This window comes from Gopherus evgoodei, unplaced genomic scaffold, assembly GCF_007399415.2.
Source record: "Gopherus evgoodei ecotype Sinaloan lineage unplaced genomic scaffold, rGopEvg1_v1.p scaffold_57_arrow_ctg1, whole genome shotgun sequence".
NCBI classification, from domain to species: Eukaryota; Metazoa; Chordata; order Testudines; family Testudinidae; genus Gopherus; species Gopherus evgoodei.
In genome coordinates, this window is record NW_022060078.1 from 450,689 (window position 1) to 715,870 (window position 265,182).

Here is a 265,182-nt window from a genome sequence, read left to right on the forward strand (position 1 = left end):
GACCCAACCAGTTCATCAGCACAGGGTCTCTCCCTTCAAACACAGCAGCATGGCTGATAACAATTGCATTGACCTGTCTTATTAGAGAGACAACATGGGGCAGATGATGTCTTTTGTTGGACCAACTTCTGTTGGTGAGAGAGAGAAGCTTTCGCGTTTACACAGAGCTAGATAGATAAATATGGGGTATATGGATGGGTGAGTAGGCGTTTATGGGATAGATAGATAGATAGATAGATAGATAGATAGATAGATAGATAGATAGATAGATAGATAGATAGATAGATAGATAGATAGATAGATGCAGGTGTGTGGGGAGGGACAGGTGGATGGAGGAATGCAGAGATGGGTGGAGAAGTGGGGGCATGGATGGGTGCGTATGGAGATGCTGGGGGGATGCTGGGAGCAATGGATGGGTGGGTGGGTGGATGGATGGGTATGTACCGGGACGGAGGTGGGTGCATGGAGCGGGAATACGGGGCTGGATAAGATAATGATGCTGGCAGCTGATTTAAGGCTCAGGACAGTTATTTCCTGCCCAGGGAACAGCTCCCCACCTGCCAGCTCCAGGGCCTTTCCCCAGATGAGACAGCCCCAGGGGGACAGATGGGGTTCACGGCACTCATGGGGTCAGGTGTGTGTGTGCTTGTTCTCCATCTGCCCCACTTGAGAGGTGGCTGCATCTCAGCGCCGGGCAAGCCATCCCCGTGTAGTGTTGTGTGTGGCTGTTCCCAGCTGCCCTGGCCCAGAGGTGGCTGCATCTCAGCGCTGGGTGACCCCTCCCCATGCAGCTTTATGTGTGGCTGTTCCCAGCTGCCCTGGCCCAGAGGTGGCTGCATCTCAGCGCTGGGTGACCCCTCCCCATGCAGCGTTATGTGTGGCTGTTCCCAGCTGCCCTGGCCCAGAGGTGGCTGCATCTCAGCGCTGGGTGACCCCTCCCCATGCAGCGTTATGTGTGGCTGTTCCCAGCTGCCCTGGCCCAGAGGTGGCTGCATCTCAGCGCTGGGTGACCCATCCCCATGCAGCGTTATGTGTGGCTGTTCCCAGCTGCCCTGGCCCAGAGGTGGCTGCATCTCAGCGCTGGGTGACCCATCCCCATGCAGCGTTATGTGTGGCTGTTCCCAGCTGCCCTGCCCCACAAGTGGCTGCATTTCAAAGTCAGGCCATTGATGAATGCTGTGGGTTATCAAAAGACTGATCAAAGGCATTAGTTGAGGCTGAAGAATCTACTTTAATAGGAAAAGAAGCTGAAATCAACTGGAAAATCAACCCAGACTGCCGTGAGGAGAGGGCACCCTCTGCGCTCCCATGCTGCACCCACCTGAAAACCTCCCACCAGTTCTACCCCTCCCCATATTTGTGTGAAGGGGCTAGATTGTCCTCACTACCCTGACAGAGCAGAACCAGGGAGAGAACTCAGGAGTCCTGGCTCCAGCCCCCCCTCCTCTAACCCACTACACCCCACTCCCCTTCCAGAGTCAGAAGAGAACCCAGGAGTCCTGGCTCCCAGCCCCCCTGCTCTAAGCACTAGACCCCACTCCCCTCCCAGAATCCCAGTTCCCAGCCTTCTTCTCCCCCCATCCTCCTCCCACTCTAGCCCACTACCCCCATTTCCCCTGTTGCGATGGTCCAGGAAGCTGAGCAGTCGGATACTGGGTCTTGGATTCTGGGGGGTGATTGTGTTTGAAAAGCTCTGGGATAAGGTGACAAGCCGGGCCCCGGAGAACTCGGGGTGGGACAGAGCCCGATCCCGGGGCAGCTCTCACACGCCGCATCCTTCTACGTACTGCCACAGATCCTGGCCTTGGCAGTACGACTTCCAGGCCACCCTGGCGGAGGAGAGAAAAAGAATCAGTGGCCACCAAGCCGAGGTGCCTCACAAAACACGCCTGAGGGGTTACAGGCGCTGGCCTTGGGCAGGCAAGACCCCAGTTATTCTGCCACTGACTCTGGGCAGGTCACATTGCTGCTCTGTGCCTCGGTTTCCCCTCCTGTGAAATGGAGGTGCTTGCACCCCCATCTCCCCGGGGGCTGGACTGAAGGAAAATGGTTAAGCCAGATAAGGAGCTGAGAAATTAGCTCCTAGTCACACTGCCCATTATGGAGCAGGGCCCAGCCCGCAGACATCTAGTCAGGCTGCCAAAAATCAGGAGATTAGCAAAAACCCACACCAAAAAACCAAACAAAACAACTTGAGCTTTGCAGACAAACCACAAGAGTCACCAAAAAGTCATGCTAAGCAAAATAAATAAATAAACCCAAAACACCATCGTTATGCAGAAAAATCATGAAATGAGCAAAATAAACTGATACGGTTTGCAAAAAAAATTCATGAGATTAGCAAAGAAAATAAAAAAGGATAATGGAAAAACTGAGACTCACAAAAAAAGACGTGAGATTTTCAGAAAAATCATGAGATTAGCAAAAAAAAAGACAGCAAGGGAGTCACAGGAAAATCGCGAGATTAGCTACAAAAATAAACACTCATGAAATTAGCAGAAATTCTTGAGATCAGCAAAAATAAACACTCATAAGATCTGCAGAAAAATCATGAAGGTTTTAGGGGTTTTTTTCTTACAGTGCTTCATTTTCGGGTCCTTTTCTTTGTTTCCTGGCGTGTGCGAGTGTCTGTGCGTGTGTTGGGGGGTGTTTGAACCAGCTGTTTTCTCATGCCCATCTGGGACGGGGGAGGTGTCTCTGCCGAGACATGGCTGGGAATTGTTTGGGCTCCTTGCTCACGGGTGTCGGGCGGATCTGGGGTCTGAGCCTGTCAGGTCGCGCTCAGCTCACGTTTTCCAGATTTCCGGCACAATCACAAGGGCTGAAAACAGGCTTTCAAAAAAGCCGAGATTCTCTTCTACACAAGACTCCAGGATCTCCCCGTGTCCCCCCCTTGCGCCTCCCCAGGCAGCCCCCACTCACCAGGCGCTCATGCCGCTGGAGTCCTGGGCAATGATCTTCGCGCATTCAACGTCCACTGAAAGGTTGTTGCTCAGCAAGTCTGTGGGGGTGGGGGGAAGGAGGATGGGTGAGTTGGGGGGGGGATCAGAACAGGGGGGTTCTCTGTTCCCCCCCTTGATGCCTCCCACCCCAAACCCACTCACCCCATTTATCACACAGGTGACATTTCCACCCGTATAGATCTCAGACTAGCCAAAATGAAATACATGCACTGAGATGCAGCCACCTCTGGGGGAGCATCTGGGGAACAGCCGTGCATAATGCCACATGGAGTTGGCTGAGATGCAGCCACCTCTGGGGCAGGGAAGCTGGGGAACAGCCGCGCATAATGCCACATGGAGTTGGCTGAGATGCAGCCACCTCTGGGGCAGGGAAGCTGGGGAACAGCCGCGCATAATGCCACACGGGGTTCGCTGAGATGCAGCCACCTCTGAGGCGAGGAAGCTGGAGAACACATGACAAGGCTCCCTCCAAGAGAGAGGATCTCTCTCCCAGCCTCACCGCTGCAGGGAATTTGGCAGATGTTGGAGCTGTACTCATCCCCGTTCTGGCACCAGTAGCGGCTGTTGATCTGGAAGATGCCGAAGTCGGTGCTGCCATCCCAGCTGTTGTAGTGGGTAGCCTGGGTGTTGTAGCTGCTCTCGTGCGCGGCCATGCAGACCCCTGAGTCAGAGAGAGGGAGACCAGCTTGTTATGGTGGGGAAGGGTCAGCAGGTGGCACAGTGACACCCCCCGCGGGCGAGCTTGGAAGACGAGCTGCTTTTTGTCAGTATTTATAGAGGGCACAGAGCCAGTCTCGGGCTGGTGCCCTTTGAGCAAGGTGGGTCGCTCTGAAATCAGGGCACCTTGTGCCCAGCCGTGTGGGCTGGGATCTGACAGACGGCAGACGTGGCGACCGGCTCTGCTCCAAGACTGGGGCCCAGGATGGAAAGAACTCAGCTCGGAGGAACTCAGTTTTCATCGGTAAATGCCGGTAAACGTCGGTTTCACCGGAGACCCGCAAAGCGAGGCTGAAATATTTCCAGCCATGCTAACGAAAGCAAAGTCAGGACCATGCGGCCTGCTAAGGTAGGGTGACCAGATGTCCCAATTTTATAGGGACAATCCTGATTTTTGGGTCTTTTTCTTATATAGGCCCCTATTACCCCCCAACCCCCGTCTCAATTTTTCACACTTGCTGTCTGGTCACCCTGTGCAGTAAGTGTGAAAAATCAGGACGGAGTGGGGGGGAATAGGAGCCTGTATAAGGAAAAGCCCCAGATATCGGGACTGTCCCTGTAAAATTAGGACATCTGGTCACCCTACAGCCTGCGAACAGAGGAGCATTTTGACACGGGAGGGTGTCCGTTTGCAGTTTAACAGCTATGATGCTTTAAACTTGTCGACTGGCAGCGTCTACTGTTGTAAAATAATTCTCATGTGTCCCCCCCTCCTCGAACAGCCCTATGACTTCCTGTCACTCTGACAATTTCAATCAAGCCAAACGGAAACGCAATGGTGAAACCCCATCATGGGGACAATTGGGTGCGACAGTGAAAATTTAAATGGATATAAATCGGACCCCCAAAATGGGTCAAACGCGCCATTTCGAACAGCTGGGAAAACATCAGTGGACGAACAGCCAAAAAAACGCTTGAAACAATTTCGTGCAACTGTGAACATTGAAACGGCTAGAAATCGGAAAAAAAATGCAACCCCCCCCCCCAGTTCTGTGCAGCTGTGAATATCTAAGCGGAGGAACAATTCTTAACACACTGTTTTGCACAACTATCAACATTTAAATGGACAGAGCGAGAAAAAGCAGCAACGGGTCCTGCGGCACCTTATAGACTAACAGACATATTGGAGCATGAGCTTTCGGGGGTGAACACCCCTGCGTCGGATGCGTCTGCACCCCCGAAAGCTCATGCTCCTAAACCTCTGTTAGTCTATAAGGTGCCACAGGATTCCTTGCTGCTTTCACAGATCCAGACGAACACGGCTACCCCTCTGATACCGAGCAAGAAGAAAGGCTTAAAACCCAGAATTTCATGCAACTGGGAACATTTAAATGGATAAAAATGGGGGGGTGGGGGGAAGGTGCTTAAAACCCTTAATTTTGCACAACTGTGCAGATGTAAATGGGTTTTTAACAAATCAGGGGAAAGGGGTTTGAAGAGACCCAGTGCTCAGACCTGGCAAAGGTATAAAACCCCTAAATGCTGGTGTCTGCCAGGCCTAGTTTTGTTGGTTATCAAACGTCACCGGGTGACAATCAGTTTCCTGTCGCTAAATAATTATCCCTCCCCCGCCCCCCCAAGAACCCTCCCGCTGCGGAACTGGACAGAGATGCTGCAGCCCCCCGAGGAAGTGGGAGGAGGAGCCGGGGGTGAGGGGGGTCACTCACAGTTGGCCAGGCTGTAGCCCATGTAGCCGTCCAGGCCCAGCTGCTGCAGCGTCTGGGCCAGCTGGCAGCGGGTGTAGTACATGCCCAGGCCGCCCGGCACCAGGCAGCCCAGCAGGGTGAGCAGCACGAGAGCCTTCATCTCTGCAGGGCGAGGGGCAGCGGAGCTGGGCAGTGGGGACTGGGCACTGGCCGCCCCGGCTTTATCTAGCCCTGGGCGCTGCCCACGCCCCTGGCCAAGGTCACCCCCCCGCTCCCCCAGCGCCGAGAACAACAAGGGCATCTCGGGTATAGCCGGGAGCCAGGACTTCTGGGTTCTCTCCCCAGCTCTGGGAGGGTAGTGGGGTCTGGTGGTTAGAGCAGGGAGAGCTGGGAGCCAGGACTCCTGAGTTCTCTCCCAGCTCGGGGAGGGGGGACTGGTGGGTTAGAGCAGGGGGCTGGGAGCCAGAACTCCTGGGTTCTCGCCCCATCTCTGGGAGGAGAGTGGGGGCTGGTGGGTGAGAGCAGGGGGGCTGGGAGTCAGGACTCCTGGGTTCTCTTCCCAGGTCTGGGAGGGGAATGGGGGCTGGTGGGTTAGAGCAGGGGGGCTGGGAGTCAGGACTCCTGGGTTCTCTTCCCAGGTCTGGGAGGGGAATGGGGTCTGGTGGGTTAGAGGGGGGTGGCGGGAGCTAGGACTCCTGGGTTCTCTCCCAGCTCCAGGGGGGCTGGTGGGTTAGAGCAGGGGGGCTGGGAGTCAGGACTCCTGGGTTCTCTTCCCAGGTCTGGGAGGGGAATGGGGTCTTGTGGTTAGAACATACAAGGGAGCCAGGACTCCTGGGTTCTATCCAGAATATGCCACTTCCATTCTGGGACTCACAGGCTGGGTCCCCCGTGTGTCCTCCCAGAGCTGGACACATGCTCTGAGCCCGTTTCCCCAGAGGGGCTGCAGGGATGGATGAAAAAGGGGGTGAGGCTGCTGGGAAGGTGGCTCTGCTGCCTGCACAGAAGCAGCCATTGCTGGGGAGAAGCAGAGGGGGTCCTGCCCCCACCACAGCCCCCCGTCCCGGCAGGTGGGAGCGTTCCTGCCCATTCTCCAGTCAACGCAAACAAGCTCTTATCTCCTCCAGGTACCCCGAGCCCCGGCCCAGCTAATCAGAGTCTGGAGGCTGAGTGCCTGGTGCCATGTTTACAGGACACCCTGTGCCATCGCCGAGATTGGCACGCTGGGCTGGGGGGAACAGCATCAGGGGAGATCCACGCCCCGTGGCGCCAGGCACTGCACGGACCCACCCAAGGCCCCGGGGCAGAGCCCCAGAGCACACGGCAAAGGGGCTCGACGAGGGATCGAAGTGGGGCCTGGGATCAGGGCCGCAGGGAGAGAGATCAAAGAGCAGCCGGGGTCCCAAGGATCCTGCCACGCCACTGCTAATCCACTGCCAGGGCGTGACCCCTGCTCCCGTGCCGGACCCCCAAGAGATGACACCGTGCCAGGGGGAAGGGGCATGACTCCGGGACTAAGCCTCCAAACCCCAGTGCCTCTCCGGGAGCTCCTGCGACAAGGCCAAGCCAGGTCCAACTTCATCATCGGTGCCAGCATTGGGGAATGCGACAGAGCGGTGCTGGATGGGAGCGTGGACGCCAGCCCAGGGGCAAGACGGGGGCTGTATGCCCCTGTGTCCTGTTCGGGTGCAGGCCGGGAGCTCTGCTGCACCCCCCGGGGGTTAGGACAGCAGAGATCAGGCTGCTCCGGAGGGACGGGGACAGGCCCAGCTGAGTTGGTTCGATTCCAGGGAGCTGCCATCACTAAAAATCCAGGTGCAACATAGGCCCTGGACAGAGACAAGAGCCAGGGGAGACTTCAGCCTGGAGGGTGGGAGCTGGGGAGGTGTGGGTGGGTGGCCCCTATCCCGGGGCCAGATGGTAGCCAGCGCCCCCCAGAGGGGACTGGCCCCTGCCCCATTCCCTGCTCCCCAAGCCAGCCAGTCCCTGCCCGGTGGTCAGATGGGAGCCGGCGCCCCCCAGAGGGGACAGGCCCCACTCAGCTGTGTGCACGTTCTCCCCGGGCACTGCACCGGCTCTGCGCAGACAGCCGCCCATGCAGACCATCGGCTCGGTTCAATGGGGAAGAGGCCCGGGCAGCTGGACTGGCACTGCCAGAGCACCCCCTAACAGGGATACTCAGACACGCCAGCCCCATAACAACGGACCAGCTCAGTGACTCCCCCACAGCCAGACGGCCCCTCGGTGACCCCAATATGAACAAGTTACGTGCTGCCCCACTGCCGGGGTCAATCACCACCCTGTGCCTTGTACCTGTCGGGTCGCTCCAAACATCTCATCTGCCCCCAACCCCCAGAGCTTATCTTTCCGAGGGCACAGCAGGCGTCTGCACCGTAGCTTGGCAGCGGGTGGGTCCTGGCACGATCCCTCTGGGGCGTGTTTACACGAGCGGCCAGTGCCTGGCCCCTCGTAGAAGCGTTTGTGGTTTTGCAACCCCTGATCTCGCCAAGTTCATATCCCGGGCAGCGAATGCGCAGCAGGGCCTGACTGGAGGCCTCCCGCCAGCTCTTTCCGACCAGGCCTCATATTGCAGGATCCTCTGCTAACCCCCTGGCTCCGAACCCGCAGCCCCCGGCCTGGCAGAGGGGAGGGTTCCTGGCTGTTATCTCACTGGGCGCCACGAGCCCCGGCCCAGCTCAGAGGAGGCCGAACGGCTGGGGACACCCCGTGCCAGTGCAGAGGCCGGCCCGGCTCATGGGTGAAGGTGTTAAACAGAGCAGGGCCGAGACGCACCCCCGCTGCAAACCTGCCCGAAGATGCCGAGGCCCCGGCCCTGTTTGCAGGCCGAGCAGTTGGCCACTTTGGAATAAACTCAACGGTCGCCGCCTTCGTTTTCAGCCACTTGGGTTTTTTAATCACACTCAGCTGGAGGGACCGACGAGCCCTCGGGTCACAGCTGGCATAAAACGCACGGGGCCGGGGGGGGCCAGTGAATCAGGTGACCAGGCTGGCCCCGTGGGCAACCAAGGGGCTTTTTGTTTTCAAGTCATGGGCTCGTCTTTGGGACAGACGAGGGGCCGGGATCAAGCCCAGCTTGACGGGCCGAGCGTCCCCACGGGAAACCAGAGGCCGAGCACGGTCATGGCAGGGAAGAAGGGCCTGTCCCAAACCGAGACGCTGGGGTCAAGCGAGGCAGAAACTGGTCTTCAGAGCCCTGCCACAGGGGCTAAGGAACCAGCAGCTGCTGGGGGGCAAACTCCCATCGCCCCAGAGCCGAGGGGCAGATGGGAGACAGCGTGGGGGGCAGGTGAAGTGGGCTGGGGGTGATCGGATGGGGCACCCAACCTGCAGCCCGCCCAGGGTTTAAATAAAGCTGGGCTCCCCCAGCTCCCTCCCCACCCCGGGTTGAGTCCTGCTGCCCGGTTCAGATCCACCTCCCCCACCAGTACCCCCAGACCAAGAAGCCAAAGCCCCGGCCAGCTCCCTGAAACCCCAACTCTCAGCCACGCTGGATGGGAACTGACAGGAGTCCTGGCTCCCAGGCTCCCCCTGCTCTAACCACCAGCCCCCACTCCCCTCCCAGAGCTGGGGAGAGAACCCAGGAGTCCTGGCTCCCAGGCTCCCCCTGCTCTAACCACCAGCCCCCACTCCCCTCCCAGAGCCAGGGAGAGAACCCAGGAGTCCTGGTTCCCAGCCCCCCCTCCTCTAACCCACTGGACTCCACTCCCCTCCCAGAAACAGAAGAGAACCCAAAAGCCCCCCAACTCCATTTCCTACAGCATGGAGCCCCCCAGTATCCAGCCTTGACTGCCAGGGGAGAGTGCCCTCTGCCCACTCCCCAAAGCACGGTGTCCCCCAGTGTCCAGCCCTGACTGCCAGGGGAGAGCGCCCCTGCCCACTCCACCACAGCAGGGCACCCCCAAGCGCCGGAGGTTCTCACTACAGAACCGGGCCCCCCAGTGCCTCCTCCGAGGCAGCAGCCGTGGTGTTGAAGATCTTGGCCAGCAAGGAGCGGCGGGTCTGGGATTTTAACTGGATCTCCTGGGCCTTGGCCAGCTGCCCAGGGAGCTGGTGCCCGCCCGCGCCCGCCTTGCACTGCTGGATCTCCTCCTCCGTGAGGCGCTGGACGAAGCCCCAGCTCTTCTCCTCGGCAGGGGTGTGGGTGGGGGTGGCGGCGGCCCGGCGGGCGAAGCGCTGGCTGGTCTCCACGCTGTGCAGGTAGAAGTTGGTCTCGCGCTTGGCCTGAGAGATCTCGACCCGCAGGCGCTGCTGCCGGACCTGCTGCTCGTAGGCCAGGCGCTCGTTCAGCTGTGGCCATTTGAACCGGTGCAGGTACTGCGGGGACGGACGGACACGTCACTGCCTCTGACCGGCTGGACCCCGCTCCCCTCCCAGAGCCAGGGAGAGAACCCAGGAGTCCTGGCTCCCAGCCCCCGTGTTCTAACCAGACCCCGCTCCCCTCCCAGAGCCAGGGAGAGAACCTAGGAGTCCTGGCTCCCTGCCCCCTGTGCTCTAAGCACTACACCCCACTCCCATCCCCTAGCCAGGGAGAGAATCCAGGAGTCCTGGCTCCCAGCCCCCGTGTTCTAACCACAAGACCCCCGTCCCCTCCCACAGCCGGGGAGAGAACCCAGGAGTCCTGGCTCCCAGCCTGGCACCCCACCCCCACCCCCCAAGCGCCAGACCCTGCTCCCCTCCCAGAGCCGGCACCTTCATGTTCCACAGGTCGTAGCGGAAGCGGCTGCGCCGGCGGGTGCTCATGGGCGTGTGGTGCAGACTGGCGGCCACGAGCTTCGCTATGCGCTTGTCCCTGAACTCCACCCAGCCCTCCACGTAGTACGTGCCCCTGGCGCCAGCCTTCTTCTTCCGCTTCTGGATGAACCGCTCTGGGGGCACAGAGAGATCAGCCCCTGCCATACCCCCCGCAAGCCCCTTCCAGCCACGGCCTGCCCGGCGCGGGATGCAGCCACCTCTGGGGGGGGGGGGCAGTTGGGGAACAGCCGCACATAACGCCGCAATATATTTTCAGCCAGGAAGTGAAGGGGAACTCGATGTGCAACCGGAGCCACCGATTCCAGCTGAAGACGGGATTTTGCCAGGACTCCTGGGTTCGCGCTCCAAATACTGGGTGAAAACCAGCAAGGGAGATTTTGTGACTGCAAAAGGTCAGGGCACGTCTGTGTGACCGATGTCCCCCTCTGCCCCTTCAAGTGCCGGCCCTGCCTGCCAGGGGAGAGCACCCCCTGCCCAGCCCCAACCCTGCTCCCTACAGCACAGCACCCTCCAGAGCCCAGCCCCCTTCCCAGCCCCCCACCCACACTCCATGGACTCACCCTCAGGCTGCAGGAAGATGCGCCCGACCTCCCCATAGACGCTGAGCAGGTTTCGGGCATGCCGGGGCCGGAAGCCAGGCGGGATGTACCCTAGGTAGATGATGCCCGGCACAATCTTCTTACCCTGGGGGGGGTTAGGGGCACCAGATGGGGGGCTCCCGTCCTCGCCTGCCTCCTGCCCGGTCCCCAGGAGGCTTCCATCCTCGCCTGCCGCCTGCCCGGTCCCCGGGAAGCTTCCATCTTCACCTGCAGCCTGCCCGGGACTCAGGGGGCTTCCATCCTCGCCTGCCTCCTGCCTGGTCCCCGGGAGGCTTCCATCTTCACCTGCAGCCTGCCCGGGACTCAGGGGCCTTCCATCCTCGCCTGCCTCCTGCCTGGTCCCCGGGAGGCTTCCATCTTCACCTGCAGCCTGCCCGGGACTCAGGGGGCTTCCATCCTCGCCTGCCGCCTGCCCAGCCCCCAGGGGGCTTCCATCCTCACCTGCCGCCTGTGGCTCCTCCAGCATCCTGGGCACTGCCCCCTGCCAACAGGGAGGGGTTAGAGCCAGCCTCAGGCCACCCCTGACCTCCATGCCGCCCCCCATTGCCCAGCTCCACAGCCCCAATCGCTCTATGCTCCATCCCCATATCTCCCACAGCCCTTCACCCCATTCCCCACCCCGCAGCCCCGTAAAGCCCACCCCTACATGTCCCTGTCTCCACATCTCACCTCTCCTCCACCCCATTCCCCATCCCTACAGCCCCCCGTATTTCCCACCCTCCAGATCTCCTGTCCCCCCCATGGCCCAGCCTACAGACCCTCCCGATCCCATGGGCTCTGCTGTCCTCCCCCTAGCCCACATGCTCCTGCACCCCCAGCTCTGCCCCATCCATTCCCCCTTCCTCCTCACCCATCCTCTCTCCTGCATCCCCCAGCCCCCCACCTCTAGGTCCCACACGTCCCCCCCACACCTGATCTCATGCCCCCCAGACGTCCCCCTCCGCCCTACACATCTCTGCCTCCCCCAGTCCCCCATCTCCCACGAGACCCCACCCCCTGCCGCCCTTCCCCCAACCTCCCTCCCCCTCCGCCAGTCCCCTCCTCCCACCTTCCTCGAGCCACCCAACCCCACGTGCTCCTGCAGCCCCACGCCCCGCCCCGCCCCGCCCCCCACTGGCCGCATCTCACTCGCTCGCTCCCCGCTGGCCTCACTTTACGGCCCGCGAGCCCTGCGGAGAGCGACCGACCCGGAAACCAATGGCAGAGGGGGCGTGGTCAGAACGGTCAAGAGGAAATGGGGCGGAGCCAGGGCGGGGAAAGGGGCGGGGTGAGAACGCCCAGGAAGACGCGGGGGCGGAGCCGGGGCGGGGTTAGAACGTCCAGAAGGAAGCGCGGCCCGAGGAGGGGCGGGGTTAGAACGTCCAGGAGGCGGCGGGGGCGGAGTTAGAACGCCCAGGGGAAGGGGCGGGGCCAGGGCTGTGAGGGGCGTGGCTGGAGGGAAGGAAGTTGGGGGGGCCGAAGGAAGACAAGGGGCTGGGGAAGGAAGAACTGAAGGGGTCGGGCCAGGATAATGTGAACGCAGCTCTCCCTGACCTCTGGCCGCTCCCTGCCTCAGTTTCCCCATCTGCCCAAGGCAAGGGGAGGGGGGAAGCAGTCACAGTCTCACCCTGCCTCCCAGGACAGTGGGAGGATACAGACTGTGAGGGACTCAGCCATGGGGCATGGACCCAGAGCCTAGAGGGCTTTTAAGCAGGTCCTGATCCAGCGGCTGGCCATGGCAGCTGGACGGGCAGGGAGCGGAAATGGGGATGCGGCGGGTCACAGGGAGGGGGTGAATCAGGGGATGGGAGGGTTCGCCCTCTAATGAGACCAAAGTACGTCGGCCCTCGTGGGACGCAGCGGCTGGAGAAAAGGCAAGACCAAATGTGCGTGGCAGGAACTGAGGAGGTGACAGCAGGCGCCCCCCCAATTCCCTGCTGACCTGATCTGGGGGAGACGGTCCCTGCCCCAGCTGAGATCCGTGCTGCCCAGACACACAGACAGAGACAGTCCCTGTCCCAGCGCAGATCAGGGCCCTGTTGCGCCAGGTACTGCCCAGACACACAGCGAGAGACAGATCCTGCCCCAGCTGGGATCAGGTCCCCGTTGCATCGGGCACTGCCCAGACACACAGCGAGAGACAGACCCTGCCCCGGCTGGGATCAGGGCCCCGTTGTGCTGAGCGCTGCCCAGACACACAACAAGAGACAGGCCCTGCCCCAGCTGAGATCAGGTCCCCGTTGCGCCGGGCACTGCCCAGACACACAGCGAGAGACAGACCCTGCCCCAGCTGGGATCAGGGCCCCGTTGTGCTGAGCGCTGCCCAGACACACAACGAGAGACAGGCCCTGCTCCAGCTTGGATGAGGGCCCCATTGTGCCTGGCACTGCCCAGACACACAGCGAGAGACAGGCCCTGCTCCAGCTGAGATCAGGGCCCCATTGTACCGGGCACTGCCCAGACACACAGCGAGAGACAGGCCCTGCCCCAGCTGAGATCAGGGCCCCATTGTGCCGGGCACTGCCCAGACACACAGCGAGAGACAGGCCCTGCCCCAGCTGAGATCAGGGCCCCATTGTGCCGGGCACTGCCCAGACACACAGCGAGAGACAGGCCCTGCCCCAGCTCAGATCAGGGCCTCGTTGCGCCGGGCGCTGCCCAGACACACAGCGAGAGACAGGCCCTGCCCCAGCTGAGATCAGGGCCCCATTGTGCCGGGCGCTGCCCAGACACACAGCAAGAGACAGACCCTGCCCCAGCTCAGATCAGGGCCTCGTTGCACCGGGCGCTGCCCAGACACACAGCGAGAGACAGGCCCTGCCCCAGCTCAGATCAGGGCCCCATTGTGCCGGGCACTGCCCAGACACACAGCGAGAGACAGGCCCTGCCCCAGCTGAGATCAGGGCCCCATTGTGCCGGGCACTGCCCAGACACACAGCGAGAGACAGACCCTGCCCCAGCTCAGATCAGGGCCTCGTTGCGCCGGGCGCTGCCCAGACACACAGCGAGAGACAGGCCCTGCCCCAGCTGAGATCAGGGCCCCATTGTGCTGGGCACTGCCCAGACACACAGCGAGAGACAGGCCCTGACTCAGCTGAGATCAGGGCCCCATTGTGCCGGGCACTGCCCAGACACACAGCGAGAGACAGGCCCTGCCCCAGCTGAGATCAGGGCCCCATTGTGCCGGGCACTGCCCAGACACACAGCGAGAGACAGGCCCTGCCCCAGCTGAGATCAGGGCCCCATTGTGCCGGGCACTGCCCAGACACACAGCAAGAGACAGGCCCTGACCCAGCTGAGATCAGGGCCCCATTGTGCCGGGCACTGCCCAGACACACAGCGAGAGACAGGCCCTGCCCCAGCTGAGATCAGGGCCCCATCGTGCTGGGCGCTGCCCAGACACACAGCGAGAGACAGGCTCTCCCCTAGTCCTCCCATGGTGATTGGCATTAATTACATCACTCTCCATTCGTTCTTTATTAACCGTGTCCTGCGCCAGCCATTCCATTATCTTGCCCCATGTCCAGAGAACAGGCCTGTAATTACCCAGGTCGTCCCATTCACCCTTTTAAACACTGGCCAAACATTAGCTGTCTCTGAGCCTTCCGCCGGGGCTCTGGGCTCCAAGATGTGTTGAAAATCAAGCCCCTCCTTCTCCCACGCCTGTACAGCCCAGTCAACATCTGCCCCATCCACCCCACGGCCAGACGCCAGGACTCTCTGCCCACCTTTTCCAAAGGACCTGGAGAGGATGCCGAGAAGAGTCCCAGAAACGGCCCCACGGCTGGAGAAGACGCCTGGGTGGGGGAGATTGAAGGAGCATGGGCTGTTTCCTTTGGGAGATCCGTCGCAAGGTGGGTAGATAGCGGCATCTAAGCACCTTCACGGGGGTGGGGAGGGGGAATCCTTGGTGCCAACTGGTATTTAATCTAGAGGAGAAAGTCAGAGCGAGATTCAATGCCTGGGAGATAAAGCTGGACAAAGTCAGTTGCAAACAAGGTGTTAAGAACCTAGAACGGCGTGGTGAGTCACATCATCATCCGTCTAGCCCTGCTTCCTGTCCCCAACGCCAGAGCTTCAAGGGGAGCGCACAGAACAGGGCAATTCTGGAGAGATCCCCCCTCATCTTCCATGCCTGGCTTTTGCCCGCCAGAGATTTACCGTCATACGGAGCCTGGGGTGGCTTCCTTGAGTATCTTGGCTGACAGCTATGGATGGATTTATCCTACAGGAACTTCTCCAGTTCCTTTTTGAACCCCACTATCCTTCTGGCCATCGCAACATCCCCCAGCAGTGAGTTCCTGTGATGTTATGAGTGTAATATAATATCTCATTGAAAGATGACAGGGCCAGAAAGAGTTAATTAACTCACCTCATCGACTGACCTGACTCATGGGTGAATCTTAAGGACTGGTTAGGAAGATCTGTAAATGAATAGAGCTTTGAAATGCAAGTCTGCATTGTTAGAGGTGGAAGGGGAGGTGTTTGCTCAGGTCTTGTGGTGTAAGCAAACAAGTCTTGTCTATGGCTATAGTTTTAATTCAAAGATCAAAAAAAGGAATATTAACATTTATGATGATACTTGAGGGAAATAGTATTATTGTCTCTGTGTCTCTTTGAAGGTTGTGGTAACCTGTATCTGAACTGTTTAATGGATAAATTACTCTGTGCTAATTGCCAGGATGTTTGGGAGAAGGAGTTAAGCCTATTGTTTTCTCAGGGCAAAAGGCTGCTGGAAATGTATAAGCAGCCTGGGACACGATCCTTCTTCATCTCAGATCTGCTTTGGGTTTCAAGAGGGGGAAACCTTAAGCCACAAGGATTGAGATCCCCAGTCACTGACTGGAGCCACCCTGAATATGGACATTGGACTATAACCTATGGACTATTTCTAAAAGGACTTTTGGCAACTACAAGCTCACCTCGGCTATGTATCTGAATCTCAAGAATTGAAATCAAGTCTGTCTGTATATTGATCTTTTAATCAACACTCTCTCTCTCTTTTCTCTTTTAATAAATTTTAGCTTAGTTAGTAAGAATTGACTATAAGCATGTATGTTGGGTAAGATCTAAGTTATAATTGGACCTGGGTATGTGGCTGATCCTTTGGGATTGGAAGAACCTTTTCTTTTATATGATGAGATAAGATTTTCAGGAATCATCATCATATCTGACAGATGTGTCTGGACGGAGGCCTGATGCTGGGTACTTTAAGGGAACTGGGTTGTTTGGACTTCTAAGTAACCAGTGAGGTCCTATAGAAGCTGTTTTGTGCTGGTTGGTAAATCTAAGTAGTGGAATAACCACCAGCGTTTGGTGTTTGTCTGCCCCGTTTTGTTTGCAGTTCACCCTGATTGAGTGACCTCAGCTGGCTCCCACGGGCAGCGCCATCACAGTTCCACAGGTGAATTGTACAGTGTGTGAAAAATTCTCTATTCGCTTTTTCCACACCCATCAACTCCTCTCCCGTATCCCCCCAACCCCCCTCCCCCGAGTCATCGCTTTCCAAAGCTAAACAGCCCTGAGCTTTTTAGTCTCTCCTTGTTTGGACGCCAGCCCCTCCGTCATCTTTGCTGCCCTTCTCTGAGCCTTTTCCGCCTCCGCTGGGCCCATTCTGAGACGGGGCGACCAGAACTGGACCCAGTCCCCAAGATGTGGGTGGCCCATGGATTCATATAGCGACATTATATTTTCTGTCGTATTTCCGATCCCTTTCCCGCTGGTTCTTTTTTGACCGCTGCCGCACGTAGGGCTGGCGTTCTCGAAGGATCAGTCCATAGGGAGGCCACGATCATGTTCACGAGTGGCGGCAGCTGCTAATTTTGACCCCTTCGAATTATTTTGATGTTGCTCTTCTGAACCTTGAGTTTCATCCGCCGTCGTGTGGCCTGCTTTGATCCCCTTGTAGCTCTCCGCAGTCAGCATTGGGCCTAACGCTAATAATCTCGGCGGTTGGCCCCGGGCCTGGGGATGGGAACAAACTTCCTGGGGAAGTGGTGGATTTCCCATCTTCTGGCTGACCCAGGCTGGGAGAGCAGCGCCGAGCTAGTCCAAGAGAGGCGAGAGGTTCGGGGCCGGCTGGGAGGAGGTTCCCGGACTGGGGGGGTCCCCAAGCTCGTGGGACCCCGTTGGAGGAGGTGGACCAGCGCCGGGGGTCCCGAAAGGATGGCACTTGCCACCCATCCCCAGACGGAGCACAGAGCAGCAGTTTGCAGCTTTTACCAGTAGATGGTGCCCTGGCACCGCTGGGATCAGCCATCCTTCCCAGGCCCAGGGCAGGGTCTGGCCAAGGACCTGGCTACATGAACCAGAACTGAGGGGGGGTGTATCCCAGCTCCAGATATCAGGCCGGGAGCCAGGACTCCGGGGTTCTCTCCCCAGCTCTGGGAGGGGAGTGGGGGCTGATGGGTTAGAGTGGGGGGTGGGGGGAGCTGGGAGCCACGACTCCAAGGCTCTATCTGGGAGGGGAGTGGGGTCTGGTGGTTAGGGTGGGGGGCTGGGAGCCAGGACTCCTGGGTTCTCTCCCTGGCTCTGGGAGGGGAGTGATATCTGGTGGTTAGAGTAGGGGGCTGGGAGTCAGGACTCCTGGGCTCTCTCCCAGCTCTGGGAGGGCAGTGGAGACTAGTGGGTGGAGCAGGGGGGCTGGGACTCATGATTTTTGGGTTGATTGCCTCCCTGCCTGCCCTCAGCGAGGGCAGCAGGGCTGGAGAGGAGGCCAGCTAGCTCAGGCTGGGGACGAGCAATGGGATTACGCTGAGTGAGATTTCTCCTTCAGCCTGCATGGGGCTATAATCCCCTGGCCATCCTGGTGGGAGATGGAGGAGCTTATCCGGGTGGGGGTGTGCGGCCCCCCCGGAGGACTGGGTTGGGCTGGCCTAAAAGCCATCGTGGGGGGTCAGCGGGCAGATAGCCAAGTGAAGGACAAGACTGAACCGGCCGGGGGTCCCCTGAGGCTGGGAATGAGATGGATGATGGGCTGGGTGAGCGAGGCCAGGCCTCCGTGGTCCATCCACTCCTATGCCCCGATGGGCCCATGAACCATGGTCTGCCCCCTGCCTGCAGCCCTGGATCAGACCTGGGGGCCCGGCAAGCCCGGTTCCCCTCCCCCGGGCCCTGGACTGGACTCAGGGGCCTATGCAGCCTGGTACCAGAGAGCGAGAGGGGGGTGTATGGAGACAGAGCAAAAGAAGGAGGGTTGTGTATGGGATGGATAGATAGAGGGGGTGGATGGGGATAGATAGATAGATAGAGGGGGTGGCTGCAGATAGCTAGGTAGGCAGGCAGGCAGGGCTGCGTGGGGATGGATAGGGAGAGAGAGAGAGAGAGAGAGAGAGAGAGAGAGGGGATAGATGGGGGGGATGGATAGCTAGATAGGCAGGCAGGCAGGCCGGGCCGCGTGGGGCCGGATGGGGATAAATAGAAGGAGTGTAATGGGATAGATGGGGGGATGGATAGCTAGATAGGCAGGCAGGCCGGGCTGCGTGGGGCTGGATGGGGATAGATAGATAGAGGGAGTGTGTGGGGATAGATGGGGGGATGGATAGTTAGATAGGCAGGCCGGCAGGCTGGGCTGCGTGGGGCTGGATGGGGATAGATAGAAGGAGTGTTTGGGGATAGATGGGGGGATGGATAGCTAGATAGGCAGGCAGGCAGGCCGGGCCGCGTGGGGCTGGATGGGGATAGATAAATAGAAGGAGTGTAATGGGATAGATGGGGGGGATGGATAGCTAGATAGGCAGGCAGGCTGGGCTGCGTGGGGCTGGATGGGGATAGATAGATAGAAGGAGTGTTTGGGGATAGATGGGGGGATGGATAGCTAGATAGGCAGGCAGGCAGGCCGGGCCGCGTGGGGCTGGATGGGGATAGATAAATAGAAGGAGTGTAATGGGATAGATGGGGGGATGGTTAGCTAGATAGGCAGGCAAGTTGGGCTGCGTGGGGCTGGATGGGGAGATGGAGCCCGGAGCGGTGCGTATGACAACCCACAGCCAGCAGAGCAGCGAGCCGGAGGGCAGATATAAATGTCTCGGGGGTTTAGCAGCCAATCCTGTTTAATAAGGACTAATGGCTGCTGGAATTAGGCCCGTGATTAGAATGGGGGGGATCATTTCCCTTCTACTGTTGCTCCTAATCCCCATCTCTCTCCCCTAATCCAGACCCCCCCGGGAGGCACAGCCGGGCAGCTGTCTCCTTCCCCTGCTAATACAGCCAAATCCCTGCCAGAGGCCGGCCTGTGCCCAAAGCCAGGCCCCACCAGTGGCTGCAGAGCACTCGGCCTTTTATTGTAATTAAGAGGGATGATTTAATTGCAAAACAGAGGGGAGAGGCAATGGGGGGAGGGGCAGGGGGCTAGAGGGATGCACAGGGGTGAGGTTAGCATCAGGGAAATTGGAGCGTTGGGTAAATCAATGGGGCCGATTCCCAGCTGGGGTCAATGGGCCGTAGCTCCATTGGGGTCAATGGGGCAGATCCCAGCTGGGGTCAATGGGCCGTAGCTCCATTGGAGTCAATGGGGCAGATCCCAGCTGGGGTCCATGGGCCGTAGCTCCATTGGGGTCAATGGGGCAGATCCCAGCTGGGGTCAATGGGCTGTAGCTCCATTGGAGTCAATGGGGCAGATCCCAGCTGGGGTCAATGGGCCATAGCTCCATTGGAGTCAATGGGGCAGAGCCCAGCTGGGGTCAATGGGTCGCAGCTCCATTGGAGCCAACGGGGCAGATCCCAGCTGGGGTCAATGGGCCGTAGCTCCATTGGGGTCAATGGGGCAGATCCCAGCTGGGGTCCATGGGCCGTAGCTCCATTGGGGTCAATGGGGCAGATCCCAGCTGGGGTCAATGGGCCGTAGCTCCATTGGGGTCAATGGGACAGATCCCAGCTTGGGTCCATGGGCCGTAGCTCCATTGGGATCAATGGGGCAGATCCCAGCTGGGGTCCATGGGCCGTAGCTCCATTGGAGTCAATGGGGCAGATCCCAGCTGGGGTCCATGGGCCGTAGTGCCATTGGGGTCAATGGGGCAGATCCCAGCTGGGGTCAATGGGCCGTAGCTCCATTGGGATCAATGGGGCAGATCCCAGCTAGGGTCAATGGGCCGTAGCTCTATTGGAGTCAATGGGGCAGATCCCAGCTGGGGTCTATGGGCCGTAGCTCCACTGGAGTCAATGGGGCAGATCCCAGCTGGGGTCAATGGGCCGTAGCTCCATTGGAGTCAATGGGGCAGATCCCAGCTGGGGTCAATGGGCCGTAGCTCCACTGGAGTCAATGGGGCAGATCCCAGCTGGGGTCAATGGGCCGTAGCTCCACTGGAGTCAATGGGGCAGATCCCAGCTGGGGTCAATGGGCCGTAGCTCCATTGGGGTCAATGGGGCAGATCCCAGTTGGGATCAATGGGCCGTAGCTCCATTGGAGTCAATGGGACAGATCCCAGCTGGGGTCAATGGGCTGTAGCTCCATTGGGGTCAATGGGGCAGATCCCAGCTGGGGTCAATGGGCCGTAGCTCCATTGGGATCAATGGGCCGTAGCTCCATTGGAGTCAATGGGACAGATCCCAGCTGGGGTCAATGGGCCGTAGCTCCACTGGAGTCAATGGGGCAGATCCCAGCTGGGGTCCATGGGCCGTAGCTCCATTGGGGTCAATGGGGCAGATCCCAGCTGGGGTCCATGGGCCGTAGCTCCATTGGGGTCAATGGGGCAGACCCCAGCTGGGGTCAATGGGGCTCCATTGGGGTCAATGGGACAGATCCCAGCTTGGGTCCATGGGGCGTAGCTCCATTGGGGTCAATGGGGCAGATCCCAGCTGGGGTCAATGGGCCGTAGCTCCATTGGGGTCAATGGGGCAGATCCCAGCTGGGGTCAATGGGCCGTAGCTCCATTGGGGTCAATGGGCCGTAGCTCCATTGGAGTCAATGGGGCAGATCCCAGCTGGGGTCAATGGGTCGCAGCTCCATTGGAGCCAACGGGGCAGATCCCAGCTGGGGTCAATGGGCCGTAGCTCCATTGGAGTCAATGGGGCAGAGCCCAGCTGGGGTCCGTGGGCCGTAGCTCCATTGGGGTCAATGGGGCAGATCCCAGCTGGGGTCAATGGGCCGTAGCTCCATTGGGGTCAATGGGACAGATCCCAGCTTGGGTCCATGGGCCGTAGCTCCATTGGGGTCAATGGGCTGTAGCTCCACTGGAGTCAATGGGGCAGATCCCAGCTGGGGTCAATGGGCCGTAGCTCCATTAGGGTCAATGGGGCAGATCCCAGCTGGGGTCAATGGGCCGTAGCTCCATTGGGGTCAATGGGCCGTAGCTCCATTGGAGTCAATGGGACAGATCCCAGCTGGGGTCAATGGGCCGTAGCTCCATTGGGGTCAATGGGGCAGATCCCAGCTGGGGTCAATGGGCCGTAGCTCCATTGGAGTCAATGGGACAGATCTATCTATTCCCCTACACGCACCTCTACCTAGAACAGGGTTAAAAAAAACCCTTGATAAGCTCCTGGAAGATCGGTCCAGCAGTGGCTACTAGCCAGACTGGGCAGGGCTGGTGTCTCTGGCCTGTTTGCCAGACGCTGGGAATGGGCGACAGGGGATGGGTCATTTGACGATTCCCTGTTCTGTTCATTCCCTCTGGGGCGCCCGGCACAGGCCACTGTTGGAAGACAGGGCCCTGGGCTAGACGGCCCCTTGATCTGAGCCAGTCTGGCCGTTGTTATGCTCAGCGATTGATAGAGGGATTGTGCGGACAGAGGGAGCCAGGGCAGTGGATGGGGATAGATAGATAGATGCTCGGGGGCGGGGGGGATGCAGCAGGACGGTTCAATGGATTCCCCGGATTAGGGGCTGGGGCTGGCAGCGGCCCCCGGGCGGATGAGCGGTGGCTCTCCCTGCTTTAAGTGATGAATTAATGCAATTGCTTTTTTTCGCTCTGAGTGCCCGACCCGAACAGCTGGTGTTTGTGAAGTGATGTGCGGCGGGCGGGAGCCACCACCATTCATCAGGCCCCCAGGCCCGGCCAGTCCAATATCCCGCCCCCGATCCCGGTAGCCCCCCCGCTCCTGCCCCAGCCCAGTGGCTCGGAAATGGAGCGAGCTGAGTCCTCTAGCAAAGTGGTTTCTCTCTTTCTCTCCGTCTATGGAAGGAGCCTCCCAGGTTCCCCCTCCCAGCCCAGAACAGCCCCCAGGGCCAGGAGCACCGAGCGGCACAGACTGGATCAGAGCCAGCCCCCGCCTCCTTCCTCGGCTGCCCTGCAAACACTCCCCCACCCCGTGGAGCTGGGGGGTCCCGGCTCCTCTCCTGGCCCGTCAGAGCAAAGATCTGCAATCCCAGGAGGCCCCTGGGATGTTTTATCTCCAGTGTTGGGGAGAGAACCCAGGAGTCCTAGCTCCCAGCCCCCCCGCTCTAACCACTAGACCCCACTCCCCTCCCAGAGCTGGGGAGAGAACCCAAGAGTCCTGGCTCCCAGCCCCCCCCCGCTCTAACCACTAGGCCCCACTCCCCTCCCAGAGCCGGGGAGAGAACCCAGGAGTCCTGGCTCCCAGCCCCCCCGCTCTAACCACCAGCCCCCACTCCCCTCCCAGAGCTGGGGAGAGAACCCAAGAGTCCTGGCTCCCAGCCAGCCCCCCCTCTAACCACTAGACCCCACTCCCCTCCCAGAGCTGGGGAGAGAACCCAGGAGTCCTGGCTCCCAGCCCCCACTCCTCTCCCAGAGCTGGGGAGAGAACTCAAGAGTCCTGGCTCCCAGCCCCCCCCCGCTCTAACCACTAGACCCCATTCCCCTCCCAGAGCTGGGGAGAGAACCCAAGAGTCCTGGCTCCCAGCCCCCCCCCGCTCTAACCACTAGACCCCACTCCCCTCCCAGAGCTGGGGAGAGAACCCAAGAGTCCTGGCTCCCAGCCCCCCCCCCGCTCTAACCACTAGACCCCACTCCCCTCCCAGAGCTGGGGAGAGAACCCAAGAGTCCTGGCTCCCAGCCCCCCCCCGCTCTAACCACTAGACCCCACTCCCCTCCCAGAGCTGGGGAGAGAACCCAAGAGTCCTGGCTCCCAGCCCCCCCGCTCTAACCACTAGACCCCACTCCCCTCCCAGAGCTGGGGAGAGAACCCAAGAGTCCTGGCTCCCAGCCCCCCCCGCTCTAACCACTAGACCCCACTCCCCTCCCAGAGCTGGGGAGAGAACTCAAGAGTCCTGGCTTCCAGCACCCCCCCACCACCACTAAACCCCATTTTCATGTCAACTGAGGTGGTACTTGCTCTGTTCAGTTCTGAGCAGGACAATCCCCCCCACCAGCCCCACCCGGGGAATGAGATGCTCCATTAGATGGGCCCATGCGCTGGGGAGAGTGGCTGGCTCAGGGGAGTGGGAAGGGGGCCCAGGGCCTGGCCCCTCGAGGGGGCACCAGTTCCCAGGGCAGGGGGCTGGGGGGGCTCAGGGGCCCCTGCCATCTGGGTCCAGCCTCTCAATCTAGGTCAGGTCAGTTCAGCCCCAGGTCTCCCCTCGGTCCCACTCCCGGGCCTGGCATAAGGCGGGGAGAGAGGAGGGATGAGGGAGTGGGGAGTGAAAGAATGGGGGTGGGAGAGAGAGAGAAGGTGAAAGGGGGAGGCAGAGAGATGACCAGGGCAGAGCCGGGCAGGGCAGGAGGATGGGTAGAGCTGGGCAGGGCAGAGGGATGGGCAGGGGGATGGGTAGAGCTGGGCAGGGCAGAGGGATGGGCAGGGGGGTGGGCAGAGCCGGGCAGGGCAGAGGGATGGGCAGGGGGGTGGGCAGAGCCAGGCAGGGGGATGGGCAGGGGGTGGGCAGAGCTGGGCAGAGCAGAGGGATGGGCAGAGCCGGGGATGGAGGGAAGGTGCCAGCCAGCGGAGGGACGAATGCACTGCCTGTAGCCCTGCCCCCCCCAGCCAGTCCTCTCGACCCCCCCCCACCTGGCAGCTCCCAGCTGTTCCCAGCGCAGCCGGGAGACGGGGACGACCGGGGCGAGCCAGGGCTGAGCCTGTCCCAGCCAGGGGACCCCGACCTGCCTCCCCCTGGGGGCCACCGGAGCCAGCTGGCAATGCAGCTGGGGGCTGGGGAGAGAACCCAGGAGTCCGGGAAGCCTGTGTCCAGGTGAGTTGTGAAACGGGAGTCGGGGGGGTCAGGGGTGGGGCTCTAGGGAGATGTCAGGGATCGATCTGGGAGAGGGGCTGGGGGGCTGGGGGGTCCATCTTGGGAGATGTCGTGGGGGGGTTGATCCAAGAAAGATGTGGAGGGAGTTGGGGGTTGTTTTGGGGAGGTGCCAGTGAGGTTTATCTGAGGTAGCTTTTGGGGGGGTCAGTCCAGGGGAGATGGGAGTGATATGACATGGGGGAGTTGGGGGAATGATCTGGGGAGATGTTGGGGGCCAGGGGTTCAGAGGATTGGTCCGGGGGAGACATTGGGGGTTTTGGGATTCAGGGGCTCAGTCTGGGGGAGACCCTAGGAGTCTGGGGGTTCAGGGAGTTGATCTGGGCAAGATGTTGAGGGGTTCAGGGGGTCGATCTGGGGAGACATGGGGGCTCAGGGGGTTGATTGGGGTAAGAAGTTGAGGGTCTGGGTGTTCAGGGTGTTGATCTGGGGGAGATTTTGGATGGCTCAGGGGGTCAATCTGGGTAAGAAGTTGCGGGTCTGGGCACTCAGGGATTTGATCTGGGAAGATGGCGGCTCAGGGGGTCGATCCAGGGGAAACGTTGGGTGTCTGGGGATTGAACCGGGGGAGATGTTTGGGAGCTCAGGGGTCAAATTGGGGGAGATGTTTGGGGACTCAGAGGGTCGATCCAGGGGAGATGTTGGGAGTCTGGGGGTCAAACCAGGGGAGATGTTTGTGGGCTCAGGGGTTGAACCGGGGGAGATGTTGGGGGCTCAGGGGGTTGACCAAGGGGAGACATTGGGCATCTGGGGGTTGAACCGGGGGAGATTTTGGGGGTTCAGAGGCTCGATCCTGGGGAGATGTTGGGGGCTCAGGGAGTTGATCTGGGGGAGATGTTGGGGGCTCAGGGGATCAGACCAGGGAGATGGGGGCTCAGGGGATTGATCTGGGGGAGATGTTGGGGACTCAGGGGGTCAATCTGGGGGAGATGTTTGGGGGCTCAGGGGGTCGACACGGGAGATGTTGGGGGTCTGGGTGTTCCGAGTCTGCAGGGCCACAAGCCTGGTTCACATGGTGTATTATGGGGTGGGGGAGGTGCCAACTTCCCTCAGGTGCATTGGGGGGGGCAAGATTCTGGTTTCTCCTGGTGCATTATGGGAGCTCCAGGCATCCCCCACAGCTCACTCTGCTCACTAAACCCTGGCACAGAGCCCCCTCGGCTCAGCCCCTGCCTCCCGGACACCCCATCTGAGGCTGCTGGGGGTACAGGGCCTTTGCTCTGCCCCACCCCGGGAGTGGGAGGCAGCCTCACCCTCAGGGTGTCGGGGGGGGGGAAGGGGCTGTTGAAAAGGTACAGGCATGGGGGAAGGGGTGGGAAAGAATGAAGGGGGTGGACAGATCAATGGACGGATGGACAGTGGGATGGGGAGATGGGGAGAAACTCACCCCACAGCCACCAGGCATGTCAGCGGGGAGGGATGGAGGGGTGCATGGGGGGATGGTGGGTGTGAGGATGGATGCAGGGATGGATGGGCTGTCTGGTGATGGATGGATGGGGTGTCTGGCAATGGATGGATGGATGGGGTGTCTGGCGATGGATGGATGAATGGACAGGTAGTGGGATGGACGAATGGATGGATGGATGGGGTGTCTGGCAATGGATGGATGGATGGGGTGTCTGGCAATGGACAGGTAGTGGGATGGATGGATGGATGGATGGGGTGTCTGGCAATGAATGGATGGATGGATGGATGGGGTGTCTGGTGATGGATGGATGGGGTATCTGGTGATGGATCGATGGATGGACAGACGGATGGATGGGGTGTCTGGTGATGGATGGATGGATGGGGTGTCTGGCGATGGATGGATGGAGGGAGGGATGGATGGAGTGTCTGGTGATGGATGGAGGGATGGGGTGTCTGGTGATGGATCGATGGATGGACGGGGTGTCTGGTGATGGATCGATGGATGGACAGACGGATGGATGGGGTGTCTGGTGATGGATGGATGGATGGATGGGTGGGTAGTGGGATGGATGGGTGGGCGGAGGGACAGATGGTGGGTGTGAGGATTGATAGCTGCACTCCAGGCCAGCCCGGCTGCCCCTCCTCACAGCCTCTATCTCTCCAGGGCCATGGCAGGGAGGGTCTCGTTCTGGCCAGTGGTCGGGGGCAAACTGGGGGCAGTGCTGGCCATGGGCCGGGGGACCAGGAACAACAAGGTGCCCCAGGGACGGTGCCCCAGTGAACCAGCCCCTGGCCCCCGGGGCCCATCCATCCTGCAGCTTGCCCCATTTCCCCACCCCATTTCCCCCTCCAGGCCGTGAAGCGCTCGGGGCCAGCCCAGCCATGGGGCAGCCCTGGCCCCCCGTGCTGCTGCTGCTGTGGGGCTGTGGGGCTGTGGCTCAGCAAGGCACTCAGCCCTTCTCCATCCGGATCGAGGGGGACGTGACACTGGGGGGCCTGTTCCCGGTGCACGCTCGGGGCCTGGCTGGGGTGCCATGCGGTGAGGTGAAGAAGGAGAAGGGGATCCACCGCATGGAAGCCATGCTCTACGCCCTGGACCAGATCAACGCCGACCCCCAGCTGCTCCCCAACCTCACCTTGGGCGCCCGCATCCTGGACACCTGCTCCCGGGACACCTACGCCCTGGAGCAGTCGCTGACCTTTGTCCAGGCCCTGATCCAGAAGGACACGTCGGACGTGCGCTGTGCTGATGGCCGGCCCCCCCTCCTCACCCGGCCAGAGCGGGTCGTGGCCGTGGTCGGTGCCTCCGCCAGCTCCGTCTCCATCATGGTGGCCAATGTCCTGCGGCTCTTTGCCGTGAGTGGCTGGGGTGGGGAGCTGAGGGCGGGGGATCTCCTGGATGTGGGGAGATGGATAAAATCAGACTAATATCCCAGATGCACCCCCGTTGCAATGGTTCTCCCCTTGCTCTGGGAGAGGAGTGGGGTCTAGTGGTTAGAGCAGGGGGCTGGGAGCCAGGACTCCTGGGTTCTACCCCAGCTCTGGGAGGGGAGTGGGGTCTGGTGGTTAGAGCAGGGGGGCTGGGAGCCAGGACTCCTTGGTTCTACCCCAGCTCTGGGAGGGGAGTGGGGATCTAGTGGTTAGAGCAGGGGGCTGGAAGCCAGGACTCCTGAGTTCTACCCCAGCTCTGGGAGGGGAGTGGGGTCTGGTGGTTAGAGCAGGGGGGCTGGGAGCCAGGACTCCTGGGTTCTCTGCCGGCTCTGGGAGGGGAGTGGGGATCTAGTGGTTAGAGCAGGGGGCTGGAAGCCAGGACTCCTGGGTTCTACCCCAGCTCTACCACCAATCTCCTTCCACCCTGGCTAACGGGTCTCCGCTGATGAGTCCGGAAGCTCCTGGGTGCAGGGATTTTCTGGGCAACCCCTGGGTCTGTGCAGAGGCCGGGTGCCCCTTGTCAATCTCCTGCCCTTCTGCCCCCCAGATCCCCCAGATCAGCTACGCCTCCACCGCCCCCGAGCTCAGCGACAACAATCGCTACGACTACTTCTCCCGGGTGGTGCCGCCCGACTCGTACCAGGCCCAGGCCATGCTGGACGTGGTGAAGGCGCTGGGCTGGAACTACGTCTCCACGCTGGCCTCCGAGGGCAACTACGGCGAAAGTGGGGTGGAGGCCTTCGTCCAGATCTCCCGCGAGGCTGGTGAGCAGCTGTGGGTCAGGAGAGAGGGGCACTGGCAGAGCTGGGGGGGCAGGGCCGGGCTAGCAGGGGCTGCGGGTTGGGAGTGAGGGGCACCGGCAAGGCTCGGGGTTGAAGGATCGGGCTAGCGGGGGGGGCAGGTCAGGAGTGAGGGGCACCGCTCCCCATGACGGGGGCTCCCTGTGGCCCCCCGCAGGCGGCGTCTGCATCGCTCAGTCCATGAAGATCCCGCGGGAGCCCAGGGCAGGCGAGTTCGACAAGCTGATCAAGCGGCTGATGGAGACGCCCAACGCCCGCGGCATCATCATCTTCGCCAACGAGGACGACATCAAGTGAGTGTGGGGCTCCCCGCCCCCGGCCCAGCCCCCTGGGAATTCAGGACTCACTCACTCACTGTCGCCCCCTGCAGGCGGGTGCTGGAGGCCGCACGTCGTGCCAGCCTGACAGGGCATTTCCTGTGGGTCGGCTCGGACAGCTGGGGCTCCAAGATCTCGCCCATCCTGCGGCAGGAGGAAGTGGCCGAAGGAGCCGTCACCATCCTGCCCAAGCGGGCGTCCATCGATGGTAACAGGGACCCCCCCCACTGCGCCCCCCGCTGCCCACAGCACTGCTCCCTCCAGTCCCCCCACTGACCCCCCCGCTGCCCGCAGCACTGCTCCTTCCAGTCCCCCCACTGACCCCCCCGCTGCCCACAGCACTGCACCCTCCAGTCCCTCCACTGAACCACCTGCTGCCCGCAGCACTGCACCCTCCAGTCCCTCCACTGAACCACCTGCTGCCTGCAGCACTGCTCCCTCCAGTCCCTCCACTGAACCACCTGCTGCCTGCAGCACTGCTCCCTCCAGTCCCCCCACTGACCCCCCCGCTGCCCACAGCACTGCACCCTCCAGTCCCCCCACTGACCCCCCCGCTGCCTGCAGCACTGCTCCCTCCAGTCCCCCCACTGACCCCCTCACTGCCTGCAGCACTGCTCCTTCCAGTCCCCCCACTGGGCCCCCCGCTGCCCGCAGCACTGCTCCCTCCAGTCCCCCCACTGACCCCCTCACTGCCTGCAGCACTGCTCCTTCCAGTCCCCCCACTGACCCCCTCGCTGCCCGCAGCACTGCTCCCTCCAGTCCCTCCACTGAACCCCACGCTGCCCACAGCACTGCTCCCTCCAGTCCCTCCACTGAACCCCCCGCTGCCCGCAGCACTGCTCCCTCCAGTCCCTCCACTGAACCACCTGCTGCCTGCAACACTGCACCCTCCAGTCCCCCACTGAACCCCCCGCTGCCCGCAGCACTGCACCCTCCAGTCCCCCACTGAACCCCCCGCTGCCCACAGCACTGCACCCTCCAGTCCCTCCACTGAACCACCTGCTGCCTGCAGCACTGCACCCTCCAGTCCCTCCACTGAACCACCTGCTGCCCACAGCACTGCTCCCTCCAGTCCCCCCACTGACCCCCCCGCTGCCCGCAGCACTGCTCCCTCCAGTCCCTCCACTGATCCCCTCGCTGCCTGCAGCACTGCACCCTCCAGTCCCCCCACTGACCCCCCCGCTGCCCGCAGCACTGCTCCTTCCAGTCCCCCCACTGACCCCCTCGCTGCCCGCAGCACTGCTCCCTCCAGTCCCCCCACTGACCCCCCCGCTGCCCACAGCACTGCACCCTCCAGTCCCTCCACTGAACCACCTGCTGCCTGCAGCACTGCACCCTCCAGTCCCTCCACTGAACCACCTGCTGCCCGCAGCACTGCTCCCTCCAGTCCCCCCACTGAACCCCCCGCTGCCCACAGCACTGCTCCCTCCAGTCCCCCCACTGACCCCCTCGCTGCCCGCAGCACTGCTCCCTCCAGTCCCCCCACTGACCCCCTCGCTGCCTGCAGCACTGCTCCCTCCAGTCCCCCCACTGCCCACAGCACTGCTCCCTCCACTGAACCCCCCACTGAACCCCCCGCTGCCCACAGCACTGCTCCCTCCAGTCCCACCACTGAACCCCCCACTGCCCACAGCACTGCTCCCCCCAGTCCCCCCACTGAACCCCCCACTGCCCACAGCACTGCTCCCCCCAGTCCCCCCACTGAACCCCCCACTGCCCACAGCACTGCTCCCTCCAGTCCCCCCACTGCCCACAGCACTGCTCCCTCCACTGAACCCCCCACTGCCCGCAGCACTGCTCCCTCCAGTCCCCCCACTGAACCCCCCACTGCCCGCAGCACTGCTCCCTCCAGTCCCCCCACTGAACCCCCCGCTGCCCGCAGCACTGCTCCCTCCAGTCCCCCCACTGAACCCCCCGCTGCCCGCAGCACTGCTCCCTCCAGTCGCCCCACTGAACCCCCCGCTGCCCGCAGCGGTGCTCCCTCCAGTCCCCCCACTGAACCCCCCGCTGCCCACAGCACTGCTCCCCCCAGTCCCCCCACTGAACCCCCACTGCCCACAGCACTGCTCCCTCCAGTCCCCCCACTGCCCACAGCACTGCTCCCTCCACTGAACCCCCCACTGCCCACAGCACTGCTCCCCCCAGTCCCCCCACTGAACCCCCCACTGCCCGCAGCACTGCTCCCTCCAGTCCCCCCACTGAACCCCCCGCTGCCCGCAGCACTGCTCCCTCCAGTCCCCCCACTGAACCCCCCGCTGCCCACAGCACTGCTCCCCCCAGTCCCCCCACTGAACCCCCCACTGCCCACAGCACTGCTCCCTCCAGTCCCCCCACTGCCCACAGCACTGCTCCCTCCACTGAACCCCCCACTGCCCACAGCACTGCTCCCCCCAGTCCCCCCACTGAACCCCCCACTGCCCGCAGCACTGCTCCCTCCAGTCCCCCCACTGAACCCCCTGCTGCCCGCAGCACTGCTCCCTCCAGTCCCCCCACTGCCCACAGCACTGCTCCCTCCACTGAACCCCCCACTGCCCACAGCACTGCTCCCTCCACTGAACCCCCCACTGCCCGCAGCACTGCTCCCTCCAGTCGCCCCACTGAACCCCCACTGCCCGCAGCACTGCTCCCTCCAGTCGCTCCACTGAACCCCCCACTGCCCACAGCACTGCTCCCTCCAGTCGCCCCACTGAACCCCCCACTGCCCGCAGCACTGCTCCCTCCAGTCCCCCCCACTGAACCCCCCACTGCCCACAGCACTGCTCCCTCCAGTCCCCCCACTGAACCCCCGGCTGTCCACAGCACTGCTCCCTCCACTGAACCCCCCACTGCCCACAGCACTGCTCCCTCCACTGAACCCCCCACTGAACCCCCCGCTGCCCACAGCACTGCTCCCCCCAGTCCCCCCACTGAACCCCCCGCTGCCCACAGCACTGCTCCCCCAGTCCCCCCCTGCCCTCAGCACTGCTCCCTCCAGTCCCCCCACTGAACCCCCCACTGCCCGCAGCACTGCTCCCTCCAGTCCCCCCACTGAACCCCCCGCTGCCCGCAGCACTGCTCCCTCCAGTCCCCCCACTGCCCACAGCACTGCTCCCTCCACTGAACCCCCCACTGAACCCCCCGCTGCCCACAGCACTGCTCCCCCCAGTCCCCCCACTGAACCCCCCGCTGCCCACAGCACTGCTCCCCCCAGTCCCCCCACTGCCCGCAGCACTGCTCCCTCCAGTCCCCCCACTGAACCCCCCGCTGCCCGCAGCACTGCTCCCTCCAGTCCCCCCACTGCCCACAGCACTGCTCCCTCCACTGAACCCCCCACTGCCCGCAGCACTGCTCCCTCCAGTCGCCCCACTGAACCCCCCACTGCCCGCAGCACTGCTCCCTCCAGTCGCCCCACTGACCCCCCCCGCTGCCCGCAGCACTGCTCCCTCCAGTCCCCCACTGAACCCCCCACTGCCCACAGCACTGCTCCCTCCAGTCGCCCCACTGACCCCCCCGCTGCCTGCAGCACTGCTCCCCCATCGCCCCACTGAACCCCTCGCTGCCCGCAGCACTGCTCCCCTGTCGCCCCACTGAACCCCACGCTGCCCACAGCACTGCTCCCTCCAGTCCCCCCACTGCCCGCAGCACTGCTCCCTCCAGTCCCCCCACAGACCCTGCACTCCCCGCCCCCCAGCCTGGCCCTGCCTACCAGGGGAGAGCGCCCCTTGCCCAGCCTCTGCCCCACGGCGCCCCCCACTGACCCCCCGGTATCCCCACGCAGGCTTTGATCAGTATTTCACCTCGCGCTCCCTGGAGAACAATCGCCGCAATATTTGGTTCGCCGAGTTCTGGGAGGACGATTTTAAATGTAAACTCACCCGCCCGGGAGCGCAGCCGGAGGAGGCCACTCGGAAATGCACCGGTACCAGGGGGCTGGGCCTGGGGGGCTGATCTCTCAGGGATGGACGGGGTTGGGGTTTGGGGGCGGCCAATCCCCCGGGGGGGAGAGGAGACACTGACCCCCTGGTCCCCCCCTCCAGCTAATCCCCCACATGGGATGTTATCAGTCAGTTCTTAGGGGAGTCCAGGGGGTTGGGTGGGCTGAGAGCTGATCTCACCACGGTGGGTGGACGCTGCCCGGACACCCCAAATCTCAGCTATCTGCCCGCTGAGAATGATATGGGGATCGGGGTCGGCGCCCCCTAGAGGGGACAGGCCACTGCCCCATTCCCCACCCCCCAAGCCAGCCACTCCCTGCTGTGGGGCTGGATGGCAGCCGGCGCCCCCGAGAGGGGACAGGCCCCTGCCTCATTCCCCACCCCCCAAGCCTATCTCTGCCAGGCGAGGGGCCAGGCCCCTGCCCCGCCCCCTGAGCCCGTCTCTGCCAGGTGAGGGGCCAGGCCCCCGCCCCCTGAGCCCGTCTCTGCCAGGTGAGGGGCCAGGACCCTGCCCCAGCCCCTGAACCCGTCTCTGCCAGGCGAGGGGCCAGGCCCCCGCCCCATCCCCTGAGCCCGTCTCTGCCAGGCGAGGGGCCAGGCCCCCGCCCCAGCCCCTGAACCCGTCTCTGCCAGGCGAGGGGCCAGGCCCCCGCCCCAGCCCCTGAACCCGTCTCTGCCAGGCGAGGGGCCAGGCCCCCGCCCCATCCCCTGAGCCCGTCTCTGCCAGGCGAGGGGCCAGGCCCCCGCCCCATCCCCTGAGCCCGTCTCTGCCAGGCGAGGGGCCAAGCCCCCGCCCCATCTCCTGAGCCCGTCTCTGCCAGGCGAGGGGCCAGGCCCCCACCCCATCCCCTGAGCCCGTCTCTGCCAGGCGAGGGGCCAGGCCTCCGCCCCATCCCCTGAGCCCGTCTCTGCCAGGCGAGGGGCCAGGCTCCCGCCCCATCCCCTGAGCCCGTCTCTGCCAGGTGAGGGGCCAGGCCTCCGCCCCATCCCCTGAGCCCGTCTCTGCCAGGCGAGGGGCCAGGCCTCCGCCCCCTGAGCCCGTCTCTGCCAGGTGAGGGGCCAGACCCCCGCCCCGCCCCCTGAGCCCGTCTCTGCCAGGCCCCCGCCCCCTGAGCCCGTCTCTGCCAGGTGAGGGGCCAGGCCCTCGCCCCGCCCCTGAGCCCGTCTCTGCCAGGCCCCCGCCCCGCCCCCTGAGCCCGTCTCTGCCAGGTGAGGGGCCAGGCCCCCGCCCTCCAAGCCTGTCTCTGCCAGACGAGGGGCCAGGCCCCCGTCCCGCCCCGCCCCCTCGGCCCGTCTCTGCCAGGCCCCCGCCCCAGCCCCTGAGCCCGTCTCTGCCAGGTGAGGAGCGCATCGGGCGGGACTCCACCTACGAGCAGGAGGGGAAGGTGCAGTTTGTGATCGACGCCGTCTATGCCATGGCCCACGCCCTGCACAACATGCACCTGGACCTGTGCCCTGGCGCCCCCGGGCTCTGCGAGCGCATGGACCCCATGGACGGGCGCACCCTGCTGCACTACATCCGTGGGGTCACCTTCAACGGTGCGGGCTGCGGGGCGGCAGGGAGGGGCACAGGTGGGGGGGTCAGGGCTGGCTGTGGGGAAGCAGAGAGGGGCACCAGCAGGGGGGTCAGGGATGGCTGCGGGGCAAGAGGGAGGGGCACAGGTTGGGGGGTCAGGGGTGGCTGTGGGGTGGCAGGGCGGGGCACAGGTGGGGGGTCAGGGCTAGCTGCAGGGCAGCAGGGAGGGCACAGACGGGGGGTCAGGACTGGCTGCAGGGTGGCAGGGAGGGGCACCAGTGGGGGGGTCAGGGATGGCTGTGGGGCAGCAGAGAGGGGCACCAGCGGGGGGGTCAGGGCTGGCTGCGGGGCAAGAGGGAGGGGCACAGGTTGGGGGGTCAGGGGTGGCTGTGGGGTGGCAGGGCGGGGCACAGGTGGGGGGGTCAGGGCTAGCTGCAGGGCAGCAGGGAGGCACAGACAGGGGGGGTCAGGACTGGCTGCGGGGTGGCAGGGAGGGGCACTGGTGGGGGGGAGCCCAGGGCTATGCTAGCAGGGGGCTGTGGGGCGGGAGTGAGGGGCACTGGCTGAGCTGCATCCAGCCCCCCTTGTTCACACCCCGCAGGCAGTGCCGGGACCCCTGTCATGTTCAATGAGAACGGAGATGCCCCCGGGCGCTACGACATCTTCCAGTACCAGCTCACCAACACCACAGTGCCTGGGTACAAAGCCATTGGGCAATGGACTGAATACCTGCGCCTGAACGTGAGTGCGAGGGGACGCCACGTGTTCCCCAGCCGCCCCGCCCCAGAGGTGGCTGCATCCCATCCCTGGGCAAGCCGTCCCTCTGTGGCGCTATGTGTGACTATTCCTCTGCGGCCCTGCCCCAGAGTTGGCTGCATGTCAGCAGCAGGGGAGTCATCCCAGTGCAATTTTATGTGCGGCTGTTCCCCAGCTGACCCACCCCAGAACTGGCTGCATCTGAGCCCTGGGCAAGTAGTCCCTATGCAGCGTTACGTGCTGCAATACCCCAACTGCCCTGCTGCAGAGGTGGCTGCATTTCAGTCTTGGGCATAGCATGCCTATGAGGCATTATGTGCAGCTGTTTCCCAGCTGCCCCACCCCAGAGGCAGCTGCATCTCAGCAGCAGGCAAGCCATCCCTGTGTGTCATTAAGTGCGACTGTTCCCTAGCGTCCCCCACCTCCCAGGAGGTGGCTGCATCTCAGCCTCAGGCAAGGCCTCCCCAGGTAGCATTACGTGTGGCCGTTCCCCAGCCCCCCGTCCCCAGAGCCAGCTGCCTGCCCGCACTCTCCCTTGGCAGATCGAGGAGATGCAGTGGTCCGGGGGCCAGCAGGACATCCCCTCGTCCGTCTGCAGCCTGCCCTGCGGGCCGGGCGAGCGGAAGAAGATGGTGAAGGGTGTGCCCTGCTGCTGGCACTGCGAGCTCTGCGACGGGTACCAGTACCAGCTGGACGAGTTCACCTGCGAGACCTGCCCCTTCGACATGCGCCCCAGCCCCAACCGCACAGCCTGCCGGCCCACGCCCATCGTCAAGCTGGAGTGGAGCTCGCCCTGGGCCGTGCTGCCCGTCTGCCTGGCCATGGCCGGCATCCTGAGCACCACCTTCGTGGTGGTCACCTTCGTGCGCCACAACAACACGCCCATCGTCCGGGCCTCGGGGCGGGAGCTGAGTTACGTGCTGCTGACGGGCATCTTCCTCATCTACGCCATCACCTTCCTGATGATCGCCGAGCCGGGCGTGGTGGTGTGCGCCGCCCGGCGCCTCTTCCTGGGGCTGGGCATGGCCCTCAGCTACTCAGCCCTGCTCACCAAGACCAACCGCATCTACCGCATCTTCGAACAGGGCAAGAAGGCGGTGACGCCGCCCCGGTTTATCAGCCCCACCTCGCAGCTGGCCATCACCTTCAGCCTGAGCGCCGTGCAGCTGGTGGGGACGCTGGCCTGGCTGGGGGCCCTGCCACCCCACAGCGTCATTGACTACGAGGAGCAGCGGGTGCCCAACCCCGAGGCGGCCCGGGGGGTGCTCAAGTGCGACATGTCCGACCTGTCGCTCATCTGCTGCCTGGGCTACAGCCTGCTGCTCATGGTCACCTGCACCGTCTACGCCATCAAGGCCCGCGGTGTCCCCGAGACCTTCAACGAGGCCAAGCCCATCGGCTTCACCATGTACACCACCTGCATCGTCTGGCTGGCCTTCGTGCCCATCTTCTTTGGCACCGCCCAGTCCGCCGAGAAGGTGCACGGGCCTGGCGGGGAGCCTGGGGGCTGCAGGACCCAGCAGGCCGGGGAGCCCAGGGGCTGGAGATGGAGAGAGGGAGGGGAGGGGACCCAGGAGTCCGGGAGAGCGAGGGGCTGGAGTTGGAGAGAGAGAGGGGAGGGGACCCAGGAGTCCGGGATGATGAGGGCCTGGAAAGGAGCCCATGGGTGAGGCTTTGAGAAAGAATGAAAAAAAAAGGTCAAGTGTGAAAGAAAGGAGGGAGGGAGGGATCAAGAGATAGGAACCCAGGCGTCCTGGCTCCTAGCCCCTCCTGCTCTAACCCACCAGACGCCACTCCCCTCCCAGAGCCGGGGACAGAACCCAGGCGTCCTGGCTCCCAGCCCCCCTGCTCTAACCCACCAGACGCCACTCCCCTCCCAGAGCCAGGGACAGAACCCAGGCGTCCTGGCTCCCAGCCCCCCCGCTCTAACCACCAGCCCCCACTTCCCTCCCAGAGCCGGGGACAGAACCCAGGTGCCCTGGCTCCAGGCGCCCCTGCTGGAGGGGACGAGCCCTGAACGCTCCGATCTCTGCCCCCCTGCAGATCTATATCCAGACGACGACGCTGACGGTGTCCATGAGCCTCAGTGCCTCAGTTTCCCTGGGGATGCTCTACGTGCCCAAGGTCTACGTCATCATCTTCCACCCTGAGCAGAATGTGGCCAAGCGCAAGCGCAGCTTCAAGGCGGCGGCCACAACCATCAGCGCCTCTACCCGCCTCTCGCAGAAGGGCAGCGAGCACCAGAACGGGGCTGATGCGGCCCCGGCGGGCAAATAGCAGGTAGGTGGGTATCGCCTCCCGCCCACGCGGCCACAGCCAGGGAGAACTAAGAAGTCCTGGCTCCCAGCCCCGCCCCCCCGCTCTAAGCACTAGACCTCACTCCCCTCCCAGAGCCGGGGGAGAACACAGGAGTCCTGGCTCCCAGCCTCCCCTGCTCTAACCACTAGACCCCCTTTGTGCAGCATCTGTGGCCCCCAGAGGAGTGGTCAGTCATGCTGCTTGTGCAATGGGTGCAGGGAGGCTAAGGCCAGGGCATGCTGAGCGTGCAATGAGCCCGCCCTGGCTCCAGCCAGCCGCACGGCCAGGCCTCGGGGCGTGTGAGGGGGCTGGCTGGGGCACCTGGACCTCATCCATTGTGAGCCAAGCGTGCAAAGGCTCAGATGAGCAAACATGGGTCATGAGGCTTGTGCAATAAATGTGCAAAGGTGGACTGTATCACAGGCACAAAAATGGAGTGTGACCTAATGGTAAGAGTGAGGGGGCTGGGAGCCAGGACGCCTGGGTTCTCTCCCCAGTTTTGTCTCCCTCCCCACCCCCACCAGGTGGACTCTCGCCTGTCCCCCCCCCCCCACACACACAGCAAACCTGTCCCCTACACTTCCCCTCCAAGGGCTGGGGAGAGAACCCAGGAGTCCTGGCTCCTGCCAGCCCCCCCTCCACTTTAATCACTAGACTGCACTCCCCTCCCACAACCGAGAAGTGAACCCAGGTGTCCGGGTGCTGGCTGGCTGCCTAGTATCCCAGTGACTCTAACGCTCTCTTCTTTGTCATTGCCAGGGCCCCCCATGCTGAGGAACGTGGGGTACCCAGCGCCGACCCCCAGACCAACATAACGTGAGGGGGGGCTGTAGAGCCATGGGGGGCTGGGAGAGGGAATGGGGGGGGGGGCCAGGAGCAGAATAAACCTGTGTTTTTACAGTGTTGCCTTGATTTCTTTACAGGGGCTGGGAGCCAGGACTCCTGGGTTCTCTGCTCAGCTCTGGGAGAGGGAGGGAGCCCAGCTCTTCCCCCTCCCCCACCAGCACTGGCTAACAAGTCGGGCTGGTCCATTACGGGAGCAGGCCAGAACCGCAGAGCTTTTTCTACTCCAGTTCCTCGGCCACAGCTGGGCCTCTCCCGTCCTCTGCCTGTGGGGTTTATTCCTTCCTTCGCTCGCTTCTTTCCTTCTCCCGCGCGCTTCTTCCTCATCCCTCTCCTCCCATCGCTCATTTCCTTCCACCTCCCACTCACTTCTTCCTCATCCCTCTCCTCCTGCACGCTTCTTCCTCACCCTCCTCCCATCGCTCACTTCCTTCCTGCTCCCGCTCGCTTCTTCGTCTCTCTCCTTCCTTCGCTTCCTCCTCCCGCTCGCTTCTTCCTCACCCTCCTCCCATCGCTCATTTCCTTCCACCTCCCACTTACTTCTTCCTCATCCCTCTCCTTCCGCGCGCTTCTTCCTCACCCTCCTCCCATCGCTCACTTCCTTCCTGCTCCCGCTCGCTTCTCCCTCATCTCTCTCCTCCCTTCGCTTCCTTTTCCCGCTCGCTTCTACCTCATCCCTCTCCTCCCGCGCTTCTTCCTCACCCTCCTCCCATCGCTCACTTCCTTCCTGCTCCCGCTCGCTTCTCCCTCATCCCTCTCCTTCCTTCACTTCCTTCTCCCGCTCGCTTCTTCCTCGTCCCTCTCCTCCCTTCGCTTCCTTTTCCCGCTCGCTTCTTCCCCACCCCTCTCCTTCCTTCGCTTCCTCCTCCCGCTCGCTTCTTCCCCACCCCTCTCCTTCCTTCCCTTCCTTTTCCCACTCGCTTCTTCCCCATCCCTCTCCTTCCTTCGCTTCCTTCTCCCGCTCGCTTCTTCCCCATCCCTCTCCTTCCTTCGCTTCCTGCTCCCGCTCGCTTCTCCCTCATCCCTCTCCTTCCTTCACTTCCTTCTCCCGCTCGCTTCTTCCCTGTCCCTCTCCTTCCTTCGCTTCCTTTTCCCGCTCGCTTCTTCCCCACCCCTCTCCTTCCTTCCCTTCCTTTTCCCACTCGCTTCTTCCCCGTCCCTCTCCTTCCTTCCCTTCCTTCTCCCACTCGCTTCTTCCCCATCCCTCTCCTTCCTTCGCTTCCTTCTCCCGCTCGCTTCTTCCTCATCCCTCTCCTCCCGCTCGCTTCTTCCCCATCCCTCTCCTTCCTTCGCTTCCTTCTCCCGCTCGCTTCTTCCCCATCCCTCTCCTCCCGCTCGCTTCTTCCTCATCCCTCTCCTCCCGCTCGCTTCTTCCCCATCCCTCTCCTTCCTTCCCTTCCTTCTCCCACTCGCTTCTTCCCCATCCCTCTCCTTCCTTCGCTTCCTTCTCCCGCTCGCTTCTTCCTCATCCCTCTCCTCCCATCGCTTCCTTCTCCCGCTCGCTTCTACCCCATCCGTCTCCTCCCACTCGCTTCTTCCTCATCGCTCGCCTCCCGCTCGCTTCCTCTTCGCTCTCCTCCCGCTCGCTTCTTTCCATCTCCCGCTCGCTTCTTCCTCATCCCTCTCCTTCCTTTGCTTGCTTCCTCTGCCTGCTCGCCTCTTCCTCACCCTCTTCCCTTCGCTCACTTCCTTCCTCCTCCTGCTTGCTTCTTCATCCCTCTCGCTTCTTCTTCACCTTCCTCCCATCGCTTGCTTCCTTCCTCATCCCACTCGCTGCTTCTTCCTCCTCCTCCTCCCATCGCTTGTGTCCTTCCTTCTCCTGCTTGCTTCTGCCTCACCCCTCTCCTCCCATTGCTCGCTTCTTTTCTTCCTTTTCCCGCTGGCTTCTCCCATCACTCGCTTCTTCTGTCTCTCACTTCTCATCTCAGTACCACTCATCTCTTCATTTTTGTATCGCTCACTTCTGCACTTCCTGCCATCATTCATGCCTCTTCCTGCTTGACTCCTTCTCTGTTGGTCTTGTCTTTCCTATCATTTCTTTCCTTTACCTTCCTTTCCTCCCTCCTTCTGTCCCCTTCACTTGCTTTTCTTCCTTCTCTCCTTTTCCTCCCCCACCACTTGTTTCCCCATCACTGGCGTCTTGCGGTTCTCTGCCTGAGCAGCACAAAAGCATCCCTGAAGCGGAAGCAAAGGCAAGTCCAGTCCCTCCCGGACGTGGATGCACTCAGCCCACCACACACAGCAGTCAGGAGTAGATGGGCCCCGCAGGCAAACTGCATTATCTCCCCCCACCCTGTCCCAGTGTGGACTCCATGCCGGCATGGCCCAGGCTGGGAGGATGGACTGCAGCAAGGCACGTGGGGGACAGTGTATCCGTCCTTGGCCTCCGACCATTGAAACCCCAAAACCCCAGCACTGCTGACGCTCTCGAGTTATAGCAACAATAGGAAAGCATCAGCCAAGGGTTTACTGGTGGATGTAGGGAGACAGCTCATCAAGCGCTGAGATGCAGCCACCTCTAGGGCGGGAAAGCTGGGGAACAGCCGCACATAACACCACAAGGAGGGCTTTCCTGGGCCAGATGCCCCTATTCCTGACCCGTAGATAGGGGTAGACTTACCGCTCGGAAATTGCAGGCAGCTGCTGGCAGCAACATCCCGCCCCCCCCACACACCAATCCTGGCAGCCACGGGGGCCATGGCTTATTTAGAGGAGAGAGAGAACAGAGCCCAAGCCCCTGAAATATTCATCGGGTGCAAGAGAAAAACCCAGGGGGAGGCTGGGAAAGGGCGGGGGGGGGTCATTTGGGGTGAGTCCAGCAGCAGTAGTGAGGTTCACAGGAGCTGGTCAATTTCAGCCCTAGGGTACCAGTTCAGAGACCCCCCAACCCTCCACCCCCACCCCGCCCAACCCCACATAGCCCTCCTTTGCCCTGCAGCCAGTCCTCCATCCCCGCATGCTCCCACCCAGCCCATCTCTCCAGCACTGCCCCCCAACCTATCCCCACCCCCCCACTCCTCCCCCCCCATCTCAAATCAACCTGCTCCACTCCTGTAGTTCCATCCCAAACCCCACCCCCCTTGGGGTTCTCAGCCAAGCCTGGTTGAGATGGGGGAGATGATCCCAGATGGGGGGGCAGGTCTGAGCTTCTCCCATCTGAGAAGGGGCAGGGGAGCTCACAGACACACATGCACCCCATACCCTGTTAGCAAGTAAAACTGAACAGGGAAAGAGCCCCACCTTGTGGCCATATGGGGAACTACATACGGACAGGCTCCCAGACACAGCAAAGGGGGTGAGGATTGGGGCCTGGGGCCATTCCCCTCTAGGGGACGCCAGCACTGGGGCTGTAGGGTGGGGGGAAGGGTCAGTATCTATCTCATAGACTCTAGGACTGGAAGGGACCTCGAGAGGTCATCGAGTCCAGTCCCCTGCCCTCATGGCAGGACCAAATACTGTCTAGACCATCCCAGATAGACATTTATCTAACCTACTCTTAAATATCTCCAGAGATGGAGATTCCACAACCTCCCTAGGCAATTTATTCCAGTGTTTAACTACCCTGACAGTTAGGAACTTTTTCCTAATGTCCAACCTAAATCTCCCTTGCTGCAGTTTAAGTCCATTGCTTCTTGTTCTATCATTGGAGGCTAAGGTGAACAAGTTTTCTCCCTCCTCCTGATGACACCCTTTTAGATACCTGAAAACTGCTACCATGTCCCCTCTCAATCTTCTCTTTTCCAAACGAAACAAACCCAACCCATGGATGGATCGTGGGCTGCTTGTGGAACCCATCTGGTGCCCGTGATCTAGGGCTCCCCTGAATGAGGGGTGATCACAACACTTTACAAATGTGTGTTTATTACAGAACAGCTTAACCCTCCCAGCCTCCCCCCCCACAAGGGGCTCGGGGGCCCAGAGGGGTGCTCAGATGTCCAGAATGCTCAGGTATTCCAGCCAGTCACGCAGGGATGGGGTTTCCTGGGGGGGCTGGAAGGGGAGAGAGAGAGGCAGGTTAGAGGACTTGAGTGGGGGGGGAGGCTGGGTCAACAGATGGGGAAACTGAAGCACAGAAAGAGGGAGGGGCAGCGAGCAAAGGCTAGAATCCAGGAATCCTCTCCTGGGTTCCCCACCAGCTCTGCTGGTGCCCCTCATTCCCGACCCACAGCCCCCTGCTAGCCCAGCCCTGAGCTCCCCCCAAGCTCTGCTGGTACACCTCACTCCTGACCTGCAGCCCCCTGCTAGCCAAGCCCTGAGCTCCCCCCAAGCTCTGCTGGTGCCCCTCACTCCCGACCTGCAGCCCCTGCAACTCTCCCAGATCACTGACCTTCCAGGCCCCCGGGTCCCCAGGGCCACACTGCCCTTGCACTGCTAGCAGTCGGACGCCCCCACCCCCTGGGTATCCCGGCTCCACCACCAGCGTCCAGACGGCGGAAGGCTGCAGGAAGCGGAGCCGGCGCTCCTGGGGCTGCCAGTCAATGGGGAACCTGCAGGGAGGGAGGGGGGAATCAGTGCTGCCCCCTACAAGGTGGAGGCTGGTGGGGTGGGCTAGTGTGGGGGACAGACCTGGTCTGGAGGGCCTGGATCTCAGCCAGGAGTGGGGCCAGCTGACTGTAACTGTGCTGCAGCTCCAGGACGGTGCCCCGGACGTCAGCGCAGGGCGCAGGGGGTGCGAAGAGGGGACTGTGGCTCTGTGGGGCAGAGAGAGAGACAGACACACTGACCACCTGGTCAGATCCAGCCAGTCTGGTCCCTCCAACCCTCTCTGGGTCAGACCAAGCCAGCCTGGTCCCCCATAATCTTCCCTGGGTCAGACCCAGCCAGCTTGGCCCCCAAATCCTCTCCGGGTCCCACCCAGCCAGCCTGGCCCCTAGAACTCTCCCTGGGTCAGACCTAGCCAGCCTCTTCCCCTTGCCCCCAGGCCATTACTCACCCGCACCCTGACGCTCCCATCCTCCGTCCAGCACAAGGTGAGCCTCAGCGGCTGGGCGTTGGGGGTCGCTGCCTGGGGGTCAGAGGTCGTCAGCTGGGGGCCAGGGGTCAGCTCCATGTCAATTCCATCAGCAGAGACAGAGACCAGCCGGACTCCTTGGAGGGTCTCCAAGAGCTGGCAGAGGGCAGAGCTCCTGGGGGGAGAGAGCAGGACACCTGGGTTCCATCCCCGACTCCATGCAGGGGCTGGGGGGAGGTCTAGTGAGTAGAGCAGAGGGGGCTGGGAACCAGGACTCCTGGGTTCTCACCTCTCCACCTTCTCCCTCCAGCCACTGGCGACACACTCCTGGCTCTGGAGCTCCCCCTGCAGCCGGTGCAGTTCCTGGCGCTGAGCCTCCACCCGGCTCCGCAGCAAAGCCACCTGCTCCTCCAGCTGCTGCTGCCGCTCCTCCAGCTGCTCCTGGATTGGGGTGGGGGAGACACAACAGTGAAATGGTTCAGCTGCTGCCATGACCAGTCCCACTGCTCCTCCCATAGCCAACCCCCCAGCCCTTCCTAGAAGAGTCCCAACCACCTCCCCCCACTGATTGGCTCCAAAAAGGTCCTGTGCCCACAGCTGCCCCCCACAGACCCCTGGGTCAGTACCTGCTCCTTCTGCCGTCTTTCCTGGGCATCCTTTGCCTTCTTCTCAGCCTCGTGTCTCTGTGGGGAGAGGGAGGCTGGTGGCAACAGTGGGGTCCTTGCGACCACCTAGGCAGCTAGTGGTAGCAGAGGGATGAAAACCGCAGGACCCCTCCCCCCAGGGGAGTTGGTGCCAATGGTAGAATCCCTGGGGAGCTGGCAGCAAGCGTGGGATGGAAGCCGCAGGGCCCCTCCCCCAGGCCAAGGGGAGCTGGTGGCAGAAGTGGAATCCCTGGAGCCCCCTGGGCAGCTGGTGGCTACAGTGGGATCCCCACATTCACACATACCCAGGACAGAACCATACCTGGGCCTCGTATCGTGCCAGAGCCTCCTTCAGCCGCTGCGCCAGGTACTGGCCCTTCTCCAGCTGGGCCAGCACATGGGGCACTGCCCCCTCGATGGCTTCCACCCGCTGCTGGTAGCCGGCCTTCAGCTCCTTCCACTGCTGCTTGGCTTGCACCATCTCGCTCCCTGGGCCAGGGGGGAAAGAGAGGCTGTGCATCAAACTGATGAGTCCTGGCTCTGAGCCACCATGGCTCTAACCCACTAGCCTCCACTCCTCTCCCAGAGCCGGGCTGAAAACCTAGGAGTCCGGGCTACTCACGGACGGCTGCCTCTGTGGTCTTCTGGTCAAAGGGGGCTGATTCCCTCTGGTCCAAGAATTCCAGCAGGAATTTGACCACGTGGAGCTGGCTGCACATCCACTTCTGCTTCTTCCGTGTGTCCTAGGGAGCCATAGTAGGGGGAAATTACAGCCAGCGCCCCCTGGAGGGGAAAGGCCCCATGTCCCATTGCCCACCCTGAGTCAGCCAGTCACGCCCTGGACAGGATGGGAGCCAGTGCCTCCAACAGGGGACAGGCCCCGTGTTCCATTCCCCACTTGCCTGGGCCAGCCAGACCCCACCCTGGGGCTGGATCAGAGCTGGTGCCCCCTAAAGGCAGAGGCCCGCTGCCCCATCACTCACCACAGCATGCTCCACCAGGACTTTGGCTGGCAGCTCCGCCTCCAGCTCCTCTCGGGTTGGCCCCTCGAAAGCCAGCGCCTCATCCAGCTGGACCAGGAGCCTGCGGGGAGGGACAGGGAGAGGGTCACAGCCATGGAGCGATAGGCCCAGCCTGCGAGGAGCCCCAGCCCCCAATTGGCTGGCCCGACGGCAGAAGCCAAAGATCCTCAGCTGTTGTGCTCCTTTCCAAGCCACTCTGGATGGAAGGATTCCCGTTGCAATTGATTCTGGGGTGGGGACAACATCCAGGAGGCTTCAATGCCTACAGCACCACCAACTTCATCGCCTTGCTTGGACTCCACCAGGCCCTGATCTCTGCCCTAGAGGCAACAATCTGGCCAAATCTCCACCTACGGAGCTCCAGTCCCACAGCTGAGCCCTTTCCACCCATGAGATGAAGAACCAGGGGAGTCATCTTTGCTCTATGCCAGCTTATACCATGGAGACACTGGCCCCCTAAAGGGCCCCTCTCTCTTCTCCCACCCCAGACCTCCTGGGTTCTCCCCCTATCCCTGGAGGGTGACTCGCGCCCACAGCAAGAAAACCTCCAATGAAGTGGCCAACTCTGGCCCCAGTAAGCTACCCTGGGCAATAAACTGCTCTGGCCATCCCACATATCTACTCCCTATATTGTAGCCCAGCTCCAAGAGAATCACGAGCACCGAGGAAGTCTTGGACCTGCCCTGTCTATATACAGTGGCCAACAGTCACCCGGCAGCTTCTCCTTGAGAAGTTCTGGCCATCACAAGGAGTCCAGACTAAAGACATGGCAGTCAGAACTGGCTCTGCTTCCCACTGAAATCCAGGGATGGGAATGTGGCCCTTGGATAGATTTAGAAGGCACAAGGCACTAGACCTGCCTTCTTAACCGGACATAGCTGGCGAAGGAATTCAGGATGAGATCGGGGAGCCAGACATCGAGATATGAGAACTATATTGAGGATTTAAATATTGACTAGAATAGCAGTTATTGAAAAAAAGATATGGACAAGCCAACCCCTACATCGCGCCTACTTCTGATGGAGACCTCCTGATGAAGGGACGAGAAGAGTTTAGTGGCAGACACCCCATAAGCAGGTATCTGCCACCCCAATGTGCCCACTAGACGTCAGACATTCACCTTAATACCGTTTCTCCCATCCACGCACCTGTGGCTGGCAGCCATGTTTAATTTGCTCACCAGACCCGGTTGATGCAGGGTGTTCCAGGTAACTGTAATTGTGGGACCCCAATTGCTACTATCAGTTATTCGAGGCTGGACATTCCCCCAGCGTTTCCAGCAGGTTAACACGGCGAACCTCAGGGTTACGTACACCAAAATCTGGAGGCAGTTTTGCTAATTTGTGGTGTCCTTGTTTCTCCCCCAATACACACAACTAAGTCTTATAATGCTAGGTCACATACTTAAACAGAGAGAAGATGGATGAGGAAATATCTGTTATTGGAACAACTTCTGTTGGTGGGAAAGAGACAATAAAGCCTGAAGAAGAGCTTGAAAGCTTAAATCTCAAACTAATTACCAAGCCTATTTCATTATCTATACATTTATTCCTCAATAATTGCATAACAGCATCTTTAGCACCATTTTGTCATCGTCCTTCGTGACCAAAGAGGACACCAATATCTCGCAGGTGTGGCTGTGGCTAAAAATGGACATTGCCGCTCTCCATGACACCAGGTTTACTGATGAAGAATGGGGTATATGCTCTCCTGGTGAGGTCGCCCAGCCTCAGCGTGGTGACAAGCGGGTGCTGGCTTTGAAATCGGCAACTGCATTGTTCCCAAGTTTGAAAGTCTACCTAAAGGCAGAAGTGACCTCTTATGGGTCTATGGTTACCTTTGAAATGTAAGTACATTACCATGAGCAGCATGTACGTCCCTACCATGAGAAATGCAGATAATGTGGAAAAAAATTATAGTGACTTTGACAAACTCATCATGTCAACGTCAGATAAGCTAATCATCATGGACCTTTAACGCGAATGTTGGAAGTAACAGGGTAATCTGGCAGAACGCCATCGGATACGATGGGACTCAGAAAGAGAATAGCAATGGTCGCACTAATTAGCAATTGCAAATGGCTTTTTCCACCTATCTGACAAAACAAAAACGTCACAAACAAGCCCAAGATCCAAACAGCATCTTATTGACTACATTGTCAATTGTCAGCGAGTTCAACAAGTCACTGTAGTCAAACTGTTGTTAGTAATTCAAGTGGCACAGCACAAGTCGTCCTCTAAACCAGTCAGATGACTCAACATAAAGCGATTTGAGCACAGATTAGTTTCAACATCAGGACAAGTTTTCCAAGATCTGGTCAAGGATGTAAGGTCAACAGAAGTGTCGTCATCTCCTTCAAGCCTGCAACAGATCCAGCGGGTCTAGCCAACAACTGGCCAGTATTAGTCCCCCACAAAGTGCAACTCCAAGCTCATCTAGATCCATCACCATCTGGATTCAAGATGTGGAACTGGAACCGCTTCAACTGTGCCAATATATGATCTATCACTGGATGGAAAACAGATCTCCATTTTCTCATGCTTTCTGCCATGTTAGTCAACTGTGATCTCGCTGTCTCGGCCAGGAAAGGTGGCAGGGTCCAAGAGAACATTCTGAAATGGTCGGAGTCCTTTCTAGAGTGATACTAGGATGGTCAACTTCACTTCGACCAGCAGATCCCTCATGAGTGGAGTCCCATTAAAGGATCAAATCTCTGTTTACTCCTATCAAACAACTGTCAGATGACTCGGACTTAAGCCCCAATTACATGCAGCTAACTAGGCTTGGACAAATTCATTCTTTTATAGATAGTAATGTTTATTTTTAAGCTTTATTCTGCAATTTTTAATCTATTTATGTTTTCACAGTCACACAAAATTTGGGATGGTTGAAACATTTTACTGGTATTTTCACCCATTTAAATTTTCACAGCCACGTGGTTTAATGGGCATCTCAGCCGAGAACAATTTAACAATGGTCTCTAACAAGTTCTCAATTGGCATTTTTTGCCACTCTGTAAATTTCGACACTCATAGGTGGAAATATTTAGTGCCAGTTTGGGTGCATGCAGGCACAACCAACGTTTACCACCATTTACAGATAAATATTTAATTTTCCATGTCTAGAGATGGCACCTAGCTCTACTTATCCTCCACCACATAGGACCAAATCTCCACCGGCTGGATGGCCAAATATTTGGGCAAGAGCAGCCCATGAACGGACGACAACTGGACCTAAGCAGATGTGATGCTGGAGGACCGTGGGGAGGAGTGCGAGGAGTTCCCAGACACCATGCCGTCTCCTCCCGTGGTAGGTTCACGCCCACAGTTGCTCAGTTCGGAGGCTCGTGGCATGGCAACGCTTCCAACATTGACATTGCTGCTCAGCTGGGAGACTCCAGTCCACGCCGGCAGACGACAACCCAGCCTCGGTTACACGATCGGCTCTCGGGTGGAGCACAGCAACGCCGTCGAGCTGGAGCCACCGGCGCAGAACGCGGCAGGGCAGCCACCCCAGCCGCGGCTCCACGCAGAGTCACGCTCAAAGGCTCGAGGCTGATCTTCAAGGTGCTCCAAGGTCAAGGATGGTTGAAATTGCCGGAGTTGGGTCGGGGTCGATGCGATCGGGATGAGACGGGCCCGACGGGCACCCAGGCGACGCGGCGTCCTCAGGAGCCTGCCTCGGACTCATGTCCCTCACCGTGCCCTATGGAGAACGCCAACGACCCCCCAAGGACACCCCATCACCCCCATTGAGAGGGACCCCCCACGCTGGACACCCCATCGCCCCCCCATTGAGAGGGACCCCTCACGCTGGACACCCCATCGCCCCCCCATTGAGAGGGACCCCCCCACGCTGGACACCCCATCGCCCCCCCATTGAGAGGGACCCCTCACGCTGGACACCCCATCGCCCCCCCATTGAGAGGGACCCCCCCACGCTGGACACCCCATCGCCCCCATTGAGAGGGACCCCTCCACGCTGGACACCCCATCGCCCCCATTGAGAGGGACCCCTCCACGCTGGACACCCCATCGCCCCCATTGAGAGGGACCCCTCACGCTGGACACCCCATCACCCCCATTGAGAGGGACCCCCCCACGCTGGACACCCCATCGCCCCCCCCATTGAGAGGGACCCCTCACGCTGGACACCCCATCGCCCCCATTGAGAGGGACCCCTCACGCTGGACACCCCATCGCCCCCATTGAGAGGGACCCCCCCACGCTGGACACCCCATCGCCCTGCCCCCCAGGCACCTCAACTACTCACTCTCGGGCCTGCCCAGCTGCTGCCATCCTGCGACCGATTTGTTGTTCCAGCCACCACCCCGGCTCGCGCCTTTTCCTTCAACGCTGTTGGCCCCGCCCCGGCCACGGAAAGAGCCAATCAGCAGGCGTGTTCCCTCAGGGGAAGGCCCCGCCCGGCCTCCGAAGGAGCCAATCAACAGGCGAGTTCCCTCAGGGGAGGCCCCGCCCAGGCCTCCGAAGGAGCCAATCAGCAGGAGCGTTCCCTCACGGGAAGGCCCCGCCCAGCCTCCGAAAGAGCCAATCAGCAGGCGCGTTCCGTCCCGGAGTCTCAAGGAGCCGGCGACGAGGCAGCCCCCTTGAGAGTGGCCGCCATGTTGGAGGCGGGAGACATGGGGGCGGCCATCTTGAAACGGAGGTAGCAGGGGGCAGCCATCTAGGAACCACGAGAAGGGGGAGTGTCCAGGTGGGGGCGGCCATCTTGGAACCATGGGGGCCGCCATGTTGGCATAGGGCAGGATCCTGAGGCCGCCATCTTAGGAGAGGCAGGAGGCGAGGGGGAGCAACTGGCCAGGTTGGGAGGCTCCAAATTCTCTGAGCGCAGGGGGCGGGGGAGAGGGAGTCAGGACCCGCCCCCGGCCCGGAGAGAACCCAGGAGTCCTGGCTCCCAGCCCCTCCCCCCAGCCCACGGGGAGGGGGAGGGATCCAGGTGAGCCGCAGGTGCCGGCCCCGCCCCCGGCTATAAAGCACCTGCCACCAGGTGCGGGTGGGGGAGGAGCCGCCATGGCCCGGAAGGGCCGATCCCTGAGCGCTAGCAGCCGGGACCCCCCCGCCTGGAGGAGATTCCAGTAAGAGGGGGACAGGCCGCCCCCCCCGGGAACCCAGGATCCTGCGCCGCCCCCTCCCCCCAAGAACCCGGGAGTCCGGGCTCCCCTCCCCCCCCCCGAACCCAGGTGTCCTGGGCCGGCTCCCCCCCCCACCCCGAACCCAGGAGTCCGGGCTCCCCTCCCCCCTCGAGACCCCAGGAGTCCTGGGCCGGCTCCCCCCCGCACCCCGAACCCAGGAGTCCGGGCTCCCCTCCCCCCCCGAGAACCCCAGGAGTCCTGGCTTCCCCCCCCGAGACCCCAGGAGTCCTGGCTCCCCCTCCCCCCCCCCAGGAGTCCTGGGCCGGCTCCCCCCCCCCAAACCCAGGAGGTCCGGGCTCCCCCCCTCTCGAGACCCCAAGAGTCCTGGGCCGGCTCCCCCCCCCAAACCCAGGAGTCCTGGGCCGGCCCCCCCCCCCCCGAACCCAGGAGTCCGGGCTCCCCTCCCCCCTCGAGACCCCAAGAGTCCTGGGCCGGCTGCCCCCCCCCCCGAACCCCGGAGTCCGGGCTCCCCTCCCCCCTCGAGACCTCAAGATCCTGCGCCGCCCCCTCCCCCCAAGAACCCAGGAGTCCGGGCTCCCCTCCCCCCCGAACCCAGGAGTCCTGGGCCGGCTCCCCCCCCCAGGAGTCCTGGCTCCCCGCCCCGAGACCCCAGGAGTCCTGCGCTGGCCCCCCCCTCCACAAACCCAGGAGTCCTGGCTCCCCTCCCCCCTCGAGACCCCAAGAGTCCTGGGCCGGCTCCTCCCCCCACCCCGAACCCAGGAGTCCTGGGCCGGCTCCCCCCCCCCAGGTGTCCTGGCTCCCCTCCCTCGAGACCCCGGGAGTCCTGGGCCGGCTGCCCCCCCCGAACCCAGGAGTCCGGGCTCCCCTCCCCCCTCGAGACCTCAAGATCCTGCGCCGCCCCCTCCCCCCAAGAACCCAGGAGTCCGGGCTCCCCTCCCCCCCGAACCCAGGAGTCCTGGGCCGGCTCCCCCCCCCCAGGAGTCCTGGCTCCCCCCCCCGAGACCCCGGGAGTCCTGGGCCGGCTGCCCCCCCCCCCAGGAGTCCTGGCTCCCCTCCCCCCTCGAGACCCCAAGAGTCCTGGGCCGGCTCCTCCCCCCACCCCGAACCCAGGAGTCCTGGCTCTCCCCTGCCCCCAGACCCCACCCCCGTCCCAGAGCTGGGGAGAGAGCCCAGGCTAAGAGCCCTACCACTGCTGCAGTGCGAGTGGATCCCCTTGGATGGTGCTGGGGATTTTCATGGTGAACAGGAAAGCTGCTGAGGTGCTGTGGGGGTGGCGATGGGGCTGTGCATTGGGGTGGGGTGATGGGGGTGCAATGAGGGCTGTGCATGAGGGGGGGATCATAGGTTCCTCAGCCCTGGAGGGGGGATAGTTCAGTGGTTTGTGCATTGGCCTGCAAAACTCAGGGCTGAGAGTTCAGTCCCTGAGGGGGCCATTTAGGGATCTGGTGCAAAAAAAACTAGTTGGGGATTGGTCCTGCTTTGAGCAGGGGGTTGGACTAGATCCCTGCTGAGGTCCCTTCCAGCCCTGATAGTCTATGACCCGTACAGCGAGACGGGACCGCAGGGGGCACCTAGTCTGACCCCCAACCACGCTGCAGGATTCAAACCATCCCAGAGAAATGGCTCCGGCCTCCGCTTGAAACCCTCCAGCTTCCACGACCTCCCGAGGCCTCGGTTCCATCGTCCTGCTGCTCTTCCCATTCAGAAGTTTTCCCTGAGATTTAATCTCAATCTGCTGTGCTGTAGTTTGACCCCACGGCCTCTGGTCCTGCCGTCTGGGGCAAGAGAGACCCACCCGTCTCCACCTTTTCTGTGGCAGCCTTCTGAGTAGTCAAAGATCGCTCATGTCCCCCCTCAATCTCTTTTCCAAACTGAGCGTTCCTGGTTCCTGTGGCCTTTGCTCACGTGGCTGGTGTCCCACCCCTTTGGTGGGCTTAGTCGCTCGCCTCTGGATCCTACCCAGTGTCTCTACATCCTTTCTGTGCACTGGTGACCGAAACTGGACACCGTCCTCCAGCTGAGGCCTAGGCAGGGCTGAGCAGAGCGGTACCGTCACCTCCTGGGACCTGCAGCCACGCCTCTGTTAATGCAACCGAAAATTGCATGTGCTTTTTTTTCCCCAACAACATCGTGGTGCTGACTCCGGTCAAGGCTGTGAACCACCACAACTCCCAGCTTCCCAGCAGCGCTGCTGTCTGGCCAGTTCTCCCCCGTTCTGTACTGGGGCACCTGGTTTTTCTTCCCCCTTACATTGGTCTTTGCTGAATTTCATTTTGTTGGCTACAGCCAAATTCTCCAGTTTATCAAGATCCCTCTGATTTTTAGCTCTGCCCTCCAAAGTGTTGTGCGCCTCCCCCCCACGTCCTCGCTTTGTGCCATCTGTAAACTGGATCAGTCTGCTCTGTATACCTATCTCCAGGTACTTAATAAAGATGTAAAACACCACCGGATCCAGAACAGATCCCCGTGGATCCTCACTTGAGACCTCCTTCCAATCCGACATCAGTCCATAAACAGTTACTCTTTGTTTGTGGTTACTTACCCAATTCTGTATCCGCTTAATGGTAATTCTTCCAAGGCAGCATTTCTCCAGCTTACTTATATCAGACAGTCATGTGGGACCCTGTCAATTGACTGCGGTTAACGGCAAGTCATTAACACAAAACAAATTAACTAGATTTGAAAAAGTTGCGATTAATCACACTTTTACTCGCACTGTTAAACCAATACCAGAACACCTATTTACATTATCAATATTTCCTGATGCTTTCCCATGTTTTCAAATATATTGATTTCAATTACTACGCAGAGTACAAAGTTTCCCATGCTCACTTTGCAGCAGTAGTTTTGATTACACATAGTTGCACTGTAAAAAAAGATCAACAAGAGAAATAATATTTTTTCCGTTCACCTCAGCCCAGTGCTGTAGGGCAATCTCTTTATCCTGCAGGTGCAACTTACAAGCGTAAAAAAACAGACAAAAAAAATTTGGTACAGAGCTGCACTCAAAACCAAAGCAATCTAAAACTTTAACGCCTGCAAGACCACTCAGTCCTACTTCTCGTTCAGCCAATCGCGAAGACAAACTAGTGTGTTTACACTTCCGGGCGATCATGCTGGCACCGGAAAGTGAGAGAACAGGCGTTCGCCTGGCACAGTTGTAGCCGGCATCGCAAGGTATTTCTGGGCCAGACATACAGGTCACATGTGTGCCCCTTCGTACGTCGACCTGAAGTGAAATTGGGATTTGATTCTTAATAGTGAAATTGAACCCACGATGGAGCACCACTAGGTTGTTTGAATCTCGCGATTCATTGCCATTCTTTTTGTTTTCATCATTTGACAGCCCTGGTCCAAACCCTGGCTGAAGTCCAGGTATAAAAATGTTTAATGTTTAAAATGATCTTCCCAGGTTACGGAAAGCGTTTCTGTACATCTCGGTATGATGCTTCAAGGATCCCAAAGTGGGGTTTGCAAGTCATAAAATACACCTAGTCCATCATCTGCAATATCCCGACTGATGGTTAATCAATTCAACGAGCTAGTGAAAATACTAGCCCCCAGCTTTTGGGGTACATCATTCATCCCAAGTTATATTGAGTGGCTAGAGCAATGGGCGTAGATGGTCCCTCAGTAATGGAGACATTCGGATAGGCGGCCCTTCGGAAAATCTCTACAGAACAGGATTTCAGATGCTTTCCTGACTTTGTGTCTCTTCTGGCCTCCCCGGTGTGGGGTGATGTGTCCCTGCGTCCCCCCTCTCCACCAAACCGGTTCCCCCCTCCTGTCAAAGAAGGAAATCAAGCTGGTGGGGCAGGCTTTGTTCCGGGGCCTGGCTGCTGGCCATCAGCCCCAGACCGGCAGCTCAGCTGCTTTGCAGGTTGCCCTGGTGGCAGCCCAGGGCCCAGTTTGCAGCTTCCCTCTGGTCCTGCTCCAGCCAGGAGTTTGCAAGCAGTGGCTGGGAGATTTCTTCAGCCCCCTGGGGGGCTGGTGCCTGGTGTTGCAGGGAGGGGGCTAGTTGCATGGGGTGCAGAGGGGAGGTGGGCTGGTGAAGGGTGGGGCTGGCTGCATGGGGGGAGGGGGCGGGCTGGTTGCAGGGGGGTAGGGAGACCAGATTTTATAGGGACAGGGCTGATTTGGGTTTTTTTCCTTATATAGGCTCCTATTACCCCCCACCCCATCCCGATTTTTCACACTTGCTGTCTGATCACCCTATGCGGGGGAGGCTGGGCAGGCTGGTGCCTGGATACGGGGTGGCTGGAGACTGGGGGGAGGGGGTGGGGGGACTGGTGCCTGGGTGTAGGGGGGGGCTGGTGCCTGGGGGGAGGGGGTGAGGGGGCTGGTGCCTGGATCCGGGGGGGCTGGTGGCTGGGGGGAGGGGGTGGGGGGGCTGGGTGCAGGGGGGGCTGGTTACAGGGGGCGGGCGGGGGGTGGTGGCTGGGGGGAGAGGGGGGGGGGGCTGATGCCTGGGTGCAGGGGGGGCTGGTGGCTGGGGGGAGGGGGTGAGGGGGCTGGTGCCTGGATACGGGGGGGGGCTGGTGGCTGGGGGGAGGGGGTGGGGGGGCTGGTGCCTGGGTGCAGGGGGGGCTGGTGGCTGGGGGGAGGGGTGGGGGGGCTGGTGCCTGGGTGCAGGGGGGGCTGGTGGCTGGGGGGAGGGGTGGGGGGGCTGGTGCCTGGGTGCAGGGGGGGCTGGTGGCTGGGGGAGGGGTGGGGGGGGCTGGTGCCTGGGTGCAGGGGGGGCTGGTGGCTGGGGGGAGGGGTGAGGGGGCTGGTGCCTGGATACGGGGGGGCTGGTGGCTGGGGGGAGGAGGTGGGGGGGCTGGTTACAGGGGGCGGGCGGGGGGCTGGTGGCTGGGGGAGGGGGTGGGGGGGCTGGTGCCTGGGTGCAGGGGGGGCTGGTGGCTGGGGGGAGGGGTGGGGGGGCTGGTGCCTGGATGCAGGGGGGGCTGGTGGCTGGGGGGAGGGGGTGAGGGGGCTGGTGCCTGGATATGGGGGGGCTGGTGGCTGGGGGGAGGGGGGGGGCTGGTCCCTGGGTGCAGGGGGGGCTGGTGGCTGGGGGGAGGGGGCTGGTGGCTGGGTGCAGGGGGGCTGGTTACAGGGGGGAGGGGGAGGGGGGCTGGTGGCTGGGTGCAGTGGGGAGGGGGCGGGCCGGCTGCGTGCAGGGGGGGCCGCTGCACTATTGGTTGATAACGCCCCCCCCCACACCCAGGCGCATGCGGCTCGGTCCGGGGCGGGCTCCACGGCCGCCTCCGCCCCCAGCCGCTGCCGCTGGCCCCGGGACTGAGGCCGGGACCCGCCCCAGGTACCAACCCCCCCCCCCCCGCGGGTTTGCATCCCAGCGGCCCCTCCCCCGGATTGCATTGGGGGGGCTCGCAGCAGGACCCCCCCCGCCCGGGGGTGGGGGCTGCAGCTCAATCTGCCATGAGCCGCCCCCCCGCTGCTCTCCCTGCACCGCCCCCCCATTAACAACCTGAGCCAACCCATAATACTCCTGCCCCCACCCCTGCGCGCACACCCGCTGCAGCGAGGTCGGGGGGTGCTGTGCCGGGGCTGGCTAGAGCCCCCCGCACTGACTCTGTGCCCCCCTTTGCCCCCCAGGCTCCCCCTGGCCAGCTCCCCCGAGCCGCCGGCCGGGACTGGCATGGCCGCGGTGTGGCAGCAGGTGCTGGCTGTGGACGCGAGGTGAGGCGGGGGGCGGGGGCTCAGTGGGGGCGCTCGCCCCCGCAGTCAAGGGCAGGTGCTGGGGCTCCTGGGGGGCTGGGCAGGGGGCCCTCCCCTGGGGGGTGCTGTGCTGTGCTGGAGCTTACGGGGGGGCTGGGCAGGGGGCTCTCCCTTGTAGGGGGCACTGTGCCCAGGGTCACAGGGGGGCTCTCCCCTGGGGTGCCGTGCTGGGGGTCAGAGGGCGGCTCTCCCCTGGGGGTGCCGTGCCAGGGGTCACAGGGGGGCTCTCCCCTGGGGGTGCCGTGCGGAGGGTCACAGGGGGGCTCTCCCCTGAGGGGGTGCCGTGCGGAGGGTCACAGGGGGGCTCTCCCCTGAGAGGGTGCCATTGCGGGGGTCACAGGGGGGCTCTCACACAGGTACAACGCCTACCGCACACCCGGCTTCCCGCAGTTCCGCACCCAGTACATCCGGCGGCGCAGCCAGCTGCTGCGGGAGAACGCCAAGGCCGGGCACGACCCCGGCGCCCGCAGGCTGTACCTGCGGCTGCGCGCACAGCTCCTGGCGCAGCGCTACGGGCCCCTCTCCGAGCAGAGCAGCTTCCGCGCCTACAGCAACAGCATCGTCCGCAGCAGCCGCACCACACTGGACCGCATGGAGGTATGGGAGAGGCCACACGTAATGTCACACAGGGGTGGCTCAGTCAGTACTGAGATGCAGCAACCTCTGGGGCGGGGCAGTTGGGGAACAGCTGCATATAACGCTGCACGGGCGTGACTTGCCCATGCTGAGATGCAGCCACTTCTGGGGCGTGTCATCCGGGTGACCTGTCCATCTTCCCCTAGGACTTTGAGGATGATGCCCGGGCATTGGGGGCCCGTGGCCATCGCCGCTCCGTCAGCCGTGGCTCCTACCAGCTACAGGCGCAGATGAACCGTGTGGCATACGATGAGCGGTGAGTGACGGGGTGCAGGGAGAGGGGGGCTCCAGGGGCAGTGCCCATGCCTGCACCCCCATGTCTCTCTGGGCCTCTGCCGTGACAACTCCCAGAATCTGCCCTGACGCTGCCTGGCTTCTGCAAACCCCGGCAGCCCTGCCCAGCCAGGTGGCACCGCGGCTCTGGACCTGGGCTCTGCTCCCAGCCGGTGGTGGGGCCACCTGCCTTTGCCGCCCCAGCCAGAGCTGGGCCGGGGGCAGGCGGACTCCTGGGTTCTCTGCACCACCGAGCTCTCCTGGTGATAGCTACAGGGCTCACCCTGGTCTAGCCCCCCCCCCCACACACACACACTAATCGCTACACCCTACTCCTCTCCCAGAGCAGGAGAGAACCCAGGAGTCCTGGCCCCCAGCCCCTTTGCCCTAACCACTAGCCCCCACTCCCGTCCCAGAGCCGGGGAGAGAACCCAGGAGTCCTGGCCCCCAGCCCCTTTGCCCTAACCACTAGCCCCCACTCCCGTCCCAGAGCCGGGGAGAGAACCCAGGAGTCCGGGGTTTGGCACTGGGGAGGTGGAGGAGGGGATCTTTAGCCCTGATGCACAGAGCTATGTCAGGACTCCTGGGTTCTCTCCCTAGCACTGGGAAGAGAGTAGGGTATAGCACGAGGGGGGCAAACTTTTTGACCCGAGGGCCAAATCTGGATGTGGAAATTGTATGGGGGGCCATGAATGCTCCTGAAATTAGGGGTTGGGGTGTGGGAGGGGGTGAGGGCTTAGGAGTGCAGGAGGGTGCTCTGGGTTGGCACTGAGGGGTTCAAGAGCAGGAGGGGGATCAGGGCTGGGGCAGGGGGTTGGGATGCAGGAGGGGGTCAGGGGTGCAGGCTCTGGGAGGCGCTCACCTCAATCAGCTCCCGGAAGCAGTGGCATGTTGCTCCTCCGGCTCCTACACATATGGGCTGCCAGGGGGCTCCACACGCTGCCCCGTCTGCAGGCACCGCCTCTGCAGCTCCCATTGGCTGCGGTTCCCGACCAGGGCGCCGGAGCAGGGTGAGCCCCGGACCCCACTCCTCGGAGGGAGCTCGAGGGCCGGATGTGGCCCCCGGGCTGCAGTTTGCCCACCCCGGTATAGTGGTTAGAGCATGGGGTTTAGGGGGTGGGGTGGGAGCCAGGACTCCTGGGTTCTCAGTGGCGGTTCTGACACCCCCCCCAAGGCCCCCCGGCAGCGTGGTGCCCACGTCGGTGGCAGAGGCCAGCCGGGCCATGGCTGGGGACACGACGCTGAGCGAGAACTACGCCTTCGCTGGCATGTACCACGTCTTCGACCAGCACGTCGACGAGGCCGGTGAGGGGGGAGCTTGTACCCACCCGCCCTTCAGGGCAGGGGTCCCACCAGAGCGAGACGGGGGACCTGCCCATGCAGTGGGAGAGGACTGGAAGTGGGGGACACTGGGTCATGCCATGTGACCAGGGCAGGTGTCTGATTGGGGGGTGATGTGGTGTGAGGAGCAGGGCCTAGAGGATGGCCTGTGTGGGGCAGAAGGGGGGGCGAGCTCCTGGGGGGGGCAGGGCCCCATGGGGGGGCGATAGGGGGCTGGGTGGTGCGCCATGGGAGGGGACCAGGAGGTGACAATGTCCCCGCTACCCCAGTACCCAAGGTGCAGTTTGCCAATGACGACAAGCACCTGCTGGCCTGCTGCTCGCTGGATGGCACCATCTCGGTGTGCCAGCTGGCGCCCGCCCCGCCCGCCGTGCTGCGGGTGCTGCGGGGCCACAGCCGCGGCGTCTCCGACTTCGCCTGGTCCCTCTCCAACGACGTGCTGGTTTCCACCTCGCTGGACAGCACCATGCGCATCTGGGCCGCCGGCGAGGGCAAGTGCATCCGCCAGATCCCCGACCCCGACGGCGCCGAGCTGCTCTGCTGCGTCTTCCAGCCTATGAACAACAACCTCACGGTGGTGAGCGCCTGCCCCCTAACCAATCCCCCAGCCCCCTAACCTGACCCCCAGCTCCCCTCCGGGCCCCCAGCCCGACCCCAACGGCGCCGAGCTGCTCTGCTGCATCTTCCAGCCTATGAACAACAACCTCACCATGGTGAGCCACTGCCCACCCCCCAACCGGCCGCCTAACACGACCCCCAGCTCCCCTCCGGGCCCCCAGCCCGACCCCGACAGCGCCGAGCTGCTCTGCTGCGTCTTCCAGCCCATGATTAACAACCTCACCGTGTTGAGCCCCCGTCTGCCCCCTACCCTGTCCCCCAGACCCCCACTCAGCCCTCTGCCCGGCCCCCAGCCCGACCCCGTCGGCACCGAGCTGCTCTGCTGCATCTTGCAGCCCATCAGCCCCTCCCCGTGGGGAACTGGCTGGGGCCGGGCGGGGGAGAGGGCTGATGGCTGGGAGGCTCCCCCCGCAGGTGGGGAATGGGAAGCACAACCTGCATGTGGTGAACATCTCGACGGGGAAGAAGGTGAAGGGCGGGTCGAGCAAGCTGACGGGCCGGGTGCTGGCGCTCTCCTTCGATGCCCCTGGCCGCCTGCTCTGGGCCGGCGACGACCGCGGCAGCGTCTTCTCCTTCCTCTTCGACATGGCCACGGGTGAGCCATCCCCTGGGGGGGCGGGGGGCTGGGCTCCCCTCGCCCCCCCGCCCTAACCGCTGCCTCTGCCCCCGCCCCACAGGGAAGCTGACCAAGGCCAAGCGGCTGGTGGTGCAGGAGGGCAGCTCCATCACCAGCATCTCGGCCCGCTCCTGGGTCAGCCGGGAGGCCCGCGACCCCTCGCTGCTCATCAACGCCTGCCTCAACAAGCTGCTCCTGTACCGGTGAGGGGCTCTGGGAGGTGCCATGGGGCAGAGCCAGGCCCAAGAGGTCCCCGGGAGAAGGGTGGGGGCGCTCTCTCCTGGCAGTCATGTTCAGGCACCGGGGCATGCCGTGGGGCAGGGCAGGGGGTGCTTTCCCCAGCAGTCAGGGCTGTGTGCCAGGGGTGCCATGGAGAGGGCAAGGGGTGCGTTCCCTAGCAGTCAGGGCCAGGTGCCAGGAGGTCCCCTGGGCAGGGTGGGGGCGCTCTCTCCTGGCAGTCATGTTCAGGCACCAGGGCATGCCGTGGGGCAGAGCAGGGGGTGCTTTCCCCGGCAGTCAGGGCTGGGTGCCGGGGCACGCCGTGGGGAGGGCAGGGGGTGCTTTCCCCGGCAGTCAGGGCTGGGTGCCGGGGCACGCCGTGGGGAGGGCAGGGGGTGCTTTCCCCGGCAGTCAGGGCTGGGTGCCGGGAGGTCCCCTGGTCAGGGTGGGGGCGCTCTCTCCTGGCAGTCACGTTCAGGCACTGGGGCATGCCGTGGGGCAGGGCAGGGGGTGCTTTCCCTGGCAGTCAGGACCAGGTGCCAGGAGGTCCCCTGGTCAGGGTGGGGGCGCTCTCTCCTGGCAGTCACGTTCAGGCACTGGGGCATGCCGTGGGGAGGGCAGGGGGTGCTTTCCCCAGCAGTCAGGGCTGGGTGCCGGGGCACGCCGTGGGGAGGGCAGGGAGTGCTTTCCCTGGCAGTCAGGGCTGGGGAGTGCCATGGGGCAGGGCTGTGCGCCAGAGGGTGTTTTCCCTGGCAGTCACGTTCAGGCACTGGGGCATGCCGTGGGGAGGGCAGGGGGTGCTTTCCCTGGCAGTCAGGACCAGGTGCCAGGAGGTCCCCTGGTCAGGGTGGGGGCGCTCTCTCCTGGCAGTCACGTTCAGGCACTGGGGCATGCCGTGGGGAGGGCAGGGGGTGCTTTCCCCAGCAGTCAGGGCTGGGTGCCTGGGCACGCCGTGGGGAGGGCAGGGAGTGCTTTCCCTGGCAGTCAGGGCTGGGGAGTGCCATGGGGCAGGGCTGTGCGCCAGAGGGTGTTTTCCCTGGCAGTCACGTTCAGGCACTGGGGCATGCCGTGGGGCAGGGCAGGGGGTGCTTTCCCCGGCAGTCAGGGCCAGGTGCCAGGAGGTCCCTGGGCAGGGTGGGGGCGCTCTCTCCTGGCAGTCACGTTCAGGCACTGGGGCATGCCGTGGGGCAGGGCAGGGGGTGCTTTCCCCAGCAGTCAGGGCTGGGTGCCGGGGCACGCCGTGGGGAGGGCAGGGAGTGCTTTCCCTGGCAGTCAGGGCTGGGGAGTGCCATGGGGCAGGGCTGTGCGCCAGAGGGTGTTTTCCCTGGCAGTCACGTTCAGGCACTGGGGCATGCCATGGGGAGGGCACGGGGTGCTTTCCCCGGCAGTCAGGGCCAGGTGCCAGGAGGTCCCCTGGGCAGGGTGGGGGCGCTCTCTCCTGGCAGTCACGTTCAGGCACTGGGGCATGCCGTGGGGTAGGGCAGGGGGTGCTTTCCCCAGCAGTCAGGGCTGGGTGCCGGGGCACGCCGTGGGGAGGGCAGGGAGTGCTTTCCCTGGCAGTCAGGGCTGGGGAGTGCCATGGGGCAGGGCTGTGCGCCAGAGGTTGTTTTCCCTGGCAGTCACGTTCAGGCACTGGGGCATGCCGTGGGGAGGGCAGGGGGTGCTTTCCCTGGCAGTCAGGACCAGGTGCCAGGAGGTCCCCTGGTCAGGGTGGGGGCGCTCTCTCCTGGCAGTCACGTTCAGGCACTGGGGCATGCCGTGGGGAGGGCAGGGGGTGCTTTCCCCAGCAGTCAGGGCTGGGTGCCTGGGCACGCCGTGGGGAGGGCAGGGAGTGCTTTCCCTGGCAGTCAGGGCTGGGGAGTGCCATGGGGCAGGGCTGTGCGCCAGAGGGTGTTTTCCCTGGCAGTCACGTTCAGGCATTGGGGCATGCCGTGGGGCAGGGCAGGGGGTGCTTTCCCCGGCAGTCAGGGCCAGGTGCCAGGAGGTCCCCTGGGCAGGGTGGGGGCGCTCTCTCCTGGCAGTCACGTTCAGGCACTGGGGCATGCCGTGGGGCAGGGCAGGGGGTGCTTTCCCCAGCAGTCAGGGCTGGGTGCCGGGGCACGCCGTGGGGAGGGCAGGGAGTGCTTTCCCTGGCAGTCAGGGCTGGGGAGTGCCATGGGGCAGGGCTGTGCGCCAGAGGGTGTTTTCCCTGGCAGTCACGTTCAGGCACTGGGGCATGCCATGGGGAGGGCACGGGGTGCTTTCCCCGGCAGTCAGGGCCAGGTGCCAGGAGGTCCCCTGGGCAGGGTGGGGGCGCTCTCTCCTGGCAGTCACGTTCAGGCACTGGGGCATGCCGTGGGGTAGGGCAGGGGGTGCTTTCCCCAGCAGTCAGGGCTGGGTGCCGGGGCACGCCGTGGGGAGGGCAGGGAGTGCTTTCCCTGGCAGTCAGGGCTGGGGAGTGCCATGGGGCAGGGCTGTGCGCCAGAGGGTGTTTTCCCTGGCAGTCACGTTCAGGCACTGGGGCATGCCATGGGGAGGGCAGGGGGTGCTTTCCCCGGCAGTCAGGGCCAGGTGCCAGGAGGTCCCCTGGGCAGGGTGGGGGCGCTCTCTCCTGGCAGTCACGTTCAGGCACTGGGGCATGCCGTGGGGCAGGGCAGGGGGTGCTTTCCCCAGCAGTCAGGGCTGGGTGCCGGGGCACGCCGTGGGGAGGGCAGGGAGTGCTTTCCCTGGCAGTCAGGGCTGGGGAGTGCCATGGGGCAGGGCTGTGTGCCAGAGGGTGTTTTCCCTGGCAGTCACGTTCAGGCACTGGGGCATGCCATGGGGAGGGCAGGGGGTGCTTTCCCCGGCAGTCAGGGCCAGGTGCCAGGAGGTCCCCTGGTCAGGGTGGGGGCGCTCTCTCCTGGCAGTCACGTTCAGGCACTGGGGCATGCCGTGGGGCAGGGCAGGGGGTGCTTTCCCCAGCAGTCAGGGCTGGGTGCCGGGGCACGCCGTGGGGAGGGCAGGGAGTGCTTTCCCTGGCAGTCAGGGCTGGGGAGTGCCATGGGGCAGGGCTGTGCGCCAGAGGGTGTTTTCCCTGGCAGTCACGTTCAGGCACTGGGGCATGCCGTGGGGCAGGGCAGGGGGTGCTTTCCCTGGCAGTCAGGGCTGGGTGCCGGGGCACGCCGTGGGGAGGGCAGGGAATGCTTTCCCTGGCAGTCAGGGCTGGGGAGTGCCATGGGGCAGGGCTGTGTGCCAGAGGGTGCTTTCCCTGGCCATCAGGGCTGGGTGCCCATGGGTGGGGCAGGGAGGCTCAGTTGAGGGGCCTGCCCCAACTCACGCCTGCTTTGCCCACAGGGTGGTGGACAATGAGGGGACCCTGCAGCTGAAGAGGAGTTTCCAGATCCAGCAGGGCTCCCACCCTGTGCGCAGCATCTTCTGCCCACTCATGTCCTTCCGCCAGGGGGCCTGCGTGGGTAAGAGCCCCCCCCACACCAGCAGGGGCCCATGGGGCAGCCCCCTCTGCTTGGTCCCCGGCCCCTCACCCCCACAATCCCCTGGGGCGCCAGAGTCAGCCCATGGTTTCTCAAGCTTGCTGCTCCGCTCCCTCCCAGAATCCTCTGAGGTGGGGTTGGGTGGCTCAGCCCCCCCCCAGAAGCCCAGGCTCTGCTCCTCCATGGGGTTCCTGGGGCAGGCTCCTCCCCGCAGAGGCCCCACCCTTGACTCCACCCCAAAGGGATCTGCCTGCCAAGGCCCTGCCCCACCCTGGGGTTCTCAGGGCTGGGGCCCCCACCTCTGCCCCTCGGGTTCCAAGCCCCACCCCTGACTCCGCCCCCTTGCAGTGACAGGCAGCGAGGACATGTGCGTCTACTTCTTCGACGTGGAGCGCGCCAGCCGGGCCATCGTGAACAAACTGCAGGGGCACAGCGCCGCCGTGCTGGGCGTCAGCTTCAACTGCGACGAGAGCCTGCTGGCCTCCAGCGACGCCAAGGGCATGGTCATCGTCTGGCGCCGCGAGCAGAAATAGGGCTCCCGGCCCACCACCCCGCTCCCCTTGGAGCCGGGCTCTCTGGCCCTGGCGGCTGAGGGGCCTGGGTGCCCTCTGACCCCATGTAACCCTTTGTGGTCCTTGCCCCCCCGCCGTGTCTTCTCCCTGGGGGTGGGGCCCCCCGTGCTTCACTCGCTTCCTCCCTCCTGTGAGCCAGGATGCCTGGGTTCTCTTGCTGGCTCTGGCTGTGGGGAAGTCTCAGGCTGCTGGTGTGACTGGGGCAGGACCCAGAGCTGCTGGCCCCTCTGCTGGCAAGGGGTTACATTATTTCCCGGGGGGGAATATTACAGGGGCAGGTTGACCTACAGCCCTGCTTGACGCTGCTGGCTCTGCCCAGATCCCTGGGGTGGGGGGCTCTGTGCATGCCCCCCCACACAAACACCCAGCCGTAGTCACAGACAGAGGCAGCCTCTCGCAGTCGGTTCCCTGGGGCTGCCCTCACTCCCCTGGGGCACACTGCTGGCAGGTCCCTTTGGGTCACGGCTCCCACGGAGCCTCCAGCCTAGACAGCAGGACACCTGGGTTCCGTGCCTGGGTCTAAGTCCCTGTGCCTCAGTTTCCCCATCAGTAGTAGAGGGCAAACGATACTAACAGGATGTGAGAGCCGCTGCTGGAAAGCGCTAGCAGAGGCTAAGCATTATTAGAGGCTCCTTCCTCTGCCTTGGTGACTGATGCCTTCTGCTGTCCCCAGCCCCCAGGAGGCCAGGTTCTCGGAGGGGTGGATTTAGGCAGCTGAGGTTCCTGCCCTGACCTGTGCCAGCAGTGCTGATGCCAGCACGGGAGGGAGGGCCGGGGCTGGGCATATCTGGGGGGCCCTGCCTCACCTTCCACACAAATAACATCTGGGGTCTGGACCAGTCCCCAAACTGAGAGTGTAAAAGGACAGTTTGCCCAGCACTGAGATGCAACCACCTCTGGGGCAGGGCAGCGAGGGAACAGCTGTGTATAACGCATCATGGGGCAGCTTGCCCAGCACTGACAATGCAGCAACCACTGGGATGGGACACCTGGGGAACAGCCACACAACAAAACTGTTGGCCAGTTTAGGACAGGAAGTGAAGCAAACTCCTCCATCTGAGTTAGTTAAATCCATATAATCTTTTCTTTGCACTAACAGGTTGGAATTAAACAGACAGCCCCCACCCTTCTCCAGCCATTATAACCATGGGGCACTGTTCCCACAAGCCAAAATAACCAGATACCACCACCAGGTGCAGAATCAAACCATCTAATTGCCTTGATGGCAGACATAGGCCCCCCTGCCCCCCAACCCCAGCTCCCTTCCCTCCCCCCCAGTCAAAAATACCTGGTAGAAAAAGTCCATTTACAAAATGCCCCAAATTCATTTACCCACCCCCCAGCTGCTTTGCCAGTTGCATAGGGACACAGGGTCAAGTGCGGCTTCAAGTTGAATATTCCTGGATCCCCCCGAAACCGGCAGCTTCCAGCAGGAGGCCGTGGCGCTTGGTACACAGTAGCCAGGGTCTTTACACGACCTGGGAACCAACTGATTAAAATCCATGACAGCTGTTCCTAAAAATCCCCCCTTGACGGGAGGGGGGAAGCGGGCAGGTGAGATAAGTCCAACGGGGGATGGGTGGGCATGGGCCCCCCAGAGCCCTGCGCAGTGGCAGCTGTGGGTCCCTGACCCCCGGCAGGGCACGCGGGGGCTAGAAGAGGTACTTCCGGCAGGACTCGGCCCCGCACTTACACTCGATCCGCACTCGCTTCTTGGGGGAGCCGGCCAGGCCGCCGGCCCGGCCCAGGTTGGAGTCCATCCGTGTGCTCTCTGCGTCCACCGGGTCCACTGCAGGGGAGGAGAGAAGGCATCAGGAGGAGGATCTCACCCCAGGGCTCCCCCAAGCAGTGGGGCCACCCCCCCCCCCCCCCCCAGCGGGCACTCACCCTGCATGTTGTAGTCGAAGGTGAGCTCCTCCCCAGCCCGGATGTGCCGCGTGGCGAAGAGGGCGATGCGCGGCAGCCGCTCATCCAGGTTGTCGATGAACACGTTGTACACCTGCAGGTTGGGGTCGCACTGGGGGGGGAGGGGACAGGTGAGTGGGGCCAGGCAAAGTTGCCATAGCCCTGCCCCCTCACTCACATGCCCCCCAACTACCTCCCCAAATACCCTCTTCCCTCACCAGGTGCCACCAACTCCCTCCTCTCTGCCCCTTGCCCAGCTGCCAGGGTGGAGCGACTCAAAATGAAGCGATTTAAATCACCATTTTTCAATTCTCTCCCTAGGGAAAAGCCGAGGCTCGTTGGTTGGTAACCATTAAAACATGGTAATTGGCAACTAAAAGTCACCTTTTTCCCCAAATTTGGCCCTTTTCACTAACCCACAGGACTCGCTACGTTTACACACACTTATTTAAGCAATTGTTATAATTTATTAATGAACTATCCAATTCAAATAGAATTAATATTAATACATTATATTGTCATTTAGAAATATCCAGAGGTAGGATAATATGACGTATTCATATTGATTAATTATATTATATTAACGTACAGCCTAGATCTCCACTTGAAAGGATTTGATTTTGGTCAGTGTCAGTAAACATCAGTTTCATGCACACCCACTAACGTGATCAAAATTAAAAAAAGGCGGCTTGAAGGATATTGACTTTGAATATCTTGACATGGTGTTTTTCCAACAGCTATAAAATTTTAAAGTTTTGAATCTCAGCATCTGCTATTATATAATGATCGCCTGACCTACCCTATTGTCTAACCCCTCATCGCTCTCACACACACAATGTCCAATTTAAATCAGGAAAAAAATTATTAAAAATAAACATCAATTTTGTCCATCAAAATTATAAAAAATGACTTTTGCCAAGCCTACTTATATCATAATTCATTCATCTTAATATGTTATATTAGTGTAATTTGTTAATGTTAATATTACACTAATGCAGTGTATTAAGATGAATTATATAATATATAGGTTATATATTTGGATTATTAAAATTTCCTTTTTTGTTATGTTAGAATTTGGTGAATGACATTTCTTATTCAGTTTTTTTTGGGGGGTGGGGTTTCAACTCAGTTTGTTGAAGTTTAATTTGGATGGAAACTAATGAAAAATGCCCAAAAAGATTTTAAATTGTTTTGTTAATTCATTCAATAAAACCTGTAAAATGTGCGGGATCCGTACGGAAAAACAAAACAGGCTTTGCATTTAAAACTGAGCTACTGTTAATTCCATGAAAACTACCTTCAAATGTGCTTGATGCATAAGAACAAAAATGAGTTTATAAAAACATGGTTTTGCATTGAAAACTGACTGAGCTATTTTTCATTCATTAAATAAAACCTACCTTCAATATCCTGGGTGTAGAAGAAGAAAAAAGTAAAGTTTATCTAAAAATGTTTGCATTTAAAACAAAAGTTATTTTTAGTTGGACAAGGTGGGTGAGGTAAATATCTTTTGCTGGACCAATGTCTGTTGGTGGGAGGGACAAGTTTTCGAGCTCCCCAGAGAGCTTCTTCCAGTCTGGAGAAGGTAACCAGGGTGTTGTTATTTTTAGCTAATTCTTAATTTATTTCTAATCAGTTCAATAAAAACGACCTTAAAATGCACTGGAGGCAGAAGAAGAAAAAAGTAGTTTCTCAAACCATGTTTTGCACTGAAAACAAAACAGGTATTTCTAAACAGTTTGATAAAACTACCTTCAACATGCTGGATACAGAAGAAAATAGGAGGAATATCAAAACGTGCTTTGCATTTACAATGGATTTAGTAAACAAAGGGAGCGTTCAGGGTGATTAGTGAATTTGAGCTGATTGTTTCTAGTCTTCATGTCCTTCGGATTTTAGATCTAGTAGATCTCTTCCTCCCCAACCAGTTTTTAATTCAGAGACTGGAAGAGGAAGCCAAGCTTTCCTGCTGTGCCAGCTCCTGATCAGTTTCTTAACTTGCAAGGGACTGGCCATTGAGCTGAGCTCAGTGAATAAACTGAACTGAAGCAAATATTCTCCCTACAAAATCCATGAGCCGAGCCAGCGACTTCCACCAGTTCACCACTTCAGCTTGCTTTCGACCCTCCCCAGCACACATGCCCGGCTGTCTAGTGAATGTGATGTAAACAATGTCCATAGATTCTCATAAACTGGGGGCCTTTACATACGTCGTCAGTGTTTCAAACTTTGTTTTAAATCATTTTTTCTTCTAAGAAAAAAAAAGCCTATTTAATTTACATTAAAAAAATCAGGAGAGGTATGTTTTTTATTTGTTTTTCAATCACTGACTTTTATCCACCCCCAGGCTGCCCCCAGCCCCACACTTCCCCATGGGCTCTCCCACGCCCCTCCACTCACGCTGTGATTTACAAAGTGTGAGATGTTGCCATAGTAGGCAGCATCCACTGTGTAAACATCCTCCACGTAGTCCAGATCAAAGAGGTAGGTAGCACCCTGGCGGTCGTAGATCTGCCCTCGTCGCTCGGCTTCTTCTGATGTGATGATCTGGGGGGGGACGAGATGGGGTCATACCAGGAGCACAGCACTGGGGGACTCTGTGTATCTGTTCCCCAGCCGCCCCACCCCAGAGGTGGCTGTATCTCAGCACTGGGGAAGAATCCCCATCTGGCTGCTGTCCTGCCCCAGCAGTGGCTGCATCTCAGCGCCAGGCGAGCCATCCCCATATGACACTGTGTGTGGCTGTTGCCCAGCCGCCGCGCCCCAGAGGTGGCTGTATCTCAGCAATGGGGAAGCATCCCCATCCGGCTGCTGTCCCGCCCCACAGGTGGCTGCATCTCAGCGCCAGGTGAGCCATCCCCATATGACACTGTGTGTGGCTGTTTCCCACCTGCCCTGCCCCAGAGATGGCCGCCTGGCGCGCCGTACCTCTCCCACATACTCCATGACGAAGCTGTTCTTGCGGATCTTCTCCAGGGTGCGCACGCCCCAGCCACGCCCGTTGGCGGTCCGGAAGATGCACAGATCATAGTGGATGCCCCGCTGCACCACGCGATTGGAGCACTCGGCCCCGCAGCGACAGCGGGCATTGCACTCGTAGATGGGCAGCCCCGCCCGGATGCGCACCTGGCCCAGCTCATTGTAGGCAAACTTGTGGCGGGAGGCACCGGGGCAGCAGCAGCCGCCAGCCGCCTCCGCCAGGCAGTCACGGCACTCGCAGCCCACCGCCACCTGGGTGAGGGAGATGCCCTCGCCCACCTTGTATTCATTGATGTAGACAAAGTCCCGGGGTGGCCCGTCGAGATCCACCTCATTCTCCACCACAATGCGCCCCTTGTGGTTGCGCTTGGCGTTCAGCTGGCGCTCCCAGCGCCACAGAGCCCGCCGCTGCTTGGCTTTCTGCACCACGTAGTTTGCCACGCCCTGGTCCAGCCAGCGGGCGTTTTTCTTGGGCTTGCCGTCCCGCCGGATCCAGGCCTGCTCCAGGTCCTTGTGGAACTGCTTCAGCAGGCCCACACAGCGCAGGTTCTTCCGCGGCTCCCAGGTGTTCTCCGACTCTGGGTAGCCGCGCCATTTCACCAGGTAGAACTCCTCCTCCTGCCACCAGAACCCGCCGGTCAGCGGGCATAGCCACGCCCACTCCCAGAGATGAGACCCAGGAGTCCGGGCTCCCAGACACCTCCCCGCCCCATCCCCTCTGTGACCCACTAGACCTCCACTCTCCTCGCAGAGCTAGGAAGAGAACCCAGGTGTCCTGGCTCCCAGCCCCCTGTACCCCCCCGCTCTAACCACTAGACCCCACTCCCCTCCCAGAGCCAGGGATGGAACCCAGGAGTCCTGGATGGCTTTCACTGGGTCATCCCCACTCCTGTACCAACCACACTCCTCTGCCCGGTCGTTTATGCCCCAGGCCCTGTTTCTGAGCCCACCCAGGGGAGGCAGGTGTGGAGCAGGGTATCCCTACACAGCCAGAATCAGTCTTAGGCGAAGTCATGTGTTTGGGGGTGCCAGAGGGGGCCTGGTGGGAGAAAGGTGCTGGGGGAGGAGATCAGGTTAGAGCACCGATGGGGAGGGGGGTGCCAGGCAGAGGGGACCAGGATGGGGGGCACCAGGGAGAGGAGATTGGGGCTGTGTGAGAAATTGGAGGTGGGGGCAGGGGAGATCCTGGCTGGTGGGGGAGAAATTGGAGGCCACAGGGGAGAATCTGGGCTGTGGGGGGATCCAGGCTGCGGAGGGATCGGAGGTGGGAGTTTCCAGACTACAGTGGGGGGATCCAGAATATAGGTGGTGGGGAGGAATCTGGGCTGCAGGTGAGGAATTGGAGGCAGGGGAATCTGGGCTACAGATGGGGGGGAATCTGAGCTGCAAGGGGGAATGGGATCCGGGCTGTGGAGGAAATTGGAGGCAGGAGGCCACAGGGAGGAATTGGAAGCGGGAGGATCCAGGCTGCGGCGGGAAGGGGGTGGTATTGGAGGAAGGGGGATCCGGGCTGCAGGGGAGATCTGGGCTGAAGGCAGGGGGCTGGGCTGGGCTGGGCTGCAGGGTGAATTGGAGGCAGGGGTTTCTGGGCTGCAGGGGGGACCCGGACCGAAGGGGTATTGAAGGTGGGGGTTTCCCAGCTGCAGGGGGGCCAGGCCAAAGGGTGAGGGCTGGGCTGGGCTGCAGTGGGAACTGGACGCAGGGGGATCTGGGGGGGAATTATGCAGGGGAATTGGAGGCAGAGGTTTCTGGACCCCAGCCAAAGAGGTATTGGACATGGGGGTTTCCCAGCTGCGGGGGGATCCCGGGAGGGATCAGGGTGGCAGGCTGGCACACTCACCCGCACTCTCTTGTAGTCACACAGGAACTCCACCTCGAAGTGACTGAGGTTCCTACGGGTGATGCCCAGTGAGGGGCAGCGAACCCTCTCCAGCCGGCACAGGTCCTGCAGCTGGGACCATGAGGACTTGCAGCACACGGCACAGCCTGTGGGCACACGGGGCAGTCTTAGGGGGCTGGCACCAGCCGGGCAGCGAGGGGAGGGACTCCAGGGAAGGGGGGGAATCATTGTGTGTTGAGGGGAGTCGAGGGCTCGGCTAGCAGGGGCTGCAGGTTGGGAGTGAGAGGCACCAGCAGAGCTGTGACATTAGAAAGGGCCAAAGTGCAAGTGTTCTGGGGTCACAGCTGTGAGGGGGTGTCACCGTGTCAGGGCATCAGCAGAAGGATAGCAGGGAGTGTTGGGGGTCTGCAGGGAGATTGGCCTGAGTATATGTGGGGGGGGGTCACACTGCATTGAGGATTTCACCAGAGGGTACTGGGAGGTCACCCCACATTGGGGGACTGGTGAGCCTAGGGGAGGAGAGATCAGCCTGAGCATACGTAGGGGGAATGGCTCACCCCTTGTCCAGGGGCTGCCCCTCATCCAGAGGTTGTCGTGAGCATGTGGTTAGCATGAATGTACAGGGAGAAGTCACCATGTCTAGGGAGGATTAACATGAGCATCTGGGGAGGGGTCACCCTGCGTCCCAGGGGTTGGCGTGAGTGTCTGGGGGATTGGCACAAGCATCTGGGGGGGGGGTCACCCTGTGTCAGGTGGTTGGCATAAGCACATGGGGGGGCTCACCCCATGTCAGTGGGTTGGCATAAGCATCCAGGGGGGTTCACCCTGCGTCGGGGACTTGGCTTGGGCATACAGGGGGTCACCCCCATGTCAGGGGGTTATTGTGGGCATACAGGAGAGGTCAATCAGTGTCAGGAGGGTCACCCCATGTCAGAGGGTTGGCATGAGCATACTCAGGGAGCACCCCACATACAGGGGGCTGGCGTGGGCGTATGGGGGGGTTCACTCCATGTCAGGGGGTTGGCATGAGTGTCCAGGGGGGTCACCCCATGTCAGGGGGTTGGCATGAGCATACTCGGGGGTCACCCCACATACAGGGGGCTGGCGTGGGCGTATGGGGGGTTCACTCCATGTCAGGGGATTGGCATGAGTGTCCAGGAGGGTCACCTCATGTCAGGGGGTTGGCATGAGTGTCCAGGGGGGTCACCCCATGTCAGGGGGTTGGCATGAGCATACTCAGGGGTCACCCCACATACAGGGGGCTGGCGTGGGCGTATGGGGGGGTTCACTCCATGTCAGGGGGTTGGCATGAGTGTCCAGGGGGGTCACCCCATGTCAGGGGGTTGGCATGAGCATACTCGGGGATCACCCCACATACAGGGGGTTGGCGTGGGCGTATGGGGGGGTTCACTCCATGTCAGGGGGTTGGCATGAGTGTCCAGGGGGGGTCACCCCATGTCAGGGGGTTGGCATGAGCATACTCAGGGATCACCCCACATACAGGGGGTTGGCGTGGGCGTATGGGGGGGTTCACTCCATGTCAGGGGGTTGGCATGAGCATCCAGGGGGGATCCCCCTGCATCAGGGGGTTGGCATGAGCACACTCGGGGGTCACCCCACATACAGGGGGCTCACCCCACCTCGGGGGGGTTGGCGTGGGCATGGGGGGGTCACCCCACCTCGGGGGGGTTGGCGTGGGCATGGGGGGGTCAATGCCAGCCTACAAAGGGGAGGTGCTCTGTGCCAGTGCGGTGGGGGCACCCTCAGGGTCACGTGCGCCCTCCCCCCCCACCAGCGGGGGCAGCGCCTCTCCCCTCCCCCATTCCGTCCTGCCCCGTTTCCCGCCCTGCGCGCGAGGGCAGCCCCCTCAACGTTCCACTCGCGCGCTCCCAACCGGCCCCCTCCTTCCTTAACGGTCGCGTCTGCTGCCGCCTCGCGCGCCGGGGAGGGGGAGGGGGGGAAGAAACTAGCTCCGCGCTCGCGCCGCTCCTCACAGTAGCCGCTCCCGCCCCCCCGCAGGCGCCTCTCCCGCCGCGCGCCCAGCCCGGACTCGCGCCACGCTCCGCGCGCGCCGGCTTCCCTCGCTCACCTTTTAAATTTTCCGCCATCTTTTTTTTTTTTTTTTTTTTCCCCTCCAGCCACTGGGGCCGCCCGAAACTTTTTCTCCCAGGGGGCGTGGCCGGAGAGGCGGGGCGGAGAGCGACGTGCCCCGCCGCTCCCCGCCGCGGCCGTTCCCATTGGGCGTCCGGCCTGATTGACGCGCCCCGCCAGCCAATTGGTGCCGGGGGCGTCGGCCACGGGCGTCATCTGCATCTCCCAGAGTGCTGCGCGCCGCTATGCGACCGCAAGAGTCGCGGAAATGGCTCACAAGGCAGCAAAGTAACTCGTTTCAGCCGAGTCTGCTCCACAAGCTGCCTCGTGGCTTAGTGGAGGGGCTTTATGGAGCCACACTGGGTGGCGGAGCGGCCAACAGGACCCTCACCGTAACCCACAAGTGTCACCTCAACCTAAAACAATATGTAGCCCCTCCCCCACCCCCCCAATTATTCTGCATTCCCATCAATGAGCACCCCTGGTTTGCTCTGGCACCAGAGTCACTGCCTGGCCCTAATGGCAAGGCCAGGGGACGGATAGTGTCACCCAGGCGCCAGCACCAATGTTGCATGGCGGAGGGTGGCATCACCCAGGTGCCAACATGGCTGCTGTGTGGGGAATGGTGGTGCCACCCAGGTGCCAATGTCAATGCCTGTAGGGTTGGCGTCACCTAGGTGTCAATGGCAACGCACGGAGGGATGGCGTCACCTAGGTACCAATGACAAGGCCACGGGAATGGGTGTGAAACTCAGACGCCAATGAGAAAACAAAAGCCCCCATGGAAACTGAGGGTCCAAGAGTTTGGATCCTTGGTTGGCACTCTGAGTTGTTTTACTGACTGGTTGGGGGGTCACGCTCCCTGGCCTCCCAGCTGGTTTTATTGGGGTGGGGCATAAGGCCTGGTACAGCTAGAGAGGAAAGGCCTCGGCACCCCATTCCCTGCCCTTCGGAGCCAGCCATTCCACTGCCCTGGGGCTGAATGGGAGCCAGCGATCCCTGGTGGGGAAAGGCCCGTGTGTCCCATTCCCCAATTCTGTGCCCCAGAGCAAATCCCTCTCTGTTAGGATCGCTGCCATGAAAGCAACCAGAGAAACAGCTGATAATGTTGTTTAATAAAGAGCAGAGGAGTAACAATCGCTTTGACTGGCTCAGTGTGTGGTGGGCTAACGTTCATTAAAGAGGCAAGAGAGCGTTCGCCAGCTCCATCTTGCTTGTCCTGTTTGGCGCTGCAGCGAGACCCTTCAGAGTAAAGCAACGGGGACATAAAACCCCATTAAACAAATCAAAATTCACAGGCTTGGAAAGATTCACTTTGGGTCAGTAAATTCTGGTCGATGTCCATTTCCCTGCACACACAAACCCAGAAAAAGCATTGCCATTTATAACTGTCGAAACAGAGAGTGAGGCAAAGTAAAAAAATTGTGACGTGAAACCATGAGGCTATTGACTTCGTCTATCTTGAAGAGACTTTGTGTTCTAAAGCTTTCGCTTTTTGAACTCAACCTCTGCAGTCATGGAATAATTGTTCCGACACCCCCACACCCGCACCGTTTCCCCGCCTTCAAAATAAACCGCGATACGAGCCATCAGAATTATTGAAAAATAAAAGCTGAATTCTGCTCCGTTGAAATGATCCAAAAACAAATAAAAATCAGTTTTTGCCAAGTCTTGAGAGGAATAAGCCATAAGTTATGAGCAAGTTCTATATTGCGGGTGACGCTGCTGCCATTATAACAAGACATTAGTCTAGAGTGGCAGCTCATCTACGCTCAAAATTGAGATCAACCTAGCTACGGCTCTTAGGGCTGTGCAAAATTCACCCCCCAGAGGTCCATCGTCAAGCTGACCTAACGCACAGGTGTAGACACAACTAAGAATTCTTCTGTCAACCTAGCTACCGGCAAGATGGATCAGGTACAGACCCCTTCCATTGCCCGTGAAAGTATCTACACTAAATCTTCTGCAGCTGGGCCACCAGAGCACATGTGGCATAGCCACGACCTCAGATCAGGCATTCTGGCTTCCAGTTCTGTCACTCAGACATTGACCCAAACCAATGGGTTTAGTCCTCCCCAAAATCTGTGCTGATGACCCACACCAAGTTCTTGAGCCGCACATCACCAGCTTGGTTCCAACTTGGCTTGTTTTTTCAATCGGGCTGAGATCAAAGCATGGAGCCGAATTGGAAGGAGATCGGTTGGGTTGTTTCTGATGCCAAAGAGGTCAGTGGAGACCAGGGTATTGCCAAGCCCTGGGTTTCAGGGGGCTGATGGGAACAGATAGGGGAAGCTGGGGGCTTGGGAAGGGGAATTCTGGGTAAAAGATGGGGCAGCATGTCAAGCGGAGAGCTGTCTTTATTGCAGAGGGGCCAGGTGGACTGGGGGATCACCCAGGGGAGTGGGGCACAGCGCCCAGCACACAAGGCGAGGAGCTTTTCTTGCTGGGGACAAAGCTCAGTCATCCCATTCGTCATCGTCCTCCTCGTCCCCGCCGTTGTCCTCGCCTTCGTCTGCGGGAGGAAGAGGAAGGTGAATGGAGGAGGGGGCTGGGGGTGGGGGAGGAGGGGCACGGCACACACCCCCCGCTGCCGAGGTGGGATGGGGCGACTCACCTGAGGAGTGAATCACTTTGCTCCGCTTCTGCATGACGTGCATGAGCGCCCCCACCAGGCCCTCGGAGCTCTGCGGGGGCAGCGGGGAGTCCAGCATCTCGGGGGTCTGCAATGCAGGGAGGGGTCAGGACCCACAGCATCCATCCCCTGCACCCACCCACCCCCTGACATGACCAGACCCCTGCGCCCATCCACACCCCTGGCACCACCAGAGTCCCCAGCCCTGACCCCCTGTGCCCACCCACCCCCCTGGCACCACCAGAGCCCCCAGTCCAGACCCCCTGCGCCCACCCACCCCCCTGGCACCACCAGAGCCCCCAGTCCAGACCTCCTGTGCCCACCCACAACCATGGCGCCACTAGGGCCCCCGGCCCGGACCCCCTGTGCCCACCCACCCCCCTGACTCTGCCAGAGCCCTCAGACCAGACCCCCTGTGCCCACCAGAGCCCACTTCCTCCACCCTCACCCCCAAAGCCAGCTCTAACTCCCCCCTCGTAGCCCCACCGAGCCAGCCACCCCCCTCCTCATCCCTGCTCCCCTCAGTCACCCTCTCCATGCCCCACACCTGCTCCCAACTCCCCTATCCCCCATCTCCCCCTTCCCCACCCTATCCCCCTCCCTTCCACCACTTCCCCCATCCCTGCCCCGCCACTCAGCCCCCATCTCCCCTCCTTCCTTCCCCTATCTCCCTCATCCTCACCCCCCATCTGCCCCACAGCTCACCTTGTTGAGCTGGATGCCTTGGCGGATCTGGTCCAGCAGGGCCCCACGCCCTTTTGGGGGGGGAGCGGGCTGGCCCCCTGAGGAGCTGACCCCCCCTGAAGGAAGTGGAGGAGGGGGACAAGGCCCTGAAGATACTGGGGGTGGAGGGGGTGGGGGGGGAGGTGGGGGTGGGGGGGCTGCCCCAGAAGCAGGAGGAGGGGGGGGCGGACCAGACCTGGAGACAGGGGGAAGAGGCCCACGAGCAGGGGGCTGATGCCCCCTGGGAGGCTGGGAGGGAACAGGCCCCCTATTTGGCATAGATGAGGGGGGTGGGGGGCCGCCTGGGATTGGGGGCAACGGGCCAGACCTGCCTCTCGCTGAGGAAGGGGGTGGGGGAGGGAGGGGCCCGGACCGGGTCATGGGGGGCGGGGGTGGTGCTGGACCTGTGGGGAGAAATAAACTGCAATTAAAGCCCAGCCTGTAACAAGTTTCTTCCCCCACGGCCCCCTGAGGACCCCAAAGCTCCACATGAGGAGGCTTGCCCGGGACTGAGATGCAGCCATCTCTGGGGCAGGGCAGCTGGGGAACAACCGCACATAACACTGCACGGGGATGGCTTGCCCGGGACTGAGATGCAGCCACCTCTGGGGATGGGGACTGGGGAACAGCCGCACATAACACCTCATGGGGAGAACTCACCCTGGCGTCTCAGCTCCTCCTTCACAGCCTCCAGCCCGCCCTGGCCCTCGATGAAATCGTAGATGAGTTTGGAGGTCTCGGCATCGGTCAGCTGCGCCTCGCTGATCCCGGCCTGGGAGAAGAGCGTCTTCAGGTCGGGATCCAGGTTATTCACCTAGGAGAGAGACGGATGGAGGAAGGCTGCTCAATCCTCGGGCAAACGCCTCCCAAGTTCACGCTCCCACCCTGCCCCCAGCTGCAGGTACCCAGATGGACAGAGCAGCAAAGCTTCAAACCCTGAAATCTGGGGATGGGGGATTTATGGATCATGCCTTAAATTAGCCCCCCCCCAGCAGCCTCGGGGGACCCCCTAATACTGACCCCCTAAAACGTTAACCCGCTGAGCAGAGCAAGCAGCTGGGGGATGTTCCTGGAGAGATCCAATTGGGAGGTGATGTCAGCTGCCCCACCCTAGAGCTGGCTGCATCTCAGCGCCAGGCAAGCCTTCCCCATGTGGCATTATATGGGGCTGTTCCCAGCCACCCTGCCCCAAAGCTGGCTGCATCTCAGCGCCAGGTGAGCCTTCCCCATGTGGCATTATATGGGGCTGTTCCCAGCCATCCCGCCCCAGAAGTGGCTGCATTCAGAAGTGGCTGAGATCACTGTCATGGGACGCATCCTCTTGCAGGGTCTCATGCCCAGATTATTGGGCCGCTGCCTTTGAGGGCTGGAAAAAAAAACCCTGTGCCATCCAAAGCCCATGAAACTGGTTGCCTGGGCCAGCTTTTCCGACACAGCGGCAGCAAAAAAGGGACGGTCCCAGGAGAACCTGGCCCAATGGCAATTGGTTTTGCAGGCCAGATCACCGAGCCCCCAGCTGCGGCAAGCCACAGGCCCTGCATTAGTTCCCAGCTGAGCCCCAAGGAGTTCAAAAAAACATCCTGGGGCTAGGACCGCGCCCTGCCCCTTGCGCCATCCAGATCCCCGCTAGCTCCGGCAGCGCCTTTGGCTGGCTGTGACTTGCCCCTTTCCTGTGGACATGCACCAACCTCACCGCCAATAACGGGCATGCTGCCAACTCCCCAAGCAGTTTGCAGGGGTGGGGGGAGTAACGTGAGTTGGGAGAACAGAGTGAGTTTAGAAAAAGCTAAGGGGACGGGGGGCCACAGGGAGGCAGTATCTTGGGCAGTCCTGGCTCAAGCAAACCCCAGATTTGCCCCCGTAATGCTCTATGGTGCACTGAGATGCAGCTACTTCTGGGGCAGGGCAGCTGGGGAACCGCCGCATATATCACCCCACAGAGATAGCTCTCCTGGCACTGAGATTCAGCCACCTCTGGGGTGGGGCAGCTGGAGAACCGCCACACATAACACCCCACAGAGATAGCTCACCTGACGCTAAGATGCAGCCACCTCTGGGGCGGGGCAGCTGGGGAACCACCACACATAACAACCCACACAGATAGCTCACCTGACGCTAAGATGCAGCCACCTCTGGGGCGGGGCAGCCGAGGAATAGCCGCGCCCACCAACTGAAGCGCACTCACACCGCACATCATGCCTGGTAGCCACAAGCATGAGTGAAACCCGCCCTTCCCCACCATACACAGACACTGCTAACGCCGAAGCTTTAATCCACAGCCTGTCCTTGGCCCCCTTCCCAGCCCCTCCGATCACTGGACCCCAGGATCAGACCCCCACCATGCCCCTGTCCCTGAAGCTACATACGTCAAAGCCAGTGTTAGGGTCCCATCCGACATGGGTGACATGCCTGGAAGGAGAACAAAGATTAGCCAGTTCTAGAGAAGCCATGCACTGCGCCCCATTCCCTGCCCCCTGGAGCCAGCCAGCCCCCTGCCCTGGGGCCAGATGGGAGCCGGTGCCCCCTAGAGCGGCCAGGCCCTGTGGCCCATTCCCTGCCCCCTGGAGTCAGCCAGCCCCCTGCCCTGGGGCCAGATGGGAGCTGGTGCCCCCTAGAGCGGCCAGGCCCTGTGGCCCATTCCCTGCCCCCTGGAGCCAGCCAGACCCCTGCCCTGGGGCCAGATGGGAGCCGGTGCCCCCTAGAGCGGCCAGGCCCTGTGGCCCATTCCCTGCCCCCTGGAGCCAGCCAGACCCCTGCCCTGGGGTCAGATGGGAGCTGGTACTCCCTAGAGGGGCCATGCACCATGCCCCATTCCCAGCCCCCTCAGAACCAGCCAGCCCCCCCACCCTGAGGTCAGATGGGAGCCAGCACCCCCTAGAGGGGCCAGGCCCCGCGTCCCATTCCCGGCCCCACTGATGCCAGCTCTCACTTGAATCCGCTTGGGGCGCCAATGTCGGCCTTGGAGATCTTTTTCTTGCCCTTCTTCTTCTCGGAGGCTGTGGGCACCGGCAGCCCCCGGTACCGGGACGAGGTGATGTCCGGGTTCTGGATGTCCATCGTCACCAGGTTCAAGGAGCCGGAGGGGGAATTCGGCTGTTTGCTGGGACCTGCGGGGCAGAGAGATGGGGCTGTGGGAAGCAGGGTGCGGGGCTGGGCAGGGGTGCACTCCCCCAGCAGTCAGAGCTGGGCGGTGTGGGACTCCATGCTATGGGGAGCAGGGTGGGGGGCTGGGTGGGAGGCATTCTCCCCTGACAGTCAGGGCCGGGTGCTGTGGGGTGCCGTGGGGCAGGGAGTGAGACAGGGGGTGCTCTCTCCCGGCAGTCAGGGCTGGCGCTGGGGGGCACCATGCTATGGGGAGCAGGATGGGGGGATGGGCATGGGGCAATCTCCCCTGGCAATCACGGCCGGGCGCTGGGGGGGCGCGCCGTGGGGCAGGGAGTGAATCGGCGGCACTGTCCCCCAGCAATCAGGGCTTGGCACTGGGGGGTGCTGTGGGGCAGGGCATGAGGCAGGGGGTGCTCTCCCCTGGCAGTCAGGGCTGGCAGTGGGGGGCACCATGGTGTGGGGAGTGGGCTGCGGGGCTGGGTAGGGGGCATGCTCCGCTGGCAGTCAGGGCCGAGCGCTGTGGGGTGCCGTGGGGCAGGGCGTGAGGCAAGGGGTGCTCTCCCCCGGCAGTCAGGGCTGGGCACTGGGGGGCGCCATGGGGCAAGGGGGCTGAATTAACCCTTTCAAGACCCCCAACTCCGAGCCACTTACCATTCATGTCTCCCCCGGGCATCGGGCATCGGGGCAGCGTCGACGCCCGTCTCTCTAAGGAAGGCAAAAAGAGATGTGATTAGACCCACGTCACCAGCCCCCACCCCTAGTGGGGTCTACCCCTAACCTACCCCTCCACCCCATTGCAAAGGACAGTGGGATAGAGGGGGACTCACCTTCATTGACCGGGGGAAGTGGTGGGGGGAGCTGCCGTTTCTCTGAGGAAAGAGGAGAACATGCACTGTGATGCTGGCAGGCTCGGGGGGGGGAGGAATGGGGCTGGGGTCTGTCCCCTCTAGGGGGCACCAGCCAGCTCCCCACCCCTCCACGTACCCATCCTCTGCTGTCGCTTCTGGATCTTCTCCTCCACTAACGAGTAGAAGTCGCGGGCCTCAGCCTCGTCCGCAAAGTTCAGCCCGGCCTGGCATTCCTGAAAGCAAAAGGCACCTCACTGGTCCTGGGGGTGAGGGGGGGCACACTCCCTTCCCAGAGCCAGGAAAGAACCCAGGTGTCCTGGCTCCCAGCCCACCCTGCTCTAACCCACTAGCCCCCCACGCCCCTCCCAGAGCCGGAAGAGAACCTAGGAGTCCTGCCCCACCCCACTCTAACCACTAGCCCCTCACTCCCCTCCCAGAGCCAGGAGAGAACCCAGGAGTCCTGGCTCCCAGCCCCCCACTCTAATCACTAGCCCCCCACTCCCCTCCCAGAGCCAGGAGAGAACTCAGGAGTCCTGGCTCCCAGCCCCCTGCTCTACCCCCCACTCCCCTCCCAGAGCCGGGAGAGAACCCAGGAATCCTGGCCCCCAGCCCCCGCTGCTCTAACCCACCAGCCCCCACTCCCCTCCCAGAGCCGGGAGAGAACCCAGGCATCCGGGTATCCAGGCTTATTTCTTATTGGTAGCCCTCAATTTTCTCCTTCTTTTCACCCCACATCTCTGAACTGTTGTCTCCAGGGGCAGGGCTATGTCTGGAAGCCCTGCCCCACTGATCACACGCGCCCACCCCTCTCTGGGGCAGATACTCACGTCCCCGGGGAAGGTGTGGAAATAGGGGGTGACGGCGGATAGACCAGCTGGCTGGAGGAGCTCCAGCTCCCATGTCAGCCTCCTCTCCTGCAAGAGAAAGGGGACCCCCAGTTAACCCCCCACCAGCAGGGTGCGCTGGGAGCCAGGACGCCTGGGTTCTCTGCCCACTCTGAGAGGGGGAGTGGGGGCTGGGTGGTTAGAGCTGGAAGCCAGGACTCCTGGGTTCTTTCCCCGGCTCTAGGAGGGGAGTGTGGTCTGGTGATTAGAGCAGGGTGGAGGGGGCTGGGAGCCAAGACTCCTGGGTTCTCTGTCTGGCTCTGGGAGGGGAGCAGGGGCTGGTGGTTAGAGCAGGGGGGCTGGGAGTCAGGACTCCTGGGTTCTCTCTCTAGCTCTGGGATGGGAGTGTGGTCTCGTGGTTAGAGCATGGTGGAGGGGGCTGGGAGCCAGGACTCCTGGGTTCTCTGCCTGGCTCTGGGAGGGAGCAGAAACTGGTGGTTAGATCGGGGGGGAGGGGGGCTGGGAGCCAGGACTCCTGGGTTCCCCCTCCCCCAGGGCTGGGGAGCCGCAGGCGGGAGGGCAAAGGCTCACCTTGAGGTTAAAGAGGCGGATGAAGTAGGAGCGCCGGGGATTGTCCTTCACCAGGCACAGGACCCCGCAGCCCTGCTTCCCCCAGACCTGGCTGTTGGGGGGCAAGGCCTGGTACAACTGGGCCACCGACGTGGCCAGGGTCTGGCACAGAGACAACTGAGTTACATAGATTTCCGCAGCTGAGATGCAGCCAGCTCTGGGGCGGCTGGGGAACAGCCACACAGAATGCCACTGGGGGAGGGCTCGCCCAGCCCTGAGCTTGGGCCCCCGAGGCTGCCAGTTCCTGTCTTGGTTTCTGAGGTTGGCCGAGACTCCGGGCTCCCCAGCATCACCACGCCGGGCCCCTCACAGCCCCCGTCAGGACCGCTCACCCCACTTCCTCCTGAGCGGAGGGGGAGGGATGCAGCAACAAAGGTGCCCCTCACTCCCGCCCCGCAGCCCCCTGCTAGCCCAGCCCTGGGCTCCCCCCAGCCCTGTCGGTGCCCTTCACTCCCAACCTGCAGCCCCCTGTTCACCCAGCCCTGGGCTCCCCCAGTGCCCCCCACTTCCAACCCGCAGTTCCCAACTACCCCAGCCCTGGGCTCCCACAAGCTCTGGTGGTGCCCCTCCTCCACTGCAGCCCCCTGCTAGCCCAGGGCTTCCCTGCCCCCAGCCCTGCCAGTACCCCTCATCCCTGGCCCACAGCCCCTGCTAGCCCAGCCCTGGGCTCCCCCCAGCCCTGCTGGTGCCCTTCACTCCCGACCCACAGCCCCTGCTAGCCCAGCCCTGGGCTCCCTCCAGCTCTGCCAGTGCTCCCCACTCCCGACCTGCAGCCCTGGGCTCCCCACCCTCAGACCTGCCGGTCCCCCTCATGCCCAACCGGCTGCCCCCTTACTCACCCAGCCCTGGGGTACCCAGCTCTGCAGGTGCCCCCCACTCCCAAGCCACAGCCCCCTGGTGTCTGCACCCTCTGGGCCTCACGCCTCACCGTGCATTTCCGGCCCAGGAGCTCGAACACCTGCTGGTTTTCATGATCCAGGAGGAGATGGGAGGGGACGTTCTCCTGCTGCCCTCGCGCCCCTGACCTGGACCCCCGGCTCATGCTGGCTCCAGCCCCTGGCAGGTTCTCGGGGTCTCTTCCCTCCCTGATCTCACCCCAGGGAACTTCCGTGTTGTGGGGACTTTTTTCAACAGGAAGCGCAGAGAAAACCACCAACCAACGCTGAGCGCCCAGGGCCTGGGGAAGTTGGGCTCTGCAAATGGCCCCAGCCAGGGCTGGGAGTGAGGGGCACTGGCAGAGCTGGTGGGTGCGGGGGAAACCCAGCAATGGTTGGGGCCGGCCTGCCTCTCCAAGCAATCGGCTCAGGCTCTCGGCAAACTCAGGCAACGTTGCGTCCGCCTGGCACTGGGTTTGTGATTCCTATGCAGCTGTTTGGGGGGGAGCATTTTCTGAGTCTGACGCACCTTCAGGGTTGTGGGGACACCCCCCGCCCCTTCAAGTCACAGCAGGACAGCCTAGCTGTGCTGTGGTAGAGGGGCTGTTTGGGGGACTGGTTCCAGCTGCCTATGGTGGGTAATGTACCGCTAGGGCCCTGTCCCCACTCCCCCTGCCCTGCCCTCCCTGCTTCCCCACAACCCCCTCCTCTACACTCACCCCAACTTCCCTCCCCTGCCTCCTCCATCTCCCCATGCCCTCCTCCCCCCATAACCCCCAGCCCCCGCCTTCCCTCGGACCCACACACACAGACGGCTCAGGCGGGGGGAAAAGTCCGGTTGCTATTTATTGAAACCCAGAGCTACCATACAGAAGCCACCAGCTCCCTGCATCGCTTTCACCTAGCGCTGCCCCATCCCACAGCATCATCCCCCCCCACCAGCCATGGGGTGGGGAACCCCTGCTGCAATAGGGGGGCAGGAGCGTCTTTTGGCTTTGTCCGTAGCACTGGGAATGACACAGGATCTGGCTGGACGTGTTGATCAAAATAGTGCAATGAGGGGCCCTTTTATGCCCGCTCCCGCCTTGGTAAAGCCTTGCGCATCTGGAGTCATGTGAATCCAGGCAGGATCGATGGACTGAGACGCCGACTTTAGGAGCTGGCAGGATGAGGGTTTTCAGTTGGGGGAGCCGTCCCCGGTGTGATTATCCCGTCCAGGCCAGCCCTGAATTAACCAGGCCTGGAACCCACCCCAGAATCTGAACCTGGGACTCTTCTACCAGCATCCCCGAGCCCCAGGCAATGCCAGGCCCCAAAAAGGAAACCCAACGGTTTGGAAAATGTCCTGAGAGTTAGTAAGGGGGGAAGCCAAATTTTCGGACCCTCAGATGGGGGCAAAAATTCCTCTTTTCAAAATGGTCTTTTTCTTGTTTCTCCTTCCGGGAAAGGACATTTTGGGGGGGGGAGGGGGGATTGGCAGCATTGTCTGGACAGGACATGTCTCTTTTACCGGCCAACTCCCCGGGGAAGGACACAAGCTCTGCAGTTCAGAAACGTGTCTTTCCCCAGCTGTCGGCACAATGAAAGAGATTCGTCGCTCTCTGTGGGTTGCACGGTTGCCCAATTTTTTGGGGGGTGGGGTGTTGGGGGGGAGGTTTCCCGGACGACTCGCAAAATGTCAGTTTTCTTCGGCTCCGGGCCAGACCTGGAACCGGATTCTGATGGATCCGGCACAGCGCGGTAGCTTTAGCTGGGCCGAGCCTGGGTTTGTTTATCATGGCAGCCAATTTCCCCCACTGGCAAAACAAAAGTCATTGTGGGGGCCTTCCCCCCCCCTTTTCCAAAAAGTCAGAACATGGGGGGGTGCGAATTTCTGTTTGAAACAGGGAGAATTTCCTGATTGAGGGGTTTGTATTTTGAGCAGGGGGTGGAAAGGGAGCTGAAAATGTTTGTTTCTTCCTCAAATGCTTCCTTCCAAAATGAAAGCCCAAATTACGCCTGTAGAAAGGGAGAAACCCATCTCTGGAGACAGGGCCACCTGGGGCGGGGGGGGGGGCAAGGCAATTTGCCCCAGGCCCCGGAGGGGCCCTCACAAGAATATAGTTCTCTATAGTATTGCAACTTTTTTTTTATGGAAGGGGCCCCTGAAATTGCTTTGCCCGAGGCTCCCTGAATCCTCTGGGTGGCCCTGCCAGGAGTCCTGGCCCCCAGCTCTAACCACTAGACCGCACTCCCCTCCCAGAGCCGGGGAGAGAACCCAGGAGTCCTGATTCTCTATGGGGCCCCTTTTTGCCAATATAACTGCTGTGTCGGGGGGGTAGAACCAGCGGGGTTGTGGTTGAATTGGGGGGAGGGCAGGAGACGGCTACTGTGAGGCCAGGGGGCTGCACCAGAGGGGGTCAAGTTTAAGGCACTGGCTGAAGAGGCATTAAGTGCTAAGGCCACAGTGGTGGGAGACCTGTGTCAATGCGGGTGGAGGCATCAGGACTTTTCTAGAGAGGAAATGGAGCCGTCGGGGTCGGGACTGGAGAATGCTGGAGGAAGATGCGAAGACCCCTGGGTTTTTCTAGAGTGGAGATGGTGCCAGCGGGGTGGGATCTAGAGGTTTCTGGAGGAAAATGTGTAGGCATAAGGATTTTTCTAGAAGAGAGATGGTAGCGTTGAGGCAAGATGTAGAGATCTCTGGAGGAGGAAGTAGAGGCACTGGGATTTTTCTAGAAGGGAGAGGGAGGCACTGGGCCAAGGTCTAAAAGTTCCTGGAGAAGGACACAGAAACCCCAGGATTTTTCTAGAGGGGAGACAGAGGTGCCAGGGTGGGATCTAGAAATCTCCGGAGGCAGAAGCAGAGGCATTGGGATTTTTCTAGAGAGAGAGGCACTCGGATGGGATCTAGAGCTCTCTGGAGGTGGAAGCAGAGGTGTTGGGACTTTTCTAGAGGAGAAACGGAGGTACCACCAGGTGGGATCTAGAGATCACTGGAGGCGGAAGCAGAGGTGTTGAGATTTTTCTAGAGGAGAGATGGAGGCACCACTGGGGTGAGATCTAGAGATAGCTGGAGTTGGAAGCAGAGGCATTGGGATTTTTCTAGAGGAGAGACGGCAGCACCACTGGGGTGGGATCTAGAGATTGCTGGAGGCAGAAGCAGAGACATTGGGATTTTTCTAGAGAGAGAGGCACTAGGATGGGATCTAGAGCTCTCTGGAGGTGGAAGCAGAGGTGTTGGGACTTTTCTAGAGGAGAAACGGAGGTACCACCAGGTGGGATCTAGAGATCACTGGAGGCGGAAGCAGAGGCGTTGAGATTTTTCTAGAGGAGAGATGGAGGCACCACTGGGGTGAGATCTAGAGATAGCTGGAGTTGGAAGCAGAGGCATTGGGATTTTTCTAGAGGAGAGACGGCGGCACCACAGGGGTGGGATCTAGAGATTGCTGGAGGCGAAAGCAGAGGCATCGGGATTTTTCTAGAGAGAGGGGCACCGGGATGGGATCTAGAACTCTCTGGAGGTGGAAGCAGAGGTATCAGGATTTTTCTAGAGGAGAGATGGAGGCGCCGGCATGGGAAATACCAGTTTCTGGATGAAAACATGTAGGCACAAGGATTTTTCTGGAGGGGAGAAGGAGCCATTGGGGCGAGATCTAGACGTTTCTGGAGGAGGAAGTGGAGGCCCCGGGCTTTCTCGACAGGATGGATGGCGCGTTCTCTGGCTCTGAGGGGGCACCTGTACCCAGATTGCCTCCCACCCCGCAATCAGGGGGGTGCCCCCCGATAGCCCCATCCTTAACCCTTTGCTCTCTGAAGGGGCTGAGGGGGGCAACATTAGTGAGCCTGGGCCTCTCTCTGGGTGGTGAGGTAGTTTGAAAAGAGACTGGAGACCCAGGGTTCGATAAACGCCCACCCTGACACCCAGATGAAAGGGGGGCATTCGACTGGCTCAGCCGGGGGCGCCCCTGGGTGGTGAGGAGAGGGTGCTGACGTGGGGTGAATTCTGCACCGTGGCTGGGGCCTGTCTCAGGCAGCAAACAGGCCTGAAGGCGCATGGCTTCCCCTCCCCCTTCCCCCCGCTCAGGAAGCCAGGCATCCCCAGAAGAACCCAGGAGTCCTGAGGCCCCGCGGGAGGCTCACCCCCTGCCTCCCCCATTACTATAACAGTAACAGTGTCTCCTCCGGCTCCGGAGAATTCAGATGCTTGAGAGTTAATCCTCAGCAGGATGGGAACATGCCCCTATCTCCCGGTGAGGAAACTGAGGCACAAAAATGTGGACGAGCTGTGGCCCCGTCGCTGGGGATGGGACCCTGGAGTCCTGGGGGGGGCCACGATCCTGGCCCCAGCAGTGAGCCCGGCATCGCTCTTTGGTCTGGCTGCTGGCTCCGAATTAAATAAGAGCAATAAATAAGAGTGTCATGGATCCACCTGGCCCCCGCCCTGGCACAGTCGGATTCACAGTCCCTCTTCGACTGGCGCCAGAGAATGAGTACAAGCGGGTGAGGGGGGGGTGTTCCTGTCGCCATGGGAACCAAAGAGGTGGGAGGCATTGTCTGAAGGGAACTGTTGCTAGGGGACCCCCCACCCACCCACTCCAGCAGTGGCCAAAACGTTGTCACAGCAACAAAGGCCTGGTGTTCAACCGGGAACCTGCCATGTTGCCACGGCAACAGGGAGCTAAGGAGAACCCAGTTGCGCTGTAGTCAGGGGACTCAGTAGACGTGGGGAACCTGCCGTTGCCATGGCACCGATGGCCCAATCAGGACCTTTGTCCCATGGAAATGGGAGGCTACCATGACTACATGGCGCAAATAGGAGGGCCTTAGTGCCATTCCCATGTAAACCAGTCACTGCCAGGAGCTGTAGCATTGCCATGGTAACAGTCGACGGATGGAAGGACCTTGGCACCGTTCCCATGGACACCGGTCGCTGCCAGGAGCTGTAGCGTTGCCACACTAACAGGTGGCCGATGGAAGGGCCTTTGCACCGTTTCCATGGAAACTAGGAGCTGTAGCATTGCCACGGTAACAGTCGATGGAAGGGCCTTGGCACCATTCCCATGGACACCAGTTGCTGCCAGGGTCTGTAGCGTTGCCGTGGTAACAGTTGGCCAATGGGCGGGCCCTAGCGCTGCTCTCAGCGTTGCCACGGCTGCAGTGGAGCGAGGGCCAATGGGAGGTGGCGGTGCTCTTGCCCCAGCGACGGCTGGGCCCCCTGAGCTGGCCCAGTGGGGTCCATGGTCTGTGCTGGGGGTCAGCAGAGGGGTGGGTCAGTGCCCCCCACCGCTGCTCCGTCCAGTCGTCACCCAGTCAGCCACGATGAAGCCGAGACTCATCACCATGAAGATGAAGCCGAGGGCAGCGAAACAGGCAGCCTGGGGGACAGAAGGGGGAGGAGAAGGTGAGACCCCCCCCCAAGTACAGCACACAACCCCCCGCTGAGCTCCCTACCCCCACCCCACAGCATGGCACCCCCCACTGTGCCCCCTGCTCCCCAGGGCACTGTGCCCCTCCACTGGTGGGTACCTGGATTTTTGGCCTGGATCTCAGCGGTTCTTTTTCTCTGGGAACGATGCGGAGGTAGAAGATGCTGGGGAGGATAAAGATGAGACTGGGGGCGGAGGTGGCTCCTGACAAGAAAGAGGAGAGTGGTCAGACATGCAGCTACCTCTGGGGTGGGGTGAGACAGCTGAGGAGCAGCCACACAACGCTGCATGGAGGAGGGCTCGCCTGGTGCTGAGATGCAGCCACCTCTGGGGCAGGGCAACTGGAGAACAGCCACACATAACGCTCCATGGAGACGGCTCACCTTGGAAGGCCAACCCCCAGCCCATTTGAAGCCAGGGACTTACCAATGACTCCAAAGATATCCCGGATGTTAGGGACAAAGATGACCAGGAGATTGACCACGAACAGAAGGCAGATAGCGATGCTCACATGCCTAACCCAGCTAAAATCCTTCCCGTGGAAGAGGAGCTGCTGGATGGCTCTGCGGATCTGGGAGGAGACAAGGAAAAAGGTAAGGGATACGGTGCTGGTTCGCCCAGCGCTGAGATGCAGCTGCCTCTGGGGCAAGGGAGCCAGGGAACAGCCGCACATAACGCCACACCAAGCCAGCTCGCCCAGTGCCGAGATGCAGCCACCTCTGGGGCAGGGCAGCAAGGGAACAGCCGCACATAACGCCACACCAAGACAGCTCGCCCAGTGCCGAGATGCCGCCACTTTTGGGGTGAGGCAGCAAGGGAACAGCCACACATAATGCCACACCAAGACAGCTCGCTCGGCACCGAGATGCAGCCACCTCTGGAGCAGGGCAGCCATGACACGTACCGGGAAGAGCACCACGGGTACCGTCAGCGTGACGGCCATCAGCACAGCCAGGCGGACACAAAGGATGAGCCGGTCCAGGGGATCCACCCTGCTGTAAGTGTGCAGCATTTCCGGTTCGACGTTCCCTGCGGGAGACGGAAGGGTGGGAGAGAGGGTCGTTAGTTGGGGGCTGTTAGTCGGGATCCCCACGCAGGACCAGGTGAGGGGTGGAGGAACCGGGAGAGACGCGCAGCCGTAGCAGTGGGGTTGCGGGAGGGACAGCTGCGCAGAGGGGGCACTGATGGGGTCCATGCGGAGGGAGAGGGGGGAGCTGTGGAAGGGGGGGAAGGGGACCCTGCCGCCCCCTGCTGGAAGGGCCCAGCCCTGCACTGCCTTACCGAAGAAGGTGAGGTAGCCGAAGATGGCCGTCAGCAGGTACATGAAGAACATGGCCAGGATGGAGACGTTTGCCACACTCTGCATGCGCCGCTTCGAGGCCCTGGCGGGGGACAGACGAGTAAAACACCACCCTGCCCTGGGGCTGGCGGGGGAGAACCCAGGAGTCCGCGCTCCCAGTCCCACCCCACTGGAGCCCTCTCCCCTCCCACAGCCAGGGAGAGAACCCAGGAGTCCGGGCTCCCAGCCCCCCTACTGGACCCCACTCCCCTCCCACAGCCAGAGAGAGAACCCAGGAGTGGCTCCCAGCCCCCCTACTTGACCCACTCCCCTCCCACAGCCAGGGAGAGAACCCAGGAGTCCGGGCTCCCAGCCCCCCTACTGGACCCCACTCCCCTCCCACAGCCAGAGAGAGAACCCGGGAGTCCGGGCTCCCAGCCCCCCTACTGGACCCCACTCCCCTCCCACAGCCAGGGAGAGAACCCAGGAGTCCGGGCTCCCAGCCCCCTACTGGACCCCACTCCCCTCCCACAGCCAGAGAGAGAACCCAGGAGTCCGGGCTCCCAGCCCCCCTACTTGACCCACTCCCCTCCCACAGCCAGGGAGAGAACCCAGGAGTCCGGGCTCCCAGCCCCCCTACTGGACCCCACTCCCCTCCCACAGCCAGGGAGAGAACCCAGGAGTCCGGGCTCCCAGCCCCCCTACTTGACCCACTCCCCTCCCACAGCCAGGGAGAGAACCCAGGCGTCCGGGCTCCCAGCCCCGCTACTGGACCCCACTCCCCTCCCACAGCCAGGGAGAGAACCCAGGAGTCCGGGCTCCCAGCCCCACTACTGGACCCCACTCCCCTCCCACAGCCAGAGAGAGAACCCAGGAGTCCGGGCTCCCAGCCCCCCTACTGGACCCCACTCCCCTCCCACAGCCAGGGAGAGAACCCAGGAGTGGCTCCCAGCCCCCCTACTGGACCCCACTCCCCTCCCATAGCCAGGGAGAGAACCCAGGAGTCCGGGCTCCCAGCCCCCCTACTGGACCCCACTCCCCTCCCACAGCCAGGGAGAGAACCCAGGCGTCCGGGCTCCCAGCCCCCCTACTGGACCCCACTCCCCTCCCACAGCCAGGGAGAGAACCCAGGAGTCCGGGCTCCCAGCCCCCCTACTGGACCCCACTCCCCTCCCACAGCCAGAGAGAGAACCCAGGAGTCCGGGCTCCCAGCCCCCCTACTGGACCCCACTCCCCTCCCACAGCCAGGGAGAGAACCCAGGAGTGGCTCCCAGCCCCCCTACTGGACCCCACTCCCCTCCCATAGCCAGGGAGAGAACCCAGGAGTCCGGGCTCCCAGCCCCCCTACTGGACTCCACTCCCCTCCCACTGACTCGATCTCCCTGAATCCACCTGGCCCTTCCCCCTGCCCACCCCTCACCTGCGCAGCTCTGTGTAGATGGGCAGCACCTCCGGGTGACAGACGAAAGCGAAAGCCAAGATGGGGATGGTGTACGCGGTCTGTGGAGGGAGGGGAAGGGCTGACTGCTAGAGCCAGGTGAGAACCCAGGAGTCCTGGCTCCCAGCACCCCCCGCTCTAACCACTGGCCCCTACTCCCTCCCCAGAGCCAGGGAGAGAACCCAGGAGTCCTGGATCCCACCCCCCGCCCCCCGCGTTCTAACCACCGGCCCCCACCCGCGCTCTCACCTGGGAGTTGACGGTGAAGGTCTTGGCCGTGCACTCGTCCCCAGTGGTGCCAGCGGCGCTGGCGTTCTGCCCGTTGTAGTAGATGAGGGGGGTCACGGGCTCGGTCCCGTTCAGCGGGCAGGAGATCTGGAACTTCTTGTAGATCACCTGGGGGAAGCCACGGGGGCGCAGTGAGAGATACCCCTTCCCCAGCAGGGGGTTACCTCCCCACCAGTCAGGGAGCTGGGACCCAGGACTCCTGGGTTCTCTTCCCGGCTCTGGAAGGGGAGTGCAGTCTAGTTGTTGGGGCAGGGGGGCTGGGAGCCAGGACTCCTGGGTTCTCTCCCCAGCTCTGGGAGGGGAGTGGGGGCTGGTGGTTAGAGCTGGGGGGGTCTGGGAGCCAGGACTTCTGGGTTCTCTCTCTGACTCTGAGAGGGCAGTGGTGTCTAGTGGTTAGAGCAGGAGGAGGGGGCCTGGGAGCCAGGACTCCTGGGTTCTCTCTCCGGCTCTGGGAGGGGAGTGGGGGCTGGTGGTTAGAGCAGGGGGGGCTGGGAGCCAGGACTCCTGGGTTCTCTCTCCGGCTCTGGGAGGGGAGTGGTGTCTAGTGGTTGGGGAGGGGGGGCGCTAGGATCCAGGACACCTGGGTTCTCTCCCTGGCGGGCTGGCGGGGCAGGGTGGACTCACGGAGATGAGGAAGAAGACCATGCAGGTCAGCGAGAGCCCACTGGTGTACCCCAGATAGCCTGTGGGGGAGGCGAGAGAGGGTGAGACACGCAGGGCTGATCCCCGCCAGCAGGGGGTGCTAGCCCCCCCCCCTCCCAGCCCCACACTCACCAAGATGTTTCATGAGTGCCAGGGGCAGGATGATGCAGACGCTGACGATGATGATTAGCACGTTGCCGTTCATGTACCAGTTCCTGCGAGACACACGGGGCGGGGGTCAGCACCCCACAGCGCCCGCTGCTGGGGGCGGCGGGGTCAGGGGGGAAACACTCCTGCTCTGGGAGCGGGACATGGGCGGGAGGGAGGGGAGGGCAGGAACGGCCCCAGGTGACACAGGTGTGGGGCAAGACTCATGTGAGGGGGAGGGGGAGGGAATTAGAACCTTCTATGGGACCCACCAGGAACCCATGGAATTAGGAAGCTCCTTCCCCATGGCTCCATGCAATCTGTGGGGCCGGGAGCCAGGCTCTGGGAGGGGAGTCGGGTCTAGTGGTTAGAGTCAGGGTAGGGGGCTGGGAGCCAGGACACCTGGGTTGTCTCCATAGCTCTGGGAAGAGAGTGGGGTCTAGGGGTTAGAGCTGGGGGGGCTGGGAGCCAGAACTCCTGGGTTCTTCCCCCAGCTCTGGGAGGGGGGTGGGGTCTAGTGGTTAGAGTGGGGGTGGGGGTGGGGGGCTGGGAGCCGGGACACCTGGGTTGTCTCCCTAGCTCTGGGAGGGGAGTGGGGTCTAGGGGTTAGAGCTGGGGGGGCTGGGAGCCAGGACTCCTGGGTTCTTCCCCCAGCTCTGGGAGGGGAGTGGAGTCTAGTGGTTAGAGTGGGGGTGGGGAGCTGGGACACCTGGGTTGTCTCCCTAGCTCTGGGAGGGGAGTGGGGTCTAGTGGTTAGAGTGGGAGTGGGGGTGGGGGGCTGGGAGCCGGGACACCTGGGTTGTCTCCCTAGCTCTGGGAGGGGAGTGGGGTCTAGGGGTTAGAGCTGGGGGGGCTGGGAGCCAGGACTCCTGGGTTCTTCCCCCAGCTCGGGGAGGGGAGGGGAGTCTAGTGGTTAGAGTGGGGGTGGGGAGCTGGGACACCTGGGTTGTCTCCCTAGCTCTGGGAGGGGAGTAGGGTCTAGGGGTTAGAGCTGGGGGGACTGGGAGCCAGGACTCCTGGGTTCTCCCCACAACTCTGGGAGGGGAGTGGGGTCTAGGGGTTAGAGCTGGGGGGACTGGGAGCCAGAACTCCTGGGTTCTTCCCCCAGCTCTGGGAGGGGAGTGGGGTCTGGCAGGATGGTGCAGGGGCAGGGCTGACTGTAGGGGATGAGGGCACCGTGCCTGGGCAGGGAAGGCACGTGAACCAGAGAGCCAGATGTCCCCATTTATAGACAGGAATGAAGCCTGGGACCTTTCCCCTCTAGCGGGTGGTGGCTCCCATCTGCCCACAGGGCAGTGGGGCGGGAACGTGGCCTGGGGCTGGTGCCCCACATTATCTCACTCACTCCGTGTTCGCGGACAGGCCCAGGAACGTCTGGATCACTAGAGGCAACTCATATTTCACAATGTACAGGTAACTGGACATGGCTGCAAAACAAACGCCTGTGTGAGGATGCCTGGGTCCCCCTCCTGGCTCTGGGAGGGGAGTGGGGTCTAGTGGGTTAGAGCTGGAAGGGGAGTGGGGGGAGGCTGGGAGCCAGGACGCCGGGGTTCCCTGCCTGGCTCTAGGAGGGGAGTGGGGTCTAGTGGGTTAGAGCTGGAAGGGGTGTGGGGGGAGGCTGGGAGCCAGGACGCCGGGGTCCCCCTCCTGGCTCTGGGAGGGGAGTGGGGTCTAGTGGGTTAGAGCTGGAAGGGGAGTGGGGGGGAGGCTGGGAGCCAGGACGCCGGGGTCCCCCTCCTGGCTCTGGGAGGGGAGTGGGGTCTAGTGGGTTAGAGCTGGAAAGGGTGTGGGGGGGAGGCTGGGAGCCAGGACGCCGGGGTTCCCTGCCTGGCTCTGGGAGGGGAGTGGGGTCTAGTGGGTTAGAGCTGGAAGGGGAGTGGGGGGAGGCTGGGAGCCAGGACGCCTGGGTTCCCTGCCTGGCTCTGGGAGGGGAGTGGGGTCTAGTGGGTTAGAGCTGGAAGGGGTGTGGGGGGGAGGCTGGGATCCAGGACACCGGGGTCCCCCTCCTGGCTCTGGGAGGGGAGTGGGGTCTAGTGGGTTAGAGCTGGAAGGGGAGTGGGGGGGAGGCTGGGAGCCAGGACGCCGGGGTTCTCTGCCTGGCTCTGGGAGGGGAGTGGGGTCTAGTGGGTTAGAGCTGGAAGGGGAGTGGGGGGGAGGCTGGGAGCCAGGACGCCTGGGTTCCCTGCCTGGCTCTGGGAGGGGAGTGGGGTCTAGTGGGTTAGAGCTGGAAGGGGAGATGGGGGGAGGCTGGGAGCCAGGACACCTGGGTTCCCTGCCTGGCTCTGGGAGGGGAGTGGGGTCTAGTGGGTTAGAGCTGGAAGGGGAGTGGGGGGAGGCTGGGAACCAGGACGCCGGGGTCCCCCTCCTGGCTCTGGGAGGGGAGTGGGGTCTAGTGGGTTAGAGCTGGAAGGGGAGTGGGGGGGGGAGGCTGGGAGCGCCCCTCCTGGCTCTGGGAGAGGAGTGGGGTCTAGTGGGTTAGAGCTGGGAGGGGTGTGGGGGGGAGGCTGGGAGCCAGGACGCCGGGGTCCCCCTCCTGGCTCTGGGAGGGGAGTGGGGTCTAGTGGGTTAGAGCTGGAAGGGGAGTGGGGGGGGAGGCTGGGAGCCAGGACGCGGGGGTCCCCCTCCTGGCTCTGGGAGGGGAGTGGGGTCTAGTGGGTTAGAGCTGGAAGGGGTGTGGGGGGGAGGCTGGGAGCCAGGACGCCGGGATCCCCCTCCTGGCTCTGGGAGGGGAGTGGGGTCTAGTGGGTTAGAGCTGAAAGGGGAGTGGGGGGAGGCTGGGAACCAGGACGCCGGGGTTCCCTGCCTGGCTCTGGGTGGGGGCCAGAGGCTAGATCAGACTCTCACCTCCCGTGTTGTGCACACAGATGACCACCGCCGCCACCACCTTGCCGCCCGGGCCGAATGCCCGGTAACCCAGCTGTTCGTAGGCGCGGATCCCTGCGCGGGAGGAAAGAGACGGGAGTTAGAGAGCGTCAGCGCCCCCGCTGGGCGAGGCCGGGGCTGCAGGAGCCGGGCGCTTCCCCTCCCCCCCACTCACCTACAACGCCAGCACATTTCAGCAGCAGGTGGATGGAGTAAGCAGAGAGCACGGCGATGCAGATCAGCAGCACGCTGTGAAGAGAGAGGTGGGCAGCTGGAAGTGCCCCTCCCGGAGCCAGGGAGAGAACCCAGGAGTCCTGGTTCCCAGCCTCTCCCCCGCCCCGACCTCGACCACTAGATCCCACTCCCCTCCCGGAGCCGGGGAGAGAACCCAGGAGTCCTGGTTCCCAGCCTCTCCCCCGCCCCGACCTCGACCACCAGATCCCACTCCCCTCCCGGAGCCGGGGAGAGAACCCAGGAGTCCTGGTTCCCAGCCTCTCCCCCGCCCCGACCTCGACCACTAGATCCCACTCCCCTCCCGGAGCCGGGGAGAGAACCCAGGAGTCCTGGTTCCCAGCCTCTCCCCCGCCCCGACCTCGACCACTAGATCCCACTCCCCTTCCAGAGCCGGGGAGAGAACCCAGGAGTCCTGGTTCCCAGCCTCTCCCCCGCCCCGACCTCGACCACCAGATCCCACTCCCCTCCCGGAGCCGGGGAGAGAACCCAGGAGTCCTGGTTCCCAGCCTCTCCCCCGCCCCGACCTCGACCACCAGATCCCACTCCCCTCCCGGAGCCGGGGAGAGAACCCAGGAGTCCTGATTCCCAGCCTCTCCCCCGCCCCGACCTCGACCACCAGATCCCACTCCCCTCCTGGAGCTGGGGAGAGAACCCAGGAGTCCTGGTTCCCAGCCTCTCCCCCGCCCCGACCCCAATCACCAAATCCCACTCCCCTCCCGGAGTCGGGGAGAGAACCCAGGAGTCCTGGTTCCCAACCTCCCCACCCCACCCCGATCACCAAATCCCACTCCCCTCCTAGAGCTACGGAGAGAACCCAGGAGTCCTGGTTCCCAACCCCCAACCCCCACCCCGATCACCAAATCCCACTCCCCTCCCGGAGCCAGGGAGAGAACCCAGGAGTCCTGGTTCCCAACCTCCCCACCCCACCCCGATCACCAAATCCCACTCCCCTCCTGGAGCCAGGGAGAGAACCCAGAAGTCCTGGTTCCCAACCCCCAACCCCACCCCAATCACCAAATCCCACTCCCCTCCCGGAGCCAGGGAGAGAACCCAGGAGTCCTGGTTCCCAACCTCCCCACCCCACCCCGATCACCAAATCCCACTCCCCTCCTAGAGCTACGGAGAGAACCCAGGAGTCCTGGCTCCATCTGCTATAGCTCCCACCCATTGGTGCCACCTTGTGGAGGAGGAGTATATCTCACTGATCCCCATGCTGTGATCTTCCCCCAGGCAGTGCCCTATGGGGGCAGCAGGGACCCCAGCACAGCGATCTTCCCCCAGGCAGAGCCCTGTGGGGGCAGCAGTGACCCCAGCGCAGCGATCTTCCCCCCGGCAGTATCCTGTGGGGCAGCACTCACATGAACAGCACAATGCCCGTGTTCCTCATGGCGTAGGCGAGGCCCAGGATGCCGCTGCCCATGATGGCGTTGCTGAGATTAAAGACCGACATCCCAAACGACGTCTTCCCCTCGAACTGCAGGCAAGAGAGAGAGACGGGGCGGGGTGAGAACCTGGGGGAGGGTGGAGGTCAAAGGGCAAGGGTCAGAGGTCAAAGAACAAAGCAATTAATGGAGCGGACAAAGGCCAAAGGACACATTGCATCAATAGAAGGGCAAGGGTCACACACCAAAGATCAAAGGTCAGCGAGAGGGCAAAGGTTGGAGGTCAAAGATAAAACCACCTTAAGGTGAGGATGAGCATCAGAGGTCAAAGGACAACGGGGTGGCCAAAGAGGAAGGGCAACGAGAAAGTGCAAAGAGCTGAGGGCAAGGGTCAGAGGTCAAAGAGCAAAAGAGGAGGGGCAAGGCCGAAGGATAGTGCGGAGAGGGTGAGGGTCAGAGGTTAAAGGTGCCATGGGGTGTGGAATCAATGAAAGGTCAAAGGGCAGAGGTTAAAGGGACAGCAGGCGAGGGTCCAATGAAAGGTCAAAGGGCAGGTGTCAAAGAGGTGAGGGACTAGTCAAAGGATCTGGCTGCTGGGGGGTGGGATCGGCTCTGCATCGAGGCCCGGACGCCTGGGTCCCACTTACGTCGGTGAACTGGTTCAGCTTCTTGCTGGTGGCGTGGGGCAGGAAACCCTCCTGCTCGGCCGCCGTCACCTCCGCCGCGGGGTCCCTGCAAGGGGAAGGGCCGCAGGGTGAGAGGGCTGCGAGCTCGGACGCCTGGGTCCCTTCCCCAGCTCAGCTTGCCAGGCACTTCCCATCCAGAGCCTCCCCCTCCCCGATGCGGGGGTCGCCTGCCCAGCCGCCCCCGGTAGCCCTGGTCCAGATACCCCCATTACTCCCCCCACTAGCCCCATCCATTCCCCCACCGCCCTCCAATACTTACCCATCCTCCAGGCCGCTGGCTTTGTCACACTCCGGGACAGACCCGTTTAACATCTCCAGCCCCTCCTGCTCCTCCATCTTCTGCAGCTCCATGGTGGACACGGGCCGGTTCGGGGTGCGGACGTGATGCGTGTGTCAGAGATCGCAACTGGGGCACAGCGCATGGGTCACCTTCCCACCTAGAAACCCAGAGAAAGGGCTCAGCCAGGAATGCCCCCACCCAAACGGAGAAGCTCAATCCCTGCATAAGTTGGGGGGGCTGAGAGCCAGGACTCCTGGGCTCTCTCCCCAGCTCTGGGAGGAGAGTGGGGTCGGGATGGGGGGGCTGGGAGCCAGGATTCCTAGGTCCTCTCCACACCTCTGGGAAGGGAGTGGGGTCCGGATGGGGGGGCTGGGAGCCAGGACTCCTGGGTTCCCTCCCCAGCTCTGGGAGGGGAGTGGGGTCCAGTGGTTAGAGCAGGGCAGGCAGCAAGGGACAGTCTCCCAGGAGGGCCAGTGGCGTGAACACGAGATTCGCCACTGCCCGTCATCCGGGATCCCGCGGATGAAATCTGAACGCAAAGAGGCAACGGCCCTGACGGATCCACTCCCAGGACAGCATTTTCCCATCATCCCCGGTCCAGAATTCACAGATCTCAAGCCCAGACGGGATTCCCAGGATCACCTAATCCAAGCTCCGATATCACACAGTCTCTGCGACCTCCCAGAAACAACCCCTGGGCAGATCTTTTAGCAAAACACCCCGTCTTGGCTGCAAGCTGGCCCATGACGGCTTATCCCGCATGGAATCAAGAATTTTACAGTCCAAAGTTGTAGGGTTTTTTTCTCATCAAAGATTGGCCTTTTTGCTCAGTCTGACTTTCACCCAAAACATCTCGGGGACCTTTCGAGTTGTTAAGCCTCCAATTTTCTATATTTTGCAGCATCGCGTCGTCTAACTGAGCCGATTTTCTCCTTTGAAAGTTGCACTTTGCCACGTGAGCTAATTTCCTAAATGGTCCCTTTCCCCCCACATTCAAAATGCCACTTTTTCTAATGCAGCCATGGTTTCTATTTTTAGAAACGCCAAAATTTCTACTTGAAGTTTTCTCATTTCAAAGCCTCAGTTTGTCCAATGAATCAATTCTTTCTAATTCTGACATTTCAATTTTCCTAACAAAATCCCGTGTTACATTTGGAACTGTCCGTTTACCTAAACCATCCAAATGATCTCGTACTGACATATCTGATTTTCTAATAAAGCAAATATTCCCATGTTCAAACTGTTTTCATTGAATCACAGTTTCTATTTTTGACATTGAAAATGTCCTGAATAACCTTTTCCTCTATTTCTGAACTGTCAAAATGTCCAATTAACCCGTTTTCCTCATTTTGAAATGTCAGATTTGCTAATGAAAATACTTGAAAAACACTGGGACGTCCATTCATCTCGCTGAGCCAAGTTATTTATTTTGGAAGTGTCCAACTTTGTACCGTTGGACATTCGAAATGTCCTTTTCACTTTTTAAAACTTTTGAAATATCAAATGTTTCTAATTAGAGTAATCACTTTTCCATTTTTTACATTTCATAAGTTCTAATTATTTGCAGTTTGCTTCAATTTCCAATTTCGCAAACCATCCTTTCTCCTCATTTTGAAAATGATTTTTTTTTAAATTTCCAATTTTTAAACGGCCTGATTCAGCCAATCCTCCTCATTTTGAATTTGCTGCTCAATCCAATTTCCAAATCTTGACTTTTCAAAGTTCCTAATTAGCCCCTTCCTTGAAACTGCTCCCTTTTCAATGATTAAATTCCGATTTCTGCACATTTCAAATGTCCTAAGTAACCCAGTTTCCTATCAGTGAAACGTCCCATTTTCAAATCAGTCAGGCCCAGCTCTTCAAACGCATTTCGGTGCCTAATTCCCTTTGACTGATGAAATCTGAGCACATTGAGTGCCGTGAAATGGACAATTTCTCCTCTCCCAAACCTTAACACGCGTGAGCAGAATTAGATACGGGCTTACAAACGAGGCTTTGTCCACGGGCATTAACACTTCCTGATCTCGGCCAGAAAAACTTCACCTGATCCATCCTGTCACACCAGCCACCTGGGAGGCAGGGTGGGGGGTTCATGTGACTGTCCCTTCCTCGCCCCCACTGAGAGCAAAGCAATAGTTGAACCGATTGCCTGGTGGAGGGGAGGGGGACGTCAACTGATGGATGCAATGAGCTGATCAGAAAGAAGCCCCCCTGCCCACCATTTTTCAGATGGGGAAACTGAGGCACGGCTAGTCATCCCAGGTCCTGGGAGGCCTAGAATAGCTTCCCAACCACTTAACAACACTTCCCTTCCGTGATGGGACAGAGAGAATGTCACCAACAGACTCACAGCGCTGAGAGGGGAGTGGTGTCTAGTGGTGAGAGCAGGGGGAGGGGTCTAGGAGCCAGGACTCCTGGGGTCTCTCCCCAGCTCTGGGCAGTGAGTGGAGTCTGGTGGTGAGAGCAGGGGGGCTGGGAGCCAGGACTCCTGGGTTCTCTCCCCAGGTCTGGGAGGGGAGTTGGGTCTGGTGGTGAGAGCAGGGGGGGCTGGGAGCCAGGACTCCTGGGTTCTCTCCCCAGGTCTGGGAGGGGAGTTGGGTCTGGTGGTGAGAGCAAGGTGGGGCTCAGAGTCAGTGGGTTGGCTGATGTCTTCAGTAACGGAGCAGCAGGGAACGCACGGGAACAGCGGCCGCCCGGGGCAGGTTGTGCGCCCGTCCCGGCTGGGTGGGGTGGGAAGGCGCCTGGCTCCCCCTAAGGGCAGGAGCTGGCACTGCGCCCATTCCTGCATTTCCCACATGCTGGGGCTTAACTTTGATGCCTGATCCCTCAGGACAGGGCGACCGCACCCTCCTGGGGTCTCTCCCCGGCTCGGGGAGGGGAGTGGGGGCTGGTGGTTAGAGCGGGGGGGGCTGGGAGCCAGGACTCCTGGGTTCTCTTCCTGGCTCTGGGAGGGGAGTGCGCTCTAGTGGTTAGAGCAGGGGGGCCGATAGCGAGGACTCAGGGCCACCCAGAGGATTCAGGGGGCCTGGGGTCTTTGGCGGTGGGGGTCCTTCCGCTCCAGGTCTTTGGGAAACTTCTGCAGTGGGTCCTGGAGCCAGGGGCGGCTCTAGACATTTTGCTGCCCCAAGCACGGCAGGCAGGCTGTCTTGGGTGGCTTGCCTGCGGAGAGTCCACCGAAGCCGTGGGACCAGCGGATCCTCCGCAGGCAAGTTGCCGAAGGCAGCCTGCCTGCCACCCTGGCGGCGCCGATAGAGCGCCCCCCGCGGCTTGCCACCCCAAGCAGAGCGAGTGAAGAACCCGCTGCCGAACTGCTGCTGAAGACCCAGAGCAAAAGAAGCTCTGGTTCTTCGGCAGCAGGTCCTTCACTCGATCCGGGTGTGTTTTGCGGCACTGAAGGACCTGCAGCCGAAGACCCACCGAAAACTCTCATGGGGGCCCCTATGGGGCCCAGGGCAAATTGCCGCACTCCCCCCCCTGCCCCAGCCGGCCCTGCCAGGACTCCTGGGTTCCATTCTTAGTTCTGGGAGGGCAGTGGGGTTCAATGCTTAGAGCGGGGCAGGGGGCTGGAAGCCAGGACTCCTGGGTTCTCCCCCTGGCCCGGGGAGAGGAAGGGAGTCTAGTGCTTAGCACAGGTGTTGGGGGGAGGGACTGGGAGCCTGGACGCCCGGGTTCTACTTCCTCACTCAGATCAGTCCCAATCTGAGGCTCCCTGTCTCGCCTTCCCGTTCCCGCCCCAGAGGGTGGCAGCGGCCCACCATGCTCGGGCCCCACTCTCTAGCTCCCCCCTCCCCCCCCCCCCCGCAAAGCTGGACCCCGGCTTCAGAAACTGAGACGGGGGGAAAGGTCAGGAAGGGCCCAGCACTGATGTGGCACGAGGCCTTGAGGAGCTGCTGGGACTAGCGGGGCCCCAGGGCACCCCACTACCAGAGCTGGGTTAGAACCCAGGAGTCCGGCTCCCAGCCCCCCACTGCTCTAACCACCAGCCCCCACTCCCCTCCCAGAGCCGGGGAGATCCTGGGATCCCTTCACATGATCCTCACACAGGGGAGGTCTCTCCTCGAAGGTTTGGAGTGGTTGGGAAACGTTTGACCCAGTACCCGGAACCTACACTGGGGTCCGGGCAGCGAGAGGTTAACCCCGGCCCATACCTGTGAAAGGTCTTTGGAGGGGGGGCACAGATCCAGAGCAGAGGGAGGCTGAAAGCCCGGACTCCTGGGTTCCCTCCCCAGGGCACCCTAATACCAGAGCTGTGGAGAGAACCCAGGAGTCCAGCTCCCAACCCCCCCAACCACTAGACCCCACTCCCCTCCCAGAGCCAGGGAGAGAACCCAGGAGTCCTGGCTCCCAGCCGCCCCCCCCCCCGCTCTAACCACTAGCCCCCACTCCCCGGCCAGAGCCAGGCAGGGCTCCGGCTCCCAGGCAGCTGCAGAACACGTGGCTGCTGCTGGCTCCAGGGGGTGGGGGACGGAAGGAGGGGGGTGGGAGAGAGGAGGGGGGGATTTGAGAGGGGGAGCTGGGATTTAACCACTGACATGCTGGAGAGAAACTAGCCAAACCAGAGCCCCCCCCAACTTCCTGACAACGCCCCCAGAAAGTTGTGGGTAAGGCCCCCCCCACAGACCCTCCCCAATGATTATGGGGCCATGGGGGGTGATCTTGTTGGGGGGGTGATGGTGCAATGCTCCCCCTCATCTGTCTGCCCCCCCATCCGTCGGCCCCCCACCCCGGCCTCTGCTGCCGCCCCCCCCACCCCAGGGTGGCTGATGCAACCGCCTCGTGGCCTTACACCAGGGGTTGTGTCCCCGCCGCGCACTCACACCCGGCGCTTCACACTCACCGTGCGAGGCGAGAAAAGGGGGAGCAGGCCAGACGGGGAGATCCGGGGTCGGGCCGGGGGTGTGTGTGTGTTGGGGGGTGTCGCACACCGAGCCACACGCTCCCCACCACACACCCGCGCCAAGAGATGTGCACACACCGGCCACGCCACGGCCAATCACACCCCTGCGCGGGAGGGGGCCCTGGGCGGGCCGGAGGGGGTGTGAGTCAGGCGCACAACGTGCAGATGGGCACAGTGCACAACGACACTCCCCGCAACACAACACAGATACACACACACACACACACAGCCCGCTGGCCCTACACAACAACACCCCTCGCAACACAACACAGATCAACACACACACACACACAGCCCACTGGCCCTGCACAGTGACAACCCCTGCAACACAACACAGATCAACACACACACACACAGAGCCCGCTGGCCCTACACAACAACACCCCTCACAACACAACATAGATCAACACACACACACACACACAGAGCCCGCTGGCCCTGCACAACACCCTCACAACGCAACACACACAGCCCACTGGCCCTGCACAGCGACAACCCCTGCAACATAACACAGATCAACACACACACGCACACACACAGCCCGCTGGCCCTACACAACAACACCCCTCGCAACACAACACAGATCAACACACACACAGCCCGCTGGCCCTGCACAGCAACACCCCCTGCAACACAACACAGATCAACACACACACACAGAGCCAGCTGGCCCTGCACAACGACACCCCCCGCAACACAACACAGATCAACACACACAGCCTGCTGCCCCTGAACAACTACACCCCCCGCAACACAACACAGATCAACACACAGAGCCAGCTGGCCCTGAACAACTACACCCCCTGCAACACAACACAGATCAACACACACACACACACACAGCCCGCTGGCCCTGCACAGCAAGACCCCCTGCAACACAACACAGATCAACACACACACACACACATGCAGCCCGCTGCCCCTGAACAACTACACCCTCTGCAACACAACACAGATCAACACACACACACACACAGAGCCAGCTAGCCCTGAACAACTACACCCCCCGCAACACAACACAGATCAACACACACACACACAGCCCACTGGCCCTGCACAGCGACACTCCCTGCAACACAACACAGATCAACACACAGCCCTCTGGTGCTGCACAACCACACAACTTCGCAACACAACACAGATCAACGCACACACATACACAGCCTGCTGGCCCTGCACAATGACACCCTCTGCAACACAACACAGATCCACACTCACAAACAGCCCACTGGCTCTGCACAACCCCTCCTGCAACACAACACAGAGATTAACACACACACACCCTACTGGTCCTGCACAACAACAACCCCTGCAACACCACACAGATCAACAGACACTACACTGACCCTGCACAACGACACTGATCAAGACACACAAACAGCCTGCTGGCCCTGGACACCAACACCCATTGCAGCATGACACCCCATCCTTCTGCCAACACACACAGATCAACACACAAACATACAGTTCAACACACACACTCTAAAGTTTCCAACAAACAGCCTCGAGTCTACACCACCACATCTCCTCCAGCACAACACACATACATGTCACCTCCTGTGCCCCCGCAACACACACACAACACCCAGAATCAACTGTGTTCACCTGTCAACACACAACACGCACCTCCTACCCCAAAATTGATCAACTCACCCCTGACTACCCCCCAACACACACACAGAGCCAGCTGTCCCCAATGCAATCACACACCTGCCAGTCCCATGGCACACACAATCCACACTGCACGCCTCTGCTTCCTCCCAACACAACGTGAATGCATGGACCAACACACACACAGAGCTGGGCTTGTCCCCTTCAGCAGGGGGGACACACCCACAAACACACCGGGACTCCCACTAAAGAAACATACACACCTAGTGGTTGGGGGGAGGGGGGGGCTGGGAGCCAGGACTCCTGGGTTCTCTCCCCAGCTCTGGGAGGGGAGTGGGGGCTGGTGGTTAGAGCAGGGGGGCTGGGAGCCAGGATGCCTGGGTTCTCTCCCTGGCTCTGGGAGGGGAGTGGGGGCTGGTGGTTAGAGCAGGGGGGCTGGGAGTCAGGACTCCTGGGTTCTCTCCCTGGCTCTGGGAGGGGAATGGGGGCTGGTGGTTAGAGCGGGGAGGCTGGGAGCCAGGATGCCTGGGTTCTCTCCCCGGCTCTGGGAGGGGAATGGGGGCTGGTGGTTAGAGCGGGGGGGCTGGGAGTCAGGACTCCTGGGTTCTCTCCCTGGCTCTGGGAGGGGAATGGGGGCTGGTGGTTAGAGCGGGGAGGCTGGGAGCCAGGATGCCTGGGTTCTCTCCCTGGCTCTGGGAGGGGAGTGGTGTCTAATGGTTAGAGCGGGGGGGGCTGGGAGCAGGACTCCAAGTGCTTTACCCCACTGGACCCAGCTACTCCAGCGTTGGCCTCTCCCAGCAGGGGGTGCTGTGGGGTGTGAGGCAGGATGCTGGCTGTGGGGGGAGCGCCCAGCTCGGGGGAGAGCCGGGTCCAGCTGGCAGCTGCGGGAGTTTCCATAGTGCACTGTGAGGCGTGTACACACCCACTGGGATTCATGTCTCTATAAGGGCCGGTGGCGGGCGCGTCTCGGGGCCGCGTCCTGCCTTCGTCTTCCCCTTCGGACCCTGACGCTAACGCGTTTGCATCTGACAGAAGTTTTTAATCAGGCCTCGTGGCTAATTGGCTGTAATTATTCCAGTGTTCGTTAAAATATCCCAGGGGGAGCACTAACATAATTATAGTTAGCAGCCGTTGAGGGTGTGTCAGAGTCAGGAACAGCTAATTACCAGACAGAGAGGAACCCAGGACTCCTGGTTCCTAGCCTCCGATCCCCTGCTCTAACCACTAGACACCACTCCCCTCCCAGAGTCAGGGAGAGAACCCAGGAGTCCTGGCTCCCAGCCCCGCCTGCTCTAACCACCAGACCCAACTCCCCTCCCAGAGATGGGGAGAGAACCCAGGAGTCCTGGCTCCCAGCCCCCTTGCTCTAACCACTAGACCCCACTCCCCTCCCAGAGCCAGGGACAGGACCCAGCCTGGGCTGGTCAGAGCCAGGGAAGCAGATGAGAGTCAGGAGGGGGGAGCCTCAGTGGCCTTGCATTGCTGTCCCCCCATACGGCCTCCCTTGGCTCCCACCCCCAGCTAGCGCCCTGCCCCGCTGCCCACAGCGCCCCCTGGTGGGTGAGGTCGGGACTAAACCAAGAAGGGACAGGAGGGGTGGGGGGGTAAACCCAGATCCCTTGCAGACCCCAGGGGTTCACCCCCACCCCGTGTCCCAGTGCCCTTGCCAGCCGCGGCCTGGGAAGCCGGATAAACTAATCACTGGATCACAATGCGCGCCCCGCCCGCCAGCAATGCCCCTCCATGTGCTTCCCCACCCTCCCCTCCCCTCCCCCATTACAGAGCGTCCCATTCACAATTCCCAGCCCGGCCCAGCACTGGGGGGCGGATCTGCCCTCGAGAGCCACCTGCTCCTTCATTGCAGGCGAGATAAGGAGGGACGGGGCTTTCGCCTTTGGTCAGGGCGTAGGACAATACTCCGACAATACTGGTACAGGGCGTAGGACAATACTGGTACTCTGAGCAGCATTACTGCCACTCCTGCAACCGCTGCGGCTGGCAGCCCGAGACGCGGCTTTCAGCATTTGTCCTGGTGTAGAGAGGGTGGGGTTGGGTGTAGAAACACCGTTACCCTCAACAGTGCAACTGACATCGTTACTGCTAGTGCTACTCACGGTGTTAGCAACACCGTTACCCTCAACAGCGCTACAAACCCTGCTAGTGTGGCACAGGGTGTTAGCAACACTGTTACCCTCAACAGCGCTACACACACTGTTCCTGCTAGTGCTGCAGGCTGTGTTAGCAACACCGTTACCTTCAACAGAGCTACACACACTGCTAGTGCAGCACAGGGTGTTAGCAACACTGTTACCCTCAACAGCGCTACAAACGCTGGTCCTGCTAGTGCCACAGACTGTGTTAGCAACACTGTTACCCTCAACAGCGCTACAAACACTGCTACTGCGGCACAGGGTGTTAGCAACACTGTTACCCTCAACAGCGCTACAAACGCTGGTCTTGCTAGTGCCACAGACTGTGTTAGCAACACTGTTACCCTCAACAGTGCACAGACACAGTTACTACTCATGCTACAACCATTAGCAACATCAATACCCTCCACAATGCTACAGACTCCATTCCTGCTAGTGCTACACAGTGTTAGTTACACTGTTACTGCTCTCACTGTTGCCAGAAATACTCCAAACTGTTATCACTCGCAAATAGCATCATTAACATCACCACAAACACAGTGACAGTGAACGTTGTCACTCATACTCCAAGACTGCTACCCCAATTCTGGGAACACTGTAACCTCCTGATTTATGCTACTGACACTGTCACTAATTGTAGGAATGGGGTAGCACTGATGTTATAACCACTAATCCTACACGTACTCTGCTCAGTAACATCACCCTCACCCCGTCACGGCTCCCAATAATACAGCTGTTACCTCTGATTCTCCCGTCGCTACCCACATTGTAAGCACCATTACTACTTACAGTTATTATTCCAACTCTGAAGAGTTACTAGCCAAATGGTACCATCAACACACCAGTTACTAGTGAAATCAGTGCCACTCATACTGCAAGTAGTTATTACTAAAATTGGCACAAGTAATACTCCAAAAAGTTACTCATGGTCCAAAAGGTCACTGCTCACATGGATACCACTAATACTGCACAGAGTCACTAATACTCTGCAGGGTTACAGGTCAAATGGATATAGCCAATGTTCCCAAGTTAATACTCAAACGGACATCACTAATACCCCGAGTTACTAGTCAAATCGATATCACTAATACTCCACCACTAATACTCCGAGTTACTAGTCAAATCAATATCACTAATACTCCACCACTAATACTCCAAAGAGTTACTAGTCAAGTCAATAACATTAATGCGCCAGTTATTAATACTCTAACTAGCTACTACTTGAATTGATACCACTAATACCCCGAGTTACTAGTCAAATCAATATCACTAATACTCCACCACTAATACTCCAAAGAGTTACTAGTCAAGTCAATAACATTAATGCGCCAGTTATTAATACTCTAACTAGCTACTACTTGAATTGATACCACTAATACCCCGAGTTACTAGTCAAATCAATATCACTAATACTCCACCACTAATACTCCAAAGAGTTACTAGTCAAGTCAATATCACTAATACTCCACCAGTAATACTCCGAGTTACTAGTCAAATCAATATCACTAATACTCCACCACTAATACTCCAAAGAGTTACTAGTCAAGTCAATAACATTAATGCGCCAGTTATTAATACTCTAACTAGCTACTACTTGAATTGATACCACTAATACCCCGAGTTACTAGTCAAATCAATATCACTAATACTCCACCACTAATACTCCAAAGAGTTACTAGTCAAGTCAATAACATTAATGCGCCAGTTATTAATACTCTAACTAGCTACTACTTGAATTGATACCACTAATACCCCGAGTTACTAGTCAAATCAATATCACTAATACTTCAACTCTAATACTCCAAAGAGTTAGTAGTCACGCCAATGCATCAGTTATTAATACTCCAACTAGCTACTGCTTCAATCAATACCACTAATACCCCAACGAGTTACTACTCAAATCGATATCACTCATACTCCACCACTAATACTCCAAAGAGTTACTAATGCTCCAAACGGTTACTACTCAAATCACTACCACTAATACTCCGTGGAGTTACTACACGAACTGCTCACATCAATACTCCACAGTCACTACTTACTAGATGCCACTAATACTCCAGCTAGTTACTACCCAAGCTGGTATCACTCATACGCCAGAGTTACTCAAACCAATTCCATTAATACTACAGACAACCTGAGTACTTACAATTGTTACCACTAATTCCAGGATCAATGTTACTTCTCAAATCCTCACCAGAAGTTGGCACCGCAGCTACTACTCGCCTGGTTCCTGAGATTTCTGTCCCTGTTAACGCCTCGGACTCGCGCTGCTCTGTCCAGTGGCCGATTTCTCTCCGAAAAGAAAGACCCTCATTCACATTCACCCAGCAACTTTTCAACAGTTAAGAGGATTTGGGGGGAGCCTCCCAGCTACTCAGACAAGGACTAGCCACCGGAAGACAGTCACTTCTGGTTTTGAAGTTGGAAAATTGCAGCCAGGACTCCTGGGTTCTCTCTGGCTCTGGGTGGGGAGTGGGGGCTGGTGGTTAGAGTGGGCGGGGGAGCTGGAAGCCAGGACTCCTGGGTTCTCTCCCTGGCTCGGGGAGGGGAGCAGGGTCTGGTGGTTAGAGAGGGAGGGGGCTCAGAGCCAGGACTCCTGGGTTCGCTCCCCAGGATCTGGTGGTTAGAGCGGAAGGGGGGCTGGGAGCCAGGACTCCTGGGTTCTATCCCTTTCTCTGGGAGGGGAGTAGTGCCTAATGGTTACAGCAGGGGGGCAGGAGCCAGGACTCCTGGGTTCTCTCCCCGGCTCAGGGAGGGGAGCAGGGTCTGGTGGTTAGAGCAGGGGGGGCTGGGAGCCCGGACTCCAGGGTTCTCTCCCCAGCCCTGTGAGCGGAGCAGCTGGCCAGCTGGCACCGGAAGGGAGGCCACAGGCTCAGACTGGAACAAGCCAAGTTCTGGCAGGTCAGGACGCCCCGGGCTGAGCACCCCCCTACCCCCCACGTGGCGGGCTCCGCATCACTCACCCTGGGCGCGGAGCGGAGGGTCCCGGCGCGGGCGGCGGGACTAGCGGACTGGGGCAGCCGGGCGGGGCGCGGGTAGCGCTGGGAGGAGATCAGGTTACCCATTGCATCAGCCCTTTGCAGGGGCACATCCGGCTGTGGGAGGGGACCGGACTCCTGGGTTCTATTCCCTGGGGAGCGGGGATCCCGGACTCCTGGGTTCTATTCCCTGGGGAGGGGAGTGGGGGCTGGTGGTGGGAGTAGGCGGGGCGGGAGAGTAGGACTCCAGGGTTCTATCCAGGGGGCTGGGAGCCAGGACACCTGGGTTCTCTTCCAGGCTCAGAGAGGGGAGTGGGGACTGGTGGTTAGAGCACAGGAGGGTGGGGGCTTGGAAGCCAGGACTCCTGGGTTTCAGTCTGCAACTCAGAGAGGGGAAGGGAGTGGGCTCTGGTGGGTTAGAGCAGGGAGAGGCTGGGAGCAGGACTCCTGAGTTCTCTACCAGCTCTGGGAGGGGAGTAGGGTCTAGTGGTTACAGCAGGAGGGTATCCTTTTAATCCAGCTCCCCCTTAGGACCCTGCCTCAGTTTACCCAAGCCTGGATTGTTTTCTTCTTTATAACTAGAATCACCCCATTCAATTTTTGTTTTAAAATTCTGCTGTGGCAATTGATTCCCTAGGGCTTAAAAACCATCCCAATCTCACGGAACCACACGGCCACCCAGCCGCCACTCCAGGGGAGGCGCCAACCCTCAGCCCCAGCCGGGTTAGAAACGGAGAGAGCCGGAGCAACCCAGGCCAGGAGAGACCCCAGGGAGCCCCTGGAGATGTGCAGGCCGGGAGGGATCCCTGGGAGCCCCGGGTCTGAGCTCAAGCAGATAAACTCTCTTATTAAACTGCTCTGGGGCCCCAGGCTTCATGGAGACACAGGATGGGGCTGTGGGTGGATCTGAAAAATGGCCCCAGGGGAGGGGGTGTTAGGCAGACAGAAGCACATTCTCCCCCAGACAGAGGCCAGGTTGCATCTCTAGGAAGGAGATGTGCCAGCCTGCCTCAAAGTGAGAGAGAAGGGGGAGAGGGGATCACCCATCAGGTCACTGCAGTACAGGGAACATGACACACATGGCCACAGTCCTGAGTGCATCCATTGCAAGGCAGTGGTGATATAGACAACCCAGCCCCCTGCTCAAACGCACTAGACCCCCCCTCCCATCCTGGCACCAGGGAGAGAACTCAGGAGTCTTGGCACCCAGCCCCCTGCTCTAACCACTAGCCCCCTCTCCCCTCGACAGTTCACAGGGATGATGCCAGACTGGAGCGAAGGCTTCTGGCTCTAACTGGAGTAACATGATGCTCCAGGGTTCAGGGTTCTCTCCCAGGCTCTTGGAGTGGGGCCTAGAGGTGAGAGCCAGGACTCCTGGGTTCTCTCCCCAGCTCGGGGAGCAGGGGAAGGAGGGGGCTGGAGGCCAGGACTCCTGGATCCTTCCTGGGGCCTCCCTCCTCTCTCTTTTCCCTGCCCGTGAACAAACCTGGCCACAACCATCCACTTTTTCCTCCATTTATTTCCACTTTCATTCCTGTAGCACATTCACTCCAATGCCCGAGCGGGACCCCCTTCGCCAAGCCCAGCTTTGGGCGTGGGGGTTTAGGAACATACTGGGGTCTCCAACTGTACAGAGGATATATACAGGGGATGGAACAGCTGTGCTGACCCAGAGGCCATAAACCTAGCCTGATCCAGGCCAGGTCCCCTTGTCACCACACCAACGCCCCGGCCGGCTGCCCTCCGCCGCGGCTTTAGCTAGATTTGGTTCCTTGGGTTCCTTTGGTCGGTTAGAGAACTCAGCTGCTTGGGAGGCAGAAATAGATCGAATCGCTGGCAGCCTGAAGGGGGAAGAACTCCAGGCGCTTGGCCGTTAACAGTGGCAGAATCCAACTCTTCGGTCTTTCTCCCAGAGGAATCCAAAATCGCCACCGTTGGCGGGGGCAGCACCCAATCCCCCTTGAAAGTGATGCCTCGAGCCACGCAAGGCAGGGTTAACTGGCTGCATCCACTCCTCTGGCTGCTCCCCCAGCCTCCCTCCCAGAATCCACTGCAGTTTTTAGAGAGTCCATAGCCAGAAGTTGCTCGGTCAATTCCTGGTGCGAGGGCCGCGTTTCTTTTTCAAAGGGTCCCGGATCTTGAGAGAGCACCAGGCCTGAAAGAAGCAAAGCCTGTGAGAAGACTCCAGGTGGCTGATTTCAGCACCACCCAGTGGGAGTTCCACCTTTGTTTCAGAACCTTTGTCCTGTTTAAACAGCCTGGCCGGGTAAACAAACTTCACAGCCCAGAAGGTTGGCAAAATAAATAGAGCAGCACGAAATAAGGAAAGGCTGAACACCAAACAAAATATTCACAACTCAGCACCATTGGCTTCTGCGGCTCATCTACAGAGATCAAACGGGCACCTGGATTTCAGCAGCAGAGCAGGAGTTTGGACAGGGCCCCCATCACAAAGCCGGGAAGCGGAAAACACAGTAGGCCCTACAATAACAGTATCCCAGCACAGCGGGGCGATCGAGCAGCAAACGCCGCTGGAATTTTTGGCAACGTCACTAAAGAATTTGGGGTTGATCCAGTTCAAAAATCAGTCAGATCGCTAAGGGGAGGGGGGGCTCTGAGGGCTCACATTCTCCTGCAGTCAATGACAGCTGAGATTTCCAACTGCTAAGTTAGCCCCCACGGCAAAATACCCGGAGATCTGATTTCCCAGCGCCCAGGGCGCTAGGATGTCTCAGATTTTAAATATTGAGATCCCCAAAGATTTTGAAAGAAAAAAAATCAGCAGTTCCTTGGATTGATTTTTAAAATTGGGATTGTTGCCCAGGAGTTTGCCAGTTCAGCAGCTGAAACTGACTAGGCAAAGGAGTGAAATTACCCAGGAGCTGTGGACCCAAACAGAAATAGCACCTCCTGGAAACTGGATCAATTCAAAATTCCTTCAGGTTTAACGATCTCAAGTGTCAACAACCTTAGCGAGGGGAGCAGAAAACCAGATCGGGCCTGACAGTCAGAGCGCAAACTGTCCTCATTCTATTGACTTTGGTGGAGCAAAGACTCTACAGCAGCTGTGTTTCCTACGAAACAGGGTGTTTTCCAACCCAACCCAACCTCCATTTCTCTCAAAGATGAATTTGGCAAAGTTTCCAAAGGAGACAAACCAGGCTCTTAGGAAAGATGAATCCAGTGTGTGAGAAGGAACAAGATCTGGGGGGAAAGTTGGCATCTGGAGACCCACAAACCAACAGACGATCTCAGCCTGGGTTCGGGAAACATCTCAGGATAAACCTGTCCCAGGTGCCAGAGAATATAAAGCCATCACCAGTTACAACCCAATGGATTTGGGGGAGACAGGAGTGGGTGTCAGGGTGTTTCAGTAACTTGGAAAACCGTCCCCCATTGCTCCCAAGACACCCAGCTGACTGTGCCAGAAACGGCTTCGTAGCTTTCACCCAAGCCCAGTTGATCTAGATTGAAAAGCAGCCCTGGGGACCTAAAAGAACCAGCTTTCAGGCAAAGCGCGGCTGGAGCCAGATTCGAAAACTCCCACCCGCCAGTCCTTTGTGTCATTTAAATCCAGGGAAGCAGAGAATGGATTGCGAGTGGAATGGAACAGAGCACCCAGCCTGCCCCTGGAGCCTCGTCTGTTGGCGGAAACTCAAAGACAACCAACTTCCATGGAGCAAATTGGAGCTTTAAAGACTTTTTTTTTTTTTGATGCATCAAAGGCAAACTTAAAAGAGATGCAATTTCTCCCAAGAGCTGAGCACGTCGGGTGCTGAGCTCTGGGGAAAATCTAGCTCTTATTTAGACTTGGAGACCTTCAGAGACGCTGGCTCTGATTTTGGTATTGCACTAAGCACCTGAATACCTTCCAGGGCCTGGGCCTGAGATGGTAGCAACCTGCCCCTCCTGACCTCTTTGGCACAAATCTTCCCCCAAGAGCATGCACCCCCTCTGGGCGTAGCTGAGATTAATCCCTTTAGATTAGAGGCAAATCAGAATCGGGTCAGTTTCCATTCAATGCCAAAGCAGTTTCCTCTTTTCCGGACCTCAGCATCAGTCACAATGACAATTCTTTGCAGTTTCACACCCCCAATTTCCCTCTGTTTACAAAAAACCCACCACACCCCAAAGCTAGCTCCTCGTGCAGCAAATAAACGCTGGATCTGAAAGCCCAGCCTAGAGCAATCTGAGCCCTGAGGCACGGGGTGGAACGTCTTGCCCGGCCTAACTATATTTTGGTCTGCGGCTGGAACTGATTAGATGCAAAAATGCAATGGACTAGACGCAAGAATAGGCCCCGGATGCTCAGCTGGTGGAAATCAGCATCACACTGTTGACTTTCCCACTTGGGGAGCTGGTCTTTGAGCACTTTCTAACTGACACAGGAAAACATTTTTCCTCCCTGCACCCTTTCATATTGGGTAGTACCACAAGCAGGTTCATGGACAAGGCAGATAGTAACTTTGGAGCCCCTACTGGAGCATTTGCCTCTTTTAAAACCAGAGCAAGGAGAGGGTAGGGAAAGACAAAATGGAAAGGGACGAGCAATCCTGCCAAGTCTTGCTCGGGAACAGATACCGAGGATTCGTTCGAGGGCCTGGTTTCTGGCCAGGTTTGGAAAAGAGACTCCCCGTTTCTTGGCCGCAATCAGAAGATCCTAACCTTGGCAATGAGGATGGAGGTGTTTTAAGTCACAAGTGTCCACGAGATTTGAGTTTGACCCTCCTCCAGCGGTGAAATCCAAGAACCCCCTGCCTGTTCAAAGGAAGCGGCACAAATCACCAGAGTTGTCAGAGACACACCGGCGGCTTCCTTGTTTCCTCACGCTGGGAGCTCCGGAGGAAGCATCCCGCTGGAGCAGGTTTGATCTAGCCCCAAAGTAGCAGGGCAGGGCTTGGTGTGTGTTTGTTCGGGGCTAAGCTATTGTGGGGCTGCCCGGGGGGCACGGGAAGGGTGGAGGAGAGTGATCGCTATCGCCCCCCATGGGCTATCAAGGAGCACACCACCCACTGGGGTCAGCCCATCACACTCTCCCGCAATAGGCTGTAGGGGGAGCATGTGCTGCGTTCATTCTGCTGGACACTGGAGTCAGGCGCCTTCCTGGCGTCGGCAAGACGCTGAAGCCAACAACAGATGGGGAGGTAAATGCCCCTGGATCTGAGAGGCGACCCCCTGGGCACCCCTGTTCCCACAGAGCCTCACTGCTGCCTAGCAACCCTATAACTGCCCACCCCTGCCCCTCGCTCCCACTGGGAAGCTCTGGAACCTGATTTTAAGATTTGGCCTATGCGCGATCCAGGGTAGAGCCCAAGTGGCTCCCTTCCCTGTAACTGTGTCCAACTCCCTGCCGGGACGAGGGAAGGGTCCGCGGAACAAGGAAGAACATGGTGTTTTAAAGCCACTGCTTTTCGGAGGTAGCCAAAGGCGAGAAGATACCGACGTGGGTCAAATGTGAAAAATCCCCTCGAGCACAATAAATGGAGAGCGCCAGGGAGTCAAGCCAGTCAGGCTTGCTCGCAAGGAGACAAGCGGCCGAGAATTGAATGGCCTTTAGCAGGGGCCACTGACGTCTCGATCGGGCTCGTGGCCAGTCGCACCTAATGGGACGCTGGCGAGCCCAGGGTCGCAAGACTGCTCCTGTGGCTAGTCAGTTACAGCTGGGCCAGGCAAGGGGTGTGACACTGACCAAGGCAGGGCTGCTACAGTTGACTAGCTGTGAGTTGTAATTAAGGGGGAAGCTAATCTGGTGGGAGGGGCCAGTCCCCTCTGCCTCCGCCCCACGGCCGACAGCCCCCTGCACGTCAGCTGAGAGAAGCATCACCTACTGCCACCGATGGTCAGTTACAACACCAAGTCGTAATCAATTTCTCTCCCCAGACATGGCAAGTTTGGGGAGGCGGGGGGGGGCAGGTGCGTAGGAGCTCTGGGTGGGCGACAGGGGCCCCACCAGTGCAGGCTCTGGGCAGGTCAAACCCTCGGGACTTCCCACACGCCGGATACACTCCCCCCCCCCGAGATGCCTGCCAATCCGAGCTCTGCCTGCCGGTCCCTCCGGTAACAGGGCTACGTACCAACTCTCTGGCGATCCACCAGATTACCAGAAAGATTCCCCCTGAACTGACACCACGGGGACGTCCGGTTTCTCTCCCCATCCCTACTTAGATCCTGGCGGACCTCACAACCCAGGGCTGCCCTGGGATAGAGAACTCAGATCTGCAAAGCCCAGAGGTAGGTTGATTTCTGGTGAGTTATCAGTGCCCTCTAGTGGCCAGGCTGCTCCCTTACAGGAACTGGAGCAGGCACGTTTCCCCTTGTTGTTGTTTGTTTTTCCAATAGGACCTAGAGAAAATCCCCTTCTCTGCTATGGCACAGCCAGCTCTCTGCTTCGTCTGCCTTAGAGACTCTAAACCCCACGTGGCTGCATTAAGGGATTCATATCAGACTTCGTACAAAGAGCCCAGATCTGGGACAATAGGAGGGGCAGATATCCGGAGAGGGGAAATATCCGTAGCTGTCTTGAGCCAGGCAATCCAACACAGATGCTGATGTAGGAGGTGGGTCTCTGAGCTAAGATAAGGCCAATGCAGACGGATGCTACTGAAACAAAAAGGCATCAGGGGTAGATCCCAGCTGATCAAGCCCTGCTCAACTGCAGGTGGACACGAAGGGAAAAAGAGGATGTTCGGAAGATGTCTTCGTCTGCAGAAATTCCCAGATTGGCGCGGCTGATGCAGGCCAGGCACCGCTTCCGAGCCTGTGTCATAGAAACGAGCGAGGCTCCGATCTCGGCAGCGTCCAGAGAAGCTCCAGACTGATGCTGGCCCAGCCGAGATCGGAACCTGCTTCTGGACAGGCCATCAGCAGATCACACGCCAGAGCCAACTCTAACACAGCGCGATGAGGTGCGATCAACGGAAATGGTTTTGTTTGCGATACCTCCACCTCGCCCCTCTCCTCACTGATACGGCTCCTGCCCCAGAAGTCAAGCCACATGAGGGCAGGTCTTGCTTCTATCAACAGCTGATCTCTCGTTAAAACCAGGAACAGAAAGATTCGGCTGATCGAAGAGCTCTGGTTAGTTTTACATCTGAGCAAATTGGGGGAGCCACTGGGGTCCGTTTGCCCAGGAAAACGGCTACTGAACGAAAGTGGCAAGCCAGTAGAGATCACACGTTGTTTGATCCCCTAGCATCCCGGATTCCTGCCCTTTTGCATCATGGGAGCTGAGGTCTGGTCTTCCTTCAAAGCGATGAATAAATTCCACTTGATCTCTTCATGGGAGGAGGAAATATACCACGATGGGGCAACTTGGTTTAAAAGGGAACCGGGCAAGTTATGGGCCAGTGAAAAGTGGAACAGAAAAGTGCACGTACATCCCAGCAGTCAAGAGTCTTAACACTCCACGTAGCATCTGAATATCTGGGGCCGGGAGCTGGGAGTGCTCCCCAGCTTTGGGCAGCGACGCTGTCAGAGGCTGCAGCCGCAGCAGGCAGAGAAACTAAAAACCGGATCCGCTAATGCACATAAAAGAAAAAGGCACCGGAGTCCAAGTGGCCGATCCTGGTTGGGTCTCTGAAGGATCTTCCAAGGGGATGGATCTTCCAAAAGGATCACTGGAGTCAGAAGGGGATGGTCAGAGGGGAACCCACTGGGAAGGCCAGATCCTGTTAGGTCCATGAAGGATCTTCCAAGGAGAACATTAAATCCAGGGGGTGTTTGAAGGGGATCTACCAGGGAGGGAGATATTCTAGTTGGTCTCTGATGGATCTTCCAAGGAGATAGTTGAAATTAGAGAGGATGCCAATGGAAAGGGCAGATCCTGGTTGGTTCATGAAGAATGTTCCAGGGAGATCATTAGATCTGCAGGGGCATGGAGGGAGGGGATCCCATGGGGGGAGAGATCCTGGTTGGTCCACAAAGGATCTTCCAAGGAGACCATTAGATCCAGGGGGAAGAGAGAGGATCCAGAGCAAGGAGTCCCTCCTGGCTGACCTGTGATGAGTCTCAAGGAGGCCACCAGAACGGGGAGTGGTGGGAGAGTGGGGGGGGCGGGGTGTCACGAGACAGCTGGGGACTCTGCGGCTGCCTCGTCCCCCTCCTCTGAGTCCCAGACTTCGGACTGCAGGTAGTCAGCGAAGAGGGCTTTGGCCCGGTGCAGCACCTTGGCCAGATTGTGCCGGCGCACCAGGCGGTCGAAGTGCATGGCCAGCTCGTTGTAGTCCATGTTGTTCTTCATGATGTGGTCCCGATGCTCCAGAAGGATGGCCAGGCAGAGGAAGAGCATAAAGGGGTTGCCTTTGCCAAACTCCTGTGGTGGAGGTAAGCTCACCGTGGCTGGGGACAGGGCGGCGGGGAGGGGGCTGCTGGGTGAGGAGGATGGCGTGTCACCTGCCAAATCTCCCTTTTCCTCTGGCAGGCTCTCGCTGTTCTCGCTGCCGGGGAGGGGGGAGCGGGAGGAGGGGGAGTCTCCGGAGGGCGTAGGCGGGGTCAGGAGCCGGAGAGACGGGGCGGAGAAAGACTTGGTCATGGCCGGGAGCTGGAGCAAGGGGTCCTGCTCGCTGCAGAAGTCCTCCTCTTCCTCCATAGAGCGCTGGGATCTCAGCGAAGGCTCTTCCTCGGAGCTGTCATCACGAGCGCTGTAGTACATGAATTCTCCAAAGCTGGATTGCTTCAATAAGGTCTTCTGCTCCAAACAAGGCCGATCTCCGGGATCCTCCAAGGAGAGCCGGGCTCCGGACTCCTCCAAGCAAGGCTGGTCCCCAGTCGCTTCGAAGCTACAGGTGGGCCGCAGCATGTGGCGCTGGCGGACAGGCTGGCCGCTCTCACTGAGCCTGGCCGGTGGCCCCACCAGCTCCACCTCCTTCTCTGGAGGATCTGGTGGCAAGGAGCTCCAGGTTATCTCCAGCATCCGCAAGGCGTCCTCAAAGGCAAACTCCCGTTTCAGCTCCAGCAGCAGCCAGCGGTAGCAGAAGAAGAAGTCGTCAGCACCTCGGGAGAGGAGGTAGGCGTAGAACTCAGGATCCGAGTACTGGAGTAGGAGCTTGAGGTGAGAGAACTTGAGGGACATCACCTCGCCGTCCACCTGGAAGTTGCCTTCCAGGCGCTTCATGATGCCGCAGAAGCAGATGAAGGCGTGTGCCTCGTTGTCCATGACGGCCAGGATGGGCGAGGCGATGTCGCTCATGCCCTGGCAGTAGGAGATCTGCGGGTGGGTGACGGCGTAGGTGGTCAGCAGGTCGTGAAGGGCAGTCAGGTGCGGGTTGTCCTCCGAGCCGGCGTAGTAGGGGTGGGTGCGGTCCGTGCGGAGAACGTCTTTGAGGACGTTGCTGCGGATGAAGTCCAGGTCTTCGGGGCTGGCCCGCTCCACCCACTGGCCCTTTAGCTGGTCGTACTCCCGCGTCTTGCGCTTCATGTAGTTCATGCGCTCCTGGCCCGTCAGCCCGTCCGGGTAGACGTTCAGCAGGTAGCGCCACACCACCTGGGGGGCAGAGAGAGGAGCTTCAACGCCCGGCATCTTCCCGCCACCTCTCAGCGTCCCATCACGCTGCCTCTGACATGCCCTGCCTCTCCCAGCATCCCATCGTGACTTGGGGGGCAGAGAGGGGTCTCAGCACCGGGCATTGTCCCACATAACCAGGCATGCTATGCCCCTTTGTGCCACGCACCCCGACATCTCTCCTCCATGGCTAAGCACCTCCTGACATCCCATCTCCACTACCCCTGGTATCCCATTTCCCAGAGCCAGGGAGAGACCCCAGGAGTCCTGGCTCCCAGCCCCCCCGCTCTAACCACTAGCTCCCACTCCCCTCCCAGAGCTAGAGAGAACTCAGGAGACCCCACTCCTCTCCCAGAGCCGGAGAGAGAACCCAGGAGTCCGGGCTCCCAGCCCCACTCCGCAGAGACTCACTTTGCGCAGCGAGGGCTCCACGCCGCCATGGTAGATGCGCAGCCGCAGCTCCTCGGGCCGATTCAGCTGCCCCTCATGGTTCAGGTAGGTGTGGAACTCAGAGTCACTCAGCGGCGGTTTGAACGGCTTCACGTCCTCCCCATAAGACCAGCTCAGAGCCTGCTGGACCTTCGACAGCGTCCTGCCCACCTAGGCAGAGAGACGTGGTCACTGACCAAGTCCTGCTCAGCGCAAGGCATGGTGGATGCCGGGAGCAGGCAGGATCCTCCCCACTGTATGGGGGGAAACTGAGGCACGGGAGCAGGCAGGGGAGGTCAAGGCAGTAGGAGACTTCATTGGACCACAATGATCCCAGCACTGGGACAACAGAGCTGTGCCCAGCTACCAGGAAGAGCAGGCAGGAGAGCGGGAGTCAGGACTCCGGGGTTCTACCTCCAGCTCTGGGAGGGGAGTGGGGTCTAGTGTGTTAAAACAGGGGGTTGGGGGGAGGGAACCAGGACTCCTGGGTTCTCTTCTGAACTCTGTTCCACCCACGTAGTTTAGGGTGCTTCCTACCTGAACCATCCTCCTCCCCTTCCCCTCTCGACCCACCTGGGAGATGATGGTCTGGGTGAAAGGCAGGGCGGCCGCCGCCAGGGACCGCTTCTCCACCAGGAGCAGATCAGTGCTGATCACATCTTTGGGGCTGATGATGTCCCAGTCCTCCAGCAGGGGGCCTGAGAGAGCAGCACATGACAGTTAGCAAGGTCTGTTCCCTGGCTCTGGAAGGGCAGTGGGGTCTGGCGGTTAGAGCCCGGGGGGGTGGCAGCCAGGACTCCTGGGTCCCTAGCCCTGCCAGAGTGACTCACTGTCTTCCGAAGGCTTGATGTCTAGGAGGAGCTGCAGGTAGGGCTTGGAGGCGCTGGCGAAGGCCGTGGCCAGGTCCCAGTCCGACAGCAGCGACAGGTACGTCTCCTGGCCCTGCTTCTCCTGGCCCAGATAGCTGATCCCAAAGTTCTTCTTCCTGGGGGAGATGGAGGTGACTGACTCCAATGCACGCAGGACAACATCACCCCAGGCACAGCGTGTCCCCTCCCGGCACCTCGGGCCCCCCCGTCAGTACAGAACTCCACACTCTCTCTGTCACCACACGGAACCTCCCACTGCTCCCTTGGGGTCTCCCATTGGCTGTAAGGACACATACCCCTTTGAGGTCCTCCACTGGCTACACAGAACCTCCCCTGCCTCGTTAGGTTTGCTGTCAGCCATGATGAAGGACCCCAACGGGAGGCATCCCTCAACCATACAGAACCCCCCACTACTCTCTAGGGGTCCTTCACCAGCCATTCCGGCCCCCCTGCCTTCCCTCCTTTCACAGGGTTTCCCATTAGCTCTTCAGACCGAATGAGCTCATCTGTCCCCCAAATCTCCTCTTTGTCCCTTGGCTCCCAACAGCCTCAAATTCTTCACTAGCTCCGTCCTCAGTCAGGATTTAACTCCCTGGCAACCCCATAAATAGCAGCACTGGGGAGAGAACCCAGGAGTCCTGGCTCCCAACTCTAACCACTAGACCCTGGCTCCCCTCCCAGAACCAGGAGAGAATCCAGGAATCCTAGCTCCCAGCCTCCCCAACCCCCCGCTCTAACCACTAGACCCCACTCCCTTCCCAGAGCCGGGGAGAGAACCCGGAAGTCCTGGCTCCCATCTCCCCCCAGTCTAACCAACGCTGGGCAAAGGTCCCTGGCGGCTGGGGTGGGACTCACCCATTGAGGTCGAAGGCGCGGATGAGGATGTGCTGGAGGACATCCAGCGAGGTGATCTGGGGATCAACGGCAAAGGTGCGGAACTCGGGCTGCAGGAATCCCTCACGCTTCTGGGGAGACAGGACTGGAGTGAGCGCCCTCAAGTGGGGACAAGCCCCGTGCCCCATTCCCCATCCCCCGAGCCTGCCAGTCCCCCATCCTGGTGCCCAAGGGGGAGCCAGTGCCCCCTAGAGGGGAAAGGCCCTGGCTCATTCCCCACCCGCCCTGCGCTGCACAGATCCTCCCGTGTTTCGGATGGAGATCTCCACGGACACAGGGGAAGGGCAGTTTTGCTGTGCTCTTTCACACTGAAATCCTCTCTCCTTGCTGGCCATGGGAGGTCTGACTTCCTGTGCGTTTCTTCCCCTTCCTTAGCAGGTGCCTCGCCCCAGATCTCCTGGCCTCCACGCAGCCACCCGGGGGGGAGGCCGGAGGACGAGATGCAGGCATCCGCTAACGCAGGAGGGGAAAGGGACACTGGGTCGCGTCCCCTGTTCTGTTCTCGCTCTGACACAGTCAGTGAAGGCAAGGAGGGTTTGTCGGGGGCAATAAGGGTGTGGCGTAGAGGGCACAAGAACAAGCAAGACTCCTGGGGTCTCTCCCCGGTTCTGGGAGGGGAGCAGGCGCTGGTGGTTAGAGCAGGGGGGGGGGGGGGCTGAGATCCCGGACTCCTGGGTTCTCTCCCCAGCTCTGGGAGAGGAGTGGGGGCTGGTGGTTAGAGCGGGGGGGGGGCTGAGAGCCCGGACTCCTGGGTTCTCTCCCTGGCTCTGGGAGGGGAGTGGGGCTGGTGGTGAGAGCTGGGTGGGGGTTGGGAACAGGACTCCTGGGTTCTCTCCCCGGCTCTGGGGGAGGAGTGGGGTCTGGTGGTTAGAGCGGGGGGGGGGAGGGGCTGGGAGCCAGGACTCCTGGGTTCTCTCCCCGGCTCTGGGAGGGGAATAGGGGCTGGTGGTTAGAGCGGGGGGGGGGCTGGGAGCCAGGACTCCTGGGTTCTCTCCCCAGCTCTGGGAGGGGAATAGGGGCTGGTGGTTAGAGCGGGGGGGGGGCTGGGAGCCAGGACTCCTGGGTTCTCTTTCGGCTCTGGGTGGGGGAGGGGGAGACCCCACTCTGGCTCCCTCCTCATGGCCCGATCCCGACCCCTCTTTGCTCTCGCCAGCACCACGCCCTGTAGGAGGGTCCCACTCACTGCGCCCCTCCCCCCGCCGCATGTGACCCCTGACCCCGCCGTGACCCCTGACCTCTCACCTTGACCCGGACCCGCACCACCTCCCGCTCCTCCTCCTCCTCCCGGGGCCCGCCCCCCGCCGCCGCCGCCGCCGCCATCCCGGCCCCCGGCCGGTTCCGCGGGGGTCGGGGGCGGAGAGGGGGAGGAGCCTCGCGCCGGACGGCACCGTTACGGCCCCGCCCCTGGGGGGAGGCCTCGCGCCGCGGCGGGTAGAAGCCGGCTCGCGCCGGGCGGGCGGTGACGTCAGGTGGGGATTGGGGGGGGGCTCACGTGACCCCGCCGCTACTTCCGCTTCCGGCTTGGAGGCCTCAGCTCAGGCGTTGACGTCATAGCCTCGTCAAAGCCGAAGTGGGGAGGGGGAAAGACGGGAAAAGCCGGACCCCTCCCCGCCGCGGGACAAGGATTCACGTCCGGGGTTAACCGGAAATAGCCTCCCGACCATGGGAAACAACATCCGGGTTAACTGGAAAACGCGTAACCAAGGCAATCACTGCCCGGACAAGCCCCTCACTGGGGAAATAGCGGCCCGGCCAACCGGAAACAGCCCCCAACCGCTGAAAACATCCGGGTCAACCGGAAATAACTGCACAGCCAAGGAAAACAACATCCGGGCCAACCGGAAATAGACGTACAAGCAGAGACAGCAACATCCGGGTTAAGCGGAAATAACCGCCCAGACAGAGAAAACAACATCCGGGTCAATCGGAAGTAACGCCTCCCAGCTGGTGAAAACAACATCCGGGCCAACCGGAAATAGACGTACAAACAGGGACAGCAACATCCGGGTTAAGCGGAAATAACCGCCCAGACAGAGAAAACAGCATCCGGGTCAACCGGAAGTAACGTCTCCCAACTGGTGAAAACAACATCCGCCCGCAGCTCCAGGGAGCCGGATGTTTCCTTCCAGCGGCCGCAGGCGCGGGCCGAGTCCCGAGGGTCCCGCTGCAGAGCTCGTCCGACCGCCCGGGCCCGGCCCTGGAATGAGGCAGCCGGAGCAGGAGCCCCAGGCTCAGCGGGGAGACGCTGCGCTGCGGCCCTGGGGCCTTTTCCGCCCAGCCCGGAGCTGTCAGGCCCCTGCCTCAGTTTCCCTCCGTACTTTGAGCTGCTCCACGCGGGGGGGGGAACAAGCTGCTCTGGGAGCCCCACCCAGGGTCACCGCAGGGGGCAGCTTGGGACTGAGCAGGCTCTGCAGGAGCCGGGCAATGGACCCAGAGGGGCCTGGCTCGGGGAGACACAGATCCGGACGGAGCGAGAGACAGGGTCAGAAATGGAGCCCACGGTGGCTTGCCCGAGGGGAGGGCCGGCGTGTGTCATAACCCCCCTGCTCGGTTTGGCAAGGCTGCCCAGGGTCCCTGCAAATCCTGGCTGCGATGCCTGGATCCCAGCGCTGTGCGTCTGGCTCAGGTGGACTCACAGGATGAAGCCGGAGGCCAGAGGCTCAGTCGTGAGGCCCCTGCCTGCAGCCCAAGTGGGACCCCTAGGGCACGGGCTGGCCCACTGATCGGGCTCCTCCAAGGGGCCGTTTAAAAGCTGGGGCGTAGAACCTGTCCTGGGGAATCCACCCACCAGCTCCTTCCCATCTGGGGTTCCCTGCTCCACGTGTTACATCTCTGACGCTTGTTCCCTTCCCTGCATTGTCATTAACTGTCCCCAGAATCAGGTGTTTTATGGGCTCCATGGCCCTGCCCCTCCATTAAGGGGGTGGAGCTTTCCTACAGGCAGGCAGAATCCCACCGTGCCCAACCCAGTGAACACTGCATTGGAAATGGGGCCTTCCCCTCTAGGGGGCGCCAGCTCCCATCTGGTCCCAAGCAGGGGACTAGCTGGCTCCAGGGGGCAGGGAATGGGGCACAGGGCCTTTCCCTTCTAGGGGGTGCTGGCTCCCATCCGGCCCCAGGGCAGGGGACTGAGGTATGGGGCCTTTCTCCTCTAGAGGGCACCGGCTCCCCTCCAGCCCCCGGCCAGGGGACTGGGAGTGGGACACAGGTTAATGAGGGCTGGTCCACACTACAGGGGGAAATCGATCTTAGATACGCAACTTCAGCTACGTGAATAACGTAGCTGAAGTCAAATATCTAAGATCGGATTACTCACCCGTCCTCACCGCGCGGGATCAATGTCCGCGGCTCCCCCTGTCGATTCTGCAACTCCGTTGGGGTTGGTGGAGATCCAGAATCAATATAAGCGCGCTCGGGGATCGATATATCGCGTCTAGATGAGACACGATATATCGATCCCCGAGCAATCGATTTTAACCCGTTGATACGGCGGGTAGTCTAGACGTAGCCTTAGATGGAGAGTGCAATCCCCTGCTAAGGGAAAAAGTATTTCCATTGATCCTTTTGGAATTCACCTCTCTCGGAGAAGGTCCCACTCTCCCTTGTTCCTGGTCATGATTTTAATCAGGGCCCCTCCATCTCCTCTCTAAAGCATCCCAGCCCAGGAGGGACCCTCGGGATCAGCTGGTATGACCTGCTGTATAACTCCTTCTGTCCTAGCAGCACGGTGCCACCGGCAGACAAAGACAGCTGCTGGAAGGCAAAGGAGTACATACATGTGTTTATTAAAACAAGCTGATTGGCCCTCTCCACCGGAGGCACTTGAGGTCCCAGCATCCCCCACCCTGCAGCCAGTCAGGAGGCAAAGGGAGTCATTGTCAGTGGCACACCAAAATGGGGTCGGAGCTTTGGTTATGGGAGCAGGGAGGGTTTGGCGGAGGAAGGGGTGCTAGGATAACAAGTCATAGAGAGGCAGGCATCTCCCCCACCCCTGCTAGCGATCTCCTCCTCCCCTCACCCGTCCCTCCCCCCCAGGCCGGCAGGTAAAGGCGGCTTGGAGAAACTTGAATGTCGCTCACAGATGCTGGGAAAAGAGTCAAGACGTCCTGGCTCCCAGCCCCCCCAGCTCTAGCCCACTGGACCCCACTCCCCTCCCAGAGCCAGGGAGAGTCCTGCGCATGCCAATCCCTGAGCATCATTCATTCTTCAGCCCCCCCAGGGCAGTTTTGTGCCAGATACCCCCATCCTGGGTGAAAGGGAGGAGTGAGGCATCAGTGTCTCTTGGCCTTGACAGAGTCCAGCGCCCTCTGGGCAGCGCTCAGGTGCCCCCAGGCGTCGAGGAGGAGGATGGAGGGGATGATGATCCACAGGGCATTCATGAAGACAAAGTAGAACCAGAAGTAGAGCGGGTGCCACATCTCGCTGTGGGCGAAGCCCTCCCGGTACTCAGTGTAGAAGTACAGGACGTCGCCATACAGCTGGCCTGTTGCAGGTGGGGAAGAAAGCTCAAGGGGTCACATCGAGGGGAATCCAAGGGTCATGGAAAGATCAGGGGGCATCTGGGGTCCAGGCTAGGTCAAGATGAAGCTGATCTGGGACCTTTGACCATCGGCCCCTGGCCATTCTACACCCAGGGAGAGAACACAGGAGTCCTGCCTCCCAGCCCCTCCAGTTCTAACCACTAGACCCCCCTCCCCAAGCCAGAGAGGGGACTCAGGCATCCAGCCGTCCTTACCCAGAGACACCACCAGCTGCAGGACGTAGCGGTGGGGCTGACGCTGGAGGAAGGCCACCACGGTCCAGAGGCTCAGCGGGCCCCACGCCCAGGCAGTGATGGTCTCCATGCACACAGTGAAGTTGTCCTCTCTGCAGACAAAGGAGAGAGGCACCAAAGGGTTAACCCAATTTCTAAGCGCCCCCCCCATCCCTCCCAGCCAACCATGTGTCTCAGCTCGCATCTCACTGGCCTCAGTTTCCCCAGCCATACCATGAGGAGAATGGTCCTGCCTGGGTGTGTTTAGACTGGAAGATCTTTGGGGTCTCAGTGGGGGGAGGGGGTCTGTGTGGTGCCAGGCACAATGCGGGGGGCTCCAAGCAGCACCCAGCATGACAAGGGCTGTGATCTCCCTCTGGGAGGGGCTGTGCAGGGACAGGGGCCCCGATCTAGCAGTTGGTGGGGTGGGGGGGTTATGTAGTGCCCAGTGGGGGCCCTGCTCTCAGAGGTGGGTCCGTGCAGCACCTGGCATGACAGGGCAGGTTCTCTAGTCTCTGTTGTCCGGGAAGTTGGACGTGCTGATCACAATGGCCCCTTCTGCCCCTGGAATCTACGAACCCACGAGCAGCATGGCTGTGAAAAGGTCATGGCACGACGCAGCAAACCCAGCTGATCTTTTGGGACCTGGCAAGCTAAATTCCCAGGATGTGTGGGGGACAAGTGGGTGGGGACAGCAACATCACCCCTGCCCCACAGACTCAGCCTTCAGAACTTCACCCTGAGATCGCGGAGGGAATTGGGGGGCCAATCTTTAGACTGACACCACCCCAGCTTGGAGTTGCGGGCAGCAAGATCTCTGGTCGATTTACATGTTGCTTCTTTGGCTCTTTTCCCCGCAGCGCTCCTGCCTTACGGCTAAAAGGAGCTTGCTTCCGAAGAGTTGTGTGTTATTAATCTCCGAGGAGAAAACATGTAGCCCTGGAGTACTGTGTCCAGTTTTGGGCCCCACACTACAAAAAGGATGTGGAAAAATTGGAAAGAGTCCAGCGGAGGGCAACAAAAATGATCAGGGAACTGGGATTCTTTAGTCTGCAGAAGAGAAGAATGAGGGAGGATTTGATGGCTGCTTTCAACTACCTGAAGGGGGTTTCCAAAGAGGCTGGAGCTCCGCTGTTCTCAGTGGTGGCAGATGACAGAACAAGGAGCAATGGTCTCAAGTTGCAGTGGGGGAGGTCTAGGTTGGATATTAGGAAACACTATTTCACTAGGAGGGTGGTGAAGCACTGGACTGGGTTCCCTAGGGAGGTGGTGGAATCTCCTTCCTTAGGAGTTTTTAAGGTCAGGTTTGACGAAGCCCTGGCTGGGATGATTTAGTTGGGAACTGGTCCTGCTTTGAGTAGGGGGTTGGACTAGATGACCTCAAGGTCCCGTCCAATCCTGATATTCTATTATCTAGCCTGTCGTTTGCTGGGAATAACGCAATGAAGGCAAGGGGTGGTCACCCGGAATTGGTCTAGCTTCGACTAAAGTGAAGAGCCAAGAAAGTGAGGGTCTTGCTCTGCCGATGGCTGCTGTGGACTTCAAGCCATCGGATCAGGTTTGACCTTCCTCTGCTACATCAAGCGCCCATTATCAAATGCTTGTTCCCTGCGTAGATACGACTGGGATCCAATCACCCTTCAGCCGTCTCTTTGTTCAGCTCAATAGCTGCAGCTCCGGGAGTCTCTCACACCAAGGCAGGGTTTCTAATCCCTGAATCATTCTCAAGGCACTTCTCTGATACCTCCCTGATTGAGCAACGTCCTTCTAGAGTTCTGGCCACCAGAACAGGACGCAGGATCCCAGCAGCGGTGGCATCCGAGTTAAATCCAGAGGGGAAAATCCTCTCTGTGTTCCACCTCCTGATCCCCATTTACACATCCCAGGATGGCCTTCGCTCTTTTGGCCCCAGCGTCGCACCAGGAGCCCCCATTCAGCCGACTGTCCCCCATGACCTCCAAATCTTTGTTCAAGCCAGAGTCCGCCCCCCTATCCTGCACACATTGCCTGTGTGTTTTGTTCCTGGAGGGATGCATTTGCATTTAGTCATATTAAACCACATACTGTTTGCTTGCGCTGAGCTAGCAGGCATGTGTAAAACCTGATGGGTTTTTTGAAGGCTGCAGCTGATCTATTCCAAAATTTCCAGGTGGATTTTGGGCAGATGCCAGTGGATTGTGGTGGGTGGGTGGGGAGGAATCAGAAAAAGGGAAGGAGGGGAAATGGGACACACAAAGGCTAAAACTCACATGACGTATCGGCTGTCTCCTTTGGCGTACTCCTTCCCTGGAGGTGAAAACAAGGAGATTCAGATTAAACGGTTGCTCGTCGGTCAAAAAGAACGAATCAAATTAATCATTTTATGGAACCGGAGAGAGGAACATGGGGAGGTTTTGAAACAAGGGAGGAAATATTCTAATACCCAGTAGATTTTCACAAAGTTTTTGGGCTGGGAATTTCCATAGATTCCTCCTCCTGCTCCCAGCTAGGAGCAGTGGAACTTCTGGAACTGTTTCTACAAGGATCCATAGTTCTTCCCAGCATCCAATTTCATGGGCTCCCGTCCCTTCTCTCGGGAAGGGGATTTCCCTGGAGGGCAGGTAACCTGTCTAGCGGATTTCCTTTCCTCACATTACACTGGCAAACAGCTCCTGTCAGGGCTCCCCTCAGATGGGCTAGAACCCAGGAGTCCAGACACCCAGCCTCTCCTGCTCTAATCATTAGACTCCACTCCCCTCTCAGAGGTAGGGAAAGAACCCAAGAGTCCTGGCTCTGAGCCCCCCGCCATCAGTCTAATCCACCAGACTCCATCCCCCAGCCAACGAACCCAGGAGTCCTAGCTCCCAGCACCTTTGCTCCACCTACTAGACCTCACAACCCTCCCAGAGCCAGGGAAAGAACCCAGGAGTCCTGGCTCCCAGCCCCCCGCTCTAACCCACCAGACTCCATCCCCCACCCAAAGAACCCAGGAGTCCTGGTTCCCAGGTCTTACACAGCTGGGAGAGGAAGGACTGGTCCCCTGGTATATCCATGTGGTAGAGGCTGAACCAGCCCTCAATCACGCCATGGATGAAGCCGCAGATGGCGAACCAGCAGAGGGCCAGGCGTCGCCCGGGCCTCATGGGCGCCCCCATCCACCCCCGCCAGCCGGCAGCCCGCCAGGTGAGCGCCAGCAGGGCCGCCGAGACGGAGAAGAGGAAAGCCAGGCTGTGCCAGGTGGGGCGGTCGTTGGGGACGTAGCGCCCGATCTCCAGGTCCCGCGGCCAGTAAGGGTGGGGGGCAGCGAGGGGCTCGGCCTCCAGCCCCATGGCAGGCAAGACAGGGACTCCCACTGCAACGGAAAAAAGAGCTGGTGTCAGGAAGGGGATCCGGGGACTTTCCCCTCTGGGGGGGACTCCGACCCGGATTGGCGGGGGGGGCAGATCCACCCCCAGCTGGACTGGGAGCGGGACCCCCGGGGGGGCGTACGTCACTGCGCGCAGCCCCCCTGCCAGCCCCTCACCCGCTCAGCGCCTCCCGCCCCAGACCCGACGCCGCTGCCCTCTGGCCGCAGTCTGAAGTCGGCGCCTCCCTGCCCGGCCACCTGCACCGCTAAGCCCCGCCCCCGCGACCAATGAGCGCGCTCCTTGGCCACCGCTTCAGCTCGATGCGCCCGCCCGTTGGTCCGCGGGCCTTTTTTTTCGCGGCCAATGGGAGGCCAAGCCGCTGGTGGGCGGGGCCGGGAGGGGCCCTCCCGAGTTGCGGATTGGCCCAAAAGCCGGGTGAGGCGATGTGGGCTCAGCAGGGGGCGGGGAGGCTGGGGTAGCCATGGAAACAGGTGTCGTCAGAGCGGGAGGTTTAAAGGAAGGAGGGAAGGGGCGGTGTTTGGGCGGGGCCTGAGCCGAGGGGGAGGGGCCTGAGTCCAGGGGGCGGGGCCAGTGTACTGAGCCCAGGGGGAGGAGGTGGGGCTAACATCTAGGAGGAGGAGATTGTGTCCAGCAGGGGGAGGAGCCCATATCCAAGGGGCGGGGTCTGTGCCCAGGTGAAGGGTCCAGTGTCTAGGGGAGTGGGGCCTGTGTCCAGGGGGTGCTCATCAGGGGAGGGGCCTGTGGCTGGAGGGTGGGGCTTATCTTCAAAGAGAAAGGTGAGGCCCCCTCACAGGTGTCCTGGGTCCATGGGAGGGGCTTATTCTCAGTGTGGGGGAGGAGCTTCGCCTCAGGGGTGGGGCCTTAATCCAGCTGGTAGAGGGATTGCCGCTATTCCCCAGCAACCCTACCCCAGAGATGGCTGCATCTCAGCACCGGATGAGCCAGCCCTGCGTTGTGTTATGCGTAGCTGTTTCCCGGCTGCTCCTCAGTGCCAGGTGAGCCCTCCCCATGCGGTGTTATATGCAGCTGTTCCCCAGCTGTCCCACCCCAGAGGTGGCTGCATCTCAGAGCCAGGTGAGCCCTCCCCATTTAGCGTTATATGCAGCTGTTCCCCAGCTGTCCCACTCCAGAGGTGGCTGCATCTCAGAGCCAGGTGAGCCCTCCCCATGTGACGTTATAGACAGCTGTTCCCCAGCTGCCCCAAACCTTGTTTAATGCTAGCTAAGGTCAGATCAGTGCAAACCACAAGGGGCAGGTCTCCTGGGTTCCCTGACACCTTTCGCAGGGCGGGTCCTCCTTTCTCTGTGCTTCCCAACTTCAGAAAGGACATAGGGCACTGTCCTGCCGCCCAGGGTTAAGGTGCCAAGTGACTGTGAGGTGCTCAGATACTGTAGCAATGGGGGACAGAGAAGTACCTAAAATATAGATACCCCACCCCCCACAGCTCTAACCTACTAGCCACCACTCCCCTCCCAGAGCCAGGGAGAGAACCCAGGAGTCCTGGTCCCAGCGCTGGAGATAGAGGGCATCTATTGGCTGTGTTGATCGCCCGCCCCGTCCCATCCCATCCGGCTCCCGATTGGCCGAGCCGAGCCGTCTCCCCTTCCCATAGGAGGCTGCGCCGATCCACCCGCCCCCAAATTTAAAGGGGATTAGCTCCCCCTCCCCCCGGGAGAGCCGGACCGCAGGACCGGCTGCGCGGGGACAGACGGACGTGGAGGGAGAGGCTCGCTGCAAAGGTACCAGGGCCCCGCGCGAGCCACAGCTGGAGGGAGGGGAGAGCAGGGAGGACCCCCCCCCATTCCTGCCACATCTGGATCCAGCCACCAGTGCAGCTATTTAGGGAACCCCCCCATTCCCACCACATCTGGATGCAGGGACCAGTGTGGCTGCAGAGGGGGAATCCCATCCCTGGCCGCCTCTGGCCACATCTGGATGTCAGTGCTGGTCTCCCAGGATTCTTACTTTGGGGCGAGGGGGGGTATCAAGACATGTTGCTGGGGGGGGGGCTGGGGCCTGCCCCCCCACAGCATTCCTAGTTCTCAAGTTGGGGTGATGCGCATTCCACCCATTCAATACTACCTCCCTTCCACCCTCACCCTACTACCCCCCTGTGGCCCAGCGGTGCTCTGGAGTCCAGGGGTCCCAGGCTGGATCAGGCCCTGGTTGACCTATGTGAATCCTGGAAAATAGATAGATCAGTGTGCTAGGATTTGGGAAGATAGATGGCTAGATAGATAGATAAGTGTATGGAGATGGATAGATGGAGAGAGAGATGGGTACATATGGGGAGGGAGGGAGGGAGGGATGGAATGACAGATGGATGTTTATGGAGATGGATGGATAGATAAAGGGGTGTATATGGGGACAGATGGATCAGTGGGGGTGTATATGGCGATGGATGGATTGATAGAGGGGTGTGTAGGGGGATGGGGACATAGGTAGAGGGTGGTGCAGGGTGGATGGATGAATAGAATCATTGTAATGTCAGGCTGGAAAGGATCTTGGGAAGTCACCAAGTCCAGCCCCCTGTGCTGAGATAGGACCTTTCATCTAACCATCCACACATCCATCCATTCAGCTAACCATCCAACCATCCATTCATCCACACATTCATCTAACCAGCCATTCATCAACCAACCACACATCCATCCATGAAGCCAGCCAATCAAATATCCCAATATGTCTTGGCTCTTTCTGCTCTATGTCCTCTCTACCAGCTCCTGTCCATCCTGGTTCTCCTTGACTCCCCCACCCCTCCCTTCTCTTTCAGGCCCCAGCAATGGCCACTGTCACCCACCAGGAGTTCTACCAGCAGCTGCTGCAGGGCTGCATAATACCCACTGCCCAGCAGGGGCTGGAGCAGATCTGGCTCCTGCTGCTCATCTGCCTGGCATGCCGGCTGCTCTGGAGGCTGCGTAAGCAGGTGGCAGGGATGGATAGAGGACTGCAGGGAGGGTTGGTTGGAGGGAAGGAGAGATGCATGGAGGGTTGGTTGGAGGGAGGGATGGATGGATGGACATATGGACGGTGGGTTGGTTGGGGGATTCGTTGGATGCATGGAGAGTTGGATGAGTACATAGATGGCAGGTGGGTTGGATGGATGGCAGGTGGGTTGGATGCATGGAGGGCTGGTTGGAGGGATGGATGGATGGAAGGTGAGTTGGATGCATGGAGGGCTGGTTGGTGGGATGGAAGGTAGGTTGGTGGATTGGACGCATGGAGGGCTGGTTGGAGGGATGAATGGATGGAAGGTTGGTTGGATGCATGGAGGGCTGGTTGGTGGGATGGAAGGTAGGTTGGAGGGTTGGACGCATGGAGGACTGGTTGGTGGGATGGATGGATGGATGGCAGGTGGGTTGGATGCATGGAGGGCTGGTTGGAGGGATGAATGGATGGAAGGTAGGTTGGAGGGTTGGACGCATGGAGGGCTGGTTGGTGGGATGGATGGATGGAAGGTGGGTTGGATGCATGGAGGGCTGGTTGGAGGGATGGAAGGTAGGTTGGTGGATTGGACGCATGGAGGGCTGGTTGGAGGGATGAATGGATGGAAGGTAGGTTGGAGGGTTGGACGCATGGAGGGCTGGTTGGTGGGATGGATGGATGGAAGGTGGGTTGGAAGCATGGAGGGCTGGTTGGTGGGATGGAAGGTAGGTTGCTGGATTGGACGCATGGAGGGCTGGTTGGAGGGATAAATGGATGGAAGGTGGGTTGGAGGGTTGGACGCATGGAGGACTGGTTGGTGGGGTGGATGGATGGCAGGTGGGTTGGATGCATGGAGGGTTGGTTGGAGGGATGGAAGGTAGGTTGGAGGGTTGGACGCATAGAGGACTGGTTGGTGGGATGGAAGGTAAGTTGGAGGGTTGGACGCATGGAGGGCTGGTTGGAGGGATGGATGGATGGAAGGTGGGTTGGACGCATGGAGGACTGGTTGGTGGGATGGAAGGTAAGTTGGAGAGTTGGACGCATGGAGGGCTGGTTGGTGGGATGGAAGGTAGGTTGCTGGATTGGACGCATGGAGGGCTGGTTGGAGGGATGAATGGATGGAAGGTAGGTTGGAGGGTTGGACGCATGGAGGGCTGGTTGGTGGGATGGATGGATGGAAGGTGGGTTGGACGCATGGAGGGCTGGTTGGAGGGATGGAAGGTAGGTTGGAGGGTTGGACGCATAGAGGGCTGGTTGGTGGGATAGATGGATGGAAGGTGGGTTGGACGCATGGAGGACTGGTTGGTGGGATGGAAGGTAGGTTGGAGGGTTGGACGCATGGAGGGCTGGTTGGTGGGATGGATGGATGGAAGGTGGGTTGGACGCATGGAGGGCTGGATGGATGGACAGTTGGATGGATGGAAGTGTCCCCACCACAACTGCATGTCCCCCCTCCCCCAGCTCTGCCCGGCTATGCCAAGCACCTCAGCACAGTGGTCGGGGGGTTCTACGCCCTCCACCAGTTCTTCCAGCTGCAGATGGTCTGGGTGGTGCTGCTCAGCCTGCTGTGCTACCTGGTTCTCTTCCTGTGCCGGCACTCGGCCCACCGTGGGGTCTTCCTCTCCATCACCATCCTCATCTACCTCCTCATGGGGTGAGGCCTGCGGGGGAGTGGGGATGGGCCTGGGAAGGGGCACAGAGGGATTCTGGTCTGCAAAGATCTTCTGGGTGGGTGTGGGGTGAGGGAGGGGATGCATGATCCATGGAGAGGGGAAGGCCAGACCCATGAGGGGGACGGGTCCCTGAAGCCAGATGAGACCCCACAGCACCCCATAGGGACCCTAGCCGAGCCTAGCGAGTGGGAGGAGAAGTGGGAAGACTTGGGTGGAAGGCAGCCCTGGGGGTGGCGGGGTGCAGCGATGTCTGGGGAGGGGAGCCAGCCATTGGCTGGGAGGCTGGAGATCAGTTGATCTCACAGGGAGATCCCCACTCACCCCATTAGTTCCTCTCTCTGATACAGTCTCCATCTTTCTCTCTGGCAGGGAGATGCACATGGTGGATACCGTGACCTGGCATAAAATGAGAGGTGAGACTCTGGGAGTGGGACATGGGGCCTTTCCCCTCTAGGGGGTACTGGCTCCCTTCCACCCCCAGGGCAAGGCAGGCTGGCTGGTGGGCTGGCTGGCGGAGGGTGTGGGGCGCCAGGACACCTGGGTTCTATCTCCAGCTCTGGGAGGGGGGAGTCTCATGGTTAGAGCGGAGGGGGGTGGGCTGGGAGCCAGGACTCCAGGGTTCTCTCCCCTGTTGTCCCAGGGTACCCCACCCCCCGCCTGCCTCTCTCTCCGTGGCAGGGGCCCAGATGATTGTGGCGATGAAGGCCGTGTCCCTGGGCTTCGACCTGGACCGAGGGGAGCTCCCGGCTGTCCCCTCCCCCGTGGAGTTCATGGGCTACATCTACTTTGTGGGCACGGCCATCTTCGGGCCCTGGAGCCGCTTCCGCAGCTACCTCCAGGCGGTGGAGAGCCGGGCCCTGGTGAGAGTCCGGGTGTGGGAGGGGAACAGCGCCCCTGGTGGGCACACCCGGTACTGCACCTGGCAGCCTTTCCCCTTCAGTGGGCACCGGCTCCCCTGTGCCCCCAGGGTGGGGACTGGCTGGCTCGGGGGGTGGGGAATGGGGCAGGGGCCTGTTCCCTCCAGGGGGCACCGGCTCCCATCCAGCTCCAGGGCTGGGGAATGGGGCAGGGGCCTGTCCCCTCTAGGGGGCGCCGGCTTCCCTGTGCCCCGAGGGTGGGGTCTGGCTGGCTTGAGAGGGGGCATGACAGGACACGCTTGCTAAGAGGCCCTTCGCCCTGCAGAGCCTCCCCTGGCTGCGAAAGGTGTCCCGGAGCCTCCTCCTCTCCATCATCTGCCTCCTCGTCTCCACCTGCGTCGCCCCCTACCTGTTCTCGTACTTCATCCCACTCTACGGCTACCGGCAGCTGGGGAAGTGAGTGTGTGCATCCCCTCCCCTCGCCCTAGGGAACAGGGGTTAGACCCCACGACCTCCTGCTCCCTCCCACTCCGCAGCTGCAGGATCCTCCCAGTGTCCTCGAGGCCCCAGTTGGGAGAGAACCCAGGAGTCCTCACTTCAGCCCCCTGCTCTAACCCACTAGACCCCCCCACCCTTAACTGAGCCAGGGAGAGAACCCCAGGAGTCCTGGCTCCCTGCCCCAGCTGCTCTAACTACTAGACATCACTCCTCCTTCAGTTTTCCACCGGTATCTTGATCCCCTTGTTGCCCCCTCCAATGCCCAGCATCACCCCTCTGACCCCCGCGAGAGGCGCCTCGCTACCGCTGTGACTGAGAGCAGCCCCCAGGCCAGCATCGGTCTCTGTCTCTCTCTCTGTTTCTCACTCCTTTTCCCCTTCGCTCTGTGCTCCCGCTCCTTGCCCGGGGTCCCGCCGGCCTCAGGAGGAAGCGCAAGGCCAGGTAACGGCAGCCCTGGCGTGTGCCAGGTTGGGGGTTCGCTCGCGGGTCGTGCCACGGCTTGGCGAACAGCTCCTCCGAGCCGCGGCGCATCGGCCCCCTCGCTCCATGACTCGCTCACCCTCTGGCCTTGCCGTCCCACAGCTGGTTTGTTGCTGCAGTGGCTCATTTGCGCCGCCCCGCCCCCCGCCCCCCCGGCACTGAGGTCCTGAATCTCTGGCCAGGCTTCACTGCCCGGCTGCCACGGCCTGCAGCTGCGTTCGCTCGGAGGTCTGAGGTTCTCAGTGGCTCAGCCATGGCTGGCTCCATGGCCCTGTGGCTTCTCCCGCGGCTTGGTGGCTAGCTCCCTGAGTCACTCGCTGTGTGCCCCCATGGCTGGCTCCATGGCTTGGTGGCTAGCTCCCTGAGTTACTCACTGCATGCCCCCATGGCTAGCTCGCTCTGTGGCGGGCTCGCTCCGTGGCTTATTGGTTGGCTTGCATCGTGGCTTGGTAGTTGGCTCGCTCTGTGTCCGCCTGGCTTCGTGATTGGCTTGCTCCGTGGCCGGCTTGCTCTGTGGCTGCCTCACTCCATGACTCTGTGGTCAGCTCGCTCCGTGGCCGACTTGCTCTGTGAGTCGGTGGCCGGCTCGCTCTGTGGCTGCCTCGCTCAGTGGCTTGGTAGTTGCCTCGCTCTGTGGCTGCCTCGCTCCGTGACTCGGTGGCCGGTTTGCTCCCTGCATGGCACCGTGGTTCTCCACCTGATAGTTTCTCCTTGAATTTCCCGGGTTCTGTCTCTGCCCACACCACTCAGGGGCTTGGCAGTGAGGTGAATGGGAGACTGGCCACGGTGAGAGCCGGGCTCTGCCCCTCTCTGGGAGCAGGGTTCCCGTGGGCTGACCCCCATCCCCCCAACCTACGCAGGTGGCTCCGGGCCTACGAAAGCGCCATCTCCTTCCACTTCAGCAGCTACTTTGTGGGATTCCTCTCCGAGGCCACGGCCACGCTAGCTGGAGCGGGATTCACCGAGGAGAAGGACAACCTCAAATGGTGAGTAGTGGGGGAGAGAACCCAGGCATCCGGGCTCCCCTCTTTGCACCTGCCACCTGCCCACTCTAACCACTAGCCCCCACTCCACGAGCCAAGGAGAGAACCGAGGAGTCCTGGCCCCCAGCCCCCCTGCTCTAACCACTGGACCCCACCGCCCTCCCAGGGCTGGGGAGAGAACCCAGGCATCCTGACTGCTCACTCTCTCTCTTGGCAGGGACCTGACAGTGTCCCGACCCTTGAATGTTGAGCTGCCCCGATCGATGGTGGAAGTCGTCACCAGCTGGAACCTGCCCATGTCCAGTTGGCTCAACTCCTGTAAGGTCCACTAGGGGGTGCTGGGGTGAGCAGGGCAGAAGCTGGCTGTGGGGGGAGCTCCCAGCTATTCCATCCCTGATCTCTCCCAGCAGGGGGCGTTGTGGGGCACGGGGGAGGGGGTGGAATCTCCTGGCTATTCCATCCCTGATCTCTCCCAGCAGGGGGTGCTGTGGGGTGCAGGGGGGCAGGAATCTCCTGGCTATTCCATCCCTGATCTCTCCCAGCAGGGGGCGCTGTGGGGAGCAGGGCAGTTTGGTAGATTTACACCCCTCCTCCCCCCGGTGTTTCCTTGCAGATGTCTTTAAGAACAGCTTGCAACTGGGGACTTTCTCCGCTGTCATTGTCACGTACGCCGCCAGCGCCCTGCTGCATGTAAGTTTTGAGGGGATTGGGGAGAGGGGGGCAAATGGGGGAGCAGCCCCTGCCCCAGCTGGCCACTGGCTGATGTCTCCCCCTCTCCTCATCCTCAACCCCAGGGACTCAGCTTCCACCTGGCTGCTGTGCTGCTTTCTCTGGGATTCATCACCTACGTGGAGCATGGTAAGTTTCCCAAGGGCCTGTACCCTTGAAGAGCTGGCGGCTCTGTGGCATATACCCCGTAGTGCTCCCTGCCTGAGGGAGATTCTCCATCTGCCTTTGGAGGGGTTGTGTGACGACATGATCTGTGCGGGGGGAGGGGGGTAAATACACACATCCACACAGAGCAGGGCTCATCCCCTCCTCTAGGGGGTAGCAGGGACACAGACACTGTGCAGCGATGTGTGTCCTATGCCCTGTACTGTCACACACACCCCAGGGGGATTCTCCTCAATCTCCAGGGCCAGTGTCCTGCTCTCACATCTTTCTTTTCTCCCAAGTCCTCCGGAAGCGCCTCTCCGTCATCTTTGACGCCTGTCTCCTCTCCAAGCGCTGCCCGCCCGGCTGTCCCCACCGCCATAACACGGTGAGCCCACACCTGGGTTCAGTCCCCAGCTCTGGGAGCAGAGTGGGGTCTAGTGGGTTAAAGCGGGCGGGCTGGGAGCTAGGACTCCTGGGTTCTCTCCCTGTCTCTGGGAGGGCAGTGGGGTCTAGTGGTTAGAGCAGGGGGGCTGGGAGCCAGGATTCCTGTGTTCTGTCCTTAGGCAGGAGGTGAGTGCAGGGTGACAGGGGTCTCCCTGGGGTTGGTAGAGGATTGGAAGGGAAGGACATGGGTGGGGGTCTCTGAACTGGGATCTTTCTCTTGCAGAATCTCTGGGTTCGGCTGCTGAACCTGCTTTTCGGCACTCTGGCTGTCTTCCACCTCGCCTACTTGGGCTCACTCTTCGACATTGACGCTGATGACATTGTAGAGGAGCAGGTAGGGTGGTGAAGTCCAACTGTACATCAGTCATCAGCAGAAACAGGCAGCGCTACCCTCCTGATCTCTGACTGTACCTCAGACATCCCAGGACACAGGGCCCTGTACCTAGCTGGGATCCAACTGTATCTCGGTCAGCCCCAAGAACAGGCAGCCCAGCCTTCTGCTTTCTGATTGTATGTCACTCACCCCAGGGAACAGGCATCCCTATTGTCCAGATTTTTGATTGTACCTCAGTCCTTGCCTTGATGGGATCTCCCTGTACCTTGTCACCACAGGGACAGGTGTTCGTACCCTCTAACTCTCAGCTGTACCTGAGTCACAGGCAGCCCAACCCACTGGGCTCCCGACTGTCCCCCAGCGCCCCAGGACACAGGCGTTCTTTCCCCCAACTGTAGCATCTCTCTCCGCTGCAGGGTTACAGCATGTCCTACACCATCTATAAGTGGTCGGAGCTGAGCTGGGCCAGCCACTGGGTCACCTTCGGCTGTTGGGTCTTCTACCGCCTCATCGGCTGAGCTGGACTGGGACACAGAGACACCAGGATGTGGGGAGTGTCCTGGTGTGATCTGACTGTACCTCCCCCAGCCCCTGCTAAGACCATCGGACACATCCTCAAGAGCTGGCGGGCTTCAGTTGGGGCATCTGGCACCAGGGCATGAGCAGGAGGGGATGGGCATCAGGGACTGTGGCCCCATGGGGAATCACAGTCCCTGTCCCCTGCTCACTGGCCAGCCATTAACCTCTCCCTGCCTTGAAGTGAACTGGACGGCCAAGAACTGTACGATGGATCTGGATCCCACTACTGCCACCGTCTTATAGGTGCAGAGAGAGGGAACAGCCGCCATAGAAGGTGACTCCTATCTGTGCATCTCCCCCGCTGAAACAACACGACCTGGTCCTCTCTAGGAACTGGAGGACTGAGATCTCTATAGTTGATTCAGCCCCCCCACAGCTCCCCCTGTGTTGTTTGAATGGAGAGAACAGACACCACAGAGAGCGACCTCTATTCATGCATCCCCCCCACCTATATAACATCTCCTGGTCCTCTCTAGGAACTGGAGGACCGAGATTTCTATGGTCAGTTTGGCTCCCACGCCTCCCACCATGTTGTAGGAGCAGAGTGAGAGAACAAACACCATGGAGAATGACCACACACACTCCATTCACCATGCCCTGGTCCTCTCTAGGAACTGGAGGATCGAGATCTCTGTGGTTGATTCCGATCCCACTCTGTTGTCGCAGCAGAGAGAAAAGGGACACTGCCACCCAAGGAAGGACACACCCCGGCCCCCGCCCAGAACTCCTCCCCATGCAGCATCCCCTCTAGGACCTGCACGACCAAGAACTCTGTGAGTTTATATGGCCCAAGTTACAGCTGCTACCCCATTCCCACCCCCAAACCTGCCAGGGGTGGGGGACAGGAAAGTACTGTACTTAGCTTAGAAAAAGGGATTTTTTTAAACAGAAAACTCCCGAGTATCGGATTTGTTACCTGTAAAATAAATTTTAAAAACAATGTATGCGCAGAACCATACTGCCTCCTGCTGGCTGGATTGCTTAATGAGCCATTCATGCTTTAATAATAATGCGTCGTTAATCAATGGTGGGGCTTCTCATTTCAAACTCAAGCCTTTTGCACCCATTCATGCTTCACAATTAATGACATAATGCAAATTATTATTATCACCAGGACCAGGTCCCCTGTTGCAATGAGGGCTGCCCGGCCCCCCCATATCTCCCCACCAGACTGAGACTGGGGGCCTCCATTGTGCCAGGTGTCAGACAGACACCCCCACTGAGAGCAGAGCCCCATCACACCAGGTGCTAGAGTAACCCACTCGACCCCGCTCCCCTCCCAGGGCTGGGGATAGAACCCAGGAGTCGTGAGCTCTTCATCCAGTAGCAGAGAGTTCCACAGGCCTCAGCCACCGAACCATTCACCGCTGCCTAGCAAGTGGAGGAAGCCGGACTTGGACCCCGTTACCTGGCGCTCACACCTGGGCTGGGTCAATGATTGATTAATACGGTGACTAACGAGGAAGGTTCCTTCCTTGGGGGGGGGCAGAGGAAGCTGGAAACAGAATCAAGGACGCCAGGCAGTGTCTGAAGAGAGGGGAGGAGAGGGCAGAAATGGCACGACCCCAAAACTGCACCCACCACAGCGGCCAGTTCCCCCTGTCCTCAGAGATCTTCCAAGGTGGGACCCAGACATCCGGGCGCCCCGAGGACCAGAGTGGAGGGTGGGGGAGCATGCAGCCGGGGGGAGGGAATCAGGCCCGAATGGAGGGGGACTCCCTGAGGGAGGGGTCAGCCCACAGAGGGCACTTTGGGGGAGCAGGAGCACTGTGGGGCTCAGGCTCACCCCACCTCACTCTCTGCCTTCACCCTCCATCCCCCAGTGTTCCAAGCCCAGCTATGGATCTTCCTCATTCCCACAGCCCTGGGCCTGGTGCAGCTGGGCCTGTTCCTAGAGCAGACGGGCTTCTTTCTACGCCGCCTGGGCACCTCCCGCAGAACCAGCCTCTCCCTCTGGATTCTGGGGGTCTACCCGGTAAGGCAGGAGAGAACCCAGGAGTCCAGGCTCCCAGCCCCTCCCCCCTCACCAGTAGACCCTCCCCTCCCAGAGCCTGAGAGAACTCAGGAGTCCAGGCTCCCAGCCCTGCCCTGCTCCAACCCATTAGACCCCACTCCCTTTTCAGACCTGGGGCTAGAACCCAGGTGTCCTGGCCCCCAGCCCCGCACTGATCTAACCACTAGACCCCACTCCCTCCCCAGAGCTAGGGATGGAACCCAGGAGTCCGGGCTCCCCTGACACTGTTCTCTGCTCCATCCTCAGGTGTTCAGCATCATGTCCCTTATTGGCATGTACATCCCCCGATCCTCCTTCGTCTGCAACTTTGTTGCGAATATGTGAGTGTCCGGGAAGCAGGGGGCGGGACTTCAGTTAAAGAGATGGGGCAGAGTGAGGCAGTGTTATGTGCGGCTGTTCCCCAGCTGCTCTGCCCCAGAGGTGGCTGCATCTCAGCACCAGGCGAGCCATCCCTGTGCAGCATTGTATGTGGCTGTTTCCTGGCTGCCCCACCCCAGAGGTGGCTGCATCTCAGCACCGGGCAATCTGTCCCTGTGCAGTGTTACATGCAGCTGTACCCCCAGCTGTCCCACCCCAGCATCAGCAGCATCTCAATGCCACCTTTCCTGCCCCGTCTCTGCAGCTACCACTCCATCACCCTGTGGAAATTCCTGGACCTGGTGACCAATTTCTTCGGGGGTTCGGCCCGCATGGTCCAGCGCCTACAGGGTCAGCACGTGGCCCCAAACCCCTTCCCCTGCTGCTGCTGCTGCTGTCTCCCCAACATTTCCACCAGCTGGTAAGTGCCCGGCCCTGCTTGTCCTGCACCCCTCAGCTAGATGCCAAGTCAGTGCCCCAGGCAGCAGCGCAAGCGGACGCCCAGCTTCTGGCAGGTCCTTAGACCTTGGCAAGCCAAGCACCCCGCTGTGCCCAGGTCTCCAGCCGCAGCCATGGCGGGTTCCCGTGCCCGGCTGGCCTCGCACCCCCCCCAGATGTGGGTCAGGTTCTTCTGTTGTTCCAAGGCACATGGGTTTGACGTGCTAGTCCCCTAACCCGGAGCCACAATGGGCCCCTTTAGATTAGAATTGATGACTCCAGAGTGGGTCATCAGTAGATCTCCAAGCACCTTACACAGATTGAAACAACCACTCCACCTGGATTCCTCGGCTCTCCCCGTCCCTGAGATCCCCCATTCAGCCCGTTTCCCATGGTCTCTTCCAAACCTTCCCAACTGCCTGCCTGGCCCACCACTGGCATATGGGACACCCACTCCACCCCCTCCCCCCTTGGAGAGATCAGCCCCTTTGCACCCAACCGGGAGCCAGACGAAGCAAGAAGGGAAACTGAGGCACGCCTCGGGTCCACCCACATTCCTACCTTCTCCATTCGGGGCTGCGGCAAGGCTGGGACCTCTCTCCCTGAGTCAGGCAAGGCAGCCCAAGGAGAAGATGGATCATCTCAATCTCTCCCATTGAAGTTGTTCCCTCATTGGAGCAGGGGCTCTGGTCGCTGGGTCTCCCAACCCCCAGTGCCATAACCACTAGGCTACACTGTCATTCTCGCTCTGGGGCCCTGTGGCTGAGTGCAGGAGGTGGACCTGTCATCTAGGGAGTCCCCTTAGGCTGGTCACCCCCCGTGTCTCACCCGCTCTTCATCCGCAAGGTCCAACCTACGCTGGATGACCCTGGCCGTGTACCAGCTGTCCCTCATCAGGACCATCCTCTTCTTCGTCACACTCATCCTCTGGACCGACGAGAAGTACGACTACGGTGATGTGAGTCGCTCTGGCCCCATGTCGTCCTCTCCCCCTCCCCGGTATGGGGTGGGCAGACTGCTCGGGGTAGAGGGGGTAACTCGTCCACCAAGGGCAGGGAATGGCGACACCAGCTTAGCATTGGGGTTGGGTGTTAAGATGGTGTGTAGGTTGGGGTGGGTCAACTGTTACCCAGGGGTGTAGCATCAGATGTTACCCTTGGGCATTGGGTTGGATGTTACCCTAGGGCATTGGGCTGGGCCGGGCACTATCCTTGGACATGGGATTGGCTTGAGGTGGGGCACTACCCTTGGGCATTGTTCTGAGGCTGGGCACTACACTTGGGTATTGGGCTGGGCATTACCCTTGGGCATCAGGTTCAGCTGACTTCGGCATTACTCATCAGAGTTGGGTTGACCGTTACCCCTGGGTGTTGGGCAGAGATTGGGCATCACCCTCAAGCTCGAACTGAACGTTACCCCCAGACATTGGGATGGGTGGAACGTTATCCTTGGGCATTGGGCAGAGGCTGGACTTTACCGGTGGGTGTTGGGCAAGGTTGGGCATTACTCATGGCCATGGGGTTGTGTTGAGTTTGGGTGTTCTCCCTAGGCATGAGGCTTACCCCAGGGCGCTGGGCACTACTTGGGGGCATGGAGTTGGGTTGATCATTATCCTTGGGCCTGGGGTGGGGTTGGATTGAGGTTTCGGTGTTATCTGGGGCATAGGGTTGAGCTGAAGATGGGCGTTACCCTTGGGGGAGTGAGCTGGCTGGGCGTTCCCCTTGGGCGTGGGGCCGGGCGTTACCCTACAGAGGGAGGGGGCCTGACAGACCACCCAGCCCCATCATCTGGCACACGGCCTCTCCTGCAGGTGAGCTACACCAACCCCAACTCCTACATCAACGCCATCATCGGGATCTCTACCCTGCTGTCCTTCTACGGCTACCTGCTCTTCTACAAGGCCACCAAGCCGGCCCTGGCCGGCTACAACCTGCGTTCCAAGTTCGTCTGCATCATCCTGGTCCTTGTGGTGGGGGCTGAGGAAACCGAGTCAGGTTTAAGAGAAATAGTTTACCAGGAAACCGATGAGCAGAGTCATTTTCATATCTGATGCAATGAAACGTAGAATTTCTGCAGAGTTCCCCTCTGACTATGCTAGGATGACTCAGGCTACGTCTACTCTACAAAATTAAGTCGACCTAACTTATGTCGGCTACAGCCACTGCGGTAATTATTGCAGCTTTTCATGTCCATACCCGCTCCCAGAGTGAGTCCACCCGCAGCAATCCCCGGGGCGGCGCTAGGGGGCGCCATGCTGGGAGGGGGGCAAGGGGCGCTCTCCCCTGGCAGCCAGTGGCAGGCACTAGGGGGCGCCGTTCTAACCTCACCGTTCTCCCTTCCCAGTTATCTATTACTACTCCCTGGTGGTGGAGATGTTTCTCATCAGCCTCTTCGCCCATTACTGTTTCCGACGGGAGGAACTCACCCCGGAGAGCCCCACCGGCACCAAGAACCAGGCCTCCCAGACGCAGGCGCTTCCTAGAGGCGCTGGGGAGGACAGCGCCTCCCTGACAGGCTTCAACCCCTGCTGCTCCCCCGCTGAGAGCCTCTGCCGAATCGAGCACACGCCACTGGATCGCTTCCATTTCAGCCCCGGCTTCCCCCGACCCAGCAGGGGACTGGGCCAGGGCTGGCCAGCTGGAACTCCCCTGGGGGCCCTCGAGATGGGAGAGCTGAGTCCCGGGGTCCCAGTGAATGGGTCTCCCCCCAGGAAAACCAACGCCCACCCCAAAGGAGTCCAGAACCAACCCGGCACCCCTGACATCACCATGGTATAAGCAGGACCCCACCCCACATGGGGCAGGGAGCAGCAGAGGTAGAAGACAGATGGTGTTAATCTGTGGAACTCCCTGCTACAGGAGACTGCAGGAGGTGACGCTTCCCAAGAGGATGGGGGGGACTGGTTGACCCCCAGAAAGAATGGGGATCAGACAGGAGCTGGACATCAAATGCTAAGTGCTGTTGTATAATTGGGGTGATTTAGGGCAGACCCCCTGTTCTTATGAATGGTGGGGGATATGAAACTGCTGTGTCATGGGAGGCCTCTCTGTCTACCCAGCACGGCTGCTAAGTCTTTAAGCAGATACCTCCCAGAGGACGCACCGGAAGAGCCACTCAAGCGAGGCAGAGCGGGAGAGGGGCACCTGTGTTATTTCGGAGGGTGTCTGCATTTCTCATTAATATCGTGTCTGACCCTGTTTCCCTGGCTGCATCTAGGGCAGGCAAAGGAGGCTCAGAGTACACAGACCACCAGCTCTTTGGAGTGGGGCCCGTCGCTCTGTTCTGGGCTAGGACAGGGCTGTGGGGAAGCGGGCCAGAGCTAGGGGTGTGCCATTAACTCCCAAAATAAAGCAACACAGGCTGAGACAGTCTCTCCAGTGCCGGGTACAAAGGGGCAAAGGGAAGGACGGAGGGAAGAAGCTGCCACTGTTAACCAGCGGAACTCCCTGCTCCGTGATATCCCTGACGGGGAAGATTGCCAAGGTGATTCATCTCCGTGAGTCTTTATTAAAACAGAGGCCAGGGGAGAGGGGGGCACGGCAGAGCCCCCTGCAAAGACTGGCCACAAAGGGTTAAATTAAAATGCTATTTTCAGAAATGTGGCGCAGGGTTCATCCCCCTCACACACACACGCCCCTGCGCTAGGGTGACACGGACAGAGACGCCAGGACATTTTCAACAGCCGCCTCCGGGGGGCAGCCCTGAGGTTCCGGTGCTGATCCATATGTGGGGGCGGGGTCAGCTTCCTCCAATGGGGCTGGCCCAGGCTCCTTAGCCAGTAGGTTGTTCCTCTTCAAGAAGCAGGCTTCCTGGTAGGGGGGACAGATGGGGGGCTGGGTGGGGGGCACATAGCTGTATTCCTTCCCTGGGGCCAGCTGCAGAGTGTGCGAGAGAGAGAAAGGGGAGTAGGGGGTGCCAGCAAACCTGCCTACCCCCCCCCACTGCCGGGATCCCACCCCCATCCCCCGCAGCCTGCGATTCCCGACCCCGCCCGCACGCCCACTGCGGGAATCCTGCCCCGCTCGCCTCCCCCACTGCCGGGATCCCGCCCTCATCCCCCGCAGCCTGCGATTCCCGACCCCGCCCGCGCGCCCACTGCCAGAATCCTGCCCCGCTCGCCTCCCCCACTGCCGGGATCCCGCCCTCATCCCCCGCAGCCTGCGATTCCCGACCCCGCCCGCACGCCCACTGCGGGAATCCTGCCCCGCTCGCCTCCCCCACTGCCGGGATCCCGCCCTCATCCCCCGCAGCCTGCGATTCCTGACCCCGCCTGCGCGCCCACTGCTGGAATCCTGCCCCGCCCGCACCCCCACTGCCGGGATCCCGCCCTCATCCCCCACAGCCTGTGATTTCCCCATCCCGTCCACTCCCCCACTGCCAGGATCCTGCCTCATCCCCCTCAGCCTGTGATGCCCCACCCCATCCACACCCCCACTGCTGGGATCCCGCCCCATCCCCTGCAGCCTGCAATTCCCCGCCCTGCCCGCCTCCCCCACTGCCGGGATCCCGCCCCATCCCTGCAGTCTCACCTGGAGGGGATACGTCTGGTCTGAGTCGTAGGCGCTCAGATCCCCACAGGCCAAGAACGGGACAATGACTCGGTTGGGACCTTCCAGCTGGTTAAAATCCACATCTGGAAAGGGACAGACGTGAGCAAGAGCCGGCCCTGCCCGCCGGGGGAGAGTGCCCCCTCCCCTGCCCCACAGTGCCCTGCCCCACAATGTCCCCCAGCCCTGCCTGCCAGGGGAGAGCGTCCCCTGCTGATCCCTGCGCCCTGCAGCACAGTGCCCCCCAGCCCTGCGCCCCACGGGATGGTACCCCAAGCCCCCCACTCTCTGCAGCCCCGCTCCTTACCGTAGCAATGGTCCAGCAGGGGGTTGGACATATTGGGCACGTAGCCCTCGGGCGGGCAGTACCCCCGGCAGACAACGAAGGCCTCTGGAGGCAGGAAAGATGTGGTTAGGGGGGTGCGGTGAGTCGGGGCGCCTGGAGCAGACGCCTTTCCCCAGCCACAAACCCCGTGTGCAGGCACTGCCCCCCGATGTGGGTTCCCAGCCCTGCGCCAGGCGGCAGGTGGCAAAGGTCGTCGATGTTAAACACCCGTCCATGGAGAGGGAATCACCCCGCAGAGCAGCCAATCACTGAGCCGCTTTGCCCCGGTGCAGATCCCCTTGGCAAGGGCCGGGGGCACCTGGCACGGCTGGCGAGGGGAGGGCCCGACAGGAGACGAGACAGAACAGATTTGGGCAACTCAGGGCTCAGGCTGATAGGACCCAGTGTAGCTGGGTGAGGCACAGAATATGGTTCCTGTTTGCTCGGCCCCCTAGCGCCCGGCCCGGCCCGGCCCGGCCCTGCCTGCCAGGGGAGAGTGCCCCCTGCTGAGCCCCCCGCCACACAGTGCCCGCAGCAGGGCACCCCCAGTCCGCAGCCCTGCCTGCCAGGGGAGAGCGCCCCCTGCTGAGCCTCCCACCCCACTGCCTGGAGCACGGCACCCTCCAACTCCCAGCGCTGCCTGCCAGGGGACAGCCCGCTGCTGAGCCCCCCACCCTGCTGCCTGCAGCACAGCACCCCCCACTGCCCGGCCCTGCCTGCCAGGGGAGAGCACCCCCTGCTGATCACCGATGTGTGGGGCTCCAGGCAAAGTGCGTCTGTCTCTAATGTTGTGCACGGAGCAAGCAAGCTCCAGGGAGCGTGTGGGGTTGGCACCGAGCCCAGGCACTGGGCAGCGCTGCCAGCTCTGAGGAGGGGGCACTAGATAAAAGGCTCTGCATGTGTCCCCCAACATCAAACAGATCCCTGCCCCCAGAGGCTTAACCTACCCGGGGACACAGCAGCTGGGTCCCTGTGCAGGACCCCCAGCCAATCTGTCACAGTCCAGCCACCCCGGATACTCTCCTAACCCCCGGATCTGCCCCCTTCTGCAACCCCACTGGGGCGCCCGGTTCTGCCCTCACCGATGCTGGAGTTTCGGCTGCTCCGGGGTTTAGCGCAGGTGACGTCGGGAAAGAAGATGCGGAGCTGGGAGTAGAGAAGCGTCACGTCCTTTCCCCGGAAGATCTAGGGCACGGAGGTGGGGACAGGTGACAGGCCAGCAGGGGGCAGCACAGGGATGGTGCCAACAGCGTCGCCAGCGCCCAGCCCTGACTGCCAGGGGAGGGCATCCTTGCCCATCACCCCACCAGCATGCTGCCCCCTGGCATCACCCCCTAACTCCCTCAGTTACAACTCCAATCGTCCAGAGCCACAGCTCCAGCTAGAGGGCACTGTTTCCCAGCCGCCCCGCTCCAGAGGTGGCTGCATCTCAGCACCAGGTGAGCCACCCCCTTGCGGCTCTTACCCCTTCAGCTAGGACCCCAGGGCTTCTTAGAGGGTCTAATATTTACCTTGGCTACAAAGGTGCCTCCTTTATTCAGGACGTGGGTCGTGATGTTCAGAGCCTGGAATGAGAAGGAGAAATTATCAACAAATGCCAAAATCCTTAATAAGTGCAGTCACCTCTGGGGTGGGGCACCTGGGGAACAGCCACACATAACGCCGGATGGGGATGGCTCAACCAGCGCTGAGATACAGCCACCTCTGGGTTGGGGCAGCTCGGGAACAGCCATGTGGGACAGGCAGCGATAGAAACTGCAGTGGGGGATTGGGGAAAGGAATCACCTGAGAGGGGGTGCTGTGCCGCGGGGAGCGGGGCTCGGCAGGGGGCACCCCCTTGCATCCACGTGGGGTACTCACCGCTAGCAGCAGCTGCGCTTGGATGTATTCGTCGATATCATGAAGGCCGGTCACTGCAAGTCAGAAGGGGAGAGGGGGCTCAGTGGGGCCGAGTCCTACCCCACGTGGTGCCCTCCAGGGGGTGCCAGTGAGGGGTGTCCCGCCCCTCTCTCCCCTGGAGCCAGGGGGCTGGTCCCACTCACCGTCGGGGGCCCCATCGCAGACCACCAGGTCGGCCGGCTGCCCTTCGAAGTGCTGGATGATCTCCTGTGCCGTGGAGACCTGGCGGGGGACAGACAGGCCGGGTTACAGGTTGGGACGGACGGACTTGGATCAGGGGGCGGGGAATGGGCCGGCATGGCCGCCCCACGTACCTTGGTGATGTCCCCCTGGATCTGGACGACCCCCGGGAGCGGAGCCATGGCCTGGAGATCGACTGCGACGATCTTCACGGACTCAGGGCCCTCCCCAGCACCGCCCCTGGGGGACACAGGGGGGGTGAGAGACAGCCTGGGGGGGGGTCTTGCCCCTCCCACCCGCTGCTACACCCCAGTCCCACCCACCTCACCCCGTCCCGCTCCTTTCTACTCTGCTTCCCCTCCCTCCTCCAGCCCCATCCTGTCCCCCCACGCCACTGCGACCCTCCCTACCCCACCTTCACCCTTCCAGTCCCACCCTCTCCTACTCCCCCATCTACCCCATATCGCGCCCTGCTACCCTGCCCAACGTCCTGTCACCCATCCTCCCTCCGCCTCCAGCTCCCCCCCCCACACACACTCACTTCAGCTTCCTGCTCAGAACCTGGCTCCAGCTGCCCGGGGCAGCGCAGAGATCCACCGCCCGGCGCACCCCTGCAGGGAGAAAATGAGCAGAGGGGCTGGGAGCCAGGACTCCTAGGTTCTCCCCCTAACTCTGGGAGGGGAGTTGGGTCAGCTGGTTAGAGCGCGGGGGGGGGGCTGGAAGCCAAGACGCCTGGGTTCTCTCCCCAGCTGTGGGAGGGAAGTGGGGTCTGGTGTTTGGGTGGGTGGGTGCTGGGAGCCAGGATGCCTGGGTTCTCTCCCCGGCTCTGGGAGGGAAGTGGGGTCTGGTGGTTAGAGCAGGGACACCTGGGCTCTCTCCCAAGAGACTGGGCAGCACAACAGGACCCCAGTCTCTGCACAACAGATGGGGGCTACCGTAATACACCTAATAGAAGGGGCTGGGGCTGGTTCCTGATTTACCCTCAAACAGCTGGAACTCCTCGTCCAGCTGCAGGAGTTTGAAGGCGCTGCGGGCCCGCCAGCCCTCTTCCTTCGCCAGGCGGTAATAGATGTCCCGCTTGTCCTTCGACGAGCGCCCCATTTTGGCTCCAACGCCCCCGGGCCTGGAGGGCAAAGGATGAGGGCCAGTTACCCACCCTTCCCGGCTTGGCACTTGGCACTGGGGGCGTTGAGGTGCAATTAGCTGAGACACGTTACTGCAGGCTCTACAATAATAGGTCTGATGGCACTGGAGCCAAAGTAATTAGGGCTCTATTCCAGCAGGTCCTGCATTAATAGAGATATGGACACAGGTTCTAAATGAACGCTGATACATTACTGTAGGCCCTACACTAACAGGTATAATGGCCCTGGACCTAAATGAAGGTGGATTTATTATCGGAGGCCCTTTCAAAATAGTTTTAATGGCCCAGGACTCAAATTTCTGTATCTGAAGTTGGGAATATTGACTCTGCATCTGTATTTCAACTGTGCTGGCTTGGGTGACGCCCCCTACTCACACTTCAGGTACAACGACGGAAAAGCCAGACGGGCGGATGACCCATCAGCAAGGACAACGGACTGTGAAAAGCCTGGCCTTCCTGCGTACCCTCCATATCGCCCCTGCCTCATGGACGCTGTGATCCTATCACCTGATACAAAACCATTCCCTGGGACTTCTTGATATTTCCACCATAAGGGAAGTGGGGCTCAGACTAGGGAAACAAAGGACTCCCGCCTCATGTGAATCCTATTTCAGGGTGGGGAGTCAGTTCTCCCCGGCCACCCCACCCAAGGTGATTACAGGGGGAAAGAACTGGGTCCAGGGTGGGTGTGTGTGAGAGGAGGTTTTAAGAGTCTCACTCAGCAAGGCAGGGAAAAGGGGGCCCAGGCTGGCAGAACAGGTAGACTGAGTGATGTCCTAGCACACCGGGTGACATCCCAGGGGATCCAACCCATCACAAACCCAAGGAGAAGTATTTCTAACCAAGAAAAACCTGGCTGAAGTTTTGACTAGTTGAAAGAGGGAAACTGAGGTAGGCTGCTTGTAGCATCAGCCTCAGCCACCAGAGGCACCTACATTAATAGGTACAGTGGCAATGGACCAAAGTTAATGTGGATATTGTTCTGTAGGCCCTACAATAACGGGAGGCTTGGCAGAAATAGACTTCTTCGTATAATTTCAATAGATAATCTCGACATTTATTTTTAAGTGCTTTTTTCTGGTTTCATCCATTTAAATATTCACAGGTTCACAAAATTAGGGGCTTCACGCATTTTATTTTTATCAATTTAGACTTTTGCAGTTGCAGGAAACCATGGGCCGGGTGAGACAATTGCTTAATGACGGGAGATGCCCAGATTCCAAACGTTAAAGCTTTATACTCGTTACAAGTTGTCAACACCACAGGTCAAAACATACAAACGCCAGCAGCATTGTCACCAGTCCGTTTCGCAGGGTTCGTGACCAACTCGTCAGCAGTACGTTTATTAACATACTTCTGGCCCGTGTATATTTTGTCGAAATCAGGGAGAAGCAATTCTTCCTCGGCTATTCAGCATATAAAGTCAATATCCTCAAGCAGGTCTCAAGCAGGATTTCTCTCACTTTGCATGGCCGGGAATTTAGCCTGTTATCGCTGGAAATATTTTTTCAGTCAATGTGAGCAGTGAAATTGACATTTACCAACAAAAATCAAAACCCTGCAATCCGAAATAACAGGCGCACTGAGAAAGAAGCCAGGTCGATGTGGCTCTATTATAGGAGGCCCTGCCTGAAATGATTTCTTGATAAGCCTCAAATTAAGTCGTCTTCCTTATCTAATCAAACAGACTCCACTCTACGAGTCGTCTCCCTCCAAACTGCCCTGCTCAATTCATATCTTCGATCACCCAACTTCTTCCTGGGTTGGCCTCTCTGTCTTTTTCCATTAGTCTTGATCATCACATAACTGTCCAGCCTGCGCTTTTGTGACCAAACGATCTGGGACTTTTTTTTCTTTATGGGGGTTCCTTTGAGTATGTCTCCGACACACACATCCCTCACATGGTCCTTGTTTTCACCACTCATCCACCTCATTGTGAGCGTTTCTGCAGAACTGATCATGTCCTCACGTTTCTTCTTTGCTGCCCCATGCACTAACACAGGACGGAGCAGCGTTTTCTACACTTGCCCTTTTCATTTTATCAGTATCTTCCTGATACGTACTGCACCACTTCTCTCCATCTGGGCCAGGAATTTATTATTCTAGCTCTAATTTAGTCCTCTATTTCCCCGGATTCTGGAACTCAAGATACTTGAAACTTTACATTTTCAGTATTACCTGCTCATCTAGCTTCAAGGCTAATTCTTGAGTGTCCACACTATTGAAATCACATGCTTTTTTTTAGCACGTGATTCTCCAATACGTCTCTCCAGACAGTAATCAAGATCCTCTTCTAGCCTATCTTTAGGCATGGAAGGAACAGAATTGTCTTTAAATGGTAAATTTTAGTAAACAGAGAATATCAGGGGTAGAAGGGACCTCAGAAGGTATCTAGTCCAACCCCCTGCTCAAAGCAGCAGCACCAATCCCCAGACAGATTTTTGTCCCTAAGTGGCCCCCTCAAGGGCTGAATTCACAACCCTGGGTTTAGCAGGCCAACATTCAAACCACTGAGCTATCCCTCCCCTCTGTTGAATTTACCAGACACTCACCAACAGACAAAAAAATAGTTCCATCGATAATAAGCAAAATTTACGGATAGGCAGAGTAAGAAAAATACTGCTTGAGAACGTAGTAGACACTGTCCTTAAATAATAGTTGTAAATTTATTGTATCGCCCAGGCCACAAAACTTCCCCGAAATAATTCCTAGAGTCGATCTTTTAGAAAAACATCCAATCTTGATTGGAAGAATTGCCAGTGATGGAGAATGCACCATGACCCTTAGTAAACTGTTCCCACGATTAATTCCACTCCTCATTAAAAACTGACACCTTATCTCCGGGCTTAAATTGCTCAGCTTCAACTCCCAGCCACTGGAAGTTGTTCCTCGTGAGGGCATTCAGGACAAAATGGAACAAGAAGGGGCTTAAGTGCTTTTTGAAGTGGGAGAGCTCTCCTGCGCTTTTTTCATCTGTTCAAAATCCTGTTCCACCGATCCTTTATGGGACCAGCATCAGTCAACCGCCCGCCAGTTTCATCTTTCATGAACCTCACTTGCTATATATTTCTGGTGCTTGTCCTGTCCTTTTGCCAGTCAATCCGCTTCTTTTCCCCCTTCCAATTCGTGCATAAAGTTCCTCAGCTTTCGCAACTACATTCTTGTATGGCTCCCCCGACTCTTTTGACAGGTTTAAACTTTTCCCCATTATCTTTTAACCCTTCTTTTACCTCCTCGTCCCACCACCAAGTTATTTGGGAGTGAAGCTTTTCCCTTTTGATTCACCCACCACTTGTCACTAGAAAATCCCGATTTAGCCACTTCTTCCACACACGATGCCGACCTCACCTTCTCCATAACCGCTCCCTAAAGACCTTTTCAGCTTCACCCAGTAGTATTTGCCATCTTATCTCTGGTGTTATTCTCTTTGCTTTTCATTATACCTTTGTCCTAAGAAACGTATCCAAGGTGAGGGGTCTCTGTTGACTGGTAACGCTCTCTCCCGCAATCACCTTGCAATTTCTTTCATATCATTTATTTTCTGGATCCAAATTAAGTAGAGGCATATTACTGAATTATGTTGGCACAGGTTCTGCATTAATGTGGTTACATGATTGTCAGCCCTCCATGAATATGCATATTGTCACTGGAGTTAAATTAATTAAATACTTGTGACTGTAGGCCCTGCATTAATTGGTAAGATTGACCCAGAGTCCTGGTAAACTATGGATCTGTTATTGTAGGTCCTACAATAAGTCAGTTGTGTTGTCCCAAGGTGCTGAATCCATCCCCACCAGGAACAAATCAAAGGTTACATATATTATTGTAGGGCCTACAATAACACATCAGTGGCAACCTCCTTTCACAAACACCACACACACCCCCATCCAACTTGATCTGTTATTGTAGGACCCACCTTAATAGGTATCGCTTCTGCGCATGCGCCCTGAGGCCCAACGTTCTACCACCGCACAGGGTGCAGCGGCGGCGCACGCGCAGCACGGGAACGTGCCTGCGGCGGTTGAAACGTGCGCCCCCTCCCTCACCCCGCAGCGCGCATGCGCACGGGCACCCGCCTACCCACCGGCGGCGCATGCGCACAACCTTCCTTGCCCGACCGCTCCTTACCGCGCCAGACGCGACCAAAACCGCGCGAAGAGACGGCGCCGAACCGGAAGTGATTGTTTCCGAAGCCGGAAGCGGAAGTTAGGGCGGGGGCGCTGGGGTGGGAGGGCACCTTCCGTGAACTGTGGATTGTGGTGAACGGAGCTGGGCTGACGGCGGTGGGTTTGCCTCAGTGCGCCTGCGCAGAGAACGGCCCGCTTTCACTGCGCCTGCGCAGGAGGCCTAGCCGGGCGAAGTGTACCCCATTACGCAGGCCAAAAAGACCCCGCCCCTTCATTCGATCAGCGCATGCGCAGAATGTAAGTGCAGTACTGCATGGTGGGAATTGTAGTCTCTATGGGTCATCTGACCTGGGGCCTGCCTTCTAGGCATTGCAGTGCCCTAGGCTCCTGGAGCAGCAGTGCTTCGAATAACCCCTCCCAGCAAGAGCAATGCATGCTGGGCTGTGTAGTTCCCTGGGGTGGGAGGGCAGGATTCGTGGGTCCCTGGGGAGGATAAGGTGCAGTGCATGCTGGCATTTGCAGTTCCTTGGGGACCCAATTGCAGGAATTTCTAGCGGGGGGGGCAGTCAGGCGCGGTGCATGCTGGGAATTCTAGCTCAACACCCCCTCCCCTTCCCAAAAATGAGGTCGGCTTAATGAGCTTATGCAATTTATTTAAAAGAGAATGAACATGGGGGGGCTCCCCCTCTGTCTGCTGCTCTTCGAGGCCTAGGGGGTGGGGGCAGCTTCAAGGGCCATGGTATCCTCCCGTCTCTGCGGGGGTGAGAAGGGTGGAACCAGGACTCCTAGCAGTCTCCAGCTCTCCCGAGGGAATTCCTCCCAACCCAGCCCCAACTATCCCTCCTCCTGGGAGACACGGCACCCACCTTTAGCCAGCTCATAAGTGAGGTGGGGCAAGGGAGCCCAGGGCTGGGCTAGCAGGGGCTGCAGGTCGGGAGTGAGGGGCACCTGCAAAACTGGGGACAGCACCCACGGGGTTAATACTGCTCCAACTTGTGACATCTGAGTCCATTTAATGACATCACAGCAGAGGAGGAGGAGCTCTGGCAACCACACCCAAGCATTCAATGACATCACTGCATAGAGAGGTGGCTTCTTGCAGGCCCTGCCCCCTGCTGGGGCTATTTGGAGGTGTCACTGCCTAGACACCTGGGCAGACCCTTTGATGACATCACAGTAGATAGGGTGTGGCTTGTTCTGCTCAGTGACATCACCACCATTGTGGGCGTGGCTTACCACCTCTGATGAGGCCCTAGTCAGATGGGTGGGGCTTGTTGGGTTGTGAGGACCTGCCCTGTGAGCAGCCCATAGCCCTTGTCTCATTGAATGACATCATGAGTGGAGGTGTGACTTGGGACACTGAGTGACATCACCCTTCATGGGGGCATGGCTAGGTCCATCCAATGACATCACCGGCTGGGTTGTATGGGGTGGGGCTTAGCCCATAGAGAGCCAGGATTAGGACCAGACAGGAATAGGGTGGGATCATGAGGGGCGAGGGCCCTTACCTAATTGGGGGATTCTTTGGGATGGGGGGGCTGAGCCCCAGCCCTGGGTCAGCTGGGGAAGCAGATGGAGCAGCACTCCAGGCAGATTTCCAGGCAGTCGGCGGAGTTGCAGCAGTCCTGGAGGAGCCCGCACCCCCCTCTGCAGGGGCAGCCGCCTCCTCCGCAGCCCTGACCTGGGGGGTCCCCCCTGGCACAGCACCCCCCCGCAAGGCACAGCGCCCCACAGCCCATCCCATCCAGCACCAGGGAGCAGAGCGCCAGGAACTCGCAGAACAGGCAGGCCAGGGCGCAGTGAGCACAGCGGTCTGGGGGAGAGAAAGAGGGGGCAGAGGGTGAGCTAAGCCGAAGAGAGAACCCAGGAGTCCAGGATCCTGGGCCATCCCCAATCCCTAGACCCTACTCCCCTCCCAGAGCTGGGGAGAGAACCCAGGAGTCCTGGTGCCCAGCCCCCCCACTCTAGCCACTAGACCCCACACCCCATCCATAGCCAGTGAAAGAACCCAGGAGTCCTGGCTCCCAACCCACCCCCCCACTCTAACCACTACATCCCACTCCCCATCCATAGGCAAGGAGAGAACCCAGGAGTCCTGGCTCCCAGCCCAGCCTCCTTACTGTTTGTTTTTCTATCTCGGTGGAAATGGCCATAATAATAATTGAGTTAACGAGCTCCCAAGGGTACCCTGGGCGGATGCTAAATTGATGCCCAACTGTGGGCGAAATCGGCAACCCGAACCCAACCCTGGGCTCCTCTCCCCTGCCCCAGCGCTGCTGGTGCCCCTCACTCCCGATCCACAGCCCCCTGCTAGCCCAGCCCTGTGCCCCCAGCCCTGCCAGTGCCCCTCACTCCCGACCCGCAGCCCCTGCCAATGCCCCTCCCGACCCGCAGCCCCTGCTATCCCAGCCCCGCACTCACCATCCCCAGCTACCTCCTGGATGTGCGAGGCGGTGGATTTACAGCTCTGGTGGCTGCAGACAGACGCGGTGGAGGCCAGACGCTGCTTTCCCCGCCGGGCCGGAGGCACCGGGGGCACAGGGAGCAAAGCCTGGTCCCTCCAGCGCTCAGGGCAGCGGGTCACCACAGGGCCCCCCGAGGGCTGGGGTAGCGAGTCTGAAAGCAGAGGGGACAGCGGAGATGGAACCCAGGAGTCCTGGCTCCCAGCCCCGCCCCACTCCCCATACCCTACCAGACCCCCTTTCCTCCCAGAGCTGGGAAGAGAACCCAGGTGTCCTTGCTCCCAGCCTCCCCTGCTCTAAACCACTAGCCCCCACTGCCCTCCCAGAACTGGAGAGAGAACCCAGGAGTCCTGGCTCCCATAGCACCCCCTGCTGTAAACCACTAGCCCCCATGGCCCTCCCACAGCTGGGGAGAGAACCCAGGAGTTCTGGTTCCCAGCCCTCCCCCCCCACACTCTAAACCACTAGCCCCTACTCCCTCATACCTCTCCCTGCTTTCTCAGTGATCAGAGGCAGGAGAATTAGCGATGTCTCCTCGCTGGGCTGAACCTCTTCCCCAGGCAGAGATCTCCGGCTGGGACAATCCACATCCCCTGGGAGCAACCAGACTGTCAGCAGCAGCCCCATCCGCTGTGTGGCACCTCCCCAGCTGCCCTGCTCCAGAGCTGGCCGCATCTCCGCGCCACACAAGCCATCCCTGTACAGTGTTATATGCAGCTGTTCCCCAGCTGCCCCACCCCAGAGGTGGCTGCATCTCCATGACGCACAAGCTATCCCTGTGCAGTGTTATATGCAGCTGTTCCCCAGCTGCCCCGCCCCAGAGGTGGTTGCACCTCTGCACCAGATGAATTCTCGTTATGAGTTCAGGAGCTGCAGTGAGACAGGGCACTTACTCTCCGATGTGGAGAATCTGCGTGGGTCTCCTGAGACGCCCTTCGATAGTGCATCCGCCCCACAACCGTCAGCGGGGACTGGGCTGCAGCCAGACATCAGGGTAGGAACAGGAGGTGTAATGGTTAGAGAACTCACTCCACACAGCTCTGCCGGTGCCCTTGAATCCTGACCCAGAACCCTCTGCACCCCCAGCCCTATCCCCTCCCCACGGCTCTGCCAGTGCCCCTCAATCCCGACCCACACCCCCTGCTTGCCCAGCCCTGGGCTTTTCTGGGTTTTGGCTTTGTGAGTGGAAAGTGAGCCAGCGAATGACCGGATGCATCAGAGTGACCCCTCCCTGCAGACAAGTGGGGAGGGGGAGCTAGTGGTTAGAGTGGGGGGTGGGGGGCTGTTGTTGGGAGCTAGGACTCCTGGGTTTTATTTTGGGCTCTGACACTGAATTACCTTAGTAACTTCTTTAAGGCACTTTTCCACTTCGCTAGATGCCACCCTCCTCCCAGAGCCAGGGAGAGAACCCAGGAGTCCTGGCTCCCAGCCCCACAGCTCTGACCCACCACACCCCACTCCCCTCCCAGAGCCAGGGAGAGAACCCAGGAGTCCTAGCTCCCAGCCTCTCCCCGCCCTGGCTCTAACCCACTAGAGCCCACTCCTCTCCCAGGGCCTCAGAGAGAACCCAGGAGTCCTGGCTCCCAGCCCCCCCTACTCTAACCACTAGACACCATTCCCCTCCCAGAGCCAGGAGAGAACCCAGGAGTCCTGCTCTGTGCAGCTGGGGGGAGGGGGAGGCCCCAGCACAGCAGGTACTGGAGCTGGCAGGAGATGAAAGTGGGGGGGGGGTCAGAGGTGAGGCAGCCGCTGGGCCTTGGCTTCCTGATTTCCCCGCCCGAATGCCTGGGTTCAAAGGAGAGGGCAGCAGAGGTGGAAATAACAGACTCATAAATCTCCAACCCCTGTGGGAATATAACCAGCTCTCAGGGATGGGAAGATAAACAACACGGATGGGGAGGGGGAGCCAGGACACCTGGGTTTTTACCCCTGGCTTTGTAGGGGAAAGACCCCATGTCCTATTCATTTCCTACAAAATAGACACACACCCACAGTCACACCCAGCAAGATAGGCACAGATGTCCTACATACATGCAACAACATGGACAAAACCCACACCCCAATACACACACGCAATACACAGCCTCAGGACCCACCCACCCCCGGATCCACCCCTTACCTCAGCACGGGTTGGGGAGCCGGGGGCTGCTTTTCACCGCTCTGCTGCACTGTTACAGTCCCTGTCTCCGGTGTGTGTGTGGGGGGGGGGTCCTGGGTCAAAACCGCCCTTGTGTTACCCCATCCACCTCCTTCAATCGCCCTCGCAGCATCCCCAGACACCCCATCGATCCCCAGGCACCACATCCATCCAACACCCCATCCATCCATCCTTCCATCCAAACACCCCGTCCTGACACCCCATCCATCCTGACACCCTAGCCGGCTTTCCACCCTATCCATCCTGACGCCTCATCCATCCATGCATCCTTCCATCCCAACACCCCATCCTGACACCGCATCCATCCCGACACCCTATCCAGCCTTTCATCCATCCATGCTGACACACCATGTATCCATCCTTCCATCCATCCATCCAACACCCCATCCATCCATCCATCGTTCTGTCCCAATACCCCATCCTGACATCCCATCCATCCCGACACCCTATCCAGCCTTCCATCCATCCCGACACCTCATCCATTCATCCATCCATGAATCCTTCCATCCGAACACCCCATCCTGACACGCCATGTATCCATCCTTCCATCCATCCATCCAACACCCCATCCATCCATCCATCGTTCCGTCCCAATACCCCATCCTGACATCCCATCCTTCCCGACACCCTATCCAGCCTTCCATCCATCCCGACACCTCATCCATTCATCCATCCATGAATCCTTCCATCCGAACACCCCATCCTGACACGCCATGTATCCATCCTTCCATCCCAACACCCCGTCCTGACATCCCATCCATCCCGACACCCTATCCAGCCTTCCATCCATCCATCCTGACACCTCATCCATCCATCCTTCCATCAAAACACCCCATCCTGACACCCCATGTATCCATCCTTCCATCCATCCATCCTGACACCTCATCCATCCATCCATCCATCCTTCCATCAAAACACTCCATCCTGACACCCCATGTATCCATCCTTCCATCCATCCATCCCAACACCCCATCCATCCATTCTTCCATCCCAACACCCCGTCCTGACATCCCATCCATCTCGACACCCTATCCAGCCTTCCATCCATCCAACACCTCATGCATCCATCCTTCCATCCAAACACCCCATCCTGACATCCCATTCATCCTGACACCGTATCCAGCCTTCCATCCTATACATCCTGACACCCCATCCTGACACACCATGTATCCATGCTTCCATCCATCCATCCAGCACCCCATCCATCCATCCATCCCAACACCCCATCCATCCTTCCATCCAAACACCCTGTCCTGACATCCCATCCATCCCGACACCCTATCCAGCCTTCCATCCATCCATCCCAACATCCCATCCATCCTTCCATCCAAACACTGTCCTGACATCCCATCCATCCCGACACCCTATCCAGCCTTCCATCCATCCATCCCAACACCCCATCCATCCTTCCATCCAAACACTCTGTCCTGACATCCCATCCATCCCGACACCCTATCCAGCCTTCCATCCATCCATCCCAACACCCCATCCATCCATCCATGCATCCTTCCATCCCAACACTCCATCCTGACACCCCATCCATCCTTCCATCCAGAGGGGCCACATCGCTGTGCTGGGAAAGCCATCCCTGTATGGTGTTATGTGCGGCTGTTCCTCAGCTGCCCCGCCCCAGAGGTGGCCGCATCTCAGTGCTGACCTGGACTCTCTCAGTTCGGCAGCCGAGGACTGCTGGTTGTAGATGGCTGGGCTGGGAACCAGGAAAAGCGGCAGAGAAGAAATGGGCACTAATGGATTCTGCCATAACTAATTCATTCCCGAGCAGACAGTGAGATGCAGCCTCCCCTAGGGCTCATCGGCCCTGGCTGCTCACGCTGCGGCTCCTGTATTTACAGCTGTCTCAACACCTGCCAGTGACGGGGGGGGGGGGGGGTCGGAGACTTGCCAAATGCAACGGGGCTGCGGGTCGGGAGTGGGGAGCACTGGCAGAGCCCAGGGCTGGGCTAGCAGGGGCTGCAAGTCGGGAGTGAGGCACTGGCAGAGCTGGGGGCAGGGGCTGCAGGTCGGGAGTGAGGGGCACCAGCCGGGATGGGCGGGTGGGGGCGGGAGTGAGGCCACCTTGGGTCTATCCCATCTTGCACTTTCTCTCCCCGCCCCTTCATAAATGAGTAATTATGTCTCCATGGCAATGGATGCTGCAGGAAGCAGAAATTAATTATCAGGGAGGGACCAAGATGTCCCCCCCAGCCCTGCTGGTGCCCCCCACTCCCAACCCGCAGCCCCTGCCGGGGGGAGGATCCCGGGAGATGGGGGGGGGCTGGATGCAGGCGGGAGGATCCCGGGGGGATGGATGCAGGAGGGAGGATTCCGGGGGATGGGGGGGCTGGCTGCAGGGGGGAGGATCCCGGGGGGGTGGAGGTAATGGATGCAGAGGGGAGGATCCCCGGGGGTTAGGGGGCTGGATGCAGGGGGGAGGATCTGGAGGGGATGGGGGGGCTGGATGCAGGAGGGTTGGTGGGGGATAGATGCAGGAGGAGGATCCCGGGGGGTGGGGGGGCTGGATGCAGGAGGGTTGGTGGGGGATAGATGCAGGAGGAGGATCCCGGGGGGTGGGGGGGCTGGATGCAGGAGGGTTGGTGGGGGATAGATGCAGGAGGAGGATCCCGGGGGAGGGTCCGGGGGGACTGGATGCAGCGGGGAGGGCGGGGCTTGGGGCGGGGCTGGTTTCGCTGCAGCGGCTGCTCCCTGCGCCGGTCCGTGTCTCCCCCTCCCCGCGGTTCGATCCTGTCCGGTCCCTGCGCGATGGCTCCGACCCTGATGCTGGCGGCTCTGCTCTGCGCGCTGGGGCCCGCCGCCGGGAAGGTAGGGAGGGGACCCGGGACCCCCGAGCCCTGCGCCCCATCTCTCCCCACCTGCCCCCGGCACCCCCATCTCCCCTCATCGCCCCCCTGCGCCCCCATCGCCCCTCTGCACCCCCAGCACCTCCATCTCCCCCCCTGCGCCCCCAGCACCTCCATCTCCCTTCATCGCCCCCCGCACCCCATCTCTCCCCCGTTCCCCACCTGCCCCCGGCATTTCCATCTCCTCTCATCGCCCCCCCAGCCCCTCCATCTCCCCTCATCGCCCCCCGCACCCCATCTCTGCCCCGTTCCCCACCTGCCCCCGGCACCCCCATCTCCCCTCATCGCCCCCCTGCGCCCCCATCGCCCCTCTGCACCCCCAGCACCTCCATCTCCCCCCCTGCGCCCCCAGCACCTCCATCTCCCTTCATCGCCCCCCGCACCCCATCTCTCCCCCGTTCCCCACCTGCCCCCGGCATTCCCATCTCCCCTCATCGCCTCCCCAGCCCCCCCCCAGCACCTCCATCTCCCTTCATCGCCCCCCCGCACCCCATCTCTCTCCCGTTCCCCACCTCCCGCCTGCGCCCCATCTCTCTCCCCCTACGCGAACCCCTCGCCCCCTTCCCCCGCAGTCCTTATTATGGTCTCCGGGGGAGGGCGGGGGATGGACCCGGACCCGGACCCAGGGGAGTCTCGTGGGGGAGCTGATGGTCCCATCTCTGGGGCTGCTCCACCCCCATTGAGGCCCAGACCCCGCCCCCCCAGCGCAGGAGATCGGGGGCGCTGCTGTGAGTTCCCCCTCTCAGTCGAGACGGTGGCGCTGGGGGGGGGGGATCGAGGTGAGTGTGGGGTGTTTAAAGGGGGTGGGCGGTGTTTGGGGATCTAGGGGGATAGGGTGTTTGGGGCGTGACAGTCTAGGGCGATGGGGTGTTTGGGGGATGGGAGTGTTGGGGTGGGGGTCTGGGGATTGGGGTGTTTGGGTCGTGTGGGATCTAGGGGGATAGGGTGTTTGGGGCGTGACAGTCTAGGGCGATGGGGTGTTTGAGGGGGAGGGGGAGGGGTGGTCCAGAGGACGGAGGGGGATGGGGGGTTCCGTGTCACTGTCGCACTCCGCCCCAGAAGCAGCTGCATTTCAGCAGCAGAGGGGAGCCAGGGGCCCTGCACAGGGGGGAGGGCAAGCGGGGGGGGGGGTGAGAGGGAGAAAGAACGATAAGGGGCCTCGCCAGCCACAGACAATGGGCAGCCCGTGATGCCTGGGGGGCCGGGGCTGGCAGTGCACCCCCCCCACTAACCCCTCCCCGTCTCCCCCAGCTGCCAGCCAATCCCCCCCACCCCGGCACTCCTAGTGACTCAGCCAGCAGAGCCGGCTGCCACAGACACATGGGGAGGGGGGGAAATCACTGCAGAGATGCCCCTCCTCCACCATCTCTCAGACCTGCCCCCCATTTGCTGACCTACCCCCCTCCATTAGCTGGAAAAGGCGGGGAGCTGCCCTGTGCTGAAAGGAGCAGCACTCCTGGCTCTGGGAAGGGAGTGGGGTTTGGTGGTTAGAGCAGGGGGGCTGGGAGCCAGGACTCCTGGATTCTTTGCTGGCTCTGGGACGGGAGTGGGGGCTGGTGGTTAGGGCGGCGGGGGATGTGAACCAGGACTCCTGAATTCTTTCCTGGCTCTGGGAGGGGAGTGGGGTCCGGTGGTTAGAGCAGGGGGGCTGGGAGCCAGGACTCCTGGATTCTTTGCTGGCTCTGGGACGGGAGTGGGGTCTGGTGGTTAGGGCGGCGGGGGATGTGAACCAGGACTCCTGGATTCTTTGCTGGCTCTGGGAGGGGAGTGGGGTCCGGTGGTTAGAGCAGGGGGGCTGGGAGCCAGGACTCCTGTGTTCTCTCTTGGTCTGGGAAGGGAGTGGGGTCCGGTGGTTAGAGCGGGGGGGATGGGAACCAGGACTCCTGGGTTCTCTCCCAGCTCTGGGAGGGGAGTGGGGTTAGTAGTTAGAGCGGGCGGTTGTGGGAGCCAGGACTCCTGGGTTCACTAGGAATAGCCTGGGTACGCTGGGTACCGTCCATTCACCTCTCCACCTCTTTCTCTCGGTGTTTTCCCCACAGGCTCTTCCCGCCGGCCCCAGGGGGGCGCTGTCCCACGACTCAGCTGGGGGCCCTCGGCGATTCCGACGGGACCTGCGAGGGGCTCCCTACGAGGGGGAGATGGGGCTGGCCAACGAGATCTACTACCCCCGGCTGGGGCCGCTGGCCCAGGACGAGCTGCTGGCCCAGGCGCTGGAGAGGCTGGGGGCTCCCCCTGCAGGCCGGTGGCGGGAGGACGAGCCAGGGGGCACCCCGTGGCTCCAGGAGGTGCCCCCCGGTGGCCGCTGGAGGCAGGATGGGGCCCAGGCCGCCCTGGCTCTCCAGCGCCTCCTCCAGGAATCGGTCCCCCTGGCCTCTCTCTTGCAGCTGTGGGACCAGGCTAGGGGGGCCTCATACCCCGATTACGATGAGACTGGGGCGGGTGCCCCCCCCAGGACCCGGGCCCCGGCCCCACCCCAGCTGAGCCGTTACCGGACGAATGGGGCCTACGAGAACCACCAGGACGAGCCGGGTGATGAGGAGCCTGGGGAGATGGATGCAGAGATGCTGAGGTGCTTGGAGAAGGGCTGGACCCCAGGCCCCATTCCCCACCCCCCGAGGCAGCCAGTCCCACCCCACTGGGGCAGCATGGGGGTCAGCACCCCCTAGAGGGAAAAGGCCATGTGCCCCAGTAGGGCTTTCGGATTTAGGACTCCTGGGTTCTCTCCCTGGCTCTGGGAGGGGAGGGGCGGGTAGGGGAGGGGGGTCCAGTGGTTAGAGCAGGGGGGCTGGGAGCCAGAATTCCTGGGTTCTCCCCCTGGCTCTGGGAGGGGAGTGGGGCTGGTGGTTAGAGCAGGGGGGCTGGGAGCCAGAACTCCTGGGTTCTCCGCCTGGCTCTGGGAGGGGAGTGGGGGCTGGGGGTTAGAGCGGAGGGGCTGGGACCCCGGACGCCTGGGTTCTAGCTCTGTTTTTCCTCTGGCTCGCAGGTACCTGGTGGGCCGGATCCTCGCGGGGGGTGGTGAGATGCGACCCCCCCGCCACCCCAGACGCCTGCGCCGGGGGCTGGAGGAAGAACCCCCCACCCTGCTGCGCGTGAAGCGGCTGGGGGGCGACGGGGAGGGCCCCGAGGCGGGAGCACCCCAGCTGCAGCGGGCCAAGAGGACGGAGGAAGAGGAGGAGGAGGCAGCTGTTGGGGGGCGGAGGGGGGCATATGGAGGGGAGCCCCTGCTGAGGTATCTGCCTGAGTAATGAGGACACCCCCCCCAGGGCCCAGTGAGTGCTAATGCGGCGGGGGAGGGGCTTACGTCCCCCCTGCCCCGTCCATCTCTGAATGTAGCCAGCCTGTGGGCACGGAGGAGGGGCTGCCTTGCTCCTAGCCCCCCAGTCTCTGCCCCCCCAATGACCCCTCCCTCCGCAGGCCGGCTTATCTCTGGGCCCCACGTCTCTCCCCCACAAGCCAACTGCCCCCCCCATTAGGGTGACAGCTCGCCCCCGACATGCTTCAAGACCCTTATTCCCCACCCGGGCTCTGCCCCCCAGTGTCCCAGCTCTGAGCCCCTTATTGTCCCCAGGGCTCTGGCCCACCTGCTCTGAACCTCCCATTTCCCCCACTACCCTAGCTCTGCCCCCCACCCCCCTGGTTCCCCCTGCTTCCATCAGTCCATTCAGTAATGCCCTCCCCCCGTCTGTCTGTCTGGTGTTGATTAATTAACTAATTAAATAAAGGCTTGTCAGGTATTTTGATGTAAAGGCGGAGTGGTGGTTTCCATGTGTGTGCCCCTGGCCCCCCACCCCCAGCTAGGGAGCGCAATGCTGTGGGGAGTGGGTTGGGGGGCTCAGTAGGGGGCACTCTCCCTTAGCAATGGGGGCTGTGCTGTGGGGAGTGGGTTGGGGGGCTCAGTAGGGGGCACTCTCCCTTAGCAATGGGGGCTGTGCTGTGGGGAGTGGGTTGGGGGGCTCAGTAGGGGGCACTCTCCCTTAGCAATGGGGGCTGGGCACTGCGTGGGGGCTGTGCTGTGGGGAGTGGGTTGGGGGGCTCAGTAGGGGGTGCTCTCCCTTAGCAATCAGGGCCAGGCACTTGGGGCGGTGCTGTGCTGTGGGTTGGGGGGCTCAGTAGGGGGGCGCTTTCCCCTGGCAGTCAGGGCCGGACGCTGGGGGGGTGCTGTGCTGTGGGGAGCGGGTTGGGGGGCTCAGTATGGGGTGCTCTCCCATGGCAGTCGGGGTGGGGGGCACCGTGCTGTGGGTCAGGGGGCTCAGTAGGGAGCGCTCTCCCTTTGCAATCGGTGCCGGGCGCTGGGGGGGGGGGTGCTGTGCTCTGGGGAGGAGGTTGGGAGGCCAGGCAGGGGGGCATCATGTTGTGGGTTGGGGGGCTCAGTAGGGGGTGCTCTCCCTTAGCAATCAGGGCCGGGCACTGGGGGCGGTGCTGCGCTGTGGGTTGGGGGGCTCAGTAGGGGGCAGTCTCCCTTAGCAATGGGGGCTGGGCACTGCGTGGGGGCTGTGCTGTGGGGAGTGGGTTGGGGGGCTCAGTAGGGGGCACTCTCCCTTAGCAATGGGGGCTGTGCTGTGGGGAGTGGGTTGGGGGGCTCAGTAGGGGGCACTCTCCCTTAGCAATGGGGGCTGTGCTGCGGGGAGTGGGTTGGGGGGCTCAGTAGGGGGCACTCTCCCTTAGCAATGGGGGCTGTGCTGTGGGGAGTGGGTTGGGGGGCTCAGTAGGGGGCACTCTCCCTTAGCAATGGGGGCTGTGCTGTGGGGAGTGGGTTGGGGGGCTCAGTAGGGGGCGCTCTCCCTTAGCAATGGGGCTGGGCACTGCGTGGGGGCTGTGCTGTGGGAGTGGGTTGGGGGGCTCAGTAGGGGGCGCTCTCCCTTAGCAATGGGGGCTGGGCACTGCGTGGGGGCTGTGCTGTGGGGAGTGGGTTGGGGGGCTCAGTAGGGGGCGCTCTCCCTTAGCAATGGGGGCTGGGCACTGCGTGGGGGCTGTGCTGTGGGGAGTGGGTTGGGGGGCTCAGTAGGGGGTGCTCTCCCTTAGCAATCAGGGCCTGGCACTGGGGGCGGTGCTGTGCTGCGGGGAGCAGGTTGGGGGGCTCAGTAGGGGGGCGCTTTCCCCTGGCAGTCAGGGCCGGACGCTGGGGGGCGCCGTGCTGAGGAGGGGGGTCGGGTCCATCCGCCATCAGCCCCAAATCGGGCCTTGCTGGGGGTGAGCCTGAGAGACGGAGGGAGGAGTTTGTGAGGGGGAGGCAGGTATTGGGGTCCCCTCTGTCCAGCCAATGCCCTTTCTCAGCCTTGAGAGGGTCAGGTATTGGGGTCCCCTCCAGCCAGCCCCCCACTTCTGAGTCTGGGGGGGTGTCAGGGCTGTGGCGGGGGAACCGCCTCCACCAATTGTGGCTCAAAAGGGCCCAGCAGCCACCTGCCCCCTCTGCCCCCACTGCCCCAATCCAGCTGCATCCTCGCCTCCCATTGGCTGCTGCTAGGAGACCACCTACCTGCTGCTCCACAGCCCTGATGCTGGCTGGGGGACTGGGGGGGAGTCTGGGGCCCTGGAGGGGACCTGGGGGGAGCCCTGGAGGGTTTGGGGGGCTCTGTCCGGCACAGTGGGAGGTTTGGGGGCAGTGAGGGGGTTCAGGGGGCCCTGTGGGGAGCCCTGGAGGGGTTGAGGGGCTCTGTCTGGCACAATGGGAGGTTTTGGGGCAGTGAGGGGGTTCAGGGGGCCCTGTGGGGAGCCCTGGAGGGTTTGGGGGGCTCTGTCCGGCACAGTGGGAGGTTTGGGGGCAGTGAGGGGGTTCAGGGGGCCCTGTGGGGAGCCCTGGAGGGGTTGGGGGGCTCTGTCTGGCACAGTGGGAGGTTTGGGGGCAGTGAGGGGGTTCAGGGGGCCCTGTGGGGAGCCCTGGAGGGGTTGGGGGGCTCTGTCTGGCACAATGGGAGGTTTGGGAGCAGTGAGGGGGTACAGGGGGCCCTGTGGGGAGCCCTGGAGGGTTTGGGGGTCTCTGTCTGGCACAGTGGGAGGTTTGGGGGCAGTGAGGGGGTTCAGGGGGCCCTGTGGGGAGCCCTGGAGGGGTTGGGGGGCTCTGTCCGGTAGAGTGGGAGGTTTGGGGGCAGTGAGGGGGTTCAGGGGGCCCTGTGGGGAGCCCTGGAGGGGTTGGGGGGCTCTGTCTGGCAGTGGGAGGTTTGGGGGCAGTGAGGGGGTTCAGGGGGCCTGTGGGGAGCCCTGGAGGGTTGGGGGGCTCTGTCTGGCAGAATGGGAGGTTTGGGGTCAGTGAGGGGGTTGAGGGGGCTCTGTGGGGGGCCCTGAGCCCCCCCACTGCCCCCCAAGCTTCCCACCCAGGAATAAACGACCAGAGATTCCCCGCCCCCAGCCCCTTTGTGCTCCAGCTGGTAACACTGTATTCCGAATAAAGCCTCCTGCGTTCACACAGGGAGAGTCACTCCAGATTCAAGAAGCTGGGAGAGTGTGGCTCCCTTTGGGGGAGTGTCTCCCTCCGGGGGGGGCCTTCACTGCGGGGAGCTCATGGCGTGAGGGGGCGGCACTGCGGCTTGGTCCCAGGGGGCAGAGAAGCCAAGGGGCTCCCCCCAGGGAGAGTGTGATCCCAAGGGGGGGCTGGTGCACTGAAGGGGTGCCCCCTAGGGGCAGTACCAGAGCTGAGTGAGAGCCAGGCCAGTGGATCCTTGTGGTCCCCCCTCCGGCACTCCTCCTCCACCGGGCCGGTCTCGTTCCCTGGCTCCGGTACTCCTCTTCCACCGGGCCTGTCTCGTTCCCTGGCTCCGGCGCTCCTCCTCCACCGGGCCTGTCTCGTTCCCTCGCTCCGGCACTCCTCCTCCCCTGGGCCTGTCTCGTTCCCTCGCTCTGGCACTCCTCCTCCCCTGGGCCTGTCTCGTTCCCTCGCTCTGGTACTCCTCCTCCACCGGGCCTGTCTCGTTCCCTCGCTCCGGCGCTCCTCCTCCACCGGGCCTGTCTCGTTCCCTCGCTCCGGCGCTCCTCCTCTCCTGGGCCTGTCTCGTTCCCTCGCTCCGGTACTCCTCCTCCACCGGGCCTGTCTCGTACCCTCGCTCCGGCACTCCTCCTCCACCGGGCCTGTCTCATCCCCTGGCTCCGGCACTCCTCCTCTCCTGGGCCTGTCTCGTTCCCTCGCTCTGGCACTCCTCCTCCACCGGGCCTGTCTCGTTCCCTCGCTCCGGCGCTCCTCCTCCACCGGGCCTGTCTCGTTCCCTGGCTCCGGCGCTCCTCCTCCACCGGGCCTGTCTCGTTCCCTCGCTCCGGCACTCCTCCTCCATCGGGCCTGTCTCGTTCCCTCGCTCCGGCGCTCCTCCTCCCCTGGGCCTGTCTCATTTCCTCTCTCCGGTACTACTCCTCCTCTGGGCCTGTCTCGTTCCCTGGCTCCGGCGCTCCTCCTCCACCGGGCCTGTCTCGTTCCCTGGCTCCGGCGCTCCTCCTCCACCGGGCCTGTCTCGTTCCCTCGCTCCGGCACTCCTCCTCCATCGGGCCTGTCTCGTTCCCTCGCTCCGGCGCTCCTCCTCCCCTGGGCCTGTCTCATTTCCTCTCTCCGGTACTACTCCTCCTCTGGGCCTGTCTCGTTCCCTGGCTCCGGCGCTCCTCCTCCACCGGGCCTGTCTCGTTCCCTGGCTCCGGCGCTCCTCCTCCACCGGGCCTGTCTCGTTCCCTGGCTCCGGCGCTCCTCCTCCACCGGGCCTGTCTCATCTCCTCGCTCCGGTGCTCCTCCTCCACCGGGCCTGTCTCGTTCCCTGGCTCCGGTACTCCTCCTCCACCGGGCCGCTCTCGTTCCCTGGCTCCGGCGCTCCTCCTCCACCGGGCCTGTCTCGTTCCCTGGCTCCGGCGCTCCTCCTCCACCGGGCCTGTCTCGTTACCTCGCTCTGGCGCTCCTCCTCCCCAGGGCCTGTCTCGTTCCCTCGCTCCGGCGCTCCTCCTCCACCAGGCCTGTCTCGTTCCCTCGCTCCGGCGCTCCTCCTCCCCTGGGCCTGTCTCGTTCCCTCGCTCCGGCGCTCCTCCTCCACCGGGCCTGTCTCGTTCCCTCGCTCCGGCGCTCCTCCTCCACGGGGCCTGTCTCGTTCCCTCGCTCCGGCGCTCCTCCTCCACCGGGCCTGCCTCGTTCCCTGGCTCCGGCGTGCCTCCTCCACCGGGCCTGTCTCGTTCCCTGGCTCCGGCGCTCCTCCTCCACCGGGCCTGCCTCGTTCCCTGGCTCCGGCGCTCCTCCTCCACCGGGCCTGTCTCGTTCCCTGGCTCCGGCGCTCCTCCTCCACCGGGCCTGTCTCTTCTCCTCGCTCCGGCGCTCCTCCTCCACCGGGCCTGTCTCGTTCCCTGGCTCCGGCGCTCCTCCTCCACCGGGCCTGTCTCGTTCCCTGGCTCCGGCGCTCCTCCTCCACCGGGCCGGTCTCGTTCCCTCGCTCCTCCTCCTCCTCCTCCGGGCCTGTCTCGTTCCCTCGCTCCGGCGCTCCTCCTCCACCGGGCCTGTCTCGTTCCCTGGCTCCGGCGCTCCTCCTCCACCGGGCCTGTCTCGTTCCCTCGCTCCGGCGCTCCTCCTCCACCGGGCCTGTCTCGTTCCCTGGCTCCGGCGCTCCTCCTCCACCGGGCCTGTCTCGTCTCCTCGCTCCGGCGCTCCTCCTCCACCGGGCCTGTCTCGTCTCCTCGCTCCGGCGCTCCTCCTCCACCGGGCCTGTCTCGTTCCCTGGCTCCGGCACTCCTCCTCCACCGGGCCTGTCTCGTCTCCTCGCTCCGGCGCTCCTCCTCCACCGGGCCTGTCTCGTCTCCTCGCTCCGGCGCTCCTCCTCCACCGGGCCTGTCTCGTTCCCTGGCTCCGGCGCTCCTCCTCCACCGGGCCTGTCTCTTCTCCTCGCTCCGGCGCTCCTCCTCCACCGGGCCTGTCTCGTTCCCTGGCTCCGGCGCTCCTCCTCCACCGGGCCTGTCTCGTTCCCTGGCTCCGGCGCTCCTCCTCCACCGGGCCGGTCTCGTTCCCTCGCTCCTCCTCCTCCTCCTCCGGGCCTGTCTCGTTCCCTCGCTCCGGCGCTCCTCCTCCACCGGGCCTGTCTCGTTCCCTGGCTCCGGCGCTCCTCCTCCACCGGGCCTGTCTCGTTCCCTCGCTCCGGCGCTCCTCCTCCACCGGGCCTGTCTCGTTCCCTGGCTCCGGCGCTCCTCCTCCACCGGGCCTGTCTCGTCTCCCTCGCTCCGGCGCTCCTCCTCCACCGGGCCTGTCTCGTCTCCTCGCTCCGGCGCTCCTCCTCCACCGGGCCTGTCTCGTTCCCTGGCTCCGGCACTCCTCCTCCACCGGGCCTGTCTCTTCTCCTCGCTCCGGCGCTCCTCCTCCACCGGGCCTGTCTTGTTCCCTGGCTCCGGCGCTCCTCCTCCACCGGGCCTGTCTCGTCTCCTCGCTCCGTTACTCCTCCTCCACCGGGCCTGTCTCGTTCCCTCACTCCGGTGCTCCTCCTCCACCGGGCCTGTCTCGTTTCCTCTCTCCGGTGCTACTCCTCCCCCGGGCCTGTCTCGTTTCCTCTCTCCGGCGCTACTCCTCCCCCGGGCCTGTCTCGTTCCCTGGCTCCGGCGCTCCTCCTCCACCGGGCCTGTCTCATTCCCTGGCTCCGGCGCTCCTCCTCCACCGGGCCTGTCTCGTTCCCTGGCTCCGGCGCTCCTCCTCCACCGGGCCTGTCTCGTTCCCTCGCTCCGGCGCTCCTCCTCCACCGGGCCTGTCTCGTTCCCTGGCTCCGGCGCTCCTCCTCCACCGGGCCTGTCTCGTCCCCTGGCTCCGGCGCGCCTCCTCCACCGGGCCTGTCTCGTCCCCTGGCTCCGGCGCTCCTCCTCCACCGGGCCTGTCTCGTCCCCTCGCTCCGGCGCTCCTCCTCCACCGGGCCTGTCTCGTTCCCTGGCTCCGGCGCTCGTCCTCCACCGGGCCTGTCTCGTTCCCTGGCTCCGGCGCTCCTCCTCCACCGGGCCTGTCTCGTTCCCTGGCTCCGGCGCTCATCCTCCACCGGGCCTGTCTCGTTCCCTCGCTCCGGCGCTCCTCCTCCACCGGGCCGGTCTCGTTCCCTCGCTCCGGCGCGCCTCCTCCACCGGGCCGGTCTCGTTCCCTCGCTCCGGCGCGCCTCCTCCACCGGGCCTGTCTCGTTCCCTGGCTCCGGCGCTCCTCCTCCACCGGGCCTGTCTCGTTCCCTGGCTCCGGCGCTCCTCCTCCACCGGGCCTGTCTCGTTACCTGGCTCCGGCGCTCCTCCTCCACCGGGCCTGTCTCGTTCCCTGGCTCCGGCGCTCCTCCTCCACCGGGCCAGTCTCGTTCCCTGGCTCCGGCGCTCCTCCTCCACCGGGCCTGTCTCGTTCCCTCGCTCCGGCGCGCCTCCTCCACCGGGCCTGTCTCGTTCCCTCGCTCCGGCGCGCCTCCTCCACCGGGCCGGTCTCGTTCCCTCGCTCCGGCGCGCCTCCTCCACCGGGCCTGTCTCGTTCCCTGGCTCCGGCGCTCCTCCTCCACCGGGCCTGTCTCGTTCCCTCGCTCCGGTGCTCCTCCTCCACCGGGCCCGTCTCGTTCCCTCGCTCCGGTGCTCCTCCTCCACCGGGCCCGTCTCGTTCCCTCGCTCCTCCTCCTCCTCCTCCGGGCCTGTCTCGTTCCCTCGCTCCGGCGCTCCTCCTCCTCCGGGCCTGTCTCGTTCCCTCGCTCCGGTGCTCCTCCTCCACCAGGTACGCCTCCTCCTCTGGGCCTGTCTCGTTCCCTCGCTCCCACACTCCTCCGCTGGGCCTGTCTCGTTCCCTCGCTCTGGTACTCCTCCTCCACCGGGCCTGTCTCGTTCCCTCACTCCGGTGCGCCTCCTCCACCGGGCCTGTCTCGTTCCCTCGCTCCCACACTCCTCCGCTGGGCCTGTCCCGTTCCCTCGCTCTGGTACTCCTCCTCCACTGGGCCTGTCTCATTCCCTCACCCCTTTGCTCTTCTACTGGGCCTGTCACTGGAGAGCAGCCGACTCATCCACTCAGCAACTTGTGTCCTTCTATCGCTTGGGGTGGGGTGGGGTGGAGTTGGGGGGCAGCGAACCAGGCTCCCTTCCACCTCTTTGCAACCTGTTTTGCTCCCTTGCTCCTGGCTGTGGCCTGCTGGATCTGCCTGCGAGCTGGCGCACAACTCCTCTGTGGGTCCTGCTGCGCTCCCTTGCTCCAGAGAACTGGGGTCGGCCCCTCAACACTGCCAACCTGCCCTGCAGGCCCACCCCCACGCCCAACACAACCCCCACCCACTGCGCCCCTATGCACTGCCCTCCACACACAACCCCCACCCACAGCACCCCATGCACCGCCCTCACACCCACATCCTCCACCCTACAGCACCCCTATGCCCTGCCCCTCACACCTACAGCCCCCACCCTACAGCCCCTGTATGCACTGCCCCCACCCACACCCCCACCCACAGCACCCCATGCACTGCCCCTCACACCTACAGCCCCCACCCTACAGCACCTGTATGCACTGCCCCCACCCCCACCCACAGCACCCCTATGCCCTGCCCCTCACACCTACAGCCCCCACCCTACAGCACCTGTATGCACTGCCCCCACCCCCCACCCACAGCACCCTTATGCACTGCCCCTCACACCTACAGCCCCCACCCTACAGCACCTGTATGCACTGCCCCCACCCCCCACCCACAGCACCCTTATGCCCTGCCCCTCACACGTACAGCCCCCACCCTACAGCACCTGTATGCACTGTCCCCACCCCCAACCCCTACTCACAGCACTCCTATACACTGCCCCCCCACCCACAACCCCCACCCTCCAGCACCCCTATGAACTGTCACCCCACCCACAGCACCCCTATACACTGTCCCCCACACCCGCAACTCCCACCCTACAGCAGCCCTATGCCCTGTCCCCACACCCGCAACCCCCACCCTACAGCATCCCATGCACTGCCCCCCTCCCACAACCCCCACCCACAGCACCCCATGCACTGCCCCCACACCCACAAGCCCCACCCTCCAGCGCCTCCATGCACTGCCCCCCACCCACAACCCCCACCCTACAGCACCCCTATGCACTGCCCTTCACACCTACAGCTCCCACCCTACAGCACCTGAATGCACTGCTCCCACCCCCCACCCACAGCACCCCTATACACTGTCCCCCACACCCTACAGCATCCCTATGCCCTGCCCCCACAATCCCCACCCTACAGCACCCCCATGCACTGCCCTTCACACCCACAACCCCCACCCACAGCGCCCCCATGCACTGCACCCCACACCCAGAACCCCCACCCATAGCGCCTCCATGTATTGGCCCCCCACACCCACAACCAGCAACCCACCTGCCACCCGGCACAATCACCTGTTTAGTCAACACCCCCCACATCCTGGACACACCCACGGCAGTCCCCACCAGCAGGGGGCAGCAGGGACTCACACAAGTATGGGGCAGCAGCAACAGATGCAACCACTTCTGGGGGTGGGCTGGGGACAGCGGTAGACTTTTCAGGACAATTAGCTTGAGATCGTACCAGGAGCCAGGGAGAGAACGCAGGAGTCCTGGCTCCCAGCTCCCCCTGCTCTAACCACTAGACCCCACTCCCCTCCCGGAGCCGGGGAGAGAACCCAGGAGTCCTGGCTCCCAGCCCTGTCCCCTCCAGGACTCCATTTCCCAGGCGGCCCCGCGGCGGGCGGCCCCGGGCGGGCGGACGGCGGCGGCGCGGTGCATGCCGGGGGCTGTAGTCGGCGGCCCGGGCGCTGAAGATGTCCGAGGTGCGGCCGCCCCCGCTGCGGGCCCTGGACGATTTCCTGCTGGGCCCCGCGCGCCTGGCGGCCCCGGACCCGCGCGACCCGCAGCGCTGGAGGAACCGGGTCCTCAACAACCTGCTCTACTATCAGAGCAACTACGGGCTGGGCCTGGGGCTGGCGCTGCTGCTGGGGGGGTCAGTGCAAGGGGTGGGGGCCCTGCAATGTGCGGGGGAGTCAGTGCAAGGGGGGGGCGTGCAATATTCGGGGGGGGTCAGTGCAAGGGGCGGGGGCCGTGCCTGCTCGGGGGGGGGTGAGCGCCGGCGGGGGGTCCGTGCAATGTGCGGGGGGGGGTCAGTGCAAGGGGCGGGGGGCCGTGCAATGTTGGGGGGTCAGTGCAAGCGGAGGGGTCAGTGTAAGGGGGGGCTGTGCCTGCTCGGGGGGGTGCAATGTTGGGGGGGTCGGTGCAAGGGATATGGGGCTGTGCACTGTTCGGGGGGTCAGTGCAAGGGGGGGCATGCATGCTGGGGGGGTCAGTGCAAGAGGTGGGGAGGCGTGCATGCTGGGGGGCGTCAATGCAAGAGGTAGGGGGCATGCGTGCTGATGGGGGTCAGTGCAAGGGGTGGGGGGCTTGCATGCTGGTGGGGGTCACTTCAAGGCTTGGGGGGCCATGCAATGTTCAGGGAGGTCAGTGTAAGGGGTGGGGGGGCCATGCCTGCTCCCCAGGGAGTCGATACAAGCGGTGGGGGGCCATTTATGCTCTATGCAAGGGGGGGCGCATGCTCCGGGGGGGGGTCAATGCAAAATGTGGACACCGGGACTCCTGGGTTCTCACTCTGCCCTGTCCCAGCAGGTACTTCCGGCCCCTGCACACCCTTCTCTCCAGCTCCACGGTGACCCTCGTCTTCGTCACCTTCGTCTGGGCGGCCGAGAACAAGGCCCCGATCCGGCGCTTCCGCCGCAGCTACCCCAGCGCCAGCCTTCTGGCCATGCTGGGGAGCGCCTATGGCCTGGTGTCTCTCTTGGGGGGCTCGGAGGTCTTCCTGCTGACAGTCGCCCTGCCCATCTCCAGTGAGTGGGAGGGGGAGGGATGGGCGGTAGGGTGAGGGGTTGAGGCAGGGCTGATGGGGGTGTCGAATCTATGGGGTCAGGTTAAGTAGGGCCTAGGGAATGCTATGGGACGGGATGGAACAGAGGAAGAGGGCCAGGTTTGCTGGGGTGGAATTTGGGGGTGGGGACACATGGGGTAGCAGAGATCAGGAGGGTGGGGTTGATGGGGGAAGTGGAACAGGGGGATTGATGGGAGTGAGTGGGGCAGGCAGGGGGTGAACACAGTGCTTGGGCTGGGGAGTCAGATCCACGGGTCACATGCTACATGCTGGCTGGAGGGAGGACAAGGGGTGCACGGCTGTTGCTTCCTGGCAGGCAGATCCATGCATGCAGCCCCCACCCTGGAGGGCAGTTGCATTTCCTAGTCGCAGGCAGCTGGCCGGGCCGTTCCTGCAGCCTCCCTGCTGCAGGCAGTTGCATCTTCGTGCCACAGCTGCTGCAGCATCTGCCAATGCAGGGGCTGCGCTCTGGGGGCCGTGCTGCAAGCATGGGGCAGGGGCATGTTAGATGCATTCCTGCTGTGCGTGTTGGTGCAGCCCAGCCGCAGCATCCCTGCGTGCAGCAGGCCCCTGCGTTTTCACTCCAAGAGCCAGGCTGGCCGTCACCGCCCTGTTGCATCGGTTGCAGTGACTGGTTTCATGTTAGATGCATGTCCACCGATGCAGACCCCACGCTGCTGCATCCTTTTGCCAGTGGGCGGGGGCATGGCAAATGCATTCTCGCCACAGCATCCATGCGTGCAGTCCCCGCCCTGGTGCCGCTTTTGCTGTGGGAGGTTGCCTGCAAACACACCCTGCATGGAAACACTGTGGCATGGCAGGCGCATTCTGACAGCCACAGCCACGCATGCGAGCGGCGGCAGGGAGTAGCAACTTGCTGCTTTGCTGTGTCGCAAGACCTGGGTTGCGGGGGCCTGAGGCAGTTTTTAGCAAGCGATGGGGATGCTTTCAGCCCCCCCCTTTCTCGCTTCCTCCCCACCACCACCACCACCACTTGCAGTGATTCTCATCCACGCCTCCGTTCGCCTCCGGAACCTCAAGAATAAAATCGAGAACAAGATCGAGAGCATTGGGCTGAAGAGGACGCCCATGGGGCTACTGCTGGAGGCGATGGGCCAGGAACAAGAAGCTGGCTCTTAAGGAGAGAGACGGACACCCCTCCCTGCCGTCCTTCCCACCAGCCCCTCACCGTTGCCTCAGGCCTGCGCTTCGCTACTCTCCTACATGCCCGCCTGCACTACTGTGAAGATGCAGCTTCCCCCTGAGTCGAGTCAGGGCCTTGAGTTTGGACTAGGGGAGGGGATGAGCTACAGCTAACCTGTGGAACTACCTGCCACATGATTTGACCCAGAGGTCCGGAGAGCTTAACAGAAGGAGGAGCTGTAGTTAATCTGTGGAACTACTCTCCACCTGATTTGGCACAGGGGAGAATGGCCTGTGGTTAACCTGTGGCACTACCGCCACCACATGATTTGACCCAGGAGCCCAGTGAGGGGCTGAGAGCTGGATAACCATTTGCATGACCACATGTTTTGAGCCAGGAGCATGGGGAATTCAGCAGAGGAGAGTGGGGTGGGGGGTGGTTAACCTGTGGAACTACCTGCCACATGATTTGACCCAGGGACCAACCCCCTAGGTCTGTTTATGTAGGCCCTACCTAAATACCTTGTTTATTCGGCAACAAAAGAAACAAGGGGCTGTAACACTGGGAGTGGTGGGGCAGTGGGAAGGGGTGTATTCAAGGGAGCACTGAGGATTCAGTGGGATGCTGTATCTGGCGCTGGCTCCTATTTATTTGAGGAGCAAACTATTCTAATAAACTTCTGTGCCAGTTCTTGCTATAAATGCTTGCATAGCTTTTTTTGGCAGGGGAGGGGGAGAATGGGGCACAGGGCCTTCCCCCTCTAGGAGGCACTGGCTCTGATCTGGCCCCAGGGGGGGTCTGGCTGGCTCGAAGGGGCAGGGAATGGGGCATGGGGCCTTAACCTATGCAGGGGAAAAAATCCTCAATTCTTTGTGAAGTTGGGAATTTTAACCAAGTTTTCCACATCTCCCCCCAGGAGAAGAAACCTTGGAGAACTCCAAAAACCTGGAAAAACACTTTTTAAGAGATCCTGGAGTCTTTTCCTCCATAGTTGACAGGAAATTAATCTGGGATTCCCTTCTCACACACACATATTGTGGGGGCAGGGTTGTTAGGGGGAGAAAAAACCCTGGAGAAATCCTCCAAAACCTGGAAAAACAATTTTACAAAGATCCTGGTTCTCCCTGGTGATTTTTTTTTTAAATCCCATTGGTTTTCCATTCCCCTGCCTCTCTTGTGGTTTATTTGTGGGGTAGGTAGAAAGCTGTGGCTGAACAATGAATAAATTCCCTGTAAGCCTGGAAGAATCCAGGTTTTCTTTACCCCATAGCAGGGGGCATTTTTACTTGGTTTAATGTAGGGTCTCCCAAAGCCACTCGAAGGATAGCCAACAGAATTCACTGTTCTGCTCTAGGAATTAGTGGAGGGCCATTCTCTGGCCTGCATGAGATGGGGAGTTCAGACTGGAAGATCACACAAGTCCCTTCTGATGTGAAATGTAACTGCCCCAAGGAAGTACGCTTTTTACTGTTCTGTGGAACGCCTTGCCTCATGATTTCCCCCAGAGGTTTTTAGCAGAGTTCAGTATAGAGCTAGGGGACGAGGAGAAAGGCTGCTGTGTTATACGCGAGGTCAGAGTGGTCCCTTCTGAAAATTTGGGACATCCCTGCTCCAAAATGAAATGAAAACCAGAAAAAAAAAATCCCAGCAGGGCACTGCCAGAGGCAATGGTATCAGTGGTGGGATTCCCAGGTAATTTGCTGGTTTTGGAGAGGGGCAGGGCCAGGCCCCTTCCTGACGCACGCTGTATGCCCTGCTGGGAGGGGGGCATTTAATGCCCCATTTGGAGGCAGCGAGTGACTCGTGCTCTTGCCGCGTCAGTCACACTCAAAACAGTTCACACCTCTGCGAGTGACCAGTTCAGGCTTTCTGCTGACTCGGGCAGTGTCAGTTATACTGAGGGAATGTCTACACTTCAAACGCTGCTGAGGCACCTCAGTGAAGACCCTCTAAGCAGCAAGCGCTCACCCATAGTTAATCCAGCTTCCCGAGCGGCGGGAGAAGTTCTCCCACCAACCTGGCACTGTCTACATGGGAGGTTAGGTCAGGGTAACTATGTTGCTCAGGGGTGTGTGGATTTTTCACACTCCTGAGTGACACACAGTTATACTGATTTAGGTCTGTAGTGCAGACCTGGCCTAAGGACAGTTCAGACCTTTGCAAGCGATTGGCTCAGGCTCTCTGCAGAGCCAGGCAGGGATTGGTTCACCCCTCTTTGAGCAATCAGCTCAGGCTCTCTGCAGAGCCAGGCAGGGATTGGTTCACACCTCTGCAAGCTATTGGCTCGGACTCTCTGCAGACCCAGGCAGAGATCAGTCCCCCCCCCCGCGGGCAGTTCACACCTCTGCGAACAATCAGCTCAGGCTCTCCACAGACATTTTGGGACATTTCTCCCCAACCGTAAGGGTCAGAAATGCCCTTCCCTCCCTCCACGATAGCCCAGGCTCCGCTCTCGCCGGCGCACCCCCACACACACACGCCCCCAGCCAAGCCACTACGCCACAGCCTTGCCTCTGCGCTCTGTATTATACAAACCCCGTTCTGCACCGTGACCCGTTTGACATTCGCCATAGAAATTCCCACTACAATCCACGCGCTGGGAACGGGACAAAGTCGAGGCCCAGAGCCCGTCGCATGTTGGTGCCTGTCGCTACTAACACATGGCCCAGGGGAGGTGGGTATGCACGCGGGACCTGGGGGGGGGGCTACAGTCCCCATCCCCCCACCCCACTTCCCCCGAAATAAAATCCAGTAGGAAAAGGGGAAAAAAAAGTGACCTTGTTTCATGTGCAACTTTGAAAGGAAAATCCACTGGCCGGGGCTGGAATGTCGAGTTTGAGTTCGTTTCCTAAATGAGCCAGATGGGGGGGGAGGAGGGGACTGTTTTAGGAGAGGCTTACTGGATGTGGGGAGGGGGATATGGTGCTGGGGGGGAATGGCCAGGTGCAGGGGAGGGAATATGGGGGGGGTCAGGGAGCTGATAGCCCCCCTGCCCTATCTGTCCAGACTTTTAGAAGGGGGAGGGCTTTGGGGGGGCAGTTAGTGCCGGTGGTAATGGGGGTTCAGTAGGTGGCTGATTCCCCAGCCAGGACCTGCCCCCCATATCTAAATGTGGGCGGGGCAGATTGAGGTTGCTGGGGGCATGTCTCAGCCCATGGGGGGAATCCGTGCCCCACACCACCCTAGTGTGCGGGGGAAATATGTGCATCTCCCCCCCCCAATCTGCCTGACGCCACACACCCCCCTGTCCAGCAGGGGAGTGTCCCCCCAGCTTGTGACATTAACCCCTGGCTGTCTCTGCCCCCCCCCCCCCGGCCCAGGAGGTCAGACCAGCGTCCCTGGGGGGTGTCTCTCCACATCCAGGGGGGGCCCCAGGCCGGGGGAGGGGGCGCTGGGCCCGTCCAGGTAGAGGAGGTCTGCAAAGGGTCTGCCCGACAGAGGCAGAGAGACCGACAGACAGACAGATGGGGGGGCGGGGGTGGTAGAAGAGACAGATGTAGGGGGAGAGACAAGGGTAGGGAGAGAGAAGGAGAGAAGAGAGATTAGCCAGAGGAAGGGACGGGGAGGATTAAGTCATAGCAGAGAGAGTCACCTTTCCCCGGACACCTGGGTCCCTTCCCCAGGCACACCTGGGTCCCCATCCCCCCCGCAACCCAGCAGCAGAGCCAGATGCCTGGGTCCCGTCACCTTAAATCCCGCCCCCCCCAACACACACACCCACTCCCGGACGCCTGGGTCCTTCCCCCAACGCTGCCCGTGGAGGTGGGGCGGGAAGCAGCTGACAAAAGGCCGACGTCCTAGCAAGAGACACATGAGCCTCCTGCACCCCCCAAACCGGCAGGTGCACCCCTGCTGGGGGGGAGCAATGAGAGGGATGATTCCAAGGGGGGGGTTCGGTCCCTTAGGCCCCCCAACCTTAACTCAGGGCTGCCAGCCCCCCCGGCCCCCATACCTGCCCTGCAGTGGCTGCCCAGCGTAGCTCAGCGAATGGGGCAGGTAGCCCCCCGTCTCCGGCCGGGGGTGGGGTTCGGGCCAGCCGCGGGGGGGTCCCCCTCTCCTGTCCCGGGGTGGGGGCGGGCCCCCCCCCACTCCCCCAGCGTTACGCAGGTACCAGTTCCGGAGCCCCTCCAGGGCCAAGGCTTTGTGGACGGCCCGGGGCGGGCACTGGGGGGCTGGGGGCCGCTGGCTCTGGGGAGGGGGCCCGCAGGACTTGGCACGTCCCGCCCGGCGTGGCAGGGGGCTCTCGGGGTATCCCCAGCCAGGTGGCGGGGGGGCGTCGCGGCGTGAAAGGTGATCCCCCGCCGGCCAGCCCTGGCGCTCCAGGTAATAGTCCAACAGGATCTCAGCGTAGGGGGGCCGGGGAGGGCCGCGGAAGGGGGGGTCTTCGGGGGGAGCCCCTCGCTCAATCAGGGCCTCCGAGCTGTTGCTGCGGCGGGTGCGGGCGGTGAAGGCTGGGGGGGCCCGGTCAGCGCTGGGGTCCCGGCTGGGGGGGCCAAGCTGGGAGTCCTGGCTCCCTGACCACTGGCGGGTGGCTGGGGGGGCATCTGGCCTGCAGGGGGAGGCAGAAATAAAAGGGGGGTTAGTGAAAGGTGGGGTATAGCAGGCACCCCACATTCAGTACCCCGCCCCCACCATGAAGCACAGAGCCCCCCCAATTCACCCCCCAGCCCCAAAACCCAATATCACTCACGCCCCCACCTAGACAGACCCTGCCCAACTCCCACCCACGCTCTGCCCTCGGGTGGGAGACCCAGGGGTGAAGCGGAGATGCAATGGGGGGCACCGAGCTGTGGGGGTCAGGTGGGAGGCAGGGCAGGGGACTCTCTCCCCGGGCAGGCAGGGCCGGGCACCATGGGATGATGGGGGTCTCTAGGGGGTGCTCCCCCCAGGCAAGGCTGGGAGATGCCATGAGGCAGGGGGTCTCTATGGGGTGCTCCCCCCAGGCAAGGCTGGGAGATGCCATGAGGCAGGGGGTCTCTATGGGGTGCTCCCCCCAGGCAAGGCTGGGAGATGCCATGAGGCAGGTGGTCTCTATGGGGTGCTCCCCCCAGGCAAGGCTGGGAGATGCCATGAGGCAGGGGGTCTCTAGGGGGCGCTCCCCCCAGGCAAGGCTGGGAGATGCCATGAGGCAGGGGGTCTCTAGGGGGCGCTCCCCCCAGGCAAGGCTGGGAGATGCCATGAGGCAGGGGGTCTCTAGGGGGTGCTCCCCCCAGGCAAGGCTGGGAGATGCCATGAGGCAGGGGGTCTCTATGGGGTGCTCCCCCCAGGCAAGGCTGGGAGATGCCATGAGGCAGGGGGTCTCTATGGGGTGCTCCCCCCAGGCAAGGCTGGGAGATGCCATGAGGCAGGGGGTCTCTATGGGGTGCTCCCCCCAGGCAAGGCTGGGATATGCCATGAGGCAGGGGGTCTCTATGGGGTGCTCCCCCCAGGGAAGGCTGGGAGATGCCATGAGGCAGGGGGTCTCTATGGGGTGCTCCCCCCAGGCAAGGCTGGGATATGCCATGAGGCAGGGGGTCTCTATGGGGTGCTCCCCCCAGGCAAGGCTGGGAGATGCCATGAGGCAGGGGGTCTCTAGGGGGCGCTCTGCTCCGGTACCTGACGTTCTGGCTCCCACTGCAGATGTTCCGGGTCAGAACCGGGGTCGCTGGGACGCTCCGGCCCTCAAAGCTGGACACGCTCCGGGGCAGGGTCCGGTTCGGGCTGAGGGGAGCAAACCAAACCTGAGACCAGCTGGGCCCACCCTGATGGGGGGCAGGGGGGAGCCCCACTGGCCTGGGGGGGAAATGGGGGGGTGGGAGGCAGCAGGGGAAACTGGGGCGAGAGGAGCAGGTGGGGGGAGGGACACCGGCCAGTACCCACCTGGTAGGACTGGCTAGCGAGCTGCGGCGGCTGGCGGCCCCCCCGCCCAGCTCCGTGGGGGGCCCTCGCCAGCCAGGCCGGCGGTCGGGACTGCCGGACACGGTGCGGAGGTGATCCCGGCTGCGGGGGGATGAGGGGCCCCCCTTGGGTGGCTGGAAACCGTGGGGGTCATCTGGGGAGAGAATGTGAGGGATGGAACCCAAGAGTCCTGCTCCTTACTCTGCCTGCACTGTATCCCCCCAGCCTGCATCCCACCAGTCCTGCCCCCCGCTCTAATCACTAGCCCCCACTCCCCTCCCAGAGCCAGGGAGAGAACCCAGGTGTCCTGGCTCCCAGCCCCCCTGCTCTAACCACTAACCCCCACTCCCCTCCCAGAGCCAGGGAGAGAACCTAGGTGTCCTGGCTCCCAGCCCCCCTCCTCTAACCACTAACCCCCACTCTCCTCCCAGAGCCAGGGAGAGAACCCAGGAGTCCTGCCTCCTAGCTTCCCCTGCTCTAACCACTAGACTCCACTCCCCTCCTAGAGCCAGGGAGAGAACTCAGGAGTCCTGGCTCCCAGCCTCTCCTGCTCTAACCACTAGCCCCCACTCCCCTCCCAGAGCTGGGGAGAGAACCCAGGTGTCCTGACACACTCACCGTTCTCGTGACTGGCCGCTTCAGAGAGGGAGCTGTTCTCGGAGGTGAACGCCTCATCTTGAGAGGGTGGGGAATGGAAAGGGAGATGGGTCAGTCTCCTATTAACCTCCCCCCCGGTACCAGCCCCCCCAAGTCTGCAACACTCCCCCCAACTCCGGTAGCAGACGTGGGGGGCTGGAACACCCCCCCTTCTGAAAATCTCTGGATGGTGGGGGTCACAAATGCAGCAGAGGAGAGTGAGTAGCTAGGGGGGTGACTGAGGGATTTGGGGGGTCGGGGACAGGAACTCAGGAAGGGTCTGGGGGAGGAGGAGGAGATGCGGGAGAATGGGGTGTCCCAGGGGCTAGGGGGGGCATCTGGGAAAGAAAGGGGGCTGTGGGGGATTTAGGGGGTTATGGGAGTGTCCGGGGAGGCAACAGGGCTGTCAGGGAGAGAAGGGGTCTGTGGGGGATTTGGGGGGCTATAGGGGATGTCAAAGGGGCAATGGGAGTGTCGGAGAAAATGGTGCTGTGGGGCTATTTGGGGGGTTATGAGGGTGTCCGGGGGGCAACAGGGCTGTCAGGGAGAGGGCAATTCAGGGGGTGCCCCATGGGGTCATGCGGGGGGAGATGAAGGTTTAGGGTCCTACGGGGCTCGGGAACGGTAGGGAGGTCCAGAGTGAGGGAGGGCTGGGGGGCTGGGATCGGGTCGGGGTGTGTGTGTGTGGGGTGTCTCTCACCGTGCGCTCCCCGGGGCGCCCCCAGCCGGGCCCGCATCTCCCCCAGCTGCCCCTCCAGCTCCCGCAGCCGCTGGGCAGCCTCGGCCTGGACCTGCCGGCGCCGGCGCCGCTGCTGCTCCGTCAGCTCCGGGGCCAGGGCCAGGCGCCGAGCAGCCTCCACCACCTGCCGCTGCACAGCCAGCTCCCGGCACAGCTCCCACGCCAGCGCCTGGGGGGACGGGGGGGTGAGAGACTGTGTGCCCCCCCAGACCCAGCCACAGCCCCCCCAGACTCCCACTGCACCCCCCAATCCCCCGGCACAGCTCCCACACCAGCGCCTGGGGGGACGGGGGGTGAGAGACTGTGTGCCCCCCCAGACCCAGCCACAGCCCCCCCAGACTCCCACTGCACCCCCCAATCCCCCAGCACAGCTCCCACGCCAGCACCTGGGGGGACGGGGGGTGAGAGACTGTGTGCCCCCCCCAGACCCAGCCACAGCCCCCCCAGACTCCCACTGCACCCCCCAATCCCCCAGAACAGCTCCCACGCCAGCGCCTGGGGGGACGGGGGGGTGAGAGACTGTGTGCCCCCCCAGCCCAGCCACCGCCCCCCCAGACTCCCACTGCACCCCCCAATCCCCTGGCACAGCTCCCACGCCAGCGCCTGGGAGGATGGGGGGTGAGAGACTGTGTGCCCCCCCCAGACCCAGCCACAGCCCCCCCAGACTCCCTGCACCCCCCAATCCCCCGGCACAGCTCCCACGCCAGCGCCTGGGGGGACGGGGTATGAGAGACTGTGTGCCCTCCCAGACCCAGCCACAGCCCCCCCAGACTCCCACTGCACCCCCCAATCCTAGCTCCGGGCACAGCTCCCATGCCAGCGCCTGGGGGAATGGGTGGTGAGAGACTGTGTGCCCCCCCAGGCCCAGCCACCGCCCCCCCCAGACTCCCACTGCACCCCCAGACTCCCACTGCACCCCCCAATCCTAGCTCCCGGCACAGCTCCCACGCCAGCGCCTGGGGGGACAGGGGGGTGAGAGACTGTGTGCCCCCCCAGGCCCAGCCACCGCCCCCCCCAGACTCCCACTGCACCCCCCAATCCCCCAGCACAGCTCCCACGCCAGCGCCTGGGGGGACGGGGGGTGAGAGACTGTGTGCCCCCCCAGACCCAGCCACAGCCCCCCCAGACTCCCATTGCACCCCCCAATCCCCCGGCACAGCTCCCACGCCAGCGCCTGGGGGGAAGGGGGGTGAGAGACTGTGCGCCCCCCCCGGCCCAGCCACCGCCCCCCCAGACTCCCACTGCACCCCCCAATCCCCCGGCACAGCTCCCACGCCAGCGCCTGGGGGGAAGGGGGGTGAGAGACTGTGCGCCCCCCCGGCCCAGCCACCGCCCCCCCAGACTCCCACTGCACCCCCCAATCCCCCGGCACAGCTCCCACGCCAGCGCCTGGGGGGATGGGGGGTGAGAGACTGTCTGCCCCCCCGGCTCACCCCCCCCAGACACAGTGCCCCCTCAGGCTCCGGGTTCCCCCAACCCCCCCCAGCTCCTGGCACAGCTCCCATGCCAGTGCCTGGGGAGACGGGTGTGTGTGTGTGAGAGACTGTGTCCCCCCCACACACCAAGCCACAGCCTCCCCACACCCACCCCTCTGCCCTCCCCGGCTCCCACTACGCCCCCATCCTAGCTCCTGGCACAGCTCCCAGGCCAGCACCTGTGGAGTCTGGGGGGTGAGAGACCTTGCAGCCCCCCAGATCCACTCACAGCCCCACTCCCAACTCCTCCATGCCCCTCCCTTCCCCACAGTCCCACCCCCTCCTTCCTGCCCCCACCCCCAGTCCCCTCCTCACCTCGGCTCCAGGTCCCCGGTGGGCAGGCACCGCTCTTCTCCGGATGAGGTGGGGTCTCTCCCCTGGCTCCAGTGGGTACTCGGGGGGCAGCTTCCCTGTCAGCTCCTGGGGGCAGGCAGGGGCACAAGCATTAGGGGAACAGCCTACTGTCGCTAGGCAGCTAATGGTGGAAGATAACAACCTACTACTGCTGGAGGGGATGGGAGGGGAGGGGATGGAGAAGGATAATAGCCTACTACAGGTGTGAGGCTAATGGAGCTGCACCATTAGATGGGGTGGGGCACTACAGGTTGTGGGTTTGAATCGCACTGAAGCTGGAGATGAGGATGACAACCGACTGCCGCTGATGGGGGAATGGAGAACAACCTACTAGAGCTACACAGCAAATGAAGCCACGCCATTAGATCGAGGGGCAGCCTAGGGAGCCGCTCCAGGTTGTGGGTTCAAATCCTGGGGAGGACTGGAGACCAAGGATAACAACCTACTACCGCTGATGGGAGGGAGGAGGAGAAGAGCCTACTCTGCCTGGGCAGCTCGTGGCACGGCTCCCTCCTATCTAGAGGGGACAGTCCTGGTTCAAATCCCCCTTGGCACTAGGGGAGAGGCAGAGAAGAGAGAAGGATAACAGCCTACTATAGCTATGCAGCTACGAAGGCACTGCATGGGGGGGGCGGGATCCCGGATACTCACGGCCTCCTGCAGACACAGCCGGCGCAGCTCAGCGACCCGCAGGCCCAGCGCCTCCCGCAGGCCCCGCTGCCGTTCCAGCAGCTCCTGCAGCCGCAGCCGGGCACCGGGTTCCCACCCCAGTGCATCTGCGTGGGGAGGGGAGAGGAGATGGGGGTCAGAGCTGAGGGGGGAGGGATTAGTTGGGGTGGGGGGAGATGGGGAGGGGTCAGAGTTGGTGGTGGGGAGACAGAAGGATGTGAGGGTCACAGCCGGGAAGTGGATATTGGGTAGGGGGCATGGGCAGGCTGGGGAGAACTGTGGGGGTGGGGTCAGGCAAGGGGCAGAGTCAGGGTGGGGGTGTGCTTGGGGGTGGGGCCAGGATCCATGGGGGCGGGGCCATTACCTGCAGAGCTGTAGCTGGAAGAGGTGATGAGCTGCCCTTTGACCTCCATGCTGGGGCCAGGGGGGCAGGGTCAGGCCAGGCTAAGAGCCATGAGCCCCCGACCCCAATGTCTGTGGGGGAAGAGAGAGAGAGAGAGAGACGGGGTGAGGGGGACCTAGGTCACCTCCCCCCATACAGCACCCCCCTGGCCCCATCCAACCCCTCCCTGGAGCCAGTAGTCCCTGCCCTGGGGCCAGTGCCCCCTACAGGGGAAAGGTCCCATTCCCACCTCCCCCAACTAGTCCGGAGGGGTGGGGGGGAATCTCAGGGCTCTGACCTGGAAGGAAAGGAGAGAAATTCCACCGACAAACATCCAGGTGGTCTCTGGCCAGGTCGAGGGAGAGAACCCAGGAGTCCTGGCTCCCAACCCACCAAATCCCACTCCCCTCCCAGAGCCAGGGAGCAAACCCAGGAGTCCTGGCTCCCAACCCACCGAACCCCACTCCCCTCCCAGAGCCAAGGAGCAAACCCAGGAGTCCTGCCTCCCAGCCCGTGCCTGCTCTAACCACCAGCCCCCACTCCCCACCCAAAGGGAACAGGCCATCTAATCTCTGCCCTGCCCCCCCCATCATCCAGGACTCTCCAATGTCCCCCGTCCCCCACAAAGGGACCAGGGGGAACCAGGCTTCTGGGATGGTTCCTGTAGGGTGCCCCAAACAGCTGCGGGCAAGACTGACACCAGCCTCAGGCCCTGCCCCCAGGACTCCCAGCCCCCAGAGGTGGGCCAGGGACCCAGGCATCCAGATCCATACCCCTAAACTCCATCCCAGCAACCTCGGGAGGAGAAATGGGATCCGTGCCTCCCAGAACTGCCTGCCAGGCTCCAGCCCAGGGATGGGGGAGGGCAGGATTCAGAAAGGGACCCCAGTGTCCGGGAGGGTGAGGGGTCCTCAATCGACAGCAGCGAATTCCTGTTCCATTAATGTTTCTTGTTCACAGCCCCTAGGCTGGGCTGGCAGGAGCTGTGGGTTGGGAGTGAGGGGCACCGGCAGGGCTCGAGGGGGCAGGGGGCTGCGGGTCGGGAGTGAGGGGCACCGGCAGGGCTGGGGGGGAGGGGGCTGCGGTTTGAGAGTGAGGGGCACCAGCAGGGCTCGGGGGGCACCGGAAGTCCTTGCGACACCCCACACCGGCACGTCACAGCATCTGGCCCCTGGGGCGCGTCTGATTCCCAACCCCAGCTCAGCCCGGGGCAGGACCCGACAGGTCCCTCCTGGGATCCTCACAGCAGCAATTTCCTGCGAATACCTTCAGCGCTGTCCCGGGGAGCTTCCGGCCCCACCGCCTCCTAGAGAACCCAGGAGTCCTGGCTCCCACCCCACCCCCTCTAACCACCAGCCCCCGCTCCCCTCCCAGAGCCAGGAGAGAACCCAGGAGTCCCGGCCCCCCCTGCTGTAACCACCAGCCCCCACTCCCCTCCCAGAGCCGGGGAGAGAACCCAGGAGTCCTGGCTCCCAGCCCCCCTGCTCTAACCACCAGCCCCTACTCCCCTCCCAGAGCCTGGGAGAAACCAGGAGTCCGGGCTCCCAGCCCCCCCTGCTCTAACCACCAGCCCCCACTCCCCTCCCAGAGCCTGGGAGAAACCAGGAGTCCGGGCTCCCAGCCCCCCCTGCTCTAACCACCAGCCCCCGCTCCCCTCCCAGAGCCAGGAGAGAACCCAGGAGTCCCGGCCCCCGGCCCCCCCTGCTGTAACCACCAGCCCCCACTCCCCTCCCAGAGCCGAGGAGAACCCAGGAGTCCGGGCTCCCAGCCCCCCTGCTGTAACCACCAGCCCCCACTCCCCTCCCAGAGCCTGGGAGAAACCAGGAGTCCGGGCTCTCAGCTGAGGGGGACACTGTGTTTTACAGCTTTTTTTTTGGGGGGGGGGGTCAGTGCTGGGCAGCGGAGCTCAGCAGCCGGCCCCGCCCCCATTGCATTCCGGAGTGACTCCGGAGTGACCCCGGGGGCCTGAGAGCAGCCCTGCCCCCCAACACGCTAACTTTGTTCACCGAGCTCTCACGCTCGGGGGGCTGGGATGGGGGTTTGTTCCCTTCCCCCCGTCTCAGGGTCTTTGGGGGGCTGGGGGCACGACTCACCTAGGGGGCGCGGCGAGCCCCCCACCCCACGCGAGACCGACCCGCGGGAGGCTGGAGCGAAGTGCCGCGATCCGCAGCCGGGGCGGCGAGCGGGGGCGGGGCCGCGCCTTTAACCCCTGGCGCGCCGGGGCCGGGCCGGACTCACCCGCCGCCAGGTCCCGCCCCGGACACGCACAGGCAGGGACGCACAGACCCAGATACACACTGCCTGGGACACACACACACACACACACACACACACAGGTACACACTGCCCGGGACACACACACACAGGTACACACAGCCAGGTACCGCCTGGGACACGCACAGCCAGGGACGCACAGACCCAGATACACACCGCCCGGGACACACAGGTACACACTGCCTGGGACACACACACACAAGTACACACAGCCAGGGACACACAGACCCAGATACACACTGCCTGGGACACACACACAGGTACACACTGCCCGGGACACACACACACACACAGGTACACACAGCCAGGTACCACCTGGGACACGCACAGCCAGGGACGCACAGACCCAGATACACACCGCCCGGGACACACAGGTACACACTGCCTGGGACACACACACACAGGTACACACAGCCAGGGACACACAGACCCAGATACACACCACCTGGGACACATAGGTGCACACTGTCCGGGACACATACAGCCAGGTACCGCCCAGGACATGCACAGCCAGGAACACAGACCCAGATACACACTGCCCGGGACACACACACACAGGTACACACAGCCAGGTACCGCCCGGGACACGCACAGGCAGGGACGCACAGACCCAGATACACACTGCCCGGGACACACACGCGCAGATACACACCACCTGGGACACACACACAGTACACACCACCTGGGACACACAGACATAGGTACACACAGCCAGGTACAGGCCGCCAGGCACAGCATGGCCCGGGACACGCACACACAGGTACACACCGCCTGGGACATAAAACACAGGTAAACACAACCAGGTACCGCCCGGGACACGCACAACCAGGGTCACACACATTCAGGTACACGCTGCCCAGGACACACACATTCAGGTACACACCACCTGGGACACACACACTCAGGTACACACAGCCAGGTACAGGCCGCCAGGTACCGCGCAGCCCGGGACACAAACACCGAGACACATCACCCGGGACACACACACTCAGGTACACACCGCCTGGGACACACACACTCAGGTACACACATCCAGGTACAGGCCACCAGGTACCGCGCAGCCTGGGACACAAACACCGAGACACACATCGCCCGGGACACACACAATCAGGTACACACCGCCTGGGACACACAAAGCCAGGTATCGCCTGAGACAGGCACAGCCTGGGATACACAGACCCAGATACACACTGCCCGGGAGGGACACACACAGGTACATACAGTCAGGTCCCGCCTGGGACAGGCACAGGCAGGGGGACACACACCCAGGTACACACTGCCCGGGACACACACATCCAGGTACACAAAGCCAGGTCCTGTCTGGGACAGGCACAGGCAGGGGGACACACACCCAGGTACACACTGCCCGGGACAGACACATCCAGGTACACAAAGCCAGGTCCTGCCTGGGACAGGCACAGGCAGGGGGACACACACCCAGGTACACACTGCCCGGAATACACACACCCAAGTACACACAGCCAGGTTCCCCCTGGGACAGGCACAGGCAAGGGGACACACACCCAGGTACACACTGCCCAGAATACACACACCCAGGTACACACAGCCAGATTCCCCCTGGGACAGGCACAGGCAGGGGGACACACACCCAGGTACCGCTCCAGACATGCAGCCAGGTACAGGCTGCCCAGGACACACACAGCCAGGGACACACGGACACAGGTACACACAGCCAGGTACCGCCCGGGAGACACACAGGCAGGGACACGCCTGCTGCTCCCAGATACACACACCCAGGCACAGCCGGCTTTAGGCCAATTCCACCAATTCCCCTGAGTCGGGCCCCACGCCCAGTGAAAATCTCTTCTCTGGCTAGAGACGTCTTTTGAATTTTTACTCACCTGGCGGCGCTCCGGGTCTTCGGCGGTGGGTCCTTCGCTTGCTCTGGGTCTTCGGAGGTGGGTCCTTCAGTGCCGCCGAAGATCTGGAGCAAGTGAAGGACCTGCCGCCGAAGACCCGGAGCGCCGCCCGGTGAGTACAAGTCCCACGTGTTTTTTTACATTTTTTTTTAATAGTCATCCCTGCTGGGGCCCCGTCGAAACTGTTCGAATTGGGCCTTGCACTTCCTAAAGCCGGCCCTGCACTCAGGTACACACCACTTGGGACAGGCACAACCGGGGACACAGCGCCTGCCCGGGACACACACTCAGGTACACACCGCCCAGGACTCACACACTCAGGTATCACACGGGACACACAGACACAGGGACACACTGCCTGGGACACACAGACATAGGTACACACTGCCCGGGACACACATATCCAGGTACACACAGCCAGGTACCACCCAGGACATGCAGCCAGGTACCGCCCAGGACATGCACAGCCAGGCACACACATACACAGATACACATTGCCCGGGACACACACAGACACAAGTACACACCAGCCTGGACACACAGACACGGGTACACACAGCCAGGTACCGCCCGGGACACACACACCCAGGGATAGGCCGCCAGGAACACACACAGCCAGGGACATGCCTGTGGCTCCCAGACACGCACATCCAGGCACACACCACTTGGGACACACCCAACCAGGGACACGCTGCCTGCGTGGGACACACAGACAGGTACACTCTGCCAGGTACCCCCTGGGACACTAACAACCAGGGTGACACCTGCCGCTCCCGGATATGCACACCCAGGTACACACCAACCAGGACATGCATACCCAGGGACAGCCAGGGACACACACACAGAGTGCCACGCCTGCTGCTCCCAGACATTCACACCCAGGTACACACCACCTGGGACACACGCACCCAGGGACACACACACCCAGATACACACCAGCCAGGACACACGCAGCCTGGGCCATGCAGCCAGTGACACATGCACCAGGACATAGCACCTGAGACACACAAACTGGGACATGCACCCAGGGATCTACACACCCTCCGTGACACACACATAGATCTCCACATGCAGAGTGAGACACAACACACACGGATGCACACACACACTGATCTCTTCCTCTGTCACACAGATACACACTCACGTACACATAACACAGACATGTTCAAGGTAACAGATGTACACACCAGGCAAATACACAGAGTAACACACACTGCAACAACACATACCCAGGCCAAGACACACACAGACTAACACCTACACCAGGCAACACACACCAGGTAACATTATAACGCACTAGCACATAAACACATGCTAACACAACAACACAACACAAAACACACAGACAGTAACACCACACAAGATAATGCACGCTCTAACACACCACAGTCTCACACACAAAACGATACACAACACACACATCCAATAACATCCACTTAAGAAAACACACTCTGAGACAATGACACAGTGACACCACAACACACACACGAGCAGGGTAGCACACACTCTAACACACCGACAGACAATCTCCGGAGAACCCAGGCATCCAGCAGGAACCACAGGTGCTGCTGGGGTTAAGCGGCCCTGGATCGAGGGGCTCCCCCCTGACGTATTTGGGGACCCCCCGGCCCGGTGGCTGGGTGGGTGGCAGGGCCTGTTTGCACTGCCCCCCCGCCCCCATGGCATAGGGCTGGGGCAGGGATTCCACACATTCCTGGCTGCAGGCCCAGGCAGGTACAGAGCGAGGGGGGAGGAGGCTGCCCCATGGTGCCCCCCCACAGCACAGCCTCACCCCACAGTGCGGCCCCACTGAACATGCCCCATAGCGCAGCCCCACTGAACCTGCCCCACAACTCCCCCTGAGGCTCCGCACAGCCCCACTGAATTCACCCCATAGCCCCCCCTGCCCCACAGCCCCCCCACAGTGCCCAGCCCTGCCAGGAGAGAGTGCCCCCTGCTGGTATCCCCTGATTGTGCTCCTACCTGGTCCCCCAGCCAGGGGCTGAACCAAGCGGCCGCCCCACAGCAAAGGGCCAGCCCCGTCCCCCGCTAGCAAAGATGTGCTGACAGGGTTCGCTGCCAGAAAAGCCGGAAAAGATCTGTGTGAAATTCACCCCTGGACTCACCAGGGTTTCCTGCTCAAGGAAACTGTTTGGGACGCTGGCCCCCAGGAAACGAAACCCCTGCTCCCAGAGATGTGTTTCCCTTTCAGCAGCTGTTCCCCAGTCACCCCACCCCAGAGGTGGCTGCATCTCAGCGCGGGGTGTGGTATTGTGTGTGGCCTTTCCCCAGATGCCCCATCCCAGAGGTGGCTGCATCCCAGAGGTGGATAAACCGTCCCTGTGCAGCGGTTCCCCAGTTGCCCCCGCCCCGGAGTTAGTTGCAACACACTCCACCAGCTAATGACACTGTGTACTTTCCCTCCTCTCTCAAAGGCACAAGGACACCGGTGGCACCAGTCGGACGGGCCTCCGACATTCCAGAGTCCCGGCATAACCAGCCGAGGAATGATTCATCTGTCGGAAGGCAGCCAGGACTCCTGGGTTCCATCCCCAGCTCCGGGAGGGAAGTGGGGTCTAGTGGTTAGAGCAGGGTGGCTGGGAGCCTGGACTCCTGGGTTCCTTCCTGGCTCTGGGAGGGGAGTGGAGTCTAGTGGCTAGAGCAGGGGTCTGGGAGCCAGGACTCCTGGGTTCTTTCCCAGCTGTGGGAGTGGAGTGAGGTCTAGTGCTTAGAGCAGGGGTCTGGGAGACGGACTCCTGGGTTCTCTCCCCAGTTCAGTGCAGGGAGGGGCCCCTCAGTCCATTTTCCTGACTCTCATTAAAATTGGGATTAACGAGTCAGCGGTTGCCAGCGCAATCAGCTGACTCCAAAGCTGATTAGGGGGCCAGAGAGAATCCCTGAGTCAGGGCCTGGGTCCCTCCAGCCCCCCTCTGGCCTGTGCACGTTGATGGGGGGGGCTCTTTCCTCTTTGGCACTGCAAGGGTTAAAATGCCCCCTGCCCACCCCACTGAGGGAGGACAGGTGCTGGGCCAGGGAGATTCAGCAGCAACTTCTCCCGGCACCACAGAGTAGGTCACTGCCATGCCGCCAGGCCAAAGCACTGCTAACCCCCCCCCCCAGGAACCCAGGCTCCCAGCCCCCCGGCACTAACCACCAGACCACACTCCCCTCCCAGAACCAGGAAGGAACCCACGAGTCCTGGCTCCCAGCCCCCCCCCCGCCTCTAACCACCAGACCCCACTCCCCTCCCAGAGCCGGGGAGAGAACCCAGGTGTCCTGGCTCCCAGCCTCCCCCGCTCTAACCACCAGACCCCACTCCCTTCCCAGAGCCGGGCAGAGAACCCAGGAGTCCTGGCTCCCAGCCCCCTGGCACTAACCACTAGACCACACTCCCCTCCCAGAGCCAGGAAGGAACCCAGGAGTCCTGGCTCCCAGCCCCCCCTGCCTCTAACCACCAGAGCCCACTCCCCTCTGGGAGCAGGGGAGAGAACCCAGGAGTTCTGGCTCCCAGTCCCTCCCTCTGCCCCCTTTAGCCCACTAGCAACTCAGCATCGATTCTCCCCTGCCCCTGTTTCCAGCTGAAGTTACCCTCAGAACAGCCACCCCAACTGCCCCCTCACGGGACCAGAGTCACCCCACAGGGAAGCTGAGATGCAGCCACCTCTGGGGCGGAGCAGCTGCACAGGAGGTCAGGAACACATTCCAGCTAAGCTCTGCCAATCCCCCCAGCCCCCACAGTACAGCACCCACCTGCCCTCCGGCCTGCTCCCCACCCCACGGTGCCCCCCCAGCGCCCAGCCCTGACTGCCAGGGGAGAGTTTATCCCAGTCCACACGCACACCCCTGAGCCAGCCAGTCCCCCGCCCTGGGGCCAGATGGGAGCCAGTGCCCCCCAGAGGGGACAGACCCTGGGCCCCATTCCCCACCTCCCTGCACCAGCCAGTCCCCCTACAACCTATTTTCCAGGGGGGTCCCTCTTACCTTTCCTCTCTGGAATGCGCTGTTCTGCTTCCTGGATCGGTGGATGCACAACCGCCGTGTGTGTGTATGTGTGTGTAGCCCCAGTCCAGGGGTGCAAGGGGGGGACCCCAAGCTTCCCCCCCCCTCCCCGGTTTAATCCAGCCAGCCAGTTCCCGGATCCATCCCAGCTCTTTTTCTGCTGAAACTGCCCAGGCTACACCTCCCCTGCGCCTGTTTCACACCCTCCCTGCTGCCAACAGGCGGAGGAGGGAGGGAGGGTGTGCGGGGGGGGTTTGTACAGTCGGACAGTTGCTGGCTGGTTATTGGCCATGGGCAAATCGGCTCCCGATGCACAGATAGAGACACATTGTCACAGGCCGGGTGTAGCCCCCCCCCCCGCACAGGCAGGCCGGGTGTAGCTCACACACACACAGCGTGTGTTGTCATTCCAATTCGCCTGCTCCAGGGGTTAACCCTTGGGGCGCTGGGGGGAATGGAGGGGGCGGGGCCCGATGTGACGCAGAGATTGGCTGTAAGGGGGGGGCTGTAGGGGGTACACACACCACAACACAGAGCTGGCCAGACACACACACTAGGACAACTGATACACAGAGGCACCTCCTCACCCTGACAATTGGCAGACACAGAGGTGCACAATCCCCCCCCCAACTGACACAGGTAGACAATTGCGCAAACAGATGCACAGTCACACACACAGACACACTGACAAACAACTGCACACACCACCTAACAGACACCTAGAGACACAGCATCAGACACACACCATGACAACCGATACACACAGAGAAATACACCGTCGCACACATACCACGACAGCTGATACACACAGTGATGCACAACTGAACGCACAACGTGACATCTGATACACACAGCTACACAATCACACACACCATGACAACTACTACATAAGCAGGCATACACAATCACACACACACACCACGAGAACTGATACACATAGAGACAATCGCACACACACCACAACAGCTGACATACACATACACACAAAATCAGACACACACAATGACAACTGATACCCACAAAGAGCTGCGCAATCACACCAGGGCAACTGATACGCAGAGATGCACAATCACACACATACACCACAACAATCAATACACAGAGAGAGACGATCACACATCCGCCAACAAAACCGACACACACACACACAATCTTCCATGCACAACGATGACTGACAGACACTCACACAGCAACAACTCGCCACCACAAACCACAAACCACTAGTGACAGAGACACACTCATGGACACAAGCCCCACACACCGTCGGACACACAGGCAGACTCACAAATGCACACACACAACCAGAGAAGGGGGCTCAGCCCGAGGGGCTTACGGGTGGGACCCCTGAAAATCCATATGAGGCTTTGAGCCTAACGCTGCGCCCCACGTAACCCCAGTCAGAACCCGGGGGGACTCTGACCCCCTTGGCCTAGGCAAGTCCTGGTCTGGTAAGAGCAACCCCTGCTGGCCAACCCTGGAACTGCACCCACAACTGTTCCCCATACAGATCTAGGGGCTCCTGCGGGTGGGGAGTGAGGGGCACCAGCAGAGCTGAGATGGGATGTGGGGGGGATCCCAGAGTTGGGCGAGCAGGGGGCTGCGGGTCGAGAGAGAGGGGCACTGGCAGGGCTGGGGGGGGGGATCCCAGAGTTGGGCGAGCAGGGGGCTGCGGGTCGGGAGAGAGGGGCACCAGCAGAGCTGGGGGAGCCCAGGGCTGGGCTGGCAGGGACTGCGGGTCGGGAGTGAGGGGCACCGGCAGGGGGAAGCCCAGGGCTGCATGTTGGGAGTGAGGGGCACTGGCAGAGCTGGGAGAGGGGAGCCCAGTGAGGGGCACCGACAGGACTGCGGGGGGGTCAGGGCCAGGCTGGCAGGGGGCTGTGGGTCGGGAGTGAGGGACCCTGGCAGAGCGTGGGGGGGGCATGGTTGGGCTGGCAGGGGCTGTGGGTCGGAAGTTAGGGGCACTGGCAGGGCTGGAGGGGGGAGCCCAGGGCTGCAGGTCGGGAGTTAGGAACCCTGGCAGGGCTGGGAGGGGGGAGCCAAGCGAGGGGCACCGACAGGATTTGGGGGGTTCAGGGCCAGGCTGGCAGGGGCTGTGGGTCGGGAGTTAGCGGCACTGGCAGGGCTGGGAGCGGGGAGCCCAGGTCGGGGTGAGGGCACCAGCACAGTTTCGGGGGGCAGGGCTGGGTTGGGAGTGAGGGGCGCTGGCAGGGCTGGGAGCGGGGAGCCCAGCGAGGGGCACCGACAGGACTTGGGGGGTTCAGGGCCAGTCTGGCAGGGGCTGTGGGTCGGGAGTTAGCGGCATTGGCAGGGCTGGGAGGGGGGAGCCCGGGTCGGGGTGAGGGCACCAGCACAGTTTTGGGGGGGCAGGGCTGGGTTGGGAGTGAGGAGCGCTGGCAGGGCTGGTGGGGGGGAAAGCCCAGGGATGGGCTGACGGGGGGCTGCAGGTCGGGAGTGAGGGGCACCAGCTGTTCGTGTGTCAAATGCCCCCCTTGTACCCCCCCGGGATGGGGGGGGGTGTTTCCCGACGTGACGTCATTTCCCTTGGCGGTCCCCCCCCCCCGCCAGCCCGGGATGAGGCAATAACTCTCCGGCCGGGTGTTTATCGGCCGCGATCGGGACTCGGAGGGTCCCGCACCAGAGCCAGCAGCCGCCCGCGCCCCTGCGGGACAGGGCCCGTCCAGCCGGGAGCCCCGCTCGCCCCCCCGGGCCGGGAGCCCTGCGGGGGGGAGGATGTCGCATAGGGCGGGGCAGGGGGCCCGGGATTCCGACCCCCAGCGGGCCCCCCCGACCGTCTACGTCCTGCTGGAGGGACCCCGCACGGCCGAGGCCGTCCAGGTGCTGAGGTGAGGGGGGCAGAGACCCCCCGGGACTCCCCTGTCTGCTGGAGTCTCCCTTCCCCCCGGACTCCCCTTCCCCCCGGGTCCCCTCCCCCCTTCTTCCGTACCCCTCCAGCATCTGCTCCCCACTTCCGCCAGCCATTCACCCCCCGGCCCCAGCTCCTGCCCCAAACGGCCCAGGTCCGCGCTCCCCCAGCCCCAATTTCTAGGGAACAGGACCCTCCCCCACACGTCACTAGATTCCCCGTCTGTCTTCACCTCCAGGGGACTGCAGGTCGGGAGTGAGGGGCAGCTGCGGGGGGCAGGGGGCTGCGGGTCGGGAGTGAGGGGCACCGGCAGGGCTTGGGGGGGAGGGGGCTGCGGATCGGGAGTGAGGGGCAGCGGCAGGGCTTGGGGGGGAGGGGGCTGCGGGTCGGGAGTGAGGGGCACCGGCAGGGCTGGGGGGGGGCTGCCCCAGGCTGGTGCCCGGGGACGTGGCAGGGTCTCAGTGCCCCTGGCACCGTCTGGGCACCAGGGGCTGGTGCTGGCATGAGAGCGTCTGTCCAGGGGGGACCTGGCTGCATTTGGAGCCAGGAGTGTGGGGGAAGGGACTGGGGCCTAGTGGTTGGAGCAGGGGGGTGGGAACCAGGACTCCAGGGTTCTCTACCCGCTCACAGGTTTGCTGTAACACAGCCCCCCTCCCCCAACCCTGCTCTATGGACATTTCTGGCCCCTCACGACCTAGACCCCCGGGCTCCAGGGTTTGGTTAATGATCCCTAGAGGCTGGAGCGGGGGAGGGGGCCACAAGGGGGCTAGTCACTGAAGGTCACTCAGCGAGTTGAGGGGAGGCCTGAAACCAGCCCCCCCCCGGCTCTAACCACCAGCCCCCACTTCTCTCTCAGACCTGGAAAGAGAACCCAGGAGTCCTGGCTCCCAGCCCGCCCCCGCTCTAACCACTAGCCCCTACTCACCTCCCAGAGCCAGGGAGAGAACCCAGGAGTCCTGGCTCCCAGCCCCACTCTAACCACCAGCCCCCACTCCCCTCCCAGAGCCAGGGAGAGACCCCAGACGCTCTGCTGGGGGGGGGGGTCAGTGGAGAAGATTCTTATGGGGGGGGCGGTTAGATTTTAGAGGAAGCTCCAGTGCGGGGGAGGGAGGGAACTTCATCTTTCCAGGAGAACCGGGGCGAACCCGGGGGGAGCCCCTCACCCCCTGACCCCTCCCAAGGCAGCCTGGAGCTGAGCTGACACCCCCCCCCCCCCGTCACTTCCCCTCTAACTGCTGAGTCTGCTCCTGGCCATTCAATTTCCTTCTGCCACTGGGAGTCCCAGCCTGCCCCCCCCCACCTCTGGTGGTGCCCCTCACTCCCGACCCACAGCCCCCTGCACCATGTCATATTGAAAGCAGAAGCGGGTGTAACTCTCATCATTGCAATTTCCACGTGTGTGTGTTAGGAGGGGGTATTTTACCCCCCAGAAGAAACCCCCATAACCCTTTGGAATCCATCCCCAGCTGGGGTGTTTTGGGGCTTGAGATGGGGGTAGGGAGGGGCAGGGTGTCTGCAGAGACCCCTCCAAAGGCCTGTGTATATATCTGGGGTCAAGACATCCCCCCTCAATTCCACCCCCCCAAAAAATTGCTCCCGCATCCCTGGATAGAACCCAGGAGTCCTGGTGCCCAGCCCCCACCTGCTCTAACCACTAGACATCACTTCCCTCCCAGCACCAGTGAGAGAACCCAGGAGTCCTGGCTCCCATCTGCCTTGGTTTGGGGCAGGCTGGTCATTCAATGAGTCTAATACCCCCCTTTACTGGGGGAGGGGAGTCCTGGAATGCAGGGGCCCTTTAAGAGGGGGGGTTGCTGCCCCCTGCTAGCCCCTGTCTCCTTTCATGTTTTCTTTATTTTTTCCGCCTGACTATTAAAAGCAACAAGCCCGTCCCCCCCAGATCACCCCAGTATCTGCCCCCCTTATTCTGCAGGCCAGGAACCACATTCTGGGCCCAAGAGGGGTGGGGTGAGGGGGTTGTGTGTTGTCGGGGTGGCTGTGTATGGTGGTGGTGTGTATGTTGGGGGGGTTGTGTATGAGGTTGTGTATTGTGTTGTGGGGAAGTTGTGGGGTGTGTTGGAGGATAGGAGGTTGTGTGTTTGGGTGGGGTGGGTAGTGAGGGTTGCGTCTGGGGTTGTGTGTTGTGGCTGTGTATTGTGGTGGTGTGTGTGTTGTGGGGGTTGCATCTGGGGTTGTGTGTTCTGAGGTGGGGTGCATTCCCATGATGGTTAACCCTGCTCCCCCCATCTGTGTTGGGGACACCCCCCCAAAGCAGCCATTTCAGGGTCCCCACAACCTCATCACCTTGGTTCTCCAGGAAGTGTCCCCCCCCACCCCGGTGTGTCTGGGGGGGTTACCCCTGTCCCCCACTTGTTGTCACCCGAGGGCCTGGTGCAAGAATGGGCAGGGGGTGGGGAGGCATCTAGTGGTGGGGACCAGCCACTGAGGGGCGCTCGTGAGTCCCTCATGGCAATGATTCCCATGGCCAACGCCCAAGGCCAACTCTTGCGTCTACCGGGGAGGCACGAGGGGGCGGGGAGAGGATGCGCCATGAGAAATTTGCACGAGACCAATGCACGAGGATTCACGCTCGCTCTGTCTCCCCCACCCTCCCCCAGCCTCGAGTCTTTGCTCCCCGAGTCGGGCATCGTCGCGGACATTGACTTAGAGAACGTCTTCTCCTTGGTCGGGGACAACTTCTACGAGCTCAAAAGCCAGCCCATCTCCGGGAGGTAAGGCAGCCATCTTTGGGGCAGCTCTTAGTAGGGCCCCTCTTCTGTCACCTTCTCCCTTCTTTGGCCCCCCACATCCTGCAAACCCCAGGGGGATGCAAGGACCCCAATGCCAGATGGCAGCTGGGGGGAAGGGGGGCCATTCCCTCGGGCAGCCTCCCACCCCAGGCTCTGACCGCCAGGAGGGAGAGAAGGGGAGCAAGGGAGCAAAGGGCCTCCTCACCCCAATTATACAAGTCCCCACCCCCAAATTGGCCCCAGCGGCCCCATGGACGAAATCCAAGATGGCCACCTTTAGCCGTATTTGCCTGTGGATAATGGGGGTGGGAGGGGGGATGGAAAGAGAGCAGGAAATGGGGGGGCGTACAGGGAGGGGTGGGGGGAGGATTTTGGGGGGCTGGGAAGGATTTGGGGGGCTGTATGGCGGGGGCAGGATTCTGCACATCCCCCCTCATGTCTCTAACTCTGTCTGTCTCTCCCAGTCCCCCGGCCGCCCCCCTGCAGCCGCCGGCCCCCCCAGCACCGGGGGACCCCCCTGGCCCCAGCATGTCGTCATCACGGGTGCTGCTGCGGCAGCAGCTGATGCGGGCGCAGACTCAGGAGCAGGAGCGGCGGGAGCAGCAGCAGGCGGCCCAGTTCCTGCCCCCCAACTCCATGCCCCCCACCCCGGCCATCTCCGTCAGCAGCCCCCTGCCCCGCCCCTCCGCCCAGGTCCCGGTCGAGGTGCTCAAGGTGAGAGCCTGGGGCACCTGCGGGGAATGGGGCCTGTCCCCTCTGGGGGGCACCGGCTCCCACCTGACCCCAGGGTGGGGACTGGCTGGCTCAGGGGGGCAGGGAATGGGGCAGGGGCCTGTCCCCTCTGGGGGGCACCGGCTCCCACCTGACCCCAGGGCGGGGACTTGCTAGCTCGGGGGGGGGCAGGGAATGGGGCAGGGGCCTGTCCACTCTAGGGGGCACCGGCTCTCACCCGGCCCCAGGGCAGGGACTGGCTGGCTCAGGGGGGCAGGGAATGGGGCAGGGGCCTGTCCCCTGTGGGGGACCCCAGCTGGCATTCAGGGGCTGGCTGGAGGGGGGTGGGCGGGGAGGGGCTCACCCCTAATGGCCCCTGTTCTGCCCCCCCAGGTCCAGACCCACCTGGAGAACCCGACCCGGTACCACATCCAGGCGGCCCAGCGGCAGCAGGTCAAGCAGTACCTCTCCACCACCATGGGCAACAAGCTGGCTGCCCAGGCCGTGGCCGGCTCCAGCCCCGGCGCCCCCGCCCACTCCCCCCAGGCTGGCTCGGCCCCCGAGCCCCACAGCCTGCCCCCCCGGCAGCAGCCCGCCTCGGGCCCCGGCAGCGCGCCCAACAGCCCCATGGCCATGCTGCACATCAGCTCCAACTCGGAGAAGGAGGTGAGTGGGGTCCCCCCCTCCACACCCCCACCCTGAATCCCTGCTCCCCATCCAGCCCCTCTGCTCCCCCATTCCCCTCAAACTCCTTCCCCCCTCGGGGCCCCGTTCCCCAGCCCCCTTCCCTTCCCCACTCTGCCCCTGCCCCAAATCCCTGCTCCCCACCCAGCCCCTCTGCCCCCTCTGCTCCCCCATTCCCCCCAAACCCCTTCCCCCCTACTGGGCCCCCATTCCCCAGCCCCCTTCCCTTCCCCACTCTGTTCCCCCACCCCAAATCCCTGCTCCCCATCCAGCCCCTCTGCTCCCCGTGTCCCCCATCTGTTCGTCACTCCGAATCCCTGCTCCCCATCCAGCCCCTCTGCCCCCTCATTTCCCCCAAACCCCTTCCCCCCTCTGGGCACCCATTCCCCAGCCCCCTTCCCTTCCCCACTCTATGTCCCTGCCCCAAATCCCTGCTCTTCATCCAGCCTTTCTGCTCCCCCATTCCCCCCCAAACCCCTTCCCCCAGACCCCCATCCTAGCCCCCCAGCCCACATCTCTGTGCTCCTGCTGCCCACCACCTGGCTGCCTTCCCCATCTGCCCCTCTCCCAACGTACCCCGCTCCCTGCATGCTGCAGGTGGTGGGGCGGGGACACCCACTTTCCCCTCTACCCCAGGAAACATATCTAATAACCCCTCCCTCCCCAGATCGATGATGTCATCGATGAGATCATCAGCCTGGAGTCCAGCTACAATGACGAGATGCTGAACTACATGTCTGTAGACGGGGGGCTGCAGCTGCCCAGCACGGTAATGGGGTGCAGGGTCTGGGGGGCCCCTCGCAGATCGCAACTGGGGTGCTAGGAGAGGGAATGCCGTCCCTTTAAGGGTGACTGGGAGATGGTGACTGGCTTATACTCTGCACCTTTAAGGCCAACAGGGGTGGGTTGGGACTCTGCCCCTTTAAGGCTGACTGGGGGTGGTGGCCAACTGAGGCTCCACCCCTTTAAGGGCGCCTGGGTGGGAACACCCCTGCCAAGATGGGCCATTGGCCCTTTAAGACACCGCCCCTTTAAGGTAGTGGCCAGGCCAGACAGCGCCCCCATAGGCCAGGAGGCATCACTGCGCCACAATGAATTTTAACCCCTTGTCTCCCACGCAGCTGCCGGTGGCCGGGAACCTGCTGGAGATTTATAGCAGCCCGGGGCTCACGGACCCAACCGTTCCGGTCAGCAATTCCTGCCCCGCCGACCTGCCCAACATCAAGACAGAGTTGTCAGGTACCCAATGCTGGGGAGTGGCGGTGAGGGGGGACGTGGCAGGGGGCACTCTCCCCCCGTTCCCCAGTGGTTGGTGCTGTGTCTTTCCAGACCTCTGTCCATCTGTCCCACTGATACACTCCTTTCTTCCCTGGTCACAGAGAATGAAGCCAAAGCGCTGATGAAGGAGAGGCAGAAAAAAGACAATCACAACCTGAGTGAGTGTCTCCTGGGCAGTGAGTAGAGTCTTCTTGAGAGGCTGCAGTTGGGGGGGCATGGATATTTGGGGAGAAGTCACAGGACTCCATCCCCCCGTTACACCCATGTGGGGAGGTGGGTCACACTGGAATGAGAAATCGCGCTGACATCGGCCAGAGAAACTCCCAGCCACGTGACATGGATGAAGAGGTTTAGGGAGCCCTGGATATTAATCATGGAGGGGTGAGTGGCAGGAATTGGGGCTGGACGGGACCCTGGGCTGGCTGGGCCCAAGGCATCTGAGCCGCAATTTCTCCCTCTGCAGTTGAAAGACGCAGACGTTTCAACATCAACGACCGAATCAAGGAGCTGGGAACCCTCATTCCCAAATCCAATGACCCGTAAGTGTGTGTGGGACAGGGGTGGGTGGGAGTGGGGGCCCGGAGCCCCCTGCTCTAACTACTAGACCCCACTCCCTCCCAGAGCTGGGGAGAGAACCTAGGAGTCCTGGCTCCCAGCCTGCCTGCTCTAACCACCAGCCCCCACTCCCCTCCCAGAGCCAGGGAGAGAACCCAGGCGTCCTGGCTCCCAGCCCCCCTGCTCCTTTTCTGCCCCCAGGGAGATGCGCTGGAACAAAGGAACGATCCTGAAGGCCTCCGTGGATTACATCCGCAAGCTGCAGAAGGAGCAGCAGCGCTCCAAGGAGATGGAGCTGAGACAACGCAAGCTGGAGCAAGCAAACCGCAGCCTGCAGCTCCGGGTGCAGGTCAGCCCGCGGGCGCTGTGGGGCTGGGCAGGGGGTGCCCTCCCCTGGCAGGTGGAGCTGGGCGCTCTGGGGGCGCTGTGGGGCTGGGCAGGGGGTGCCCTCCCCTGGCAGGTGGGGCCAGGCACTCTGGGGGTGCTGTGCTGCAGGGGGTGCTCTCCCCTGCCAGGCAGGGCCAGGCACTGGGGTGCCACGATGGGGGTGGGGAGAGGGGCAGATTAGTGGGGGGCTCAGCAGGGGGCAGTCTGCCAACCACCCCTTCTCTCCCCCTGCAGGAACTGGAGATGCAAGCCCAGCTGCACGGCTTGCCCCTCACCTCGTCGGCAGGGCTGCTGCCCCTGGGGTGCTCTGGGGAGGGCGCCAAGCCGGAAGGCCCTGGACCCCCTCCGTTCCGGGGGGGCCCCTCCTGCACCCCGGCTCCCACCTCTTCCGCCGCCTGCCTCCTGGACCTGGCCTTCCCCTCGGAGGAGCTGGGGGAGGCCGGGCTGGGCTTCCCCCTGGGGCTGGGGGTTGATGGGGGCCTGGAGGACATTCTTATGGAGGATGGGGGGCCCCTGTCGCCCCTGGGGGCCTCCGACCCCCTGCTCTCGTCCCTCTCCCCCGGCGCCTCCAAAGGCTCCAGCCGCCGCAGCAGCTTCAGCATGGAGGAGGATTCCTGATCCTGGCCCCGCCCCTCTGGGGTGGGAGGAGCCAGGGGAGCCACACCTCTAATCCCATCAGGCTCCACCCCCTGGCTGTCTCCGGGCTCTGCTCCCCTCTTTTATAGGCTCCGCAAGCTCCTCCCTTTCTCTCCACTTTCGCTCCATGGGCAGCGCCCCAGGCTCGTAAGCCCCTCCTTCTCAGCTCAAGCTCCACCCCACTGCACAGGCCCCGCCCCAGCTGTCTGTGCACAGCACCAGAGTTCCAAAAGCTCCACCCCTCCTCAAGCCCCTCCCCGTCACATAGGCTCCACCCCTTTTAGCAGGCGGGACTGGGCCGCAGAGTTTGACTCTGCCCCTTTTACCCTGGCTCGCCGCCCTGTTGTATAGGCCCCGCTCCTTGTCTGTTCCCAAGCTCCACCCCTTTTCTAGCCCCACACATGTAGAAGCCCTGCCCTCTCCAGAGCACACCCCTTTTACATAGGCCCCACCCCTTATTTGCAGTACCCACCCCTCTAGTCATCACCCCCCCTTTCCTGCAAGACACACCCCTTTTTGACAGGCTCCGCCCCTTTCATACATGCCCCCCGCCCATTTGTTCTCTTCCTTAATGGATAACCCTCCACACACCCCTCTCCCCCACGCACACACCTCCTCTAAACTACCCCTCCCTTCCCCCCCCAACCTTGATTGTGGAGCATCAGGGGACTCCCCCTGCAGCCTACTTGAGGGTCAGGGGGCCCCCATGGCCTCTCCCCAACAGGCTGTGTATGTAGGGGTGCTTGTGATTGGGGGAGACCCTAAAAGGAGCTATTCCCCACAGCTATGTTAATATCGGGGTTCATTCGAGCCCGCACTGTGAACAGAGCCATGCACCCTGAAACCTAAGAGGGACAAAATGGGGGTGTGGGTATTGGGGGGGGCTGATTGGCTCCTACATGGCCCCTCCAAACCGGTGGGTGTCAGCTCATTCCCGAGGGGGGTGGCCACCCCAATTTTGGGATGGGGTGTCCCTATTTCCAGCTTCTTCCAATACATTTCCCCCCTCTTCTGACTGCGTACTCCCAAAATCTGCTTCATGGAGGAGGGCTATGTATGAGGGGTCCCCTGGATAAAACAAGTGTACCCCCAAAACTTGTACTCCTAGCTATGGAGTGTCCTTTCAGAAAATGGGGCACTGAGGCACTCACCCAAATGCACCCCAAAATCTGCTCTACTGGGGGAATAAAAAGGGGTGCTCTTCAGAAAATGGGGTACAGGGGGAATTAAATGCCTATAAGCCAAATGTTGGAAGCCTTGGGGATCAACTATTAATGGGGTCCTCTCTTTTGGAGGGAGGGTGCATAAAAATGTCAGAACACCCACATTTATCTCCCCCAAATTGGCTGCTCTTTTAGGGTGACATTTGGAGGAGTGACTCACAGGCTCTAACCTTCCATGGCCCCCCCAAAAGTGTGGCACCCCAAAAACACACGAGCAGGGGAGTCACTGTTGAGTCCTGTCCTTTCCATAGCCCCATTGTGTATATGTCCCCTAAATAAGGGTGAGAGTGCTTTTTGGGGGTCTATGTCTTGTGGGGGACTCAGGCAGATTTTGGGGGGACAAAGTGGGAGGGAATTTTTTTAAATGCTTTTATTTTATACAAATCCTATTTTTTTTAAGAGAAAATTATAACCTTTCCTGGCTCATCCAAATCTGGGGTTCAGGGGATTCTCATTTGCCTTTTCATACTCCCTGCCCAGCCCACCACCAATAACCCCCACAGGCATGAAGGATCCCCCTTAATTTCCCCTCTAGGGGGCATCAGCTCCCCTCCAGCCCCAGTGCAGGGGGCTGGCTGGCTCAGGGGGGCAGGAAATGGGGCATGGGGCTTGTCCCCTCTAGGGGGCACCGGCTTTCACCTGGCCCCAGGGTAGGGCACTGGCTGGATCAGGGGAGTGGGAATAGGGCATAGGGCCTATCCCCTTTAGCGATGGGAAGGGGGGTAGTTTGTGGGGGGATATGGGGGAGGAGAAGGCATGTCTAAAAATAGGATGGGGAGATTTGGGGAGGTGCTTTGCGTAGCAAAGCTTTGGGGGCTGGGATGCATAGAGGGAATGAAGGGGAGGTTACAGAAAAGGGGGGCTGGATTGCATGGAGGGGGGCTGGAGGAGCTATGGCTATTGGGGTGCATGAAAGGTGATCAGCAGCCTTCTGGTAGGGGGTGACAGCTCTATTACTTTTGGGGAGGGGGCTGGCTCTACCCCAACTCCACCCGTATCCCCCTCCCCAGTTTTGTACCGAGACATGGAAATAAATATTCGCTCTGAGATGCTTATAAATAAACCCAGACCGCTGATGATTTTTTAACACGGCCCCGTGTCCAGAGTCTGATTTGGGATGTGTGTATGTGGGGAGTAATGATTCCTTTGCTCTCTTGGGCTTCGGGGGGCGCTGAGGCCATGTTTGTGGGCGCTGGCTGCTGCCCTGCAGGCTCCTGCTTTCGCATTGGAAATTAGAGATTCTCCAGCGCTCCAGGGCCGGGGCTGGAAGTGAGAAGGAGCCAAGGGTGGCTCGCGGGGTGGGTTGAGCCCGTCGACTTGTCTCCGTGTCCCCAGCACCTAGACCCATCGAACTGTGCCCCGGCCCCATTAGCGGGGCAGCCCCCCACCCCGGGGTCTGGCTCTTCCTCCAGGATCGGCCACGTGGCCTCTGAGAGGGAGCCCCTGGGGCTCCTGCCCTCCTGCTTGGTCCCGGAGCATCCGACTGAGCTAGGCATCTGGCGTGAAACGCGGGCACACCTCCAGGGCTGGCAGGGGGACGACCGCTGGGGTGCTGTGGGTGGGGGGTGCGTGGGTGAGAGGCAAAGAGCCGGGCAGGCCCAGGGAAGGGAGCTTGGGGCAATGGGGAGGGGGGAGCGGGCCTAGGGGTGATGAGGTGGGACCCTGGGGAGGCAGCAGGGGATGGGTGGATAGAGGATCTGGGGGGGGGGGGCAGCTTAATTAGCCTGGGTTAATTGGGTGGCCCCCAGCCCTGGCCGCTCATTAGCGCAGCAGCCTCATTAATTAGCCCAGGGTTAATTGGGTGGCACTGATTGGCTCTGGTTGAGTCATTAATCGATCCTGGTGCTCCCCCCCCCCGCCTCCCCAGGCACCTGCCTTAATGACCCCACCCCCCCCCCCCGGGCTCTCGTTAACTGGGGTAATTAGCTAATTGGGGCTGGCTAATCAGTGCTAATGAAGGATTCCAGTAATTGGCCTGGGTGGGTCTGAAGTGGGGGCAGCCAAGGAGAGCCCCCCCCCAGCCGTGTCACTAATTAATCGTTACTTCAGGCTGACTAGTGGTTGCACTAATTGGGATGGGGAGGGGGCGCTAGGGCCCTCCTTGGAGGACCAAAGGAGGTGACGCTCCCTGAATGCGTCACTATGGTCACCACGCTTCCGGTTTCACAAGAGACGCTCTGTCCCTTAGAGCTCTATGGTCGCCACTTCCGGTCTGGCGGGCGACGCTCTCTCGCGTGGGCTTGCTACATTTCTATGGTCCTCAAGTCACAGCCGTGCTGCGAGCGACGCTCCTCTTTTCCGGCTTGCGCTTCTGCATCTCTATGGTCATAACTTCCGGTTCATTGGGGGGGCCGGCTATTCCTCGCCCTCCAGCCTCTCTATGATCCTCCGGCGTCTGGGCGCGACTCTTCCCCCAGCGTGCCAGGGCCCTCGCTATGGTCCCTACTTCCTGCTTCCGGCGGACGCTCTCTCCCGTGCCCTCCCCGGCAACTCTATGCTCCGCCCGTAAAGTCACCCGCGCCTTTAACGGCCTGGCGGGGGCCAGGGTGTTTTTTGCCCGCCGACAGGCCGAGGCCGGAAGCGGGGGCGGGCCCTGTCGGGGGAGGAGCCTCAGTGCCGGCAGGAGCCAGGGGGCGGGGCTGGATGGGGCGGGGCTGGAGAGTTGGGGGAGGGGCTAGAGGGGGTGGGGGCGGGGTTGGAAGGGAATGGGGAGGGGTTGGGATCTGGGGCGGGGCTAGAGGGGGTGGGGGAGGGGCTGGAGGGGGCAGGGCTGGAAGGGGAGCTGGGGGTGGGGCTAGAGGGGGTGGGGGAGGGGCTGGAAGGAGAGGGGGGAGCTAGGGGCAGGTCTAGAGGGCGCTGGGGCAGGTCTAGAGGGGGAGGGGCTGGAAGGGGAGGGGTGGAGCCAGGGGCAGGGCTAGAGGGAGCTGGGGAGGGGCTGGAGGGGGAGGAGCTGAAAGGGGAGCTGGGGGTGGGGCTAGATGGGGTGGGGGAGGGGCTGGAAGGGGAGGGGTGGAGCCAGGGGCAGGGCTAGAGGGAGCTGGGAGGGGCTGGAGGGGGAGGAGCTGAAAGGGGAGCTGGGGGTGGGGCTAGATGGGGTGGGGGAGGGGCTGGAAGGGGAGGGGTGGAGCCAGGGGCAGGGCTAGAGGGAGCTGGGGGTGGGGCTGGAGGGGGAGGAGCTGAAAGGGGAGCTGGGGGTGGGGCTAGAGGGGGTGGGGGAGGGGCTGGAAGGAGAGGGGGAGCTAGAGGGCGCTGGGGCGGGGCTGGAGGAGGGACACAGGCATTGGTTGAGGGGCTGGGGGGTTGAGGAGGGGCAGGAGCTGGGGGGGAAGGAGCTGAACAGGGCAGGGCCCGGTTCCCCCAAATCCACCCCTCTCGGCTGTTCCCAGCGACTTGTGCAGCCTGGGCCCTGTGGTGAAGAGCTGCTGGCCCCTGAGGGCTGGGGTTGAGACTCGGCAAACGGGTCTGGCTTGTCCCCTCCAGCAGGGGTCAGGGCCGGTGCTACCATTAAGGCGAACTAGGCGGTTGCCTAGGGCGCCAAGATTTGGGGGCACCAAAAAGCGGTGCCCCCAATTTTTTTTTACAGCGGTTCCTCCCCAAGTGCGCGGTTGCTGCTCCACTTCTCCTGACTCCCAGGCTTGCAGCGCCAATCGGTTGTTTGGCACCGCAAGTCTGGGAGGAGAATTAGAGCGGGGGCGGCGTGCTTGGGGAGGACGCGGAGCAGAGGTGACCTGGGGTGGGGAGGTGCTGCTGCGGGGGGGGGGGCGCCTCAGGGCAGAGTGGGGCGCTGCCGTGGGGGGGGCACCTCAGGGTGGAGGGGGGGCAGGGAGCTGCCGCAGGGCTGGGGGGGCCGCAAGGTGGAAATTTCGCCTAGGGCGCGAAACTTCCTTACGCCGGCCCTGGCAGGGGTACAGGCAAACACTGACCCCCAGCGCCTCTTCCCCCGCCCCCCCACTCTAACCACCAGCCCCCACTCCACTCCCAGAGCTGCGGAGAGAGCCCAGGAGTCCTGGCTTCCAGCCCCCCTGCTCTAACCACTAGACCCCACTCCCCTCCTAGAGCTGGGGAGAGAGTCCAGGAGTTCTGGCTCCCAGCGCCCCTTTGCTCCCCCCGCTCTAACCCCTGTTGTGAAAGTTGGGGGGATTTGAGCCGGGAAGGGGTTAATGAGCTGGGGATGCCTGGCTCTGGGACTGCCCTAATTGGCACCCTCTGGGGAGGCGGAGGGGCAGGGGGATAAGCTGCAAGGTTGGGGTCAGCATGGGGGGGTGTATGGCACTTTGGGTCAGTGTGCGGATGGGGGGAGTGAATCTGTGTCCTGCCTCATCTAGCCCCGTCGCCCCTGCAGGTGGGGGAAGTGCAGCTCCGGAACAGCACCCCACATGCAGGAGCTGTCCAAGGTACCAGGCTAGGGGCTGCAGCTCGTCTGGGGGGGGTCTCCCCTGGCAGGCAGGGTCAGGTTCTGGGGGGCCCTGTGCTGTGGGGAGCAGGACGGGGGGCTGGGCAGGGGGTCCTCTCCCCTGGCAGTCAGGGCCAGGCTCTGGGGGGCCCTGTGCTGTGGGGTGGGGGGCTGGCAAGGGGCGCTCTCCCCTGGCAGGCAGGGCCAGGCTCTGGGGGGCCCTGTGCTGTGGGGTGGGGGGCTGGGCAGGGGGTGCTCTCCCCTGGCAGTCAGGCCAGGCTCTGTGGGCACCGTGCTGTGGGGAGCAGGGGCGGGGGCTGAGCAGAAGGCGCTCTCCCCTGGCAGTCATGGCTGGGTACTGGGGGCCCTGTGCTGTGGGCTGGGGGCTGGGGAGGGGGCGCTCTCCCCTGGCAGTCATGGCTGGGCACTGGGGGCCCTGTGCTGTGAGGTGGGGGGCTGGGCAGGGGGCGCTCTCCCCTGGCAGTCAGGCCAGGGCTCTGGGGGGCCCTGTGCTGTGGGGTGGGGGGCTGGCATGGGGTGCTCTCCCCTGGCAGTTAGGGCCAGGCTCTGGGGGGCCCTGTGCTGTGGGGTGGAGGGCTGGGCAGGGGGCACTCTCCCCTGGCAGGAAGGGCCGGGTGCTCAGGGGTGCTGTGCTGTGGGGGGCTGGGCAGGGGGCGCTCTCCCCTGGCAGGAAGGGCCAGGTGCCCAGGGGTGCTGTGGGGTGGGGGGCTGGCAGGGGGCGCTCTCCCCCTGGGAGGAAGGGCCGGTGCTCAGGGGTGCTGTGGGGTGGGGGCTGGGCAGGGGCACTCTCCCTGGCAGGAAGGGCCGGGTGCTCAGGGGTGCTGTGCTGTGGGGGGCTGGGCAGGGGGCGCTCTCCCCTGGCAGGAAGGGCCAGGTGCCCAGGGGTGCTGTGGGGTGGGGGCTGGGCAGGGGGCGCTCTCCCCTGGGAGGAAGGGCCGGGTGCTCAGGGGTGCTGTGGGGTGGGGGCTGGGCAGGGGGCGCTCTCCCCTGGCAGGAAGGGCCGGGTGCTCAGGGGTGCTGTGGGGTGGGGGCTGGGCAGGGGGCGCTCTCCCCTGCAGGAAGGGCCGGGTGCTCAGGGGTGCTGTGGGTGGGGCTGGGCAGGGGGCGCTCTCCCCTGGGAGGAAGGCCGGGTCTCTGGGGGTGTGGGTGGGGGCTGGGCAGGGGGCGCTCTCCCTAGGAGGAAGGGCCGGGTGCTCAGGGGTGCTGTGGGTGGGGGCGGGGCAGGGGGCGCTCTCGCCTGGCAGGAAGGCTGGGTGCTCAGGGGTGCTGTGTGGTGGGGGCTGGGCAGGGGTGCTCTCCCCTGGCAGGAAGGGCTGGTGCTCAGGGGTGCTGTGCTGTGGGGGCTGAGCAGGGGGCGCTCTCCCCTGGCAGGAGGGCCGGGGTGCTCGGGGTGCTGTGCTGTGGGGGGCTGGGCAGGGGGCGCTCTGCCTGGCAGGAAGGGCCGGTGCTCAGGGGTGCTGTGGGGTGGGGGCTGGGCAGGGGGCGCTCTCGCCTGGCAGGAAGGGCCGGGTGCTCAGGGGTGCTGTGGGGTGGGGGCTGGGCAGGGGGTGCTCTCCCCTGGCAGGAAGGGCCGGGTGTTCAGGGGTGCTGTGCTGTGGGGTGGGGGCTGGGCAGGGGGCGTTCTCGCCTGGCAGGAAGGGCCGGGTGCTCAGGGGTGCTGTGCTGTGGGGGGCTGGGCAGGGGGCGCTCTCGCCTGGCAGGAAGGGTCGGGTGCTCAGGGGTGCTGTGGGGTGGGGTCTGGGCAGGGGGTGCTCTCCCCTTGCAGGAAGGGCTGGATGCTCAGGGGTGCTGTGCTGTGGGGGGCTGGGCAGGGGGCGCTCTCCCCTGGCAGGAAGGGCTGGGTGCTCAGGGGTGCTGTGGGGTGGGGGCTGGGCAGGGGGCGCTCTCCCCTGGCAGGAAGGGCCAGGTGCTCAGGGGTGCTGTGGGGTGGGGGCTGGGCAGGGGGTGCTCTCCCCTGGCAGGAAGGACTGGGTGCTCAGGGGTGCTGTGGGGTGGGGGCTGGGCAGGGGGCGCTCTCCCCTGGCAGGAAGGGCCGGGTGCTCAGGGGTGCTGTGGGGTGGGGGCTGGGCAGGGGGTGCTCTCCCCTGGCAGGAAGGGCTGGGTGCTCAGGGGTGCTGTGGGGTGGGGGCTGGGCAGGGGGCGCTCTCCCCTGGCAGGAAGGGCCGGGTGTTCAGGGGTGCTGTGGGGTGGGGGCTGGGCAGGGGGCGCTCTCCCCTGGCAGGAAGGACTGGGTGCTCAGGGGTGCTGTGCTGTGGGGGCTGGGCAGGGGGTGCTCTCCCCTGGCAGGAAGGGCTGGTTGCTCAGGGGTGCTGTGCTGTGGGGGGCTGAGCAGGGGGGCTTCACCAGGGCTCCAGGCCCCACAGGTCAGACACCAGGTGCTAACCCCTCCCAGCTCTGCTGTCAAAGATGGAGCAAGGGCAGATTGTGGCTGGTGAAAGGGGGAGATGTGGGCTTGTTGGTCCCAGCCAGGATGGAGACAGTGGGATCTGTGGGTTGGATCTGGGCAGGCAGAGGGAGGGTCCCGGGCTCGAGGGGCGCAAGTCTGACCCCTCTCCCCCACAGCTGGCAAAGCAGGTCGAGATCTCCCTGGAGCTGAAGAAGGTGAGTTGGGCTGGCTGAGGTGGATCCCGGATCCCTGACCCCTGGGAGTGGCTGTGGGGTGGGGGGTCTGTGATGACTCCTCACTGGTGGCATTTCACCATCCTCCCTCGCTGCAGCTCGCTGAGCAACTGGCAGAAAAGCCAGAGAGGTAGAGGCAGGAGGTCTGGGTTCTTTCCTTTCTCTGAGGGGGTGGGGTCTGGCGCGTGTGGGGAGAGGGCCGGGAGCCAGGACTCCTGGGTTCTCTCCCCAGCTCTGGGGGGAGGGTATTTGGGATCAAGTGGTTAGAACAGGGGGGACAGGGAGGCAGGAGAGGTGTGGGGGTGGCGGGCTGAGAGCTAGGATGCCTGATGTCTGTGTCTGTCTAGGCCAGGCTACGAGATCCCGGAGGAGACCTGGAGAGTCTCTCCTCCAGGGATAGCGGAGGACCTGAGATGTCGGGTTGGCCTGTTACTCAGTGAGGGGGGAGTGTGGAAATGACCGAGGTGCCTAATGACGTCTTTGTCTCGGTGGCGAGCAGCCAGCTAACGTAGTGAACGCCGGTGAAAACGAGGTAGGATCAGAGGCTAAAATAGGGAAATAACAAGTTAACCGTTCCTTAGACACATCAGATGTCTTCACACCACCAGGACCTGATGATATGCCTCCTGGGATCCTCAGGGAGCTGCCTGAGGAGATGGCTGAGCCGTGGGCGACTAGCTTTGAGAAGGCCTGGCAGACGGGAGAGATTCCGGATGACCAGAAAAGGGCAAATCTAGTGGGCAGCTCTAAAAAGGGGAAGGAGAAGAACTCGGGAATTACGGACCAGTCAGCGTCACTTCTGTACCCGGAAAGATAATGGAGCAAATCATTAAGCAGTTGATTTGCAAACACCTAGAAGATATTGAGGTGATAAGTGACAGTTGCGTGGATCTGTCAAGAACAAATTGTGTCAAACCAACCTGATACCTTTCATTGACAGTGTAACAAGCCGTGTGGACGGGAGGAAGTGCTAGACGTGGTATAGACTTTAGTAAAGCTTTTGATTCTGTCTCGCGTCACCTTCTCCTAAGCAAACTAGGGAAAAGCAACCTAGAGAGAGCTACTGTATGGTGGGCGCAAAACTGGTTGGAAAACTGTTCCCAGAGAGTCATTATCAATGGTTCAGTCAGGCTGGGAGGACATAACAAGTGGGGTCCTGCAGGGATCGGTTCTGGGTCCGGTTCTGTTCAATATCTTCATTGATGATTTAGATAACGGCGTAGAGAGTCCACCGATGAAGTGTGCGGACGATACCAAGCTGGGAGGGATGGCAAGCGCTTTGCAGGACAGGGTTAGAATTCGAAATGATCTGGACAAACTGGAGAAATGGTCGGAAGTCAATCAGATGAAATTCAATGAGGATAAATTCAAAGTGCTCCTCTTCGGAAGGAACAGTCAGTCGCACGCACTCAATGGCAGTGATGGCCTAGGAAGGGGCACCGTGGAAAGGGATCTGGGGGGGGTCACAGTGGATCACAAGCTAAATATGAGTCAACAATGTGACGCTGTTGCAAAAAAAGCGACCATCCTTCTGGGCTGTATCAGCAGGAGTGTCGTGAGCAAGACACGAGGAGTGATTCTTCCGCTCTGCTCCGCGCTGATACGGCCTCAGCTGGAGAATTGTGTCCAGTTCTGGGCGCCACATGTCAGGAAAGACGTGAACAAACCGGAGCAAGGCCAGAGAAGAGCGACAAAAATGGTGAAAGGGCTGGAAAACATGAACTAGGAGAGAGGATGGAAAAAACGGGGTTTGTTTAGTCTGGAGAAGAGGAGACTGAGGGGGGACATGAGAACAGTTTTCAAGTACGTAAAAGGTTGTTACAAGGAGGAGGGAGATAAATTGTTCTTCTTAACGTCTGAGAATCGGACAAGAAGCAATGGGCTCAAATTGCAGCAAGGGAGGTTTAGGCTGGACATTAGAAAAAACTTCCTAACTGTCAGGGTGGTTAAGCACTGGAATAAATTGCCTGGGGAGGTTGTGGAATCTCCATCACTGGGGATTTGAAGAGCAGGTTGGACGAACCCCTGGCAGGGAGGGTCTGGACAATACTTAGTCCAGCCTTGAGTGCAGGGGACTGGACTAGACGACCTCTCAAGGTCCCTTCCAGTTCTATGATTCTTTGATGCAGCTGCCTCAGGGGGAGGGCGGTTAGGAACAGCCACACCTAACACTGCACGGGGACAGTTCCCTCAAACTGCGGGTCCCCAAACTGGGGTTCTGCCCGGACACCTGGGTTCATGCCCTGGCTGTCGGAGGTCAGAGCTGGAGCAGGGCTCAGGTTCGCCCCGCCTCCTGTCAGCTGGGCAGTGCTCCCCACAAGGCCCCCAGGAGGAGGTGCTTTCTGTCTGTATCTCATCCAGCGTCCTTCTGTCCAGCTGCCACATTTTCCTGCTGCTCCTTCACAGTTTTGACACCCTGGGGATTGGCCCAGATGCCTGGGTTCACTCTTTCAATCTCTCCCCCACTTCCATCTGTTTTTAACGCATCCTCCCTGTTTTCCTTCCTCCTGTTCTTCCCTTCTCTGTTCATTCCCTTTTCATTTCTTCGTTGCTTTTCCCCTTCACTCGTCCTTTCCTCGCTGGGGTGTTCTTTCTTTCACAGTTTTGTTCACTCTCTCGTTCCTTGTTTCATTCTCCTTTGACCTTTGATTTGTTCATTTCTTTGTTCTTTCTATTTGTCCATCAGTTGTCTCCTTCCTTCCTTCCTTTTTTCTTTCATTCATCTCTTCCCTCTTTCCATTGGTTCATTGGGTCTCTCTTTCGTTGCTTCGGTCATTTCTCCCCTTCCCATTCGTCCCTCTGTTCTCTCATTCCTTCCTTCGTTTCCTCGTTCCTTTGTCCTCTCTTCCCATTCGTCCCTCTGTTCTCTTCTTCATTCCTTCCTTCGCGTTTTCACTCACTTTTCTCTCTGCTCTTTCCAGTCATCCGTCAGTTTTCTCATCCATTCTTGCGTTCGTTCTTTTCTCCCGTCTTTCCATTTGGCCGGTTTTCTCCTTCATTTCTTCATTCTTTCCGTTCGGCCCTTGGTCCCTCCCGTTTGAGTCTTTGCTCGCTCGTGTCTTCGCTCTTCCCTCCTGCCCCTGCGTTTTCTCCTGCCTTCCTTCCTTCCTTCACGTTGTCATTCGTCCAGGTGGGGGACCCCGGGCTCTACCAGCTGGTGTGGGGGGTCCCTGGCTCTGTCTCCCACCCCGCCCCGATGGGGGGCTGGGAGGGCACCAGGCCAAGCGCTGCCCGTCCTGCTGCCCCCACCCCTGGAGGTAGGTGGTGGGGCTGGGAGCAGGAGCAAGGTGGGGGCTGCGGTGAGGGGATGGGGTTGGGCTCCGGGGGGGAGCACGGAGAAGGTGAGGGGCATGGGTGGGACTAGAGGAGGGGCTGGAAGTGGCCAAGAGGCGGGGCTTTGTGACAGGTCAGGGAGGGGACAAGAGGTGGAGCTAAGACTGTGGGCGGGGCTGTAAGTCACACTGGGGCGGAGCAAGGGCTGTGGGGGGGTCTAGGGAAGGGGCAGGGCCAGAGCAAGGCAGAGGGGCTGGAAGGGAGAATAGGTGGGGCCCTGGGCTGGGGGTGGGGCCAGGGGCCTCTGGGGAGCTGGCTGGCTCAGGGGGTCAGGGAATGGGACCTGGGGCCTTTCCCTTCTAGGGGGCACTGGCTCCCTTCTGACCCTGGGGCAGAAGAGAGACCTGGGAGGGGACCTCCGGCCTTCAGGACTCAGCTGGGGTGGGTTCCTGGACCTCAGACCTGTGTTTGGACCTCCCCCTAGAGGAAAGGAGCTGGGGGAGTGACCCATTGGGGGGCAATTCACCCCCAAACCCCACCCCCCATTGGTCGAGGGATGCTGGTTACTTGTGAAGCCCCACCCCCTTCACTGAAGCCCCGCCTCCATCCAGTAGAGGGAGCCCCCCAGATGAGTTGTCCTGGGGGGGAAGTTGGGGGGCTGTCAGACCTATAGCCCTTAAATCAATTATCTGGGGCAGAAGAGGTGTCTCTGCTCTCCTGCCCCAGGGAATATGAGTGGGCTGCCCCAGGGAGAAATTGGGCAGGGGGGTTGGAGGGAGAACCCCCCATCACAGGATACCGGGGTGGGGGAATTGCCTAGAGGAACAGGACAGTAGTCATATGAGCCCCAGATGCCTAGACAGGGAGCTAAGCCAGGCCAAACCCAGGAATCCTGGTTCCCATCCTCCCCGGCCCTAACCCACTAGCTCCCACTGCCCTCCCAGGGCCAGGGAGAGAACCCAGGAGTCCTGGCTCCCAGCCCTCCATCCTCTCACCATTAGACCCCACTCCCCTCCCAGAGCCAGGGAGAGAACGCAGGAGTCCTGGCTCCCAGCCCTCCATCCTCTCACCATTAGACCCCACTCCCCTCCCAGAGCCAAGGAGAGAACCCAGGAGTCCTGGCTCCCCTTCCCTCTGCCCCGTACTAACCACCAACCCCCCCTCCCCTCCCCTCCCAGAGCCGGGGAGAGAACCCAGGAGTCCTGGCTCCCAGCCCCACCCCACCCCCCGCCGCCGCTTTGCGATTTGAACCCTCCATCTCTCCCGCTCCCTCTGCCAGGGAGTGACATCCCCCCGTTGTGACGTCACCTTACCCCCCCCGCACTTCCCTCCTGCGTCTGCCCCCCCCCGGCTGTTCCGGATCTACCCCCCCCGCCGCCTTGCTCCAGACAGCTCCAAGATGGAAGTCCTCAATCAGGTACGCACCTGGCTCTCAGCACCATAGACAGCAATCGGGGGAAGGGGAGGCTTTCCCCGTAGGGCGGGGGGGCCCTCTCCCCCCCTTTTCGAGATGCACCCCACTCCCTCCGTGCACCCCCAGTCCCTAGCTAGCAGCCTGTTCTTTTTTCTGCAGCAGCAGCAGCTCCTGCATTCAAATGCAACGCCCTGCAAATATGGGGGGGGTGAATCTGAGATTGATACTGGGGGGGGCACAGATGGGCTCGAATATATGAGATTATAATGGGGGGTAGGAGATTTCCCAGCTGCGGGGGCGGGGGAGATCTGAAATTGATGCATGGAGGGGCACAGATTGTCTCCAGGCAGATTGCAATGGAAGGGGGGGGGATTGCAGGATGTTTTGGGGGGGGTCAGGCGCTAGGATATTTCCGTGCTGCAAATGGGGGGGGGGAATCTGAGACTGATGCAAGGGGGGTTTCAAATGAGATGGAAGGGGGAGGCGACTGGCTATTTGGGAGTGGGGGGGTGTATGCGGGGAGGGGAGATGACCCACAAATACCCCCTCCTCCATTTGCAGCGGGGGCGGGGGCGGGGAGGGAAGATGGCTGAGCTGCTGCAGAGGATTCATTGCCATGACAGTCAGGTGCGGGGGGGGGGTTGTGGGGCTCACGCGTGGGGGGGCTCGTTATCAATGGGGGGGACTCGAGAATCTTCTCCCAGCAGCTGCCGCGGCAGAAGCTGGCTGGGTGGTGAATTCCCCCGGTCTCCTGCTGACTGGAGGAATATTGGGGGGGGGGATAATTGGGGGGGGCTGATTGCCAGGGGGCGGGTCTGGCTCAGGGATATTTATCCCCCCCGGGGGTGGTCAAAATGAGAAGTGTAATGCTAGAAATGGGGTTTCAGGGTAATTGGGAGGCAGTTTATGAACTGGTGGGGGCAGAATCGTCTCCCACCAGGGTTGGGGGGCTGGTGGGGGTGATGCATCAGACGGGGGGCGGTTGTGGGGGTGCAGATATCAAGGGGGTTGTTTATTAATTGGGGGTTTAACATAGACCCCACCGACAGCAGGAGGAGAAGAGGGGGGTTCCTGGTGACGGGGGGGGGCAGTAAGTTTGGGGGCAGGGAAAGGTTGGGGGGGATGTCGGGATGCGTTAGGGGGAGATATTTCCTGCCGGGCTCTTCCTAGTAGGAAGTTGTGATCTTCAATAACCGTCTTGTGCTGGGGTCGCTCCCCAGGCTGCAGGGGGGCTGGAAGCCCGGACTCCTGGGTTCTCTCCCAGCTGTGGGAGGGGAGTAGGGGGCTAGTGGTTAGAGCAGGGGGGCTGGGAGCCCGGACTCCTGGGTTCTCTCCCCAGCTCTGGGAGGGAAGTGGGGGCTAGTGGTTAGAGCAGGGGGGCTGGGAGTCAGGACTTCTGGGTTCTCTCCTGGCTCTGGGAAGAGAGTGGGGCCTGGTGGTTAGAGCAGGGAGGGCTGGGAGCCAGGACTTCTGGGTTCTCTCCCCGGCTCTGGGAAGGGAGTGGGGGCTGGTGGTTAGAGCAGGTGGGGCTGGGAGCCCGGACTCCTGGATTGTCTCCCCAGCTCTGGGAACAGGGTCAGGAATAGATGGGATGTAAGATATTTTAATATCACCCCCTGCCCCTGCCCCCTCTCTCTCCACCTTGATTGACAGGTAGTGGCTGGGGGGCAATTCCGGATGCTCAAGGAGCCGCTGGGGTTTCTGAAACTGCTGGAATGGGTGAGTCCCCCAGAACTGGCTCCCAGGACGCTGGAGTTGGGGGGTCCCATCTGTACTGCCTGGGAGCTGGCCTAGGGTGTGGAGCCAGCGCCCCCTAGAGGGGACAGGCCCGTGCCCCGTTCCCTGTCCCCCTGCAGAGCTAGTGTACGTGGGAGGGGCTGGAGGACCGGAGGAAGGAGATGCAGGAAGAACGGGTTATCAGATCTCGTTTCCCCCATCAGATTTGGGGAAACCAGACGGAGAAACTCAGAGACAGAATGAGAGAGTCCAGACCCCTAATCCTGCCAGTTCTGGAGCAGTTCCAGACCCCTATCCTACCCTCTCGTTCCGGAGAAGTTCCAGACCCCTATCCTACCCTACCTGTTCTGGAGCAGTTCCAGACCCCTATCCTGCTCTGCCTGTTCTGGAGCAGTTCCAGATCCTCTAACCCATCCTGTCTGTTCTGGAGCAGTTTCTGACCTCCTACCCCACCCTGCCAGTTCTAGAGCAGTTCCAGATCCCTACCCTACCCTACCCTACCCGTTCTGGAGCAGTTCCAGACCCCTATCCTGCTCTGCCTGTTCTGGAGCAGTTCCAGACCCCTATCCTGCTCTGCCTGTTCTGGAGCAGTTCCAGATCCTCTAACCCATCCTGTCTGTTCTGGAGCAGTTTCTGACCCCCTACCCTACCCTGCTAGTTCTGGAGCTGCTCCCGACCGAACCCCCACTGGTTCTGGAGTGGCTCCCGATTCCCCCACCCCCTCCAGTTCTGGAGCAGCTCACAGCCCTTCCCCTGCTGGTTCTGGAGTGATTCCAGACCCATTCGCTTGACATTTCTGCCATATTATGGACCCATTTACCCAACTGGTTGGGGAACGATTCCAGGGCCCGTGGATCCTCCTGGTTCTGGAGTCATTCGCCCCAGGATCAGACCCACGAGCCCAGGCAACCTGGTATCTGCCCCCCAGAATGGCCGCGTGGGCCTATCCACAGTATCCCCCCACCCACTTTCCACTTCCAGCTCCCAGGGGGGGTGGGGGATGGAGGAGTGCGGCCGATGCAGACAGATGGACAATTGGGTCAGACAGGTTCTTATCTCGTCCCAGCGCTCGGGGGGGATTAGAGGGGGCGGGACCCAGCTAACCCTCTATAATTACCCACAATTCCTCTCTGCTCCACCCTCCTCCCCGTCCCCGAGGTGGGGTTATTAATCCTGGCACCAGCCGGCGCTCCCATCCCGCTCCCCACAGCGACCCCGTCCAGGAGAGGCCGGAGTAGCCGGGAGCTCCCCCCCCCAGGCCGCGCTCCTGCCCCACACTCCACAGCGCCACCTGTGGTCTCACCCGCCCCATCTCGCTCCTCAGCTTTTTGCTATCTTTGCGTTTGCCACCTGCGGGACCTACAGCGGGGAATTTCGCCTCAGTGTTGAGTGTGTGAATAGAAGCGAGAGCGACCTGAACATCGAAGTGGAGTTTGGCTACCCGTTCAGGTGAGCTGGGCGTTATATTGCATCGGGACCGGCCATTACGCTGCATAGGGACCAGGAGAATTTTGATGGGTAAGGACTGGGATGGGACAGCAGCTGAGATTCACACTGACTTTGGCTCATAGAGGCCTGGGCTGTGTATTCAGCATATCAACTGGCACCTCGTATACAGGCTGGGACTTTCTTCATTATGGACCAGCATCGCCTTGGTCAGTTGTTCCAATGGTGAATTATGCTCGCCGGACACCTTATTGCCAGGCTGTATTCTATATACAGATTGCCCTTGACTTTGACTTTGCAGTCAGGATTAATGCTAGGAACTATTCCTGGGAAGCCTGGACTGTATATTCAGTATTTTGACCAACACCACCTACACAGCCCAGGGCTGTATTCTGTATACAGAGGACCTTTGTCTTTGAGATGGGCATTAGGCTTTACGCTAGGCACTATTCCAGGGATGTATTTATAGTAAGTATATGGACCAGCATCTCCTTGGCAGACTGGGCTATATATATGGTATATGGATTGGTGCCTCCTAAGCAGAGCGAGCCTGTATTCCATGTGCAGACTCCTGCCCTTGACTTTCAGGTAGAAATCAGGATGTGCTCTGGGCTCTGTCTCTGGGGAGCCCAGGCTGTATTTCTAGAACATACGATGTGGTTCCTTCTGTACAGACCAGGGCTGTATTTTTTGCATGGCCTGCTCTCAGTTTTGAGTTGCAATCAGGACTCATAAGGGTCGCTATTCCTGGGAGGTCTGAGCTGTACATACAGTGTATAAACTGGAATCTCTTATACAGATCTGGTATGTTTAACCCATATATGGACCGGCACCACCTATACAGACCAGGCAGTATTCTGTATACAGTCTACCCTTGTCAGGGTTAACATTGTGTGCTGTTCATAGGAGGTCTGGGCTATGTATGTGCAGTATATGGACCAGCATCTCCTACACAGCCCTGGTCCATAGTTACTATACACAGACTGATACCTCCTACACAGATGGGGCTGTATTCTTTAAACATACAGCCTTTGTCTTTGTATTAGTGGTCAGGATGACATTGGGCCCTATTCCTGGAGGTCTGGGCTATATTTAAGAAGTACATGGCCCAGTACCTCCTACGCAGACCTGGTCCATATATGGACCGGCATCTCCTACATAGACTGGGCAGTATTCTGTATACAGACAGTCTTTGTCTTTTGTTAGTTGCCATGACTGACATTGGGTGGTATTCCTGGGAGGTCTGGGCAGTATATCCAGCATATTGACCAGCATCTGCTATAGAAAACTGGTCGATATTTGCTATATATGAACTGACACCTCCTACCCAGACCGGGGCTGTATTCTGTCTACAGACTACCTTTGTCTTTGCACAAGCGGTCAGGATTGACACTGGGCTCTATTCCTGGGAGGTCTGGACTATACATACAGGATACGGACTGGGACCTTCTCTATGACTGAGCCCCCTGCCTCATCTCCCCCCCGCCCCCAACCCTCTCCCTCAAGACTCCACCAGGTCTATTTCGACGTCCCAGCCTGCAAGGGGACCAAGGTGGAGAAGGTTTTCCTCATTGGGGATTACTCCTCCTCTGCCGAATTCTTCGTTACCATCGCCGTCTTCGCCTTCCTGTACTCGCTGGCTGCCACCGTCGTCTACCTCTTCATGGAGAACAAGTACCGGGAGAACAACAAGGGCCCCATGATCGTGAGTGTGGGGTGCAGAGGGGGGCGGGGGGCCAGGCAGGGCCAAGTGCTGAGGGGCTCTGTGCTGCAGGGGGCAGGGCTGGGGGCTGGGCAGGGGGCGCTCTCCCCAGGCAGGCAGGGCCAGGTGCTGGGGGGCACCATGGGGCAGGGGGCGGGGCTGGGGGCAGGGCAGGGGGCGCTCTCCCTGGGCAGGCAGAGCGAGACACTGGGGGGTGCTGTGCTGCAGGGGGCCAGGCAGGGCTGGGTAGGGGCAGGGCTGGGGGCTGGACAGAGGACTGGCAGGAGGGGCGGGGCCAGAGGCAGGGCAGGAGGGGCTGGGCTGGGGGGGGGGTGGGGGCAGGGCAGGGGCAGGGCAGAAGGGGCTGGGCCAGGGGCAGAGCAGGGGAGGGGTTGGTGCAGAGCAGAGGCAGGGCAGGAGGGGCTTGGCCAGGGGCAAGGCAGGGGCAGGGCAGGAGGGGATGTCCTCTGGGGGGCCGGGCAGGGGGCTTTTTAGGAGGGGCGGGGCGGGGGGCAGGGCAGGGGGCTGTGCCTGGGGCAGGGCTGGGGCAGGGCAGGAGGGGCTGCACTGCGGGAGGGGCTGGGATGAAGCTTGGGGCAGGGCTGGGCGGGGCGGGCTGGGGCAGGCAGGGGGCTGTTCTGCCGGGGGCTGGGCAGGGGGCTGGTTAGGAGGGGTGGGGCCGGGGGCAGGGCAGGGGCAGGGCAGGAGGGACTGTCCTGAGGGGGGGCCGGGCAGGGGGCTGGTTAGGAGGGGCGGGGCCGGGGGCAGGGCAGGAGGGGCCGTCCTGTGGGGGGCTGGGCAGGGGGCTGGTTAGGAGGGGCGGGGCTGGGGGCAGGGCAGAGGCAGGGCAGGAGGGGCTGTGTCACGGGGGGGCCGGGCAGGGGGCTGGTTAGGAGGGGCGGGGCCAAGGGCAGGGCCAGGGCAGGAGGGGCTGTGTCACGGGGGGGCCGGGCAGGGGGCTGGTTAGGAGGGGCGGGGCCAAGGGCAGGGCCAGGGCAGGAGGGGCTGTGTCACGGGGGGCCGGGCAGGGGGCTGGTTAGGAGGGGCGGGGCCAAGGGCAGGGCCAGGGCAGGAGGGGCTGTGTCACGGGGGGCTGGGCTGGGGGCTAACCCCACGCTCTCCCCAGGATTTCGTCGTCACCGCTGTCTTCGCCTTCATGTGGCTGGTGAGCTCGTGCGCCTGGGCCAAGGGTCTCTCCGACGTCAAGCTGGCCACGGACCCCAACAACGTGATCGAGGGGCTGGATGTCTGCAAGAAAGAGGGGAACACGTGCAAAGAGCTGAAGGACCCTGTCATTTCGGGGCTCAACACCTCTGTGGTGAGAGCCATCGCCAGCCAGCCAGACCCCCTGAGGGGAGCCGGCGACCCCAGAGGGGACAGGCGCCAGCCCCATTCCCTGCCCCCCAGCCAGCCAGTCCCTGCCCTGGGGCTGATGGGAGCCAGCGCCCCCCAGAGGGGACAGGCCCCAGCCCCATTCCCCACCCCCCTGAGCCAGCCAGTCCCTGCCCTGGGGCCGGGTAGGAGCCGGCGCCCCCCAGAGGGGACAGGCGCCTGCCCCATTCCCCACCCCCAAGCCAGCCAGTCACTGCCCTGGGGCCACATGGGATTCAGCACCCCCCAGAGGGGACAGGCGCCTTCCCCATTCCCCACCCCCCTGAGCCAGCCAGTCCCTGCCCTGGGGCCGGGTAGGAGCCGGCGCCCCCCAGACGGGACCCCGTCCTCGCTGTGCATTAACCCTTCCTTCCCTCTCTCTGCCTCCCCCGCCACCCAGGTCTTTGGCTTCCTGAACCTGGTGCTGTGGACAGGGAATCTCTGGTTCGTGTTTAAGGAGACGGGTTGGAGCGCCCCCTTTGCCAAGTACCCACCTGCCGCCCCGGAGAAGCAGCCGGCTCCGGACGCCTACGCCGACTCCTACAACCAGGGATCTGGCTACGTGCAGCAGGATTCGTACGGCCAGCAGGGTGGCTACCAGCCAGAGTATAACCAGCAGGGCTACGGGCAGCCCGACCCCTATGGCCAGCAGGGGGGGTACGGCCAGGCCGCCCCCACTTCCTTCTCCAACCAGATGTAGGCAGGTGAGTTAAAGTGGGGTGCAGGGATGGGGGGTTGTGTTGTGTGGACGCAGGCCGGACTTACAGACTTCGGGGGGGCATCTGTCCTGGGAAGCAGGATTTGGGGAGTGTGGGGGACGTGGGGCCCCAAGAACTAGGGCGATCCTGGGGTGTGTAAACAGGCAACTCGAGTGGGAGCAGAGAGGTGAGTCGACCGCTGCTGGGATCCCGGGTCCAGTTCCGGTGCTCGCAGGTCAAGGAGGATGTGGATCAATTGGGGAAGGGTTCAGAGAAGAACCACGAGAATGAATCGCTGCCTGAGAACGAGAGACGCCAGGAGCTCCCGCTGTTTAGCTGAACAAAGGGCAGGTGAAGGGGTGAATTGATCCTGTCTCGAAGTGTCTCCCGGGGGAAGAAATATCTAATAATGGATTCTCCCGTCTAGCCCTCAAAGGTCTAAGACAGTCCAGTGGCTGGAAGATGAAGCTGAAAAATTCAGCCTGGAAATCAGGTGTCCATCTTTAACGGTGGGTGTAATTCACCACTGGAACAATGTGACCGAGGGTCACGGTGGATTGTCCATCACAGGCGATTTTTCAGTCAAGCTGGGACGTTCTAACTCGGGGACCAGATGTCCCGATTTTATAGGGACAGTCCCGATTTCGGGGTCTTTTTCTTATAGAGGCTCCTATTACTCCCCACCCCCATCCCGATTTTTCACGCTTTCTGTCTGGTCACCCTAGTTCTGAAAGATCAATTTAGGATTATTTGGCAGCTGTTCTGCGGCTTGGGTGATACGGGAGTTCAGAGTTGATATTCACACTGGACCATTCTGGCCCCGAAATCCATGAATCTATAAGCAAACTGAGAAGGGTAGGTTTTTATCTCATTGGAGCCAAACGAACCGAACAAACAAACTCAGTATGTCCCTCAAGAATCAAAATGTGTACGGGGCAAAGCAAGAGAAACGCTGCTTGAGAAGGAGAGATTGATTTACCACTTACGTTGTATATTCTGACCTGCACTGCTGATACAGACGTGGTTCCTCCCGTATAAAGGGTTCCTCTTACACCTTTCTGAATTTCAACATCCGGTATCACGAAATAGTTGTTTTTCCCCTTCTCATTGTTTGACCTGTCCCCGGAATTTCCTGCAACTGAGAGAATTGAAATCAGGAAAAATCAAATGCTTAAAACCCAGAATTTGACACAGCCGTGAAAATGTAGATGGGAAAAAGTACTTCAAACCCATAATTTCAGCTGTTTTAAAAAAGAGCGTAAAGCCCATCATTTTGCACAGCTATGACCATTTAAATGGATGGACATTGGAAAAATGCTTAAACCCACAATTTTAATGGTGAAAATTTAAATTAGGAAAAATAAAAAATGTGCTTAAAGCCCATAATTGTGCACCACTGTGAAAATTTACATCAGTGAAAAGATTAAACTCCCTCAGGCTGATGGTGAAAATTGAAATTGGTAAAAATTAAAAAAAAAAGTGCTTAAAACCAGTAAGTGTGGACGGCTGTGAAAATTTAAATCTGTGAAAATCAAAAAATTGCTTGACACCCATATGCGGGGGACGGCTGCTAAAATTTCAATCAATAACATTTAAAACTACCAATGCTTAAAACCCATCAGTTTAGCTGTGAAGGTTACACTGGGTTGAAAAATTGCTTAAAACCCATAATTTTGCACAGTGGTGAAAATTTAAATAGGTAAAAATAACCATCAATATTGTCCATCAAAATTATATTTTAAAAAAATCGGATTCTGCCAAATCCCATATTACCTAATTCTGTGTATCGCCTTTCTCGAGGTCGTTCCATTTTCATTGCTTTGCTAGAAAAAAGGACGGGAGCATCGAATTTAATTTTATGGCGCTTTATTAGCTATGCATAACAACAGCAACGAATAGTGCACGACAGACGAAGGCAAACGTGGTGTCGCGCTGTGATTTGGTATAACAGAAGCCAGGCAGCTGGTCGATACATCCCTCCACCTTTCCAGAATCAAATAACACACAGGGACAAGTAACACGTATCCTCCATCGCCAGCCTGGGAAGGTGACTTTGTTTAGCTTTTTGTGACTAAGAGACCCGCAGAATAGTCCCTCACTTGTGTCAGTTGCTTATCAAATCTGGTGTTGCTAACACAATCGAGGAAAAAGAATCCAGATCTCAACAGAAGACAGCAAGGTCTTGTTCCCATCAACCTTTTAACCTACTTCCTCATGATAGATTCATCTACTCTGTCCTCCTGTGTCTCACCTGTAGCCTTTCTCCTCCTTCCCTGGCGCTATACTGACTTCTCCTAAAACCTCAGGCAAAAAAATCATGAGGCGAGGAGTTCCAACAGATCACATCGTAAACTGGTGCTTCTTTGGGTCTGTTACCGATTCTCAGAAGGGACCGTCAGGATTATCTAGTCCTGTATCACACAGGACGTCCTCCGAATCATTCCATCTTTTAGATCTTGATTTTAAAATTGCCCAGGATGGAGAATCCACTGCGAGCCTTGAGAAATTGTTCCAGTGGTGAATTATCCTCACCTGGAGCTGGCGAGGCCAGAAGAAACTGTTAAGCCTGGCGGGATGGTTCACAGTCAAGAGGAACTTGTTCCGTTTGGGAGAAACTTTCCCGCAATCTCGAGTGGCACCCGCTACAGAACAAAGACCCACCCGGGGACCCGGGACAGTCTTTAAAGCGCGTGAACTGACACTTACGTGTCCTGATTAATTAGTTTCAGGTCACCAGCATCCAGGAGCCAAGCCAGTGTTATATTTGCAGAGGAGGCGAATGTCCCGGTCATGATTTATATTTCTTAGTGCTCTGGTGTTTTGCCTGCGTTAGCTTTTCTCGCTCCACAGACCAGATCTGTTGTCGTGTTAAGTTGCTTCCCAAGGCATCTCGCTACCAAAAAAGAGGAGGGTGGGACCTGTTCTGGACCAAAGTCCAACCTCTGTGTTGCGACCGACCTTTCACCCCGGGCAGGTGGTGACCCCGCGGTCGAAATGCCTTGGATTGAACACGGCTCATTGATGCTCATCTGCGGGGCCAGCGTTCCCCAGAGCCGAGACCATCGGGACAAAGACATCCCCCACCCCCGGCCCATGTTTGATGTACGACCCTCTGGCCAACGCACCCAGAATGATCTTCAGCGTTTTCGCAGCCGCATCCTGTGGCAGGGTCTGCTTCAATCTGTGAGCTGCTCTAAGCTCCAGATCCTCTTCAGCCGTCCCACTCATTAGCTGACGATGCCCCCTGGCATGGGACTCGGCTCGGTTTCAATGTCATGTTGCATTCAGCCCCGTTCTCCAATTTGTCCTGCTCGTTTTCAGTTCCCCAGCGGGCTGGCCACCCCTCCCGCAGCTTTGAGCAGCAAACTCAACGCTCCAGAAATGCTGGTTGAAGATCAAATGAGCCTAAATACAGACAGACAGAGCTCCGTCGATCCAGGGCGGAGAACCAGCAGCGTGGCCTCTTCTGCGGACAGAGAGCTGTAAACCTCAGACTGTTCCTACAGGTGCAAACACCCCTCAGATTTGTGTCGTTCGTACCCTAAGATTTCATCCCCAGGCTGTCTGCCTCTGCTGGCCACTGTCGTCGGACATTTGTACCTGGTCTCTAGCCACATTTCTATCACTTGCGCATTATTGGAACGACTCTCGGCAAAATGCACCTTGAGTTCCGTGGGCCGCGCGGACAAAAGCTACTTTAATATATTGGGGGTCAGAGCCGTGTCTCTCTCCCCTTTTGATACCAGGGAGCACCCTGAAAGTGGGAGGGGCCACAGGTGCCCAAACCATGGCCCTGCCTCCCACCATGCTCCCAAGACCCCGCCCCTGCTTCCTGATGTCCTGCCCCCCACCTCACCCCTTCACCTGAGGCCAAGACCCTGCCCCGCCTCTTTCTGCCAAGGCCCCGCCCCCCATTCACTCCTGTCCGTGGTGTGGCTGTGTTGGCCCCAGGACACTAGCCAGACAAGACGGGGCGGGGAACGGCTTTGATTGGCCCGGTCTCTGCGGGCGGACGAGACACGACGCTCGTCTATGGCCCTACGAGGACCCGCCCGTCGTTAGCTCGGTTACTGTTCACAGCAGGAATCGGGGACACGGTCTGGTCGTTTTCAGGCAGGGGCCCGGCTGGGTGCCCCAAGCCGGTTCCTCTTCTTGGAGGTGCTGGTCTGGGCCAGGCCCGTGAAGATTAGAGACGGCCAGGCCAGCTGAAGTGAGAGGCCATGCAACCAAGGGCCGAGGCGGCCTCGCAGCCAGAGCCAGCGTCTTCCAGCCCCTGTGTGCGACCCACCTTGCCGGAGGCGCTGGGTCAGGCCACAGCATTATTTGTGTGCCAGCTCCCCGTTGCCTCCGGGGCCTTCCAGCCCTTCTCCCTCACCCTCCATGGCTAACGGTGACACCCCGTTTCCTATACGTCCTGCCAGTCTTTTCTCCTGACCTCGGCAGGAGCTCGGGACGTCCCGCTGAACTGATCTGGGCCCTGCTGGGTCGGTGACGCTGCTGATTACTCTGTTTCGACCAAGCGTCCTTGTAATGGTTTACTCCCTTTTATTCACCGCCTCGCCCAGAGAGCATAAGCTTGTTTGACAGCAAGGTGTAGTCGTCTTTCTTCGCTTCAGCCTTAAGAAATCAGTCTCAACACAACAGCCTTTCCCCGGCGGTTAAGCCCCACGGTTTCACTATTTTCCCCTTACACTCCCCGCTCACCGTGTTTGCTCCACTGCCCTCTTTTCCCTGCTGTATTGGGTAATGTTAAGAGTCTCGTAACAGCCGCCAGCTATTCTGTTAATGTCTCAGCGGCCAGGTGGAGGCAAAGCAGCGGCTCGTGGCCCTGTGGCAATCCATAAATTAATCCGCTTGGGCCCTCAGGGGCTGTGGTGTGAGCTGGTATTTAGGAGACCCACCGCGCTGGGGTGGGACCATGACCACTTTGTATCTTGACCCTGCATCGGCCTGAGTCTCAGGGCCAGGCACCAGAAACCCCACAGATCCTCGGTCCTGAGCCAAATCCCGCCCCCTTCACCAGGCAGCAGGCTGTGCCCTCCCCCCATGAGAACAGCAGTGTGTGGGCAGACACCACTGAGCAGAGTGGGGCCACCTGGAGAGCGGAAGGGCATAAAAATGTGGGAGATGCAGCCATCTCTGGGGTGGGGCCAGTGCAACCATTTAGGCGACCTAGGCGGTCGCCTAGGGCGCTGGGATTTGAGGGGCGCCATTTTCTTCAGATCTTCGGCCGCCCCAGTCGCCGCCGGCATTTAGGCAGAGGGAGCTGGGGCAGGGGAGCGCGGGGAGGGCCGCCAGCAGCAAGTAAGGGGAGGGCGGCACGCATGGGAACTCCCCGCCGCAGCTCACCCCTGCCCCGCCTCCTCCCCGAGCACGCCGTGGCTGCTTCATTTCTCCTACCTCCCAGGCTTGCGGTGCCTAAGCTGATTGGCGATGGCGTGCTCAACGAGGAGGCAGAGCAGGGCTGAATTGGGGCAGGAGGGGGGTGCTTCAGGGCGGAGAGTGGGAGGTGGGGAGCTGCCACATGGGGGGTGCCTCAGGGCGGGGGGGGGAGCTGCCACGGGTTGGGGAGGTGTCTCAGGGCGGAGGGGGGGAGCTGCCACGGGTTGGGGAGGTGTCTCAGGGCGGAGGGGGGGAGCTGCCATGGGTTGGGGGGTGTCTCAGGGTGGAGGGGGGGAGCTGCCACAGCTTCGGGGGGTGTCTCAGGGTGGAGGTGGGGAGCTGCTGGGGGGGGGGGCGCCTCAGGGTGGGGGGAACAGGGGGGGTGCAAGGTGGAAGTTTTGCCTAAGGTGCAAAACATCCTTGCACTGGCCCTGCTCTGGGGTGGGGCACAGGTGCTGTTTATACAGGGCGCCCAGCACCAAGATGCGGCTGCTTCTGGGGAGAGCTGTTTAGTCAGAGATCTTGTGCCCTCTGCTGTGTTGTTATAATTGGGGGTGCCTGCTGCAGAGTGCAGGACGGGGTCGGCAGAGTCAAGCTGGACCCACATGGACCCCTCACCCCTCGAAGAAGGGGAATGGTGCGCTGGGTGGGGGATTGCCTTATAATTGTTTTAGCACCCTGTATTTCATAGCAGGAACTGGGTCTGACCCACTGCACCCCATTCCCCACCCCCCAGAGCCGGGGAGAGAACCCAGGAGTCCTGGCTCCCAGACCCCACTGCTCTAACAACCAGACCCCACTCCCCTCCCAGAGCTGGGGAGAGAACCCAAAAGTCCTGGCTCCCAGCCCCGCCCCCGCTCTAACTGACTACCCCCCCCTCCCCTACCAGAGCCAGGGAGAGAACCCAGGAGTCCTGGCACCCAGCCCCCCCCCCCCCGATCTAACCACCAGACACCACCGCCCCGAGCCAGGATAGAACCCCAGTGAGTGAAGTGCGGAGGGGGGGCAAGCCACGATGTGGGTGCCTGGCCAGCAGGGGGTGCTCGCTCTGTGTGTGCTTATTAATGACCCCTCCCCTGTTTTTCTCTTTCTCTCCCCCCCCCGTCCAGGTCTCTCCCCCCGCAGGGGGCGTTGTGAGGAGATGACGCCTGTCCCGCCCCCCCCCATGTCCCCTCATGTGAGGGGCTGGTGGGGGGCCCCAGGATGAGTGTAAATGTTTGTGCTGTTTATATATATTATATATATATATATATATATATGAGAAAATGCAACTCTAGATAGCTGTGTGCCCCCCAACCTCCCGCAGCACCCCAACCCGAGAGCTGACAGCTGTATACCCCCACCTCCCTGCCCCCCAACTCCTGCACTGCCCCCAGCACCCCACGTCCTGCCCTTTCACCTCCCACTCTAGCCAGTTGTGCACTCCCCCACCTCTACTCTCCCCGCAATGCCCCCATCCCCTGGGCACAGCTAACTCTGTGCCCTCCTCACCCTCCACCCCCCCCGGTTCCTGGCTATAGATAGCTGTGCCCTGCACCCCACTTTAGGGGGAGGTCAGATCTCGTTTGCTGGCTGTGGGGGAGATTTCAGGGTTCAGGGGGATCAGCAGCTTGGGGGAGATTTGGGGGGTACAGCATGTTTGGGGGATGAGCTGAGTGGGGTAACAGGGCAGGGGCTGGAGGAAGGGAATGTGGGGGATGCTGGGGGGGTAATTTAGGGCCTCCATTCCCACCCCATTCCCCGCTGGGACGGTGTCACGCCGAGGGGGGACTCTAGGAAGCGGGGGAGGGGCACCACCCCCAATCAGTACCCGTCACCCCCAATCCGCGCCCCTGCCGCAGTGACCAGTCGTGGTGGGGCAGCCTGGGGTCTTCCCATGGTAGCCCGATTTCCACTGGGGGGGGTGTGGGGAGGGTGCTGTAGAACCCAGGGGGCTGGGGACAGAGTATCTATATAGCCCTCGATCCATCCATCTCTTCCCTGCCCACCGATTCCCACTGGCTCCCTGAATTCTACACCCCCACTATCTATCTATCCATCTTCCCTGTATCTATCTATCTATCTATCCATCCCCATCCCCCCCGTATCTATCTATCCATCCCCGTACACCCCCCTTATCTATCCCACCCCCCATATCTATCCATCCCACTACACCCCCACTATCCATCCCCACGCCCTGTATCTATCTATCCATCCTCCTACACCCCCACTATCCATCCCCACCCACCCTGTATCTATCTATCCCCCTACACTCCCTCTATCTATCCATCCCCCCTGTATCTATATATCTATCCATCCCCTCATATCTATCTGTCCATCCCCTACACCCCCTTATCTATCCCCATCCCCCCGTATCTATCTGTCCATCCTCCTACACCCGCACTATCCATCCCCACCCACCCTGTATCTATCCATCCCCCCTGTATCTATATATCTATCCATCCCCATCCACCCCGTATCTATCTATCCATCCCCTCATATCTATCTGTCCATCCCCATACACCCCCTTATCCATCCCCATCCACCCCGTATCTATCTATCCATCCCCTACACCCCACTATTCATCCCCATCCCTCCGTATCTATCTAGCCATCCCCCTACACCCCCACTATCCATCCCCACGCCCCGTATCTATCTATCCATCCTCCTACACCCCCACTATCCATCCCCACCCACCCTGTATCTACCCCCTACACTCCCTCTATCTATCCATCCCCCCGTATCTATCTATCCATCCCTATCCACCCCGTATCTATCCCCTCATATCTATCTACCAATCCCTGTACACCCTCTCTATATATCTGTCCATCCCCCCATATCTATCTATCCATCCCCATCCACCCCATATCTATCTATCCCCCCCCATATCTATCCATCCATCCCCATACTCCCCATATGTATCTATCCATCCTCCCCATATCTATTTATCCATCCCCATCCACCCCGTATCTATCCCCCATATCAATCTATCCATCCCCGTACACCCCGTATCTATCTATCCATCCTCCCCGTATCTAGTTACCCATCCCCATACATCCCCTCTATCTATCCATCCCCCTGTATCTATCTATCTCCATCCATCTTGTATCTATCCATCCCCCTACACCCCCACTATCCATCCCCACCCATCCCGTATCTATCTATCCATCCCCCCATACCTATCCATCCATCCCCATACTCCCCGTATCTATCTATCCATCCTCCCCATATCTATTTATCCATCCCCATCCACCCTGTATCTATCCCCCCATATCTATCTATCCATCCCCGTACACCCCATATCTATCTATCCATCCTCCCCATATCTATTTATCCATCCCCATCCGTCCTGTATCTACCCATCCCCATACACCCCCTCTATCTATCCATTCCCCTGTATCTATCTATCCCCATCCATCTTGTATCTATCCATCCCCCTACACCGCCACTATCCATCCCCACCCATCCCATATCTATCTATCCATCTTCCCATATCTATCTATCCATCTCCGTACACCCCATATCTATCTATCCATCCCCGTAAACCCCCTCTATCTATCCCCACCCCCGTATCTATCTGTCCCCATCCACCCCGTATCTAGGCATCCCCCCATATCTATCTATCCATCCCTGTACACCCCCTCTATCCTCATCCACCACTTTATCTATCCCCATCCACCCCCATATCTATCTATCCATCCCCATACACCCTTCTTTATCTATCCCGATATCTATGTATCCCCACCCACCCCCCACCTATCTACCCCATCCATCCCCACACATCGTCTATTTCTCCCTGCCCCCCCACTGTCTCCATCCCTTCCCCTCTTAGCGCCCCCCATCCAGCCCCCCATCGCCCCTGCCCCCCCCCCCCGGAAGCACTGCCTATATATCTCTATATGCCATGTCTGCACTCCAAGTCGTGCTGTGCTCGTGAGTTTTGGTTCGTTCGTTCAGGCCCCCTTGCTCGGTGTCGTGAGATTTATTTTTCCTCCCATCTCTGCCAAAAGAAAACTGACGGCGACAAAGTAAAGACGAGGACACGCTAATATACCAGCGAAGCCCCCCCATCCCGCCAGCGGCCCCCCCCCCCCAGAAATATAGAGAACAAAAACCAAATAAAAAGAGAAAGAAGGAAAAACCTTTCAATGCTTCTCCAGTCTGATTTCCAGGGCTGGGGTGCGGTGGCTTCTGGGGTGGAGGTTTTATACCAGCAGGGAGATGCAGCTGCCTCTGGGGTGGGGCGCAGGGGCTGTTAATACAGGGACCATTTGCCCTCTGCTGGTGGACCTGGGAACGGCAGTCTTTTGCGGTGACAGTCACATGCTGGACACCTGCACTCCGATTTCCCCCAGGGCCCCAAACCCAACGCAAAGGTTCAACTCAGCAAAGCATGCGGCTCAGAGAGTGGAGTGTCTTTATTAACAGGAAAAATGGGTGGGGGAGCTTCCCCCCGCCATTCAAATCAGTTGCTCACTAAAATAATTTCATTATCTCACCCCAGATCCCTGGATGGGCTAATGAATGGAGAGAGGTGTCCGCAGGGAACCCAGGAGTCCGGGCCCCCAGCCCCACATCCCCACTCTAACTCACCAGAACCCACTGCCTTTCCAGAGCCAGAGAGAGAACCCAGGAGTCCTGGCTCCTAGCTCCCTTGCTCTAACCACTAGACCCCACTCCCCTCCCAGAGCCCGCGAGAGAGAACCCAGGAGTCCTGACTCCCAGCCCCCCCTGCTTTAACCACCGGACCCCACTCCCCTCCCAGAGCCGGAAGAGAACCCAGGAGTCCAGGCTCCAACCCCACTCCCCTCCCAGTGCAGGATGCTCACTGCGTGGTGGGGAGGTACATGGGGGTCACGTCCCCCCAGTCCCGGGCATTCCCCGCCGCCCAGCCCATCAGCTGTGGCGCCCTAGCAAGGAAGATGGCGATCAGGGTGCGGACATCTCCCTCGGCCGAGTGTGCCCCGTCGGGGTCCCTCCCGAAGAGCCCCCGGAAGAGCGCCCCCAGGCTGTACCCCCCCTCGCCCCCCAGGCCCAGCTTCTTCATGGCCTGCAGGGTGTCCAGGCAGCCGGTGGCAGGGGGCAGCTCGACCCCCACGCGCGCCAGCTCCGTCCGCAGCAGGGGGAAGTCGTAGCTGAAGCCGTTGTGGGCCACCAGGCAGAGCGGGGGGGCTTGGCGGGCTAGGAACCCCTCTAGGGCCTGTGCCACGGCCTGGTCCAGGCCCCGCTTCCCGTTCTCCTCCAGGTCCTGCTGGTTCAGCCCCGTGATCCGGGCGGCTTCCGGGGTGACGGGCTGTTGGGGGTCGATGCACAGGGTCAGCTGGTCCAGGACACGGGGCAGCCAGGGGGTGCCGGCAGGGGCGTCCTGCGGGGGACGCTGCAGGAGGGAGTGACGGTGCAGGGCGAAGAGAGACAGCTCCGTGATGCGGGGGCGGTCCCGGGGCAGGCCGGTGGTCTCCAGGTCGAAGAAGACGAAGGTTTGGAAATCTTGGGGGGCCAGCATGGCTGGGGAGGAAGAGGTGTGTGAGCAGAAGCCAGTGATGTGGCTGCCTCTGGGGTGGAGCACAGGGGCTGTTTATACAGGGACCCCGTGGAAGGGGTAGAGCAGGGAGCCAGGACTCCTGGGCTTTCTGTCTGGGTCTGGAAGGGGAGTGGGGTTTAGTGGTTAGAGCAGGGGGGGCTGGGAGCCAGGACTCCTGGGTTCTCTCTCGGGCTCTGGGAGGGGAGTGGGGTCTGCTGGTTCGAGCAGGGGGGGTTGGGAGCCAGGACTCCTGGGTTCTCTCTCTGGCTCTGGGAGGGGAGTGGGGTCTGCTGGTTAGAGCAGGGGGGGTTGGGAGCCAGGACTCCTGGGTTCTTCAGCACTCACCTGCCAAGTGACTGGAGTTAAGCCTCTCTCTGGCTATGTGCCTCAGTTTCCCCTGTTGTGTGCAGATAGCTCGGCTGGTAGGTATCTCCTTAGTTACTCCCCGGTGCTGTGTGAGCTCCTTGGGGCGGTGCCAGGGAGGGCTGAGGGCAGGTCACTTGTCATCTGTGGGGGCGGGGGCCGGTTCCTCCTCCTCGGGGAAACCGAAACCGCCCCGCGCAAAGCGATGAGTCTGCTTCCTCCCGAGGGCGTGGGAGGAGCGCCCTGCCAGCGCCCAGGGAACCCAGGCGTCCGGGCTCCCAGCGCCCCGCCCTGCCAGCGCCCAGGGAACCCAGCCGTCCGGGCTCCCAGCCCCCCGCCCTGCCAGCGCCCAGGGAACCCAGGCGTCCGGGCTCCCAGCGCCCAGGGAACCCAGGCGTCCGGGCTCCCAGCCCCCCAGCGCCCAGGGAACCCAGGCGTCCTGGCTTCCACCCCTCCCCACGCTCCTTCCCGCCACCATGAGACCCCACCCACTCCCTCCCAGAGCACAGATGGGACCCAGGCGTCCCGGCTGGATCTCAGCACCCCCCCCCAGCTCTGGGGCAGCAGGAATTAGGAGCCACAGACAGCGCCGGGTCTCCCACGGCAGCTAGCTAGCCACGTGGGGAAACTGAGGCAGGCGGGGGTTGGGGGGGAGACTCTTGCACTAGGCCTCCGGCCGCCCCACCGCGCTGGGATCTCCGGGGGGGCGGGGGGCGTTACGAGAGGGACAGGGGAGAGATGGGCGGGGCGTTGCCAGGGGCCGGGCGCGCTGGAAGGGGTGTTGCTAGGCTCGGGGGGCCCGTTGCTAGGGGCGGGGCGCACTGGAAGGGGTGTTGCTAGGCTCGGGGGGCCCGTTGCTAGGGGCGGGGCACCCTGGAACGGGCTTTGCTAGGCTCGGGGGGCCCGTTGCTAGGGGCGGGGCGCACTGGAAGGGGTGTTGCTAGGCTCGGGGGCCCGTTGCTAGGGGCGGGGCACCCTGGAACGGGCGTTGCTAGGCTCGGGGGCCCGTTACTAGGGGCGGGGAGAGATGGGCGGGGCGTTGCCAGGGGCGGGGCACCCTGGAACGGGCGTTGCTAGGCTCGGGGGGCCCGTTGCTAGGGGCGGGGCGCACTGGAAGGGGCGTTGCTAGGGGCAGGGTGAGATGGGCGGGGCGTTGCCCAGGCCCGGCCCCGCCCCCCGTGTCACTTCCCGTCGCCGCTGGCGCCTCCTGTCCTGGGCCTGCTCCGCGCGCCGGAACCGCGATACCGACCCCCCCCCCCCCGCGGCCGGGCCATGGAGCGGTACCGGGGGCTGACGGACACCGAGCTCATCGCCATGCTGCGGCGCTACGGCATCCCGCCCGGGCCCGTCGTGGGTGCGGCGGGGGGGGGGGTTGGGGCGCGGCGGGGGGAGGGGGGAGTTGGGGCGCCGCGGGGGGAGGGGTTCGGGGGAATGGGGGGGAGTTGCAGTGCTGTGGGGGGAGTATATGGGGAGGGGGGAGTTGGGGCGCGGCGGGGGGAGGGGGTTCGGGGAAGGGGGGAAGTTGAGGTGCTGTGGGGGAGGGGTTTCGGGGGAGGGGGGAGTTGGGGCGCGGCGGGGGGAGGGGTTCGGGGGAATGGGGGGAGTTGGGGCGCGGCGGGGGGAGGGTTTCGGGGGAATGGGGGGGAGTTGCAGTGCTGTGTGGGGAGTATATGGGGAGGGGGGAGTTAGGGTGCTGCAAGGGGAGGCAATTTGTGGGGGAGGGGCAGGGCACCATGGGGGCCCACCTGACGCCCACCTTGTCTCCCACTCCTGGCCCCCCAGGATCGACCCGGAAGCTGTACGAGAGGAAGATCTGCGAATACGAGAGCCAGCGCACCAAGCTGTCACCCCCGGGGGGCTACTCAGGTGAGTGGGGGGCCAGGAGGGGTGGGGAGCGGCCAGCAGCTGCAGCCACTGACCTCCGCCCCCATTTCTGTGTGTCTCTTCCCTCCCGCCCCCCAGATCCTGGCACCACCGAGACCTACATCCGGGAATCTTACAGCTACCCGCAGCAGGAGGAGCGGCGCCGCTATGGGGCGGATGGTGAGAGGGGGCTGCGGGTCGAAAGTGAGGGGCACCTGTGGGGGGGCAGGGCTGGGTGAGCAGGGGGCTGCGGGTCAGGAGTGAAGGGCACCAGCAGAGTTTTTCCAGACTTGGGGTACCGCGGCTGAGGTGTCTGAATGTTCCTGTCTGCTCTGGGGGTGGGGCGTGGAGGTGCCCCCCACTGACCCTTCCCGTTTCTCTGCCCCCCAGACTCCAGCCCCACCACGACGTACTCGCGGGCACTGTATGATTTCCCTCATCGTGAGGGTCGCACCGGCTACCTGGGGGATGGTGAGTGGGGGGCAGGAGGAGCAGTGAGGATGTGGGGGGAATACGAAGGCGGGGAGGGGAGTCTGATACGATTCTCCTGGCCCAGGCTTGACACGCCATCCCCCCACCCCCATGCCATGTTCACATTCCTGCAGCAGGGAGTTCCAGGGGTGGCGCTCTAGTGGGGAAGGGGAGAGCCATGCCCAGCCCCCCATCTCACCCCACTCCTCTCCGCCCCCAGACATGGACGAAGAATCTTCCTCCTCCTCCTCCTCCTCCTGGCTCTATGGGGCAGCCCCAGGTCCCCTGGGCGAAGCCACCGCCCGCCAGCCGGTAAGTCCTCCCCTGGGAGTGGGGGAGGGGGGCGGCGGGCTGGGAGGTGACCTCCCCAGATAATGTCTCAGGAGTGCAGGCAGCCTGGCCTGGGAAAGAGGGAGGGCGGGGCAGAAATAAGTGCCCCCCCTTTGGTACTACCAGCTTTCCAATCCCCTCACTCCCCCCTGCTTGGTCCTACCACCTCTGACTCCCAACTCTGCCCCCGTCCCAGCACCATGGAGGGCAGTCCTGGATTCAGCTGCTGGCCTGGCCTGAAAAACTCGAACCTTAAACCGTCTGCTGCCGGGCGATGTTGGGCCCAGTGGAGCCGGAACTGAATTTGGGCGAAATTGTCTAGAAACCGAAGCAGCTTCCCAGGAGCTGATTTTCGGTCGGGTCGATAAATTCTCTCGCTTGTAGTTTGCCCCGTAGGAAAGATAAAGAACCTGCCCCGGTTCGGTGCTTAAAGCCGGAGAGTTTAGTACAGGCAGAAACGCCGCCCGTCTCCAGGACGCTGGCTTCTGCCACGGCGTTACGTCCAGCCCAGCGAGCTCCCCGAATGACCCTCGTAATGGATGATTGGACAATTTACCAGCCTCTCCCCATCCCCGAAACCCATCCCGATTTGTTGACTGGCCTCCCACGTACCCCCCAGCGTGGCCTGGGGCGGAACATTTCTACTTGGGACCATGTTCTCCTGTTCTAAGCGCAAAACCCACTTCAGCTTCGCAAAGCGTCATGGGAGGCGGCACATGTCTGAACAGGGTGATTGGGAGCTGGAGGCCGGTTCAGGGCAGGGAACTGCGAGAAATGTAGCTCCGAGATATTGTTCTGGTGAGAGCATGAACTGGTGTGATAAGATGTATTGATAATGGTGTGTGTGTGTTGGTCTGAATTCTCTCCGCTGGATGCCCTAAGGATCAACTCCCCCCCCCTCCCCCCCAAGACACTCACCTGCTGCATTGTCACAGCTGGGCGAAGTTGGGGGTTTTAAGCATTGTTATTTTTTAGTCTATTTCAATGCGCACAATTGCGGGCCGTTACAGGGGGAAAAGGGCAGGGATTGGGGGAGGGGAGACAATAATTATTTGATGGCCCTAGACAGCGAGATTGAAAAATTTAAACTCCCCCCCCCCCCCCCCGTTAAAATAGCAGTGGTCAACATCCTGTATCCCAATATAGACAGCAAGTGCCCGTCAATAAACTCTAACGAGCATGCCCAGCTGGCCATTTCTATCATTAGCCAATTGGTTTTTTCAGGTTGTGTGTCTATGGGGAAATTGAGGCTTCCTGGGATCTACCGCTAAAAATCGACTCCTCCCCGTTGGCTTTGCAATCGACTCCGGGGCCCATGAAAATTGAATCCCACCATGCTACTTCCCTCCTTTTTTCTTTTTCTGAGCAAGGTCTCAAACGCGAGGTCCAGGCCAGTCTCTGCTTCAAAGTTACAGCAAGTTCGTTACGTCACGGGGCGGCTGTGCGCAATGGTGCCCCTCAGTGCCGTAGACCCCACTTCTGGTGCAGACACGGCTCAGTCTCCAGGAGAATTCGCAAGAGGCAGCTGCAGTAGAGGGACAGGGAAACACCTTTTTACTCCCCTTTGGAAGGGAGTTCAATGAAGTGGCCTTAATTCAGCTTCAGGTCTTTGTACTCTAGTGTCAACCTGGGGGGCTCTCTGGGAACCACCTATGTACGTAGTCATCCTGGCCCCATTGCTGTTCAGTTAGGGGGAGCTTCCCCCCCCCCCCCTTGCATTTAGTATCACATTTCTTCTCCTAGTATCTGCTGTCCCCACAACAATAAGCGGCAATTTGGGGGTGCAGGATGTGGGGGGGAAACCCCAGTTTAAGGCTTGTATTACAGCACGGGCCTTGTAGAGGGGATATGCAAATTACCCCTAGGCAGAGCCAGAGTATGCAAACGAGGGAGTGTGGGGCCTGCATTCCTGGGCTGCCCCTGTAGAGGGGGTTCTGCCCCATAGCTGGATCGCACCTGCTGCCCCCCCCCGGCCTGGGGTTCGCTGACGGAGCGTTTCCTTGCAGATCGGAGAGGCCACGTCCTACACCCCGAGCAGGTCGGAGGAGACCGAGAGGTGAGACGAGGTCGCGGACGTGTGGGGGGGGGTCGTGGCGTGGTTGGGTACCCGTTTGGGGTCCCCTCTTGTGGGGTGCTAGCTGGCATTGAGCTGAGGGAATCGGGGGGGTGTATGTGTGGATTGTGGGGGGTGTTGCTAGCCCTGAGGGCAGGAGTGGGGGAGATGCCAGGCTAGGGGGGAGCTATGGGTGCTGGGGGGCTGTGAACACTAACCGCTGTCCCCCCCCTTTCTTTGCCCCCCTTCCCCCCCAGCAGGGACGGTGTCTCCTACCAGCGGGTCTGCCGGGCTCGCCCTGCCCCGCCCCCCATGCGGGTGGAGCCGCGCCGTGCCATCCACCCCCTGCCCCGTGGGGGGCCAGGGGGGGCCGGGGAGGGAGGCTTCCGGCGCTTCCTGCCTCTCTGGCTGCAGCTGCTGCTCTTCGGGGCGCTCGCGGCCTTCCTGGGCTACGTGTACTGGGCCCTGCAGGGCGGCGCCGACGACAACCCGTTCGTGCTGCCCCCTGAGGAGTGAGGGGACCCCCATCCTGCCTCCCTGCCCCCCAACACCTCCAAGGGCCCACGTCCTGTGTCTCAGTCCCCCCCATCCTATCTCCCTGCTTCCCGATGCCCCCAGGGGTCCATGTCCCTTCTCTCAGCCCCCCCATCCTGCCTCCCTGCCCCCGGGGCACCCCCAGGGGCCCACGTGCCATGTCTCAGCCCCCCCATCTGTCTCCCTGCCCCTCAACACCTCCAAGGGCCCACGTCCTGTGTCTCAGCCCCCCCACCCTGTCTCCCCCCGGGGCACCCCCAGGGGCCTGTGTCCCATGTCTCAGCCCCCTCATCATGCCTCCCTGCCCCCCGATGCCCCCAGGGGCCCATATGCCATGTCTCAGCCCCCCTGTCCTGTCTTCCGGGCACCCTGAGGCCACGTCCGGTCTCTCAGCCCCCCAGCCCATCCCTGCAGGGGACCCCTGGCCAATCCCTCCTTCCTCCTCCCCCCCTCAGGCTCCCCACTCTCCCCCAGCAGCCAGGGGTCCCCTGTCTCATCTTGTCCCTCTGCCTCCAGGGACCCCAGTCTCCCCCTAGCATCCACAGCCCCAAACCTTCCCAACCACCCCCCATTGTGGCCCTGCCCTCGATTCTGCCAGTTCCCTCCCCCCCCCCATTCCTGCTTAGGGATGGTTATTGGGGAGGGGCCCCGCAGCTGCCCCCACCTCCAGCAGGCTGGGGTCCCTGCTGGTGCCCGGTGTGTTTATGTAGGGTCTATGCTAAGTGCCTCCTGGCTCTACCCTGCCCTAGGCCTAGCCTAAGGGGGGGTACTGCTACCCCATTCCCCCCCGGGGGTTAACACTATGGTGGGGGAGGGGCCGTGACCGGGGGTGTGTGTGGCCCAACCCACACTGCAGCCCCTGCCCTACTCCAGGCTCCTCTCTGCCCCCCCAACCCCTCCCTCCACACTCCCCCCCCTGGCCCAGACCTCTGGGGGGGGTCCCCTCCCCCAACCCACCCTGGAGTTGTTCCATTCCTTTTTTTTTTTTGGTGGTGGGGGGTGGAAACTAGTCTGTTGCCCCCCAGGGAAATTTGTCTTGAAAGGGCAAAATCACCAAGTGGTGCTGCTTAGCTTGGGCAGGTGGTGGGGGAGGGGAGCAGGCGGAGGGGGGTCTGGGCAGGCGGGGGGGGGGGGGTCGCTGCGTTTTCCGAGCCAAGGGGTTTGCTATTGAAACAAACCAGCCGTGTCAGAGCCACTCAATAAAACTGGGGCTTTTTTTGGTTGTTTTGTAAAATTTGGGCTTGATTGTTTGAGGGCGGCAGGGGTGGGGAGGAGGGAGTGCCCTGGCCTAGCCACCCCCCTACCTGGGATAGCCCCCCTATGCCGCCCCCCCCCCCCATAACACAGCACAGAGCCAGGGCTTGCGCCCCAGCTCTGGGAGGGGTGTGGGGGGGGGGGGGGGGCACTGGGATCCAGGACTCTCGGGTCTCTTTCTGGCTCTGGAAGGGGCAGGGGGGAGGGCTGGGCTCTGGGTGGGCACAGCTGGGTCAGGACTCCTGGGTTCTCTTCCCCAGCTCTGGGAGGGGGGGCAGGGGGCTGGTGGACAGACTGTCAGGTGGTCTGCCGCCCACCTCCAAACAAAATGCCCCTGAAGTCATAACTTAGCCTGTTGGACCAAGCCGGCCGATCCTTCGTGCATCTTCCTTGCATGTGTGTCTATGCCTAGAACCGCTGCCCGGCTGTGTGTGAATTCCTCCTCGGAGAGCTTAGCTTCTGGCTGTCGTGAGCTTTCACCCTCTCCTGTCCCTCATGCCAATCCACAAACCCTGAGATCCGTGTCCCATCCGCTGGGGTTTGAAACACGGGACAGCTGAGACAGAAGTGTCTCTAGAAGTGCCAGATTCCACCCCCTCCGCTGGAGTTAAACCCATCCGCAGCCCATCCAAGGGTGATGTGGACAAGAGGTTGTTAGCTGCTGTGCCTCAGTTTCCCCATCTATATAGTGCAGATAATACACCAGAGAGTGACACATGGGCTGTCCCAGAGCCATCTCTTCTCAGCTGCCAGGCTGGTGGGTCTGGTTCTCATGCTCAGGATTACCAGTTTTGAGGCAGGGAAGGGTCATTCCCCCCCATCCCCCAAATCAGAATTGATCTTGGGAGATTTTTCACCTCACCCTGCAGCACAGGGCCTGGCTCATCAGGTTCCGTCACACTGGGGGGCACCTCAGTCTCCCCCAGCCACCAGTTCAGCCTCTAAGCCATCGGGCTCAACCCCGGGGGAAGTGAAGATGCTCTGGCTGGGTCTATGTTTTGCCGAGGCCTCAAGCTGAACTCGGCAGAGACCCCTTATGTCCAGGTTGGGTTTGGAAGATCCCGTTAGTTCAGTATTTGTTCTGGACTCAAGTCACTGCTTCACCTGCTCTGTGTTCAGCTCAGCAGCTGGAGCGCCGAGAGTCTCACGCCAAGGCAGGTTTTCTAGTCCTTGAATCATTCTCATGGCACTTCTCCAACGCCTCCCCGCCTGCTCAACGTCTTTCTAGAGTTCTGGCTGCAGGATCCTAGCAGCGCTCGCACCGGGGCCGAATCCAGAGCTAAAACCACCTCTGCACCTACTTGAGATTCCCATCTGGGCAGCCCACGGTGGCATCAGTTCTCTTGGTCACACTGGCAACGCCTGTTCAGCTGATTCTCCGCCACCATCCCCAAGTCTTTTCCAGAGTTGCTGCTTCCCAGTCTCCCCCCTACGAGGTAATCACGGGCGGCGCTTTGTTCCCGCTGGGCCGTGTTCAAACACACACTGTTTGCTTGCGCCCAGTTTACCAAACGCTGCAGCTTGGGCGGTAGCAGTGACCCATCCTCTGTTATTTCCCGCTCTGGGTGCCATGGTCATAATACATCAACTTTTTACCACAAGTGTCAGGCGGAACCAGGGCAAACACCTTCCGGCATCAACTTCGGTGACATCCACACTATTACCTTTATTGACCAAACTTGGGATCTCATTAGAAGAAATTAAGTTACTTTGACAGGATTTACATTTATCTAAGCCCAGCTGCTTGGCATTAATTATATTGCCCTCCTTTATGTCTTTTTTAATCGAGTCCTGTAATGGCTGCTCCATTACCTTCCCAGGGCTCAATGTCCTGCATTCTTTCCTCGAGCCTACTGCACCAAGCCTTAATGAAAACCAACATTAATGGTCCGGCCAGATCCTCGGCCAGCTCTTTTAAAACTCTTGGATGTGAGCTCTATGAGCCTGCTGATCTAAAAATGTCCAACTTTTAGTAGCTGGTGTTTAATGTGCTCCAGAAGGAGCATCATCACTGGATGATGTGACCAATTTCCTGCATTATTATTGACCATGGGGAAGGGCAGATTAGAATCATCCTGGGTGGGGCTGGGACCATGTGCTGCCAGCTAGTCCTGCCCAGTGTGATGATGCTGTGACCACTGAGCTGGCAGGCGACACGCAGATTGTCCTCAGCCAGCCCTCAGCGTGCGAGCACGACCTTGCTGCTCGCCTGGTGACCAGGCCGTTGTGTTTGAATATAACCACCTGCATGTGTCTCTGTGCAGAACCTTAACCAAGAGAGGCTAATTGTCTGTTGGGGCAGCGCTTGTCCCGGGGTGCAGGAGCTAGTCCCTAGGAAGGGAAGCCCACCTTCCCAGAACAGCCATCCTGCATCAGAGATGGGGGGGCTGGAAGGGACCCTGCCAAGTCGTCTGCACTGAGGCAGGACTAGGTGCTAGGCCCTGACCCATGGGCCTCTGCTTTCTCGTTTGTCCACATCTGTCCCAAGGCCCGAGTACCCACAACAGTAGCCTGCAGAATCACTTCTCAGCCTCGGCAGGCCTTTCCCGTTGTGTACTGGGGCAACTGAGTGCTCTGACCTGGTTGAAGCCTGTTGATTTCAGGCCACTTCTCTGGGTGGTTGATAGCAGTGTGAATTCTCTAATCCTGGCCTCCACACACTTTGTGGGTACTTGCTGGGCTGGTACCCCAACATTTATGAAGATATTGAATAGAACAGACCCTTTGAGAACAACTCATGCGAGTTCTCCCACCAGTTGGGCGCCTGCCTGACGAGCTGAGGGAAGATTGGGGCTTTCCAGAGCTGGGAAGTTTTTTCGTGAAAATGGCATTTACCGTTTTCAGTCCTTGCTGCAGTTCCTTAAATTCCCAACAGCGTGTCCTCCTGCAAGGACAGGGTCTGGCTGCAGCCCACATCCTGGGGTGGTGGCGGCTAGATCAGCTTGTTGCCAAACCTCCTGCCACTCAGCCACAGCCCAGAGTGTTTTGCCTGGCCTGAGACAGGCCAAGTCCCGGTGCACCTGAGCTGAGCCCTGCTGGGTTCCGCCCAACTGCTGAAAACCGCTGAGGTGGGGGGTCTCCTAACTGGCAGGGTGCTGAGCTGTCTCAGTCACTCGGGCTCATTAATGGCCTCTGCCATTTGTACATCGCCGTGTTTCCAGCCCGCTGCGGCTGTTCATGGCAGGAGCCGACACCGGGGAGCAATTAAGCAATTGCCTAGCAATTAAGGGATTTTTGGGGCGCTTGAGTTTAGTTTTTATGGAGGGGGTAAAAAGCTTGTGAGAATAGCTTTTTAGGGTGAGGATTTGACTAGAATTTAACGTGGTGTTAATTTGAACGTTAGGCAATACCCGGGCCACACCACACCGACCCCGCCAGCTGGGAGGGAGAGCTTTATAAGCGCTACGACCACAGATAAAATATAAGCCCGGGGTTTTTAAATAAAGGGTAAGGGAAAGGCAGCAGAGAGGCAGCCACTGGCTCAGTCTGGCCCCCGTTGCTGCAGCCTTGAACGCACCTGCCACTGCAATGGGGCAGGGGGTCTGTGGCTCCCAGGCACCACCCAGACTGAGGGGACTCCTAACACTGTTTGCCCGCCCCAGGCACCTGGGTCCTGCAGCTGTTACTAGTCCATCTCCTGCGCACCCAGCCGCTCCCTCCTGCCCCCTGCTCAGGCTGCAGCAGCCGCCCCCCCCTGTATAACCAGCCAATGGCCGTCGGGGCCAGCAGCACATGCACAGGGAGTCAGGGCGGCTGGGAACCAGAGACGCTGTTGGGTCTCGGACACTAGGTAGCAGCAGCGAGCCCCAGGGGCAGTGGGGTCGCCTTGCTCCCTGGCTAGGCGAGGGCGGCTTGAGGATCCCGGCTCCACCTCCGCCCAGGGGGACCCGTGCCCGGAGAGGAGACAGCTGCTCAACTGCAACAGCTCTAGCGCCGGGGGTGTGTGTGCGTGAGGATATTGATGGAACAGGGACGGCTGAAGCTCCCTGGAGCGCCACTAGTCCTTGACACACGCTGGCCAGGCACGACAGAGCTGGTGGGGGCCTGACCCTATGAGAAAAGAAGCAGAGGAAAAGCGCTTGAATGACTCAAACTCTGAACCCTCCAAGCTCTGGGGCCAGGCCGCCCCCTTGTGCAGTTAGGGCAGCACTGCAGGAACACGCTGCGAAGGGGGAAATGCTCCAGCTTAGAGAGGCGACAAAGCCAGGAACCCCAATAATAACAGGGGATTCTAGCTTGCCTGGGCCTGTGTCACGCCAGGAGGGGCTGCACTGAGAAACGATCCAGGCCGAGCAACCGCCACGTGATTCAACATCACAATCCCAAAGTGGCTCAGCTCAGAAAAGGGAACTTGGTGCGTGCGAATCCGACACAGGAGTGAGATGCCTGCAAGCTGCATGGAAACTCTTTCAAAACAGTGTGATAGACTCATAGGTCAGAAGGGACCAATATGATCATCTAGTCTGACCTCGTGCACAAGGCAGGCCACAGAACCCTACCCCTCCACTTTTATAACAACCCCTAACCCAGGACTGAGTTATTGAAATCCTCAAAATTGGTTTGAAGACCTCAAGCTGCAGAGAATCCACCAGCAAGCGACCCGTGCCCCACGCTGCAGGGGAAGGCGAAAAACCTCCAGGGCCTCTGCCAATCCGCCCTGGAGGAAAATTCCTTCCCGACCCCAAATATGGCGATCAGCTAAACCCTGAGCACGTGGGCAAGACTCACCAGCCAGCAGCCAAGAAGGAATTCTCTGCAGTAACTCAGTTCCCATCCCATCCAACATCTCCCCGCAGACCATTGAGCAGACTTATCTGGTGATAATCCAAGATCAATTGCCCAAATTAAACTATCCTATCCTAACATCCCCTCCATACACTTATCAAGCTTAGTCTTAAAGCCAGATAAGTCTTTTGCCTCCACAAAGGCTCAAACCAAACCTCTGCCTCACACATGTATATCGGGGGGAGCCCCACCCCTGAGCCCTTCTGTTCCGGGGACAGGCCTGAGGAGTCCAGAGAGGTTTGAGAAGGAATTAACCATAATAAGGCCCCAGGAACAGGTGGGATTCACCCACGAGTCCTGCAGGAGCTCAGCTGTGAAACTGCAGAACCACTCGGGAGCTTGGTAAATTGGAGAACGGGGCTAGAGAGAACAAAATGAAAGTCAGTGAAATTGGGCAACACTTTGGGAAGAAAAACCAAGTGCCCCAGCAGAGAACGGGGGAGAACTGGCCAGACAGCAGCGCTGCTAGGAAGGAACTGGGAGTTGTGGTGGATCACAACCTCGCCAGGAGTCAGCACCGCAATGCTGTTGGGAAAAAAAGCACATGCAATTTTCGGTTGCATTAACAGAGGCGTGGCTGCAGGTCCCAGGAGGTGACGGTACCGCTCTGCTCAGCCCTGCCTAGGCCTCAGCTGGAGGACGGTGTCCAGTTTTGGTCACCAGTGCACAGAAAGGATGTAGAGACACTGGGTAGGATCCAGAGGCGAGCGACTAAGCCCATCAAAGGGGTGGGACACCAGCCATGTGAGCAAAGGCTGCAGGAACTGGGAACACTCAGTTTGGGAGACATTGAGGGGAGAAAGTGAGCCATCTTTGACTACTCAGAAGGCTGCCACAGAAAAGATGGAGATGGGTGGTTCTCTCTTGCCCCAGATGGCAGGGCAAGAGGCCATGGGGTCAAACTACAGCACAGCAGATTGAGATTAAATCTCCAGGAAAAGTTCCGAACGGGAAGAGCAGCAGGATGGTGGAACCGAGGCCTCAGGAGGTCATGGAAGCTCCTTTGCTGGAGGGTTTCGAGCGGAGGCTGGAGCCATCAGTCTGGGATGGTTTGAATCCTGCAGCATGGTCGGGGGTCAGACTAGGTGCCTCCAGCGGTCCCGTCTCGCCGTACAGGTCGAGGATTCTACCAACTGTGGTGTATGACCTATCGCTCAAATCAGCCTCAGGACCAGACTAGCAGGTAGCTTGGGCGAGGCAGATTTTTGAAGGCACGAGGTGATTCTGGCAATCCCTGGCCGGGAAGCCTAACTTCAGTACCAGACACATTGGTTGAAACTCAGCAAAGAGCAGAATCATCGGCCACAGAGATGAACAGGATGCTGGGAAGAGTCAACACGGCCTTTGTAAAGGGAAAATCACGCCTCACCAGTCTATTAGAGTCACGAGGGGTCTCACTGCTCTGGGCGGAAGAAAGTCAGTGTTGCTAAGGGCAAAGGAATGCATGTGGGTCACGCTCCCGAAAGATCTCAGGGGCACCGGGGCTAGTTCTCTGAAAGCATCCGCCCAATGGGCAGCCGTAGCAAGAAAAGCTACTGGCACCTTGGGAACCACTAGGAGAGGGAGAGACAGTGAGAAAAGAAAATCTCACCCTGTTTAAATCCGCGGTTCACCCCCTCCTGGAATACAGTAGGGGGGTTGGGACGGCCACAACTCAAGATGGATGATGAGACATCGGGGAGAGGTCGGAGAAGAGCCACGCGGAGCTTCAGCTGAGCGCAGAGGCGGAGACGCGATCCCAGTCTAGAGGTACTGACATGGGGACCCAATATTTAATAACTAACCTGAGCCAATGGCGGGCAGCTGAAATGAGCCAAATTCAGCCTGGAATGAAGGCTTCACACTGAGGGGAATTAGCAGGGGAACAACTGACCAAGGGGCCCGGCGGATTCTCCATCGCTGGCCATTTCGAATGGCAGCTGGACTGGATTTCTGAAAACTCGGCTTGAGGGATTATTTTGGGGTAGGTCTCCGAGGTCCCTTCTGAGCTGAGAATGGGTCCCAGACCCAAGAAAACACTTGTTTTGACGTTCACCCGTGGAACTCCTCACCTCATGATTTCCCCGGAGGTTTTAGAATTCAGTTATGCGCTCAAGGAGAGGGGAACAGGGGCTGGCATCATGCCAATGGCACAGGTGGGCTCCAGTAGCAGACGGAGGTCGCTGAGCCAGGCTGCAGGCAGAGCCGGCGCTGGACACCCCTGCAAGGACGACCATCTCCCGCTGCAGGACATCTCGCTCACAGAGGCAAACGCAGCTCTCCACTGAGCCCGACTCGGCCATGACCGGGGCTCAGGCTGGATGAAAGCACCGGGCAGGCTCCAACTCTGTGGCGGCGGGCGATGGGGCACCCACCCTGGTACTCCCCCAAGACCCATGGACTGGAAGGTGCAAGCAGAGCGATGCCACCAGCTGTCGGCATTGCGGCCAGTGAAATGGGCCCCAAGAGATGACGCGAGTTTGATGACGGATGTATGGGGAGGGAACCTGTGGGAGCCCTGATGGTGCCCCACTCCTGACCCGCAGCACCCTACTGTCCTAGGCGCCCCCCATAGCTCGGCCAGTGCCCCCCAGTTGCCAACACGCCAAGGAACCCTCCCTCCCACCCCCAAATTATTGTTGTCCCAGTTTTCACCTCTGTCCCTGCAGTTCCAGGCTCAATCCTGCCCTGTTCTGACCCCTGCGCCCACCCCAGGCCAGAGCTCTGGGGGCCAATCCCAGCCTCCACTGATCAGATCAGGGTGATGGGGGGGCGCTAAGCGTAGTTGAGCCCAGGGGAAACGGGGGCCAAGTAAACAACTGAGATTCCTGGAATCGGGAGGTGGCGGAGATGCAGCCAGCTCTGGGGTGGAGCAGCTGGGGAACAGCCTGTCATAAACAGATAGCTAAGGGTTAATGTTCTTTTACCTGTAAAGGGTTAATACAGGGAACCAAACACCTGACCAGAGGACCAATCAGGAAACAAGACTTTTTCAAATCTGGGTGGAGGGAAGTTTTGGGTGTGAGTTCTTTGTTTTGGGTCTGTTCTTTTCTCGGCTCTGAGAGTGATTTTTCTATCTCCAGGTTTTCTAATCTTCTGTTTCCAAGTAGTAAGTACAAGGATAGTAAGACAATAGGTTTATTTTTTTTTGTATTTACATGTGTGTAGTTGCTGGAATGTGTTAAATTGTATTCTTTTGGAATAAGGCTGATTATTCACTTTTTTTCTTAAGCAATTGACCCTGTATATTGTCACCTTATTACAGAGACCATTTTATGTCCTTCTTCTTTCTTTTTAAGACCTGTTGGAGTTTTTCTTTAGTGGGGACTCCAGGGAATTGAGTCTGCAGCTCACCATGGAATTGGTGGGAGGAAGAAGTCAGGGGGAAAATCTCTTTGTGTTAGATTTACTAAGCCTGACTTTGCATACCCTCTGGGTGAGGGGGAAGAGAGATTAGATCTCTCGGTACTTGTGTTTCCAGGACTGGACGCAGGGAATCTCCTAGGGTCGTCCAGGGAGGGGAGCCTGGGAGGAAGTAACAAGGAAACAAGGGGAGGGGGTTATTTCCCTTTGTTGTAAGACTCGAGGCATTTGAGTCTAGGGGTCCCCCAGGGAAGGTTTTGGGGAGACCACAGTGAGCTAGGCACTGTATAATTCCTAGCTGGTGGCAGCAATTACCAGGTCCAAGCTGGTAACTAAGCTTAGAGGTTTTCATGCTAACACCCATATTTTGGACGCTAAGGTCCAGATCTGGGAAGAAATGTTATGACATGGTGTGCAGCGTTGTGGGAAAGACAGAATCCAGAAGCCAGTAGGAATATTATATTCTTCTTTTCTCTGCTAGGGGCTTTTAAGCAGAGAGGGTTTGGTTTTAAAAGGAACCAGAGAGAAATTTTTTCTTCTGTTCTCTCCTTGCAGTGGCTTGCATATTAAGCAAGGAACATTTAAGGGTCTTTTGTTATACTATAGCACTCCGATTGAGAGTCAAGTACCCAGCACAATACACATGCAAATAAAGTGTTTTTTCTGGTTTACTTTACATTTAAAAGATTAGCTAGAGGAAGAAAGAAAAAAAGGCACTTTTGCTAGGCAGACCCCAGGGTGCAACAGAGAGCCTGCAGTTCAGACATTAAACACTGGAGGGCACCCCAACACAAGAAAACAGGAACCATGACTTCCAAGGAGAAAAGGGAGGCAGAAAAAAATCAAAGAAGCAGACCACAGGCGACAACTGGAAAAAAGACAAAAAGAGGTGGAGCTGAAAGAAAGGGAAGAAAACATCAACAGGCAGCCCACAAAAGAAAACAAGAAGAAGAAGAAGAGATGGCCCACAGAAGGAAACAAGAAGAAGAGACAGCCCACAAAAGAAAACTACAAGAAGAGGTGGCCCACAAAATAAAACAAGCAGAAGAAGTGGCAGCCTACCACCGAGAAATGGAAAAACAACAAAAAGAAAGTGAAGAGGGAAAAACAGAGAAAACATGAACTGGAGTTAGCGCAGGCTGGGCAGCATGCTACAGCCAATCCTAACAACCCTTCGCCAATTATAGTTCTACATCCCAAGAAATTTCCCACCTACAAGGCAGGTGATGACACTGAGGCCTTCTTAGAAAATTTTGAAAGAGCCTGTCTTGGGTACCGCATCTCTGAAGACCAGTACATGGTAGAATTGAGGCCATCGCTCAGTGGACCTTTAGCAGAGGTGGCAGCTGAAATGCCTAAGGAGAAAATGAACGACTATAAACTTTTTCAAACCAAGGCCAGATACAGAATGGGGATAACCCTGGATCATGCCCATCGGCGTTTCAGAACCCAAAAGTGGAAACCAGATGTGTCATTTCCCAGACACGCCTACTACGTTGGGAAAAATTATGAGGCCTGGATATCAGGAAACAATGTTAAATCCTTGGACGAACTGCACCTCCTCATACAAATGGAGCAGTTCTTGGATGGTGTTCCTGAGGACATAACACGGTACATACAAGATGGAAAACCCAAAAATCTCACCGAGGCGGGGGAGATTGGAGCCAGATGGATGGAAGTGGCAGAAAGCAAGAAAGCTACTGTCAAGGGGAACGAATACCCCAGAGGGCACACTGACAATAAACCCTACAACCGAGGGCAACCAAAGACCCCACCTACAACCCAAGGAAAGCCACGGACACCCTATTCTTCCACCTCATCAGTCTCCAGTAACTCACCTTGACCCATTGACCAGTCAGCTGGAAGATGCTTTAAGTGTAATGAACTGGGACATATCAAGGCCAACTGTCCAAAGAACAGAGTGCAGTTCATTACACCACCCTCACGCCAAAGATCCCCAGGCCCAGATGCCTCTCAAATACCCTCGGAGCAAAGGGAAAATTTGAGAGTGGGCGGAAAGAAGGTTACTGCGTGGAGAGACACGGGGGCACAAGTGTCAGCTATCCACCAATCCTTCGTAGACCCCAAATTCATCAACCCAAAGGCCCAAGTGACAATTTACCCCTTCATGTCACAAGCTGTAGACTTGCCTACAGCTGAACTGCCTGTCCAGTACAAAGGCTGGTCAGGAATGTGGACTTTTGCAGTCTATGACAATTATTCCACCCCCATGCTACTGGGGGAAGACTTGGCCAACCAGGTGAAGTGGGCCAAGAGAGTGGGAATGGTTACACGCAGCCAAACCAGGCAAGCTTCCAGACCCATTCCTGTTCCTGAGCCGTCCACAGAGGCCCCGTCTGTGTTACCAGAGACCCAGACAGAGGTAGTGGACCTGGATTCCATGCCTACCACTGAAACAGCCACAGCATCTCCAGTCCCAGGCCCGGAACTGGAACAGCAACCAGCACCAGCAAGTGCAACCACATCTTCAAACTCAACGCCAGAGGGCGCCAGCGAGCCAGAACTGGCAGAAGCAGCAGACAGCCATACCCAAAAGGCTCAGCCAGAGCCTGAAATACCCTCAGGTGCACCAGCGGAGAGCGGTTCACCAGCAACGGAAACAACCCCATCACCTACATCGCTTCCAGAGGGACCAAGTCCACAGTCTGAGGAAGAACTGGTGTCCCCAGCCTCAAGGGAACAGTTCCAGACTGAGCAGGAAGCAGATGACAGCCTTCAGAAAGCGTGGGCGGCCGCACGGAGCACCCCACCGCCTCTCAGCTCTTCTCACCGATCCTGGTTTGTTGTAGAACAAGGACTTTTATACAAGGAGATTCTTTCTGGTGGACACCGGGAAGAATGGCAGCCGCAAAAACAGTTGGTGGTTCCAACTAAGTACCGGGGGAAGCTCTTAAGCTTAGCCCATGATCATCCCAGTGGCCATGCTGGGGTGAACAGAACCAAGGACAGAGTTGGGGAAGTCCTTCCACTGGGAGGGGATGGGCAAGGACGTTGCCAAGTATGTCCGGTCTTGTGAGGTATGCCAAAGAGTGGGAAAACCCCAAGACCAGGTCAAGGTCCCTCTCCAGCCACTCTCCATAATTGAGGTCCCATTTCAGCAAGTAGCTGTGGATATTCTGGGCCCTTTCCCAAAAAAGACGCCCAGAGGAAAGCAGTACGTACTGACCTTCGTGGACTTTGCTACCCGATGGCCGGAAGCAGTAGCTCTAGGCAACACCAGGGCTAACACTGTGTGTCAGGCCCTAACAGACATTTTTGCCAGGGTAGGTTGGCCCTCCGACATCCTTACAGATTCAGGGTCTAATTTCCTGGCAGGGACCATGCAGAAACTGTTGGAAACTCATGGGGTGAACCACTTGGTTGCCACCCCGTACCACCATCAAACCAATGGCCTGGTGGAAAGGTTCAATGGAACTTTGGGGGCCATGATACGTAAATTTGTCAACGAACACTCCAATAATTGGGACCTAGTGTTGCAGCAGTTGCTGTTTGCTTACAGGGCTGTACCACATCCCAGTTTAGGGTTTTCACCATTTGAACTTGTGTATGGTCACGAGGTTAAGGGGCCATTACAGTTGGTGAAGCAGCAATGGGAGGGGTTTACGCCTTCTCCAGGAACTAACATTCTGGACTTTGTAAGCAACCTACAAAGCACCCTCCGACACCCTTTAGCCCTTGCTAGAGAGAACCTAAAGGATGCTCAGGAAGAGCAAAAGGCCTGGTATGACAGACATGCCAGAGAACGTTCCTTCAATGTAGGAGACCAGGTTATGGTCTCGAAGGCGCAACAGGCCCATAAGATGGAAGCATCATGGGAAGGGCCATTCACGGTCCAAGAGCGCCTGGGAACTGTGAACTACCTCATAGCATTTCCCAATTCCTCACTAAAGCCCAGAGTGTACCATGTTAATTCTCTCAAGCCTTTCTATTCCAGAGACTTACAGGTTTGTCAGTTTACAGTCCAGGGAGATGATGCTGAGTGGCCTGACGGTGTCTACTACGACGGGAAAAAAGACGGTGGCGTGGAAGAGGTGAACCTCTCAACCACCCTGGAACATCTGCAGCGGCGACAAATCAAGGAGCTGTGCACTAGCTTCGCCCCATTGTTCTCAGCCACCCCAGGACGGACTGAACGGGCATACCACTCCATTGACACAGGTAATGCTCACCCCATTAGAACCCCACCCTACCGGGTGTCTCCTCATGCCCAAGCTGCTACAGAACGGGAGATCCAGAACATGCTACAGATGGGTATAATCCGCTCATCTACCAGTGCATGGGCATCTCCAGTGGTTCTGGTACCCAAACCAGATGGGGAAATACGCTTTTGCATGGACTACCGTAAGCTAAATGCGGTAACTTGTCCGGACAACTATCCAGTGCCACAAACCGATGAGCTATTGGAGAAGTTGGGACGTGCCCAGTTCATCTCTACAATAGACTTAACCAAGGGGTACTGGCAAGTACCGCTAGATGAACCTGCCAAGGAGAGGTCAGCATTCGTCACACATGCGGGGTGTATGAATTCAATGTCCTTCCTTTCGGCCTTCGAAATGCACCCGCCACCTTCCAGAGGCTGGTAGATGGTCTACTAGCAGGACTGGGAGAATATGCAGTTGCCTACCTCGATGATGTGGCCATTTTTTCAGACTCCTGGCCCGAACACCTACTACACCTGGAAAAGGTCTTTGAGTGCATCAGGCAGGCCGGACTAACTGTTAAGGCCAAAAAATGTCAAATAGGCCAAAACAGAGTAACTTACCTAGGACACCAGGTGGGTCGAGGAACCATAATCCCCCTACAGGCCAAGGTGGATGCTATCCAAAAGTGGCCTGTCCCAAGGTCAAAGAAACAGGTCCAATCCTTCTTAGGCTTGGCCGGGTATTACAGGCGATTTGTACCACACTACAGCCAAATCGCTGCCCCATTGACCGACCTAACCAAAAAGACCCAGCCGAATGCAGTTAAGTGAACTGATGAGTGTCAAAAGGCCTTTACCCAACTTAAGGCAACGCTCATGTCTGACCCTGTGCTAATGGCCCCGGACTTTGACAAGCCATTCCTAGTAACCACAGATGCATCTGAGCGTGGTATAGGAGCAGTTCTCACGCAGGAAGGACCGGATCACAATTTCCATCCTGTCGTGTTTCTCAGCAAGAAACTGTCTGAGAGGGAAAGTCACTGGTCAGTCAGTGAAAAGGATTGCTATGCCATTGTGTACGCCCTGGAAAAGCTACGCCCATATGTTTGGGGACGGCGGTTCCAGCTACAGACCGACCATGCTGCGCTAAAGTGGCTTCATACTGCCAAGGGGAAGAAGAAGAAACTTCTTCGTTGGAGTTTAGCTCTCCAAGATTTTGATTTTGATTTTGAAATTTAACACATTTCAGGAGCTTCTAACAAAGTAGCTGATGCACTCTCCCATGAGAGTTTCCCAGAATCCAGTAGTTAAAAAGTGTTCTTAACATGTAAAAGTCTGTTAGTTATATACTTAGTGGTATATGTAAAGGTGCATGTGTTGTGTTAATCTGTTTATTTTAAAGTTCTAGGAGGACATCGCCACCAGCGAGGTTCCCCACTGTCTGCAATTTGGGGGGCATCTCATAAACAGATAGCTAAGGGTTCATGTTCTTTTACCTGTAAAGGGTTAACACAGGGAACCAAACACCTGACCAGAGGACCAATCAGGAAACAAGACTTTTTCAAATCTGGGTGGAGGGAAGTTTTGGGTGTGAGTTCTTTGTTCTTTGTCTTGAGTCTGTTCTTTTCTCAGCTCTGAGTGTGATTTTTCTATCTCCAGGTTTTTTAATCTTCTGTTTCCAAGTTGTAAGTACAAGGATAGTAAGACAATAGGTTTATATTGTTGGGGTTTTTTTGTATTTACATGTGTGTAGTTGCTGGAATGTGTTAAATTGTATTCTTTTGGAATAAGGCTGTTTTTTCTTAAGCAATTGACCCTGTATATTGTCACCTTATTACAGAGACCATTTTATGTCCTTTTTCTTTCTTTTTATATAAAGCTTTCTTTTTAAGACCTGTTGGAGTTTTTCTTTAGTGGGGACTCCAGGGAATTGAGTCTGCAGCTCACCAGGCAATTGGTGGGAGGAAGAAGTCAGGGGGAAAATCTCTGTGTGTTAGATTTACTAAGCCTGACTTTGCATACCCTCTGGGTGAGGGGGAAGAGAGATTAGATCTCTCGGTACTTGTGTTTCCAGGACTGGAAGCAGGGTCGTCCAGGGAGGGGAGCCTGGGAGGAAGTAACAAGGAAACAAGGGGAGGGGGTTATTTGAGTCTAGGGGTCCCCCAGGGAAGGTTTTGGGGAGACCACAGTGAGCTAGGCACTGTATAATCCCTAGCTGGTGGCAGCAATTACCAGGTCCAAGCTGGTAACTAAGCTTGGAGGTTTTCATGCTAACACCCGTATTTTGGACGCTAAGGTCCAGAGCTGGGAAGAAGTGTTATGACACAGCCCCATATAACACAGCACAGGGATGAGGTGCCAAGATGCAGCCAGCTCTGGGGGCCCCCCCAGGACCCCCACAAACAGCTCCATTAGCCTCCAAAGTTTAATAATAATAAAAAAATCATAATACAATAATGCCCCCCCCGCCCCCCCATAGACAGTGATAGGAACACTAAAAAGAGACAGAGGTTTAGTGTCAGGGCTGGGCCCCTAAGGGGTGTCGTGGGGCGGGCTGGAAATAGACCAGGTTCCACCCCCCCCAGCCCTGCCGCCCCCCTCACCACCCCCCGAAAAACCCTAAAGTGGTTCCCCCAATTCCTATAAAAAACCCATCCCGGGCTGGAGAGGCGGCTGTGCAGCTCCGGGGAGGGGGGCAGGGCTGCAGTGTGTGTGTGTGGGGGGGGGAATCCGTCCCCCCCAGAGTCAGTCCAACCAGTGGGGGGCGCTGGTCTGGCCGATCTGGCTGTGCTGGTATCTCGGGGGGCCCCCGAGACGTCCATGGGGAATCCACAGGGGCATAGTTCTGGGGGGTGGTGCCCCCTGGCTCCCACGGGGGTGTCAGCGAGCTCCCCCCACTCCCCTTCTCTGCGCCGAGGTATCCATGATACAAAAGGAAGGATAACGTCAAATAATTACATCACTGGGCAGAGTCCGGGCCGGGGTCCCCCGGCAGGGAGCGTCCTGGGGGGGTCAGCTCCGCCCCCCTGCCCCCCCCCGTCAGGGCGCCATCACGTCAGCCGTCCGGTCCGGAGGAGGGGGCCGGCGTCACAACTGCTGTGGGGACAAGGGAGGGGGATTAGCAAGGGTGGAGGTACCCCACGGAGCCCCCTCCATACAGTCAGGGGAATCCTGCCCAGGGGGTCGGATGGAGCTACCAGCCTTCTCCACCCAGCCCCAGGGCCCCCCATGGCCACCAGAACCACCTCTCTCCCCAGCCCCCCGAATCTCACCCCGACGCCGTTCTGGCTGTGGTCGGCGCCGGCCCCAGGGGGCGCCACATCGGGGGACTCGCTCTCCCGGCTCCTCTTTGGCTCTAACTCCTCCTTCGGTAGGGGGGGCAGCTCCCCCCGCTCGGCCCGGCGCTTCCGGCGCCGCTCGGCATCCCGGCCCCGCGCCCGGGCCCCGCGCCGCTCCGCCTGCTCCAGCTGGGGGCGACAAGGAGTGTCTGCGGGATATGGCCCCCCCGCAGTCCCACAACTCCCCCCAGCTGTGCTGATGCCTCAGTTCTGTGCTGCAGCCCCCCAGCCCTGCCGGTGCCCCTCTCTTCTGCCCCACAGCCCCCAGCCCTGCCGGTGCCCCTCTCTTCAGGCCCGCAGCCCCCGTCCCCCATCCCTGTTGGTACCCCCCACCGCCAGCTCTGCCAGTGCACTCTCACTCCTGACCCACAGCCCCCCGCCCTGCCGGTGCCCCTCTCTTCAGGCCCACAGCCCCCCCCCCCAGCCCTGCCAGTGCCCCTCAGTCCTGACCCGCAGCCCCCCACCCTGCCAGTGCACACTCACTCCCATCCCGCAGCCCCCTCTCCCCCAGCCCTGCAGGTACCCCTCTGTCCTGCCCCACAGCCCCCAACCCTGCTGGTGCCCCTCTCTTCAGGCCTGCAGCCCCACCGGTGCCCCTCAGTCCTGACCCGCAGCCCCCCACCGCCAGCCCTGCCAGTGCACTCACTCCTGACCCACAGCCCTCCGCCCCCAGCCATGCCAGTGCCCCTCTCCCCTGACCCGCAGCCCCGCCGGTGCCCCTCACTCCTGACCCACAGCCCGCCCGCCCCCAGCCCTGCCGGTGCCCCTCTCCCCTGACCCGCAGCCTCTCCCCCGACCCGCAGCCCCGCTGGTGCCCCTCTCTCCTGACCCACAGCCCGCTCGCCCCCAGCCCTGCCGGTACCCCTCACTTCCGACCCGCAGACCCCCTCCCCCCAGCCCTGCCACCCCCTGCCCTCACCTCCAGCAGGTGGCGGAAGGTGTCAACGGGGGGGGCCCGGGCAGCCTGCAGCAGCCTCCAAAGGCTCTGCCCCTCGTCCAGCGTCACCTCCAGCAGGTCGCCCTCCAGGAGCAGCTCCTCCAGCACCCGTCGCGGCCCCTCGGGCAGCTCTAGCACTGGGCCCTGCAGCCGCGCCAGCACCGCGCCCAACGCCTCCAGGTCTGGGGGGGGGGGACAGGGTGGGGGGGGGAGATGGGCCCAGCTGGCAATCCCCACTGCACCCTCAGTGCCAGCCAGCGCCCCCTCCCTCCTTCTGCCCTGTCCCACCCCGCACCCCCGGTGCCAGTCCCGGTCCCCCTTCAGTAAATCCTTCCTCTGTCCCCCTCCATGCCCCAAACCGCACCCTCGGTGCTAGCCCTGGCCCCCTTGTCAGTAAACCCCTTCCTCTGTGCCCCTCTGCCCTGTCCCACACTGCACCCCCGGTGCCAGCCCCGGCCCCCCTTCAGTAAATCCCTTCCTCTGTCCCCCTCCGTGCCCCACACCACACCCCCGGTGCCAGCCCCGGCCCCCCCTCAGTAAATCCTTCCTCTGTCCCCCTCCATGCCGCACACCACACCCTCGATGCCAGCTCCTGCTCCCCCCACTGCACCTTCAGTGCCAGCTGCCACCACCCCACCAATCTTTCCTTCTGTCCCCCCGTGCCCCACACTGCACCCTTGGTGCCAGCCCCTGCCCCCACCCCGGCGCAGAAAAAAATGTGGGGCACGTTACCAGAGGTGAAGGGGCCCATCTTCTCCGGTGGCATGGCATCCCCGTTCTCTAGGGAGAGCTGTAGGGGGGAAAGGGCAGAGCGGTGAGACAGGCATGTGGCCCCACCCCCATCCAGACACCACCCCAGCGACCCAAATCTAGCAGGGCTGGTGCCTGGGGATTCCTCGCTGAGATCAGCCAACTCTGGGGTGGGACAAAGGCTGATTCTATGGGGACCCACCTCCCCCCAGTGCCGGGCTGTCATAAGCAGATAGTTAAGGGTTAATGTCTCTTTTACCTGTAAAGGGTTAACAAACAGGGAACCAAACACCTGACCAGGGGACCAATCAGGAGACAAGATACTTTCAAATCTCAGTGGAGGGAAGCCTTTGTTTGTGTTTTTTGGGTTTTGTGTTGTTCTCTCTGGGTCCTGGAAGGGACTAGACGTGCAACCAGGTTTCTTGCCAATCTCCCTGCTACAGTCTCTTATATATTCAGAATAGTGAGTATTTTAGTAAGAAAGGCGGTTATAGTCTTTTGATTGTTTTTCCATATTTGCAAATGTGTATTTGGCTGGAAGTATTTTAAACTGTATTTCTGCTGGAGGAGGCGCTTTCTCCAGTTTCTATAAGCTGACAGACCCTGTAACTTTTACCATCTAAATTGCAGAGATAAGATAACTTATACTCTTTTTCTTTTATTAAAAGTTTTGCTTTTAAGACCTGTCTGATTTTTCCCCTTGTTGAGGCTCGAGGGAACTGAGTCTGTACTTACCAGGGAAGGGAGGGGAGACGGGGGAATGAATCCCTTTATTGTAGATTCACGGAGCTTGAATCTGTTTTGCCTCTGGGTGAGGGAGTAAGGGGGGGCAGGGAAGGGACATTCCTCTCTGTTTAAGATTCAAGGAGTTTGAATCACAGTGATCTTCCAGGGTAACCCAGGGAGGGGAAGCCTGGGAGAGGCACTGGTGAGGGAAAGGGTTTACTTTCCTTGTGTTAAGATCCAGGGAGTCTGGGTCTTGGGGGTCCCCAGGGAAGGTTTTGGGGGGACCAGAGTGTATCAGGCACTGGAATTCCTGATTGTGGCAGCTTATCAAATCTAAGCAGGTAACTAAGCTTAAAGGAATTCATGCTGGTACCCCAACTTTTGGACTCTAAGGTTCAGAGTGGGGAAAGATACTAGGACACGGGCACCGCCTCACCTTGGGCTGCTCGTTGCAGCTGGTCTCCCGCAGGGCGCCGGCGTCCCCGTGCAGCCGTTGGCGCAAGGCCGCCAGGCGCTCCAGGGGCCCGGCCAGCTCGGACGAGGCCAGCAGCTGGCGGGCGCGGTCCTGCCAGGTGATGGCGCGCTCCGTCAGGCACTGCAGGGCCTCACCCTCGGGCAGCCGCACGGGCAGCTTCTGCAAGGCCACCAGCAGGGCCAGGATGGTCTCGAGGCGCGGGCGGCGGGAGCGCTGGCACAGCGGGCACAGGAACTTAGCGTCCCACTCCCACCAGGCAGGCGAGGGTTTCTGGGCGCCCAGGCGGGGCCAGGCCACACAGGGGGCGTGGAACCAGTCGCAGCAGAGCTCGCAGCGCAGCATGCCAGGCCCGGGCGGCTGGCCACACACGCAGGAGGGGGGGCCAGGCGCCGGCGGGCTGGGCTTCAGTGCGTTGGCACGGCGCAGCCGCAGGATGCCCTCCTTCTCCTTCTGCTCACCCTCCTTGAACGCCACGATCTGCCGGGACCGGGGGGGCGCTCAGTGTGGGGGGGGGGGAGCCTGCCTGCTGCCGGCCCCCCCATGCCAGCTTCCCCTTTCCTTCCCTGCCTGCTGCCGGCCCCCCCCATGCCAGCTTCCCCTTTCCTTCCCTGCCTGCTGCCGGCCCCCCTCATGCCAGCGGTGCCAGCTTCCCCTTTCCTTCTCTGCCTGCTGCCAGCCCCCCCATGCCAGCGATGCCAGCTTCCCCTTTCCTTCCCTGCTGCCCCCCCATGCCAGTGGTGCCAGCCTCCCCTTTCCTTCTCTGCCTGCTGCTGGCCCCCGCATGCCAGTGGTGCCAGCCTCCCCTTTCCTTCCCTGCCTGCTGCCGGCCCCCCTCATGCCAGCGGTGCCAGCTTCCCCTTTCCTTCCCTGCCTGCTGCCGGCCCCCCCCATGCCAGCTTCCCCTTTCCTTCCCTGCCTGCTGCCGGCCCCCCCCATGCCAGCTTCCCCTTTCCTTCTCTGCCTGCTGCCGGCCCCCCCATGCCAGCGATGCCAGCTTCCCCTTTCCTTCCCTGCTGCCCCCCCATGCCAGTGGTGCCAGCCTCCCCTTTCCTTCTCTGCCTGCTGCCGGCCCCCGCATGCCAGTGGTGCCAGCCTCCCCTTTCCTTCTCTGCCCGCTGCCGGCCCCTCCATGCCAGCGGTGCCAACCTCCCCCTTTCCTTCTCTGCCCGCTGCCGGCCCCCGCATGCCAGTGGTGCCAGCCTCCCCTTTCCTTCCCTGCTGGCCCCCGCATGCCAGCGGTGCCAGCCTCCCCTTTCCTTCCCTGCCCCCGCATGCCAGCGATGCCCGCCCATCTCGCCTTTCCTTCCCCGCCTGTTGCTGGCCCCCCAATCTCCCCTCCTCTCCTTTCCCAGCCCGCAGCCCCTATACTCCCCCAGCCCCATGTCTCTCCTGGTGCCCCTGGAGGGAACAGGCCCCATTCCGCACCCCCCCCCGCCCCAGAGGCCTCACTGTTGCCCACTCACCACAGAGCCAGGATCTCGCAGGTCCTGAGCCGACAGCCCCAGGCTCTCGGTGTCCGACTTGTAGAGGCCGAGCTCCGGCTCCCGCCGCCACTTGGTGCGCTTGGGGCTGGCTGCGCCGGCGTCCGCACAGGGGCACAGCACCTGGGGGGCAGTGGGGTTGGGCTCTGCCTTCCATGGCCCCCCCCGCCCATTGCCCCCCTGGGACCTACAACCCTCCCCACAGCCACCACATGGGGCCCACAGCCCCAACACCACCCTCTGTCCCATGGGACCTACAGACCCACCCACAGCCCTCCACTGCCCGCTCACCCATGGGACCCAGAGGCCCCCCCACCCCACCCCCAACGCCCCACGGCCCCCACTCACCTCCAGCAGGGTGTAGCAGGAGCTCTTCTTGAGGAAGGTCTTGGAGGCCTTCTCGCGCCAGGAGTGTGCCGTGCCCACCTGCACCTCCAGCTGGCGCAGCTCCTCCAGCCGCACCGGCAGATCCCGGCCCACGGCCACCAGCCCCTCCAGGTCGTCCAGGCAGGGGTAGTGATCCCCGTTCTGGGGAGGAGGGGGGAAGGTCAGTGCCTCCCCCTACAGGCCCCAGCTTCACCCTGTGCCACCCCCCCCCCCCCCAGCACCTGATCTCCCAAGGTCCCACAGAACCCCCCTACCCAAGCCCCTGGCCCCCAGGGCTCACCTGGATCTCCTCCACGTCGGCGATCCAGGCCCGGGCTTTGGCCAGCGCCTCCTTCAGGGCCAGGATGTTGGGCAGGTGCACGGGGACGTTCTCCGCTTCCTTGATGATGGCTTCCAGTGTGGCCGGGGGGTGCTTCTGCCTGGGGGGGGGGGGAGACACGACGGCTCAGGTCCCCTAGCTCTAACCATCAGCCCCCCGTCCCTTCCCAAAGCCAGGAAAAGAACCCAGGAGTCCTGGCTCCAAGCCCGCCCCTGCTCTAACCTGCCTGACCCCGCTCCCTTCCCAAAGCCAGGGACAGAACCTAGGACTCCTGGCTCCCAGCCCCCCATCGCCCTCAATCACTAGACCCCACTCACCTCCCAGAACCAGGGAGAGAACCCAGAAGTCCTGAATCCCAGCCCCCCGCCTGCTCACCTGCCAGACCCTACTCCCTTCCCAGAGCCAGAGACAGAACCTAGGACTCCTGACTCCCAGCCCCCCATCGCCCCCAATCACTAGACCCCACTCACCTCCCAGAGCCAGGGAGAGAATCCAGGAGTCCTGGCTCCCAGCCCCCACTCTCCTCCCAGAGCTGGGGAGAGACCCCAGGCATGCGGGCTCCCAACCTCCCTCCACCCCAAGCTGTGAAGAGATCCCAGGGGTCCTGCTGCCCCCGGAACCCAGGCATCCGGGCCCCTCACCTGGCCTCAAGGCAGAGATGGGCCTTCTCCTCCCAGCGCTGGGCGATGGTCAGCAGCTCCTGCAGCTCAGCCCGGGCCTTCTCCACAGCCGGGCTGGGGGCCACAGTGGCACCAGCCTGGGCCAGGCCCCGCACCAGGGCCAGGGGCACCCGCTCACGGGGTGAGCGCAGCGCCCGCTTCACCTCCTCCAGCCAGGCCGCCTGCTGCACCTGGCGCTCCAGCTGGTGCGTCTCGGGCACGGCCACGCCCAGCCGTGCCCCTTGCGCCACCAGCCCCTGCAGCTGGGCCGCACTGGCGGGCAGCCCCCTCAGGGCCTCCTGCGCCTCCTCCTGGAATGCCAGCGCCCGCTCCAGCACCGCCTGCGGGGGGGTCGGGGAGTCAGGGCGGGGCCGGGTACCCCCCAACCCAGCCCCTGGGTACCCCCCAACCCACTCCAGCACTGCCTGCGGGGGGACAGGGAGTCAGGGCGGGGCTGGGCCTGGGTACCTCCTCAACTCAGCCCTGGCCCGGGTGCTGGGTTGAGGGGTTACCCAGGTACCCCCCACCCAGCCCCATCTCCCCACCCTGCCCGCTCCAGCACCGCCTGCGAGGGGACGGGGAGTCAGGGTAGGGAAGGGCCTGGGTACCCCCAACACCCAGCCCTGCCCCTGGGTAACCCCTCAACCCAGCTCCCCTGTACCACCCGCTCCCCAGCCCACCTGCACATCGGCCAGCTGGTGCATGACGCAGGGCACACTGCTTAAGCGCTCCAGGAAGGTGCGCAGCTCCTCCAGCGACAGCGGCATGGCGGGCACCCTGGGCGAGAGAGGCGCTGGGTTAGCCCGAGGAACTGCCCGCCACCGGGGGGTTCGGAAACGGGAGGGGTCAGAAAGCCCGCTGGCCCCCCACGGGAGGGGCACAGGCAGAGGCCCAGCTCCCCGATCCAGCCCAGCCCCCACTCACCCGGTCTCCAGGCCGCTGATGAGCCCCAGAGCGTCGGAGACACAGCGCTCGGCCTCGGCCAGGCAGCTCTTCAGCCGATGCAGCAGCTCGTTGTCAGGGAACTTGCGCTCACGAGCCTCCGACTCCAGCGCCCGCAGCTCCTCCAGCGCTGCAACGAGACATGGCTCAGGCTCCCTCCCCCCTCTGCCGAGGGGCCAGGAGCCAGGACTCCTGGATTCTCTCCCCAGCTCGGGGAGGGCAGTGGGGACTGGTGGGTTAGAGTGGGGGTGGTGAGGCTGGGAGCCTGGACTCCTGGGTTCTCTCCCCAGCTCGGGGAGGTGGGGAAGGGTGGGGAGTGGGGAACAAGCCACCCCTCGGGAAGGGGCACGTGGGTGGGTTCAGACCCCCTCTCTCCCCCCAGGGAACCCAGGCGTCCAGCGAGCACTCACTCCTCTTGCGCCCGTCCTCCACCTCCAGGGCGATTCGAACCTTGTTGGCCCAGGTGTCGAAGGACTCGGCCCGAACCTTCAGCTTGTGCAGCATGGCCGGGAGCTCGTCCAGCGTGTAGCGGTACCTGCACAGGGGCACAGGGTCAGCCGGGCCACACGGGGACTCCAAGTACTGCCTGGGGAGGGCAGGGCCTGGACTCCTGGGTCCCGTGGCACCCGGGGGAGGGCCTGGGGCTGGGTACGGGGGGAGGGGGCCCGGGGCTGGGATCTCCTGGGTCCCGTGGCCGGCCGGGTCAGGACCCGGGGCTGGGATCCCGGACTCCTGGGTCCTGTGGCCAGCCGGGTCAGGACCCGGGGCTGGGATCCCGGACTCCTGGGTCCCGTGGCCCACCTGAGGTACTGGCGGCTGCTGGGGCACTTGCACAGGTCGTGGATGTGGTAGAGGCAGACCAGGCGGGCGGGGCAGTCGTAACAGGCCAATGCCGAGAGGAAACACGTCGTCTTGCACTTGTCGCACTGGCGCTCGTCATCCGGGAGCAGCTCGAAGGCCTCGCGCTCCGCCTCCGTCACCCCCTGGGTAGGGAGAGGAGTGAGCACGGATCCTGCGCCCCCAGCCCCACCCCACACACACCCCAGCCCCCCACATCCCCCAGCACCCCACCTTGTCCAGCAGGGCCTTGCGCAGCTTGCGCTCCTCCTGCACCAGGATGAACATCTCCTTGTGCACGGCGGCTGCCAGGTTGAGGTCGAGCTTCTCGGGGCAGGCGGCCATCTTGCAGATCAGCTCCTCGTGCGAGAAGACGCAGTAGCGGCGCAAGCGGCGGTAATGCTCGATGCACTGGCGCCCAGCCGGCAGCTGCAGAAGGAGGGAGGGACCCAGGAGTCCAGGCTCATCGTCATGGGAACCCAGGCATCTAGGCGGCCAACTCCCACCCCCCCCGCTCTAACCACTAGATCCCACTCCGCTCTCAGAGCCAGGGGGAGAACCCAGGAGTCCAGGCTCCCAGTCCAACAGCTCTAGAACCCCTCCCCTCCCAGAGCTGGGCAGAGAACCCAGGCGTCCGGGCACACTCACCCAGTCAGCAGTGCAGAAGTTCACAGCTTCAGCAAAGTTGTAGCCCTGGTTGAAGCCACTGTGATAGGCCCGGGGGAAGGTAATGACAAACTCTCCTGCACACTGATTGGTCCGGACGACCTGTGGGGGCGGGAGGAGGCAGTGAGTGGGAAGGGGGGTTGGGAGCAAGGTGAGGGGCACGGCGCTAGGGGGCGAGGCGGGGGCCCGGTGAAGGCCAGGTTCACAGTGGGGGGTGCCAAGGCACAGGTGGGCAGTGGAGGTGCAGGGGAGGGGACAGTGGGCATGGCAGCAGAGGGGTGGATAGGGAAGGGGAGATGGGGTATGGCCAGGGAAGGGAGAAGGTGGCAGCAAGTGGCAAACAGGCAGTGGGGGTGTGGCCGCAGGAGGGCAGTGGGAGTGGCCAGGGCAGCAAGTAGTGGCACAAGGGGCGGGGCCAAGGCAGCACAGGAGGCGTGGCTGGGGCAGAGCACTCATCAGCACACCGTGCGCCATGAGGGTGTTGGGGTTCATGAGGGTGACGAGCGGGTGCAGCGCGGGGGGCGGGGCCGGAGCAGATGGGGCAGGGCACTCACCGGCACGCCGTGCGCCATGAGGGTGACAGGCCAGGGCAGAGGGGGCGGGGCCGGGGCAGAGAGGGCGGGGCACTCACCGGCACGCCGTGCGCCATGAGGGTGACGAGCGGGTGCAGCGCGGGGGGCGGGGCCAGGGCAGAGGGGGCGGGGCACTCACCGGCACACCGTGTGCCATGAGGGTGACAGGCCAGGGCAGAGGGGGCGGGGCACTCACCGGCACGCCGTGCGCCATGAGGGTGACAAGCTGGGGCAGAGGGGGCGGGGCACTCACCGGCACGCCATGCGCCATGAGGGTGACAAGCGGGTGCAGCATGGGGGGTGGGGCCGGAGCAGAGGGGGCGGGGCACTCACCGGCACGCTGTGCGCCATGAGGGTGACAAGCCGGGGCAGAGGGGGCTGGGCACTCACCGGCACGCCGTGCGCCATGAGGGTGTTGGGGTTCATGAGGGTGACGAGCGGGTGCAGCGCGGGGGGCGGGGCCGGGGCAGAGGGGGCTGGGCACTCACCGGCACGCCGTGCGCCATGAGGGTGACAAGCGGGTGCAGCGCGGGGGGCGGGGCACTCACCGGCACGCCATGCACCATGAGGGTGACAAGCGGGTGCAGCGCGGGGGGGGGCCAGGGCAGAGGGGGCGGGGCACTCACCGGCACACCGTGTGCCATGAGGGTGACAGGCCGGGACAGAGGGGGCGGGGCACTCACCGGCATGCCGTGCGCCATGAGGGTGTTGGGGTTCATGAGGGTGACGAGTGGGTGCAGCACGGGGGGCAGGGCCGGGGCAGAGGGGGCGGGGCACTCACCGGCACGCTGTGCGCCATGAGGGTGACGAGCGGGTGCAGCGCGGGGGGCGGGGCCGGGGCAGAGGGGGCGGGGCACTCACCGGCACGCCGTGCGCCATGAGGGTGTTGGGGTTCATGAGGGTGACGAGTGGGTGGAGCGCGGGGCACTCACCGGCATGCCATGATCCATGAGGGTGACGAGCGGGTGCAGCGCGGGGGGCGGGGCCGGGGCAGAGGGGGCGGGGCACTCACCGGCACGCCATGCGCCATGAGGGTGTTGGGGTTCATGAGGGTGACGAGCTGGTGCAGCAGGTCCGGCTGGCTCTCAAACAGCTCCGGGGTGAGCTTCTTCATCAC

At 61.0% G+C, this 265,182-nt stretch overlaps 22 protein-coding genes and 1 long non-coding RNA gene across 61 annotated transcripts in view; 10 read left to right on the top strand and 13 right to left on the bottom strand.

The window, feature by feature from the left end:
* Positions 1 to 1,611: 1,611 nt before the first annotated feature.
* On the bottom strand, positions 1,612 to 5,595 carry LOC115643372 (lysozyme C-like). The gene is made up of 4 exons (XM_030547340.1): positions 5,348 to 5,595; positions 3,463 to 3,624; positions 2,923 to 3,001; positions 1,612 to 1,829 (listed from the first exon to the last, which is right to left on the bottom strand). The coding sequence occupies exons 1-4, from the start codon at positions 5,484 to 5,486 to the stop codon at positions 1,763 to 1,765; spliced, it is 447 nt and encodes a 148-aa protein (XP_030403200.1). The 5' UTR covers positions 5,487 to 5,595; the 3' UTR covers positions 1,612 to 1,762.
* A 3,397-nt stretch (positions 5,596 to 8,992) lies between these two features.
* ABT1 (activator of basal transcription 1) lies at positions 8,993 to 11,926 on the bottom strand. 10 transcript variants are annotated; one of them, XM_030547289.1, is made up of 5 exons: positions 11,744 to 11,833; positions 11,059 to 11,176; positions 10,657 to 10,902; positions 10,034 to 10,209; positions 8,993 to 9,658 (listed from the first exon to the last, which is right to left on the bottom strand). In XM_030547289.1, exons 1-5 carry the CDS (start codon positions 11,816 to 11,818, stop codon positions 9,263 to 9,265), a joined length of 1,011 nt encoding a protein of 336 aa, XP_030403149.1. In that variant the 5' UTR covers positions 11,819 to 11,833; the 3' UTR covers positions 8,993 to 9,262. The 10 variants fall into 10 exon arrangements, with proteins under 10 accessions (XP_030403149.1, XP_030403140.1, XP_030403141.1 ...); XM_030547280.1 differs by having other exon boundaries at positions 8,994 to 9,658; positions 10,657 to 11,097; positions 11,137 to 11,176; XM_030547281.1 differs by having other exon boundaries at positions 8,994 to 9,658; positions 10,657 to 10,980.
* A 14,175-nt stretch (positions 11,927 to 26,101) lies between these two features.
* On the top strand, positions 26,102 to 36,230 carry GRM6 (glutamate metabotropic receptor 6). Its single transcript, XM_030547189.1, has 9 exons — positions 26,102 to 26,575; positions 27,198 to 27,414; positions 27,608 to 27,743; positions 27,821 to 27,975; positions 31,525 to 31,665; positions 33,020 to 33,220; positions 33,799 to 33,938; positions 34,496 to 35,431; positions 35,997 to 36,230. The coding sequence occupies exons 1-9, from the start codon at positions 26,102 to 26,104 to the stop codon at positions 36,228 to 36,230; spliced, it is 2,634 nt and encodes an 877-aa protein (XP_030403049.1).
* Positions 36,231 to 40,938: 4,708 nt separating this feature from the next.
* ZWINT (ZW10 interacting kinetochore protein) lies at positions 40,939 to 48,321 on the bottom strand. Of its 4 annotated transcripts, none has more exons than XM_030547345.1 (11): positions 47,984 to 48,321; positions 44,892 to 47,416; positions 43,673 to 43,772; positions 43,312 to 43,432; positions 43,012 to 43,178; positions 42,672 to 42,728; positions 42,335 to 42,486; positions 42,028 to 42,220; positions 41,661 to 41,785; positions 41,422 to 41,581; positions 40,939 to 41,084 (listed from the first exon to the last, which is right to left on the bottom strand). In XM_030547345.1, the coding sequence occupies exons 4-11, from the start codon at positions 43,406 to 43,408 to the stop codon at positions 41,022 to 41,024; spliced, it is 1,014 nt and encodes a 337-aa protein (XP_030403205.1). In that variant the 5' UTR covers positions 43,409 to 43,432; positions 43,673 to 43,772; positions 44,892 to 47,416; positions 47,984 to 48,321; the 3' UTR covers positions 40,939 to 41,021. The 4 variants fall into 4 exon arrangements, with proteins under 4 accessions (XP_030403205.1, XP_030403204.1, XP_030403202.1 ...); XM_030547344.1 differs by having other exon boundaries at positions 44,860 to 47,416; XM_030547342.1 differs by lacking the exon at positions 44,892 to 47,416.
* Positions 48,322 to 48,476: 155 nt separating this feature from the next.
* WDR13 (WD repeat domain 13) lies at positions 48,477 to 62,248 on the top strand. 5 transcript variants are annotated; one of them, XM_030547308.1, is made up of 10 exons: positions 48,477 to 48,532; positions 54,423 to 54,506; positions 54,902 to 55,142; positions 55,328 to 55,437; positions 56,629 to 56,759; positions 57,065 to 57,372; positions 57,828 to 58,008; positions 58,091 to 58,232; positions 61,561 to 61,679; positions 62,046 to 62,248. In XM_030547308.1, the coding sequence occupies exons 2-10, from the start codon at positions 54,466 to 54,468 to the stop codon at positions 62,228 to 62,230; spliced, it is 1,458 nt and encodes a 485-aa protein (XP_030403168.1). In that variant the 5' UTR covers positions 48,477 to 48,532; positions 54,423 to 54,465; the 3' UTR covers positions 62,231 to 62,248. The 5 variants fall into 5 exon arrangements, with proteins under 5 accessions (XP_030403168.1, XP_030403167.1, XP_030403171.1 ...); XM_030547307.1 differs by having other exon boundaries at positions 48,482 to 48,806; XM_030547311.1 differs by having other exon boundaries at positions 48,482 to 48,667.
* A 1,657-nt stretch (positions 62,249 to 63,905) lies between these two features.
* Positions 63,906 to 72,084, bottom strand: SUV39H1 (suppressor of variegation 3-9 homolog 1). The gene is made up of 6 exons (XM_030547339.1): positions 71,083 to 72,084; positions 68,994 to 69,139; positions 67,103 to 67,771; positions 66,575 to 66,721; positions 64,157 to 64,286; positions 63,906 to 64,058 (listed from the first exon to the last, which is right to left on the bottom strand). Exons 1-6 carry the CDS (start codon positions 71,099 to 71,101, stop codon positions 63,922 to 63,924), a joined length of 1,248 nt encoding a protein of 415 aa, XP_030403199.1. The 5' UTR covers positions 71,102 to 72,084; the 3' UTR covers positions 63,906 to 63,921.
* Positions 72,085 to 73,423: 1,339 nt separating this feature from the next.
* On the bottom strand, positions 73,424 to 81,131 carry WAS (WASP actin nucleation promoting factor). The gene is made up of 12 exons (XM_030547319.1): positions 80,775 to 81,131; positions 79,808 to 79,948; positions 79,220 to 79,306; positions 78,529 to 78,625; positions 78,372 to 78,413; positions 78,196 to 78,249; positions 77,369 to 77,546; positions 76,806 to 76,848; positions 75,100 to 75,253; positions 74,422 to 74,843; positions 73,699 to 73,804; positions 73,424 to 73,596 (listed from the first exon to the last, which is right to left on the bottom strand). The coding sequence occupies exons 1-12, from the start codon at positions 80,886 to 80,888 to the stop codon at positions 73,541 to 73,543; spliced, it is 1,494 nt and encodes a 497-aa protein (XP_030403179.1). The 5' UTR covers positions 80,889 to 81,131; the 3' UTR covers positions 73,424 to 73,540.
* Positions 81,132 to 83,996: 2,865 nt separating this feature from the next.
* SLC38A5 (solute carrier family 38 member 5) lies at positions 83,997 to 107,067 on the bottom strand. 5 transcript variants are annotated; one of them, XM_030547321.1, is made up of 16 exons: positions 106,992 to 107,067; positions 95,347 to 95,524; positions 95,049 to 95,133; positions 94,378 to 94,493; positions 92,961 to 93,034; positions 92,768 to 92,860; positions 91,269 to 91,350; positions 89,909 to 89,991; positions 89,759 to 89,817; positions 89,096 to 89,242; positions 88,829 to 88,908; positions 87,411 to 87,511; positions 87,034 to 87,158; positions 86,556 to 86,700; positions 86,230 to 86,333; positions 83,997 to 86,078 (listed from the first exon to the last, which is right to left on the bottom strand). In XM_030547321.1, exons 2-16 carry the CDS (start codon positions 95,436 to 95,438, stop codon positions 85,974 to 85,976), a joined length of 1,491 nt encoding a protein of 496 aa, XP_030403181.1. In that variant the 5' UTR covers positions 95,439 to 95,524; positions 106,992 to 107,067; the 3' UTR covers positions 83,997 to 85,973. The 5 variants fall into 5 exon arrangements, with proteins under 5 accessions (XP_030403181.1, XP_030403183.1, XP_030403182.1 ...); XM_030547323.1 differs by lacking the exon at positions 106,992 to 107,067 and adding an exon at positions 106,436 to 106,500; XM_030547322.1 differs by lacking the exon at positions 106,992 to 107,067 and adding an exon at positions 106,175 to 106,246.
* A 1,438-nt stretch (positions 107,068 to 108,505) lies between these two features.
* On the bottom strand, positions 108,506 to 119,362 carry TBC1D25 (TBC1 domain family member 25). The gene is made up of 6 exons (XM_030547300.1): positions 118,922 to 119,362; positions 118,659 to 118,768; positions 117,765 to 117,919; positions 117,508 to 117,632; positions 116,917 to 117,105; positions 108,506 to 116,487 (listed from the first exon to the last, which is right to left on the bottom strand). The coding sequence occupies exons 1-6, from the start codon at positions 119,030 to 119,032 to the stop codon at positions 115,066 to 115,068; spliced, it is 2,112 nt and encodes a 703-aa protein (XP_030403160.1). The 5' UTR covers positions 119,033 to 119,362; the 3' UTR covers positions 108,506 to 115,065.
* A 3,089-nt stretch (positions 119,363 to 122,451) lies between these two features.
* Positions 122,452 to 127,050, bottom strand: EBP (EBP cholestenol delta-isomerase). Its single transcript, XM_030547335.1, has 5 exons — positions 126,953 to 127,050; positions 126,443 to 126,781; positions 125,700 to 125,736; positions 123,433 to 123,563; positions 122,452 to 123,180 (listed from the first exon to the last, which is right to left on the bottom strand). Exons 2-5 carry the CDS (start codon positions 126,756 to 126,758, stop codon positions 122,969 to 122,971), a joined length of 696 nt encoding a protein of 231 aa, XP_030403195.1. The 5' UTR covers positions 126,759 to 126,781; positions 126,953 to 127,050; the 3' UTR covers positions 122,452 to 122,968.
* A 593-nt stretch (positions 127,051 to 127,643) lies between these two features.
* PORCN (porcupine O-acyltransferase) lies at positions 127,644 to 137,605 on the top strand. 3 transcript variants are annotated; one of them, XM_030547327.1, is made up of 14 exons: positions 127,644 to 128,536; positions 129,571 to 129,715; positions 131,184 to 131,376; positions 131,765 to 131,808; positions 132,074 to 132,255; positions 132,578 to 132,708; positions 133,174 to 133,191; positions 134,091 to 134,216; positions 134,431 to 134,531; positions 134,827 to 134,903; positions 135,008 to 135,071; positions 135,389 to 135,474; positions 135,757 to 135,867; positions 136,284 to 137,605. In XM_030547327.1, the coding sequence occupies exons 2-14, from the start codon at positions 129,580 to 129,582 to the stop codon at positions 136,383 to 136,385; spliced, it is 1,371 nt and encodes a 456-aa protein (XP_030403187.1). In that variant the 5' UTR covers positions 127,644 to 128,536; positions 129,571 to 129,579; the 3' UTR covers positions 136,386 to 137,605. The 3 variants fall into 3 exon arrangements, with proteins under 3 accessions (XP_030403187.1, XP_030403185.1, XP_030403186.1); XM_030547325.1 differs by having other exon boundaries at positions 127,644 to 127,792; XM_030547326.1 differs by lacking the exon at positions 133,174 to 133,191 and having other exon boundaries at positions 127,644 to 127,792.
* Positions 137,606 to 138,000: 395 nt separating this feature from the next.
* LOC115643311 (organic solute transporter subunit alpha-like) lies at positions 138,001 to 142,654 on the top strand. Its single transcript, XM_030547190.1, has 6 exons — positions 138,001 to 138,067; positions 138,270 to 138,421; positions 138,707 to 138,780; positions 139,083 to 139,238; positions 140,102 to 140,213; positions 141,066 to 142,654. Exons 1-6 carry the CDS (start codon positions 138,001 to 138,003, stop codon positions 141,303 to 141,305), a joined length of 801 nt encoding a protein of 266 aa, XP_030403050.1. The 3' UTR covers positions 141,306 to 142,654.
* An 88-nt stretch (positions 142,655 to 142,742) lies between these two features.
* FTSJ1 (FtsJ RNA 2'-O-methyltransferase 1) lies at positions 142,743 to 151,632 on the bottom strand. Of its 5 annotated transcripts, XM_030547333.1 has the most exons (12): positions 151,479 to 151,632; positions 150,794 to 150,891; positions 147,187 to 147,329; positions 146,748 to 146,817; positions 146,341 to 146,446; positions 146,170 to 146,248; positions 145,988 to 146,040; positions 145,639 to 145,692; positions 145,210 to 145,312; positions 144,110 to 144,193; positions 143,785 to 143,888; positions 142,743 to 143,130 (listed from the first exon to the last, which is right to left on the bottom strand). In XM_030547333.1, the coding sequence occupies exons 3-12, from the start codon at positions 147,305 to 147,307 to the stop codon at positions 142,897 to 142,899; spliced, it is 1,008 nt and encodes a 335-aa protein (XP_030403193.1). In that variant the 5' UTR covers positions 147,308 to 147,329; positions 150,794 to 150,891; positions 151,479 to 151,632; the 3' UTR covers positions 142,743 to 142,896. The 5 variants fall into 5 exon arrangements, with proteins under 5 accessions (XP_030403193.1, XP_030403192.1, XP_030403190.1 ...); XM_030547332.1 differs by lacking the exon at positions 150,794 to 150,891; XM_030547330.1 differs by lacking the exons at positions 150,794 to 150,891; positions 151,479 to 151,632 and adding an exon at positions 151,267 to 151,388 and having other exon boundaries at positions 142,743 to 143,064.
* Positions 151,633 to 151,785: 153 nt separating this feature from the next.
* LOC115643359 (eukaryotic translation initiation factor 3 subunit A-like) lies at positions 151,786 to 170,167 on the bottom strand. Of its 3 annotated transcripts, none has more exons than XM_030547302.1 (8): positions 169,143 to 170,167; positions 166,089 to 166,439; positions 165,854 to 165,924; positions 165,580 to 165,730; positions 154,833 to 154,915; positions 154,425 to 154,532; positions 153,899 to 154,093; positions 151,786 to 153,290 (listed from the first exon to the last, which is right to left on the bottom strand). In XM_030547302.1, the coding sequence occupies exons 1-8, from the start codon at positions 169,844 to 169,846 to the stop codon at positions 153,034 to 153,036; spliced, it is 1,920 nt and encodes a 639-aa protein (XP_030403162.1). In that variant the 5' UTR covers positions 169,847 to 170,167; the 3' UTR covers positions 151,786 to 153,033. The 3 variants fall into 3 exon arrangements, with proteins under 3 accessions (XP_030403162.1, XP_030403164.1, XP_030403161.1); XM_030547304.1 differs by having other exon boundaries at positions 165,580 to 165,924; positions 169,143 to 169,606; positions 169,745 to 170,164; XM_030547301.1 differs by having other exon boundaries at positions 165,580 to 165,924.
* PCSK1N (proprotein convertase subtilisin/kexin type 1 inhibitor) lies at positions 158,763 to 162,701 on the top strand. Its single transcript, XM_030547334.1, has 3 exons — positions 158,763 to 158,917; positions 160,995 to 161,524; positions 161,939 to 162,701. The coding sequence occupies exons 1-3, from the start codon at positions 158,858 to 158,860 to the stop codon at positions 162,198 to 162,200; spliced, it is 852 nt and encodes a 283-aa protein (XP_030403194.1). The 5' UTR covers positions 158,763 to 158,857; the 3' UTR covers positions 162,201 to 162,701.
* A 1,475-nt stretch (positions 170,168 to 171,642) lies between the features above and the next one.
* PRAF2 (PRA1 domain family member 2) lies at positions 171,643 to 176,643 on the top strand. Of its 2 annotated transcripts, none has more exons than XM_030547336.1 (3): positions 171,643 to 171,835; positions 172,492 to 172,709; positions 174,808 to 176,643. In XM_030547336.1, the coding sequence occupies exons 1-3, from the start codon at positions 171,657 to 171,659 to the stop codon at positions 175,020 to 175,022; spliced, it is 612 nt and encodes a 203-aa protein (XP_030403196.1). In that variant the 5' UTR covers positions 171,643 to 171,656; the 3' UTR covers positions 175,023 to 176,643. The 2 variants fall into 2 exon arrangements, with proteins under 2 accessions (XP_030403196.1, XP_030403198.1); XM_030547338.1 differs by lacking the exon at positions 174,808 to 176,643 and adding an exon at positions 173,748 to 174,588.
* CCDC120 (coiled-coil domain containing 120) lies at positions 176,398 to 193,755 on the bottom strand. 5 transcript variants are annotated; one of them, XM_030547312.1, is made up of 10 exons: positions 192,159 to 193,755; positions 184,006 to 184,115; positions 183,624 to 183,748; positions 182,934 to 183,038; positions 181,105 to 181,312; positions 180,387 to 180,443; positions 179,751 to 179,922; positions 179,487 to 179,591; positions 177,844 to 178,440; positions 176,398 to 177,318 (listed from the first exon to the last, which is right to left on the bottom strand). In XM_030547312.1, the coding sequence occupies exons 2-10, from the start codon at positions 184,052 to 184,054 to the stop codon at positions 177,216 to 177,218; spliced, it is 1,521 nt and encodes a 506-aa protein (XP_030403172.1). In that variant the 5' UTR covers positions 184,055 to 184,115; positions 192,159 to 193,755; the 3' UTR covers positions 176,398 to 177,215. The 5 variants fall into 5 exon arrangements, with proteins under 5 accessions (XP_030403172.1, XP_030403175.1, XP_030403176.1 ...); XM_030547315.1 differs by lacking the exon at positions 192,159 to 193,755 and adding an exon at positions 190,304 to 190,730; XM_030547316.1 differs by lacking the exon at positions 192,159 to 193,755 and adding an exon at positions 190,161 to 190,232.
* Positions 193,756 to 194,722: 967 nt separating this feature from the next.
* On the top strand, positions 194,723 to 204,355 carry TFE3 (transcription factor binding to IGHM enhancer 3). Of its 2 annotated transcripts, none has more exons than XM_030547306.1 (10): positions 194,723 to 195,019; positions 197,658 to 197,771; positions 198,254 to 198,503; positions 198,894 to 199,166; positions 199,852 to 199,953; positions 200,306 to 200,423; positions 200,564 to 200,620; positions 200,926 to 201,001; positions 201,158 to 201,366; positions 201,639 to 201,962. In XM_030547306.1, the coding sequence occupies exons 1-10, from the start codon at positions 194,907 to 194,909 to the stop codon at positions 201,875 to 201,877; spliced, it is 1,551 nt and encodes a 516-aa protein (XP_030403166.1). In that variant the 5' UTR covers positions 194,723 to 194,906; the 3' UTR covers positions 201,878 to 201,962. The 2 variants fall into 2 exon arrangements, with proteins under 2 accessions (XP_030403166.1, XP_030403165.1); XM_030547305.1 differs by having other exon boundaries at positions 194,726 to 195,019; positions 201,219 to 201,366; positions 201,639 to 204,355.
* Positions 204,356 to 210,000: 5,645 nt separating this feature from the next.
* Positions 210,001 to 211,305, top strand: LOC115643326. The gene is made up of 3 exons (XR_003998310.1): positions 210,001 to 210,278; positions 210,644 to 210,828; positions 210,905 to 211,305. It is a non-coding gene; the product is annotated as an uncharacterized LOC115643326 (long non-coding RNA).
* A 3,604-nt stretch (positions 211,306 to 214,909) lies between these two features.
* On the top strand, positions 214,910 to 229,410 carry SYP (synaptophysin). The gene is made up of 7 exons (XM_030547341.1): positions 214,910 to 214,986; positions 216,637 to 216,702; positions 218,045 to 218,169; positions 219,673 to 219,871; positions 220,995 to 221,186; positions 221,640 to 221,943; positions 228,429 to 229,410. The coding sequence occupies exons 1-6, from the start codon at positions 214,969 to 214,971 to the stop codon at positions 221,937 to 221,939; spliced, it is 900 nt and encodes a 299-aa protein (XP_030403201.1). The 5' UTR covers positions 214,910 to 214,968; the 3' UTR covers positions 221,940 to 221,943; positions 228,429 to 229,410.
* Positions 229,411 to 232,054: 2,644 nt separating this feature from the next.
* On the bottom strand, positions 232,055 to 233,498 carry TREX2 (three prime repair exonuclease 2). The gene is made up of 2 exons (XM_030547214.1): positions 233,165 to 233,498; positions 232,055 to 232,803 (listed from the first exon to the last, which is right to left on the bottom strand). Exon 2 carries the CDS (start codon positions 232,799 to 232,801, stop codon positions 232,124 to 232,126), a length of 678 nt encoding a protein of 225 aa, XP_030403074.1. The 5' UTR covers positions 232,802 to 232,803; positions 233,165 to 233,498; the 3' UTR covers positions 232,055 to 232,123.
* Positions 233,499 to 234,355: 857 nt separating this feature from the next.
* LOC115643353 (emerin-like) lies at positions 234,356 to 238,505 on the top strand. 3 transcript variants are annotated; one of them, XM_030547277.1, is made up of 7 exons: positions 234,356 to 234,536; positions 234,965 to 235,048; positions 235,145 to 235,225; positions 235,436 to 235,516; positions 235,737 to 235,828; positions 237,853 to 237,902; positions 238,160 to 238,505. In XM_030547277.1, the coding sequence occupies exons 1-7, from the start codon at positions 234,455 to 234,457 to the stop codon at positions 238,413 to 238,415; spliced, it is 726 nt and encodes a 241-aa protein (XP_030403137.1). In that variant the 5' UTR covers positions 234,356 to 234,454; the 3' UTR covers positions 238,416 to 238,505. The 3 variants fall into 3 exon arrangements, with proteins under 3 accessions (XP_030403137.1, XP_030403138.1, XP_030403136.1); XM_030547276.1 differs by having other exon boundaries at positions 234,357 to 234,536; positions 238,157 to 238,505; XM_030547278.1 differs by lacking the exon at positions 235,436 to 235,516 and having other exon boundaries at positions 238,157 to 238,505.
* A 15,878-nt stretch (positions 238,506 to 254,383) lies between these two features.
* The window catches only part of KDM5C (lysine demethylase 5C), an 18,443-nt gene continuing 7,644 nt past the window's right edge, over positions 254,384 to 265,182 (bottom strand). For 2 of the 3 annotated variants that reach the window (XM_030547206.1, XM_030547204.1), the window contains exons 12-27: positions 265,078 to 265,182; positions 263,476 to 263,595; positions 263,062 to 263,256; positions 262,792 to 262,973; positions 262,401 to 262,525; positions 261,973 to 262,120; positions 261,729 to 261,825; positions 261,031 to 261,389; positions 260,351 to 260,489; positions 260,032 to 260,211; positions 259,666 to 259,806; positions 258,164 to 258,679; positions 256,984 to 257,041; positions 256,234 to 256,433; positions 255,249 to 255,443; positions 254,384 to 255,072 (exon numbers count right to left, since the gene is read on the bottom strand). The exon at positions 265,078 to 265,182 is cut by the window's right edge and continues 58 nt beyond it. In XM_030547206.1, coding sequence (XP_030403066.1) covers positions 255,064 to 255,072; positions 255,249 to 255,443; positions 256,234 to 256,433; positions 256,984 to 257,041; positions 258,164 to 258,679; positions 259,666 to 259,806; positions 260,032 to 260,211; positions 260,351 to 260,489; positions 261,031 to 261,389; positions 261,729 to 261,825; positions 261,973 to 262,120; positions 262,401 to 262,525; positions 262,792 to 262,973; positions 263,062 to 263,256; positions 263,476 to 263,595; positions 265,078 to 265,182 — 2,769 coding nt within the window. In that variant the 3' untranslated portion in view covers positions 254,384 to 255,063. The remainder of the gene's footprint in view (positions 255,073 to 255,248; positions 255,444 to 256,233; positions 256,434 to 256,983; positions 257,042 to 258,163; positions 258,680 to 259,665; positions 259,807 to 260,031; positions 260,212 to 260,350; positions 260,490 to 261,030; positions 261,390 to 261,728; positions 261,826 to 261,972; positions 262,121 to 262,400; positions 262,526 to 262,791; positions 262,974 to 263,061; positions 263,257 to 263,475; positions 263,596 to 265,077) is intronic. The other variant, XM_030547205.1, reaches the window with a different exon arrangement.

Excerpts from the sequence above, each read along its gene's own strand:
- LOC115643372 (XM_030547340.1), bottom strand. The coding sequence starts at position 5,486 with ATGAAGGCTCTCGTGCTGCTCACCCTGCTGGGCTGCCTGGTGCCGGGC. Across the intron at positions 3,625-5,347 it reads GGGCTACAGCCTGGCCAACT|GGGTCTGCATGGCCGCGCAC; the intron begins GTGAGTGACCCC and ends TCTCTGACTCAG. Across the intron at positions 3,002-3,462 it reads CTGCCAAATTCCCTGCAGCG|ACTTGCTGAGCAACAACCTT; the intron begins GTGAGGCTGGGA and ends CCACCCCCACAG.
- LOC115643353 (XM_030547276.1), top strand. The coding sequence starts at position 234,455 with ATGGAGCGGTACCGGGGGCTGACGGACACCGAGCTCATCGCCATGCTG. Across the intron at positions 234,537-234,964 it reads CCCGCCCGGGCCCGTCGTGG|GATCGACCCGGAAGCTGTAC; the intron begins GTGCGGCGGGGG and ends CTGGCCCCCCAG. Across the intron at positions 235,226-235,435 it reads GCGCCGCTATGGGGCGGATG|ACTCCAGCCCCACCACGACG; the intron begins GTGAGAGGGGGC and ends TCTGCCCCCCAG.
- LOC115643311 (XM_030547190.1), top strand. The coding sequence starts at position 138,001 with ATGGCACGACCCCAAAACTGCACCCACCACAGCGGCCAGTTCCCCCTG. Across the intron at positions 138,068-138,269 it reads GTCCTCAGAGATCTTCCAAG|TGTTCCAAGCCCAGCTATGG; the intron begins GTGGGACCCAGA and ends TCCATCCCCCAG. Across the intron at positions 140,214-141,065 it reads AGAAGTACGACTACGGTGAT|GTGAGCTACACCAACCCCAA; the intron begins GTGAGTCGCTCT and ends CCTCTCCTGCAG.
- LOC115643359 (XM_030547301.1), bottom strand. The coding sequence starts at position 169,846 with ATGAGACAGGCCCAGTGGAGGAGGAGTACCAGAGCGAGGGAACGGGAC. Across the intron at positions 165,925-166,088 it reads ACGAGACAGGCCCGGTGGAG|GAGGAGCGCCGGAGCGAGGG; the intron begins GAGGAGTGCCAG and ends GGCCCAGGAGAG. Across the intron at positions 154,533-154,832 it reads CAGATTCTCCACATCGGAGA|GGGATGTGGATTGTCCCAGC; the intron begins GTAAGTGCCCTG and ends GGTTGCTCCCAG.
- SLC38A5 (XM_030547321.1), bottom strand. The coding sequence starts at position 95,438 with ATGGAGCTGCAGAAGATGGAGGAGCAGGAGGGGCTGGAGATGTTAAAC. Across the intron at positions 95,134-95,346 it reads GCCAGCGGCCTGGAGGATGG|GGACCCCGCGGCGGAGGTGA; the intron begins GTAAGTATTGGA and ends TTCCCCTTGCAG. Across the intron at positions 92,861-92,960 it reads GAAATGTGCTGGCGTTGTAG|GGATCCGCGCCTACGAACAG; the intron begins GTGAGTGGGGGG and ends CCTCCCGCGCAG.
- WDR13 (XM_030547307.1), top strand. The coding sequence starts at position 48,742 with ATGGCCCGGAAGGGCCGATCCCTGAGCGCTAGCAGCCGGGACCCCCCC. Across the intron at positions 56,760-57,064 it reads CCAGCACGTCGACGAGGCCG|TACCCAAGGTGCAGTTTGCC; the intron begins GTGAGGGGGGAG and ends CCGCTACCCCAG. Across the intron at positions 61,680-62,045 it reads CCGCCAGGGGGCCTGCGTGG|TGACAGGCAGCGAGGACATG; the intron begins GTAAGAGCCCCC and ends GCCCCCTTGCAG.
- SYP (XM_030547341.1), top strand. Across the intron at positions 219,872-220,994 it reads ACAACAAGGGCCCCATGATC|GATTTCGTCGTCACCGCTGT; the intron begins GTGAGTGTGGGG and ends CGCTCTCCCCAG. Across the intron at positions 221,187-221,639 it reads CGGGGCTCAACACCTCTGTG|GTCTTTGGCTTCCTGAACCT; the intron begins GTGAGAGCCATC and ends CCCGCCACCCAG.
- TREX2 (XM_030547214.1), bottom strand. The coding sequence starts at position 232,801 with ATGCTGGCCCCCCAAGATTTCCAAACCTTCGTCTTCTTCGACCTGGAG.
- SUV39H1 (XM_030547339.1), bottom strand. Across the intron at positions 67,772-68,993 it reads GTGACTACAAGAGAGTGCGG|GAGGAGGAGTTCTACCTGGT; the intron begins GTGAGTGTGCCA and ends TTCTGGTGGCAG. Across the intron at positions 64,287-66,574 it reads CACACTTTGTAAATCACAGC|TGCGACCCCAACCTGCAGGT; the intron begins GTGAGTGGAGGG and ends CTCCCCCCCCAG.
- EBP (XM_030547335.1), bottom strand. The coding sequence starts at position 126,758 with ATGGGGCTGGAGGCCGAGCCCCTCGCTGCCCCCCACCCTTACTGGCCG. Across the intron at positions 123,564-125,699 it reads GGAGACAGCCGATACGTCAT|AGAGGACAACTTCACTGTGT; the intron begins GTGAGTTTTAGC and ends CTTTGTCTGCAG. Across the intron at positions 123,181-123,432 it reads GCAGCTGGTGGTGTCTCTGG|GCCAGCTGTATGGCGACGTC; the intron begins GTAAGGACGGCT and ends CACCTGCAACAG.
- GRM6 (XM_030547189.1), top strand. The coding sequence starts at position 26,102 with ATGGGGCAGCCCTGGCCCCCCGTGCTGCTGCTGCTGTGGGGCTGTGGG. Across the intron at positions 26,576-27,197 it reads ATGTCCTGCGGCTCTTTGCC|ATCCCCCAGATCAGCTACGC; the intron begins GTGAGTGGCTGG and ends TCTGCCCCCCAG. Across the intron at positions 27,976-31,524 it reads CAAGCGGGCGTCCATCGATG|GCTTTGATCAGTATTTCACC; the intron begins GTAACAGGGACC and ends ATCCCCACGCAG.
- ZWINT (XM_030547342.1), bottom strand. The coding sequence starts at position 48,009 with ATGGCAGCAGCTGGGCAGGCCCGAGA. Across the intron at positions 43,773-47,983 it reads GCAGCTGGGCAGGCCCGAGA|GCTCCTGGTCCAGCTGGATG; the intron begins GTGAGTAGTTGA and ends CCCTCCCCGCAG. Across the intron at positions 41,085-41,421 it reads GGGACCCGGGGGCCTGGAAG|CCCCCCCAGGAAACCCCATC; the intron begins GTCAGTGATCTG and ends CTCCCCTTCCAG.
- FTSJ1 (XM_030547332.1), bottom strand. The coding sequence starts at position 147,307 with ATGGGGCGCTCGTCGAAGGACAAGCGGGACATCTATTACCGCCTGGCG. Across the intron at positions 145,313-145,638 it reads GAGGCACCTTTGTAGCCAAG|ATCTTCCGGGGAAAGGACGT; the intron begins GTAAATATTAGA and ends TCCGTGCCCTAG. Across the intron at positions 144,194-145,209 it reads CAGCCGAAACTCCAGCATCG|AGGCCTTCGTTGTCTGCCGG; the intron begins GTGAGGGCAGAA and ends TCCTGCCTCCAG.
- PCSK1N (XM_030547334.1), top strand. The coding sequence starts at position 158,858 with ATGGCTCCGACCCTGATGCTGGCGGCTCTGCTCTGCGCGCTGGGGCCC. Across the intron at positions 158,918-160,994 it reads TGGGGCCCGCCGCCGGGAAG|GCTCTTCCCGCCGGCCCCAG; the intron begins GTAGGGAGGGGA and ends TTTTCCCCACAG. Across the intron at positions 161,525-161,938 it reads ATGGATGCAGAGATGCTGAG|GTACCTGGTGGGCCGGATCC; the intron begins GTGCTTGGAGAA and ends TCTGGCTCGCAG.
- PRAF2 (XM_030547336.1), top strand. The coding sequence starts at position 171,657 with ATGTCCGAGGTGCGGCCGCCCCCGCTGCGGGCCCTGGACGATTTCCTG. Across the intron at positions 171,836-172,491 it reads CTGGCGCTGCTGCTGGGGGG|GTACTTCCGGCCCCTGCACA; the intron begins GTCAGTGCAAGG and ends CTGTCCCAGCAG. Across the intron at positions 172,710-174,807 it reads AGTCGCCCTGCCCATCTCCA|GAGAAGAAACCTTGGAGAAC; the intron begins GTGAGTGGGAGG and ends ATCTCCCCCCAG.
- ABT1 (XM_030547279.1), bottom strand. The coding sequence starts at position 11,818 with ATGCGGCCAGTGGGGGGCGGGGCGGGGCGGGGCGTGGGGCTGCAGGAG. Across the intron at positions 11,177-11,743 it reads GGTTGGGTGGCTCGAGGAAG|GGGGCAGTGCCCAGGATGCT; the intron begins GTGGGAGGAGGG and ends CCCTGTTGGCAG. Across the intron at positions 10,210-10,656 it reads CATCTTCCTGCAGCCTGAGG|AGCGGTTCATCCAGAAGCGG; the intron begins GTGAGTCCATGG and ends CTGTGCCCCCAG.
- PORCN (XM_030547325.1), top strand. The coding sequence starts at position 127,757 with ATGCGTAGCTGTTTCCCGGCTGCTCCTCAGTGCCAG. Across the intron at positions 129,716-131,183 it reads CCGGCTGCTCTGGAGGCTGC|CTCTGCCCGGCTATGCCAAG; the intron begins GTAAGCAGGTGG and ends CCCCTCCCCCAG. Across the intron at positions 135,072-135,388 it reads CATCACCTACGTGGAGCATG|TCCTCCGGAAGCGCCTCTCC; the intron begins GTAAGTTTCCCA and ends TTTTCTCCCAAG.
- WAS (XM_030547319.1), bottom strand. The coding sequence starts at position 80,888 with ATGAGCCGGGGGTCCAGGTCAGGGGCGCGAGGGCAGCAGGAGAACGTC. Across the intron at positions 77,547-78,195 it reads GCCCGGGGGAGACATGAATG|GTCCCAGCAAACAGCCGAAT; the intron begins GTAAGTGGCTCG and ends TCTGCCCCGCAG. Across the intron at positions 73,597-73,698 it reads CAAAGTGATTCACTCCTCAG|ACGAAGGCGAGGACAACGGC; the intron begins GTGAGTCGCCCC and ends TTCCTCCCGCAG.
- CCDC120 (XM_030547312.1), bottom strand. The coding sequence starts at position 184,054 with ATGGAGGTCAAAGGGCAGCTCATCACCTCTTCCAGCTACAGCTCTGCA. Across the intron at positions 183,749-184,005 it reads TTCCAGCTACAGCTCTGCAG|ATGCACTGGGGTGGGAACCC; the intron begins GTAATGGCCCCG and ends CTCCCCACGCAG. Across the intron at positions 179,592-179,750 it reads TCGCTAGCCAGTCCTACCAG|CCCGAACCGGACCCTGCCCC; the intron begins GTGGGTACTGGC and ends TGCTCCCCTCAG.
- TFE3 (XM_030547305.1), top strand. The coding sequence starts at position 194,907 with ATGTCGCATAGGGCGGGGCAGGGGGCCCGGGATTCCGACCCCCAGCGG. Across the intron at positions 199,167-199,851 it reads GCTCCAACTCGGAGAAGGAG|ATCGATGATGTCATCGATGA; the intron begins GTGAGTGGGGTC and ends CTCCCTCCCCAG. Across the intron at positions 200,621-200,925 it reads AAAAGACAATCACAACCTGA|TTGAAAGACGCAGACGTTTC; the intron begins GTGAGTGTCTCC and ends CTCCCTCTGCAG.
- TBC1D25 (XM_030547300.1), bottom strand. The coding sequence starts at position 119,032 with ATGGCCAGCAAGGAGAGAGGATTTCAGTGTGAAAGAGCACAGCAAAAC. Across the intron at positions 118,769-118,921 it reads GAGGATCTGTGCAGCGCAGG|AAGCGTGAGGGATTCCTGCA; the intron begins GCGGGTGGGGAA and ends CTGTCTCCCCAG. Across the intron at positions 116,488-116,916 it reads TGGAGCCCTCGCTGCGCAAA|GTGGTGTGGCGCTACCTGCT; the intron begins GTGAGTCTCTGC and ends TCTGCCCCCCAG.